At 39.3% G+C, this 265,765-nt stretch overlaps 10 protein-coding genes across 15 annotated transcripts; 6 read left to right on the plus strand and 4 right to left on the minus strand.

The window, feature by feature from the left end:
* The first annotated feature begins 41,234 nt into the window (after positions 1–41,234).
* Positions 41,235–126,434, plus strand: nkain2 (sodium/potassium transporting ATPase interacting 2). 2 transcript variants are annotated; one of them, XM_053337527.1, is made up of 6 exons: positions 41,235–41,288; positions 89,522–89,659; positions 91,006–91,086; positions 107,920–108,120; positions 119,283–119,343; positions 126,349–126,434. In XM_053337527.1, the coding sequence occupies exons 1-6, from the start codon at positions 41,235–41,237 to the stop codon at positions 126,432–126,434; spliced, it is 621 nt and encodes a 206-aa protein (XP_053193502.1). The 2 variants fall into 2 exon arrangements, with proteins under 2 accessions (XP_053193502.1, XP_053193503.1); XM_053337528.1 differs by lacking the exon at positions 107,920–108,120.
* Positions 126,435–129,309: 2,875 nt separating this feature from the next.
* cenpw (centromere protein W) lies at positions 129,310–179,240 on the plus strand. The gene is made up of 4 exons (XM_053337532.1): positions 129,310–129,316; positions 176,997–177,111; positions 177,190–177,303; positions 178,967–179,240. Exons 2-4 carry the CDS (start codon positions 177,025–177,027, stop codon positions 178,991–178,993), a joined length of 228 nt encoding a protein of 75 aa, XP_053193507.1. The 5' UTR covers positions 129,310–129,316; positions 176,997–177,024; the 3' UTR covers positions 178,994–179,240.
* On the plus strand, positions 137,730–153,912 carry rnf217 (ring finger protein 217). Its single transcript, XM_053337499.1, has 7 exons — positions 137,730–138,837; positions 143,210–143,431; positions 144,161–144,325; positions 145,134–145,231; positions 145,570–145,673; positions 149,254–149,325; positions 150,058–153,912. The coding sequence occupies exons 1-7, from the start codon at positions 137,812–137,814 to the stop codon at positions 150,135–150,137; spliced, it is 1,767 nt and encodes a 588-aa protein (XP_053193474.1). The 5' UTR covers positions 137,730–137,811; the 3' UTR covers positions 150,138–153,912.
* tpd52l1 (tpd52 like 1) lies at positions 156,139–173,785 on the plus strand. 5 transcript variants are annotated; one of them, XM_053337520.1, is made up of 8 exons: positions 156,172–156,260; positions 159,294–159,392; positions 164,267–164,385; positions 164,474–164,622; positions 165,718–165,819; positions 167,495–167,509; positions 169,189–169,249; positions 170,751–173,785. In XM_053337520.1, the coding sequence occupies exons 1-8, from the start codon at positions 156,242–156,244 to the stop codon at positions 170,871–170,873; spliced, it is 687 nt and encodes a 228-aa protein (XP_053193495.1). In that variant the 5' UTR covers positions 156,172–156,241; the 3' UTR covers positions 170,874–173,785. The 5 variants fall into 5 exon arrangements, with proteins under 5 accessions (XP_053193497.1, XP_053193498.1, XP_053193495.1 ...); XM_053337522.1 differs by lacking the exon at positions 159,294–159,392 and having other exon boundaries at positions 156,139–156,260; positions 170,751–173,784; XM_053337519.1 differs by lacking the exons at positions 156,172–156,260; positions 159,294–159,392 and adding an exon at positions 162,135–162,648.
* Positions 173,809–176,602, minus strand: hddc2 (HD domain containing 2). The gene is made up of 6 exons (XM_053337524.1): positions 176,522–176,602; positions 175,456–175,577; positions 174,824–174,926; positions 174,666–174,734; positions 174,352–174,490; positions 173,809–174,185 (listed from the first exon to the last, which is right to left on the minus strand). The coding sequence occupies exons 1-6, from the start codon at positions 176,594–176,596 to the stop codon at positions 174,034–174,036; spliced, it is 660 nt and encodes a 219-aa protein (XP_053193499.1). The 5' UTR covers positions 176,597–176,602; the 3' UTR covers positions 173,809–174,033.
* Positions 179,241–182,993: 3,753 nt separating the features above from the next.
* On the plus strand, positions 182,994–185,073 carry LOC128377561 (R-spondin-3-like). The gene is made up of 5 exons (XM_053337518.1): positions 182,994–183,078; positions 183,504–183,695; positions 183,966–184,106; positions 184,429–184,575; positions 184,739–185,073. Exons 1-5 carry the CDS (start codon positions 182,994–182,996, stop codon positions 184,936–184,938), a joined length of 765 nt encoding a protein of 254 aa, XP_053193493.1. The 3' UTR covers positions 184,939–185,073.
* A 1,037-nt stretch (positions 185,074–186,110) lies between these two features.
* Positions 186,111–188,984, plus strand: LOC128377556 (E3 ubiquitin-protein ligase rnf146-like). Its single transcript, XM_053337512.1, has 2 exons — positions 186,111–186,239; positions 186,832–188,984. The coding sequence occupies exons 1-2, from the start codon at positions 186,232–186,234 to the stop codon at positions 187,904–187,906; spliced, it is 1,083 nt and encodes a 360-aa protein (XP_053193487.1). The 5' UTR covers positions 186,111–186,231; the 3' UTR covers positions 187,907–188,984.
* An 18,754-nt stretch (positions 188,985–207,738) lies between these two features.
* Positions 207,739–213,009, minus strand: LOC128377539 (protein SOGA3-like). Its single transcript, XM_053337493.1, has 8 exons — positions 212,272–213,009; positions 211,021–211,245; positions 210,490–210,648; positions 210,331–210,399; positions 209,360–209,629; positions 208,904–209,281; positions 208,000–208,662; positions 207,739–207,849 (listed from the first exon to the last, which is right to left on the minus strand). Exons 1-8 carry the CDS (start codon positions 213,007–213,009, stop codon positions 207,739–207,741), a joined length of 2,613 nt encoding a protein of 870 aa, XP_053193468.1.
* A 3,936-nt stretch (positions 213,010–216,945) lies between these two features.
* elovl4b (ELOVL fatty acid elongase 4b) lies at positions 216,946–223,055 on the minus strand. Its single transcript, XM_053337516.1, has 7 exons — positions 222,971–223,055; positions 221,012–221,103; positions 220,069–220,256; positions 219,131–219,211; positions 217,968–218,139; positions 217,677–217,804; positions 216,946–217,230 (listed from the first exon to the last, which is right to left on the minus strand). Exons 2-7 carry the CDS (start codon positions 221,076–221,078, stop codon positions 216,946–216,948), a joined length of 921 nt encoding a protein of 306 aa, XP_053193491.1. The 5' UTR covers positions 221,079–221,103; positions 222,971–223,055.
* Positions 223,056–259,482: 36,427 nt separating this feature from the next.
* LOC128377554 (terminal nucleotidyltransferase 5A-like) lies at positions 259,483–263,662 on the minus strand. Its single transcript, XM_053337510.1, has 2 exons — positions 263,106–263,662; positions 259,483–261,984 (listed from the first exon to the last, which is right to left on the minus strand). Exons 1-2 carry the CDS (start codon positions 263,529–263,531, stop codon positions 261,169–261,171), a joined length of 1,242 nt encoding a protein of 413 aa, XP_053193485.1. The 5' UTR covers positions 263,532–263,662; the 3' UTR covers positions 259,483–261,168.
* Positions 263,663–265,765: the final 2,103 nt, after the last annotated feature.

A 265,765-nucleotide genomic window follows, 5' to 3' on the forward strand; every position in this document is an offset into this window, starting at 1 on the left:
CAGTAATGCAGCATTTCAGATGTCACATTTGTAAAGCTAATGTGAGTTATGTGACAGGCTGCCGTCTGACCGTTAGTTGCCTGTGGGTTTATCGCTTTTTTCTGCATTTCTTGCAGTGACAATCATGTGACGTTTGTTTTAGTTTGTTTTATTGTATTTATGTTCTAGATTAAGTGCAATTATTTTGACATGATGTTTATTTAGATATTTTATTTATATATATATGCAGTATTTCATATAAAAGAGCACTTTATTAACATTAAAATGACTGTTCTGTTAATGCTGTGTGCTGTCAGGTTTGTGTATTTATGTTAATGAGGACTCATTTAAAATGTGACATCATTGCCCTTTAAAGTCCTGATAATGTTTTTTGTGTCCTCATAAGTCACAAAAGAGAATTGTCTGCATAAACCACAATAACTATCAGGGTGATGTGTATGGAGTTGTGTAGCGTGTATCTGAACTCTGAAGTGAGCTGAATTTTTTTCAGATTTTTTAGAGTGGTTCAGTCTAACTCCCAAAGCTCTAGGACCTCGGGAAAGGGTAGCCCATCTAAACCACCACCGGGCGGGTCTGGAGAAAATGGCCCTCTAAACCTTATAAACCCGTATGTGTGTGTGTGTGTGTGTGTGTGTGTGTGTGTGTGTGTTTGTCAGTACTTTTTTGTCAATTATTCAATGATTAACCGCCCTTACCCCATCACATTATCTCATTGATAAAATTGAATACCATTTACTTTCCAATACCAGTGATGAAAACCACAACAAGGGATGTTGAACCTCAGTTTCAAGGTTCCAAGAATGGAGATTTTTGTACAAAAGGACCTTTAAATGCTGACATAGCAATTTTTATTTCTTAAATAAAAAAGTTCTTGCATCAATTTTCTTTGAAATCTTATTCAGTTGTTCAGTGGGAATGATTTGTGGGGCAAAAATCATGGATTTGAGATCAGTAATTGGAGAGAAGTTCTACACAGGAGTGCTCGTCTTTTCCAGGTCAGCTGATTTATAATTCTGCCAGCATGTCCTGGCCAGTACAAGGATCTCCCCCAGCATGTTGTTAGTACATCTCCAACAGGAACCTTTTCCACACATGACCATGCTGGCCTCTCTCTTGCAGTTTGCTTCTACATAATGCTACTGCTGCTACCAATGACAATTAGTGGTATTTGTGCATTTTCCATAGCTTTAAAGGAATAGTTCCTCCATTTTTCAGGCAAATATTTTTTTTGCTGAGAGTTGCATGAGAAGATCAACACCACTCTCAAAGACTAAAGTGCAGAAACAATACATTGACTCCAAGAAGCTACTTGGCCTGGCCAAGAAATAGTCCGCTGCATAGCCCCTCATAAAACCATATCATTTTACCCATACCCCAAACTTGTTTTTACAATCAGACCACTCATCATTTAATCATCATTTTAGGTTTAATTCTGTGATAAATCATCATTTGGATACTGTTAAGTTCCCACACAAACCATTTCCAGAGTGGAAGAGGTGTTCATTTACTGTTCATTTAATGTGTGAGAGGAAGAAGTGTTTGCTTTGACAAATCAAAGGTTCTTTTCATTAACATCTCCACAGAGAAAGATAAACTTGTGCAAATGATGTTATCGTCAAAGCTGAGGTGCCAAGATTTTTTAAAAGGCTTTCAGGCATGTTATCATACCCATCTGACAGATTTTCTCTGACTGTAATCAGAAATTGTATATATATATACAATTTCTGATTACAGTCAAACTATATATATATAGAACTTTTTTATATATATATATATATATATATATATATATATATATATATATATATATATATATATATATATATATATATATATATATATATATATATATATATATATATATATATTTAATTACATTTTAAAAATCAGGTCATCATTATGGCATGATACTAATTGATATGAGATACTGTCATTTCTATGTTGCTAATCTGAGCCACATTTTACAGAGTCAACATCCTCTACAGACAGTCATAGAGATTTTCTGTTCACTGCAATGTGGTTAAAATTCATTTGTGCCAAATAAAGTTATGATTTCATTATAATGTCATTATAATTTCATGATAATAGTATTAAACCACTAACACATCCCCATAATACTGACTGCAAGCCAACTCAATTAAACATTAACACACCCATATTTACATTCTGTAAATTATATAAATGTTTCCATTAGAGGCTGCAGACAGCAATGAGGATTACAACAAATGAGGAGATGAGAAGAGAAGCTGATGCATTTGTCAAGAGTTGGTGGGGATGATATGAAGATGGTGTTCAGTGAAATGAACTGTTATAAGACTCTAATCATTCCTTCCTATTATGCCTAAAACCGTATCAAGTTTAAATATCCCCTCCAAAAACTAGATATTGAAATGATGTATCCTAAATCTATGAATATGCAAATGTTGTTTATTTCCTAAATTTAACTGCTGGACAAATGATGTCTCCATTCTCAGTGCACTGAAAGCTTTAATTTACCACATCACACTTGTCTGCAGTATAGCATCCTGCACAGATAAGTTTTTACATCCAAGTGAATTAACAATAAGCAACAACACCTGTGATAGACCAGAAACTAGTTCAAGGTACCCTGCTTTTAGCCCTGTGCATGTTGGTATTCCTCCAAAGCCCCCTTAATTGTGAATAGGAATTAGCAAATTGCTAATTTAAGCATATATTTCAACAGCCATAGTGAGTGTTTCAGCATGTTTCAGCAGACAGCCCCCCCTACCCCTCCTCCTCACTCCCACCATGTGAAGTCTTCATTATAAATGTCATGCCTGTTAGGCTTTGCTTTGGTTGCATGTTCAAATGCTAAAGTTACATAAGGCTCTATGTTTTTGTTGATATAGGTTGCTGGTGATCTAATATAATACATGACATACATACAGTCCACTTTTCTATGTTCTCACCCCTTTTATTCAGCCCAGTTTTCTTTCAACTATGTGTCACACTGTCACCGTTATCTCAAGAAGAGCTATGGATTTACAGTTTGTTTGTTTCTTCTGCTCTGTCTCCCTCCATCATCTTCTCGTCATATTCAAGCCATGTTTAGGCTCCCTGCTGGAGACACTGGAGGGGCTCCTCTGTGTGCAACCTGAACCATATCTAGTCCTTTTGTCCTCCTGTCCTTATACTATACATCTTCCTGCCCAGAAGATGGTTGCTGGTGTTTCATTACTTGCCTCATGTGGCATTGGGGGCTTCTTATGTGCCTTTATGGAAAGACCTAGCATAATATTATTGTGATTGGTAGCTTGTTATAAGTATTACACTTTGTTGATCTAAGAGATAAATCAATCAATCAATCAAATCAAAAATTGCATTACATTCTTTCAGTTTCATAATTAGCCTATCAAAAAAACTGTAGGCTACTGATGTTGTATCTACAGGCTGAAAATAAACTTAAGCCAATGATTCATATTATTAGCAGTTTTTATTCATCAAATTCCATTTAACAACAGACAGACAAAAACATTGCTGTGATATACTGTACATCCTCCTATAGTTTCTCTATATCCTCTCTTCCACTTGATTCAGACAGACACCCTTTCTCTTTTGGCTTTCCCCTCTTCTCATCAACTGCTTCTCCGTCCCTCTATTTTTTTCCACCTTCCTTTCTTTCAGAGCTCCTCAGAGTGGAAAGCTGAAGTAAGGAAAAAAAAAGGTGCTAATCAATCCCAATAGTTGATCAGTCCCAAAACATTGCAAGAATAAATATTAGGCGATGAAAAATGGCACACATGCAGATTACTAATTGTTACCATTTCCTACAGAGACATGGCTCATTAGATGCAAAAATAATAAGTTCTAGACTCATATTTCCATACCTAGCAAGCAATTAATATGAGGCCGTCTGCATAAATGAATCACTTTCCCTTTATTCTTCTGTTTTGGTGCTGTTGCTTTGGCCGTGAACCGCCTCCGCTTTTTAAGTGTTGCTTGTTATGTTCATGATACTTTCTCACTGCATCTTATAAGTGTTGTGGGAGTATTGTGAGTAAGTGCTCAAGTTCAAAGTTTTTTTTAATCACAGTTAATTAACAGTATTTCATTGGTTCTTATAATTGAATAAAGTAGATAAGATGGGACATTTATTTTATGCCAAATGTAGCTCTTGTTAGAGAGTGAGTGATAATGTTCTTTAACATGGCAATGCTATTATTTGCACTGCGTAGGTTATCATGATGAGCATTTGTACTAGAAATATCTGGTTTCAGCAGAAAAGATGAGAAAAGTGAGATGGGATATTGAGTCCACTCTTCAATACAGAATTATGCACATAAGTACATTTTCTTCACTAGGACTACTATGAGTACTTTACTATCATTACATTACAGTGCTGTACTTTACTACCAAGTACTGTATTCATATGATACATTATGGGCTCTACTTCCCTGAAACAGGATGCAGGACCAAAAAAATACACTTGTGCCCAAAGAAAACTGCCTAAAGACGTGAAGTTTTTGCCCTTGCACTTGCTTTGTAACAGCAGGAAAATAAAGCTCTAGATAGGGTACGGATTAGGGCTGGGCCAATATGCTTTTGTGCCGATTCGATTCTCTAATGATTTTTGGGTCCCGATTTGATTTAAATTGCGATTCTGATTAAACAAGTATTGCGATTCGATTTTACCAAGTATTGCGATTTTATATTTTAATTATTGTGATTTTCTTTCATTAAACAAGAACAGGTTGTACCAAACACTTGATAATACATCATGAGTCATATTTCCAATAAACAATACACACATCTCATCAGTTTGTGAGATTTATTTTTAAAACTGTGCACCTGCCCTCACAAAAAACATTCTCATCCGCCAGCATCTTACAATAAACTGCTACATTTAGCTGGTCTTCAGAAAAAAAAAATTAAATAAAAATTGCCAGAAAAAAATCGCAATTAATATAAAAATCTATTTTTTGGCCCAGCCCTAGTACGGATTATTATTGACATGGAATCCTACACATAACATCTGTAGCAAGTACAAAAGATTGTATTACAATAACACACTACCATTATCATGTTTGTCCTTAGATGGTTAATCAGTGTGAGTTGATGTTTTCTTACATGTGAAGGTTTCAGTTAGCTGGTGAATACCTTCCTCATCATCCTCATCATCAGGAGCGACCAAACTGGCTGCAAAATTCCACAGTAACTCCAACCAGTCAGTGCCTCCCTCAACTGCAACCTCACCAGGGACTCCAGCCTGGCTTGATTTTATTGGACGAACAATACCTAAACATAATAGAATAAAGAGGAACAATACAACAGAACAGAGAAAAATGTAAAGCAAAGTAGACTCTTTTTAAAAAAAAAATCAGTATACATTAATATCTACTATTTTAGCTTAGCAAAAAGGCTAGAAACAGGAGGAAACCACTAGCCTAACTCTGTCCAAACATAACAAAAGTTGTCTACCAGCACCTCTACAGCTAACTTTAACATGAAATCTATATCTAATCTATAAATACACTCAAATTCAGTCCTAATGGAGTAGAAGTTTTTGCTTGCCTCTAGACCTCAAACCTCTCTTAGCGATGGCAGAAGGAGGAGGGAGACCTGAGGAAGAGATACGTACGAACAAGACATCAACTCAGACAGCATGACGTGAAGAATACAGAGTAGAAAAAGAACAAACACAGAAGGAAATAAGACAAAAGAAAGAGGTAATCTATGAAGAAGATAGAGTCAGAATATTGATCAGAGGTCTTTAACACAGTGCATATTTTATATTTCCAATCACTCAAAGCCACATACAGGATTAGATTTATTGCTTGCCTTCAGGGTGCGATTTGCTGGGGGGCATGGTGGGAATTTCCCCCCTCTGGTCTATATATCCCTGACTCTGCTGAGTTATGAGGGGACTAAAATTTATCCCCCTCATAGTAATTTATGCTGCTTTACTCATAGATCTAAAATAAAAAAATAGGCTTTTAAAAGAAAAAAACCTAAGCAAAGCACTGCAACATGAGAACACTCATTAGTGCAAACAACAATAAAATTGGAAATGAACTTTTACTGTCTACTCTCATGTGAGATGACACAGCATCTCGGCTATGTGATGACGCAGTAAACGGGCCAGGGGTGCCTCCTTCCCTGCTCAGAGATTTGCAGGGATGTGATTAAAAAAGGGTGACATGCTGTGGATGACCCCTCCACAGGAAAGCATAAAAAGAAGTCAGAAGTCTGTCATCAAAGCAGACTGTTTTCTTAGTCTGACACGTAGGAATATACTGCAGCCTATTTACTGAATCATCCTAATGCCTTGACTTGATACAATTTAACAGTAACCACCTAATGATATGCAAAAGAAAAAATAAAGAATAACCAAACACTGAATTGATTACTTCATCTCAAACAAAATGTCCTGAGACCACTTTTTTATTGGCACACCTGGCTAATTAAACAATCTACTGTAATTGTCATCACATTGCTGAGAGTGAAAATATCAGGCTACTTGATGATTTCTTTTAATGCATTAAAATATTCCTGAAAATACAGTGGCTTAGTTCAAGTTTCAAAATTGCTTTGTTTAAGTTATTATGCAACAGCTGCAAGAAATAGGTTCCATATAGTCTTTACAGGCTCACTGTGGTTCTGATTCATTTTCAGGAATAAAGACATTTCAAAAACATGCCCTGACTGATTCTTTCACAAATCACACCCTGTTTTCCTCTATAACTATAAAAAAAGAAAACATCACACAGAGATGTTCATCATACAGAACATGTTAGGACTTATCTTGATGATTGATGCAACACATGCTGAATGAATAGGATGCAGCAGCACCACAAGCAGAATTGAAACATCCTTGTTATATTTTTTACCAGTTTTTCCGCCATTGACATTGTCCCAGTATGTTGTGCCTGTCAAAATAATGAGTCCAGCACATTTACAAACAAGATGAGTCCACAGCTTTGTGATTTAAGCTAAATGTTCATTGTCAGCGTGGATTACCTAATGCAAAGGGCTAGACAGGCAAAGTCCAACAAATGATGCACAGGGGGCTTTTTAAACAAACTACCAGCAGAACTGAAATCAGCCCCAACTGTGAACATTTTTAAATCCAGGTTAAAAACACTTCTCTTCGCACTCTATGTCCTTTTAATGATTTTAACCACTTAACACACGCCCCTGTTTTTTATGCTGTTAGAGATGTGTCTAGTATCATTGGAAAGGTAACACTCTCAGGATTGTTGTAAACGTGTCTGTGTGATTCTGTGACTTACTGACAAAGAGTGGCAGAGGTTATATGATGGGGTTGTTTACTCGCCCATAGGTTTGCCTTTACAATGACATGTGTACAGACATTCAGGGACCTCTCAGCGGTATATAGACACAATGAGGCCACAGCCACAGGTCATGGCTTCATGCAGTCCAAATTTGGAGTCAAAAGACCAAAAGATGAATTTTTCTGAATTATTTTTCAACAGGTATGTCCATGCGTTTTCCTCAGGTCCTTTTTGGAGACTCCAAATGGACACTTGGTTACCAAAGCTGTATAACCACAATCAAACACCTATAACTTCACATCCCCTTTGCCTACAATCAAAATCTTGGTCTCTAATGAAAGCTGACGCCATATTATTATTATTATTATTATTAATATTATTATTACATATAACCATATTTTTTTGTTTGGCCATATCTATCTATCTATCTATCTATCTATCTATCTATCTATCTATCTATCTGTTTATTTTGGTATAAGTCATATGTCAAGTCGAAGAAGAACCAACCGTGTACCAAAATGCCGAGTGCGTAATGATATATGGTTCAACTCTTTTACGCACAGGGCGCACGCCGGTTACGCTTGGAGTTTGTTTATGGACAGCCAAACTTAATAGCTTAGTGTCATACACCGTTGGAAACCTCTGACTATTGGCTAAAAGGTTATCAACTTCATTTCACCGAATATTTCCATAGGCTAGAACAGCAGTCAATCAAAGCCATGTCGTCATTGTTGTCGGTCACATGTCCTCATTGGCTTTGGAGCTATGCTTTGGAGACATGTACTGCCTAAATCTAAACACCGATTGGCTTGTGTGTGGTGTCGTCAGAAGCAGAAGAGGCTCACGGACGTAAACATGCAGGTCAGGAAATGACGTAAACGGACCGTAGCCTATATGGTTTGTTATTTGGTGATTACGTTACGTGTTGGACTAAATACATGGACATATTGAGGAAAGTATTTCGGTTTTATGGAAACGGATTTCATATTTCACAAGAATGGATACTTGGCGAGCTGTACAGAAAGTCCTGAGTCATAAGATGATCGTTGTGGATAAAGAGAAGACTTTGAAGGTATGTAGCATTATAGCTTTTCTTACTTAGCTCAGGGGCTAGCCGAGCTAATCGCTAATACTATTACGGCTGTGAGCAACCATATAAGTCGTGAGTGGTCTTGAATGAATCAGGACAATCTAAGCTTTCCAACGATGTACGGCATGAATATATATGTTTAAGGGTTGGTGTTTAAAACATCCAGAAGAACTTGTGGCTACCTCCTAACATCCGTCCCGTCCCGTAGACGGAACAGCGTGTGTTAAGTGGTTAAAGCAAATCATTATTTTATGCTGCAATCTTATATTAAATGTTATATTCTAGCATTTTATTTCTCTCTTCTATTTTTCTGTACTTTTTTTTATTATTAGTGTGGGGGATGGGGGTGTGGGGGGTTAATTGTATGTTTTTCTGTTTTATGTATAAAGCACATTGAGTTGCCATTGTGTATGAAATGTGCTATATGAATAAAACTGCCTTGCCTTGCCTTGCCTTGATTGTCATGAGCTGGCAGGATACCGGTGCTATATTGTAGTGTGACAACTCAAACTGCCCTAGCTCTAAGTCATGGACATGCTGTATGTCGCTAACAGGGATTTTGAAGAGCAATGACCAAACCAGATTATAAAATGACATTTGCAGGTATGTTTATCCAGCTATCTAGCCTGCTGACTGACATTATAGGTGCACTTTTGAATGTTTCTTTTATGGCTCATTCAGCAAGCTATAAGGTGCAGGGCGAGACATGTGTTCATGTTTGTAAGTAAGATAAGAATGAGACTTAAGCAGGGAAGCTAACATGGGTTGAGTCTGTGGCTCTGATAGCAGGATAGCAGGATGCTATCAGAGTCAGTGTGACAATCTGCTCCCTCAGGCTGATGATCGAATGCCTCATTTAAGTTTTGATTTGCTGTATTGAAATAAGGAGTCCAGCTATGTAAGTATTTGATGGATAATGTAAAACTAGGGGGCAATCATGAAATAAAAGAACTTCAAATCTAAATTCGACTTTTCTTTTTTCTTAAGGGAGAACATAATTGATTTACAGAGCAGATATACTGTACTGTAGTAGCCAAAAAAAAAGGTAATTTAATTCAGTTGGACTATAAAGCAAACCAAAAGATATTTTCATTATTTTCAGTTTAACTGTTGTACATTGACCCCTCTGTGCTATCCTCAGGTAATTTGCACAAGCCGCTATTTCCCTTTTGCTTTAAAGTCGGGATGTGTCACGTCTCGAACTATTTAGTAGAAACTAATTGCTGCTCTGTCACTTTCATGTTGATTTGAACTTTGCAGAAGTGTTTTAATTTAGTATTAAGTTGATACACTGTGCACACATTATAACGTTTAGCAGTTCATCTGTATCTATAAGTGAGATGATAATTTCACTTTGGTGTAAGTTTCTCTGGCCGTGAAACTAATGATTCTTTCTTTCAGGCTGCTAGAAATGTTAAAACACACCGTGATCATATAGCCACGGCTGCAGTGCAGGTGTTTAGTAATTGTCATGTGAATAGCTACTCTATTATTATGATAACTGTGGGCTCTAAAGTGCTAAATGCACTGTTTAGAATTCCTCTCTGGATATTTTTAATTTTCCCTCTCTCAGGTGGAAGAAGCTTTCTGCTTGTTTGTTGCCCAGTGTGGAGGAGTCGTATAATGGATCCTTATAAACAACTGATTAATGCGCTGACATTTCTTTGATTGGCACGTCCAGACACAGTGCCAGGAACACCAAGAATAGAAGACTAGCATTTCCCTTTCTATAACTCCCTGTCATCCTTTTATTAGCTGTGACTTATTAATTCGGTCTCTCCTCCACCTCACCTTTCTATCTTACTTTCTTTCTTCATTCAGGCCATGTCTCTTTTCTTCTCTCATCTTTCTTTAAATCACTTTTCTGTCTCGGTCTTACGTTAATGTTCATGTTCTGTATTGTGTCTCTTCTCTGCTACCTTCTTGCCTTTGTTTTGTGTGTGTGTTCTTTTTTCCTTTGTTTTTTGTGTTTAGTTTTTGTGTGTAGTTTAGCAGTCACATCAAAATGATAAAATACAAAGAAAGGAGATGAAAAATACAACTTGTGCAATAGAAATAGAAAAAAGGAAAGCCAAGACACTTTGAAACATTGTTAGAAGAAAGAACATAAAGTAGCTGGAAGAGAGACATCTCTCTGAATAACAGAAGCTAAATGATATGAAACATTGTTATCTTTCTTCCTTTCTTTCTCCCTCCCTCCAATCTGAACCAAAGTAAACCCTGCATGATCCCCTAGTAATGTCTCCATCTGTATTAATATAAATGGTAATAATCACATACATTACTGTAAGAATGATTTCATTTATGTCTCTGCCTCGCTGTCAGAGACAAAAAGAACAAGGGTTTGATGAAGTGACTGATTAAACTCTTCTTTGTCTCTTCTCCACCTTCTCCCCTTCTCTGACATCTTCTGTCCTTCCTGCTGTTTTTCTACACTGTGTCTTTATCGCTTCTGAATTACTTTATACTTTATACAGTATGTCTTTGCGAATGCGTTTGCTTCTGTCTCCCCATATATCTGTATCCCTTTGTACTTTCTCTGACTGTTCTCTTTCACACATACACACACACACACACACACACACACACACACACACACACACACACACACACACACACACACTTCTCTATCTCTAGCTCTGTTGTGACAGGGGGAATTGTATTTCTTCTTTATTGTCCAAAAATGTCTCCTTGCTGTTTCATTTACACACACTGGCCTTTATTGAAATGTCATGGTGGGAGAAAAGCCATGTGATTAAAAATGCAGCCCAGCATTTTGTCATTGTCAGTTTGCAAATATTTGCCTCAGAAAATGGAAGATAACTACATTGAACAGGGAGACACTCGCTTTTCATGTGCACTTCCTACTCAGCTCAGGACTATCACATTGGGGAAAAGGTTTCCTTCACTTACAGAAAAAGTTTTAATACTTTTATTTATAACTTTGCATAAAGTACATATGAATACATCTCATTCAAGGACCCTGTATTCCACTTTCTCTGTTTAGGTTTCCATCATATTAGCCACATCAACTTGAACATATTTATCAATGTCAGCAATCATAATGAAATTGCTCAATTATTTCAAAATTGGACAAAGAGGCTGTGTCGCTGTACGTATATATTTTTGTTTCACATTTCTGCTTTGTCATTGTGGACTGTTTTAGGGTCCAGACACACATGCAATATTACCCTAGTAAGACCAGCACACGTGTTGTTGAGTTGAGTTGACAGACTAGACAGATGGGTGACAAGTTAAAGGAAAAACCCTGAATGTTGAACCATGACAAATGCAGATGCTTCCGTACTTTGCGTGACAAGAATGAGTGACTAGATGGGTATGAAAATGATGTGAATCGTATGCTACGGTCTTCACAGTCACCAAACATCAACCCTTTTTAACACCTGTTAGATTTTGAACAGAGCTCTCCATCAAAACACAAAAATGACAAGTAGCACTGAAGCCAGCTGTTCTGTGCTGATTTTCCTTTAATTTGTCACTGGTTTGTAGCTGAGTGGCTGAAAAAACACAGACTATTTGCAGACCATACTAGTAGTATAATAACAGGTAAATCAACATCTGAATCACTTAAAAGTATCAATTCACCCAAATCACAAAACAGATTTTCTCACTTTCCCTTTGTTAAATCCATAAAGACAGTTTTGTTTTTTATGTCCAGCCAACCAATTTGGGGTATAAGGGGAGCATAAATCATCTCACAAATACACTAAAAAGTATGACCAGTTTACTTAGGATAGCTCGGGAACTTTTTTCTACTCAAGGTACAAAAGAGTGAAAATTATCCACAGTGTGTGACAGCACCTAGTGAATGTAAAAAGCACTCTTTATTCTTTAAAGAGAAGCTCTGAAAAGCCAGAAAAGTCCATCACAGCTGTCAACCATTGAAGTCTATTATGAGTCTTCAAAACTTATTAATGGTCCTGGAGCAATCATTTCCAAACTAAGCACCAAATTGAGCCCTTTAGGTCATAAGGAGTTCATGAAAAAAACATTGACTTCGTATTTCTAGAGAGATGTTTTGTAAATGGGAGTCAATTGGAACCAAGGATTTTTTTGGAGCTAGCATCTAGTCGCCGTCGGTGATATTACACTTTCAGGTACTTCCACATTATTCAGCCTAAAGCTGTGGTAGTTGCTGCTGGGGTTCAGTAGTGAATATCTGAAAACCTCAGAAAATAAAACCAAAACCATCTGCAAGATAGACACCACTGGGAAAAAGTGCATGTTCGTTCTCCTTGAATAATTTGGGTCAAGTGATCCTTTAAGGCCGCTGCTCTTCTTTGTGTGGTTTGAAACTTTTAAAGAACTGTGCATTTCTGAATTATTGATAGCATGATAATCAGAAAGATAATCACTATTTTCTTCATTTAGTTGGTTTTCATGAAGCTGTAATTACCAAATTAACCAGTTGTTATTTCTAGAAGTTGCTTTGAAACAACCTGCACAGCTGTATCAATGCAATTTTGACACTTGTGATGACACTTCCTTGGGGCTTCACCAGTAATGCAACTAGTTTAAAAGTTTAAACCCATAAGAGCAGTGCAGCATGAGTCATGTGTTTTTGAGATACTGAACAGGAATTATGTATATCTTAATTTTATCTGGTCTGTCACAGGAAAGTCTTTAGTACAAGCATGCAAGACCGTCAAACTGTTAGTGATTTTGTTGATGTTGTGGTTTTTTACCAGCGGATAAACACATGGGGTCGTCACAGTATGATGTGTACTCTTTCGATGGGATGGCAGGTGATTGATAGCATGAGGATGGAGGTGAAGGAAGGAGGAAAGGAGTTAAAGATGATTGTGTGGGTGTGTGAGACAGGACTATCATTACACTGTAGGATAGTCCAGATACATGGTGACTTGTGGTAGTAGTTGTGGTGGGAGTGATAAGGAGCAGATATGATGAGAATTGATAGAAAAGTCATTATTACAGTACATTAACTGCGTTCTGGAACACACTTCATGACAAAATCAAAGTGATTGATTTCCTGTTGTGTGGTTGGAAGATTGGTGGCAGTTTGACCTTTGTGTGTCAGCAATGCTTCACCATCATGTTTACATTATCATATAGAGGAAGACTTTATTTTATTTGACCTGTACTTGTTAATTATTTTCCTATAATTTCCAAGCGGTTTTCTAAATAGAGCACTTGTGAGCATATAGGAAAATAACTGTATTGATATTATTCTCCATGTTGACTGTGGTAATGCTTTATTTTACAGGTCCTTGGAGCGCCTTGGTAGCCGAGTAATTACATCATACCACATAATAGCAATGTCCCTGGTTCGAATCCGGCAAGGGCTATGCTGCAGGTCATCCCCCTCTTTCTTTCCCTGTTTCCCTTTTTTCGTTACATAAGAATGAGCCATTTACATAGAGAGCGTATTTTGTGGCAACCTCACTGGTGGATGCCACTGAATCCAACACACAGCACCTTAAGCAATTATTTAACAGACAAATAAAAAATCTTTTCAGTTTGTAGTTTTGTGAGTCAGATAACATATTGGCATATTAGATTGTTTATGATAAATGAAAGACATCTCCCATATATCACCAAATTACTTTTTTTTTTTTTTTTTTTCTTTATTTGTTTGGGGTTTTGCCTATCATTGGGCAGTTAAGTGGCAAACAGGAAACAAGGGGAGACAGATTGATATGACATATAACAGAGATCCCTGGCTGCAGTCGAAGTGGAGACATTGTGATTAATGTGACATGCGCAGGATCCATTTTGCTGCCAGAGCGCTCCACTTATAATATGTTAAGGATATGTTAATATATCATTTGATACACAACATTTCTTAAAGATTTTTTGCAAATTAACAACTATGAACCCAAATATAATAAGTGGGTATACCACTACACCTAAACTTGATTAACTATTTTTAACTATTAACTCAAGTGATTAACTATTCAGTTTATTCATTTCAAAAAAACATTTCTCATAATTTCTACTGAATTGCACCACCCTTTCTGTAAAATGAACCATTACCTTCCTGTATTAGTATAAAAGAAAGCATCAGGGTAAAATAACAGCTGTAGGTCTGTAGACAAATTACACATTTTTGATTAGTTGAACAAAAAGACTCTATGTCACACTGGTAATTTACTGAATTGATTGTTCTATAATGAAAGCCAAATAATTGTATTTTCTAAGAAACTTCTTAAATCAATTGGAGATTACGTGAAAGATAATAGTTAATTGGCATTGTATCAAAAGATGCACAGTAGCAGTGGAAATGCAACCCAACACAACTTCTCCCAAGACAAACTGTGAAAAATGTTGATTTTTACATCAACAATAATTCTGTGGTTCTATAGCTCCATGGGCATGTTAACATATGCGCTAATATGTTGACTCTATCTCGAAAGCAATACATTAATATGCATTAAATGTCACTAAACCTCTGGAGGTCTGGGTAATTAAAGTAAATAATAACTGGAGCATAATGCGGTTAATACAGCTGTATTCTTGTTCAGTGTGGGATAGAAATCAACCCTGATGCTTTAACAAAAATAATAAGCTCAGTGTGGTACAGTTTCTTATTATCTCTGGGTTCGTAGAGACTTGATCATGGTGCTAGTGAGAAGAAAGTGAAAATGTTTGAAGAAGAGATCTTGACTTTACTTTAATCAGTCAGTAGCATAGTTGCGATCTCAGGAAAATTCATTTTCTGTTATCTTATGACAATGAAGTAATTAAAATGTGATCACAGGGAATGAAATTTGATCACTCAAGACAATTAAGTCATGAGCTGGAGATAATTGGATTAAAAATATATGAAGAAACACAACCGCTCTCAGTGTCGAAACTGGGAACATGTAGAATTTTATTATAGTCTGTGTATTGCAGTAATAATATTACTTTAGTTTAACAAGTGTTTTGGAGATTGATTATCCCCTCTGACTGTCTTATTAGTATGCATGTTAACACCAGGAATGCCCTTTCAATCAATTCTCATTCTATGCGTGTATGAGTGAGACATTTAAGTGAAAATGAGGAGGAGTAGATGTACACAGCTGTATTACTACACTGGTACATAAACCGTCAAATGGTGAACCGTTAGAGCCTATGTGAACATGTTGTTGTGACAGAATGAATCATTTGCTGCCAAAACCAGTGTGTCATCTTCAGTACATCTGTCAAGTGAAGGGAAACACACATTGTGTTAATGTAAACAGCGTAAAAGTGCCACAGGTATTGAGGCACTATGCTGCTTACAATACCACAGCTGCTACCAACATGTGCTGAAAGGAAAAAAATAAGAATGTGTGAGTCCCCATACTTGACACATGGACGGTATTGCAAATGATGACCTTGATGAGAGCACGTCCACTTTTGAAGTCTACTTCAAAAATGTCAGAGAGGGTGTTGAAAAATGCTCGGATGAAATATGGATGTGTGACAAAAATGTGAAAAATGGGTAATGCATGAGTGGAAGGAAGGTGCCACAAGGTGTTGAAAATCATTACAATCACATTATGATGGAATTATTATCATTTTCAAATTAAAAATGATACTGCAGTTTTACTTTATAAATATAATAAAAGATTAAAATGGTATAAAATGAACAATGATTACCTGCCAGAGTCTTATAGTCAAGCAGATCAAAGAGAACAATGGCCACAGCTGACCATGTGATGACCAGAGCCACAACCAGCAACCAGGCCATTGGTGAACTAAAGGTCAAAATGACATCATCCAAAAATGTCCTCTGATTGGGCCGAGGTGGAGGGGCCGCCCCCCTGTCACTGGTCTGGCTGCTCATTGGTGAAAAGAGCTGCTGTCAGGAGGAAAGAGATAGAAGGTTGAAATATGACAAGGGAATTATAAAAACAAAGAATGAATCATTTCAACACATCTTCATAATGAAATAACCACATAGGTCAATTGTACCTGCACTCCAGAATGACGACCCATATGAGTGTTTTCCATTATGCTGCCTCTATTGGCAGTAATCATGTGGTAAAGGTCTTGTTAGGTTTAGGTACATATACCACTTGGTTAAGGTTAAGGAAAGATCATAGTTTGGATTAAAATGATCACTTGAGAAATAAATGGTGTGGGTTAAAGTTACTTCATTAAACTAAGGCAACCTTCATCATTATGGCAACATTAAACACCATGACAATCTCAGTTGCAATTATTTGAAACATGATCTTGATTTCCCATGGAAACAGGAAGCGAACAGTAGTCTCCTGCAGCTATGTAACTAAGTCACTTTTTTTATCATCCAAGCAACCCTCCTAATATATACATTTGTCATTTTATTTTGACATCATCTGAACATCACTACCCAAGTTCACTCTGTAATACACCCACTGCTGAATTTTTGAACTATACTATCATTTTTCTTGTGAAGACAGGCTGATCATTTTGTTAACCTGTTTTTTTGTATGCATCCCAGAAATGTACTACTGTACTTCATATCTATAACATCTAGACTGACAAGAAAAAGATTAAAAGAAAACAGTATTTCGGAAAAATCAGGAATCCTACTGTACATTTCCCATAGTACAACAACTTTGCATTAGACACACTCCCTGCCTGGTAAATCCCCTAACCCTAACCCACTTTAATTAAATTTCACGTCCCCATTTCATTATGCTTTATGTTATAAATTTAAAGTCTTTAAGGCAAGTTTATTTAAGTAGCACATTTCAATAACAAGACAATTCAAAGTGCTTTACATAAAACATAAAAGGCAAGAAGCCAGAATATAAAAGCAACACATGGCAATATAAAAAGACATTTAAATACAATTAAAAAGTGATAAATTGGAAGTTAAATTAAGCTAAATAGAATTAGCCAGATAAAACAAGAGTATAAAAACTTACAGTGCAGTGTGAGACATTAACTCTAAAAGCAGTTGCACACAAGGCAAGCCCAGACTGAGATAACAGATGTCATGTTATTTTCTGAGACTTGACAAAGCGCCTTCAGAGCCACAGAAGACAGAATATGACTGTGTCCACAGTATCCCCTCATTATTAGTCTCTATACCAAACTTCTTCCAGAGAGCAGTGACAGTGTATTACTGAGAGTCCCTGTATTTTGTTTATGGAGTCAGAACTATGGTGGCCCTGAAGGGCAAACGACAACGACAAAAAGAAAAACACAACGACATTAACAAAAACACAACAACAAAAAGAAAAACACGACGACATTAACTCCTAATGGAACCTGCTATGACAAGGATCATTGCTGATTGGACGAAAGCACATCTGTCTTTTTAACAGGTGGGAAAGGCTGCTTTACACTGTACCTGAGGACTGTTACACAAAAGTAGAATGAAGAAATCCAGAAATCTCTCTCTCTCTCTCTCTCTCTCTCTCTCTCTCTCTCTCTCTCTCTCTCTCTCTCTCTCTCTCTCTCTCTCTCTCTCTCTCTCTCTCTCTCTCTCTCTCTCTCTCTATGAATGAATGACTTAGAGGGCGTGGCCAGGGAAGGTGTTGAAGATGGGCACCGATGATTTCAACAGCCAACCCAATCTGATAGAGTATCTTTATTCAGATTTTCAGCATATATAACTCAATATAAGAACATGCTTCTTATGAAGAAAGGTAGTGAAACACAGATCATCTGTAGATGGTGAGGGCCCCGCGCTGCACAGTGCTGAACTTTGGGACCCAGCAGTCTGCACAGAAAGCTCCTCTCTCTCCTCTCTTAACATCCAAACAAGGGCACGCCGTTGTGAAGAAAGAAACATGTGAACGGCCAACCAGCAATGATCCTTGTCATAGCAGGTTCCGTTAGCAGTTGTGTTTTTGTTAATAAAAATAAAACTACCTTTTTGCCCATCAATCTGCACTCAGTAACCCATAATGGCAAAGTGAAAAAATCTTCTTTTAGATTTCTTTTTAATCAAAAACTGAAATGTCTCATTTATAAAACCATTCAGACAATTTCTATGGTGCTTCAAATGTTTGATACATTTTCAAAAAAGCTTCTAAAAACAGGTTTTTGATCAAACTTGCAGATCCATTTAAAATGTAATCTACAACACAATAAAGTGTACAAAGGGTGAAAGGGCCTGAATACTTTCTGAATCCACTATAACAGCCATTTCATCATTTCATGTTAATGGATATGAAGAATGCTACATTTCTGAAGGGTGATTTTTGATTTTTTGTTGTTTTATTTGTTATAAAATTGATCCAGAAACACTCTCTGTGTACAAAACTGTCTATTAGATGCACAATATCTTCTGGGTCACATTAAGAAAAGCCATACAGTTTCAGGCTCAAGGAATGTTGTGGTGTTTCACATGTTGTTACTGCTCTCAAATGTACAAATGGGTCAATCCTTACTTACCTGAATGGTATGTATGAGTTAACTGTGTTAACAACAATAAAATACTGTAGACCTGTTTCTGTTTAAACTAAAGATTTTTCTCAAGTCTATAGGGGCAGAGCTAAGGGGTGGTTTCTGGAAATGCAGCCGGAATGCTTTCTGAAAAGCCCTGAATCCATTTTTTAAAATCTGGTTAAAGTCACTTTTTCTGAATGACTTCCACCAGCTGCTGACTGAATCTGAGGGAATTCATAGCAATAGATTAAGAGTGAAACCTCTGAAATCATTTCAATCAAGTCAGTCAATGCAATCCAACCTTGGTCTCTAGAACAGCTAATCTCACCGTTCAGAGTGCCTACTGTACATCTATAAATATCTCGAGGAATTAAACAGCAGCACAGCCAGTTTCTCGTTTCAAAAAAATATGATTGTAAAGAAGAGAAGTCAAGCTTGAAGTTTGTTCTTAGTTTCAAAGTAATACTTTACAGATTTTGGGTGACATTGGAGATTTCTGGAGACATACAAAGAAAATCAGCCTGAAAACAAACTCATTATCAAAACTGAAACTACTAAAATTCAAAATACAGCTCATGTTATTATGGCACTGTGCTGACATAGTCCATATTTTGTGTATCCCGTATCAAATTCTTGCATTTATGATACCAGGCAGTTCTTGTGATTAATGTGCTCAGCAGCTGTTTGTTCACATGGACGTGAGTGAATCACTTGAGCATGTTTCCTTTTGTGAGGATGAGAATGGCAGATATGAGGAAGAGAGATGAGTGGGAGGGGAAGGAGTGGGAGAGAGAGAAAGAGAGAGAGAGAGAGGAAGACAGACAGAGATTACCCGAGGTGATGAGGAGATTAAATTCCATCTCACTTTGAAAAATCTGTTCGACGAGACAAATTACTTCTCTAAAGAAAGTTTTCATTATTGGTTGGCAGTAGTGTGCCGTAGCATGATTGTGTGCCTGTGTGGAGTTGTTTGTGTTCATTATGTGATGTGCTGCAGTGAACGCCTGAGATGATTTGTTTTTCCTCCTGTTTCCCTGCCCGCCTCTCACACAGCTTATCCGCAAATGCAAAGTGATAGTTACACTGTTGTGGAGATTTGAATTAAAACAGGGCTGACTCATTTGAAAGAAACATGCCCTTCTCAAGGTTATTAATGAGACCCTGAAGAATGCCGATCCACATGAGCCCTGTGTGCTCCCCGCCACACCAGCTGAAGCATTTAGCACCGTTCATTATGACAGAATCAGGTGGGGGGGGGGGACTCTCATTTTGGTTCTCATCTTAACTGTCAATTAAAAGGATGTAGGTTGGCGAAAATGTCCCCTGCTGTCCCCTGCTGTCCCCTGCTGTCCCCTATGTCCTTATTAGAATGAGATACAGTATAATAAATTATATATATTATAAATATTATAGCCTTTAATGTAACACAAAAGTATGCATCCTCAACTGCATTAGACATTTTGGCATCTTCCTGCCTTCTTCAGGGTGATAATGATGTTCAGTGATAATGGGCCAGCTGATATTCAGGAATGAATGCATCTGACCTGCCCTCTGTTCATTTAAAGAAGACATATTACGCTTTTTTATTACGCTCACGTTCATATTTCAGATCACATTTTGGCTCAAACATGCACAGATGTATTTGAGAAGTTTACTTAATTTAACTTAACTTAGCAGCTGGAAGTCTGCTAAGGGGCAGCCAATCACTACAGAATGGGCTCCTTGGGAGGGGGGGGGGCTTAAAGAGACAGACGTTGAATGGAGGGGCTGCATCAAGAGTCAGTACAAGATAAATAAGGATTTTTTTTTGTTACTGTAAATCATGTCTGTATCTCTGTCTGCCTGCCTGCCTGCCTATCTATCTATCTATCTATCTATCTATCTATCTATCTATCTATCTATCTATCTATCTATCTATCTATCTATCTATCTATCTATCTATCTATCTATCTATCTATCTATCTATCTATCTATCTATCTATCTATCTATCTATCTATCTATCTATCTATCTATCTATCTATCTATCTATCTATCTATCTATCGTATCTATCTACAGTATCTATCTATATTTATGTCATCCAGAATGGTTGTATAATGTGAAGAATTGATGTGTTTTGATTCAGTAGCTGGTCTCACGCTGACCTTTCTATTTCTACATTCAGATAACAAACTGCAAAATCAATTTTACATAATTCTACTATCACTCCCCTCACCCCCCAATGTACACACACACACACACACACACACACACACACACACACACACACACACACACACACACACACACACACATGCACACGCTGTGAATGTGAATTTCTGTGTGCATCAGATTCAAGAAGGCTAACCATTGATCTAGTGAACAACAGCTGGCATGCCTGTCAGTTCAGAGGTAGAACTGAGAGGGCTTGCATTTGTGTGTGTGATATAAAAGCTGACCATTGATCTTGTGAAGCCGTGGCAACGGCTGTTCAGGCCAGTGTATTGATCCACAGCAGGTAAAACGATGTTGCAACGACAGAGGGATGGAGCACAAACTCGAAATGTTCGACAGTAGACAGAACAGAGAAGCTGCACTGATCTGCAATCATCCACTTCATTCTCCTCTGAACCAAGTAATTACAGCACAGTCTTTTTAAACAGCCCATGCTCTATATATTACTGTCAAGGTGTCAGTCACAGTGTGCAAACACTTTTCCCTTACAACATATGTGCCCATCTGTTGTTACCATGAAGTGCTGAGCTGATCTTCACACACACAAAGACAGCAACTGCGGCTGCTGCCACCTCCACACCAAAGGAATGAACAGAATTAGCAGGATGTGGGTGCAGGCCACTAACCGGCATGAGGGCAAGTGAAAGGTGATCAAGACGTGGTCCAGAGTGTGCGTCACTTAGAAGCACACTAACTTTTTTCCTTTCACATACTTTTATTTTCACTCTCATACTTGTAAATCATTCCTCTTGAGCAAGAAAAAAATGGTAATTGATCATTTAAAAATAAAATGAGGTGCGGTATTAGTTTTTTCCACTTCAAATAAAACTAAAACAGTTCATATTTGGGTGGTTGAAATTTTTTTTCTCAGTAAACATAAACTTTTAGCCTCACCAAAGAACAATTTAATCAGCATGGTTTTAGATGAGATAAAATAATTTTGTTACGCTTGATGTCTTTCTATTTAAGGGGAGTCATGTAAGCAGAAAAAAAGAGCAAAATAAATAATCAAGGCATTTAATGTGTCACTCAATTTAAAATGCTCTCTAAGAAAGTTGGGAATATTTCAAATTTAACATAAATGAAGGTGACACATCGAACCCAAAACAGGAAGTAATCAAATATTACTGTAACATGAGCTCATAACTCACACTGGAGCTTTTAGCACCAATGGATGTTTACATACCTTAGTTAATCCGGGCAAAACATAGTTAATTAAATTTCCTTAAATGCCATCTATTTGCAGTTTTCCATCTAATAAAGTTTTGCTGTATACCCAGACTGTTGCTAAATTCTAATGAGCATTTTAAATGGCACTGAGACACAGTAACTGTGTATGTGTATAGACCTGCAGCAGCCATGAACATCAGTAGTAGATCATTATTATAAAGTTCAGCCAGAGTGAAATGGATTTTTACAGTACCTTGGACTTTGAGTTTGCTGGGTGTCTACTGATAACCTTCAGTCCTTCAAAGGCTCGTGAGCTGCAGTGTTACCATAGAAACAACCGTGTAACTCCTTCGTTAAATCCTTTTCGGCCCCAGTTGATTGTGAGAGAAGACGATGGAGGCAACACTCAAATCTGGCAGCAAAACGCGCGCAGCAATTGTGTTAAGCTGGATCGCACCAGGTCTAAAAATACACTAAAACCTTCCCCACAGCAGAAATTGGAAATAAATCCAGTGAATGATTCTTTGGTTTTAGTTTTTGTCCAAGAAATTCTTGTGTCAGAGTTTCTGAGATTTGGTTTCTAGCTGGTTAAAGGCTGGAGTGAGTGAGACAGGAAGGGTCACCCATTCAGTCACCCTGCCCCCTCTCAGGGTCCAAAATAGAGAGATAAAGAAGGGGAGGCAGGGAGTCAAGGAGGGAGGGAGGGGAGGACTGGAAGGGAAGTACTGAAAAGGAAAAAGCAGTGTGTAGAAGAAAGAAATCAAGGGATGGAGAGGACAAAGAGAAAGGAAGCGAGGAGACAAAGTTCTATAAGTCTTGGAGACACAGACCGTATTAATCATTTTATAATGATAGAAGGCCTATTGTTTTAATCCTGCACTCACCTATCTATCTTAAGCCTGTACACTGAATTAAGTATTGCTATCACTGATTTTCTTTTAATTACATTCTTTCATAATATGATTAGATAATAGAAAAGGATTGGGGGATGTCCTCCACAAACAACACCAGTTTTAACAAGACTTTGTCAAGAGAGCAAACATTTCCAATTCATGCCTTCGGCTAGAAAAATAAATTACTAAGAACTTTAAACTTCTGAATCTCCCGACCATCTTTGCAGTTCCTCCAGGGAGAAACATTTCCTCTGAAGTGTCCCGCCTTGTCCAAGAGGGGTCAACGTGAACAGTAAATAAGTGAATAAATATCTAGTTGAGCCTCATGTGAGTTTTAAGCCCTGTCAGAGCCTGTTTTTGAGGCCCAGTTTAAACGAGGGATTGTGTCTATATGTGAGAGAGCAGTGGGAAGGAGTAACCTGACCCCCAGTCTTGCCCTGGGAGCCTGCAGTGCACAGGCTATAATTAGAGATACAGACAGCAGCTGGTGTTAACATTGGACTGGATTGCTTTATATGTAGGGCGCACAGAGGGGGCTGAGGGCTGGGGGACACAACACACACGCGCATGCACCACATACTTACAAAATTCTGATCTTCTTTGAGACCATGTACACAAAAAAAAGTTAGGGACAGTACAAAAATTGTGTGTGTGTTAACTTTATGTTAATTTTTTGCACTATCAATAACTCAAAAAAGGTAAATCATGGAGACTTTAATAAAGTATATCCTAATTGAAACCATAATATATGTATATTTATATTAATTTAAGGACAGGACAAAGCCCTTAAACAGAGAGAGAGGAGGCAAAGCACACCTTTATGACCCATTGCACAAACTACAGCCAATATTTTGAAACTATTTGACTTTTTAAAAATCAATTAAAAATATAAACTTAGGGTGAGAAAAAACTCCCCTAATGTCTCAGAAAATGTATATTACTTTCCCCCTCTGCAAAAAGAATAAAAATATAATCATACCCCTTTTCTGACTCCACCGTCCCCATATAATTTTTGTACAGTCCCTTATCAGCCCAAATCTGTGTCTATGGATCCTGTGATGTAAAGAAGGCAAGTAATCTAATTGAAATGCAATCTTGTCTCCTTCCTGATAAATACTGAGTTTTCCAATTACACAAAGGTGCCTTGGCTTTATCTCAGCTATCTAATACATGTTTACTGTTTGCCCTGTTTTTGATTCTTAGTCTTGATGCATTAGTTATTTATCTGTCATTCATCTTTTTATTTGTCACATAGCTGTTATACGCACACACAAATGCGCATACCCGTGAGAGATGCTCTGATGTAACCTACCATCCAAAGTAGATCTGATGAAACTAACAGCAATCAACAAGCACATCGTCCATGCCCGCACTACAGTACCTGTGTGAGTGTGTGTCTGTGAGTGTGTGTTTGTTTGACGGAGAGATGCATCGATTGATCCTAAATAATTCTCCCTTCCATCTGTAGCTCAGGATATTGAAGATATAACCTTTTAAAATCTCACAAGTGATACCTGTGATATTTTGAAAGGTTTTATGAAACTATCCCTCTGAGCACCACACTCAAAACCGAAGGATATTTTTGTCTCTTTGAAATTCTCTTGGACAAAGTCTTGCTGAGAAGACTTGCACCACTGCTCAAGCTCTGTAAGAGGTTCAGAACTGCAGATAGCAGCAGCAGCAGCAACATCCGGCCTGGCAATGCCTGTTCAGCATGCACCTGTGGCTGGTGGGATGCACAGCTAGAGCCAAACAGTAACAGGGAAGATGCTCCAACACCCCCTAGATGTACTATCACACATCCAGCACTGCTTCACTTCTCATGTAGACTCAAACCCCTGAGGCTCTGCATTGTGTAATGGCAACTTCCTATATTCACTCTAACTTTATCTCCTCTGACTCCTACTCACTTCAAGCCTTTCAGCACTGTCAAACTTTCGCGCTACCATTAAACATCAACAAAAATATCCTTAGCTAATATAAATGTATTAGTTAAAAATCTGCCTCATCTGGTTTGACAAAAATACAAATACTGAATATTTTGCTGTATGTTCAAACATCTGAGTTAAGGGCTTTTTGTTGGTCATCAGTAAGTTAGCAAATTGATTTTAAAATACTGGTATGGTTACAAACCATGATATGCTTTCTCTGTATGAACCCTTTACATAGAACACTGTAAGTTGTCTGACATGGATCATAGGATCAATAGAAAATATGAGGAAGCAGCAGTTTGGCACAATCTTCCTGATGATGTTAGGTAATGTCCAAATGTGACAATGTTTAAATCTAAATGGAAGACTTACCTGCTCTGGACATCTTGATGGTACATGATATGGCTCAGGGTTCGCTGCAGACAATATCCCTCTCTAGCACAACATCTTTCAAGCATTTGTATCTTTCAATCTATCCAGGCAAAAATGCTAAAGACATACAATACTGTGGAAAGTTTGGGGCATTTCGAACGTTTCGATTCTTATCCATAATGCAAGTTCATAAGGACCTAGGACCTTCATTAGGCCTCTAATCGGTCCAAAATGTATTCTGCAGAATGACAATGACCCTAAACATACAGATGGAGTCATAAATAACTATCCTCAGCAACAAGGAGCCCTACAACAGATGGGACTACCCCACAGAGCACTGATCTCAACATCATAGAATCAGTCTGGGATGACATGAAGAGACAAAAGCAAGTTTTACAAGATGCTTGAAACAACCATCCTGCCAATTACCTTGAAAAAACTGCAGTTGCAGGTGAACCAAAGGTAATTGGTGTACTGAAGAGATTTAATTTAACCCTTGGTTTGACTGTATATAAAACAGAAAGGTATAAATTATCACCCAATTCTGTGTTAGACCTTTTAACCAACTTCATTCCAACTTATTATCACAGGTTTTACACATATGCTTGGAAATTATAGTCAATAGGCCTCATTTAAATGAAAGTATACCTCATTTTTGAGTTAACACCTGTTGTCCTCCCAGGTCAACAGGAGGGTTAAGTCTATTTTGCTTACTGACATTTTTGTGAATTTTATCAATAAACTATTAAAAAATAAAATAAAATATATAAACTATTCATAACATTATTTTTGAAAGCGCATTACTTTACTGCTGCATATACTCTGCAGCATTTACAAATATTTAATCAGCTAAAATTTTCAGACAAGATTATTAAGGTATGATCCATTTATGATGGATTACTGGTTTATGTATTATCGGTTTAACTATTGCTGTACCTAGAAATGTCCCATTTTGACCTTTTTCTTGGCAGATATTTTGATGTCATGCCATGTCAAGTCACTTTAATAATGGCTGCTTTCCATTTACTTGAGCCAGCCTCATTGTCCTGGTATTGTGCATGCTGGCTTATTGCCATGGCTTACTGGAACACTTGGCTTTATACACCCATGTTCCACCCACACAGGTTTTTTCTTTTCTTGCCTGATTACACCGCATTGCAAGACATCCATCTGACCCTCTCATTAACTTTGTTGTACTTGTTAGAGTGTTATTGGTTCTTGAAGTTCGCTGACCTCTATCATAGCTCTGCCCAATGTCAACCTTAGCAGAAGTCTAATTAACTACAATAAGTGAAAAAACACCTGTGTGGGTATTCATTAAATGTAATTAGATAATAATTAGCAAGTTAAAATGTCTGCTTTGAAAAAGGTGTATTGTGAACGTCTCAAGCCAAATGGTACTAGAAATTCCCAATTGTGTCTATTGAAGAGAATAGAGGCAATAAGTATGTTTTGAATGTACATTTTTTGCCATCTTATTTAGAGGACATGTTTGTGATTTTCTGTTATTTTGACACTGTTGAGATGTTGGATGTCTATATGTTAAACATGGTCAAAGGTCCAAAACTTGGTGAGGTGAGTGTATGTAAAAATTCAGCATGCTCTGAACGCTTTGTTTGAAATATTATCTTTACTTCCTCCTCACTGTGATGTCAGATTATTCGCTCATGCCCAAAAACAGTCATGACTTCTGTAGTCTTTGTTGCTACAGTTGTTCCATGGGCTGTTCATGTTGTTTATTGTTGTCTAATATTTTGGATTGAGATGTATGTATATAAAGAAAAGAAAAAGAAAAAGTTTCCCTCTCTAGTAAAGAACAATAAAACAAAGTGATATCCAATCAGACTAGAGTGGGCTCATTGTTCAGAACTGAGTGATAGGCCTGTCATTTCTATAAAGATAATACAGTGGAGCTCCAGAATAAAAATATGAACCTGGAAATGTACATGTGTCCTCATTAACAGTAAAATTAGAATAAGGGACAGGTATGTCATTCATTATCCAATGGGTTCCTTCAAGAATATGTGGCTGCCTGGAGGTACACAATGAAGTCTCAAAAAATACAGTACATTTTTAGATTGTTTTTACTTGGCATTGAGTGAGCTATAAAAAGCATAATTTCCGCATAGATTTAAAGGCTCATTCATTGTGTGTTATGATAGCAATGCTGCTGTGGGGCGAAAGCTACCTGTTTTGGACCACAGACTGCTGCCGGCCTATAACCAGCAGAGGACAGTGAGGACACAGAGTCTGTGATTAAAGCAGAAGTGAAGAACACATCAGCCATACATCTCTGTCCCTCTGAAACACCTGCCTCTCACTTCCTGACTTCTTCACCTATCCACATGCTTTGTCTTTTACTGCCTTTCCCTCTCTTACCACCCCTCCTCTCACCTCTTCCTTTCTCCCAGCACACTTTCCTCTCTCTAACTTTATGTCCTCCTTTCACCCTCACCTCTTGTTCCTCCCTATCTCCCTTCTTCTTACTCTGCTGTTCACCTTTTCTGTCCTTTCTTTTACTTTATCCAACCTGTTCCAGTTACACTTCTCTTCTGCCCCTGAAACCCCTTTCTTTCTTTCTCTTTCACCTCTTGCATCAATCTATCTTGATCTCACTCTACTTCACCATGTCCCTCTCCATCTTTGTTTCCCTCCTTCCCCAAACATCCACACATACACACACGCATGCACACACACGCATGAAGGCACACACACACACGCACACACACACACACACACACACACACACACACACACACACACACACACACACACACACACACACACACACACACACACAATCTTAGCTCTCCTTATTAAATTAGTAATAATGTCACCATGCTGCCTCCCAGGAGGCCAGTGTTATTGACTTCATTATGCAAATGTAAACCAGCCCAAAGCTATACTAGTGATGGGATAAGACACACACACACACACACACACACACACTCACACACAAACACACACACACACACGCTGTTTGTAGGCCGAGTGTGCTGGCCAGGAAAAATTTCTTGCTGTTTCAGATAATTATGTCAAACAGTGGAGTTGATGTGTGTATTAGCATGAAATCTGCTAAATCCAGCGGGCCTGCGGCTTATTGTATCTGTCTTGGAGTGACAATATGTTAGCATGGCATAGAATAGAAAAGAATAGAATAGATACTAATGTTACTCTTGGTCAAAGAAGAAAAGAACTCAAGAAAAGGGGTTGCTGCAACCTAGTTTTTGTGTGTGTGTGTGGGGGGGGGGGGAATAACCCAAAACTAAAGATAATGTTATATATCACAGTTTGTCATTTATTGTTAATAACTTGTGTATCTTTTGAGTTTCATGCACATCATTTTGTCTAAGTAACAATACATTTACTCAAGCTGGCACTAGTTGTGTCTAAAACTGGATCAAAATAATAGGCTGCTGTTGCATTGGTACTGTATTGATCCAAACTGGGTCAAATTTAACAATCTGAATTTGAAACATTTGTACACTTCACATAAAAGATAAGAATAGATAGAAAATCCCAGTTCATTTTCCAAAACCCTGTCTAATGAGAGTCCAGTAATTGAAAGGGTGGGGGTTTGATCCTCTACTCTTCCTGTTGAAGTGCCCTTTAGCAAGACACTGGTGGCTCCCAAGCATCTGACAATTCAATGTAATGTAATACGTGTAATAAGTGTGTAAGATTTAATTCCCCAAAACACACTTCCTGGTCACTCAAACCTCAAAGGTCTATTTGTGTTGGCTCTATTACTGTGGTGTTCATGCCAGCTTTAACAAACCTAGTTGGCTGTGTACAAACAAACAACTCTTCACAGGAAACAGTCAGATGGCAAGGCACGCCAGGTGGATGTACCCAATAAGTACTTGGATGGCCTGTGAGCTTCTGAGGTAAATTTGGCTGTGTGACTTGGCCAGGAAGTGAAAATCCTCTCATCTTAACTCTGATCTGCTGGACGTGAGATTCTTTGCGTCACACTGGCACTAGCTCGTCACTGACACCAAACCACGCTGTGTCTTGATACACATTCACAGAACAGAAAACCTACTGCTAATTAAAGTGTACACACACATGCACACACATGCACGTGCGCAGCAGAATACAGTATTGGCAGAGGCAGGGCAGGACAGATGGAAAGACAGCAGAAAGCAGGCAGGAAGTGCAAATTAAAGTCAGTTTCAGGAATAACAATTAGAGCTCAGGGACTAATAACACATATAATGAAAAAGTGAACATTAAGCAGAGATTAGCATCATCATTTTAACAATATAATGAGATGTTGTTTATATTCTAGACTTTCATACATTAAAGCTTCCCAAAGGATAAACCATACTGACTTTGGTAAATACTTTACCAAATACCTGCAAAGACTAAAGACATTCCCTCATCCCCAGCTGTATTTTGTGCTCAGTGCTAATAAGCAAATCTTAACATGCTTTAATGCAAAACTATAGCTGGTACACTCTTAATCTTGTTTATATCATATAACAGAGACAAAAAAGTGAAACACGTCCAAAGCTGATAAAAGTCAGTGACATTAAGCTGAATAAAAACAAAGCCGTTGAGCAAAAGCAGAAACCATCACGGGAGTTTGAAGTAAAGGATCTGATTGCTTCATGAACCGATTTACTGACTCACTCTCTGACTCGACGTTGGTGAGAACGGCAGTACAATCTATCCGTCAGTGTCAGTGTTTGTTCTATTTGAGGACTGAGCTCTCGGCTGGATGGGACAGACATACATCTTTACTTTAGAAATTACCTCACCTCTTTCCCGTTGTAGTCCATCTACACCAACAGAGACTGTAGGTAAACATGGAGTTGACATTTTCAACCACTTTCTCATCACACATTTAAAATTGAAGGTACTTCAAATATGCAATGTCAGCATTTGATTGAAATGGTGATTTTTTTTTTTTTGTTTAAAGTTAACTAATTTATTCACTGAGCGACTGTATTAGACCTTGAACAACTCACTGACATATTCAGTAGAGCAAATGGTATAAAGCCCACTATTAAAAACAGTTATTCAGGGAGATGAATGTTTTAGTTTCAGACTGTCTGGTCAGAAGCCATTAAAAATGAGGAGCTGCGCACCAGACACCTCATGCATTTTTAACCAATCAATATCCTCTTTTTTTCAACATCTCTTTCTCCCTCTCTAGTTATATCCCCATCCTTCACCCCTCTCTCTCTTTCTCTCTCTCTTTGTCCTTTACTCATCTGCCTTCTCTATGTTTTCCTACTGCACCACCATGTACTCTAATTGTTTCCTTCTGTCGTCCCTCCTTCCTCAAACTGCTGCAAAGTTTATTACTTTGTCCCTTCTTTCTCATCTCAGCCTGTCTGGTTTATCAGTCCATCTCTAGCCTCCATATCTTTCTCATCTCAGTCCACTGTCTCCTCTGCTCTCTCTGTTGCTCGCTCTTTTATTTGCTCCGATCACTTTGTTCTCTCCGTCTTCACACTCCCTGTCTGGTCTCTTTCATAACATCATTAAAGACAGGGGTCGTAAATGCCCTGTTCCATTTGACTAACTTCAGGCATACTCTGCTGCAGTTTACTTTCACTTGATTATAAAGAGAATATAATCTGTTTGAGCCTCACAGCACAGACCGCATACTGGGCATAAAGGCATGTAGGCATGCAGAGACATATTTTTCCTTTATTGATATCTAGCCATGCAGATAGTTTTGACTTAATTTGCTTACTTTTTCCAAGTTTTTAGACAATGGTCAGTTCCTGTTTGCTTTGAATGGTGTTTGTAGTGATTAAAAACTTCCATAGTAACCTTTATTTCCAACAACTATGTCCTACTAATTCACAAACGATAGGCAATACTATTTATTTGGTTCTGATTCAAAGTAATATCAGAGCCAGGAAATTGATTCAATATCAATACTTTTACTGTACTATTAAAAGCTGCTGATGTAATATATCAGTGAGAGCAACGTGTCATGATTTATGAGGTGAATGCATAATTTATAGGCTACTTCTGAATATATTTGAATTACCACTGAGTAATTTGACAAACAGTAGACTTTTGTTTTACTATTCTCTTTTAAGTACTTAATCACATGCATGGTAAAGCACAAGACACTTTTTAATGCTATAACAAATGATTATTATGAAGTGATCTCTGTTTGGATTCACACAACAGCTGCAGAATGCCGCAAAAAAAGTGTTCAAGTTCCCAAAATATGACCTAACATGTTTTTTTGGTATTGATCCATATCAATATTTAGATAGTATCAGTAGTACTGACACTTTGTGGATCAATCTGCCCACCCCTGTAACCACAGACCACAGTGTGAACAGTTTTCATTGGAACAACCACCACTAAAGAAATAGTCCTTATAAAAACAGCTGATAGTGTATTCTGAAGATTGTGATTATGAGTAATATAGACAGAGCTGGTGCTGCTAATTTTCTGAAATGTGGTAAGCGCCACAAATTAAATCCCATTCACCTCCATTTTTCTTTGGTGGCAGAATAAATTACATAGACCAATATCTCAAAACCTTGACAAATGAAGTAGAAATCTCAAAGGGTGTTTCTCAAAAAAGAAAAAAAAATCTGTCTGCATGGCTAGATGCCACGAGGAGTGAGAGGGCAAAATGTGATTATGTTATTTGGTTGAAGACATGGATACTTGTTTAAACATATTGCAGCAAAATGTGCATGTGTCAATCAGCAAGCACAAACAAAGGAACACTTTCAGTCAGACTATTAAGGATGTAATTGTTTTCTCAGAGGGGAAGCTCTGAAAAGGTGAAATTAATCTGTGCTTCATTCAAGTCAAAGTAATATCCATTTGAGGATGTTTTGGCAGTCATTCTGTATTTACAGGAGAACTAAACCAGAATAAAAGAGATACAGCAGGTAACAGATGTGGACATAAGAATGATTGAGAGTGATTAATAAAATGCAGAAACTGAAGCTTTAAATATATTGGATAGAAATTGACCCAAGGCTGGATTTGATAATGGGACTTAAAGCTTGTTGTGATTTACATTATAACAATGACAGACGCATTGAATTGTATTGAGCTCCCATGAGCTACTGCTGCAATATCCAGGTCTAATAGCACTTACTATTCTCCCTCCAGGCACACACACATGACTGAATACATGCACTCACATGAGCACTCTCCCCCCACCCTCACCCGCACACACACACACACACATACTGTACACGCACTCGAGGGCAGCCTATTAAGAAGGAAAAGCGTTTCCACAGACAAGAAGCACAAATAAAACTGAATTACTGTGTGATTCATGGCATAAATGTCTATTTCCACACAGCCAATAAATGAATAAAAAAAACACACTCTACGGCTGCCCTTGTTTTTGCATGCTAACCTGTAGCAGCATTCTACAGATCCAGGTTTTACTTGCATACTTGCTGAAAAGCCACATTTATGCTGTGTGGAGATTAGAATGGATTTATGAAGGACACCTTCTAGTTGTATTTAACACTGCCAGGTGAATTGTTTTGGTTTTGTATTTACATGTCTCTGCAGTACAAGGTAAACTGAATGAAATTCTGAAGGCTAATGTGATTTGACTAAATCATTTCAATCTGACTTATTTGCAAAGTCAAAGGAAAAATAAATAACTTATTGGATTCCTGGAAAGAGGAAGAAAAATGTCTCTAAGTCACTTATGTACAGCAAGTCTAGTACATGTATCTAGTTTATGTAGTCACCTTATAGTGTTCTAATTATTGTGGAAAAAAACATTTTGGTTGTTGGATCATGATAGAAGGGTGAATACATGTTAATTGTCACAGGGTGTCACTATTTCAAGAGAGGAAATCAAAAATGGGAAGAAGAAAACATCTGTCTTTCGAATTCAGAAAATATTGCTAAATATTAAGAATTCCAGTCACAACCAGCAGCTAACCATTACATTTACTTTTTTGCTGTTTGTTAAGGAAATTGATCTCAGCGATCAATCAACATGTCAGTCGGACTAATGAGTGGCATTCATTTTTCTCTTCAATGCATCCAAATCAGCTTTAAAGGCTATTTTTTGAGCAAATTGATACTTGTTGAAGTTCGGTCATTTTGGTACTACATTGTAATTAGAAGGACATACAATTGTATATTTCAAGGACATCTTTTATATGCAGTCTGGGCTGATAACTGATTACTGACTCCAGTTAATATGTTTGTGTGGTGATGTTGAAGCTCTTTACAGGTTAAGCATGTAACATCTAGATGCAAAAGCCATTGTGAAATTTTTAAAATGCGCAGGCACGAAAATGAAAATATATGGGTGACACTGAAAATCCTCTATGACAAAAACATCCCATCTACTGTTAACTGTGAATATTTTTACATTTTACATGGTGAATAAAAAGCTGTGATGAAAACAGTTTTGAATTCATTACAGCCATGATTTGAAATTAAGGGGGAATCGGTCATCACTTACCGAGCGGATCAACATCAAGAGAGCCACAACTTACCGAGTGGATTTCATGTCTGACAACAGCCTGGCCTTTATATACTGTGTTGGGAAGCAACCAGAGATGTTAAGGTGCTGGCTGCTGTCAGCGCCATGACTGTTAGAAAGAAGACTCTGATGCCGGAAAGTGTGGAGTGTCTGTATGAGATGCCTCTGAGGTGCTGAGCCAACGGCTAAAATCTGCTCTTTTGCTGCACAAGCACATCAAAAGATTAGGAAATATTATTCAAGATGCTGCTCAATTTGAACTTCATCCTCCCTTTGGACAGCAGCTCCACATTGGACTGAGCTCATCGAAGCTAAATTTTGATGAATTATGCAAATGATTCTAACAATTTAAGGTAACATTTTAACACTGTCACTCATCTGTCTTTTTTAGTGAACTTGTCATGAGACTTATCCATACTGTCGAGATGAGGCTACAAAAATGTGTGAGTCTGTGCCTTTCTGCTTCTTCACCCTGGATGGTGACAGGTGTCTGTATCTTCCTGCTTTGTCTGAAATCTCTTTCTTTATCTGGCTGACACTCAGCTGCAAACAGTGCTGCTTTCACCAAACATTGATGACTCCTTAACATCCTTAACAGTGCTTTCTTAGCTTTACAAACGCTCCCTGAAAATACATAAAAGTCATTAAAATGTTCTATTCTCTCACTACTTTTGATTTTAGTTCTGAATTACCTGTATGAGCTGACAAAATAAAACAAAATTGATGCATTTCTCATTCCTCTATATTAACACACTTTTAAATGCTTACGGTGTCTGGCAATGGGTACTTGTCATGAACATCAAAGTAAATCTATCAGCGATGGAAAGCCAGAGGCAAGCAGCCTTGTAACTTGAATTGATTAGCCTTTTCAGTGTACTTGGTACGTTTTTTTGAGGAGCGCATTTTACAATCAGTCATTCTACTCTCATCGAAGCTGATTTGTGCTCAAGTATTGCACTGCTTACGAAAAGGCAGGAGTAGCCTGCAGTTATGCTGTTACACCACAGTCTGTCAGTCAGCAGGACATTCCACTTAAATACTCTTTTCTTTCCACACATGAGGCAATCATTTTTCTTATAGAGAAATGGGTTTCCACTCTGAAGAGCACTGGTTAATTGAAGAGGGACTGCTTGGTAAATTAATGTAGCCACAGGATGCACCATTGACCCTTTTACTATTATGCAACTGGTAATCAAAGGGGTCTGTAAAAAGGATCCCTTTGATTACTTAAGGACAATTAAAGCAATAGCACATTTACCTCAATACCATAATAGTAATGAATAGTATGAAGTAGTAGTAATATAAGTCAAATGAGAGCATTAAGATATGTATTTTGAAAATGGTGTTACTCAAGCACAAATGTTTTCTTGATAAAAACTAAATCTTCATCAAGGTCTGTTCACTGCAGTTATGAGCAGATGACTCCTTAGTCACTTAAACATGACTCAGCGTGTACTTATATGCTGTTTTTTGTTGCTTTGATCTAAGTTTTCTTGTCTATTTTTACACCAAACCCGTCAATGCAGAGGTTCCTCTTCCCTTCTTGCCCTCTCTATCGTCTTTACTCTCTCCGTCATTTTGCTTTCTCCCTTCACCTCCTTCTCTCTCTTTCTCTCTGCCCATGTCAAATTGTATTTAAAGTCTGTCCGTCCTCAATTTCACGAGCTGTAAACAGCAGACATGCGTCTACAGTGACATATTCCACCTTCATATAGGTTATTTTCAATACCTGGCTGTGCAGTTAGATTGTTTTTAGATAGGACAAGGTGTAGGAGGTATAGCATGTCAGAGTGGCAGAAGGTTTGTGTTTCCCTTGTGTGTGTGTGTGTGTGTGTGTGTGTGTGTGTGTGTGTGTGTGTGTGTGTGTGTGTGTGTGTGTGTGTGTGTGTGTGGCTGAGATAGGCTGGCAGCAGCAGGCATCTGGTGACATCTGGTCCAGGCAGATAAAGTAATAAACACATACTATCTCACTATCTGGAAGACTGTGTAGCCTCTCTCTCTCTCTGTCACTTTTTCTCTAGGTCAAAAAGTGCTTTATTGACATGACAGGAAAAGTGGCATATGTTTGGAAAGCATGCATGCATCATAACCAGATTGGAAGATAAACATTGTAAAGAGAACAATATAATATGCAGTCAATTCTACATCTTTGTGTTCACTTCTTGTACTCTCCATACTTTCTGTGCTTTAATTAAATCATCTAAATTCTAAAGTACCACTGTTATGCCAGGTACTTAAAGTATTTATTCAGGGATGGATGGATAAATAAATGGAGAAACAAGAAAGTGCATGAGTGGATTATGGTGGATAACACAAATCTTTGTATTTTGTGGTGAAATGCACGTCTAGTGACCATAAAGATTGGCAAACAATAAGTCGTTTTATATATTAGTGTGTGGCACAAAGGATTTCTATTTCATATATTTTTGTGACACTCTCCAAGAGAGGTGATGTTAAAATTAAACTGTTTAACTTATTTTAAGCCAACATGAATGAAAATCTTTAAAGTACTCAGATAAAAATTTTAATTTGAACGTTGTTTGAATCAGTCAATTTTTCTCATTGTTGTTTTCTCACTTAAAAATTCCTCAACACTTAATCAATGACAAAAATGGTTCCTGATTCATTTTCTGCCTCTTGACTAATTCATTCATCCATTAATAGTTTCAGTACTGCTCATTTCATATTGTGTGCTGGTATAGCTTTTTCTCTCAGATTTTCAAATGCACACAAGCTGCATAACACAGCTAAGAGTTGTGATATTCACCTCTGTACCAATCAACCTCTAACCACCAGGGGCATCACCTTCAGGTGAACCGAGGCCAAGGTCCCAGTAGTCAGAGGCCCCTGGGCACAGACCCTGTTGGCCTGGTCAGTAACCCTTCCGAAAGAACAGATGATGAGTGAGAAAGACAAAATTAGTGAGGCTAATTTATTGGAAAGGGTACCTAAATGACAGACAGAGAAGAAGAAGAGAAGGGAATGAAATGAAAAAGAGGTTGAGGGATACTGAAGATAAAAAAAGGAAGACGTTGAGTGGAAATATGGGCGGATGGGGCGATAGATGGATGACTAAGTAGGTAAGATGATAAATAGAAGAAGGGATGGATGGGTGAATGGGTGGATGCTTTGACACATGGCCCCGGGGAATCAGTCATTGTACATACCACTGTCACTCAAGATTAGCGGCATAATTAAACCCCTGTCGCTCGGTGTGTGTGGTACCAATGTGCGTGTGTGTGTGTGTGTGCATTTGTTTGTGCATGCGAGAGGTGTGCATCTGACTGTGTGTGTTGTTTTCCTGGGCGTGTGTGTGTGGGAGGGGTGGACTGTGACAGAGATTGATGGTGAGGGGAAAGCAGGCCATTATATTGTATAGCTAAAGCAGTGATAGCCTCTACACCTCTGTGTCTGTTTAAACTGCCAGCCGCTTTACAAGAGTGCCTCGAGTGACCCCACAACACACACACACATTCACACACGCACACACACAGATTCCCCACCTTTAATTAGGGGAAAACAGCTTGTTTTCAGGAGTATTTGTCTGCTTAATGTGTGATGCCTTGAACTGAACCACACAGAGCCACTGAGTGAAAATGAAGTTTGATTCATAAATTACACAAACATTCTCTGAAGTGTTAACCCAAGGCTCTTACCAGTAATTGATGGATAGTTGTAAGCAATGGCAAAATTGTGAACACTCTGTCCTTCTATTTTTTAAAAGACATATTCAGCCTTAATAGCAGGTTATCAGGAAACCGTTCAGCCTTCAATTAAGTGAATGAGAAATTAGTATAAAATGACTATCTTGACAACTGAGAGAGGACTCCCCACTGAGAGAGAGCAAGAGAGAGAGAAAGGTAGAGAGGTAGAGAAAGAGAGAGAGACAGAGAGAGAGAGAGAGAGAGAGAGACATTATAATGGTTGAAGGCCATGTTCTTGAGCAGCTGCACACCGACTAAAGCTACTTCTGTGGCTGTTTGTGTGTCTCAGAGAGTGAAAGGAGCCCCAGCTCCCCTGCCGAGCGGAACATCAGCCTCATCAAGTCAGCAAGAGGCAGCTACGACTAGCATGGAAGTCAGGCACGCCTGCCTTCAAGATAAGAGCATAAAACAATCCAAAGAGTGAGATATTCTGAGATGAGTTTGTAAAAAGTCATGTGCCTATAACACCTATAAAACACCTACCTAAATGAATAAAGATAATAAGTCTGGCATGCTGCCTTGTGTTCACTGATGCCTGCTCAACACAAAGTATCAATAATGAACATTAACAAAGCAAAGTAGGCAAAGATAGATGCTCCATTTCTTTATGAACACCATCATCGGAGACCAGACATTATTATGAAGAACAAACAATAACATTTTAAGAAAAAATACAACCCCTCAATGTACAGTACATTCTGTTACAAAGCTGTTTAGGTCATATAGTTGCAGTGCATTTCAAGGATAAAGTTTTGTTGATAATGTTACACAAATGCAAACTGTGCAGGCTTAAACCAAATGGATTATGGTTTCCAGGCCACATGAGTCTAACCAATGTTGGTAGTTTTGGACCAGAGGTGCAAATTCAGCAAAGTACTTCAAAGATTTTTAACCAATCTGAAACTGACCCATGGAAAACCTTTACCCAAACAGAGTTTGATATGTTAACCCCCCCACCCCCCCACCCCACCAAAAAAAGACTCAATACACAAGGGTAAACGTAGTCTGAACATACCAGAGGATTACATCCAATTCAAATTAGGTTCAAGCCAAACAAACTCAATTAAAGACAAAACATCATGGCATGTGTCATGTCCCTTTAAGATAAGATAAAATAAGATAAGACAGTGTCCTTAGATTGAAATTTGTCTTGGGCAATAGTGCTACACAGAGCTGCAGTCAAACAAATCATGACAATACATAGCCATAACACTGCCAAAATAATAACCAACAAGACAATGCAGTGGTGTGTGTGTGCATAAAGTACTGCACACTGCTGCAATCAAACAATAAGCAAATATTGATCATGATCATTGCAAGCAGGCAGCAGCATGACACTATACTACACACAAAACCACAATATCACAATATATTGTATTTCACATGCTTTGCAGTAATGTTAGCTTACTTGGGTGTTGTGTTCGGTGCTAGTTGTTTGTTAATGTTAGTGGACTCCATTTCTGAGCTTAAGTTAGCAAGGTTTGAACCCTGTTGGTTCTGTAAGGGGGCAGGAGAGAGGCAAAGCATTCAGGAGCAACATTACAACCTTTGGATTTTCCAGGCAAAACCATCCCAAGTCCTTTACATAAAAAAAATACTCCATTTGATGTTACTTCCACTCCACTACATTTCAGAGGGAAATATTGTATTTTCTCCTCCACTACATTTATTTGCCACCTTTAGATATTTTCTAGATGAAGGTTAGACACAATAGATAATAGATAGATAGCAGTGTGTAGTCAGGGTCACATTTCAGATGTCTATGAATTGTTAACAGCTCCACCAATTAGTGATTTCCCCCTCCTAACTTCCTTTATTGGGTTATTTCAATGGATGTTCAAATAATCCAATAATTCAATCATATCAAAGATTAGAGGAAAAAATTTAAAAACTAAAAGCGGGTTTGTGTATCAAAACCTTGTTTTCTCTTCTTTCCTCTCCCATTTATCATCTTATGACCCCTCAGATTTATCTGGTGACCCTTTGGAGGAGCCTGACCCCTAGGTTGGTAACCACTGGACTAAACCAACTCCACCTCCACCTGCAGCAGCTCCAACAGTAACACGCTGCTTTCACACTGATGCTTCAAATGACTACTTTTTCATCAATATTGTCAATATATATTTTGCTGCTAATACTTGTGTAACTTAGCCTACATGAGTTGGATTTTTCATGCAGGAATTTTACTCGTAATAAAGACAAAGGGAGTTTCAACATATTGAAATGAACAAAAAAACAAAAACAAAAAACGAGGCTGTTATGCTCCAAAAAGAAAACCAGCTACACTCAGTATTTCAGTAGGAGTTGGTTTGATTTGGGGCTACTCACCGGTTTTATTTTGAACCCACCTACCGGAACAGCCGTGGTGTTTCCCGGTGTTTGACTTGACAGATGGCAGGCGTGAGACGCTCCTCTCGGCTGTCTCTCTCGGTCCGTCGGTCCATCCCGGTTCCCATTGTCTCCCCGCTCCCCACTCCTTGAAGACAACCCAGAGACGACTAAAACTAAACTTACATATGTCGCCATTTTTCTTCTTCTTTTTTTCTTGGAGACTTACCTCGACCTGAAATGTCAGCCTAGTCCCCCTCTCTCCATCTCTCTGTTTTCGGTGTAGCTTAAGAGAGGTGGTCGTTCGATAGTCTACGGACGAGGCGGTGAATGAACCGACCGGCGGCTGACCGGGGGGACTCACAACACGGCGGCTGTGTGCTGTGGAGCTGACGGGGAGATGAACCGGAGGAGGAGGTGGACTTATTAGCCACAGAAAGCAGCTTCCAGCGGCTGTTGACATTTCACTAACATCCTATCTAGCAACACATTTTCACTCGCCAGTTTCTGAGTGGTGGGAAAGACACATTTCTTCTTTTTGGAGGGGATGAAAAAAAGGAAGATATTGGATTACAAACGCGGTGTTGGAGATAGTCAAGGGTGTGTTTTGTTTCAGTGAATGAACAGTGAAGGATGTTGCCTCTACATGCCCGATACTTCCCCTGAGAGGAGAGGAGAAGAGAGGAGCTCGTCAATGAAAGCAGGCAGGGACCACTTTCACTTGTTTTCTCCACCCTGAAACAAATTCTAGGCGCTTTCAACAAGAGAGCATTTAATCTGCGGAATATATCCATCTAATTTCACCATCCCTCTCTCTGTTTTCCCCCCAAGTCAGTGTCAGTGATTGTGTCGCTGCTGTATTGACTGGACCACAGTATATTCAATGTTGATAAGGATGCGATTAATCGATATGATTGCCGATCGGACTTTGTAGCCCAGCAGGTGATGTATGGACAAGTGGACCCTGTGTGGACATAACTGTCTTTGTTGAATAGCCGGATTACTTTCATTTTTTCAAGCCAGCTTTATTTAGAGACCCATTTTAGGAATTAACTCTGCTTTTGTACTGATATCAATCAAAAATGCACCAAGCCACCTGATTGATCAAACTGCCTTCAACTGCAGCCAAGCCCCGTGGATGCATCCAAGAAGTTGAATCATACCAAAGGCCCACCTTCCTTCTTTCATCCCTGACCCCTGGGTGCTGGAAATCCAGGAGACCACGTTAAGGGCTGTTTACCTGTCAGTAAGCCCTCCATCTGGATGAAGTAGTAGCCTTTTATCCCCCCCCTGAGCTCCAGAGGGTACAGGGGCCGCCGCAGCTCTGTTCTCTGAGGCTGAGCAGCGAGCGCCTCTACCTGGGCTGCCAGCCAGCCAGCCAGCCCTCTGGGTTGGGAGGGAGGGTGGCTCTCAGATTTGAAGGTCCAGCTGGAGATTTGGGAATTACCCAGAGTTCTTCTCCACGTGGCCCACTGGAGAGAAAGGAGGAGGACACCATGGGGTGCTGCAGTGGCAGGTGTACCTTGGCCTTCATCTGTGGCATGCAACTGGTAAGTGATGCAGATGACCCTTTAAGTGGGGTGGGAGGTGACTAAATGGACTGAACAATGAGGATAAAGTTTTAGTTTTAGTTTTAAATGAATAAAACAAGCCATGACAAGCAATCAGTCACATCCTCACATTTGCAATTCTACACTACTAGACACAAAGCAAAGGATGGATGGATACGATGAGTGAAAAAAGATGGATGACTGAAAGGTCTATGATACAATGTAAGATATGGTTTGAGAAACAGATTGATGAATTGGCGGAGTGAATGGATGAATGGCTGTTGGTGGGAGCTCAAAGACTATTACTATGATTCCTTTTAGAGCACTGATGGATAGATGGAAGCCAGGAGTGATAAATGGAGGCAGTGAAGGAAAAGTAGGAATGAATGCCAGATGGATAGATGTATGGAGGAGATACATGTGATTTATTGGGGGAAAAATATGGCTGGAGTAAAGGGGAAATAGATCTTGATGTAAACTCATGGAATCAACTGCTGCAATTCCCTGTCTGTCTCTCTTTGCATCTCTCTTTCTCTCGTCACCATCTGTGTCAATGGTAACTGGTGCCAGGCAAGACAACAGGGAGGGAGGGGATGCTCTGTAGGTGTGTGTGTGTGTGTGTGTGTGTGTGTGTGCGCACATGTGAGGAGAGCAGAAATGATCTCATCAGTTCAGTCTTTTCCTTTATATTGAATGATAACTCCTATCTACTTTAGCACTGTTACGAGGCAGCTTTTGGGCAAGCTGTTAGCTCCATATCATTTACCTTTAGTGGTTTGTATTTATTATTCCCACAGAAAAATGTCCAAATTTAAAAGATTTAATATCAGATCAAGAAAATTTTAGTAGCTAATATTTTTTACCCAAAACAATTTACTTGGAGTTGTGTTACAGGCCTGTGTTAACTCTCCTTTTTGCTCTGTTTGTGGTCTCCACCCACTACTTAATCACCAACTCATTGCTAATTTTTACTATTGCTAGTTGGCAGGTAGCACACAGTGAATTTATCAGACATTGTTTGCTGAAAACATTTTGTTGCATTCCCATACAGTCGGGTGATAATCCTCTGTGGGTTTGCCACTACAAGTGATACTTCTCACATTACCAACAGTCAATTGTCCCATTATTATTTATAACAATATTGATCAGTGCAGCTTTAATTAACCACAAAGCAAAAGACCTACTGCATGATACATTTTGAGTGAAGTGCATGACTTTAACTTTTTCCCAGTTGTAAAATTTTGTCACTACTGCTTATCATTTCTTAAGCTCCTTACACACAGGTGACATGTAAAACCAAAGGAGCATCATTACTGCACAGTACACAGAGTCAGCGAGACTAGAAGCTGCAGTAAGAGCAATGAGTCCAGATCACTACCCTGGGAAATGAAGGAAATCCCTGCCTCAAGTAGAGGCAACAGAGGGACATTTAGGCCACTCATCACAAAGAAAATCCTGCATAACAACACAGATTGATCATATATGAAGGGATCTAAGGGTGCATTCTTCCTTAAACTGAAGAAGTATTGTGATTACAGAAAAGGAAATGCATAAACATAAGGAGAAATGCCTGAGCTGTAGCATACTTAGCTCATGGAGTCATACAGCTACAGTCAGTGTGTGTATGTAAACTGAAGACCTATTGTCATGTTGAAAAGGATGCTGTTCAGACACCATGAAGCCTTATGTGTGTGTGTGTGTGTGTGTGTGTGTGTGTGTGTGTGTGTGTTCAGTGAAAGATCTATGAAAATCACCTCATTCACCATAAGATATTAACGTGTATGACTCTCATTGTGTATGAGTGTGTGCTTGCAAAATATCTATTGTGCTGTGAAATGGGCTGTGCACGTTCAAAAGACGGCTGTGTAAGTCAACAGTAGAATGGTGATGAGTTTGCCACATGTGCTGTACATACATGAAACACAGCATTGTGCTGTAAATGGGGACACTGTGTATTTCTGTAGGTGAAATAGAAAGTGTGTGTGCGTGTGTGTGTGTGTGTGTGTGTGTGTGAGTGTGTCTTATGAATGAGATGCTGTCACAGTGATAGTCATTGTGTCTAATGCGGTGGAACTAATGCTATGCCATAGTCAACAACATGTTTTGCTCTGTTAACTGTTGTAATAGCTAAGCCAGCTGATACCACCGCTAGCTGAGCTGGAAGTCTAACACTACTGTATGTTAACAGTTTAGCCATGCGTAGTTAGCTCTGTTACATTTGCAGAGATTTAGACAAACTGCCTCCCGATGATGAAATACACTCAACTCTCCACACTGAAACTATGTGAAATCAAGATATTTACTTGACAAAATCTAGTTGTGTCACGGCTGTAGTTACCCACAGGAAACCGCACCACCCACAACCCTCTTCTTTAGAGATGAACTAATTGACCACAAATTAAAAGACAGCTTTTTTTTTCCTCTGCTTGAGACCCTTTGCTGGAAGTAATTGCTTTAGCTGTGTGATCCTCCACCAGGGTTCCAAAATTAAAACCGGCCAGGCGTCAAATGCAAGGGAATTTAGTCTTTGGCGAGTAAATTATGGAGACCACCCACCTCTCTAGCCAATAAGAAAACAAAAATGAATGTTCTACATTCCCTGGAGAAAGCTGCTGGTTTGCTTTATTTCAGTCTGCTAGATCTGCTGATCTGTGGGTGTTGTGCGTAGTACGTATTTGCGTCAGTTACAGTCAGGCGGGGAGTTCCGGTCCTCTGAAATGAGGCCAGCGCGGAAGTAACTTAGAACTGCATTCTAGCAAAAGGCCACCAGGAGGCGACCGTTTTGGTGTCAAAAGGACTTCCGTCTCTATACAAGTCAATGGAGAATTCACCAACTTCTCACTTGATTTCTAACCTCAGTAAACGTTTTCAAAATGTGTTTATGGTCTCAATCGCTAGTTTAAAGCCTTCTTCAATGCAGTATGATGTTCATTTGTGACATTTTGGCTTCCCTGATTTTATATTTGACGATAAAGCAGGGTATACATTAGGGTGTGGCTACGTCGTGATTGACAGGTTGATTGACCAATGTCCTCGAGATCCAGCCCTCGCAACCTATCGAAACCTCCCCGCTCCACCCATGGCCCCGCCTCATGCCCATATAAGTATAATCCGTGTTTTTATTTTGCCCAGCATGCACCTGAAATTTTTAAGATGGCGCTGCCTAGATATACAGTCTATGGTTACAGTATGTGAGATTAAGACCAAATAGATCACTGCCCCCACGGCCAATGGGATCACCCCTTCTTCGTCTCATCCAATGACACTGTGTTCAATGAAACTTCTGTGTGAGAGGTGGCAGTACAATGATGGTGCTCCAAGTAAGAAGTAGCCCATACATGGTTGATATGGATGATTAAAATCTGCCTTCACATAGAGATTGTTAGTATCGTTCTGCAGTGCACATTGTATTAATTCAGCTCCCCAACGCAGCACAGTCTGCTAGCAGGAACCTTATGGATAACAGCACCAACATGGTGAGAGCCTCCTACCACATCCAGTTTGGTGGTGAAATGTGCAGCAGTTTTGAAGTCCTGCTAGAAAGCTCACCTGCTGCACATTGTTAACCTGACAGCTGTGACAGCTGGGCTGCAGTTAAAAACCACCGTTTAGCTGTTAGCTCACCTGCTAACTGGTAGCATTCATTTCTGTCAAGGTGCTAGCTAGTATGATGTCAGCTCTGGTATGCTGTGTTGGGAAACTATCAATGCCTCTACACAACATCAAATATTTGCTTTTCAGCTGTGAAATTAGTTTGGTTTTACTGTTTTACTTCAATATCCATTTTAAACAAGTCCAAGTAGACACTACCTTTTTAATTCAGCTTTGCACACCTGCTCTTGTTTATTTATGGAATTGTTTGTGTTTTAATGTAATTTTATGTGAGTCTATCATTGGTGTATGGTTTTATATTGTTTATGAGCCCCTAACCAAAGACACATTTCTGTCATTATGTGATAGACAATCACTAAGAAAAATCTTAAGCACTGTTCAGTAACTTATAAAATAGTAAACCAACATGAAAAGATAAGAGATATTTTTGCCCTTTTTCCAACTAACTTTAGTTAACCAAACTATATTTCTGAGTTAAGCTTTGCTGTAGTTCGACTTGTTCCAGTGTGAAGTAGCTTGTTAAATTATGTTCACAAAGTAACTTCTCCAACATTGGTTATTTTTATTGTTAATTCAGACTCCTTAATCAATTGCCCTTGGCACACTTAAAGACAAATACTACAGAATATAATATATCAATTCAAATGTGATACACTTTAGTTTTGAAACAGTTGATTTAATTCTACATACAGTTGGTTTTACTATTATTACTGCACAGTACTAAAATATTGATTTGAGAATCATATGAGACAAAGATGCTAAATAGTAATAATAGAAAATTGCAATCTGTGTGGCCAGTAAACATCTTCATCTACCAGCGACCTAGTCAGGTAAGCCAAAAGTTTATTTTTGGACCCTGGCCTCCACTTGAGAGTTGACCTCACAGACTGTGAAACAATGGTGGTCGGTGTGCCTCATGTAGTGGGACTGATGTCTTGTGGAACTCTTTAACAGCAGTTTTTCCCCCGCTTCATTAGCTAGGTTAATTGCTGAGATAGCTGATGTCATTACAGCTGAGAAGAGATCAATGATCCAGGGTGCAGATATGTCTACTTCACAGCTGACGTCACAATTTGTTAAGTGCGAGCCATCCAATTGGGGACAGTTTGCTAGCACATTCATATGTCCCAGTCTTTTAGTTGTCTTTACAATGATCAGGTTGTGGGTGTTAATCCAGTGTAGTCATTAGTTTAAAACCTGCAGAGACTCTTTTTTTTTTGTTTGCACCACAGCCATTTAAAATCACCTACACCCTTCAGTGTTGTTGTATGGACATTTTAAAGGCTGTGGGTGGGGGTGTGTATTGGGGGCTGGTCTTTAGATGAGGTGTCTCAGTTTCAGTGGGAAACATTGATTGAGGAATTGACTTACACAGTGGGATCACTTTATTTGGTGCTCTCTCTGGAATTAAGCACATGAAGTATTCAATTCAATATGTTATATCCAATGTGCTTGTGGTGAAAATATCACTAATCCTGAAGTCAGTATTGCTATTTAAAACAGATTTTGGAGAGGTTTTATTGATAAAATATTGCTTTTTAAGACTAATAGTTGATGTTAAAAAATACTGTCAATTTGATTTAAAATATCTGCATTACAGAGGATTAAAAATAAAAACTAAATAAGGATTTTCTATTCTGTTTTGGACTATAAAAAAACTCATTAACAGAAGCATATGTTGAAATATTGTGAACGGGGTATTAAAACCCTAATGATTCTGCAAGTAACAATGATTAATGACTCAATTTTCATAATTATGTGTACTTGCCAATTTAGGGGTTGAATTAAACCTACAAGGATTTTTATATGTAATATTATGAGGCTACAGATGAACACATGCAAACTGTAAAAAGTATGTGGTGGTGCCGTGCTGTGTGAAGAGGTGTTAAAGTTAGATGGGACAAAACAAAAACAGCTAAAGCATCACAGCAGATTGAACTGTGTTTTTACCAACACTTTGGCACACACACACAAACACACACACACACACACAAACCAACACATATGCTGCCTGTGACTCACTTTCTGTGGCAGTGGTTGTGGTCCTTGTTGCTATATCAGTCCACACACCCACCAGCTGCTGTCACAAACGATGATGACTAAATCATCCAATGGCGTGATAGGTAACAGGACGGCAACCGGTGTCCTCGCTCCATTGGCTGGTTCAGTGAAGCTCGTGTACGGTCAGGGGGTGGGGGGGTGGGGGGGTGGTATGTTGACGGAGCATTAATTATGTTGTTGGTGGTGTGTAAGTTAATTGAATAAAGGCAACAGAATAGAATTATAACCTTGCATAAGTGCACAGGTACAGTCGGATACTAATTCATGATCCAGTAGAGTGGATATATAAATAATCTTTAAAAAAAAAACTTCTTGGAAAACTCTCATATAATCGCTCACTTATCTTTGTACTACAAGTGTACAAGTTAAATATTCTATACATGTAACAAGATTAGATATGTACAGTGGCCACAGGCTATCTGAGACACAGGGTTTGTCTGTGTGTGACAGTACATTCCTGTGACATTTCCACCACTGAGGGACATGATGAATAATTTACAACTTGGAAACATTGACATGAATGCAGAAATGGTATCTCTGCATTTGTGCAAGCATGTGTTACCTGATTGCAAAGCAGTAACTGTGTTGTCATTCAACCCCAGAAGTCAGAAGCATTTCGAGTGTGAAAAAAACTCCACACATAGATCAACTACTGTATAATTTTATTAGTGATTTTATTAGTTCAGTCAGTTGTTTTGTAAGCCTGATACGCAGCTATCTTCTGCTGTTGGTTTTTGAACATCTTGAAGGAAATCCTTTTTGAGAGCAGTTTGAGTTGAAAGCAAGCAGAGCTTGTTCACTCCGGCAACAAACATAATCTTCAGACCTCCTTCCTCATCGCCACAACTCACTGAGATAAAAAGGCTTTGCTATCCTTTATGTACAACGCAGCGTTCAACAAGGGCCACACACAATCTCAGCTCCGAGTCTATAGATTTTCTGTCGCTCTTTCTTTTTCGCACTTTCTTAATTTGTCAGTCTCTCTTCCCCCTCCAGGTCCCTGTGATTTTATATATACCCACTTTCTCTGTGTGTGTGTGTCTGTGGCCCTTTTCATTTCTTGGTCTGTCTCCACCTCCTCTCTTCATCTCTTTCTTTCTCTCTGTCAGCTAAGAGGAATGCAGCCATCACAACTTGGCCACCGGCTTGACTGGCAATTCATTTAATGTGTTCAATACAGTCTGTGCACAAAACAAGCTTTCACCTACAGTACGGGCCCTGTGGAGGAGGTTGCATTGTGCTAAATCAGTCGGACATTAGACCTTGGACTTTGTCCATGTTGGCCCCGCATTGTTCAGGTTGTTCTTGGTGAATATGGGTTGTTGTGCCTTTCCACCTTTTAGCTGTCAATAATGATATGGTGCCTTGAAAATGGCTGGCTTTTTGAAATGTTGCACGTGAATGGAGGTAAGGTGTTTTAAGGGCAGGAGGCAATAAAAACCTTGTTTGATGCCATTTTGTGAGGGAGGATTTTTGTACACCGTTTCTCTCATTTCATTTCTTAGACATTATTAAAAAAGGTGCGGTTAGTGCATGTAGCTGTTTAAACTTTGAAGTCATGGAGTTGAAACCAGTCCACCAACATCAGACTCATACAAGCCTCCCCAGTTCATTTTACCTGCAGAAGGTAAAAACATGAAACCAACGGGCTAATCAACCGTGTAGAAGTAATGTTTCTGCTGTGGGAATTTTATCTGCAGTAGGTGAACTCTCCCAAAACTATTACAGCCCTAATTACAGTCAAATCTTTCTTGGAGATGTTCAGTTTGTTTCATGTCATTGGCCAGTGGTGCTGCATGCATTATGTTTTTAAACTGTAGGTCACTCTGTTCAATCAGCACCTCTGCTTCCTGAATGTGTTAGTTCTTGATTTTTGTATTTGCTCTGGATGTACATTTATTTGAAATGATTGCTGCACAAGCACAGCCTCACACTGCTTTTGATAGCAGTACACTGGGTGCATAAGCAGGGTTGTCTATTGTCATAACGAAGAGTCATCTCCAGGGGAGTGTCTGAAAACCCAACATGATCAAAAGTTTCTGTTTCTCTTATTCAGAACCAGGTTGTGATATTAAACCTCAGTGAAGGTCATAGAAATGAAGATTAGTCCACATTTATTCATTGATGTAACTTCATTTGTTCCAAAGTCGTTGTATTGATTCCTTTCCTAACATATGCCAATAGACAAATTCAATATGCATCAGTTGGCTTCTATATTCTACTTGAAACTTAATACAGCTATTTGTAAAATTACGTAGCATCAACTGCAGCCCTTGTTTATTTCTGCCACACTATGTCAAAAATTAATGAAATTAAACGAAAATGAAAAGTTTACATGGACACATCTGGAACATCTGGAGCTGTGGTAAATAGTAAGGAAGTAATGTAAGGGGAAAGCTGTGTCTAGTCCACTAATGCTGTAGGGTTATAAATGATGTGCCATATCGTTGTTGTGCTGAAAAGAAAAAGTTAGTCAGTCAAAAATGATCAGCAGACAGCACATAACTCTGCACAACCCAGACTGTTTAAATCCAGTTAATACTTTAAGAATACTTTGGAAATAGCCCATGTTTTGAAATGGAAATATGTGGGAATGGGTATTTTATGCTGGAATATGTCCAAGGTCTCTCAGCCTGGAGGTTTGACTGCTGCTTACTGATGACAAGTTGTATCACTAAACATCAGGAAGTGACAGAGCTTCTCACCTGTCATCTTTCACTTATTGATCTGTAATGGCTTAGAAGGAGTAACAGATGCATGTGGTCGTCTAGGTGTTTCGGTCAATCACATTTATATTGATATCACATTTAAAGAAGACAACATGCACACTTCCTATATTTTTACTCTTTGTATGATTTACACTTAAGAAACTCCTTATACTGTCCCTCAGTCCAGCCTCTATCTGAAACATGCCTTCCTGATGAGTCCTCTGTCCTCATTGGTCACGAAGCTCCGTTCTTTACTTTAAATATAAACTTCTGAAATATATTTGCACATGTTCAAGCCTGAATACGATCCAAAATATGTGAGTGGACAACGTAACAAAGGCTAAGGTACAGACAGATGTTTGTGGGCATGCATGAACAACCTGATGGAACAGTGGAGGTAAGGTTCAGAGACAGTGAAAGCCCTGGCTTTTGACTAGATTGCAGCATTTTCACATACGTTCATCCCAAGTTTTGGATCTTTGACCATGTTTGCCATAGAAATCCCATATTACAGCAGTATATACATTTCAGAAATTCACAAGCTCTCTGGTACACCAATTACCCAATTATAGCCTAGCAACCATAACCAGGCATGGCAGGCCTATTAAGCTTTGAATTTCTCTGCACATTGAAGTGGAGTTTATGGAGATTTTGGATAGTGGTTTCTTTTTTTACTCTAATTCAGAAAATACAAGAGCAAAATGTTAAGGCAGTTTTTACATGCACTTATGTAGGCTGAAAATGTTAGCCTATCCAGCTAATTAGCATACTATTGTATCGAACCATCACTTCCAAACTCTTATATCAGAGAGTAGGCCAACATTAGCAGCTCTATTGAGCTCTATTGATTTGGAGATGTCTACACTCTATCAAACCCAGCCAAACTCGTTATTTGAGATAGTGTTACTTGATGTGAGAGGCCTTATTTTGTCTACTAATGTCTGAAATCAAAGACCCATTGTTAGTAAAAAATTACCACCAATTTTACGTTGTAGATGTCATTGTTGATGCCTAAGAGACTTGTAGACCTTCCTTAAGTTAGCTTCAGTTCCACTCACTTTTGTCACTCTGGGATTTATTTTACAGAGGTTTTTGAGAAACATTTTTTTCCCTTCATATTCTAAGTAAAAGTGATATCTGCCACTGTACTGGAAAGTAAATATTTAACCCCAATACAATTGGTTTTTCAGCAGTAAGTCCTAGAATGGAGAGCATTTGTAGTCGTGTCTCCTTCATGTAATTCTTTTCTTTTCTTTTTGTTTTTTGTAAAGTCTGTAATTGTCAATGTGGGTTCGTCAGAGCAAATGGAAAAACGATAAAATGAACACAAAATCTGTCATAACCCCAGCATTGATTGGGCTCTCTGTCCACATATCTCTGTGACTATGTTGAATTTAGAAGATATACACTTTCTTGTCATGGACCTGCAGATTAAAAGAGGTCCGGGATATTTTAATGCAGCTTGACACCTTAGTGAAAGATAAATGTTCCTGTTGGATCCAAAGCTGAACTTTTGTAAGTATTTACTTTGTGATATATTTCCACAAGACCAGAGTCACTGCAGAACCACTACTACACATTTTCTTTTGAAAAGTTTCTTACAAACTGCAATTTTCTGCCCCAGATGTTTTTATGGTGTAAACACCAAAGATTTTTTTTCCCAGCTGAGGCTACAGCATGTCTTGTAAAAGCATTTGGAGGCTCACACCGAGGGTTCAAATCCATGATACTGTATGAACTCACACTGTCATCAGGAAACAGTTTGTGAAAGAGTGGAATCAGGAAAAATGTAAAATTTGTAAAGAGTCGGAAATGCTGACTTGATCTATATTTTTCCACACCCAGTGAAAGAATATAGAATTGGAAGTTGAACCCTTACACAAATATACTGGTTCTTGCCCCTCCCCATGAACAATCCTGAAAGAAGTGGCCCACAGGTGAACCTATTTGCTGACCACTGCTGTAACACTGAAGTGAAAACAACCAACCAGCCAGTAAAACATGGCAGTGAATGCTCTTTAGAATGACTCAATGGGGTTAGAGTTAGACAGTACTGCATTGTATTGATCAATGTTTTCAATTTGTTTTATAGATCTAAAATGTTAGAATCTTAACGGCATCCGACCAAATCCTCAAAACGTTCAATTGCTGGTTTCTTCAGAGCAATCTTTTGGCCAATTTCAGTCTTCCTGCATCATATTTCCAAATCCTGACCCCAACTTTTCTAGATCGCCACCGGTTTCGTATTGACAGAGAGGAAAGCGAGGCGACAACATGCAACAAAGGTCATGGAGTAGATTTGAGTGAGCGATATCACAGCCGTTTGCCTGCTGAGCTGCTAAGATGGGTGTTGACGGTGCTGGAAGCTGACCTTGTGCTTGACCACAGCTGATGGATGAGCTGAGATGGTGTTTGGCCAAATACTGCTGCCTTAATATTTACACACACAGACAGACAGACAGACAGACAGACAGACAGACAGACAGACAGTTTCTTCTCTTGCTGTTTTAATTTTAAAACACTTCAGACTGTTGTGCTGCTGACTTTGCCTTGCTTGCTGCTCCTGTATTGTTATTTACCCCTCAAGGTGAAACACTCCCCTATTGTTCTCCGAGAACTCATATCCTGTTGATGTAGTTGTTGCTATTGTTGTTGTTGCCGTGAATCCTGATATTCCGCCTGCACAGTCGTTTTGATCTTATTACATCAAAGGAGCGCTTGAATCATAATGGAGAGCGACTGCATAGCAATGCCTTGAGATTCATTACACATAATTATGAGATGGAAATATGACTGGTGTCAGATGAGCACCTCCCATCTGGAGAGAAAACAGTCATATTTTCAGAATGACATTGATATTTTGTTGAGTTTAATGGAGTTCAGGGGTAGGGAAAGTTATAAAACACTTAATATTTAACTGAAAAAACAAGAAAATAAGTTGCAAGGTTTTCAGGTGGGAGAAGAGATAAACTTTCATTCTGCTGTTTGTCTTGTTACAGAAATAAATGATATTCCTGCTAATGATCCTGTCAGCTGTAGACTTACTCTTAATAAAACATATTCTGGGACATATTTTCTGTTTCATTCTACTTTTCTCCTTTTTTTCTCTTTTTTGATTTCTTATTCTGTGCCACTATATTCTTCTTCCTCTTTATCATTGTTGCCCTTGTTGTCATGTAATTTTTCTTTCCGTTTCTCTCAGGCTCACTCTCTCTCTCTCTTTTTCTCTTTTGCTGCTCTGCACAGTCTGTCCCGGGCCATTTGAGTTGCTCAGGGAGCTGTGAAAACGATGTCTGTGTGTCTGCGTCTGCATCCTGTAGGGAGTGCCTTTGTGTGTGTGTGTGTGTGTGTGTGTGTGTGTGTGTGTGTGTGTGTGTGTGTGTGTGTGTGAGTGCATTCACGTGCAGGGACAGCGGAGGTAGTGGAGCGTGTTAAGTCTTGCTGTAGGAGCCCTTCAACTGGGATAAAGAGCCAAGGGAGGAAGGAGGGAGGAATGGATGGTTGGATAGATATATTCATAGAGGATAGATGAATGTGTGTGGATCGATATTTAGGATGGAGGGATTGAAATTTGGGTGAATGGAGAGAGGGACGAGGAGATGAGTTTGAGAAGCAAGGGAGGGGCAGATGATAACAAGAGAGGATGGATCGATGATGGATATATAGCAAAGATGTATGGATGAACAGATGATTAATGGATGAATGGGTCGTTTAACACTGCAAAGTTATCAGTAATGACCATAGATTCCAGACAGCGGAGAGAGAGCCAAATATTTTGGGTGTTGACTTTGTGACTGCAGAGAAAATAATGGGTACGTGCTGCAGTCTGACAGGAGATGGTGATACTCGAGAACCTCTCTGACACTCTCAAAAATTAACCTTTTGGCTGACCTGCCAAAAACCATTAAAGGGCCAATATTATAACTCTTTTCTACAAGTTAGCACAGTTCCCTGGGGTCTGAATAAAATGTATCTGACATACTTTTGGTCAAAATGGCATAAGGCTCAAGCAGCCCTACTGTGATTTAATTGCAATAAACAGATCAAAAAGATTCAGAAATAACTACATGATGATGTCAGGTCTGTCTGCAAGATGAGAAGCAATCACCTTATAAATGATCTATCAGAGCTATGCTAACACTGTAGCTTCTCTATTCACACTCAAAATGAAATCATTTATATGCATAAATACAGCAACAAGCTTTGTTTGTACAAGTAGATATCTACATACTGTGTTACTTTCCAATTATATACACTCACTGGCATTTAAGATATTTAGTATTGATGACAGCAGCTGAGTTGGTGTGTGACTCCAGTGTTAGTTCCAGCTAGGTTAAGAATCGAGATTGAAGATATATCCACTTAATCCTAAAAGTTTAAAAAACAAACACCTCCTGCTGGTAAACTGCACCGGATCAGAGCGGAATCGGGTGTTTATCCCTCCAGAAGATAAGATGACAGCAGTGACACAGGACTCCTCGGTTCTATGTCTCTGATCCAGGGGTTTTCACCCTTAGCTTAGCCTAGCATCACCCCACTTGATGCAAGAAGGGGCATCAATTCTGAATGGCGTTTTGAATCACAAGAGTACAGAGCCAACCAGCCCACACCAAACTGACTGGGTGGTCTCATATCACAGTTTGTGTGACCCTAATACATACCTACAAGCACTGAAAATGTGAGTTTTTCCTGACATGGTCCCTTTAAACTAAATTAGAGGAACAATACAAAAGACCCCTTAGTGGCAGTTAGAGGCCATGCTGCTCTTTATACCCAACCAGAATTGTTTAAAATGAGTTATTACCCAGCAGTGCCACAAGCCCCTTGCTGTCACTCACAGAGCTACAAATTTGTCCGCTAAGAATAGTTTTTAGTATGCTAGCAGCATGGCTGTAAGGATGAATGTGAATTGACATTTCAACAGCTATTGGATGGATTGCCATTAAACTTTGTACTGATATTCATACTATTCACGGTCCCCAGAGGATGAAGGCTATGACTTTCATAGTCCCTTGACTTGTTCTCTACTACCACCATTAGGGTTGATATTTTTGCTTTTTAGTCAAAGGGAAACTTCAGTAATTTTCAACCTGGACCCTATTCCCTCATCTTTTGTGTAAGTGACAAATGGGGACAACGATTTTTGAAATTGGTCCGGTATTGAGCGAGAGCGCTTCAGCCAGCAGCTGTGAAATGGGCTGCAATGTAATCTAATGGTGCAACAGCCCCCCATCAATGTATGTCTACTAACAGTGCTTGTTTTTGCCACTGACAGGCTTAGACTGTCAGTGTTTTTTACCTTTTGCTTGTGTTGTTCTGAAGTCTTGCAAGAGGTGAGTTGTTGAAATCAGCAAGCCACGACAGAGTGTTGTGTTGGAGTGCAGAAAGCTTATCTTTGAGTTTTCTTAAAGATTTTCAAAGTCACGTATTTCCAACAGCAAAAATGGCGTCCCAAAATCTAGATACATTTTACAGTGTTTTGGCTGACTCACATTCAGCTGTATTTATTCAAGCCAGAGTATACAGCTGAAGAAATGCAGCAAATAGAGGCTGAGGCTAAGGCTGCATTTGGGAATTGGGCATTAGAAACTTGTGTGAAATGCATCCTGGTACATGTAGGCACTGCCAGCATGGCTCCATCCAAACCCAGACTTACGGACTTAATTGACTTTTACCATCAAGACTGACTACACATCAACATAAAAAGTAAATTTCCCTTTAAGAGCATACAGAGTCACTGGAGTATGTGGACTCGTAGTCCTGTTTAATCAACTTTGTCACTTTTTATTTTGGCCACAGGCCTGCTGTGTGCCACCACATCATGGGATTCATTTTAATAAAACTAAGCAGTTTGCTTTGATGGGATTGGCTTATTGTCAGAGAAAGTGGACATCAGCCAGAAAGTGACAAAGTTTGAGAAAAAGCCAAGAGCAAAGATTGTCTGACAAAGTTAGTAGTGGCTAGTCTGAAGAGTGACCTTGATTGATTTATCTGCTTAAGATTTACTGTCATTTGGTCAATACAAATTTCATCTCAGAGGCTAGAGTCACAAAGATCATTCACACCATCCGCAACTGGCTGTTGAAACAAAATTGAACAGAATTGTATTCAGTTGGATAGAATCTTTTGGCAACCCTGAGGAGGCAGAAGCTGTAGTAAACCAGATCTGTTCTGTTCTAGTGGAAATTAAGTTTTTATCACTTCAAGAATGAATGAGTATACTACAGTGAACAAATCTCACAGGACTTTCACTTTTTTCCCACTGACTACATCCAGTGCTGAGTACCAGGACGACAACACAAGAAGCTTTAGGCCATTATCATACTAAGAAATAGGCTATCATGTCAAATTCATCGAGATAATTAATGAGAAAAGACCTCCAACATGCTCTTTTAAACACATGCTTTTGCCTGTTGAGTTAAAATGTGCTTCTGTTAGCTAAACAGATTATTGTCAGATAAGAATATAGAAAAGGAACCAAGCTCAAATTCTTTGTTCAGTCCATTGATACTTGTCATGCAAATTGGGTTTTCGATTATTTTGGCACTTCTTTGGACTGAAATGCAGCAACACAACAGATGGCACACATTATTTTGCATACAGTCACAAGGTAGAGTACCACCATGCATAATGTGATAATACCCAACACATTGTCTCTTTATACTTCTGCATAGATATGTTGCAATGTTTTTTTCTGTACCTTTATGCTTAAAAGTTACATCCTGGCTGATCAGGACTTTTGCAATATTGGCAGGAGAATATAAAAGATAACCATGTGTTAAATGTTGTGGCTGCAAACTCTATGACAGTATTGTATTTACAACAGCTGTAGATCATTATCGGGGATACGCACATCCCTCTAATTTCAGTGTGTGGGTGAAGCAGTTGTAAGCAGGAGTCATTCAGTGGAAGAATTTTAAAGGAACCAGCGAAACAATTAAAAGTTGATTGTAGCTTGTTTGGTATCTATGTCAGATGTACTGGCTCAGAATACTAAAAAAAAAAAAAAATTGTCACTAAAGTTTCACCAAAATTACTCTCAAGTGGTACCGCAGAATGAATTATAAAATGTTTCCAATTGTTTTGGTCTCTGGCATGAACAATTGGCGATGTGTTGGCAGGAATACAATCAGAAAGACATGTTGAACTTTAATTGTATTACATAGAAAACCTCTCTGGAGAAAACTTTTTTTTTTGTTTTTACTCTGCAGTTTTTCCTTTATGCTTTTATGAGGAATAACAATCAAATTTCGCTGTGTACACCCTTTACACCCAGCGTGGACATCATCTTCATTTGAAACCTTTTTCTCCAAATACTGCTGTCTGTTCAGTCCATTAGATATGTTCCTGTACAGTGTAAGGTGTTGTATATCAAGCTGCACTTGCAGATAATCACCTATAGGTTAATCTGCATGCATATTATGTGGTTTATTATTTCATGCTTTAACAAGTCTAGTCTAATTTAATGTTTGTGATTAACTGGTCTCAAAAATATCAGGAATTAATCAAAATTGCATCAAATGTGATGTTTGTCAATAGTTTGTTTAATCAACAGTCCAAAACTGAAATATATCCAGCAGAGAAAAACAGCAAATAGTCAGATTTGAGGAGCTGGAAGCAGTGATTGTTTGGATTTCAAGTGGCAGCATGGCTGCAGGGATGCCAATATTTTGTTGATGGGTCAGTCCACCACTTTGATCCAGACTGAAATATAACTAAATGATGGATTCTCATACATTTTATACAAACATTCGTGGTCTCCAAGAGGAATCCTACTGATTGTGGTGATCCCTTGAGCTTGTCCCCTAGCATCTTCAGCTAGAGGTTCATATTGGTAGTTTCCAATGAAATGTCTTCTGGATGGATTGCCATGAAATTGGGTACAGACATTCATGTCCCCTTCAGGATGAATTTTGATAACTTTGGCGATGGCCTTATTTTTAATGCAGTGCCACCATTAAACAGCAACTTGCAGGCTGGCAACCCATATAATGTATTAAAGTGCAACTTTCAGTCAATGTATTTGCACCCCTCTGGTCCTTTTGGTTGGGACCTTGCACTTAAACAACACAGGTTCCATTCTCACTTAGACACCTTTGTGTCACGTTCATCTTTGTTTCCACAAACAAAAGTAATGTTCTTATTAATTTATATAAGAGGAGTAGACATCAAGACATCAAAATTAACTTAAAGTTACCGTATTTCATTGATCAAAAAAACTGTGTGGCTACAAACCCAAAAGAGCACGGTACTTCCAGCTCTGCCCTTATATAGCAACTGATACTACCTGCAATTAGCTACTGCCTCAATCAGCTAGCTGATTGTCAAAAGGAATGTAAGACTCAATCAGCTGATTGTCAAAGTGCCTGACAGACAGGGAGTGTCCACCCTACACTTCACAACAGCCAATCACTACAATACAATGACTCTGTGAACCCCCTGATTTAGTTTTTTAAAACACAGGCTTTTTAGGAATAACATTTCAAATAAAAGAACAGTCATATATTTCCTCATTGAAGTTTTCTTTAAAGTAGTGTTAAAATCTCGTCTCAACCTGGTGAACCCAATATCGTGTCTCGTCTTGTTGCGTGAGCTGAGTGTATCGTCACACCCCTACTGCCGTCACTTCTGCCTCAAACACATGTACTGGATTTGACGTCACATAACAGTTTAACGACAACAAATGCATCAATACAGGTTCTGACACTGCTGAGTTGAAAATATATATTCATATGAACAGAACAGACTACAAACGCATATTTTGATCCTGCTAAGTGCTAAGTATTAAGAGAAATAATGTCCTCTGGCCAGAAACTCAGAACCATCAGAGAACACTAACATTCTGCTAGCGGCACGTAACACTGTGTTCATTCACCTCACAATGTTGTAATGTTTGCTCTCACATAACAGGCAGGACCAACATTAGTAGTGATTGTCTACTGTCAAGATACTTACTTCACAACAGAAACTAATATGAAAAGATCAGCTTGTTTGGTCCGTCATATTGTCTGATTAAACTCCTCACTACGTTAAAGGTGCTACTGCACAGAGAGAGAAGCGTTTCCAATCTAAGTTTTTAATAGGGTGATAGAGGTTGTTACAAAGGGTTTCAATGGCCTCATCTGGGTGACAATAAAGGTTATCACAGTAACAACAAAGTGTTTGGATGTATTAAAACGTTTTATGCAGTTAGGAGCAGCTTCATGAATATCAAACAGATGCTGCATTACTTGCTAGGCCTGCAGGCATCAGCAGCTAATACTAATAACAAAGCTATATAAATAAAAAAACTATTTGTGCGTCCTAATGTTCTTAAAATGCATTGAGGAACATTATGTAATACAAATGTAAACCAAGGTTTAATCCTGCCACCAAACTTTAAAACATTAACTCTCAGCTTCTATCACCATCAAACTGATAAGTGTTTTAACAGAGTGACAGCAGGCCACCACTAACCTATAAAACACTGGTATGAAATCCTCTATTTTATTTTGTGCCTGGTTTTGACTGGAATCATTGCATGCTAATTTTCCATCAACGACTTAAGTTTTTTAATTATGTATTTCAGTGTATTTCTTATCATGCCTCTGTCATCAATAATCAATGTTTCAACATTAAATATATATAAATAAATATAAATAAACAACAAACAATTGAGTCTGAAACTGAAAATGCAACATCTTGGTAAATATGAGTATGAATTATAGAATGAATCTGATTTGTAATAATGTCAACTGTTAACCCCAACATCTGTGCTGGGTTTCACATTAAAGGCTGTGCAAGTTACAGGCCGACTGCCTCGTGTTCGGTGATGTGCTGGCACTATCTGGAGGGGATGCAGGTGCAGTGGAGGACAGGGCAGTGCAGGTGCGGTGGAGGACAGGGCAGTGCAGGTGCGGTGGAGGACAGGGCAGTGCAGGTGCGGTGGAGGACAGGGCAGTGCTGCTGTCTAGAGTCTTTGGTGACCCGGAGAAGCCCTCCCTCAGAGACTCCGTCAGGGCTTATGCATATGCTGGGGGAGATAAAAATATTTAAATTACATTCAGTGATATGATATTTAATACATGCAGGAACTCAAATAATAAATTATATTAAGTTACTGAAATGTATAACTAAAGGGTGGCTTCTCCTTAATGGGGTGAACTACCTGGGAAACCTTGTGTAGCAAACTGCAGAACAACCCTCACTTTCACTGGTACTAGTTAACTCTCTACCAGTCTAAGTCTAAAATCATACATTGACCTTTACATAAACTGTATACAGTTAAAAATTCAACCTACAAATTGCTTTTTTAGTAAACATTATTTTTTAAATGAACAGCATCCATTCAGGCTGCATTCTGTTTTCATGTTGTTGCTTGATCAGTGACTTAAACAATTAGCCAATCCTCAAAATGTATTTCTGTCAGTTAACTGTTTTATTTGGCAAATTTCAGCCTGAGCAAAAATCTTGTTTTTTTAACTGAACTAACAAATTGAATGTGCATGACTCGGGTAAACATCTTCTAAAAGTCCTCCTTCCAGTACTTTCTGTTTTGCTGTGTATGTGAAAGGCCAGAACATCATGCAAGTAGATCGTCTCCATTTTGACAAGATGTGCATTTGTGTTTTCAAACAGATTTAAACACATCATTTTACAGCCCTGATCTGTGTTTTGGTAGCATGAAATCATAACGGTACAAGTGCCTGTTCTGACAAGAGCTTCTTTATCTGCAATGGGTCACATTTTCACTGTAGCCTGCCAGGGTCTTCTGTCACTTCTCCAAAAGCTTTCATTATTTTGATCTATAAATATATTATTTGGGTCTTTCTTCTCACACACATAAATGAACACATCAACACATCTTAATGCGGTGCACAAATTCATATCCACGCACTGCCAGGCATGTGCACACAGACTCTGAGATGCTGTCCTCCTGTTCTTTGCTCAGGTATCTCAGTGTGAATCCACAGAATCCGCCTCTCCCCTGATGATGGCTTAAGGCACCAATGAAGAAGACTTTTGTTTCACTTTTGAATCCCTCTAAGCACCAGAGAAGATATTGAGTGATATGTGTGCGCAGAACGAGCTCAACGTAACACTTTCATCTTTACCAGTGATCATTTTTTCCTTCACCTCTCATCCCTCTCTCATGCCCTCTTTTCCTCTCCTTCCCCCTCTCAATATGAATTGATTTAGTCTTATTACCTTACACACCTGCCCTCTGGTCTGGCTGCACTCTTATCTCTCTCTCTCTCGCTCACTCTTTCTTTCTCTCTCTCTCTCTCTCTCTCTCTCTCTCTCTCTCTCTCTCTCTCTCTCTCTCTCTCTCTCTCTCTCTCTCTCTCTCTCTCTCTCTCTCTCTCTCTCTCTCTCTCTCTCTCTCTCTCTCTCACTCACATAGACACGCACACAACACTATTTTCCATTATATTTCCTCCTACCCCAGTCACACTCACACATACACAAACACACACACAGACAGTAATCAGATCCGGCAACTCTTGTATTTTTGATATGGCAGCTAAAGCGAGATACAGTCTCAGCTTTCAGCCCGGCTCCGTATCAGCGTATCAGCCAAACTGTAGTCACGTCTCACTAAAATAGAAACGCAGTGGGTTTTTTAGTGGAGGAGACATTGTGGTGGCAGTGTTCTGTTTATGTGTGTGTGGAAGGTGTCCATACATAGTCTAGTAGTGTATAGAGCAACACCGTGCCCCTGTAGCATGGCATTAATACTGGCATGGTTACTATAAGGCATGCCAGTAAGTTTTAGTATGGACAGTAGGGTCATGTGACATGTCCCTACCAAAGTTAAACCAGTACTGAATTGTTCCTACTTATATTTATAGCAATCTCAAGCAATGTAACAGTGCCTGCAAGGTTTATGTGAGATGCCAGGTTTGTGTATTTTTGTGCAAACGCCTCGCTATTTTATACTTAGTGACAGAGCAGGATATGGGGGATACCTGCTATACCTTCAGCACAGTGGAGGTAAGGGCTAGCGTCTGTGTAAGATGAATGATCTGTGGTCAGTTTGAAGTTTTTGATGTTTGCTTATTTTAAATAGTTCAAACATCATAGAATAAATATATATAGTCTTCACTGGACTAATTTTAGCACTGTAGCCAAAACTGTAGCCAAACACATTCACACCTGGGGGAAATTTAGAATCAATAATTAACATGTTTTTTGGTCTGTGAGAGGAAGCCAAGGAACCCTCTCAAAATGTATTATGTGTAACTCACAAATAAACTCATCATTGGATCATCTGCAGGGAACACATCAACTACAACAAACAGTGGCTTAGTGACATTATTATTGCTATTGAAGTGGAAATTCAACACTTTTATTATATCACACTATTTTGTGATTGCACAACTTACAATACAAAGACAAATACAAATTTTAATTTATTAAACACAAACTCTTGTTTCAGTCTAAAGTGCAAAACACTAAAATATAGATGCTATGACAATTACTTGTTGACAGCACTAACTTAAAATGCAAAAAATGATTAACAATTTATTCAACAATGAAACAATACAATGACAATGATCCTCTGATCAACCTGATGCATGGTACTTATCATGATTCATTTTTCATGACTTCAAAATTAGCAAGAAAATGTGAATGTTGAAGCTTTTGCACATTAAAGCTGTTTTGAAAATTGAGGTAAAGCAATAGTAGTTGTTGGCTTCACGTCTAAGAGGCGGACAGTGAGGGTCTGATTGATCCAAAAGCAAGGGAGAATGAGGTCAGCTGCAGTGGCTGTGGATGTTTTGGGAGATGAGCCAAACCAGCCTTATCCAAAAGGCATCGATGTACAGAGACTTTCAAATAATATCTTGAGGTGTCAGATAAGTTGGTACAAGCTGTACCCTGGGATTCACTACAGCCCAAAGTTGAGAAAGGGGCTTTCAGTGTATTGAAGCTTGTGTTATCAAGAACAGTACTTTTGAAAAAAAAAAACAATCAGACTCTGCTTTTTCCTCAAGGGGCTTTAACAACCATAAAAACGCTGTAGCTAGCTTTGATCGCCACCAACAAAGTGTATCCCATCATCATGCTATCAATGCTCAAGAGGAAGGGCCAACAGATACACAGCTATCAAGTGTCTCTGCAAAATAACAAGAAGAGGAGAGACATTGTCTTGAAAAATTGTGGCTGCTGTGCAGTATATTTCCAGGCAGGGTGTTGCTTTTCGGGGGCATGATGCCAGTGAGGGGAATATGTTCCACCTCATAAAGTTACTAGCAAATGATAATCCAGTTCTTTCCTCTTGGTTCTGTCATTGTCAGGACTATATCAGCACTCAGTGTCAATATGAGTACTATTTAAACCTGTTGGGCAATACAGTTGTCAGAGGAATTGTAGATCTTCATCAGATCTTAAGCAGTGTGTAAATATTCAATTATAAATGGCACTCAAGATATATAAGGAAAAGAGCAAATGTGAGTGTGCATTAGGTACATGGACCATGACCTCGTTTCCCAAGAAGTCTTTATTGGCTTGTATGAGGCACCTGGAACGACAGCAGAAATAGCCATAGACATCCTTTTGAGATTTAACCGTACCATATCTAGATTACATGTTCAAACCAATGATGATGCAGTAAATATGGCTGGGAAGTACACAGACAATGTTGAAGAGAAAGCACCAATGGTGTATGAATGAGAATGAATGGATAAATTCCCCCTGATGAGCAGGTTGGCACCTCTGCAATCAGTGTATGAATGTGTGTGAATGGGTGAATGAGTGGTTGTAAAGACTAAGTGGTCGCTATATAAGTACATCCATTTACAATTTATGCACTGTGGTGCACACCGTGTAAACCTCAGTTAACCTCATTGCAGTGGGTTCAGTAACCAGTCAGGACAATTCAAGAAAGGGACAGGCAACATCAGGACAAAAAAAACCCCAAAGCACTGAAACCTCTGTGTCTGACTGTTGGGGAGAAGGCTGTTACTGCTGTTGTTCAGTATGAGTTTGTTGTTGAATTTGGAGGAGATTGGCAATTGTTGTCCAAACACTGGAGACCAGGCAAACGGGCTACTAGACCGTTGTCAGAAAGGGAGAACTGTCCTTGGTCTATTTCTAGCATCAGAGGTAATTGGGGAGCTGGAAAACTCAGACCACTGAAGGCATGTAGGCTGCAGCAGAATATGTGAACTCCTCTTCAAAGGAAAGAGGAACACTTTCAGAGAGTGTTTGACAAGGCATCATCTCTGGCACACTCTTTGGCTATTGAGGCTATTCAAGTCCCTCACCAAAGACAGCCCCCCAGAAGATACACTGCTGGAGCAGCACGGCTTAGGCAAAAAATCACCATAAGAATATTACAGGGCTGAATATTACACAGCGTTAGATACTGTGGATATGCAATTCAAAGAACCGATACGCGAGTCTTGCACAAATTAGAGAATGTTCCCCTCACTGGGGAAATGAACAATGTTGTCTGTCAATACCCAGAGCTTAACAAAGGGAATACAAACACTGAAATACAAGCAGTGCAGGAGAAATCAGGATATTTTGTTGAGTAGCTTACTTATCTATTGACTATGAGTAAAATGCTGTTTTTTTGTTCTGTTTGCTGTATTTCATTTATGTCTACAACACTTGTTAGCCTATATGATCAGGCACTTTCCTGGTATATTAAGGTTAAATACTGGCACACATCTATCAAGTGATGCCAGAATATTCTGAAATGTATTTCTGATATCTGTTCCTACCTGTGATTGTTTTGTTGGAGCTTTGCATGACATGTAGCTGTAAACATCTCTGCATAATCCCAGTGTTGCATGAAAGTGGTATTGGGAAGATTCAAAATGCTTTATTGATGTTCATTTGTGGGTTAAAACACAGTAGCACATTCCTTTCTGGTTATCTTTATTCATCTTGAAATATTATTACAAATATCTATCATGTCAATTTTATTTTTTATTTCAAATCATTTTAGTTTAGGATGTACACATGTTATATATTTCCATGCTCTGGATCTTTACAATCACATACCAAGACAAAATCAGGAATTTAAATAACATCCATTCTCTTAAATAAGCAATGCTGTTCTCTGTGCGTGGGCATTTCTTTCACAGGAGAGTCCTGAACTAGATCTACGGTCCTAATGAAACACTCTCCTCCTCACCGTCACCCTCAACGGTCACAATTTGCACATTGTCTCTTGAATCTAGTTCCATGGTTGTGTGTGTAGTACTGGGCGGTAGTGGCCTGCAGAATGAAGAGTACAGTTGTCAGTGTGGGAAACATATGCATCATCATAAAATACACACACACACACACACACACACACACACACACACACAAACAGCATACCTGGAGAATCCATTATGCCATCTCCTAATGAATACAGAAAAAGACATTGGAATAATACAGTCAAAGGTACTATATTATCTAGTAGACTTTAATATCAGTAAACCAAGGACCTGTCAATGGAATAATGGTTGACAAAGCCATAAAACATTGCCCCGTCCAGGAAAACAACATGATCTTTTTGATGCAAACAGGTTAAAACATCAGCTCTGTTCTTTTCTCAGAATTGTTTTACAGGTTCAAAACCGTATGTGTCATGTATCTCGAAAAAAGTAGATAGCCACTATTCCTATTTTCGTAAATGTGCCAACCTTTAAAAGGGGCTGCAAATTCCACTTCCACAAACCAAAGTGGCAAAACTGCAATGTGAAAAAAAAGTAATATTTGTAAGTCCAAAAAACAAGATGTTTACAATTGAAAGCAAGTTATCTACACTCTTACATTTTAGTCATATCAGACTTGTACAATAACTTTGACTTTATTTCATCAACACACATTTTTTATTATTTTTCTACCCAACATAGATTGTTCGTTGTCTTCAACCGCTCTTTAAGCACTCAACACACATTAGCATTCTAATGGCCAACTTCAACGGCTTGGTGCCAATGGCAATAGCTGTACTATTTGTATGCATATGTCTTCACACCTTCACCGGCCAGAACCAGTTTCCCCAGACAGTCTCCCCTCCTCCATGCATGTAAATTGTGTATTCGGCTCCAACAACTGTGACAGCAACCTGAGTTGTTTGTGCAGGTGCTGGCAGAATATTGTGAATAGAAGGGAGCTGAGTACACAACTCTCCAACAGTAAACCACAATAGAAACACTCCTATTTCCCCAAACTTGCATCATGTCAAGTATTTCATTTCTCGATTAAAACCTGAACAACAAACACATAGAGGACAGTGATGTAATTACTGTCATCTTACCTATTCCAGTATGACTCTAATCACCTCAAATTGAGGTTTACCAGGGCATGCTGCTCTGGTCACTGTGTCAGAGTAAATTGCACATCTGCATTGCTTTATTCAGGTTATGAAGAAATGCTGGTTCTTTTCCCAACCAATTTGTCTTCCCAAAGAACTTTTTGTGACTTGTATGTACTCATCTTGACAATTAAGTGTTATCACATCAAGCACAGCTTCATCCATGTCTGTTTCTTGGAGTTGGTCGATAATTAAGGTTTTAGATGAGGCATCACCAGTTCTGTGTAAAGATGTAAAATATGTACATTGGTTTCATTCTGATACCTTAAATGAACAATTACACCATTTGTCCTCGCATAATGTTGTCTTGACACTTGACAAACCAACATATTTGTCATTAGCCTTTTTTATACAGAGAGCTTGCAATTCACATGCTGACATTTTGGAACCATGAGGGGTTACGTATCACACAACATCGTCAGCATATAGTGTGACATATGATATAAGTGTCAAGCTGCAACATCTAAACAGCTTTCTAAACAATAATGACAGGTGAAGCGAGTGTTGAGTGTGTGTTTGTGCTAGCCGTGTGGATTTTCAACCGCTCTTCAAACTCAAACAAAGTTGCTGTGCATCACATACAACATGTTGATGTGATTTTTAATCCCCTGGTGTTGGGTCATGCATATAACACGTTATCAAAACATCACACCCCTTTCCTGGCATCTTTTTTCCACCACTTTCAATCAAGATCCTGCCAGTGATCATCTATGCCAATACTGCGCATATATCACACACATAGACACCAGACTAGACTAGAATGACATGTGAGAAAATAAAGAAAGATGGATTATTCTTCAAATCATTGGCCTCCTCTGCATCCGGAGAGTCATGCTGCTCTTCATAAGGAAAATTCACCACACACGAGCCTCTTCTGTTTCTGTGCCCAGTGGTTGAACACCTTGGATAGAAACACTTTGATACAAAATTCTGATTCAAAAGATAAATAGATGATATTCATGACTTGGAATGTCCTGAAAAAATGGTAGTCCAGGAAAACATCATGGACTCTTCTGTAATGTTGTACAGGCGGCGGTGGTGGTTGTGTGTTTCCAGTACTAGGAGTAGATGTTACCAACTGACAGATTCTGATAGCTAGAATTAAAAGGGCCAAGTAGTTATTTTTATAGCTACAGGTGTACTTAGCATGACATTTAGTGTACAATATCAATGTGAGGGTGAAACTAGACTGGCAGGATGGGATACCAGGTTTCTGTAAGTGCCATAGCAATTTTATGTCTACATTCTACAGTAAACATGCAGACATTTTCTGCCATGTGCAGTCTAAATTTGCACAAGGGATGCACACAAATGTTTAGCATGTTGAGCCAAGCTTGGTGTTTCAGGGCCCGCTCTGGTTGAAATTGTCAAGTACACTTCAACATCACTACAGCAAGGTGAGAAGTTAATTTTCAGCGGCTGTTGAGTTGTTCTTAAAGGTTAGACAAAGATTGTGGTAAGGTTAAGGTTAAGGAATGATTGCTGGCATGGTTGAAGGGAATCAATGTTGAGTTGACTGTTGGGGAGAGAGACAGCTCGCAAAGTAGAGTCTTAGTATATGACAATGTGACAAAATGAAACTAGGAAGGTGTAAGAATTGGACAATTGATCCTGTCTTTATTTATTCCTCATAGTTTTGTAGTGACTATTAACTAGTTGCTAATAGCTATGCTCTTAATTAAAACTTGATAATTGAATAATTCTCAAACATTAGCAGTTAGAACAAGAACTTAATAGACTGAATTCACATTTCCAATCCACAATCCCAAATGAACCTCAGTATACAAATGAAAGCTTTTAAATTTACAGCGTATCTTTCTTCCTCCTTGCATTTCTTATCATAAGGACAGCAACTCAGCCAGTCAGTGACTTAGCCAATGATGTCTGAGTTGTGTTTTTTCTTTTTCACTTTTTCTAGAAGTATGTGAGTTGGTGCATTCTTAAACTTTCCTCTTATTTGTGGCCATTTTTCATTTTGAGATGACAGGAGATGTCACTTCTATTGCCGCCTCTGGCAATGACTGTTGCTGTAAGTCCAACTTTTTAAAATCAAAGGCCAAACTGTTGCTGTTATCAGCCAATCAATGACATTGCAGTGTGACATTTAGAATCCATTCTATAGCATTAAAAGCCACATACAGTAGCCAAATCTCCATCAAATCATGACGCACCTCCAGTGTTCAGTACTTGTTACACTGCTCACGTCTGACAGAGGCAGCAAAATTTGCAAAACTTTTACTGAAAAACACAAAAAGCACATTACTTGAACAAGCAAGTCACTCCCCTGAGTCCAACATAATCATTCACTAAGTCTGATGAAAGCGAGCCAATATCATTTGGCAATCTGTGGACCTTTTGCGGTGCAGAGGACATGATTGATTGAAATAAAGGGAGACGATGCGTAATGCCGACACTGTCAGCTGTCCACTCCACAGAAAGGATTTTATGATTGATGGCAGGCAGTAGCATTTAGAAGTCTCACACCTCTGCACTGCACTCTCAGCACTCACGGTGATTACATCTGAGTGTGTGTGTGTGTGTGTCTGTTGGAGTAAGTGTAAGAGAGGTAGGAACAAGAGGGAGAAAGAGCCCCTGATGTTTGTGTATGAGTCTGCATGTTCGGGGTTGATTACGGTGGCGATCGTCTTCCTGCGTGCTTGTTTGTGTGTGTGTAAAGGTGATCGTGCAGTCTGCCCATGATGTGTGATTTTGTGATTGTGTGTGTGTGTGTGTTGCTGTGGAAACGTGAGTGCCAGCGGTGATAATGTGGGAGGCATCGAAGGACAAGTGAGGATGTAGCAGATAGAGATAGATGGAGGGAACGAGTAAGTCAGGGATTTAGGGATGTATCGGAAAGAGAAGGCAAATAAACATGTAGGCGACAAGGTCTGAAGAAGAAGAGAAAGGAGCAGAGGATGGATGGATGGAGATTTAAATAAAGCTGCAGCAGATGGGGACAGTGAGACAAGGTGGTGTGAAGGGGAGGATGGGAAGAGACTGAAGGGGGGGATGCTTGAGCAGGGGGCAGTGTAGAAAGATCGGTCACAGGAGGACGGCGGAGGAGGAAGGAGGGATGTAAAGAGGAAGGACATGTTTAGGTGTAGCAGCAGGGAATAAACAGGTGTGATGGAAACGGAGGAGAGGAGATGTGTTTACTATAAACGGTGTGTCTGTCTTTTTTTGCCACTTGGTTTGACAAACACAAAAGCAGAAAAACAACATTGCTGCTGTCGTGCCAAAAGTTTCCTCTTGTTTTATCACCATGCACGCTACAAATCTGAGGCTTAAAGGAGTAGTTAGACATTCTGGGAAATATGCTTATTTGCATTCTTGCAGAGAGTTAGAAGATGAAATTGACAAAGTACCACTCTCATAGTCATCCGTTTAATATGAAGCTGAAGTTATATCTTGTTTGTTTAATCCATATAAAATTAGGGCTGCTCAATTATGGCAAAAATCATAATCATGATTATTTTGAGATTCTGATTATTTAACAAGATTACTCATCGACTCCATCATATGTTTATTGAACTTTAAATGTAATGTAATTGAAATGATGAATAAACTATGATTAGTATCATAGTATTAGTATCAACAACTACTAATATGATCAACTATGTTGTAGTGCATGGCCACCACCTACTGAAAACTCTAACTGATGTTTGATAATGTTAAAAGTAAAGTTCAGCTTTGTTGTCAGCTTCCCAACTCATTTTAAAAAGAGTGAGAAAAATAGAGAGAGATAGCATGAGAACTGAGAGCATGAGAAAGAGAAAAAGCAGCGGTGGTCGAGCGAGCGAGCTAGATAGTGAATCAAGAGAGAGAGAAAGCAGCGGTGGTCGAGTGAGCTAGATAGTGAATCAAGAGAGAGAGAAAGCAGCGGTGGTCGAGTGAGCTAGATAGTGAATCAAGAGAGAGAGAAAGCAGCGGTGGTGAGAACAAAGACAGTAAATGAGAGCAATGAAACGTCATTTTCTGATTGTTTCATCACAACTGAATAGAAACATCCTCCCCCCTCCTAAACCGGTTCGAAATCGATACAACAGCACTTCCTTGTTTTGTGAACGAAGCGGTGCACAAGGCAAAATGAGCATCATTGCGAAATGAGCATCAAATGTAGGACGATCATCATTTGATCTTGTTTTCATAATCCCTGGAAGCCAATATTGTAATTGACAATACAATTTGGGAAAGATAAAACTTGTTGAGTTTGATACATATTTAACAAACAAGATACAACATGTTAGTTAGTGAGCTTAAAAGGTGCTGGCAGGCAGGCTTTGCTACCATAACAGCGCAAACATAACCAGGATAGCTTTTTCCCTATGTTTCCAGTCTTTGTGCTATTCTGTGTTTACTGGATGGATGTTGGCTTCAGCTTCAAATGGAGCAGATTTGAAAGTGGTATCAATTTTTTTCTCATCTTACTCTGGATAAGAATACACATATTTCCCTAAAAGGTCAAACTACTCCTTTAAACTAATTTACAGTAGCCCTTTTCAACCACAGAAAACTGTGTAGACGCTTTATATAATTGGTCAGTGTGTCAACAGATTGATTGTGTAGTAAATACACCTTTGTTACTTAGTTTCCCACAAGAACAAAGAAAGCTTGTCATGTGGCCCCGTTAGATTGTAACCATAAAATTAAACTTGACAGGGCTCTGCTGACACACAATACCCATCAACTGGCATTTAACAGGAACTTTAGTTTTACTGAAAGTTTGTTTACTCCACTAAAACAATCTAGTTCTTGACCTCAGTTCATTGAAAAATGTTCTGCTCAATAATTAAACATTCAAATTCTCTTTTTCTTAAGTTGTTTTGCATTGTTCCTGTGTGTCATTACATCTGTCTCCATGAAAGAGGAGAATGGCACAATTATTGGGTTGTGTTTTCACAAACACATGCTTGCCTTTTAGTTTGCCAATCTTTTTTTTTTCTCTCCTTTTTCTGTTAAAAAGGTAGATCGTGACCCTCAACATGATTTTGAGGAATGAATCATCCTGAGGTTTGTGTGTGTGTGTGTGTGTGTGTGTGTGTGTGTGTGTGTGTGTGTGAATAAGCAAGTGGATCCACTGTGCGTGGGTATGAATGCATGAGTGTGTGTGTGTGTGTGTGTGTGTGTGTGTGTGTGTGTGTGTGTGCGTGTGTGTGTGTGTGTGAACATGTTTGTGTGTCTTTGTCATTGAGTTTCAGATGTAGGGTCAGTGACAGGGCAAACAGCGGGCTAATGGAGACGTGTGTGATGGAGACGTGTGTGTGTGTGTGTGTGTGTGTGTGTGTGTGTGTGTGTGTGTGTGTGTGTGTGTGTGTGTGTGTATCAGTGCGGTTTTTCAGCAGAGTAAAGGACACAGCAGGCCAGATGAGATGCCAGTTGACTAATGTCTGTGTGTGTGAGTGAGTAAGTGTGTCTGTCAGATCACTGACTCCCCAGGTCCTAGTGCCGGGCCTCACAGACTGTGAACCACCTGTATGCTCAATCTAAAGGAATAATCCACTTTACAGCTCAGTTAAAATAATTGTCAGTACTGTATGTTAGATTTGTGGGTTTGTTGAAGCCAGGGGAATAGATATCTATGAGAAACATTGAGATCATGTGTTTTTGGGGTTGTGGATGATTTCTAAGCATTTTGATATCTAAAACTTCTATTCTGGTGAATATCAGGGCTAACATTATCTTCCAGGTTATTTATCAATGGTTACTTATTCCTACATTTTGAAATTTAGGCCTTTGCCCCAGTCTGTATTATTAAACCATGGTTGAAAGACAATGGCCACAGATGCCGCTGTTGATTAAATTAAATATAATAAGAGCTGTCAATCAATTAAGATATTTAATTGTAATTAATCACATGGCTGTCTATAGTTAATCGCAAATACATTGTAATCTTTTTTCTGTTCAAAAATTTCCATAAAGGGAAAGTGTTAATACACTTATCAACATGGGAGTGGACAAGGATATGCTTGCTTTTTGCAAATGTTTGTTTATTGTTTGAAATCAATTAACAACACAAAACAATGACAACTATTGTCTGAAATCCTCACAGGTACAGCATTTAGCTTCATAAAAATATGCTCAAATTATTATTATATATCCAACTCAAGCCCAGTAGGCGACAGATGGGAACATTGGCCAGATAAATTTCCCATTACTTTAGTACTGATTAAAGATAATTCCCGGGATCCTTCACACTTCTAAAGCAAATCATACAATTGTGTCCAACTTCACATGGGAAAAATAAAGGCTCACAAGGTCATCCCCCTCGTACTAAGGGATAAAACAGGACAATACAAAATAAAACAAACAATAATTAAAGTGAGAAGGAAATGGTAGAGAGGAAGAACAGGAAAGAAACACACACACACACACACACACACACACACACACAGACACACACACACAGACAGACACACACACACACACACACACACACACACACACACACACACACACACACACACACACACACAGACACACACCACATCTTAAAATTAGATATCAATACTGAGTTAACTTTGCTTTTCTGTGCAGTGATCTGTCAAACATGATCCATTAGTGGTTTGGGAGCTCTTTCAGGAACTCATTGCAGAGTTCATTTGACAAGAAACATTGATGTGGGGCACGAAACTATGTCAGTGCACTAATTTGTGCATCAGCTTTACTGAATTATAGTCACACTGCTACAGGTAATAGTACTATGTTAAGCTAAAATAACTACAATACGTACACAGATTCAAACCAGTATTAATTAGTCAGAAAAGAAGTTAAATGTTAGCTTACAGTATGTATAGAATATCAGTCTAGATAATGTTGTTGAACCATTGCAACTAAACATTAGCAACCAATCAGCTGTGTATTTGCAGTCTTGAACACACCCTATTACTTCTGGAAACGGATGACTTGAATATCCATGTGAACGAATCAAATTTGCTTAAAAAATGAATGAATCGTTTCAGTCAGTGATTCAGTTCAGTTCATTTACCCAAAAGATTTGTTCTTTTAAACAAATCGTTTGTGATTGAAGCAAAACTAACAGACTTGTACAATTTATACGTTTCAGAGATAAACCTCGGTTTTCAGTGCTTAAGACTCTTCACAATGCATCACTTTGACTCTAATGAAGACACATACAACATTAGTCTGTTTGCACAATTAAAGGCTGTGAATTAATCCAGTCCTTTTTGTTCTCTGCAAGTCCTCATAATGCACGTTAGACAGTATAGCTGCAAGCTTGTGTAAATGAATGTGTTTAAATGTGGCTTGGTGTATAATTGTAGTGGAAACAGAAAGGGAAAAACTAAGCCAACATGCAGTCTAATGGAGAACTTCAATACTTCCTCCGAGCTTATTATAACTCTCAGATCCATGTTTCATACTCGTAATATTTTCTGTTAATGACATTTTCATTTAATAAATGTCCAACTCTGTCACTGAATGGTATTGCACATTAGTGATTTAATCTTGTTATGATTATTAATAAAGGAAACTGAGTACTCAGCAGGCACAGTGATCATGATGGCAAAGACAGCATTGAAAGACTCACACTAAAGATAAATGTCAAAAAATTTAAACATGAAGTTGACATAATTACAATCATTAGAAAGTTTACCACCACAACATTTCCACATATTCTTCTCCCAAGATATCCACTAAACCAAAGTGCTGACTCCCTTGTCATGCCATTTAGTTAATGAAAAGTCACAAATACACACATGTAAACACACACTCATTTTTCTCAGCCTGTGCAGACAGAAAACAGAAAATCAGTAGAGATACTGTAAGAGCATTTGTTTGGCACAGACAGACAATGCTGAAGCATTAGCTTTTTTGCTTTTGGAGGCTAAAGCACAATATCTTTAAGTAGTGTGACAGTTGGAGGGGCCAATTGGCTTTTGGAAGATGAACACAGATGCACACAAACACACACACACACGCTCGATAGATTGAAGTGGTTGATAAATCACATTACAGAAAGAGCATTTAGAGGACCACACAAACAGTATCGTAAGTAACAACTCTAACTTTAACACACATATTTTTATACATAGCAACTTATCTGTTGGGATATGCAAAATAATGATTTAGATTATTTGTTTTAACTGCTCTCTGAATTAATATTATAACTTATGAAGAATTAACAGCCCCAAATTCCGACTAATTAAACAGTGTCTACTCTGCTCTGACAGTACAAACAAATCACAGGTGAATTAAGGATTCATATACATAATGAGTGAGTCACGGGTAACCTAGTTTGGCTCAGGAGTAAAAATCAGGTCATGTGTGTAAAGTAGCAGAGATCAGCTACCTCACTTAGCCCTGAATTGAAAACAAGCTTTGCCTTATTGGAAAATGCTGGTTATTTGGACTGTAGCAGCAGTATAGCTGATGGAAAGCTGCAGAGGCTTACAGATTTATAGCATCATAAATGGCTTAAGTGCAATCTTCTTGTGGGCGTTTTTTATACAGTAAACACACAGATGAGCCTTCATGTCCACATACACCAGGAGCAAGTGCTGGATGTGCTCCACTGACAGTGAATGGGCGATCAGCAATGCGGCCTCAGTGATAGCACCCAGAGTAATATTATGGAAATACTGCCACATTTTCTGCTTCGTAACAGTCAGCAGGGGGAAATGAAGTTCCCAGTACCCATTGATGCTATGAGCCCTGTGGGCACAATGAAGCTCATTTAAATAAGGTGACAAAGTTTGTCGGCAGTTCATTGTCAGCTGGGACACCACAGGTTCTTTTCATGTCTCCCATTCAGCCCAGGACACGAAGTTAATTTAGTCTTGGCCCAAGACCGAGACATAATAAACCACACTGATGCTATTGTCTCCTGACTCACAGAAGGAGCTGGTGTAGTAGTGATTTCTTGACTTAAAGAAATCCTTTTTTTAACAAAATCTACTATTATGCAACAAACATTTCTCTTCTGTGCACGTGTACATGGACACACATGCACACACCACAACCACCAATGATGTGGTTGATTTCATTTGGCTCCCATGAGGTTATTCAGAGAGAGGGAGAGGCCACTATCTCTTACCATTCTGTGTGTGTGTGTGTGTGTGTGTGTGTGTGTGTGTGTGTGTGTGCGTGTGTGTGTCTGTTAATGTGCTTGTGCACTCTTAATGTTTCTTAGCCCGCTGGGCGTCCATCTGTGGGTTTGTCTGGTGTCATTTCCACTCTACATATGATGCGCCTCCTCTCTCTCTCTCACACACACATACTCACACACACTTAAAATACTTTTAACACACAGTACATGCACTACCATTACATCGTTTGTGCACACATAAAAAATCTGACAAAAACCAGGCTCGTACAACAAGCCACACTCATTAAACATGCAGACACGAATGAGAGCACACACAGTTTGCTACTTTCATACACACACACATGCACTGAACACACAGGCTACAAGAGCCCCTGGGTACGATAGAGGTGCCTCCTAATACTTCCTATTTATCATGCAGCAGTTGAACCACCGTCTTTCTAACCAACACACATGCACACACACACACATTTTATCCTCACAAAAGCTCTGCCTGCATAGATCGGCCATTAAGATATAAGAGTGTACGAGTGGAAAACCATTGGTGGGCTGATAATTCATTTACAGATTGGCTGAGGAGGGATGCCACAGTGTGTGTGTGTATGTGTGTGTCTGTGTGTGTCTATGTGTCTGTGTGTGTGTGTGTGTGGTGAATAATAACACCAAAACCGATTAAGAGAGGGAGGAAAGGACGGGGCATGGGGTGAGATGAGGAGAGACGAGGAAGGAGAGATAATGGAAGCAGAGGCAAGACGGAGAGAGAGAGGCTAGAAGAGAAGGATGATCAAATGAAATGATGGATGAAAAAGGGAGAAGCAAACAAAAAAGGAGGAGGGAGAGAGAAAGGAGAAAAAGAGAGAGAAAAATTGACAAGCAGGAGGCACGACAGAGGAGAGAGGTTTGTGATAAAGGAACAAGAAAAGAGGAGCAAGGAGAGAGAAAGCGAGAGCCACTGGGAGGGTTGAAGGAGAAGATAAAGAAGGCGGGAAAAGGCAATAAGCAGAGGAGGCCCACACCATTAAGGAGGCACAGGAGGAAAAGCAAAAGAACAAAACCGCTTTGCACAAATTGTATAACTCCTGAGATCTGTTGGAAATCACTGCAGCTACGCTCTTGAATCTACAAACTGCAGGGCGTTCCCTTCTTATCAGTGGGTGGGTCCTTAAACTATGTCCTCACCAACTATCTCTGTCGTTCACAATGATTGTTCAACCTGACTCTGGCTCAGTCCGTCATACCCAAATGATCCAAGAAGTCCACCATCATCCCTGTGAACAAGAAAACGAGACTAGTCCACCTGAATGACAAAAACCCAGTGACACTCACCTCTGTAATGATGAAGTGCTTTGAACGAGTAAAGGATTACATCTGTTCCTCATTTCCCAGCACACTGGGCCCACTACAGTTTGCCTACCATCCCAACAGATCAACAGAAGACTTCTTGGCACACACCCCCCCCACCACCCTATCTCACCTGGACAAGAAAGGGAGTTATGTGAGATTACTGTTCATTGACTACAGTTCAGTGTTTACCACCATAGTTACCTCCAGGCCTGTCACAAAGCTCAAGGACCCAGAATTAATTAACTCATTGTGTATGTGGAACCTTGACTTCCTGATGGGCGGATACCAGGTGGTGAAGGTACACAGACATACCTCTTCTACCCGAATTCAAAAACACTAGAGCACCTCAGGGCTGCATTTTGAAGCCCCTGCTGTACACCCTGTAATCACACGGCTACCTGAAGGACGTAGAGGACGTGACCCACTGGTGTCAGGACAACAACCTATTCCATAACATCGGCAAGAGTAAGTAGCTAAAATAGGTCTTTGGGAAGGAGCAGGAAAGGAACTTTGCCTCCACTTAATATCCACAGGTCCTTGGTGGAGGGGGTGGACAGCTTCAACCACCTATGTGTCCACCAAGGGTCTGACCTGGGCACTTCATACTTACTCAGGGGTGAGAAAGGCAAGGCAGAGACTATTTCACCTCAGACGCTTAAAGAAAGTCCTGATATCCCCTTCAAATGCTGAGGAATTTCTACTTCTGCACCATCAAGTGCAGAGTGTCCTGGTGGAGTACATTACTGCCTGGTACGGAGACAGGTCTGAACAGGACTGCAAGACCATGCAATGATTGAATGGTTAAGCTGAACATATAATAGGCGGTGCTCTACCCTGCCTAAAGGATATTTACACCAGGGGCTATAAGAATGAGGTTAAGAGAATCATTAAGGATACCAACCATCCGAATAGATCTGCAGCCTAGAAGAAGGTACTGGATACACCAGGCCAGCACTGAGAGGTTCAGGAAGAGCTTCTACCCTCAGGCCACTATGGATCGTAAATGAGGTCACTGCATAAGACTGCACCCCCACTCCAATCATAAACATATATTTATTATTATTCCTATTCTATTATATATTCTCGTACTCTTTTTAATATTTTTTAATGCATAAATATAAGAAACTGGCAGGATTACATTACACTGTGATTGTACCTTATATGATTACATGCAACAGACTTGATTGATTAGAATGATTATAGGATTTTGTCAAAATCTGTACAGTTTTGATCAAAGTGGTGGAGCAGAACATATTGAGACAAATCCAAGCATTTCACTCTGCTTCCCTCTGATAATGTCTGCGTTTCTTTCGTCTGGCCAGATTAGACAAAAATGGCAATCTGACAGACGAGGAAGAGCAGATTTCAAAAGCAGCAGCAGGGAGACAAACAGATGGACAAGCTTTCCATCAAAGACATTGAATTTGCTATTACATAGTTTGATTAATAAGGCATCAAGATAGAGCATCAGAGAGAGGGTGACCAGGTGAGGGAGACAAAAAAAAAGAACAGGTGGAAAAAGAGAGACAGTGAAAGGAATTTCTTTGGATCATGTGTAGTGTATTAATCAGTCGGTCAATCATGGTAAATATCTGTGAAGAGCGTTTACCGCAACCTGAAATTATTACTAATGACACATTCAGCTCAGTATCAGCCCGGGGCCACACACTGTCATACACACTCAAACACACACACACACACATACACACACACAGACATGCTCTTGTTTGAGGCAGTCTAATGATATCTGATTGATAGTCTGCAGTGAGAGAGAATGTCCTTCAGCCCTTTGTGTCTGTTAATCTTTGTATCCATGGTGTCTATCTTTTGTTTCGTGTGTGTGTTTAACTGTGTATATCTGGATTTGTGCAGATGTGGGTGTATTGTTATGTGTGCACCATTCAGATGCCACTGCTATAAATAAGCCTTCTTCTGACTGTATTTTGGGATGGGGACATGCCATTAATTCTGTTTCACAGTTTGAGGTTATACTCAGATCTTTTTCAACAAGCTCCAACTAATCTGAAGATTTGTTGACTAAACTTTACCACTGAATTTGAGTGGCTTTACTATGTACTCAAGAAGGCTTTATTTCATCCCTTGTGATACTAGTGACATTTTCAAGTCAAACTAAAACTAAGAAATCAGTAAAGATATTATTGTTGTTTGTTCTGACTTGTGCATCAAATTGATCCAAATTGCAATTACTAAAAAGACCAATTTGATTAGTACATTATCTGTGTGGGCGATTTCTACAAAGTTTAATTGTAACAGACACCCAGACAGATAACCAGCTGGGGGGGAATGTTTTTTTCAGTTGCTTGGTCCCATCTGTTATTTAAGCGTTCCCTAAAGTAGTCCCAACATTAATTTGTGTCATGAGATGAATCATACAGTAAAATACACACTGCTCATTGCTTTAGGTCTTAACAGTTGGGTGAGTTCACTACAACTAGACCCATTGTAGAGAGACAACTAATGCTAGCTAGTACCCCCTCTTTCTATAAAGCAGTTTTTAAAATGGGAGGCAAGCCTCACCAGGGGGGCTGAAAACACTTTCAGGGGAGGCTACGTGAAAAAAAACCCCAAAACATTAGCTCTTACATGAGTTATCAAAAGAAACTTGCAGCCTAAATGTGTGTAATTTGGTTATAAAGATAGTTCAGAGACAGAGTAGGTTTGGAAAACTTTACGGTTTTCCTACTTACCCTAAGTGAGAAACTAACAAATGCCTTACAACAGCCTTTTTAATGTATTTGATATAGTCTGAAGTCAGGCTAGTTAGTTTAGCTTGATACTGTAGCTTCTATTATCTGAGTGTAAGCTGGTTAGCCTAGCTTTCTGGCTTTCATTTCCAAGTGAAATACATACTTCATGGAATAACAGGTACTCCCAAATGTTTCATGTTATAAAGAGACAGACATCTTAAATAGCTAACAGAACTTCAAAAAGCTTGGTGAGAAATAAGAGTGGAATGACTTGTATGTACCACTTTCGCAAGCTAGGTATATGACGTGCTCCAGTCGGTCAGCTGGCACAGAAAATGTCAATCTAGAGACCTGAAATTTCTCGTTGACTGAGGGTTTTGTCCTAATTTGAAAGAACAGAAAATATACTTACTTGAAGCAGTATTGTTAAACGTTAGGGTTGGTGAGGAGAAATTTCATTTTTACTTTAAATCCCAATCAGTATCTTTGTCACGTGTCATACAGGTCAATTCTCCCTCTAAAAACTGATTAGCCTAAATGTCAGTCAGAATTAAAACCACCTTTTACCAGCAACAACTTACATTTTTTACAGTATCCTTGATTTTTCATTGTTGCTTTCAGGCAAAGAGAGAGCAGCATCCAGCATCCAGCTGACAGAAAACAAAAGACCAACCGCAGAAATAGATAGAGACAAAGGGGTGGACAGTCACAGACAGAGAAGGAAGATCTGTTGAAATACCAAACTGATTACTCTGTGTTTCTGACATTTAAATGCCACGTTTACATAAAGAAATGTTTCCCAAGAATATTAATCACTGTAGTTAATTCACAAGGAGATGTGGAAGTGGATTCGTGGTGTTTGTGGCAGGAGAGAGGGACACAGTGAGGAAACGATAGGGAAGAGGAAGACATAGGCAGTATTGGCAGGGTGGGGTGTTACTGGTGTTAATGGCACAATAGCAATCTTACAAAAACAGAAACCATTTGACTAATTATTATTGTTCTGTTGCAAACCTCACCCTTTATGAATCATTTGTCAGTCAACAATATATCTTTATGACCTTCAAAACCCAATGATGTGCAACAAAGCATGATAGGACTAAGTCAGGAATGTCATTTATTTAATGGCTTTTATCTAAAGTACCATAAAGTGGTAGGACTGCATACAGTAGGTTGTTTCAGTGTAAAATGACACCTCTGCCAATGTTATATATTAATTCAATGGTCCAAACATGACACAGACCATTGAGTTAATAGGTGAAATCATGTTGTCTATGTTAAAACATCTTCTTCTTGACTGCTGGGTTGAAACATGTGCCATCATCGTGACCTGATGCTTGTTTTAAATCAGCAAGGAGCTCGATGAATTTCAGTGTCGAAGCACTTTGTCTGTGATATTCCCACAAGTGGAGAGTAAAACTACAAAGGGACAAGAAGGGGTGAATGTAAAACTTGGCATAACAGAGAAGGTGACTCCCTCAGTGGTATTTTAGCTTAGCAGAAAAAAAGATTTACGTAAGGTCTGTCTGTCTCTCTTTCCAGTTGCAATCTATTTAAGCATGTTGGACATCTGTGGTGCCTAAAATTGCGGGTACAATTTGTTCAGGTGCAGGGCCTTATTATTGCAAATTAGACGAGAAACAGGGATTTGCCTGTGGGCCAGCAGTTGCTCATCACACTTCTAAGTAACCTGTCGAGAGCTGTAGTATGCTGATGAGTGACCATAATGGCAGCCTATGAGTGGTCCTCTACAGTGTAGCTTTTATTAACACACTGCCATGTTGATCCATCTCAGTTGTTCCGCATGGCACATTGGGGTATTTACAGGCTGTTGCTAACTTGCTAACACTACCTCCATCCTCTCTTTCCATGTGTTGGTAGACATGGCATCCAGATATATAAAAACTGACATTATGACAGGCCAGCTGAAGTGCAAAATAGATGAACCAAATGTGTATAATTTGGACAGGAATCTATGAGCTGTGACAGGCGTTGGGTCAGGCTGATTTGTTGGGCCAGTATTCTTTATATCAGGTATTGGCTACTCATGCACTCTTCTGTAATTGTGATTGATGATCTTCCTCAACAGCTGCATCATAACAATCTATAAAAACTGCAAGGCTACATTTTTTGCTCGTTTTATTAATTCTGTGTGTTGTTGAATTGCCTTTCTTTCATCCATCATGTCTGCTTAATATAAAGATAGGTACATATCTCATACTATTTAAACATTAGGGTGAGTTACGGCTAGGCAAGAGGCCACCTTGTGTAAAATAATTGTTTTAAATATGGTATAATTGGCGTGTTTTTGGGCACATTTATACTGATCCTGCTTCAATTCATCTGAACCCTTGAGCATGTTCGGGCAGGTCAAGATCAAAAACCTCTTCTAAGTAGACTAAGGTGCTTTTCGTTTGGTTTGATTCCACATTTTTACTCCATCCATCATTTTGAATTGTATTGTTAACCATAGTACATCACTTTTGACTTCTCAATTCATTCAGTTCAGTGTGTTAATTTAATGTCCAGTCTACTGGAGAGGGTTAATGAAGCCAACGGCAACAATATTAAGATTCTGTGGATAAAATAAGAAACCAGAAAACTAGTGTTGCTGGCAGCATGAACCAGAAACCAATCAGGTGCAATGTTCAACGGAAGATGTTTTTCTGGCATGATAATAGACCAGAGAGAAAAAAACCACAGATGTGATTGCATCCCTAATGCTCTTAAAAATGTCAGAAGCTTTTTAGGTATCTGTTTTAACCAGTGTTTAAAGTGCTCCTGTTTTTTTCCCAGCCTATGAATATTTCTAAACTAGCTTGGGTAAAGATGAACATATAAGCCTTTAATTCAGCTCATCTAGACAGGACATGGATCGGTTACAGGTGGTCCAAAAATTCTACTGCAAAGCTTTTGACCAGGTGCTCTTAAAGGTCTCATGTAACTCAATATTCTTATGATCACTCTTTGAGCACTGCATGGTCATCTACTGCAGCCTCATATCATCAGCAAGTCTCTGAGATCCTCTGATCAGTTTTTTGGCTGTTCCTCGCTCTAGGCTCAGAAATAAAGACTGCCTTTGAAGTTGTAGCCTTAATTTTGAATCTCTCACACAGATCTGCCGACACTGTGGACATCTTTAACGAGACCCAACTTAGATTAGATTACATTAAGTTATATGGAAATGTTCAAATGGTATTGATATTTACATAGTTTTAAAATTCCAGCCTAGAGTCTCAGTACTTTACTAGTCATCTTTCAAACACCCATATTGTTTAAACCCTGGTATGTTTTTTGTCAGCTTCATCTCTGCATGTTAAGCTGTGGAGCCGCATGATGAAATGCTAGCACAGAACTAAATATTAAGCCGTATATCCCAACGTATCTTGATAATCTCCTTCACCAGCCTAGAAAGATCAGGAAATTTGAACGGTGCACCACAAGGCTCACAAGGGCTTAACACAACTTTTTGGAAAGTTCAGCCAACTCATGCAAAGGGTAAGACATCAACTCTGTTAGTTACAGGTCTTTTACCAGAGCTTATTCCCATGAAAGCACTTGCTTATGACCACAGCCTTAAGTATACCAGCCTAATGGCTATCCTGTAATGTTAATTTAAGTGGGACTCTCAGTTGGAGTTTTGTGCAGTCTTTTTATAGCTGAGTGACTAAGGACATTATGGCTATTACCAATATGATTGAATAGTTGCAATGACAATAAGTGGGCCTGAATGGGGAAATTGGATATTTAATGGAGAGATTTTCACCTACTATCATCATTGTCTCTTTCCATCTCCACCTATCTTCCATCGCTTTCCTTTTCCATCATTTGCTCTCCTTCTATCCCTCTGCCTCACTCTCTCTTTTTTCTTTTCCCTACATCCTTTTCTTTTTTCCTTTCCCTTTCTTTTTTGCTTGCCTCATCTTCCCTCTCCGCCGTCTTTCCTCTCTCTCCAAGCCCTAAGTAGCCACAAATGGTCCCTAATAGCCTCCAATGGAGATGAATTGATCGTTGTGTGAACCGAATCGATAGGAGATTGCTTCTGCTGTACAGTGGGATACTGTGCAGGCAGGCGGCCTTAATTAAGTTAACAGTAAACCACGATTGCTTCAGAGTTTTATTAGGAGATTAAAGTTTACAATGATTACTGAAACAAAAAATGTATGGCTTCAAAATGAAAGCCGAGGAGAAAAAAATATTTATTTCGATGTGTTTCTAATTTACTTGGACGTTGCTACTCAGTCGTGATGCTCCCTGCCTGACTCACAGAGTTAGTTGGACATTTTCTCACCTCATCCTCCTCTTTTTTTCTCTCCTCTCCATCTCTGCTGTTCTCCTTACCTCCTCCTACCATGTCTTTCTCCAGCTCCTTCTCGTGATCTATCTCATTCTACCCCCATCTGACCTCCTCTCCTTTGCTTCATCCCTCCCCCTTCGCCTCCCTCTCTGTCGTCTATAATTTGATGAGCAGCAGAATTTGATCAGCAGTTTTTTAAAGGTCACAGAACCAAGCGAAAAACTCTCAGCCAAAAGCGCAGAGGGAACGAGGGAGGTAAGGACGAGATTGAGGGAGGGAAGGAGGCAAGCGAGAGGAATAACAGGCCAGTGGAATCGAGAGGAAGGGAAGGAAAAAGAGCTACAGTAGAGGAAGAAATGCTTCAAGAGAGGATGAGACGGGAAGGTAGAGATGGAGACGGAAACGAGGGAGAGGAGCAGAAAGAACGGAGGGACAGCAGGATGAGGGGAGGGGGAAGGAAGTTGAGCAATGAAGGAAAGACATGGAGTAATGGAGGGAAAAGAGGGAGGAGGCAGATGAGGTAATTTGCTGTTTTATGACACAACAGATCTGGTAACAGATGAATGCATATTAAATATGTAAGAGAGCAGAAGAGAGGGAAGAGAGCAGGGATGACAACGAGAGGAGGAAAGAAGACAGAAGTAGGGAGGAAATGAGAAGATGAGGGAAGATTAGGGGGGTGAAGAAAGAGTGGGCGGGAGAAGAAAGAAGGTAAGGTGAGGGGAAGATGGAGCAACAGTAGGACAGGAGATGAGACATTGTGACATTTCTCTCTCTCTCTCTCTCTCTCTCGCTCTCTCTCTCATATCTTGTTCTTCTTCCTTGGTAAATGTGGGATCTTAATCACCTCTCCATCTCTTCAGGCCCTCTCATCAGATCTCTCGTCCTGTCTCTCTCGGTCTCTTACCATCTTATCCTGTCTCTGTTCTCTCCCCCTGTTTAAGATAAAAGACACTTTTATCGCTCTGCAGTGTTTCCTAATGGTCACACAGTGCAGCTGTCTCCCTGTCTGGAGCGATAATAATTCTTTGATATCATTCTATCATTCATTATCAAATGGACCAAAATCTTCTCCCAAACTGACTGAAGAATCTCTCTCTCTCTCTCTCTCTCTCTCTCTCTCTCTCTCTGCTTCTCCTCCTCATCTCTCTGCTGTGCCTTTCATCACGCTCATCTCTCTGCTGCCAATCTATTCCCTAAGCGTTTGAGTCGGAGCGTCTTCTCAATCACTTCAGCTACATGTCTGTGGCGCGCTTGTGTGTGTGTGTGTGTGTGTGTGTGTGTGTGTATAAGCACAAGCATATACTCACACACAGGTATTTTGTCATAAATCCAGCATCTACCAAAACGAGGGTTGACTGATTTGAGGAGAATTATCTGAGGAATATTATGAGTTAAACTGTTTTCTATGAATGAAATGAAGACATGCATTGTGCTCTACATAGATTTAAAAACCTTATATTTCATTATGTTTGCATCAATCATAATAAAATATGAATCTTGTTGCTGCAAGGATAGAATCAGGAATAATGCAGAGACAACTTCAAAGTAATCCTGGCTTTCTTAAAGGAAAAAAAAGCAAATACTAGTTTACCTGACATTTATCAAGATATTACATCAGTGATAGACATGACAACTCAATATGTGAAATATATGAAGGATCCACAAACGTTTATAGTCAATGCAGCACGTTAGTACATGAAAGGGGACAAAATGAGGTACTCAGTTCAGAAAATAGCAATAATAAAGCAATCAAATCTGAAGAGGCACATGATAAACACAGTAATATTAACAGACAATAAATATATAATTATGAATGTGTGAGGGGAGATAAACAGTACCTCGCATGCCCATTATTAACAGTCATTATAAGTAGCATCACTAAGTCAGGTGCAGCAGCTAAGCTACGAGGTACAGCAGTTAAAAATGAATTTCTCAGTGTGGCACCGCAATTTCAGTGTGGTGCAGAGTTTATCAGTCTCACAGCTACTGAGAAGAAGCTGAAATATAATACCACTCAAAAATGGCGATGTAGTTGTCAAGTTATGGTAGCAATAATAAACTGCTGGTATACAGGCTGGAGGATTCGCTACTTTAAATTCCAGAGATCCTGAATGAGATTTAAAAGTAAAACACTTAAAATGATCATATGATGTTAGTAAAAGTTTAGCTGGAGATTTTGACAACTTCGTCCGCCAGCTTTCCATCATATACACTCAGCCCACTGTCTATTTGTGATGTGTCTTCTTCAACCAACACCATTTTAGCTGGGTTTAAATGTACAGACTACTGCATTCAGAAACAGTTTAGGCAGCAATAGTTAACAGTTTTGCTTTTGTTGTTTGGCCAATGCACAGAATCAGCATTAATTAGCACTGGATACATAAACAGTCAACAATAACAGCATCAGTCAACTGTTTTTTTGCGACTCACCTTTTACCTCCTACAGCTTGTGAAGACTAATTATGTAAATAAAAATACTTACAGCTCTCTGTGATTAGAAAATGACACTCACCAACTGCAGTTTAATATTAAAAGCATGAATTGTTTCACCCTAAAAAACCTTTTTCAGATCCAGCAGAGTTTTGCAATTTTGCCTTTTGAATGTAGATTTCCTTAAAATGAAGCTCTGAATGAACGTTTGCTTAGTTTTTAATTAGTTCCCCTGCTATATAGTAAGGGAGACTGTGATAATGAAGAACAGGACAGTGATGGATGCACTCTGGCTTTTCTGTCAGTCTCTCAGGTAACCACTTTGGGAAACTCATGCTAACAAGGGCACAAACATCAGTCTGTGCTAGGAAAACAGTAGGTGGAATGAACATTTCTCAGTCCCTGAGGGATTTTGTGCTGGTGTTAGAAAGATTGATAAAAAGCTGCAAATCAATTTGTTTTCTGTGTTTTAAGAAACATCCTCACACACAGACATTTTAAATATATTCAAAGCAAACGTGTCAGTGTTTATTTAACTCTATAAACAGTCACTGCAGAGGCCTGTCAGGTTCATGAGTGGACAAAATTCCAATAGGTGTGCAAATTCAACACATATTTAGAGCAGAAAATGTGCTGTGTCCACAGGTGGATGTACAGTATATACTGAACCTTGATAAACAAGCTGAATGTAAGCCTTCTCCTGTTCTAGTGTTTTAAGCTGCAGCACTGAAATGAACATATCTTTCGGCAGCATCAAAGCCTGTCACAGCAGATCCCAAAGGAGCTAGCTAGCCAGCTTGAAGCTCCACCTGTACACTGCCAAAGCTTTCATCAGCTGCACATATCACAAAACTGCCATATCTAGCTACTGCTAGCAACTATATACTAACTGCATCTCTCCATCTCTCTCCCCCCAGAGTCATAGCTGTTGAAAGGCCGGGTGATATCACACATATGTGAAGCTTGTGTCATTTTATACATGCAAAGGATGCTGGGATTATGGCAGCAGGGACTATACACATGCTTTGTCTTTTGTCTGTCAAGAGGACTCAGTGACTTAATTACAAAGAGTGATGTACTGAGGCAGCTGAAGTTAGTTGTTTTGCAGCTGAGCCATGTAATGAGAATTTCACATCAAAAGAGGAGTGCGGTGCAAAGGAACAGATGGTCTGGTTTTGAATATTGCTCTTTATTGGCTTCCGTATTAACTCAGGTTAGGACAATAAACACCAGCCAAAAATAAAATCAGTATTTTGCTGTGTGACCCAAGAGGATGTGAGTTGTAATAACCAAGAGAAATCAATATTTTTCTTGCCTATAGTGTACAAATACATTCTTTGTCCTTCTTAACAAATTTTCCCTCCTCCACTGGTGTGGGTAAGAGTCATTGTGTGTTTTTGGGGAGTGTGTTTGTGCGCCCCAGCTGGAGTGAAGACTGTTTATATTATTGGTGATGAAATCTGAAAGAGGGGCCCCCGGGGCCTTCAATAATGGGCTGGGAGGCTTCTGACTTCTTATAATGGCCTCTGTATGTGTGTGTGTGTGAGAGAGAGAGATGAACAATTGCAGCACTATATAATTGTCAATGGGAGGACACAATTTTACATAATAAAATGAAGCCTACACACAAAGAAACACAGAACCAGCGAAATGAAGCCTGTCCTGCACATAAAGGCACTCACACAAAGAAACACAATGTCTCTCTCACACGCGCACACGCACATACACACACACACACGCTCACATTGTGGTGCCAGCTGAGCCCAATGTGTCCATTAACAGCAGGTGCTGTCAAGTGCAAGCACAGCAGACCTGCCCTGACATGGAAACACACACACACACAAACACACACACACATACAGACACGGGTGGATGCACATATGTCGGCACACCAGACACTCGTTCATACACCTTTCTCTCCTTGTAACTCTCACATCCAATAAACATTCTCATATTTAATACTTATATCTGATAAAGGTAGTGCGTGCGAGGTTACAGTTTATGTGAGTGTTACTCAATGTGTGTCTTTATGTGTGTGTGTATACCTACTATCAGGCTGTTATGGCTAGTGCTAGTGCTATTACCATATGGTCTCACATTAGGGCACTCTATACCCAGCCATCCAGAAGTGCAAATGTGTGTGTGTGTGTGTGTGTGTGTGTGTGTGTGTGTGTGTGTGTGTGTGTGTGTGTGTGTGTGTGTGTGTGTGTGTGTGTGTGTGTGTGTGTGTGTGTGTGTGTGTGTGTGTGTGTGTGTGTGTGTGGAAAGAGTGTGAGAATAATTGAGATTAAAGCCCTTGATGTGATATGTAAGCTGTTGGTGTTTAAATACTTCAACTTGATGGTGTAGAGCAGTGACTGTTAGTCTTCTTTTGGGCTAAATGAAGCTAATCATGGTATGACGCACTTCCATGTTTGTACTCTTCTTTTATTTTTATTTTTGTCCGCCCTTGTTTTGTTTTTTTTACCTCCTTTGTCGTTTGCTCCTTCTTCTTTGTCCTGGTGTGTGTGTGTGTGTGTGTGTGTGTGTGTTAATATATTTAGCAGTACCATTATCATACACTGTGCTGACTTCATTAACTGTCTCAGCATGGGGCTCCAGTGAGTGAATGATAATAAACCTACATACACGCCGTACACACACAGCACAGCCCAGACAGCAGTGATGCATTCGGAACCTGAATCTCCATGAAGGAGACCGATGCACTGCCAACGATCCGATAAATTTAAGATACATACAAAGTAACTACCGATGCGATACGATTCACCCCAATGTCGTGCAGTGTGATTCAATAAGATTTGATTCAACACGATATGATGCAGTTTGATTTAATATGTAATTCAATACCCTACAGAAAGTTTGATTTTATTTCTTCAGCATACAGCAAATTTGAAGTTTAACTAAAAAAGTGCCATTTTTACTTTACATATTTGTCTCTCTAGTACTGCAAGTCAATTACATTTGACTTGCAGTAAACAACTACTGTCAAAATAGTTTAATAATTACCTTGAGAGCGCAAGTTAAATCCACTTAGCTGTAGCATGCTAGCCACTTAGCTGTAGCATGCTAGCTAGCTTGAGAAACTGTGTAAATACCAAATTATTGGTCACTTTTCTAGAAAATAATCCTCTACTATTAACTATATATAAATAAATCAGATTTTACTTATGCAAAGATTTTAGAAATGATACATTGCAAGTTCATGTAAAATTATATTTGGTATACACTTTGGGGCTTTTGTTTTGTGAACGTTTATGCTGGTGCAACAATACAAATCCTTATAAATGCATATAACTGATTACAGTTTACTTTATTATGATAATGATTTTTTATGATGCTTTATTTGGATGAACCTCCCACCTGTTTCTGCTGCTCCTTCTACATGTGCATTGTGTGCTCTGGGCCAGTGCTGCTTGTACTGTCTGTGTGCCTCCACAAAAATAAAGTCTAATATCTTTGGTTCTGCTGCATTACAGTTAATATTTCCTAAAAGCTAAACTGTCATTTGTGAATGTGACAGTTTTTAAGAAGAGCTATTATAAACTGGTGGAATACTTTAAGGTTCATGTTAACTTAAAGAGGAGGTGGCTATCTTGCTCTTAGTGTCAAATGTTTTACAGGGAAATTGGTTTGTTGTTGCTGATTTCTTGTTTCATGCCACTAATGTCCTCTATTTTTCTCCTCCTTCTCTTCCTCCTCCTCCACCTCTCAGGTCAGTGTGTTGGAGCGTCAGGTGATAGATTTCCTGGGCTACCAATGGGCTCCAATCCTGACCAACTTCGTCCACATCATCATCGTCATCCTGGGCCTGTTTGGCACAATTCAGTTCAGACCGCGATATGTTACTGGGGTGGGTTGAACACGCATGCACACTCACATTTGTCTTTATATCCTTGTGAGGATACACATTGACACGGTTCATTCCTTAGTCCCTTATCCTAACCTTAATTTTAACAACTAAATGCCTTAACCGAAGCTCTTACCCTAAACTGAACCTAAACCCAAGTCTTACCTTAAAGCTTAAATCTATGTCTTAACCCTCAAATTGCCCTTTATATTTGACAACCGGCCAAAATCTCACAATGCTGGTTTTCAGCTGAAATTGGTTCTCTTAAAGATAGTTAGACACAGACACAGACACACACACACACACACACACACACACACACACACACACACACAGACACAGCCATTTTACATATCTTTTGCCCTAGATCTACAGCCAGCCTCTCATTAGCCCATACTCACCTCTCTACATCCAGTAATGAGGTCTCATAATATTGGGGTGTATAACTTGGTTTAACTGGAGTGACAGTTAAGTGGTAATCTTTTTTCAGTCTCTCTGAATTTGAGACTCAAAAGTAGAGATTTACTGAGCTAGTTAGTAATTTGAAGATAGGTTTCATAGCACTGTCATGGTGTATACACAACAATGTAAGACAGTCATTCCCTTTATGTAGAAATATTTAATTAAGCTGCACATATGAAACAAGAAAAAAAAATCCATTCCTTCATTTAGTATTGGAAGAGTGCCTACTGGTGGATCCAAAATTGCAGGGAAACAATGTCAGTCTGCCTGAGTATCATGTATCTAGTAAGTAAAAAGTTAGAAAGGTTATATGGAGTGTGGAAGTAGGAAGAACTTTCCTAGTGGAATATCTCGATATAACAATTTATATTTTTTGAAAAAAAACTTTCAGGAGTTCCCACAGCTGCTGCAGGACTCCACACACACTTCATATAAATACCACCAACCCCCCCCCCTCACCAACCTTCACATACACACACAACCACACACACACACACACATACACACACACACACTATTTAGCCAGAAGATTAAGATAATGAAAGAGAATGAAACTTTGATGTAAGCTCATGAATTCTGCTTTCCCTCCATCATTCATTCACTCTGTCCTGCCTATATATGCTTTTTACACACACGCACACACACACACACACACACACACACACAAACACAAACACAAAGAGCCACTTTGATTCAGGTGATTGGTTGTACTCTTTCCTATTGTTTTTGTTACTCCACATTTAAACATCTAAAAGTGAAGCTTGAATCTGTCTTTTCTCTCCATTTCACTCCCTCCAAATGCGAGACATGAACACTTTTTTAATTCTCCAACAAAGGCCTGTCAAATCTCATCTGTCTCTCGCTTTCCTCTCTCTCCCACCTCACAGTATGCCGCCTGGCTGGTCATTTGGATGACCTGGAATGTTTTCATCGTCTGTTTTTACCTGGAGGTCGGAGATCTGTCCAGAGTAAGAAAACATTTTCTTGGATTTATGTACCCACTTTTATTTTTGGTGACTCATATCACAATCCAGATGCGATTTAATACATGTCTGTTTTACATTTAGCCACAAATGTGCCTGATCAGAAACCTGATTGTATCCATCTAGGTTGTCCTAGATACAAATCTGCAGAGGCTCAGTGCAGCAGCAGATAGCTAATTATTGTTAACAATGTTACTTAACTGTCTAATGTGATCTCAAGCAGTGTTTTGACCAGTGCCAGAGTCTATACTAAATTACAAGAGCTGCAAAGATTAGTTTATTAATTGATGAGTCAACTGACAGAAAACCTATCGCCAGCTGTATTTTGAAGTATTTCATTTTTTACATAAAAATGTCCAAACTCTCTGATTTCAGCTTCTCAAATGTGAAAAATGAAATATCTTTGACACTATTGGTACTTTATATGTGGCTACTTTACAGACTGCTAGCTGACACTTGGGATGAGTACAGCTTAGGTACGCAGTTGCAAATATAAATGCATTTATAAGTCTTCAACATCTGGCTAGAATGTGAAAACACATCCCAAGGCGGTTTGAGCAATCAGATTGTAACCCTCCTCTAATGCTTCTTGGTTGTGTATACAAATTAATTTTTCATATGAGTCTGATACATGAAATGAGTAAGTATGTATAAGAAAACATATTTCTATTATACAACTGATCAATATGAGACATGACTTGAGGTTTTTAGGTGACTCTGCTGTTATGTGAGACTCACTGTTAAAAAGTTGAGCCTTTCTGCAGTAAAATTAGTTGATTTCAATCACAGATTATCAGCTTGGGCAATTAATTAGGGCCAATCAGCGCCTCCATAAACAGAAGAAATCATTTGATGGAAGTGCTGATTAGGGCTAATTACACTCTGTGGTGTGGTGTTGAAAAAACTGAGTTCCCACTACAATTCACTCTAAACTACTTGTTCCAATGGACTGTTATGTATATCTGCTATCCAATTAACGAATCACACAAAATTGCAGTTTTAGCTCCTCATATCATCTATTCTCATCCTTATCTTGTTGTTGGCGGGTTGTTTCCAGGTTTTGGATCATTATTAGTGTTATTTGAGTGACGTATTGTATCACTAATAATGCATGCGTAATTGGCCGCATATTCTTCAGGTAGTTTTCCTGCTCTGTCTGGTACCCGCTCACTGTTCGATACACTTCTCACCTGTCTGCTCTTCCCACACACACATACACAGACTGTGAGCCTTGTTAAGTTTTGTTGCCATCCAAACTATGTCCAGAAGTTTTACAGGTTGTCAACAGTTGTATTAAATCCCCTCAGGTACTGTCTAGAAACCTGCAGCTTCATTGATCTCATATTTTAATGACGTTTACACCTCTCACTGTCCTCAAGGTCTAGTTTTAACAATTGCATCACCCACTACAGCTGAGAGGACAGGGAACCGCTGCTTGGGTTTTTGTCTCTATTGCACTGCAAATATAAGACTGGTATAGTAGAGAGAAAGTAAGAAACATCTGCAAAAAAGCAGGATAATAATGCTTTAGAGGTGAATTAAAACAGTATAATTAATTTTATCATCAAATGTACCATTTATATTCTATTATACAATTATATGAGCTTAATATTTCTCATCCTTTTATTAGAAAAAGGTTTTAACAGGCTTCATCTCTCCCAAACAGAATTGACACATCTGGCTTCTAACGAGGGTGAAGCAGCCAGTTAATTAACAACACCTTTATCATTACCCACTGACCAATCAGAGGGACGCACAGTTAAACCAGATGCTGGACAGCTTGTTTTTATGAGCCGAACAGTTTACGTGTGCCTCGCTCAAGGGCATATTAACCTTGACCCAGTTATTGAGGGAGAGGGGAGCCACAAACACCCACTTCCCCTTCTGCCCAGATTCACCAGCTGTTATATGAGCTTCAAATCCATCACTTACCATTCCAGGTCTTGTTTACTGACCTGGGGGCTATTATTACACTGGACCACATGTAAAACAAGCATGGCTATGTTTGTGATTGTTGCCATGCAGTACTGAACAAATAAACACACCAAGCAGTGACAAAACCAGATTCCTAAAATAGTGACAACAATATTTGCAATGTCCTTTTTTCCACAATGAAAATGAAAGTAAAACCAAAGAACAACAAACTGAAAACAAGTGACTATGATAATATTTTTTTTCCAATTTTCATCAGTGAATGAAAATGAAACAGATGAGTGAACAATTTGACTGTTTTAATGCAGTCATATTCATTGACCTGAATGCATCTATGCAACCATACATTATGCTCTTAATTATGCTGTTTAAATAATAACTCCTGCTGTCCAAAATGATATCCTCCACAAGGGTTTTTTTTAGCTGCATGTTTAATCTGCTGCTCTAATAAGCAGCACTGTACTGCATGCTTGACTGTAATACTATTTCTCTATCTGTAATGTTAGCTAACATTAGGATGAAATAAAGTAACAGAACAACATGGATTCAACATCTGTTAAAAAGAAACTACAACAAAACAACTGCTGCAACAATTAGTCACTTAATCAATTAATTTAATTGGCAACTATTTTCATAACCGATTCATCGTTTTGAATTCTCTGATTCTAGCTTCTTACACGTCATCTTTGAGTTGTGGACAAAACAAGGCATTTGATGAAACCTTTTGGAAACATTTTTCACAATTTTCTGACATTTTATGGACCAAACAACTAATTGATTCATCAAAAAAAAGTAAAATTTAAATAATCCATGATTGTATCCCTGGACATTTGTTAAAAGAATATCTCTGTGTTAATGTTATCAGATCTTTAGCTGCTTGTCATAAGACATGAATTACGGTAAACAGTAGTTTATGTTAGCGAAAACAAAAAAACATGAGACTAAAATTTCACTTTAATTTTTAGTTAAACTAATGTACAATGACTGTAATTAAATGAAAACCAGATGCCAAAATGAACACTATGGACTTGATTGCAGAGATAGACAAGTAAGATTTAAGCCTCAAATTAAAGAACTTTCAACAGAAATCAAAGAGCGAAATAAGTATGTACTATAGTGACACATTTTTCCAGCTTATGTATCCTGCCAACTGAATAGAATAACTCTGGGGTGTTTGATAAGGGTAATGATGGTGTGCTCTGTGCTTCAAGAATACTGCAATATAAATGAAAATCTCTCAATCTCCCTCTCTTTCCTCTTTCCTACGGTCTCTCTGACTCCCTCCTCCTGTGCCTCGTTCTCTTCATCTCCATGTAATTCACCCCTCCTCTCCCTCTGCTCACCCTATAATCAAGTCTTTTTCAAGTTGTTTTGCAAAGTGTCATATGGATCTGTCCCGCGCCCCTCTTCCGTCTTGCTCTTCTCCTCTCATCACCTTCTCACTTACTTTTCGTTCACTTTCTATATTTCCAAAGTCAAGACTTGGTGAAATGTGTCCCTGTCAAGATGGCACTGTTATTTATGGTCAATAGAAATTCATAGTTCAGGGCTTTATGTATTGGCCGGCACTGAGTGCCAATTTAATAAATTACTTTATACACTCGGGCCATTACTATTGGGGTCACTGGAAAAAGTGAATGCGACAGACTACATTTTTCTTCATTACACAGATCTGACGTCTTTCTGTGTATGAAAGAGGCAGAGAATCTGCCTTACTTTGATTTACGCCTCATTATCAGTGACTGTTGGATTTGTACTGTAGCTTTGATGTAATTTTCCAGTGCCAAAACCATGTTTTATCCATGAATAGACCTGATATCCAGATTAGGCATCCTCAATGCCAACAGCAATGTAAGTTTACACAAGCACTGAACAGACTGCCAAGGACGCAAGTCAATACTTTGAGGCCAGGCTTCACATTCTACATTAATGTAATAAAATATGGATATGTTTGGACATAATATTAAATATTTAAATCACTAATGAATACACACTAAATCTGCATCATTTGCCATATGCATATAATATGAGACTAAATGCTACTTTTAACACGTAAAAAAACTTGCACCGTTAACATCGTCATCATCATCTTTAAAACTTTTGCTTCCCAGATTTTTTAGAAGCTAAGTCATCAATGATGTCATCATAGGACAGCTGCTGGCCAGTCTTATAACGGATACTGATTATGACCGCTGAGGACTCTCAGTTATGTAACCCCCTGCAATGCCTACTGACCACAGGGTAGTTCAGCATTGTCTAAGTTTGTGGGGATGGGTTGAAGATAAGTAAAGGACTCAATCAGTAGCTGGAGCCAGAGGATATGTTCAATAGAAGATTGTATTAAAACTTTTTCACTTTTTGTAAGAAACTAAAATAATACAGTCTAAGCTGACATTTTAACAGAAATGATATCTTCTTCAGGTGCAATAAACCAGTTTCAGAGTTGGTCTATACAAAACAATCCCACAATGTCTCAGCAGATAAACATACTGTTAAAACCAAGAACAGATATAACTTAAACCAAATCAACATCTAAATAAACCATATAGATGTCCTTAGATCCTCTAAACTTAAGCATTGTCACTGGTGGTGTAACAAAGTTGTAGTCAGTCTGTTCAGTGTTTAGTTCAGGTTCAGTCAGTATTTGATCCACTCTTAGTTCTAAGGTCAGTTTAGAGTTTTGATATAACCAGTAATAAAAATGAAGGGACTGCAGGTCTTGTTACACAGTCCTACCACACCAGTATCACCAAATAAGGGGATAGATTAAGTAAAACTGTTGGCTTGCCATCTCCTTCAACAAGGCAAGGTGTCTTCAGGGAGTCTCAGTAACTGAGCCTGTAACAACAGGGCTATTAGGTCATCATTAAGTAATCATTATCTATAGCCATATTAAATCAACACATCATTAAACTCTCAATATAGCAATTAAATGAGTCAAATACGTTTAACTGTAAATGGTAAATGGACTGCACTTGTGTAGTGCCTTTCTGGTCTTCTGACCACTCAAAGTGCTTTTATACGACAAGCCACATTCTCTCTTACACACACACACACACACACACACACACACACACACACACACACACACACACACACACACACACACACACACACTGATGGCAGCAAGCCATCACTCAGGGTTCTGGCGTAGCCATTGGGAGCAATTTGGGGTTCAGTATCTTGCCCAGTCTACTTTGACATGTAGGCTGGAGGAGCGGGGAATCGAACTGCCAATCTTCTTATTAGTGGAGGACCCACTCCGCTTCCTGATCCACAACCATCTCCAGCATAGTATCTTACTATATGTACTGTTTGTCCTTTTTTTGTTGATATGCATTTCAGCCATTCTAACATTTTAGAAATGATTAAAATTTCATATGAATGTATTGTTGTTTTAGGTACAGTACACAGTATTCATTATTTCACACACCCCATGTTTTTACAGATAGGGGTAACATTTAAGTGCTTTTACTATTTAATGATCTGCTTATGCATAAATAAAAGTATTTCTTGCACGGACAATATGAAGCTAGAAGTGGTATGCTGCTGTGCTCATACAGTAATGCCATTTTGACAAAGTGCAAAGTATTCAATTAGCAAAATGAAAGCAAGTGAGCTACATTTTACATTTCAGATTTTTCACTCAGAAATTTCTTTTTAACTAGAGGTCAACACTGTAATGTATCACAGCAGGAAAATGTAATAGATGTAGTTCACACATTTCTGCATAGAACACACACAGTCTCCCTGTAGCGCCATGTGTCAACCATCTCACACTAGACGTTACAAAATAATCACTTGTCTTTTGTCATCAAGACTCAGTATATAAATATATGTATATATATATATAAAATAAAATAAAAACAAACTCACTCAGCCCCAGACAGTGAGTGGAAAGGTGAGTCACTTTTAACTCATGAAGTCAGGCAGGCAGATGGACGCACAAATCATCGTAATTTAGATAACGGTGAAGTGAGTTCAATGAGACATCATGACACAGAGTTAACAGGACATTAGGAACATGTTGCATGTCAATGATGAGTCACTGATATTTCCCCCCACACACACACACACAGTAGGGCTGTAACTCACAATTGGCTGTAAATCACTTAAATTAAATTAAATGAGTTAATTCATCAGTTATTTTGATTGTTAAAGTTGATTGTCGGTCTTGGAAACAGCAGTTGACAAAACAATCTCAACTCGAGGTTCACTTGTGCACTTGTTCTGAAGCTTTTGACTGAATCACACAGCACTCGTATTGCTCAGCAGACTGAGCTCAAGTGCCATGGAAATATACAGTAGATGTGCAGATTTTCCATGAATCTGAGCACCTCTTAGGCTGTTTTCAGGCAGCACTTGAAAAATGCAGCCCCTTCATCCTAAATGAGATCACTGTGTTAACAGTGCAGAGGTCTCTGGCTAAAAAACAGGGTTGTCAGGCAAGAAAAAAATGGACTTGGCACTATGCAGTATCATCTGGCAAGGTGCAGTGTTGGCCAATCAAATACACGTAGTCACACATTCTTTGTAGATTACTAAACATTGTATTTGATGTCGCAATGGGACATAAAATAATCGAGTGACCATTTTTCAAAGATATAAAATCCTGTCTCTTTGCATTATGAACACCCACACCAACACAGCCCCTTACATTTAACACAGCACTGTTCTCTCCGTCCGATTTTAAACACTTTCATGCAGGTTTACAAGTTGAGCTTAATGGTTGATTCTTGACCTTAGAAACAATGGCAGCAGCAAATATGTCATATGCCTTAAGACTGAAGTGTGCTTGTCAGATGGTCAAACAGCATTTGAACTTTCTGAAATAGACAATCCGACAAGCAGGCTTGCCTTAGGCAACAACTGGCCAGCTGGCAGGATTTCTCTCTCTTAAGCTCCTTTTTCATTCAAGTACTTCCTTCTCTACAATCAAGTTTAACTCAATGAATTCTAATGAGGAGAGATGCCATCTGATTACCCAATGATCCCCATTTAAACCATTATCATATCTTGCCTCTCCCTATGATGGCGGGCTTTTCACCCTAACTATTAATGTGGCTATTTGAAACCGCTGTAAACCCTTTTGCTTGGACATCTTCAGACTATATGTTGTACAAACTAGTTTTGTGTAGGCATATTATTAAAATTACAAAAAATAAATGATTCACCGGGTAACGATTTGATTCTACGATGCATTGTGATGCATCAAAATTCTACTGCACACAACAAGGCAAATTTTTCATCAGTCATAAGACAATACAAGTAGTCAGATATTGAACAACAGATTTTATTGGCTGCTATGTGTGTATTATCACTCTCCTGTATCTTTGACATAAATGTCATTAAATCAAATAAAATGGAATGGTACAGGGTATTGGATATGGCATTTTCAAACCTGAAAAAGAAAACATAAATCACTGTTTTCAGTGCTTTGAATGAGAAATGTTTCTCTTCTCTCTGCTTAGGAACCATTTGAAATTAAATAGAGCAATAACAGCCAACTTTTTCCAGCAGTGACCATAAGTGTTTTTCAATCCGAAATGTGCCCAGATGTTTGTGTGTGTGTGTAATGTATATGTACTTATTGCAGTGTCCGATAACTGGCCGGGTCTGAAGGCATCTAAATGACTAACAGAAACCTTTCCGCTTTGCCACGGCCCGACTTACGCAAGGGTGCGAGGTCCCGCCCAACGCTGATTGCAGCTTTAATTTGAGATTAAGCCTGAGATTCATACCATATATCAGTCTGCCACACTCCCGTCCCTCCTGTCACTCTCCACTGCACTATCTAATATAGCAGCAATGTCACAAAATTAATCTTTAAAAAGATTTCTGATGTGGCATCCCTGACAGATTTGGAGAGGCGCCTGTAGAGAGAGAGAGAACTGTCACCATGTTGTGAAAACCACACACACGCTAGCATATTCAACTCTTTCACTCACATACACAAACACACACACATACACACACACATAAACACTTAGTTAAGTGTCAATAGTCCACTGTGTCATATAAAAGATGCAGCCATCCTCTGGGCGTCAGATGACACACAGATACAGACACATAGATACACGAATGCACCACACTCAGCTGTCAGTCATTTACTGAGTGGGGTGGGTGCTATGTGGGAGAGTTGATAGTCCTGCATGCTTTTTGCATACTGTATGTGTCAAAGTGTGTGCGTGTGCTAGTGTCTGTTTGCTCTACCAGAAGTTGGAGAACCTGTCATCCGTTACATCAGTTACAAGAAAACATAAGGGACATACACTCGCAGACACTCACATGTGCAAATCCAGAAAGACTCCAAACAGTGACATTTTTGAATCCCATATCTGCCCAGGCATCTAATTTCAGTCTGCAAACACACAATGGTGTGGTGACAGAGCGAGAGAGAGAGAGAGAGAGAGAGAGAGGGGAGGGGGGGGGGACGAGTGACCGCAGGGAAAGTGGTAGCATGAGAGATAAAAAATGAAAGATGGAGAGAAAGGGAGAAACTAAAGAAGTCTGAAAGACTGGGGGTAGAGAAAGGAGGCAGACAGAGATATGGAGAGGTTTAGACAGGCAAAGGTATGATAGGAGCTACAAAAGATGGCATGTTATGGGATGAGGCCACATGTGAATCAGTGTCCCATTCAGGAGAAGATAGACAGAAGAGAGAGGGGGAAGCCATGAAGAGAAAGAAAAGGGGAGGAATGGAAGAAGAAGTGGAACCACACAGAAAGGTTAAGCAACAACAACTTCTTTGGAAGATAGGATTACTTATCTAATGACAAAGAAGAAAATCAAAATGTCCCTTTCATATCAGCATCAATAGTTGCAGTTGTCAGTGCAGGGCATAGCTTTTTACTGCGGAATAGATTGTAGAGGAAATGTGACAGTAAATCAAACTGCAAACCACCCAATTCATCCCGGAAGAAAGTCAAGAAACAGATTGCTGGGGCTAGTTTGAATGCTAATAGTCACTTAATTTTACTCTCCTTAGTATTCATTCAGCATCACTGATTGAGACGATGAATAAGAGGATCCCACACATTTAATCATAGTCGTTCTAGTTAAAACATCCACCGTGATGCACTGAGTTAATGCATCAACTCTGACTGTGTTTGATCAATGAATGCATTTGTTGAAATCATGGCATGAAATTGCCTTTTTTCATCAACATGCCTCTGGTGGGACAATCCAACCAGCCAATTTTATCACTGTAGCTGTGAGCTATTATTACCGCTGATTCCATTTGATTATTCATTGTTATTGTATAGTTTCATGTGCAATGACAAGAGTTGGGTTTTACTTGCTAAAATAGAACAAGCTGATTGAACACAGATTGGATGTATGCCGCAGTAGGTAATGGATTTGACTGACTTGCCCCTGGATTTGGATGGTGGCTTGTGTTAATTTAAATTCTTGATTGTAATAGATTTAACCTAGCTGTGTTAGCAGTATTGTTTGTTGTACACGCTACAAGAAAGTGCTTCTACTACAAAACCCATTTAATGTGTACTTCTGAAGTTCTGGCTTAATCAAAGGAAGGTGTTTTAATTGGAAAATTAAAGGAACATGCTAGTCCAGTACAATTTAAGTCTCATTTGGTAGTTGTGACCTTAATTTCTTGGTTACTAGTCATGAAAACATTTTGCCAAACAAAATATTTGCCAAAATCAGAGAACATAGTGACGAAGCTACAATCGACAAGGCCATTTTACCGTTCTTCTTTATTTTGTCTTCCAAATAAGTTTTGGCTTACCTTTTGTGTTTCTTTAATTTTACCTGTCTGATTTACTGTCTACATGTTACAGACCAACTCAGAAAGTGCAATTGTATTATTGCTTCATCTTCATCTGGTATGTTAATCAGTGTGTAGGCAGGTTTAAAGAAACATAGTCCTATGTTTCTTTAAACCTGCCTACACTGAATTTATGGCCACTTGGGGGCAGCATAACAACCTATAAACACAGCACTTCTTAAAACATTAGCTTTAACTTTATGTCATGTTTCTGACATGAAAAACATGAAAATCAATTAATAGTTATAGCTCTTAACGTAAATCCAATATTCACTCTACTTTAGTTCTGTTTGGTCTCCATCAACTCCTGAGGGAAGTATCTGCCGCTTTAGCTGCTAAATTCTCAACAGTGTTCACAAGCTAGTTGCAAACCTTGTGTGTTTTTTGTTTGGTGCTTGGCAGCTAGCAAACCATCAGTTGATGAGAAGCTTTTCACTGAAAACAGCTTCCTGCTGCAGCCAGAAACGAGATAAATGAGAGCAGTGAGAGGAAACCCCAGCAGTAATGTTGCATGAAGTCAAAACAATGAGTTGAAAGATGCTGTAGATTCTGTAAAGTTGAGGGGAAACAGTCCCTAAACTTGCACACCTGCTTTATTCAGGTCTTAAAATATTCTTCTATTTTTCTTTTTTTTTTTAGTGTACAGATGTAAAACATCAGTTCCTCATTTACTGGAGATCCAATTTATTGCTCAAAGTGTGGCCAGCGGGTTTTTAAAAAAAAACCTAATTAACCCACTGAAAGCTAGAATTAGCGGCCCCCTCCTTCATGCAATTGTGGATCCCACCTGGGGTATGGGTAGAAGGACTATAATTGGCCCTCCAATCTGAAAGATCGAAAGGGTTCAAATGGTTTTGTTGAGGCATTTGCTTAGAGATGATAATGAGTTTGGTGTGGTTAAGGTCAGGGTCAGGATATGGACTACTCATGTCTACTGGGACCCTGAGCACATATGCAGACACACACACACACAAACAATTCCCAAACACCCCCAACCAATCTGATGGGAGAGAAGTGCTTTAGGCATTATGGGTTAAGGCCTCATCTAACACCCACGGGAAATCACAGCAAAACAATGTAGGGAGATGCACCGTGACTGATGATATTGGTGTGAAATAACACAGACAGAGCGACACCGAGAGAGCACAGCAGCGAGAGAGAAAATGATAGAAACTGGAATGGAGCCACAGATAGAAATAGTGGCTTGGTTAAATAGAGTGAAAAATTGACTTTAGCTAGAATAAAGCTAATATTGTCCTCTCCCTGGTTTTCTGCCCTTAAGTTTGATGATCTGCTGATCTTGGTGTCTGCCTGCTGGACGGACTGAATATCTGACTGATTGTTGTGGTCTGTCAGAGCTTCAAACTGTATTTATCGTGGTTCTGGTTGCCTCTCTTTCTGCTTCACGGCCTGTATTGTATATTTAGAGTATGCAAAAAGGTGTTAGATTAAATGTGAGTCTATGTGGGTTAAGGTATGCTTGTTTGTGTTTAAAGAGCAGATGCTGAAGCAAAAAGAAGGTGGAAAATCATCCATATTCAGTTTCCTAGCTCAGCCTTCACATTAACTGGGTGGAAAACATCTTTCAGTTTTCTTCATGTTACATCTGCTTTAATCAGAATTGGACACCATGTTGTTAAACTCATTCATCACTAGCGCCACTTTTTCTTATTCTGCCAAAAGCTTTGAGCTTGATTTGTTCTGAGTTGGAAATACAAGATTTTTTGCCAGATTGTGTTTTTAATTTAAAGTATTAAAGTACTGTGAGATTTAAATCCAGATAATATTAAAAAGGACATACCCCCCCACCCCCCCTTGCTGATTTTCAGACCATCAGAGGAAAGACCAGTCTGAAAGGTCTTTTTCCGCCTCCATCTCTCCATCTCTTGGGAGCAGAGGACAAAGGAAAATAGAGATAGGAAATTGAGAGAGAGGTAGAGACAGAAAGAGGGAGAGGTGGCGAGAGACAGGCAGAGAAAAACAGATGTGGTTCATTGAAGCAGCACTAGCCCACAGTCAGAGACAAAGACCTGAGAGCATGAGTGCGTGATCCTCAACTGGCACACTGGAAATTATCGACTGTGTGTTTTTATGTGAGTGTGTGTGAGAGCAAGAGAGACAGAAAGAGGGATAACAGTGAGATATAAAGATATAGAGGTGAAAGATGCAGAAAGTGAGGAAGAAAGATGTGTAGATTAACCGTCAGAGATGATGCTTAGTAAGGAACTAGTCTAGCTAATATTTTCCGCTTGAGATTGCAAGACAAGCAGCCCATTCATCACAGATTAATATCTCAAGATTATTTTGGAGCTACGGCTTCATCAGACTAGTAGGTTAAATGTTGCAATGCTAAATGAATTCCTCCATATAAAATCAATACATCAATGCTAGTACACAACTACAGCTAAATTGTTTTGTATTTGGCTTGTGAGTATGGAGCAATTTGAGTTTGGCCTTCTCATCTTTTGTGCAAGTAATGAACAAAATAATTCTAGTATTTTATAACAAAAGCACGATTTACAATCATCAGGACTGAACTTGGTTAAGAAAAAAATAGGTTTAATTTCTAGTGTGTGTGTTTTTATTTTTTTTTAATATCATTTTTTTTCCATCTGCTGTGCTGCTGTGGTAGATGTTTGTTGTAGTGGCTCACTGCTGCCGGATGAATGGAAAGGAGATAATACAGTTTTATACCACTCTAGTTCCAATATATATTACAGACCCTGTAACATCAATGAACTCGCTGACAACATCCTCAGGCAATTAAATACAAAAGGAAAAGAGAAGTGCACCTTACATTTATAGATCAATTTTGTTGTTAGATGTGTTTATAATGATGTTGATATTCATGGGTATGAAGTCAGTGCAGAGGTCTCACTCCCCACGTACTTGTGTGTGGTGCATTTCAGCGTGAGAACTGGCCATTGCGTGAGACTTGAGACCCCTGCTATAGCTAATTTTCCTCATGACAACTGTATCCATTTAAATTTTAAGTCATGCATAATTAAGGGCATGGCCTCTTCAAGTGACAGGTGGTCAGGTAATGTAAACATGGCGTGAACCATGATTCACAGAAGTTCACAGGTTTAAGCCTGTTTTTCACTGGAGAAAATTAACATCAGCAAAACAAAGTTTTGTTTAAATAAATTGGTGGCACTGTGTCTAGTGTCTTTAGGTTTACTTTTAATAAAATTGCCACTTATTTTGTTCTTTTAACTTATTTGCCAAACTATCAGCTTGGCTGAGTTTGGACACATTCTTCATTTCAGTTTTCACAATGTGAGAAAATACTGCAGATAGTTGTGCATCCTACATGTTCTGGATGACATTTTGCCAAATTCAGCTTTTCACTGATAATTACTTTTTTGTTTGTTTGTTGTTTCTGTGTGTGTGTGTGTGTGTGTGTGTGTGTGTGTGTGTGTGTGTGTGTGTGTGTGTGTGTGTGTGTGTGTGTATGTGTGCATATGCATGTGTGTGCTTGTTCAACAGGTTCATTAGAAAAGCACTGATAAAAACTGTACTGTAATGATTATTGACTCCCCTCCCATCCCTGTTTAACAGTGAAAAAAGTGCGAGAAGAGGAACAAGAGCAAGAAAGAAAAGAGGTGGAAAGAGGGAAATAAAGATTTAAAAAAGCAAGAAAAACAGAGAAAGATAAGGAGCAAGGCAGTGACTGTAAGAGACAGAGTGATGGCAAAGAGGGAGCAAGTGAGACATTTAGAGAGATTTTACTCATTAAAAAGAGGAGCACAACAAGGGGAGATGGCATTAATCAGAGTTCTGTGCTAATGAGGCATTTACTCATTATACTGAAATAGAGAGAGGCCAAGGAAGAAAAAGAGGGGGGGGGAGGGGAGAGAGAGAGACCCAACTATAAATTAAAAAAGAAGAGAACAAGAAAAAAAAGAGTAAAAGAAGGAACAATACAGAGGGAGGTGACAGAGCCATGTGTGGATGTGGTGGGCGGACTAGTGGGAAAGGTAAAGATAAAGACATAGATACAGTGTAGAAGCAGAAGCTTTTCAACTCCTCTCCTCTGTTGACTTGGATCTCTTTTGCTTTATTTAAAGATTGACTATTTGTGACTAGAATAAGAATAAGCAGCCTACAGTAATGGTGAAGTGATCTTCTGTTGAAAATGTGTCTATATGTAACTCCTTATTTCAGCAGTTAAAGGTGACAGTCACAGTGAACACATTGAGGGGCACCCTGTTCACCTAACCTCATGTCTAGACAGCAAACGTAACATGAGCAGCAGCAACAGTGAGCGCTCCGTCTGTGTGTCTACACAGGAGGCATTCAGGTGTAATGTTGAGCATAGGTCACCCATGTGACTGTAGCAATGATGTAAAACGGAGGAAAATAGATCTGGAGCCTACCTGAACTCTTCAGGTAATGGTTACAACTGTGAGAGCTGGAGCCAGTGCAGACAGCTGCATAGATTAAAATGAGAGTTTATCTGTTGCGTGTGATGTGTGTGTGAAAAACATGTCTGACACACTTGCTGTCGAGACAGGGGGTAATGGTTGAGGCACATATCATGTAACTGGGACCATGGGACCCTTGTTGCATGTACCCCTATCTCTCTCTCTCCCTGTGTGTCTCCCTGTCTCTCTCTACTGGCAAAAAAAAAATCTTAAAGAAAATGCATTCTGAGTTTAGGATTATGTTATCATATTGATAATATTACAATATAACATCTGAAGAAGCACAGCTTTCTAGGAATAAAAACAGGTTTTTGATACATACATACACGAAAATAAAACTGAAAGACTTTCTCTGATATGTTGTTAAAAGATGCATCACAACAGCCAGTTAGAAGACTCATTTTTGCTTTCAGCATGGTTTTCTACATTTTCCCTTTGTTTTCTTTAAAGGCTATCAAGCTGACTATAATTCTACTGAGTGCTCTTAATATTTTACTAAAAGTAAAAACTGGACTGTTGCAAAGCAAACAAAGCAAAGTGGAAGTGGATTGAAAATAAAAAGAGGAAAAGAAGAACAAGTTGCCCTTTGTGTTCTTTGAAGTTAACCAGGCTGTTTTCAAGGTTGGACAGGAGCTGAACAAAACTTATACATAGGGAATTAAGCTCAATTTATGAGCACAAAAACTAATAATAATTGTGTAGGGGAAATAACCCAGAGGGGCACAATTAGTACACCTGCTTCTGTATTTGTTCGGTATTATCTGTATATTGGTCTATGTAGCCTGGAAAAAAACATGGTTATTACCCAGGGATGCTTTGTTTTTAAGAAGGTACGAGAGGTGTCACTATAAATATTGCACAGGTATTATCCAGTTATTTTAGTTATTGTAAAATCTATGTTTACCCTCTTTGCGTCTTCAGTCATCACACAGATGAAACAACGATTCTTTTGGGTCTACAACTTGAGTCAGACTTTTTTTTATGACCTTAATCTTTTTCTGAACAGAATATTAGATTCTCAACTGAAAATAAGATTATTTTACCTGTCTTTTTTGCTGATGAAATGCCTGTCAAGAAAATGTAATCTTTTTTTCTTTATTAGCAAAATTCTGTATACTCGCCAGCCAATTTGCAAAACAGAAATCCAACCTGACTGTCTTCATTCCCTACTTAATCCTTAATCCTACCAGGACACACTAAAATATTGCACAAACTCTAAAGCTGTGAAAACTACAGCCTAATGTAATGAATTTGATTTGTCTTTAACAAAGGCATTAAGGCTTTTAATTCAGCTAATAGCAAAATAGTGCCAAAGCAAACCCGTGTGCGTGCATGTGTGTATGTGTATGTGTGTGTTTAGAGGCATGTGTGTATTAGTGTGTCTCTGTGTGTCAGTGTGGTTTGCACGGCTGTCTGTGGAATGATATACGTCTCTCCTTGCTAAGTAGGGTCGTTAATATGTGCATTATTTAAACCAAGTTGACTATCATAACAGATTTATTGTGCATCGCTCAGGCTTTAGAAATTAAGGGATTGAAAATGAGCCAAAAACAGATACCCTCCATTGCAACTGTATCAGCCAATGCTACTTTACTGTATGTGGTCTTTTTCTGCTGCTGTGAAAACTGCAACAATGTGGGACAGAAAATGTTTATTCATTCCCTTTTTTTAGTTGTGCTTATTTCAAGTTATCACTGCCAGTGATGGTACAAACAGAAAATAAATTGCATTGTACAGAATCAACAAGACCTTTCAATAAGACCTGGCTCTGTGAGGCTGTAGAAAATGCTAACGTCAGCATGCTAACGTCACAATGAAAATGCTAACATGTAGATATTAAACAGACAGACTATATAATGTCTGCCATGGTCACCACCTTACTGTACAGTAGTTTATCACGTTAGCATGCTAGCATTTACTAATCAGCACTAATCATAAAGTACAGCTGAGGCTGATGAGAATGTCATTTGTTTTTGCAGATAACGGTCACAAAAGAAATTGACATGGTGACGGCACTAGATGAAAAATAACCAAATCAAAAAAGTTATTATGATTTATCAACCTGCCAGTGGTGCTAGATGACAAAAATAAGAATTCAGGGGAACAAATCACAAATTGTTTGCCTTAAAGTGCTGCTACAGTAACTATGACATTTTCCCTTCTCATGGCAGTGCAACCCAAAGCCTCTTCTTTCTCTCTCAGGCTGAAATCATCATAAAAGCTTTTGGTATATGAAAGAACTTTTACCACGTTTCTCTCAACCTTTCTCTTTCCACTCTCTCTTTCTTTGTCTCTCTGACCTCCTCCATCATTCTTCTCTCTCTGTCTCTCCTTTATCTTCCTTATCAGAACCCTACCCATGTATGATTCAGATCTAATCTGTGTGATCCCATCTATTTTTATCTTGAGTCAAACCATTTGTTCTCTTACCTCTCTCTCTCTCTCATTGTCTTTCTTTGTCTACCTATCTATCCATCCCTCAGATCTGGATATGACAAACAGTTTGGTTGTAATTAAAACGTGTTGAAATCCTGCCCTGACATTCAGCCTGCCTCCTCCATGTTCCTGCTCTGCCTTATGTCTGAGAAAGTAATTCAACTCTCTTTCTTTCCATCTGTCTTTCTCTCTCTCTCTCTCTCTCTCTCTCTCTCTCTCTCCCTGTCTTGCCAGGACTCTGACCTTGTCCTGACGTTCAACCTGTCCATGCATCGCTCCTGGTGGATGGAAAACGGCCCAGGGTGCAGGGTGACACCCATCACTCCTCCTCCCTCCTGGGCACCTGAGGACCACCGATATATATCTATATCTGGCTGCCTGATGGATTTTCAGTTCATAGAGGTGGCTCACTCCTCACTGCAGATACTTCTGGCTGTAAGTAGTTTGGACTGCAATTTACAGTGTATGCTGTATGTACAGTATGCTGTTACATCTGACTTACTCTCTTTAAAAAGAATGACCTGTTGCTCACAGCTGGTGTTAATTTTGTGCTTAATGTTAATTTGAAATGAATGCAATTATTAATTTGATGTTTTATACAGCCACACTTAACTAGCATATTAAGTTTTATGCATTCTAAAGTGTATTACTGCCATGCAAACTTATTTATTTGTTGCTATGAGTTAGGGGAATTGTGGGTAACTGTGTGGTATCCATTTGAGAATAAAATAAAGCATCCATTAAGTTAATAACTTCATACCCTCATTAACATAAAATGGGGCTGTATAAGCATCTTTAGAGACTTTCCCTCTATCTGAAATTTTTGTGTCCCGCTCTTGCTCTCTCTGTCTTGTTTCATTGTTGCAAAAACGATTTCCCTCTCCCTGTGTTTACCCCTGCCTGTCTCCTACCCTCGCCCTCTGTATTTCTTCCTCTCTTGCACTGTCAAACTGTGATAATTAGCAGGATCAGAAGAGACAGCAGCGAGAGAAATGAAGAGCGGGAATGAGGGAGGCCTGTCACTTTTCATCCCGGTCTTTTGTCGAAGTGTACACGCGCCTATGAATACACACACACAATAAACAAACCGGCACATTTATGTGACATGCTTGCATCATTAAACCAACAGAGAGAGAGACAGAGAGAAAGAGAAACGCAGTTTAGGAAAGAGAGAGTCTCAGTGTGTCCGCCTCTCTTCTTTTTCTGTCTGTATTTTGCTCCCGCACTTAGTATGACTGCCTCTTTCGCTAGCTCTCCTCATCCACTCTCTGTGTCTCTCCGTCAATCGATAGTGGTACTTATAGTGTTGCTTAGTGCCAAGCCACCACACAGCTGTACCACTGTCTTGCTGTAATTGGTGTGTGGAAACACTGTCATGCTTCATGAGCACACACTCTACAGTTTGACTGGTTCACTAGCTGACTGGCTGGCTGGTTTACTGTAATTGGTGGAAACCCTGGCAGGGTTCTTAATAACATACGTTCAACCAGTCGAAGAGCTGACTGAGTGAGGGGTTGTGGTTTGGTTAGCTTGAGTCGGGCGGGTTGAATGTTTACTGCTCTGCTACCTGGTTAACTGATATTGGAAAGGGGAAAAAAGGTAACAGGCAAGGCTGAAGTTTTCCAGAGACGATAAAAACAATATGAATAGCCACAAGGAATTTCAGCTGTCAACATCTTCAGAAGAGCATGTTTTTGTTTGTCTGGGTGGTCAGTTGAGGGTATGATGGACTGGTTTGCCTGTCTAATAGTGTATGTGTCTGGTGTACTGAGATACAAGTTCATAAGTTACAGAAGTTCAGGTCTGATTGCACACCAAATCTTGTTTTTAATTACAGTTACATAAGATAAGAAAATTGTATGTTTCACACCTGGCTTCTTCAGGCTTACTCCAGTGGTTCCCAACATACTTGTCAAGTTCTTGTATTATATTTCATATAGTTTATGTGTTGAACTTTAAACTAATTTACTGCCTTGTTATGTTACTAGTTGATTTGTTTGTTGTATGATTGTTACAGCAAATTTGTGTAATTTCTTAAGGGTTGATTGACTTAATCGTTTACCAAACTGCAAAGTGGTTTCTTCATAATTTGGTGCTCAGTATGAGGATCACAGCTGAAACAGAGCAGGGGGAGGGATCTCCAGGGAGATCCAGAGAGTCCTCAGTGAAATGTAGGCCATCACTGCCAGACTGCAGCACAATGGGGGGATGTGCGAGTATGACTTCAGTGATTACAGTTTTTCTACCTGCTAATAGCACAGACAGATGATTAATTAAATGACATTGCACAACAAAAAAACATCTAGGGTGAGGTTTCCTGCTGGTGCGGTGGTCTAAAATGCATCGCTACAAGTACTTTAAGTGATTAGCATAACTTCAACCAGAGTGGAGGAACTAAGCAGTGAAATCACCTGCTTGTGTGACTTGTGTTTGGTTGCTGCGTAGACTCAGCCCTCTGCCGCACACAATCCAATAACCTTGACTATGAAATGTTACGGGCTCATATGATGAAAATTATCATTAGCTCTGCCTGCTTCTCTGAATGTTACACCTATTAACAACCTTGAATAAGTTTATTGTAGATAGGCACAAGAACACACTTAAATTAAATACTGCACAATATTAGCACCCATGGTCAAATATGGAGAGCTCTTGGGCCAGATTGGTTTTCATTGCTGTCGTTATTCATAGCTCAAGGAAAAAAGAAAGGACGAGCTCTACAGTGCTAATCCCATATTTGCTGAATAAGTATAATACCTATCATTTTATGTTTGTACTTGTATTATTCGGAGTTCCTGAAACAATTAAACAAAAGCTTGCAACAAAGGATTGTAAACAGCAGCGTATGAGAACTGTGACACTAGATGAAGACAAACAAACCATTTGAGGTTGAACGAGGTCGTTGCTTCATTTCTACTTAATTTGTTGTTGCTGTAAGCTGTATGCAGAGTTTTACACAAGCATCAAATGGCATAAGCACATTTAGATGAAAGTGATTAGGAGTAATTATTGATTGTAGCATTACAGCGATTTTTCAGCGCAGGTCTCCCTTGCCAAATATTTTCATCACACATAATTTACAGAGGGAATTGAGAGAGGAAAACTGGAGCAAAACATTTGTTTGAGTTTAAACGTTCATCATCAGCACATAAACAGACTTAATCCAATGAATGTGACACCTTTATCGCAGCACAATTTATCTGCAGTGGAGTTATGCGGCTGTAATGGATTCTCTCATTTCAGATGAATACAGTTTCATCACAGAGTAATGCTCTCCACATGAAGCACGATTATCAGATGGATAGTCAACAACTCTACAAACATAAAATACTCATAAACAGTGTGGAGGTGGTTAGATTAAAGAACAGGAAATGGGACAGAAGTCATTATGGGTCTAAATAACGTGACGATCTTCAGAACTGATGGTAGTATATAAACCTGTGAGCTGATTCAAGTGTTACAGACCTTGGGAGAGATGATGCAGTGGCATCAGCACTTTTCTGCTGCGATCATTTCGGGAAAATGCAACCTCACTAGGCAGGGTGCCTTCCTCCTTAGTAGAGGACAAATGACGTCACTGGGTGACTGACCTATACATGCCCTCCCCTGGCATCTGTCCTTGCTTTTCTAAAAGGTCTCCTCCCGTGATGCTTTCCCTGAATTTTTTGGTCTGGGGCTATGCAGAACACACTGTAGGTTTTTTCTTCCTTTATCAAATACCAGCTGTTTGACATTCAACTAATTTTTCCCTCAGCTCCTTTCAAAACTTACAGGTGTTATCAGAATTTCCGCAAACTGAGCATCTGGGACTCTCATGATTGTTGGAAACACTAATGATAATCTTTTTTTAGTTTAATGACATTTCATTGTCATGTGGCCATACATTATTATGGACTTATTCATCCTTTTGGGGACAGTGTCATCTGTAAAGTTTTAGCTAGATCAAAATTTGTCCAAGTTTTTGTTTTATGACCAAAAAAGTAAGCCTCGGATGGGGATGGGATGATACGGTAAAGATGTCATACTACAGTATTTTTACCATACAGACAGTTTGACGATATTGACAGTGTTGGTTTCTGTTTCTCTATACAAATGAAACAGCAAGCTAGGTTTCTTATTAAAATTGTTAACAATTATACATACTTAAATAAATACAGATTAGACAATGGAGAAAAATAAAGATCAGTCAAAAATGATGTATTGAATTTCACATTTTTATTAGAAACATGAACATTGAACCAAGATCTGTATAGTAGAAAATACAGGACCTAAATATTTTCAAGTTGTATAAACAAAATCAATTTGATATATTAACATTCATTGAAGTAAGGCTAATAAGTTAGTTAGCTGCCTTAGGGACAAAATATGAGGTACTGAGTTAATTGTTGTGTGCACTCTGGAGTCAGAGCTGTTAAAGCTTGCATTTTTAAACATTCACCATACTGACTCACATAGTTTTCATGTAAGGTTGCTTGTGGCGCCACACTTAGCTGTTATGCATTGTCTTCAAATCTTGTGAAGTGTGTTCTTCTGTGCAGTGTCCTTTTTTTTCTTCTTTTTTTTAAAGCTTAACTATCTCCATACCACTATTGAGACACCTGCTTTAGGAATTAAATCCTCATGGGTTTCAACACTGGTACTTTGGGCTGCATCTTGTTGAAGGCAGCTACTTTACTGCATAACAATATGAGCTCAAACGATCACTGTATGTGAATGACATGGTTTGCTACAAAGTGTTGCCTTTTTATTTTCACTTTAAGCAAATTGTGCTACTTTAAGATCGGATCACTAATTCTGTGAAGTGTTTTTACATTGTTGTGTTTTATTTTATACATATACATTGTTTTGTAGTGCTTTGTCTTTTTTGTCCTGCCATCCACATTTCTATACCTGTGTACCTGCTGCAGTGTTGTGGGGGAGTTGAAGGCTATTTGAGCTCAGAGGAGGGGCACACCCTGAACAGGTCCTCACAGGGCTTACACATACTGTACTGTTAACATTCACAGTTACAGTAAACAATGTGGGGTGATTATCACCTAACATGTTTCTTGAACAGTGTATGGAAACTCAAGCATGAGAACAGGCACACAGAAAGACCCTAGCCGACCTGCAGGTTTGAACCTTCCTGAGAGACACAAGTCCTAACCACTGCAACACCTAATTTATTCTAATTTTTAAACTAAATTCAGTTAATTACAGATAACTCAGACTAATCTGACATGGTGGTCATATGGGAGCCATGATCAAAGTCCCCAAGAAGCTGCAGATAACCTTCAGAGGTTGAAAGTGTCGCTTTAAATACCTGCAGTATGCCTTGATATAAAATGGCCTTAACTGGGAAGGCACTCTGAAACTGGAAGGTGTATCTGCAGTGCCGGAAGCCAACTTTGCTCTCATTATCATTGCAAACATTTGTTCAGAACATGCCGTTCAAGCTCTGAAGGGGGAATATTTTACAATCAATTATTGTGGACAGGTAGAACATATCCATTTGACAGCTGATTACCCATACCATTACTCTCCCCTCCCTAAAGATAATGCCGCTGGTTTAGCTGACTTAACTCTATTGACTGTGTTTACCATAGCAACAAGTACCTGCTGTGTCATATGTTTCAGAATTGGGATAAACACTGTCTCTAGTGCAGGGTCACCAACCTTTTTGAAACTGAGAGCTACTTCAAGGGTACTGAGTAATGCAAAGGGCTACCAGTTTGATAACACACTTCTGAAATAACAAAGTTGCACGGTTTATCTATATTATTATTATTAATGATATTCTACGTGAAGACACTGATCACGTTAATGATTCATCACAATAATTATTCAGAATGATTCAACAAGGTAGGAAACAGTTTTTAACCGGCCTCGTGAAAAAAGATTGCTGTTTGCCCAAAGCTGCCTTTAACTCGCGGGCTTTTTCCGTCCGTAGTGCGCTGCCCGGTGGGTAGTTAACACGGTAGCTTTTGTGACATGTATTAAGTGTCTCTCCACGTTGTGCCGCTTTGCAGTCGCCACAGTCACCCTCTCACCCCTCTCTACCTGCTCACCCTGGGCAATGTAATTAGCAGGCATGGTATATCCTACCATTGTTATGCTGATGACACACAGCTCTACATAAGGACAACCCCCACTACTTCTGCTCCCCTGCCAACATCCACACTGACCACCTGCCTGGAGGAGATAGAGGCGTGGATGGAGCTCAACTTTCTGCAGCTAAACACTTCCAAAACGGAAGCCATCCTAGTTGGCACACCATATCAGCTCCGCTCTTCCGTTATCACCAGTATCACCTTCTCTGGCCAAAACATCTCCCTTTCCTTATCTGTCACCAACCTGGGTGTTAAAATAGACTCTCAACTCACCTTTGACACCCACATCAAACACCTCTGTAAAACATCTTTCTACCACCTCAGGAACATCGCCAAACTCCGTCCAACACTCACCCTGGCAGATGCAGAGAAGCTCGTCCACGCCTTTATCTCCTCCAGACTGGACTACTGTAATGCACTTCTCGTCGGGATCTCTGGCAAGAGCATCCAGAGACTGTAGTACATCCAGAACAGTGCTGCCAGGATCCTGATGAGGATGCGCAAATATGATCATATCACCCCCATCCTAAAATCACGGACATGCCTCCCTATACCTTAAAGAACTCCTCACCCCCCAGACCTCCTCACGCACCCTTCGTTCTGAAAACATAAACACCCTTCAAGCCCCCAGAACCAAGCTCCACATCATGGGTGATCGGGACTGCAGATGTTTTTAAAAAGACCTAAAAACTTATCTTTTCACTAAAGCATTTTGCTAAATTTCTTTTACATGTTCTCTTTTTAACCTTTTTTATTTTATTTTCTGCTCTGTAGCACTTTGAGATTGCTGAAATGTAAAGTGCAATACAAATTAAATTTATTATTATCATTATTATTATTATTATTATTGTTATTATTATTATTATTATTATTAAATAAAATATGTTTTGGGGATTTTTTTAGCCCAGCTATACAAATAATAATGAAAAGCTTGCAGCGCTCCTGAGCAAGATACTATAACTTCAGGCACCAAACTTATTCAGACGAAGAACTGCCAGTAAACAAGATAAGAAACATACACGTCACAGCTCCATAGCTAATATTGGTGCACGCCAGCTATCTTATTTGGGTTTCTTCACATGGGGAGAAGATATAATCAGGCTTATTGTAAACAGGATATTATGTTTAGATGCAGCAACACCAAAACTGAATACTTGAGTATCCAGAATATTAACAGGATATTGATGTGCAGAGAAACGTGCTCTGTCACAGCTGATCAAATGTCCTCCATTGCAGGGCGGTACAGCTCTCTGCACTCTGTTCAGTGATACCAACAAAACTCCACCAAAAACTCAGGCTCCGATTTGGCTTTTACCCCATCTGGCAGAAAACTGTAGACCCAAATTCATGAAAATCTTTCAAATGACATTTTGACTTTGCAACATCCAAAGTCTATCTTAAAATGAACAGTAATGATAAATCATTTTAGCTGGAGAGGCAGTCCATGGCCAGAGATCATCTTAATCTTTCAAAAATGGAAGTATACTGTTAAATTGCTAAAAATGATGACTGAAGGTTATCAGCATTTGAGATCAGTGCTAAATTTTCATGACATTTCCTCTACAAAAAGGCCCCTGTGTTATCCAAATTGATTTTCTCATCACCACTGATCCCCATGCTGATACTGGCAGCATTATCTACATCCAGTATTTGGCTCAGCTTAAAGTAAACTCATCCCACACAGAGCAAAACACTATATTTCTATGACTCATTTATTTGAGACGTAGGATAGAGAGTAGGGAAGAAATGAGGGACAGAGAGGAAATAAAGAAAAGGAAATGAGAAAGAAAACTGAGATAGAAGGAAAGGAGAGCGAGGGAAGGGGGGAAGCAGCACAGGAGTGAAGACGAGGCAGGAGAGGGGAGCTTTGGGAGCTGAACATTATTTAGACTAAATGAGGTCAAGACCTTGAGATATACGCTGAATCTCAAATGTAGTTGCCCACATTTGTAGCTGGCTGTGTGTTTACGTGCTGGTGTGTGGCTGTGTGAGTGTGTGCTAGCATGTGTTCATGTAGTCAATAGAATACTAACCAGGTATTCCCACAGTTAAAGCCTTAATCGAGCAATAAGATTTCTTTATTCAGGGTTATATGTTTGCTTATTACCTCATGCATGCACACGTAAATGCATCCATCACTGCCTGCCTGTATCTACTTTTCACATTTATTTATTTAATTCTATCTCTTTCCTCCTCTATCATTGAGGGCTGATAAGGTCACTAAATTCCTGACCTTACGTTGTCCATACCTTCCTGCATCTTTCCTCCAATCACCAACCTCCCATCGGTTGCCTTGGAAACAGACAGCGAATGAGCAGACAGATCAGAGAGCAAAGGTGTTCTGCTTGTGTGAACTGCTATATCACTGTCTAAACACCACACACACACACACACACACACACACACACACACACACACACACACACACACACACACACACACACACACACACACACACACACACACACACACACACACAGAAGGCTTCAGTACTATCTTTTTTGGTAAAAATCCCAGAACAACAAAACAAAGCACTGTCGCCCCTTTTGATAGTTCAATCTGCAGCTGTTACTGTTCTTGGGTTTGTGAGTGGCTTCAAACGGATGTGAGACAATGAGGTAGAACAATGTGAGGTACAAAGCCCTGCTGAGATGATTGTAACAACCAATATCAGCACAACCTGTGTTAAATTCCTACACATCATTGAGTTGAATTGAGGACATCACATTATGTTAATTTTGTACATTAAGTGTGTCAAGGATATTAATACAGAGACTGTATCAGATAGATTAACACAGAGATGTGTAATGATGTGTAACTACTCAAGAAACACAGTTACATGTCGATGTATGATAATGTGGAAACATTAATGAATGTTCTGATCACAATTACATGTTGTGATCAGCACTCTCACTTCATCTTAAACAAGCATGTTACTCGACACAAATGGCTAAATACACTTAATATTATTTTAAACATCTTAAAAAAGACTCATTAAAAAGTTATTTACAGAAACCTTATATCTAGGGATGATGGAGATGGTTTCTCCTAAAACATATATTAAAGTCAAGCGCTCTAAAATCAGACAAATCCCCCAGCAGTCTGTAAAAGCTTGAACTCATCAGCTCTTTCCACTGTATAAGCATAAAAGTGGTCATTAAAACAGTTGACATTCACAGCCCGTACAAAAGCTAGAGCAGTGCCCTTGTCTGCCTGTGGGAGGAGATGAACTATTTCTCTCAAGACTGGTTCATCTTTAATATCTGCTGTTATCATAACAACAGTCCCCGTTCTGCATTCCTATTCAGATAAAGTCACTGTGTGAGAAACACACATCGTTTATGCAATGTTCCCTTCAAGGTGACCTGAGGTTATCAGTCAACACCTCCGGATTTCTGCCTTACCATTGAACAATCTTCCAAACTCTGTTTCTAGCAGATAAAGGAAAAAGCAATCACAGGAACATGTGTTACTTGGATTTAAAATTACATGTTGCATTATTTACCATTTTTAAGCCCTATACGTAAACGTCTTACCAAGCATGGGATGTCTATGAAAGGAGGGTAATGTTGGATAATGTCTGCAACTGTAGGTGATATGGGTGCCGATCCATTTTCTGCGATGGCTGAAAGTCTTTTCCATCGCTGTCTCGATCAGGCCCATGTCCTCTGGTGATGGTTTCATTCCTTTGATGTCAACTGTTCACTTGGGTCTTCATCTGCTGAAGGCTGAGCTGTTGATGCTGCACTACAAGGCAACTTCCTTCTCTGATAGCACCGCTGGCCCTCTTCCAGATTCTGTCTGATTCTGCACCCTCATTTTTATGAATCCTTTATGGGATATGGGATCATAGAAATGTTCTTACAAAAGAAAAAAAGTGTATAAGTGTATACATATTAACTACATCTCAATATGAATTGGGAACTCAGGACGTATACTAGTAGAGTTGATTATTTCCTCTCATATGTATTACACATCTCAACCAATGCATAAATTCAACATGTTTGTGGAATAGTAAAAATGTATAACTACACCAGTCACTTTGTAAAAATGTCTGTATGGTAACTTTATTGTAGCTGCTCTAGTGGCTCTGCTACATACAGTACAGCAGCAAGTATACCACTGCCTCCATGTCCTCCGTTGTTTATGTGTTTGTGTCGCGTAGAAAACGAAGTCACGGCAGTTTCGCTGAGTCGTGCTGTGACAACCCCTCCCACGTTGAGTAGGTACTTTTTTAGTAATGGAAAAGGTCGTTCCTGGAACCATACCGAGTAGTGCTAGAACTGTATAGTGGAAAAGTGCCATAAGAGACCATGTGGTGTGTGTCTGTCTGTGGGGGAGTATTAGTACGTAGCTGTTAGGGAGTGATAGATAAGTCATTGATGCTGGCTCTATGTCAGCATTGGCCTTGCAAAGTTCAGGGCTGATTTAAAACAGTAGATGGCTTATTGAGTGTGCAGTAGCTCTTTAAATACACAATAACATCTATTTCACCTGTCCTTCAGCTCTGCCGCTCATGTCCTCAGTCACTTGCATCACCAGTAGTCCAAAAAGAGCCGGTCTCTGCATTAGGGCGAAGGAATAAACCAACCAACAGTGGATACACAATGTGATTGTCCAGTAATTTAAGGACACAGCATGCAACGTATTATTTTCAGAAATTGAGACAAAATGTGTTATTTTGCTATCTACACATTAGTAGTGTCTGGAAACAACACATCTTTATTAAGTGTGAAATATGGGACTATCTGCTTTGACATTGTAATACCGAAGCAATAGAGGGAGCTGGAAATTCAATTTCAGTGATCACTATCTCACTCATGTTTACCCACAGCGCCATAATGGAGGGACCATTCTTTTCTTTTCTTTTCTTTTCTTTTTTTTTCAGTTGTGACGATTGAAGCCATGTATTAAAACAGGGTCAGTATAGCTATGAAACAGTTACAGTTTAGACTAACCTTGTGGCTGTCATTGAAGATCCCAGACATTCACTATACGTGTGTGTGTGTGTGTGTGTGTGTGTGTGTGTGTTTTTTTGTTTTTGTTTTTGTGTGAGTCCATCGACATTGATTCAAGTGCTCTATTTTGGAGCAAAACAACATAGTGCTGTCCTGCTCCACTTACGCCAACATCTGTTTCCTGTCCGTTACAACTATTTGTTCAGTGTGCACACTTTCTCTGCTATCTATCTATCTGTCTGTCTATCTGTCTGTCTGTCTGTCTATCTATATCTGAAGGTCTGTCTCATCTTTATTGCTGATGGTGTTAAGATGATATGATATGAAATGATATGATGATATGTAAGAAGTCATGTTTCTCTTTCTCCCAGCTTAACAACAAAAGAATAACTCTCTCTCTCTCTCTCTCTCTCTCTCTCTCTCTCTCTCTCTCTCTCTCTCTCTCTCTCTCTCTCTCTCTCTCTCTCTCTCTCTCTCTCTCTCTCTCTCTCTCTCTCTCTCTCTCTCTCTCTCTCTCTCTCTCTCTCTCTCTCTCTCTCTCTCTCTACAGTTGGTGGGGTTTATCTACGCCTGCTATGTGGTCAAGCTCATTTCAGAAGAAGAGGATAGTTGTAAGTACACAGCTATACACACATTTTGCAAAGCCCAAACACACAAAAATGTCTCTATTAAGCCCACTGTATTTGAAAAAGACACTGTTTCTCAGTGAGTGCACCGCTAAACCCTGACACTGTTGCTACGCTTGTCATGCTCTCTTACAGTCATAACAAGAGTAATTTTTGAAACAATGGGTCCTTGGTGTCTGGCCGTGGTAGATGAAAGTGGGCTGTTCATTTCTTGCTAGCGACCGTCCTGCTCAAACGACGATTGTCCCTGGTGGATTTAATCAGCTTTAGCTAGCTCGCTAATTAAGCTAATGTTAACTCCTTGAGTTGGTTGAAAACTCCTGTCTCCAAACAACGTTTTACTGTTATGTTTCCAGCTGGCTCATTTTAAAACAAAAATCTTATAAAGGGGTCTTAAAATGTACTTGGCATACATTTTGTATCTTCTACAGCATGCAAGCATAATCCATGTAGAAGATGCCTATTAAAATGTCTGCACCATAAATTTCAGGTAAACATCAGGCGGGGTTGCCGGGGAGCAAACTTCTTCAAATCCAACAAAGAGCCGAGACTGCTATCATTAGCCTAATAGTAGTTGTGAACGTAACCTGAAACCTTACAAACTTATGTTACAGATTGATTTTATTTATGGAGTTACACAGACACATAAAAAACAAAAATACAAAAGATAGCATAGAAAACACTGATTTCCAACATGGTCCCAGGATATTAACAGACAAAAAAAGAAAAATGAAGAAGCGCACCATAAAAATTGAACAATTCAGTCCTGAAATCCAAAAATACATTTCCACAATTAAAGTAACTATGACTGAAAATGACTCAACAAATAACAAGGACAGCTAAAGTAACTGTTTCAATGCAGATTTCATTATAGATGGGTTATATTTTTACTTCTGTAAACTTTCATATTTAAAAAACCTGATGTGTGGCAGAAGGCCACTCTACAATGTGGCACCAATGGAAAAAAAAGGAACTCAACATGAACGCACTCGAGGCTGTTCTACTCTGAGCTGTACAGGCACCTTTCTGAATTCATCACTTCCAACATGAGTTTGAGGGGATGGATTTAATAAACACCAAATAATGTTATTGCAGTTTAGCTGTCAAACCACTGTACCAAGCAGACCATGTTTAATCAAAATTACACTATCAATGATGAGAAGTTTCAGAACAGAGAAGTCAAGACGTCTTGTTCCTCGTCAGGAACTTGAGTGTGCTGGCACACTTACATAATATTCTAGCAGCAATAGATTATCAGGAGAGTGACTGTTCCTATATTATTCTTAGAAATGTGACACTTAAATATGACACACTGATATATATGTGGTCCGTTAATGATGCTCCTTGCCCTTGGCATTAACGCTCTGCTATTACTATAGTGAGCCACTTAGCCAGGCATGCTAATGATTACATTGCACATTTGAGCTGATAAAAACACTGTTTTATCTCATCCTTACATTTTTGTTCTTCTGTCTTTCGTTATATTGTACACTCGAACTACAGCCACAAGGACACCAATTTGGTGTGTGGAAAAGACCAAAGCTTTTCATGCCTAGTTAGCATTAGCATTGCATAATTATGATTGGACAATCAGGGTTTAGGGAAGGGTTTAACGAACCTTCAATTCAGAATATATTTGATTAAATAGGTTTGTGGGGCTGTTGTTTATGAATTTATGAACCAAGTAAGATACATGAAGTAAACTCCTCTGTTTTCTCTCTATAATTGCTTCCTGGCTTGTTCTCTTATTCATCGTCTTTGTAATGAAGCAGCAGGATTAAATGAAACCAGCCTGGCCTTTACTGATAGTGAATCTTGTAGCCTGCAGATTTGTAACCCGGCTCGTTCATTTACAGTAACACGAGGAGAATGAGACGGGGGTGGGAGGGAGGGAGTGTGGAGGATGAAGGGAAGAAGGTAGATTGGCGCTAAATCAAAGTTGTCTTTCATTCATAGTTCTCTCCCACATACTTATCACTTCTTTCAACCGCCATCACAAGGCAACCGTTGTAACGCAAAATGAAAAGAGGTGGGGAAGAACCTCAAAAGATGCTCACCCATCCATTCACTCATCATTTATCTTCATTCAGTTTGTCAACAATTCATGCATTCATCAGTACAGCTGTGTTGATTGGAGAGTGCACAACCTTGAGAAAGCCATACTGAGCACCTATCCGAAAGCATTTTGATAGTCTTAATGGATTGAATTTGAAGTGTAATACCAGTAATATACAAGGGAAATGAGGGAGGCAAATCAACATATTAACTCTGTGATTATTCTATTTGAAATGCGGTGCATGTCTGTGAACATTCATTTGAATGAGCACATTTACCTGAGGCCATCAGCTTAGTTATTCCATTAAAGTAGACACTGCCGTTCTGCGGGAGGATCAATAACCAGGCATGTCTTATTCAACACTGAACTGAAGATGCAGTTTGTTCTCACATAAATATTGATAGGCAATAAATGCAGACTGGATCAGTGGAAATAGTTTGAAGTGCTGAGAGTAGACAAGTTTTCCTGCTTTCCATCCTGCCCAGAGCAGATTGTGGATTAAGATTGGCAGGGAGGAAATGATTTCCGAGCAGCGTCTGTTAAAACTGCGGGTCAGCACCAGGTATCAAGACCTTCTTCTGTTTCTAGAGGCTCTTCATGTGATCTCTGCGCTCAACGAGGTCACTGTGAAATATTAAATCATCAGGACGATGAAGTTAAAGAGCAGTTCAGAGTGATTTTACACTGTATTTATCTCACTTTTATGGAGTAAAATTGAGATGCAGGGGTTTGTTAGAGATGAAAATTTGTTAATGCTGCATTTAAATGAGCTTTGCGGTGACAAGAAGCTCAAAATGCCACTTGTACCATGTCTAAATAATTAATGTCTAGCAGTGATTATTTGGCCTTTGCTTAACTGTTGTATTTTAGCCTCTGGCTCTCAGTGCTGCTCATTCCTGCTTGTTTTGCACCCTGAGAAAGAGTTTGGTGGAAGGAAACAACAAAGTCAGAGTAGAGTAACATGTTTCGTATTCATGTGAGTGCTGATGTGCTCAGTGACATGGAAAATGATGCTCCATTGTTAAACCATTCTCATTTTACGGTAACACCTGAAGTCTCAGGAAGAATCTTAATATTATAAGACATACATTTATTGTTTAAAGGCCATGAAAACCTTATTTTCTCAATGAATAGTATGAGTGATGAAGTCCTACATGAACACACAATTTAAAAAAAAGTGAGAGCAGTTTTGGTTATTTCACAAGTCAGCCTGAGCTCTCCTTCTTCACTGATTTGTAGGTTCATTTGGAAAAAGCTGATGTCACGATGAACAATATTTTCATTGGCTAAATTTGAAGCTAAATGTGATGACAGTTGTTTTTGCTCACATAATCAATAATAACTGTTTTCTGAGCTTAAATTTTTGCTTTTGTTACGGAGAAATCTTTAACATTTGAAACCAGGTTTTAAAGGGCTGTAACAAACACAGACAGATTTCACATCTATGCATCATCACTGATCCATCTATTCATCTGTTTTATGAACAGAGGGTGTGTTTGTCATTCACCTTGTGATGCTGCCAAAAGAGCATAAAAGTTGAACTTGATTCAATGCAGTGCAATGTCATCCAGCACGTTGCTGCATTGGCCAATCAAATACTGCATGTGCAAAAACGGATCTCTGTAGCAGAAATTTGATGTTATTTCTTAACATCAAAGCCATACTTTTTACCTCACAGTCGTCTCAATGAAAGATAAAATGATTTCAGCTGAGTTGTAAAATCCATAAAATCCATTATATGATAAACCACTGTGCAGTATTTTGGCATCTGATAAGCGTTCAAGCTCATGGATCTGTTCCTAAATCTTGACTTCCTGGATCATATTTCATGTTTCACCAGTACCTGTAGCAACACTCCCCCACCAAAACAGCCCCTTACATCTTTTTCAATGCAGGTCTGTTTTGAGTCTTAACATCCACTTATGTTGTTAAAAGTCATGGGGGCCGGAGCATATCCCATCATGCTTTTGCGCTTTTGACACCTTGGACAGATCACCTGTCTATCACATGAAGACACATTCACACCTGTGGGTAAGTTAGTTTCCTAAATGTGTAAGTCTTTGGGAAGAAACAAGAACACACAGAGGAAACCCATGCAGACACAGGCAAGACATGCAAACTACATACAGACCAGTGATAATACAGTAAGCCACGTTAGTAATTTTCACTCAAATGTTATCAGGATTTAAATTGTGGTTTCAAGCCACTATTAAAGCCTAATAACATGAACATTATGGCAAAGTCATATCACGCCCATCTTTATACATGGAACACAAAAGATAATTTTCCCCTGAATAATTTGGAAAGCCGTTGTAATCTTTGCGTTGCCGAGTCTTAAATTCTGAATGTGGCTGCAGAAAGCACAGCGTGATAATGTAGTCGTGGAGACTAAACAATAATCAGGGAGCTTTGTCTTGAAATGTGCCTTGGGTGAAGAAGCTAATACTCCCTGTGGACCAATGAAGATTTTGAGTTGCTGAGAAAGCTAATTACTCCGATAATTATTCTGTGCTTGTGTGGACAAGTGTGTGTGTGAGTGTGTCATGTGTGTGTGTGTGTGTGTGTGTGAGTGTGTCATGTGTGTGTGTGTGTGTGTGTGTGTGTGAAGATATATGGTAGAGTCCACGTGTGGGAGATTAATCATTATCTGCCTTGCTGCTATTCAGATGTGTCAGATTCTTATCAAATACCTTACATGAGCGCACACCAACACAGTGACACACACACACACACACACACACACACACACACACACACACACACACACACATACACTCTCAGATACACCCATCCTAATAAAACTAAAACAATCTTAATATGATCTTTGTGGGATGTGTTTTGGATATCTTGGACACTTCAGAGAATAATAAACATTGCAACTTGTTTATTTTTAAAATAAGTAATAACCTGCTGGTTTCTCGTGAAATTTTTATCGATCCGAGTGCAGAATTTGTCTTCTGGGGGCAATCATTCATGTTTTAAAGTGCTCCTTGGACATGCCTGAGCCTTATGAATAGCATATTTGAATTTTTAAATTGAGCCACGATAGGGTGATTGGCAGCACACTGACAAGGATAGGAGCTCCATTTCCTCTTGTGTTCAAAGGGCCGAGCACGGCAGAAACTCTGCTGGGACTATTTGACTGCAGCATGAATCAGCAGGAAACCCTCGACGTTCACACCGGGCCATTCTTCCACAGAAGGATCCACACAAAGAAGGAAGGCATAAAGCAAAGGCATCGGCTCTTACTGTCTGACTGAACAGCAACAATGAGCCAAACGATCATAGTATATAGTATTACAGCAGTCGTCTGTCATCATCTGTTGTCCTGTTGTGTGCTATAGTCTAAATGATATGAATACATTAAGAGGATTATGGGCGATGTGTGAAAACTTACAGCCCCAAACACTGGCTTTTCTTATAATTTCACATTGACTGATGGACCTGTATGGCTCTTGAAAACATGCTGTGATGAAACAAGACAAATACTTTCAAACATTCTTACACTGATAAAAGGACCCGCAGTCTAATGATAGAAAGTCATAATAAAGCATGATTTTTGTTTTTTGATAAAGGAATAATTCAACATTTTCGTCTAATGTGCTTTCTTGTTGGGAGCTACATGAGAAGATCGAGGCCAATCTCACATCTTCATGCTAAATAAGTAATAAAGTAATGTCCTAATGTTCATTTCATCACTCCTGGTTATAATTCAAAGAAATAATTTCACCCATATATAATTCTTGTGTGTGTTTCTGAAGATTGTTGTGGTGTTATTATCTGTACATTGAAAGCCACTAAATTGGAGTAAAATTCCTTGTCTGTGCATACTTAGCCAATAGAGATGATTCTGATTCTGAAATATATAGCTACTTCCAGCTAGTGATTAACTTAGCTTAGCATTAAGACCTGGATCTTCTAGCACATCTAAATTTGACTAATTATCACTTTATATGTTCTTTTTTGTTTTTCATTAATTAAACATTATATCACATGTTAATTAGTGATCTGTAGAGATGCTGTTAAGCAGATTTTGATATGTTTGGACAAAGACAGACTTTTCATCTAAGTCTCAGCAAGAAAGAGAATAAATATATTTCCCAAAATGAAGAACTATTCCTTTAAAAAGAGAGTTACTGTATCACATAATTTTCATAAGATGTAAAGATGAATACATAACTCCATGCATTTTCATGGACTGTGTTATTTATAGTGTTGTTTAATGCGCAAATGCAGCAGACTAATCAGTGAACTGTGTGGAGATCAAACTGCCTGACTGTGTTTGCTGTTGGCTTCAACATGATATTTGGACTCATGTCCCTGCTTATTGCGGGCTTAAGGTATACTTATAGCTGCTTTCATCTCCGCAGTGACAGCCAAATCCCACATTGTACTTGATGATATGAAATCTCACCGAATAAATATGAAAGTATGCTGCTGATCAAGGCAAGGAAGTACCCTTTTATAGCTCCGCTATAGAGCTCTGCAACATCAAAGTAAAAAAATATCATGGCTTCCTCTCTTCAAAAGTCCAGACTCACTGCCTCAGTCTGAGGGAAGAAACCACCTTCTCACAGCTCCTCAGCTTAGGAATCTGTGGATCTATCCTAGATAATTCAGGAGATGTATTCTCAAGTCATACATATATTGCTGCACAAGTCTTAGTCTAACTCCCAAAAATAGGATTAGATTTGCATCGCAGGATTTTTATATTGTTGAGGCCAAATTTTCATTCAAAACTGTTTTATGCCCACAACCCTGATTAGCTCTAAGAGTGATGATAGTGATGAAGTGTTGGTTTTGGTACAGAATGTACTGCTGAGATATCTGTAGGTGTTGAAAGTCTAATGCAATGAATCATATGTGGTGGGAGGTTCCCAGTTGATAACCACAACAGCATGTGTTTTATCTAATTGATGCTGTTTCTTTTTCAGTTGATTTCATAGGAGGGTTTGACTCGTATGGCTACCAGGGGCCTCAGAAGACTTCCCACCTTCAACTACAGCCCATGTACATGTAAGTATAGCACACATCCATCTATAAATGCCTTGTTGAAATACCATGATTGTTTTTAATACATACCAAATAATAATAGTCAAGAAATTAGGATAAAATAGAATTCACAATGCTTGTATTGCTCACTGTCTTGAATCTTAACAGCGAGGAAAAGCACTTTGGATATGTAGGTGGGGGGCTGGAAGGTCTCACCCTCCTAAATTCAATCCCACCATCAACTGTGTACTGTGTTTGGGGACTCATTTTCATCTGTGTTTGATATCTTGAGTTCTGCATTGAGGATTATATAAGTACGTTCTCGCTGTTTCAGCATATAGGCTTATCATTTATCAGCCCAAGGTCTCATCAGTTATCACCGTTGTAGCGCTTTTATCACTCCCCTCACACATGCCCAATAAAGTGAGGTACACATGAAAACCATTTTATCCACACTGACTGAAAAAGGCACCCTCACTAGTGTAATTGTTTTGTATTTTTGGATTATTATTTTATTTATTGTATTGTATATTTTTGCTTTTTCCTCTTGGTATGATGGTTTCCTGGGATTGAAACCACAGATTCCAGTTTCATCAAGATCTTTGGTTATTTGTAGACCGAAGAACAAATAGATAACTCAAAATGAGTCAGCGCTTAGACATCCTGGCGTCAATCTCACTGTCTCACTTTGTCCCGTGGAAAGCAGCGAGCAATGCAGCAAGAGTTCACAATGTGTAGCAAACAACAAGGCGAAATAATGGTGATTCTGAGGTGCAGAAGACAGGTCATCAATAGCTGTTCTTATTGGAAAGAAAGAGCTGGAGTGAATTAGAGAGCTACAGAAGGACATAGAGAGAGATGGAGATCAAGATGGAGAGGGCAAGAGACTAGTATATAAGGAGAGAGAGACAGAGGAAGAAGACAAAACGAAGAAGAAGAGAATGATGGATAAAACGTAGGCCTAAACAAAGAAGAAAGGCAATAAAGGGCCATTCTGTAGTTTTATATGTCCCCTGTGGAAGCCATAACACAGATCATAAATCATCGACCCCAAGATAATGGCTGCAAACACAAACACACACACACACACACACACACACACACACACACACACACACACACACACACAAAAGCTGGAACATGAATACAAATATCTGAGCACACACTTACACATACAGGATAACACACTCAAACACTGTGTACTTTGCATACAAACACCCACACACGGTAAATGTGCTGATAGACAGCTTGTACACATTGATGTACACACACACGCGCGCACACACACACACACATGCACACACACACACATACACAAACATCATCAATATGCTATCATTGTTCCCCAGCTGTTGTCCTTTCACTTTGGTGTTTATTGGCTCTGGCCAGAGGGACCAATAAAATAGCATCAGCTGTAGCATCCCAATGGAAATCTCCCTCCCTCTCTCTCTCTTTCACCACACACACACACACACACACACACACAGACACACACACACACACACACACACACACACACACATAAATAACTTTACCACAATAACTGCCTCCAGAATTTTGCAGAAATATGTACTTCTCTGCAAAAATCTCTTGACCTCAAAAGCATGTGTTACTCTATGTGCATTGTAATGAGAGTTTGGCATAATCCCAAATGTATCACAGTACATGAAAATGAAATAATAAGAATAACACAGAGCTGAAACATCGGGCTCAGAGAGTAATTTTGTATTCATTTTTCCCAAAACTGATGTTGGATTTCATGATTAGGCTCTAGTGAATTTGTTTGGTTTACAGCTTCAACATACATATTCATTTATTTATTTATTTATTTTTGATTGAATTACAGGGACACTAAGAAAAGGGGCAGATCAGAAAAGAATAAAAATAGTTTTCTGCCTCACAAAATTGTTTATTTTTTAGGGCATTTATTCTTGTAAAATCCAAAATCATTTTACCTCTGTAGCCTGTATTAAAATTATACAAGTTGAGAAGGCAAAAAAATCATTGTTTGCTTGCTTGAATGCTCACAGTTAAGTTTCAGGGATGTGTTCAGGTGCATCAGAAGATGTGTTCAATAACTAGAGCTGATGTCCAAACAAGCCTTAAAGCATTGCCTTTTGTACAGTGTCAACAATGATATTAAACAGTAGGATGAAAACAAAACTTTTTTTTTTCTTTTTCTTACCTTTCTTGTTTTTATGTTGTAGATATATTCTACATATAAGCTTTTTACCGAAAAGAATATATTCAGATGTAGTCTAATTACATATTTTATAGATTACTAACCTGACAATGGTTTGTTACACACAACCATCTGAAAAGTTGTCCTTGGAAACTGAAAAATGCATGGCAGGTGATTGGATGAACCATCTGTCTTTCGCCGTTTATCACCGCTTCACCTTGCGAGGCAGCTGGATTCACGACATCACGAGATCACACAAGAATCCTCATAGGACGCTGTCTTGTCTAAACTACCGCTGGTTCAGAGACAAGCTCATAACTTGACTAGATGGATTGTTGTGTGGTCCCATAATCTTGAGAATCCAGCTGGTATACAGATTACAATTACATGTATTTTGTACTTTGAGTACATAATGCTGTTATGTAACTAGTTGCTCCCCAACACTGGGGTATCTTTTATAAAATACACAGGAAAAATGCCTCTGATGTTCTCATCAAGCAGCATTATGTTGTTCAGCTTATTTGCCGGAGTGAATTATTTTTTATCAAAGACGATGCTGAGCAAATGCACAGTGAAGTATTTCATCATCATAAACCTGTTTAACTTTTAGTATTTTGAAGTGTGCCTCAAATTTCTCAAAGAGATTTAAACTTACAATAAGCTTCTTTTTTTGTAATGTATGGCAGCATTACATGTTTTGTTTGTTATTTATCTAAAAACATAAACATTTCCCTTGAAATCTATGCAAAAGCACTGAAATGGATTCATTCACGTTTTTGTATATTCATCCTCTCCTCTCCTCTCCTCTCCTCTCGTCTCTCTGCAGGTCAAAATAAAGACGGGAGCGCTGCCTTACCAGTCACCACTGCTTAACATCCTGCTTTTACTACTCCAAATGTCTTCTAATGAACATCAACCAACACACAGACAAGTAGACAGGATACAGAAGACACTAAGATACTCTGTGATTCAACTTACAACCCCCCACCCCCCTCACCTGCCCCCCTTCTCTTCAATACTTGGGTGATTTCTCTGGTCTAATTGTCTGCTGTTTTTTAACAGTTTTTTCTGTCCCTGATGAAACACTGGCCTCATGTGGCAGAAAACTGTTACTGCAGGCCATGTGCCACGCCAATACAGGCAGCTTCTGTAACAGTTACATTTTTGTTTTGTCTGACCGAGTCAGGAGCCAATGACTTGCATCCCCTTGTGCTGTTGTGAAAGAAACCAGGGGGGCGCAAAGAGGCCACAACTTATTGGTGTATTGTTGCGTGTTCTTTCCAAGGAGAACTTTCTGCTGTCAGAGAAATGTCAGTATGAAGCCCTGTTCCTTTAAGTTTCAAAATGATATCTAACAACTCTTGAGTGCAGATATGCCTGACCAAAGAGTTTAAAAACCCCAGAGACACATTCCTGTGTATCCTGTCTGGAACCTTTTGCTCTTTGTGCCTGACAGATTCGACACTGGACTTCCAAGAATCTACTAACAAGACTACCGATTTAGGAATGTCAGACATGTTTCTTTTTTTTAAGATTACTTCATGGTGCATTTGGCTTCTTATCACAGAGATGGGAGCTGGAAAGTTGTAGGCTGGACTCAAACATGCTTACTCTGTGGTCTCATCCCAAACTTTTGAATGTTCAATAACAATGTGGTGTGTAGATTTGGCATACATTCATCTCACATGTGCACGTGTATAGGAAACAGATACATACACAAAGACAGACTTAAGATAATGCATACTGTATGTCAATATACACATGCATGCACCAACACACACATACACACACACTCACACACACACACACACACACACACACTTAAAACAGATGTATAACCACTTAACTTTTTTTACTACTAATGTGAATCTTAACAATGTTTACAACAGAAACTCAGAAAGAATGAACTGTTGATTGACAGATGAGGAGACGGGTGTAACAGGTAAATAGACAGGCAGACTGGGAGATGCAGAGAGATTACTTTTTTTTTTTTTTAGCTGCAGCATCCCAGAGGCCATCAAGTGATTTCTGCCATATTTAAGTCAGATGGGGGCAGTTGTTCCAGATGTGTTTCTTTGGTCTCTTGCTAGTTTGAGACGTCCATCCAAGACAAACAGGTAGATAAAGAAAGATGCAGAACATGAGAGAGAAAACAACTGCTCGTCTCCTTAGAGAAGAGTCAGGTGCCAGTTTCCCTTCCACATCAGTCCTCTTAAAGCTTTCAATGCCGAGCTTCAGTTGTCACTCGCCAATCTCTTTCACCCTTTCTGAATTAGTTGTAAAATGCTGGAAGCCAGATTACAAGCTCCCAATCAGCCTTGTCAGCAGCATCCAGCTCTTTCTAATAGCAGCCAAAATCTTCCAAGGGCAACTTTTACATCGAGAAATGACAATCGCAGTCAGTGGCCTGAATCTTGTTGTGGATTTTGTACCCTATAAAAATTTGACAGAAAGCTGAATGTGGATAGGAGCTGGATACAAGTGAAAGAAGGAATACTTTGTTTAAATATTTATAACTTTAAATGCTGTAGTTTTTTTCCAAACCATTGGTGAATGACAAATATTGGCAAAAGAAAGGGGAAAAGAAATGATAATACAGCAGAGCCTGACTCCGCGACGACACTGAACACCCTTGCCTACAGAGTAACGAGGACAACGTTAATGCTAGAGATACCAGAGACTTAGCAGTTCCCCTTCTTCACATCGGTACTCGAATTTTAATGTTGAAAGTGCCAACTACACATCACTACACAGGTGTCTGTAGAACCCGGTGTCAGACTGGGACTATAAATAATGGGTCTCAGGTTCAACTTGTCTTGGGTTCCCATGCAAGAAAAGAAAGAAGAGTAGAATAGAAAAACAGGGTGTCACAAATCAGAAATTTCACATTTGCATTCCAAGTTGGCGAAGCAGCTACTTATTCTGCTGCTTTTTGAGCTCATCTGAGTTTCTCAGAAATGTAAAATGCTCAAAATAGCAATTTGTGGAGACAGCTGGCCGATGGGTTTTCCTCTCTTATTCTGTTTGGAAAACTCCGTCTGGAAATGTGACGAAACATGCTTTTATTTGTGTTGCGATCACTGGGACAAAAGTTTGCGGCCTTCTCCATCTACCAAGGGACACTTCTAGGGGGGAAAAACACTGGCTTCTCTTGACATAAGAATGGACTAACAGACCATTTTACTCAACAAACTGATCTCAAAGTCCACCTTCCACCCCCCCCCACCCCCCTTTGCCAGTTATCTCCAGCTGGATATCTGTGACTACACTGACAGCTACTCTCAAGGACAGAAAACAACATTTTGTGTGTTTGCATGAGGTGTTTCCAAACTGTATTTAATCTCATGCTGCGTGTGACTAACTAGCTACTTAAAGGGAACTGTTTGGTTTGTTGAATGCTCCTCAGCTCTCTTCAGAGAGTCCTAAATGTGAACTTTGTGATTTTTTTCTATAAATAACACAGTCTCAAATGTCTGCCGAGTAAATGGAGAAAAATAGCTACCACAATGTAAAATTGAAATGTAACTTTGAACTTCTAGACGTTTTTTAATCACATGTGGCTGTGTTTACTGTTTTTTCTAGTTGACTAATAATGTATGATGTTGTGTACAAGTGGGACTACTATGGTTTATTTCTTCTAACTGTACAGTGTATTTGACATGTGAGCGCAGTGGCCGAGATGGAAGAGGGAGAATTAGTTGCACTATAGTCTGTAATTTTTTCATTAAGCGTTCTGTCAGGGTTGGAAATTCACTTTCACTTCAGCACATAATTGACCTTACAAGATTAACTTATATTTGAATCCTGAACCAACTCTACATATTGCTTTTCAAGAGACTAAATTATTATGGATGATGTGTGTTTTCACAAAATTGAAATCAGGACCTAATTTTGCAAAAGGGTTACATAGCCATTATTTAAAGGATAAATTGAAAATGAAAGTAGTGTCTTTCACAAATGACACAATTTGAACTGAAAGTGAATTAATTTGTTGACCAGTTAATACAATCTGTCACTGTGGAACCAGTATCAACCAACCCACACAGTGCTAATCGGGTTAATTTAACAAACTGAAGCAAATGTTCAGAAAGGATTTCAGATGTATAATGTGACCTGTTTGTGTGTATGTGTGTGTGTGTGTGTGCATGTGTGCGTGCGTGAGAGACTTTGTACTGCAGTACATTGTTCCCTGTGTCATGGTGAACTGAAAAACACTTAACCCAGAATCTGCAAAGCCTCAATCTGCTCTGAACTCAACACAGATTTAAAATGAAGGGAAAAAAACTCATTCAAGATTGTTAATGAACAGCAATAAAAACAGTAATAATATCTTCTTATGTAATAATAATAAGAAACACAACATTTACACTGTTCTCTTTGTTTGTTGATCACATTTAGACTTTGAAACAGTCAATAGAGCTTTTGTCTGTAGATCTAAAAATGCTCTTCTGTACATAGTGAGTTAAACATTTGCAGAACAAGCTGGAGCTAAGCCATTCTGTTGTTGAATAGTATCAATAAACATTCAGCCAAGTCTGTAAAGTTATGAAATTGTATTGAGAGTTACAAGATCTTAGAAAATTGAATGTCTATTCTGAAACTCTAGTATAGAATTACATTTATTAATACGGTACTTAGTAATTGTATGAATAATACGGAAAAAAACCAAGTATCCTATGTTTGGCAAGATTTTCACAAATTTACAATTTTATTAAAATTATTTTTAAGTCTCTGAAAACTCAAATCTCAAATATTCCTGCATAATCTTGAATATTCATGACCAAATAAGTAAAAACCAGTGTGGGTGTGGTTGCTAAATCTTGAGGATAATGTCAGAAGCACGTGGTGTCGGCACCCTTCAGTAGAGGCAGACACTTCTTAATTGAAACAAATACACAAAAGTTTACTTTGGCAGAAAATGTAGCATTAGAGTATGATGCCATTGTATATTAAACAAGTTGGATGAGAAAATGTGTTTTCGGGGGCCTTTAAGTATTGTCATTGGTGCTTGCAGAGTTGGTAGTTTAATGTGGAAACACGTTACAAACAAATAGTAAAATGTAAAGTATGATATGATTAACTATATGTAGGACCCAAAACAGAGCCCTGAGGTACTCCACAGCTCAGCTCAGCTACCTTAAGTAGCAGCAGACTACTTATCTTCTACATTTAAAAAAAATGCTGTTAGTTTGCACAAGTCATCTAACACACTGAAACTGTATTTTCCCTTAATTTAATTTAACTTGAGGGAAATAGGGCTGTTGCAGCAGAGAAAGTTATGTCATTAGAGAGATTAGCGAGTGCAATAATACATAAACATAATCCATTAATAAACGATTCATAGTGCTAGTTTGTCAATGCAGGAATACAATGTTACTAATAACATTATATATACTAATATATAATGTTACTAACTGCCAGAACAAACAAAAATGTCCAAACTTTCTCTGTGGCTCTGGGTTGATTTGTTAACGTTCACCACTGACTTGAACCATCTATGTTGGTTTAACTCCTTCTCTTTTTAGGACGGTTTTCCCACCGATGACTGACTGTACATAAACTAGACAGTTGGGAATAAAGTAGACAGTGGAGAAGGAAAGTCTATATTGTTTCCTCTGTCCTCTGATACATTCCAGACACTTTTTTTTTGGGCATAGATGCCTTTATTTAGCAGTACACAGACAGGAAACATGGGGGGGGGGGGGGGGGGGGTGACATGCAGCAAAGGACCTCCATCCAGATTCGAACCAGGGTTGGCTGCATACGTGGCGTGCGCTCTGACCACTCGACCACCTATGCTCCCAACCACATTCCAGACACTTTTTATACAGTTCATAACTTTAGATTTTTATTTGTCACTGCGTATATGAGTTGCAAAGATGTAGAGTGCTCACTAATCACTAATGCATGTCTTTCGCATCCAGCCAAGTTTTCTCCAGTATTTCAGTTCTGATGAGGAACCCACTTTCTAAAATTACTGAAATGGAGCCAAACTGGTTCCCCGCTGAAACATGATTCCAAAATACAGCTGAGGGCAACGTTCAAAACCCAATCCCTTTCTCTTTTAGTGAAGTTCTCACATACTGACTGGACTCAGCTTCTCCTTAACTTACACAGAGAGAGAGTCAGAGTCAGAGCCAGGAAGCACTATAATTCATGTGTTGAGAAAATATGCCAGCAGTAATTTGTAAGAGGGTGTTCTTTGCATCCTTGTTTAGTACTAAATTCAGTGTGTTAGTCCTTGAGAATGGTGTTGGAGTAAAACATGAAACATTTTACAAATTAAGGCTAAAAACCTCATCAGTGGGTTAGAAAATTCTTCTTTGTAGATGCATTAGACTTGCTCATGGTTGGGAGTAGTGTTTCATTATTTATTTGTAGCCTGCACAGTGTCCCGTCTTTTTGACCTGTTTTGTGTGAAATAGTGCACTCCGCTAAATATCTGATAGCTTTTCCGACTTTATGTAATAAGCTGAGACTTGCACTTGTAAAGGCATTTAATATTGTTGGCATTCTCCATTAAAACCAATTGGGCATAGCCGGGACAAGCAAACTAATTACCGTGTGGCTTGTGCCCGATGGTGTTAATGAGGAATTGTAACAGAGCTAACAACTCATTTTACAGCCGCCCCAGTTAACTTTGTTGGAAAGTTGTGCCAATAGCACTGAACTAAGAGAGTGTCTGTCTAAATCACTTTCATCCTCCACTGTTCAAGTATTACTTTCTCTGTCGAAATGAAACGAGCTCTGGTTAAGTAGGGTGGGTGGGTGAGTGGGTGGGGGGGGGGGGGGGTTTTATGAAGATAAGAATCATGAGACTGATGCAATGAAAAGTAATCAGTCCACAACCTTTCATATGTAGCCTGGAATCCAGCTACCACTACTGTCACTGCTAATGGTAACACTTTTAAAATGACAGTATTATTTATAGTCTATATAGAAATGTATGGTGAAGGAGCACTGCTGCAGCCAATGGATTCAATGGCACTCCAGCAATGCAGGTAGCACCTAATAACTACTGTGTGAAGACCATGAGATGTAGTTGAAAGGTCCAGTAAAAGCTGGTAAGTTTACTTGGTCTTGTGTTATTGAAGTCTTGAAGAGAGCAGGTAAAACACTTTGTGAGCTCTGTAATTGTACTACTATTCGGCAGTATTTGACACATGACATCCACAATAGTGCATAAATCTGGAATCTGGTGTCACAGCTCAGATTATCACACCAGGGGTCACGGTGCAAAGGTCAGCTATTTGGCTAGTTTGATAGATTTTTTTAATGCATAAGCTGTGCTGAGTAAGCACTTGGAAAGCATAATTTCTCCTGAAATATAGGTAAAAGTATTAAAACTAGATTTTTCAGGATAATGCAGAAGTCACCTTAAGGCCTGTATTTCAATGTTTTGCCATGCAGTTATCTGGTTTAGGTCCACTGAAGGTTTGGCCGTACATATATCAGAGAAGTGGCTCCTAACTGTATTTTGCAATGACCCGTTGAAATAAAGTGTAGTTGTGTTACTCTTAATGCAGGTTGTGCCATTAGTATGAGCTGTTCAACCAAAAGCAGATTTTTTTCTTCTTAGAATATTTAATCTGGGAGATTTTGAGAGGGCTGAAGAGGAAGTAGCCAAAAAGAAATGAGGACAAGAGGAAAGTTGGAAAAAATTGTGGTTTGTACAGCAGAATATGTTTTATATGTCTTAATCCTGTTAAAGAATATATCTTATGCAACGCTCATATGCCCATACAGCAGGTCCACTGACAGAGTTAGGGGTCAATGTAATTATTCCTCGTATCAGTACTGGCCATGAGATCCCTTCTGAATGGAAATCCAACATGAGTGATGGGGAACAAAATCCACAATAGTTCAGTGCAAAAATGCATGTTAAGATTAACTAAGGATAACATAAGGCTTCAACGGGCTAGATTGACAAATTAAGTCATTATTTCCCAAAGCTAGTCTGTTCAGTACAATATTAATCACTGAGCTGTGCAAGACTACAAGAGATCCATTTGATTTGTCCAATTCAGACAGCTTAATCTTTGCTGTGGTTGAACTTATTAATGCATTTTTGCACATCATTTTTTATTTGCTTATTTTCTATATTCATTTATTGAGCATAAAAGAAAAAAATGCATAATACAAAAAAATGAATACATGCAGATGTTTTTTTTAGATTAGGAAAAGAAAACAATTATGAAAAAAAGAGAAATGTGCAGAAGCAGCCAATAAAACCCATCAGGGCTAGGCGGGTGGCCCTCCTACGGTGAGACATAAAAATGTAAGAGTAAAGAAATACAGATAATTACAGACAAAAGCTAAACAAAAACATAAAAAAACTAATTTGTTACATGTGTGACAAAAAGGTGACAATTACTGTCACAAAATATGATAGTGAGAGCAGTTCTGATGCTGCATTACTTAATTGATCCAGAAAGAAGAGTATGGTTCACTTTTTAAATGCTGGTCAGGTGGAGTTTCTAATAAGAACTGGTACTCTGAATCTTATTGAACATTTAGAAAAAGTTGTCCTAGAAAAGGTGGGGTGGAGATTATTGGCTGACTTTGTATTGCAATGATGGATTTGGAAGTTGAAGTGAAATACATTTTGAAAACAAACTGGGAGTATGTTGTAAATAGATTGAAAAACAAAATAACAGATTATTTAAAAAATGGGGAGGATGCATCAGGGTTATTACTAAAACTAAGACTAAAACTAGTGGTGAAAAAATAATAAAGTTAACTGAAATAAAAAATAAAAATGATAGTTAAAAAAAGAAAACTAAATAACTGAAAACTGAAAAACTAAATACAAATAAAAAACAAATGAAAATTTTAAAACTATAATAACCCTGGGATGCATAGAGATGTGAATGTGAAGAGAATTTGTGCTCCAACACTTCCATTAAAAAAAGGAGGGGGGTTAATAAAACGGAGCATTCAAAACGATCAAACGCTTAATATACATACACATGGGCATGTTAATATTGTTTTAAGACACACTTGAAAATCCTTTAATTGTTATTTAAGCCCTCAGATTTATTTTAGGACCTGTACGAACACATGCCAGCCTGCACCGCTAGGCTTCCCATCGGCCTATCACTGCGGCCCTGCGCACTGACGTCACACCCGGAAGTGCCGAGCTGCCTGCTTTGTTTTGTTTTGATGGTCGAGCTGCTGATCGGAGACCGAGAGACAGGGGCTCCACCGGAGACCCGCTCACTAAATGGGGAGAGACAAATTGGTGATGGAAGATGACGGACCGATAGCTGACGCTTGTAAAATGCCGAGTTTTATCAGCACTTTCGAGGAAGGGAGGGCGAAATTGTCCCGCAACCAGCCGACAGAAACTTCCCTCACGGACGGTAAAGTTGAGCGGTCGGTGCGGGATTTGAACCGTCGCGTCAGCAGATCAGACTCACCGGACGGAGGAGAGGAGAGGGAACCGGAGGAGGAGGAGGAGGAGGAGGAGGAAGAAGAGGAGGATGATGAGGAGGAGGGAGATAGGGATGCGGAGGGAAACAACAACAACAACTGCAACAGCGGCGGAGGAGGAAGAGGAGGAGGAGAGAAGAGGAGGGCGAGCGCTGTTGAGATTTTGAGGTGGAATTTCGGGGTCTCCAGATCTCCCTCTGTGTGTTTGAGCTCAAGTAGTCGGATGCAGCGCGGCACTGAGGATGAAAGCCACGAAAGAAATGTTAACAACGGCGTCACTAACCATGGGACTGAATGTGACGAGTGTGACCGAGAAGCGCCGGGCGAAGCGGTGACACGAAACGAGCCAACCCCGAGCGAGTCAACGACCTCAGACGCTGAGGGAGTTGAATTTGTTTCGGTGACAGGTCAGTGCCGTCGTAAATGTGACAGTGGCAGCTACGCAGTAAATTTAGACGAGTCTTTTAGTGTCAAAGAGCATGTTTATTGCACAGTTTACTGCATTGCTAACGACAACCGCAGACTAGACGGTGAAATCTCAGACGGCTACCATGAAACTGTCACACCTGACGGGCACGGAGGGGAGCTGGAGACCGGGCAGGATGCGGGGACAAGCCCCGAACAGATGCTTTACACGTTGGATGACCTGGTGGATCCTTTCGGGATTATGGCCCACCGGTTGTCCCCGGAGCAGGCCGGTGCAGAGACTGCGATGCCCAGCTGCCGGGTGTGCCTGGAGTCGAAAACAATCGCACCCCTGCCCTGCTGCAGGACGGCCGTGTGTGATGAGTGCTTGAAACTCTACGTCAGCTCCCAGGTTGGTACTAGGAGGGAGTGTGGGCAAAGACAAGGAGGTGTTATTGTAAAGTTTGCGATGTAATAGTTCAGCAGGGTGTCCCACAGTGTCCCAGAAACAACCAGGACTGCACACACCCACCCCACCAACAGCCAGTTGAGCACAATGTGACCCCACATGATTCAGATGTTTCATAAAAAAATATCTGGATTAAGGTTCAAAACTGCTTTCATCTCTCTCTCTCTCTCTCTCTCTCTCTCTCTCTCTCTCTCTCTCTCTCTCTCTCTCTCTCTCTCTCTCTCTCCCCTGAGCACTCTGTTTTTTATTTTAAATCATAAAAGTCTCAGTTTTAGCAGATTATCAAAATGTCCCAACATCTGCATGCATGATCTTCTCATGAAAAATAACAACTGTTTGCTTTTTTTTGTGAATCTGGGTCACTGACACATTCTCTACTAAACTAAAATAGGTCCCAGGCAGGAATGCTTTTTACAATAGCTTACTTTGTGAGCTGTTTGGCTTATTCAGTATTAATCTCCTTTTCTTACACATTAAAGACTAGACTACAGGAGGGCTGAACCATAGGCAAATTGGACAGATATTGCAGTATGAGTCACAATTTTAGTGGGAATGTTAATTTTTGGATTTAATTTTTACTGAAAAAATATAGTGATGATGGGATTTACAAACAAACATGTAAACCTGTTATGTCTGGAGAATATGATTTGTAGCTGTGGTATATCTGTAGCAGCACAAGGCTTCATTAATAATGGTAATAATCAAAAAATTGCAGCTCCTGCGATTTGGTTATTGCACTTGTCCTGACTGCCATTTCAGTATTGTTAATTAATATTGAATTGTTCAGTCCTAATGGAAATAATGGCTTAGTGTGTAAAGGCAAATAATAGAACAGCTAGAACAATCTGGTAAGTTCAGAAAATCACTTTAGTGTAACGGATGGCATTTCACAATATCACGATATCCAAAATCTAAGCTGATATCTAGTCTCATATCACAGTATTGATATAATATTGATATATTGTGGAGCGGCTGTGGGCAGGAGGTAGAGCGGTCGTCCTCCAATTGGAAGATTGGTGGTTCGATTCCTGGCTCCTTCAGTCCACATGTCGATGTGTCCTTGGGCAAAACACTTAACCCCAAATTGCTCCCGTTGCTGTGCCAACGGTGTATGAATGTGAATGAATGGTTAGATTCCTCTGATGAGCAGGTTGGTACCCTGCGTGGTAGCCCCTGCCATCAGTGTATGAATGTGTGTGAAAGGGTAAATATGACATGTGATGTAAAGCGCTTTGAGTGGTCGCACAGACTAGAAAGGCGCTATATAAGTACAGTCCATTTACCATTTACCATTTGGAGCCCAAGCCCTTAGTTACATTTGCATTGGATTCAATGACGATCTCACCTTTACCTTTTTCACGTCAAAGGGTTTTTTACTCATATGAATTGCAGATCTGAAGGTAAGGGATGTTGTTTATTTTACAGATTTAAAACCTTCTCGGGGTAAGTAAAATACATACACAGTATTCTGTTATGTATTATTTGTCTCATTTGTTCAGTCTGTGTTGCAGACTTGTAACTCTTCGCTGTTTCTCATCACTTTAAGATTTCCTAAACTTCCCAGAGAACCTTTCTTTGATGGTGATTGCAATGCATTTTGGGCTGTTTAGTAAACTGGAGAGCCACATACCATCCTCTCCTACAGTGGACCTGCATGTTTGAAAGTTGTTGCTCATTAACTCTGATGAAGAAATGAATAGACAGATGAAACTTTTACTTTCATTAATCTTCAGCGTAGCTCCCATGGAGATTTGGTTCCTGTAAGCATTCTTCTGCTCATTATCTCAGGTTTAATTAACCTGTAAGATGCCCCCAATCTTCTGCCAGTCGAGTAAAAGTTGCAGCCTTTGGCTGTTGCTACTGTAGCAATAATCTGCTATAATCTGTTTTGATGATACAGTTTTTATCAGTCACCCAGAGCCTTTGCTACTCATTTTTATCTGCAATTATCTTGCTTTTATAACAAGGCATGAATAATCATACAAACATAGACAAGCAGATTGTCTGATAAGCACACTAAGAAGGAGATAAGGGTCGTGTAAACTTATCTTGTGTAGGTGGATTTTTTTCCCCGTCAATATATTGCAAATACATTTTAGCACACTTGCAGCCTAGGTGATAACCCTGGTAGGTAGGGCAAGCATTATTTAGCAGAAAGATCAGAGAACATGTTTGTCCTGCAGGGCCGCTCCAGTGCCTCTGCTCATGGGAACTAGGGCAGCGATAACAGGCAGAGTAGATAGTGTATTTTGAGCCTCACTGCAGTAGGAAGCTGCAACTTCTCTACCTCGCAATCATGTTCTGCTTTACTCCAAGGTTAAAAACACCTCATTATACACGAGTGTTAGACTCTTGTAACTGCACGCTCTGTTATAGTGATTATAGTGTTATAATGGAAATGACAGTGAAAATGCAGAACCCACAATTTAAACACACCACACAAGGGGACACGTGCATGTGCATATTTGAGAGAGAGAGAGAGAAAGAGAGAGAGAGAGACAGCCAGCCAGCAGTGGTAACCTGTCCAACCAGTCTGGCAGTGGTCACACATCACAGTGTGACCACATTGTTATGGCAACAACACTTTAACACACTATAACAGTATACATTTTCATAATCACACAGTAGGGTGTGTGTGTGTGTGTGTGCATGTGTGCGTGTGCTACTTGTGTTGCTTTCTCTCTGCTGTCATTACACCTGCAGACACATACACACCTGCACAATGCTCTAGTGTCTTATCATGTGTCAGTACAACTGGTCTCACTGGCTTTGATGGACTGAAAGAAAGTATGACATGAGGAAGAGAATAAGAGAAGGAAAAAGATAGGGAATTATGCCCTGGGAGTAAAAAAAGATAGATAGGCGGAAAGAGAGGAAAAAAGAGATGAAGGTCACTGTTAAACCCATTGTCTCTCTACGCTCCCTATAATGCTTACTGTAAGGTAGGTAAGATTGAGGTCTGAAAACACACATCAGATCATGATCACTTCTGGGGAAATACATAGACTTGCTTTCATTTCCTGGAGACTTACCCAAATCACCACTGACCCAAAAATCAGCTTTTTCTCTACTGGGGACATGCCTGTTGTCCCCAATTAACTGGTCTTAAATCTGAAATATATCCCTGAAAGTAGCCTATTTCAGAGAACGCATACACACACACAAAAACTACTTTAAAACTTGTTTGAAATGATGATAGTGCACATTAAAGTGAGATCATCTCTTTATGGTGTGGAGCTGCAGCAATTAGTTGATCAATTGATCAGCAGAAAATTGATTTGCAACTGTTTTTATAATCAAATTTTAAATTTTTTATGCTGGCTTGCCAAAATATGGGTTTGATTTCAGTTCCTCAAATGTGATGTGATCTTAAGTGAATACTTAAGATAGAACTTAATTGTCATTTACTATAGTAAACTGATAGTAAACTGTCAATATAAGAAATTTAAAGACTCTGAAATGATTATTATATACATTTTTCACTGTTTACTGACATTACAAACAGATTAATCAACAAAATGATCAGCAGATACATAGATAACGAAAATAACATTAGTCGCAGTCCTAATTTGGTGTGAAGGCTTTAAAATGTCAGGCTGGCAGATCAATTTTTTTGTGATTGATCTATTAAATGTCAGAAAATAGTAAAAGGTATCTTTACCAAGTTCTCAGAGCTCAAGGTGACATCTTCAAATCTGTTTTTTTTTTAAATGAATGTATCCTGAAGATATTCAATTTGCAATTATGCAAAAAAGGGAGGAAATTGACATTTATTTGCTTAATAAGTCACTTAAACAATAAATTGATCAAGTTTTTTGTCGGTGTTACAGGTCTGTTTAATTTGGACACGCACACCACATCTATTTTTAAAAATGTGCGTTGGGCTCTGTAAAGGTCTGTGACTCAGACTATGTCATTAATGTGCAGAGAACGTCCATTCAGTTGAACAGACTGCCACTCACTCACTGTGGACTGATGTGTGTGTTTTAATACATATTAACCTCTACTCTCTATCTGTGCCTCCTTCAGTTTTCCATTAATTTTACTTTCACTCCCTCTCTTCCCTGGTAAATTATTAACTATTTCACATCAAAGCTGCTTTCTATGCTGTCACTTTTTTTTCCCATAAAGGACACTGAAGTTTAAATAATTGCATTTTTTATTGTTAATTCACTCACTTGAACACAATTACAATATCCTCTGCCTTATTTTACACCTTTAAAAATCTGTATGATTTTTTTTTCATGCAGGCCATAAACAAAATAAATAAACCCTCCTTTACAGCACCATATCAATTGTCTGTCCTGTTTCCCAGGTGAGAGTGGCCAAGACTTACATCAGCTGTCCAATCCCAGAGTGTAGCGGCTCGCTGAAGGAGGGAGTGGTGGTTTCCCATTTAGCCAGTGAAGACGTGGCGAAATATCATTACTTTTTGGAGCTGAGTCAGCTGGACTCAAGCACCAAGCCCTGCCCCCAGTGCAGTGAGTTCACCTCTCTGAGGAAGCACAACCCCAACCGCGCCGAGCAAAAGTACAAGGTAACAGCTACTGCAACACACAACCCAACACAGCTGTATTTATATAGCAACTTTCACACAAGCAGTGCTTCACATTGCAGGATCACAACAACAGACAAATACAAATAAAACAGACAACAAAAAATAAAATATTGCAAGACTAAATATTGAATCGTTGAAAAAAAAGATACATAAATCAATAAAATATACACCAGTGATAAGAATTATACAAAAATCAATGCTTCAAACTTTTCCCCCCATCGTCTCTCAGCTTTCCAGCTATTTCTTTTCAGCTAACAAATTGCAGCAGTTTTTCATGGTGATTTGCAAATGAAGTGCCTTTTTTTGATCTAATGAGAATCTTAATTTATCATTAAAGATCATGAGCTAAGCCAGTGGTGGATAGGGGAAGGTTATTCAGCAGATTTGAACATCTGGACAGTTATTTGATGTAGAAACAATGATGTCAGAAAAGACATAGGAATGATCAGAAACAGGGACTTTGGCAATGTCAACATCAATACCTCTACTAATAACTAAGGTCAGTGTATTTCCATTAATGTAATTGGCACTCTGTATATGCTGAAAAATATTTAGACATGCAACATCCAAATTCCTTGGATCAGTATGGTCGTTGACATGAAAATTAAAACCATGACTGTTAAGAACAACAGACATAAAATCATAAAACTCAGATAAGAAGTTGCTATCATGCACGCATTGGTCTCCTGTCTTCTGCCCTTACTGTAGATCCAGTGTAGCAAATGCCAGTTTGTGTGGTGTTTTAAATGCCACGCACCCTGGCACATTGGGCTGAAGTGTCGCGACTACAGAAAAGGAGACAAGCTGCTACGAAGCTGGGCGAGCGTCATCGAGCACGGACAAAGAAACGCCCAGAAATGCCCGCAGTGCAGGGTAAGAACCGGAGAGAACCGTGAGTAGAAGAAACACACTATTACAACACAGGTTTTCAGTGTAGAACAACAACAGCAGAGGAACAATTGATGTGGCCACAAGTGTGAGTAGTTAAAAGAGTGGAAGTGGAAAAAGGGGTGGGGTTGAGTGATGGAGGGAGGAATCAATGGGGATCAATCGAAATCGATGATGGCTAAAAACCATGAGAGCAAGAGCTGATGATGGATGGAGAGCTGCAGAAAACTAGATGGATTTAAAGTGCATGTGAAAGAGCAGATCAGAGCAGAGATGCAGACAGTGAACATATTGAAAAAAATGATGATAATGTCTCTGCTTCACAGAACCATATCTTTTTCTCTCAGGCATAAAACAGTCTTATCTTAAAGTCTCATTACGATGAAGTTAGTGCACACAATATCTAATGACTAAAGGAAGATGACAATTAAGCAAATTACCGGTATATGGGAGCTGTTTCCACTTCCCATCTGTGTCTCTTGAGTTTCTGCTCTGGAAGGAAGGAGAGAGGATCGTGTTTGACTGCGAAGCCAACAAATTGGTGTCATGCTGTGTTGAGCTGGGAAAGAGTGCAGCTGAACTTAATGCCCAGTTTATAGTAACACTGCTCATTGCTCCCCCAGCCGAAAAGTAAAGACTTGTGAACTGTGCTCCTGCAGCGCTGAGCCGCCGAACCAGATGCTTAAAAGAACATTTAACTTAAGTGATAATGCATGTTACTGTTTGTCAGTGCAGTGTGTAGTATGTGACGGAGGATAACTATCAACTCTGTTTCCCCTTTTTCTCTGTGTAGATCCACATTCAGCGCACAGAGGGATGCGACCACATGACCTGTACGCAGTGTAACACTAACTTCTGTTATCGCTGTGGAGAGCGCTACAGACACCTAAGGTAAGTCATGTTCAATGCAAATTTAGCTCCTGCACTGTGACGGTTTTTGCAGGCGAAACAGAAAATGGTACAAGTGGATTTAAATCAAATCATTTACATTTGATTGGAGCGCTAAGAACAGGCATAGCTTAGTAAAAACAGTGGAAGACAAACATGTAGAGGTTAGGTAGTCGTCCAAAGTCACATTTGATTGGAGATATTTTATTATATGAGTCATTGTATATGAAGAAATGAAATGTTTTGATGTAAAAGCACTTTTTCATAAAACTAGAGCTAACTTAACTATTAACTCTGGAATACAACATTGTAACTGTATCTTTAAAACTTTGTGTTGTCAGGTTTTTTGGGGACCATACATCCAACCTCAGTGTGTTTGGCTGCAAGTATCGCTACCTACCAGATAAACCACATCTGAGACGGCTAATTAGAGGGTCTGTCTGTGGTAAGTGGCTGTATGTGATCGAAGGAGAACACTGAATTTGAATCTTTGACTAAGGGAGGAAAAATGAAAATCACCACTTAAACTTGAATTGATCAGGGGATATTGAACTCCCTTGCTCTCTTTCAGGAGTATTGAGTTTCACATTATTACAGTTACAAATGAAGTGGTTTAGTGTTTAAGTAAAAACCAATTCAGTGAGGTCTGGTAGTTATTGGACGATAAACTGTTGTTACTGATAAACAGTTTCTCTCTGATGTTCTCATTTTCTCTGTTATTTACTGGATTAGAGTTGTGCAACATGACGATATATATCATGTGACAATAGAAAGACGTCTGTCCTTTCATATTATGCTCTATTGTTTATCTGTTGTGTCACAAATCAAGATTACATAAATGAATGACTCTTCTTAGTTTTTTATTGTACTTACAGTAACATAAGTGTACTTGTTGTCAACTCGAGTAGTTCACCTGGTTCATTGTCTCTCCTCTGCTCTGCTGTGTGTGCAGCAGTGAAACAAAGAGAGCAGAGGAGAGTAGTGTGACCATAATTACAGCAAAATGTAGTAGAGACTCTCACACCGAGATGAAATGAATGAGTGCATGTAAATTAAGAAAATAAATAAACATATGCTACATCCAAGATTGCATATGAGGCACTATGTACTCAATATGTGTACTACTGTTCAACATAACCATGTTTATCCATTGCCAACTGTAAACTCTGAACTCATTTTAAAAATATATTGTACTTAGCAAAGTGAAACCTCACTTGAATGAAAGCTTTAATGGCATTATGCCAGAGATGCCTTGGTCGTTGTTTGCCACTGTCTATGTTATTGTTGTTGCCATTGCATTGCATTGTTGGATATTTGTGTGGGCTTAGTGTCCACTAAAAAATCTTGTATGCTGTGTTAGCGTACTAAATAGCATGTGATTATGGTGTTTTGGATGCAGTCACAGTCTCTATTACGTTTTGCTGTCATTTATGGTTGCACTACTCTCCTCTGCTCTTGGCTGAGCCCTCTATATGTGTGTGTGTGTGGTGCACACAGATGAGCAGAGGAGAGATTATGAACCAGAGGCCTGTACTATGAAGCTGGATTTTCTCTTATCGAGTTAACTTCAGGGTTAACCCTGGGTTTTCCGTCCTACGATGCTGGTCAGGGTTTCCCGCAGAAAATGTGTTAGTTAAGGTGGTGGGGAGCCGGGATGGGGGGGGGCGGATTTTACTTTGTTGGGGGGGAATGTAGGCCGTACCTTGTCCTATTCTTACCGCAGATTGTATTTTGTCACTTTCCTTCAATTTAAGAGAGATTCAAGATTGATAACCAGCTTCGTAGTACCGCTTATCAGGATTGCAAATGTCTGGGTAAATCAACCCAGGTAAGTAACGGAGAGATATCCCGGGTATGTTAATACAGCTTCGTAGTACAGGCCTCAGGTGAAGTACTTGATTTGATGACAACTGAACTCATTACGTTGCTGTAAGTGCAATAAAATCTTAGTGAGTTAAAAGTTAAGAGTAATTTCATTTGCGCAAACGGATCATTTCCTGTTTATTCATTGAATAGACAGAAAATGTGCTATATCGGGATATGCATTGCAAGGTTGCTGCCACAGAGGGTTTCCCCCAGCAGAGAACATAGACAGACAGGTGTCAGTTAGACTTTTTTATTTGCAAACGTAACCATTGTGGAGCTCCTGCGTGCAGCTGCCCAGTCACATTTCCACCGACGACACAAACTTAAAACACAAAAACAAACTTAACTTTTAGCTCTTCTTTTCAGCTGCGCTGCACCTCCACTGTTTATGTGCAACCTGAGTCAGTCCATCCAGTACTGCAGAGACAAAGAGAGGTTGATTAGTCAACTCACCCCAGCTGAGCTAATCAACTCACCTGGCACTGCTCCTAGTGAGCCAGCTCTGCCCAGCCTCTCTCTCCTACAGCTGACTGCCCAAACCACGCCCACAATATGATATATCCCAATTAGGGGTGTCATGATTCTCCAAATCCTCGATTTGATTAGATTTTCGATTTTAAAGTCACGATTCGATTCGATTCAATTCTCAATCGTTTTTTTGGGTCCTTTTAGCATAGATGCCTATGCCATTTATTAGGCTAGTCATGAGTGATATAATCTCCATCAGTTGTTCGGAATGAACCACACTAAGGCCTTACTGTCAAAATTAAATAATTTAGTAGCAATATAATGTAACAATAACTTGTTTCAGCAGTCAGTTGGAAACTTACTGTAAACAAAAGAATCATCTACTGACCCTTTTGTAACTGCAGTGTGCACTCTTTATATTAGATGATATTCAAGTTCACAATAAAACAAAAACTAAATTAAAACAGCCATGATGAACAATTAAGTGTCCTAACTGTATCCCAACAGTAGCATCTCTGGTGCTACAAATACCCCTCTAACGCTAGTTATTGCTTTAGTGCAGACATCCCAACTCTCCCGGAAGTTCTGAGAGTCTCCCGCATATTGATAGCGGCTCCCTGACCATATGTCTATGTCCCTGACACCAGCAAATTATATACAATCTCCCAGAATCTGCACAGCATCCTGATAGCTCTGTGTTGCTGCTTATTAGACCTGCAGGTTCAAGTTAAAGGAGGTAATATTGACTCGTTGCATTTCTCGATCAATATTGGATTTACAGTCGAGATTGTGACACCCCTAATCCCAATATATGTTTTGTTATCGAGATAACAAACCATTTTGGTCATGTTGTACAGTCCTATACTGGATAGTTTTTCAATTCCAGTTTATCTTCTATGACCCAAAATGAACCAAGACCATATCGCACTCAGAAAGAGATTATAATTGTATATTAGTGAGAGCAACAATGTTAAAAATAGCATGCACTGGATAAAAAGCAAAAGCCAAAATGAACCATACATACATAAGAGCTGTGTCTTATCTGCAATGGATCTGAAATTACCTCTTGATATCCTTGAAAGATGAGTAAACACATCCGTATCAAACTCTTTAGGTGCAGAGATCACTGATGAAAAGCTTTATAATGTAAAGCATCATGTATGAAATCATGTCAGATTCACAGTAATTATTCATTCCAAGTTAACAACTGTATGAGCTAAAATGCACACAGGAGGTTGAACCCTCTCTGATAGATTTCTTTGACTTAATTCACTATAACAGCTACAGTGAGTTTGATCAGCAGGGTGCTAGTTGAACTGAGAGCTAATTTGTCCGCTAACAAGAACAATTTAGTCATCACAGCTCTCATCTCTATTTCCATGGATAGACAGACTCTCAGCAGCACACATTTTACATGTAATAAGGGACATTTTGCTGGTACTGTACTTAAACTGCTAATAATTCCCCCTAAAATCTGCTCTGGATCCAGTAACTTCTACAGCTGTAATTATGCAATGGTGAACAAACATTTGAAATTTTCTGCGGGGTTGAATTTAAACAAAATATTAAAAAACACATACATTTTTAACTCATGTATATTCTGTTTCATCTGAAAAAGAGTATGAATTCATTATGAATGATTCTTGGTTTCTTCCTTGCCTTTCTCTCTCTCTCTCTCTCCCTCTCGGCAGCCACTAAGGTGCTGATAGCTCCGGTGGTCATTTTGCTGGTCGTGGTGCTTGGAGCCCTGGCACTGGTGATAGGTAACATAATTATACACATGAGTACACATGCACATGAAGCATAGTGAAGCTCCGGTAAACAGAAAATGGTTTAGCTTCCATTATAGATGTTATAGATTTCCACACAGCAAAGCAACTTCTATGTATATAGAAAATAATAACTAAACCACACACACACGCCTTTTTAATATTAGTTGTTTTAGAGGAAGTTATATTTAGAAATAGCCACATCTTTTTGTGTCATGTGAAGTAAACTTGTTCTAAAATGCCACAAGGGTAGATCCAGATCATCGTTGTCTGAGTGACTGACTTTTTATTGCCTGGAACTACATTTACCAGTAATACCAACCAACTAGAGACTCTCTGAGCAGTCTGGCAGGCAGTATTGTGAACTGCTGATGCCTCCGCTGAACTGTAATTAGCGCTAATCTCTTTCCCGTGTCTGTATGTCTGACAGATGATCCGCTGCAGGCTAACATGCCGCGATGGCAGATTCATATTTATTTTCATCGTTAATAGAATCAGCGTTGTGCTGCTGTGTCTCTCCAATCCTCTTTTTTCGGTTCAATAAATGTTTCTGTTTTCAGGGTACTATAAGATGGAATAATCAAATAATCGAGGCGTAACATTAACAGGCTATTGAAATTTTCAAATGTGTATTAAAAGTATTTATTAAGATGTGATATATGATATGAGTCTCTTTGGAAACAAGGATGTTTGGCTTTAACCTACTTTTTGCTTCCTTGTCTGCAGGTTTGGTAGTTTTCCCAGTCTACTATGTTTGTAAGAGGAGGAAGAAGCAGCGCACCCAGGGCTCCGGGCGATGGATCTGAAACCTGTCCTGCGCTTCATCCGGAACACACACACACACACGGCTCAAAAAGACAACATCCACATCTCCTCAGGGACGTACACGCCAGCCTGAGTCATCGCAGAAGTCTGAGACAACCATCAAAAAATGAACACTGGCAAATTAGCGAAGAGCTTTCAGGTTAATAAAGCGAGACCTGGATGATCACACGTCATTATGTTGAGAATATTTTTATCTCATGGGACCACTGCTGCACAAGGAATGCTTTATTAGGCCAACTCTTGTCCCAGACACTTTCGGTTGCAGTTTTTCTCTCTTCTGTCATATTCAACACACATTTCACAAGCGTTATCTTTGAGGGGAAAAAATCAAATCATGTAATAGATGGATATAGCTTAGTTTTGGCTTTAGCTTTTGATGTTTGACAGTGCTGGATACTAAATTATGAAGGTGCCACAAAAATTCCTTGACTGGGGAAAAGACTGGAGGATCTCGCTGGTGAATAATGCCGGAAATGTGAGACTGTTTATATCTTCCTTATTGAACTTCTGCAAAAGCTTCCAGCAGCTGATTGCGCTTCAGTGACCAAGGAAAAAAAGTGTGAGATGGAAACCAATTTTGGAACAAGCGATTATGGAGAGAAGAGTCCTCACAGATGCAGCAAGAGCTGGACGTTGAATTCGTCGTCTTCTTTGCATATTGGAAACTCCCATAGCGATTTGAGTCTTTGACAAGCACACACCATAGAAAATGATATCAAAGGAGTAAACGCGGAAGGAGGATACTTACTATTTATACTATTATGCTGGATAACGTTGACTCTGCCTGATCTGAAGTTCTTGTTCGAAGGTTTAAAAGTCCCCGATTGGTTTTAGAAACCACATCCACCTAATGGAGTTATATTGTTAGCAAGCTTTTATTTTTTTCTGTTGTCTTCCATCAAGACTTCCCATCTGTCTATCTCTGTATATCTGGCTTTCTTTATGTCCCTCCTGTCTGCCTGGCTGAGCTAATGCACACTCACCTCCTCTCTGCTATGCTCACATAGTGTATGCCAGCATCTGCATCAACAAAAAAAGAAAAAAAAGCTGCTGTGTGGCAATTGTGCCAAAACAAAACGCTGAATGTGGCAGGCTAGACAGTAAATCCTTTCCCTTTGTTTTTTCCCCTTTTTTTTTTGTTGTTAATTTTTTTTAGGGGTTGCATTTTACAGAGGTTTGTGTGGTACTGCTGTCAGTGTGTCGTGGAGTTTGCATAAAGAAATTGACATGGAGGCTCTGTAAGATCGCACATGTTGTAAGAATTTGCATAAGACGGTTGGATGAAAAGACTGAGCAGTGATACCTGTAGATAAACAGAAGAAAGTATTTACTTTTCAGTTGTTCTTTTTGTTTTGTTGTGTGGGCAGGTTTGCCAAAGGGCTAAACAGGGTGTTTGATTTTAAAAATAAGAGTTTCGAGATCACCATCAGGCTGCTGTGCACTGATTACGTTTTAGATTCAATTTGGATGTTACTTTTTAGGTGATCAGGTTTTCAAGGTGTTTAACAATTGATTTGAAACGTTTGGTTTTGCTTCAGATATTTGCCTTGAAACAAGGATGTCTGTCTGCTTGAGAGTTTGGATGGTGACATAGTGGTTTCCAATGAGAACACACACACCCTCTTCAGCTCACTCACATACGCACATGAGAAAGCACACACACGGCACGCTGCCAGGAAACAGGAGATTTCCAAGAGCTTTAAAGGTCATCACCTGGCAGCAGCCAGATTTCTTTCCTTCACTTATCCCTCTATCCTCTCCTCCCTGCTGCCACGCCTTCATTTTGTTTAATTGCTTCTCTTTTTTTTTCTCTACCGCCCTTTTCCTTGTTCTATCGCTTTGCTCACATCCTTTCGCCCCTCTGAGGTGTAGCTAGACTTACATCCTGCCGGCCTCAGCATCGAGGTGGGGAGGTTAACGATTTCAGTACAAAAGGCTCAATCGCCAAAATGGGTGCACATCCACTGGAGCTGTGGCTGCTGTTGAGCCACAACATCCATTCAGATTGGATGCTTTTGAGCCTCTTGATGTGTGGAAATAACACAGAGCTACCTGCGGTGCACGCTGCAGTCAAAGATAAGTGGTTTCCACATCAGTCACAGATTTTTGTGTGTGTGTGTTTATCCCACCACTCCATGGAGCAATCTGGTTTTTGTTTTCGCTCCCTCATGAGAGCTGTATGAAGTGAAGACTGAAGGAAACAAACTAAAAGGCAAGGCTAAGCACAATATATCTGCACATAGAAATGTTACAGTGAGAAAAATCTTCTGTCCTCACAGGCAGTAAAGATAGAAACTTAAGCACTGGAGACAATGGCTCTCTTTTATCTGTTACTGCAGCGGCTTTGTATCAGTGCATCTTTAAATCTGTTTATCTGTGGAATATATTATGAGTGTTACAGCACATTTCACCACTGAATCTTCACTAAAACCAGAATTGAAGGTATTAAGGGTAAGCAGGTTGGATGTTCATGCATGTTATACATTTTGCAGTGCAATACCATTAGCTCGGCTTTGTCCCAGGTATCTGAGACAGCTTTTACATCTGGGCGATAAGAAAAATTCAACTGCGAAAAATACAGTGAACCTGTAGATACAAGATTACTGAAGGTCATAGAGAATATACTGTTACATACTAAATCAGTAGGTCCGGACTCTCAGGGAGTTTTTCTGTTCACTGCACTCATAGCAGCCCTTTATCTACATAAACAGTGCCACAGAAATTACCGGATAGCACCGCCGTTTCAAAATGCTTCCTGATGCATTTGCCCAGAGCTGCTTAGCAACCATATTTAGTGTCAAAAGAGATCCAGATATCTTAGTGTGTTTCCCAGCCTTTACTAGGAAATTCTTTGAATGTTGTGTGGTGGTCATGGGGTCAGATCTGGGCCTTAAAACAAGAAAGGAGGACAGGAAAAGTTGTGTTGAATCAGCACTTAGCATTTAAATGTGTCAAACAAAACCATTGAAACATGTTTGCAACCTGTTGTTTAGTTTTAACATATGCATACGTGTTTTGTCCACCTGCTCAGCTAGTCCTACACTGACATGTTGAATTGTTGAATTGCTGCATTTTTATTTTTATTTTTTGCTTAAATGACCTATGACTGATAAGTATGAGCTGTTTTTTCAGTGACATGAACATATGTATGTACTATTTCCATGGCATTTTACCAGAAACATCCGTACACTGTACCACTGCTGAAACGAGTTGACCCATTGATGATCTTATTGTCGGAAATTGACCACTGACCACTTTTATACTCATTTACATAATTTGTCAAAAATATGCAGAACATTTATAGTCACATGTTTTGTCTTCACCATCCAGTCAATCATGTCCACGACCTAACCTACTCACTGAGGCGGTCCGTATAACCTGGCTGGTGCTAATTCATTCTGCTTTCTCCAGGGAATACACTGCTTCTGCATTATAGCCACTTCCCCAGCCTCCACTAGCATTAGTATAAGGTGTGGCTGCAGGAGAGGTTCTCTGCAGTGGCGTTCATCAAATATTGTGTCTCAGACTCTGCCCAGGGGTTGCGAGCTCAGGGATGATCTCAGACATGAGCAGAGTCACACCACCAAACTGAACAATGCACGTCATGTTGAAATAAATAAAAAAACTTGGCTCGAGTGTCCTGTCTGAACTAACATCTGGTCAGACATTGTAAACAACCTCTTAGGGGCCAAAGGATTTGCTGTCAGACAGTAATTGCAAATATGAATTTTATATACCTATATATATATATATATATATATATATATATATAGATATATGAAAGGTTGTATTGCAGGATGTTACTTGTCCTGTTCAGCACCCATACATGTCTAATTTCTTACCCTTTTATACATGTACAGGTGTGTTAAATTCAGAATATTTTGCCCACTGATGCAATGTTAAGATGCCATTAGGAGATGCCATTATTTCTTTGTTGTGTTGCTACATATTACTGACTTGATTGCTCACATCTTTGTAAACACTAAGCAACCATTTGGGGAAAGCTTTAACGGGAAACAAAAAGCTGCTTTATATTAATTCAATCAGTGACATGAGAGCTATTGTGGCTAATGATTTTTCCATTGCTGGGTTGTATTGGCTGGCTAATACCCCTGGCTTTTTTTTGTTTTGTTGCTGTTACAATCCCAATGATATTGACATAAATATGCAATGGTGCCTTTACAGCCACTATAGCGCAGGTGTTGCCAACCTGTGGTTCAGGACCCCCTGTGTGACTCCAAAGATTATAAATAGTAGTAAAACTTTGTCACAGAGGATTTGACAAATGAATCAAAAGGATAACATGTGTAAGTGTAATGTATCATAATAATAGTTCTAATGTAAAACTATATGAAACCACTATTGGATAAATCAGTGAATAGTTTACTCTTAAGACACAGGGTAATGTGCAGAGCAATCAGGCCTTTGATTAGCAATGTGTGTTTATTGCTAAACCAGTTAGCTAAATAGCTAAATATTGCACATCTATAGTTACTCAATCCAGGGTTTCAGCTGCATCCCAAATACTCTTGTATTTTTGCACAAGTTAAACCGTCACTTTATCTTGGCTCATACCAATCTCACTCTTTGGACACTACATAAAAAGGTGGAAGCAGTAGCACTGTGACCCCTGCATCCAACATTAGACCTGTCATTTTCAATCCCATATATGGTCATTTCAGCTCAGTAGGCCTGTGGATATTCATGTTGCAGTATGTGTTGTGTTGTAACATAATGTAACATACTTGGGGTTTACTTTCTAGCAAACTTGGCAAATGTGTTGGAAAATAGCATTGTATTTATGTCAAAGATATTTCTACTCAAAGGAATGTCATTTGCACCAAGAACACCTTCCACCTGCTGCCACTGTTAAATGTCTGCTGATCTTATTGTTGCTCATTTAACCAGGCACAAACACTGTTTTCATCTAAGGATTTGATGGAGAATAAACTGAACTGTCAAAATGCCAAAACAGCCTGATTTGACTATTTTCTTTATACAGTATGTCAGATACTGCACATTAACCTACCTTTTTGTTGACAGGTTTGTCTGATTTAGTTTAGAACCAGTATAAATATGTATAAAGGCCTGTCACATTAACAGTCTGTGTCGGCCTGTCTATTACAGCAACATAAACCTGTCTTTGTATCTGCAGCCACAGTTGTGACTACACTTTTATGTCAGCAGGGGTCCTAAGAGCACCACAGGAGGCTAATCCCCATAGACTTGACCTGTTAAACTGAGCAATGTATACAGGGATTACACCCTATTAGTCAGAGTAACGAAGAATATATATTACCACATTCAGTAAGATTTCTTGCAGGAGTATGTAATAGAAAATAAGTAAAAATGCAGTACAAGTAAAGAATATATGCATTTTAATTATTTACCTATTTATATACAGTAGGGTGCAAAACTCAAGACTAATTTTGCAATGGGAAATATTGAAAATGCTAATTGAACTCATTTATTGGTAAATTCCACTATTATAGCTCATATATTTATTATTAGTAGGCTAGTAGCAGTAGTAAGAGGATGAGTTTGGACTGCATACAACAATACACATAAAAACATTTCCCAAGAGGTTTAAAGGGAAACTACTGGTGAAATGTAACGAAGTACATTTGTAGCCATTTTAGTACTATTTTACATGATTACTTCCATTTTTGCCACTTCACTACAAACATTTGCGACATGTTGAGTGCATTTTGATGTCTTTTGTAGGTCTACTTCTATTTCAGTAGGCTTTTGCAATCACTTTTAACGGAGTATTTCTATATTTAAATAATGATTCTTTCACTTAGGATGTGAGTATTTCCTCCACAATCGACAAACACATGGATTTAAAAATAGTCCAATAATTGAAGCTTCGTGTAAAGAAATATGTCCGATAGGTAAATTAAGTAAATTATAACAGCTCGAGGACATTGGCTCGCGCTCCAAGCTCCGCCTGTGAGAGCTGTCCAGGCTCGTGACAAGCCAGGAAACCCGAGTAAACACGCGCTGACCTGACGACCGTTGCTGCGCGCGTGCTAGTACCAAGCGGTGTCTCTGAAGGATCATTTGGGGAGTTCACCTGGCAGTGATGGAAACCAGACAACAAGGTGAGTCCATGTCGGTAAATGTTGAAGACAAGCGCGTGTTATTGTGCGTGCAGCCGTCAGTCACCGTCGCTGCATGACATGTTGTTTTGCTGTTGATCTGATAATGAGCTGAACTTCACTGCATACGTCACTGTTTTCACGGTGAAGCTATGTAATAAATCAGAGAAAATGAAAAAAATAAAAAAATCTGCAATGGTTTATCATCCTCATCTGAAGTTACTAAAGGTGCAATTTTGGAGTGAGTAAAATGACCAATACTGCAGTGTAAAAATATTCCATTACAAATAAAAGTCCTGCATGAAAAATCTTAAAGTAGTAGGCCTACATGAGTATTATTAGCTTGATATAGTTAAAATATTGCAGTGAAAGTAGTGGTTTGGTATATCTGTCTTATATATGACATCATTAGATTAATACTGAAGCATCAGTGTGTTTCTGTTGAAGGTGCTGCAGTTGAAGCTGTTTGAACTACTTTGTACAGTTCATATAGTTCAATCCATCATACTTTATATACAGTTAACTAATTTAGTCCAGTGGTTCTCAACCTAGGGGTCTGGACCTCCAAAGGGTCACAAGATAAATTGGAGGGGTTGTGAGGTAAGATAAAAAAAATTAAAAAATGTTCTGATTCACCAATCTGCTACTCAGAGACTCTAACTCAGAGACATTTGAAATGCGACCCTGACTACACAGTGCTTGTTTGTAAGATGTCAAAAGCCAAAAAGGTTGGAAACTACTGCTTTCATCTTTGACAATATGTCGTATTTTAAAAGATATTATGTGTCAAATCTTCATCAGAAAAGTGTTGAAAGGTGGCAAATAAATGTTGTGGAGTAGAAAGTACAATATTTCCCTCTGAAATGTAGTGGAGTGGAAGAATAAAGTGACATTAAATGAAAAAAGTGAAAGTACAAGTAACTTAAAATTTTACTTAAGTTGTACTGTACTTGAGTAAATGTACTTAGTTACTTTCCTCCACTGGTGAGTCATTGTCTTATTATTGATGCATTGTATCCTGTTGGACTGCTGCTCTCAAACTATCACTGCAGTTTAAACTGGCACAAATCATTTGTTTAATAGCTTCTCTGCTGCTTTCTGAGCCAGCTCACTTGAGACTGAATGAAGCAAACAAAAAAGATCACACATGGATCTTCAGACATACCGTGGACTATTTCAGTGCTTTAGGCTTGTGTTGCTCTTTAGTCAAGACAACATGGAAACTCCAGACTCCTGACAGCTAAGCCCTGCAGCTGGATACAGTTTCCTGGCTCAGAGTCTACGTGTAGAAAAATGCCAATTTTCCATTGATCTCTGAAATCAGATTAATCATCTCCTGATCCCCCTTCTTCACTTCCTTTGAATCATGCAAAAACTAACATGTAACGTCTGTACAGTCCAATGTGAATGGTTTTTAGTGAATATTGACGAATATTTTTTATTTCTGTTGCAATTTCTGGCTGTTGTAATGTGATTGTTGTAAGGATTAATAGTGTGTGGAACATTTGTGCTGTTTTAGGGCTGACAGTGACAGACATTGTAAATAATGTTTTTAATGTCTGCAAATGCAAATTCTAATTTCCCAAACTCTTACTCTTACTGATCGTCAGACTCTCAAACAGTTGATTTGGTACAGGTGGTAAGTTCACTTTGTCTTCCAGGCATATTGTTGTTTGTTCAGCCATTTTTTAAATTGAGAAATGATTTGAAGGAGATGAATGTGATGTGAACTGATGAATTAGGCCAATGGTTCTTAAATCCATGCAGTCAGTGGGATGTGGGTACTGTTTGTTTATCCGGGTAGTCAGTTGCATTCCTTTGCATTCCAGGTATAAATGACTCCTTGTTAGATGGCTAACAGAGGTGAGAGGGGCTTTGAGTTGAAAGCTGAAGCAGGAAAAAAAGCTTCTCTTTCACCTTCAGGATGATTTGCATTGATAACAGGAATATGATCTCCCAAAAACTTTATGATCCTAAAGCTGTATGATCCCACTGTTAATGTGGATGTTAATGGCCTGGTCTGCAGAGTTCCCATTCTAAAAGCGGCCGTGGTGAATTAAAATGTGTTAGACTGAGAAAAAAAAGTTTATGTGCATTATACAGTTTGTACAGCAGTGCTGCTGTAGAAAACATGGCCTCTGGTTTAGCTTCAATTGATTTTGTAGCCATATGACCATCCCCAGGCCTCTGATTTAGCATAGCCACATGACCGCCAGGCTAAATGGGAATCTTGTGACCAAAGGTATTCCACCCTGAACAAAAAGAAGGGGGAGAGAAACAGAGAAAGAGGGGGGAGAATGAGTGTTATAATGTATATTTAGCAAATACTGTATGTTTTCAGTCAGCTGTGTTAATCTGCTTTAAAATTGATGCAATGTGATACAATGTTGTACTTCTGATGCTTAAGATAATGCTTTGTCAGCAGGGGGTTTGTGCTACATGCTGCAGAATGACTAAAAGAAGGAAGGAAAGGAAACTTCCTCTCGAAAGATGACGTTTACTTAGAAATTTTGCAGTGTAATCTTAATGTTTGACTTGCATCGTCATACAGTGTGTCACTGAAATCACCCAGTGACTTGTCCTTCCCTTAAAACACACTCAAATGCGGAACCAGAAGAAAATGCATACTATTGAAACAACACTGTCCTCATGCTGGTCCGCTCCTTCCTGTAGTGCTGCAGTATGGTGTAATGAGATTTCACTGGAAGCCAGAGGACATTAGTTGCTCAATAACACTGGATATTCTTGCTGAATTGTCTTAAACTTACAAGGGATCTCATTGTTAACTCTGTGTGGCACAGATTTGCTCTGCAGGAATCTGGTATATCTGGTTTAAATAGCTTCAAGAAGTTCATATCTGTCCCACGTAGGGTCAGATGACAGCTTTCCATAGTCACTGTGCATATGCAGAATCAGATAATCAAGACATATATCTCCATGCCGATACAGAGGGGTGGTGTGTGTGTATGTTTGTGCATATGTGCATATAACCAGTTTTCTTGTCTCCTCTCACCCTGCTGCCTTGCCCTGCTGCAGAGTTGTACTCTAGTGTTCTGGGTGAAGCAGTGGTGGACTGGGGCAGCATGGGTCCTGGAGAGGAATGGGTTAACTCAGCCACAAACGAGGGAGAGCAGGGTAAGACTCCAACTCTCCCGGTTAACAAAAAATGTAAATCCACACTGAACCCGCAGGATAGAAAACTGCTTCTGCACACAGAGAGTGAGGTCAGGGCAGGCGTGTGTTGCCTGTGATGTCAGCAGTCAGTTGAAGTGACCTCACTGCAGGTGTGGGCCCGAAGTGCACCATGTTTTAAAGTTTAAGTATTGATCTTAACCACTAATAATCAGGATAGTGGGTGAAAGTGGTCTGAGTCAGTAAACTGAGTTAGCAGGCAACCCTTAAATACTGTTGGGGTCAAATTTGATCAATTTTTACTTTTTGATAGAAGTAAACCTTTTTACCTTTCCCTAAAGTGACAAAGAATATACAAAAACATTTTCATTTTAATAGCTGATACACATCTTTGTACATAGAGGATGTTCTGGGTTGAATTTGATTAGTATTTATTAAAAAAATACTAAATAATACTTAAGATAAAAAAACATATGTAAGGGTTAAGTAAATGTTAACTGTAATTTATCTATTAATTACAGAGCATTCATGACTGCTCTTGTACCATTTAGATTTTTTCTTTTACATTTACATGTGGGATGCGTTAAAGCTGCACTAATCAATATTTTTATATTAACGATGGTAAAAATGACTGTGTGTAATGTGTTGTGTGTGGCTTGTAGAGACAAACTCACAGAGAACTATCACCCACCCCCTTTTAGCTTCTTTCAGCTCAATGTTTTGCTTTTTGTTTTTGTTTTTTATGGTCCGCAAATTTTCTGTTTTAGTTCAGTCTAACAGCTTTCATCAACCCTCCAGTTCTGATAAACTTACTGTGCGCTAATTTCCTGGCACCAAACAGCAGACTAGCAGGAGAACATAATGCTATATTTACAGACCAGACCTGAGATTTTTTTTTTAACTCACTAACCAGCTGGCACTGATAACAGGAACTCCACTGGAATCTCAAGGACAGTTTCACAGGCCCCATAACCAGTTTGCATTTTTCACCAGTTAAGCCAAAACTTCATCAAAACATTGCTAGTGAGATGAGACGAATCAAGCAACCTCTTCTTTGTGACAAAATGTTTTCACATGTTACTTTGCTCAGGTTTGAATCAGGGTGTGTTTAACCCTGCGGGTGAGGAGTCGGTTAAGAGCAACTCAAACGATGAAGACATGGCTCAAACAGTCCAAAATGGGGAAAACTGGACAGAGAGAGCAGCTGCATGTAGAGATGAATGGGGTAAAACATCACCACCGGCGGAGGATCAGTGGGGTCGGACATCTGACAACTGGGTCATGTCCACCACCTGGGACATGCAACTGGATAGCACAGGTGACGAGGGACGTAGACTTGAGCCCGTAGAGTAGACAATCTGTCACTTTGGGTGAACATTTACTACTCACCATAATTGATCTCTGGGAACCAAAAGCCACCATCAGGGCCGTAGTTACCGCTGAGTACACTGAGGTCATCACCTTGGTATCCTGAATTTCAGGATTTAACCACTAACAGTTGGTGAATTAGATGTTGAAATGTTGGCACACTGTTTATTGATTTCAGTTTTATTGGATTCAATATCTTTTACCTTTTTTAGACCTTTTTTAACAGGAAAAAAACGATTCAGTCTTTACCCACTAGCTTATTCTTGTGGAGAAGACTTTGAGACTTTATTGTTTAAATGTGTGGTGCCAAGTGCATTGATCAGGTTTTCAGGGTGTAATGGGTCAAGCAGTTAATATTGAGACCTGAAGAGGAAAACAAATGAGACTATTAATGGTCCTGGTGGTTGCAAGTTCTGAGTCATCTTGTTTAAATATCGATTATACCATTCATTCATTCATTTCCAGAATGTTAAATGTTCAACCAATGTGAAATGTTGCCTTTATTTGTAGTTCTGAGTCGTGCTAAATGTCAATGAGCTCCCGTAGTTAGCTACTGTAGTAAGTAGCTGTGATAATGTCAGTTTTCTCAGGGCCTGAGGACCTTACTTTCTATCCCGTTTTTGAAAGTTTATCTAACTGATTTTACACAGTAACCAACCACACACACCAACCACAGTGAACCACAACTTGGACTATTGACATACAGTTTCAGCATTCTTCACATTCCAGAGAATTGGCAACGCTAGAGCACAGCATCACAGCACAAATTACAGGGATTGTATGATATTTTAAATCTGACCTCCGAACATGAGTCTCATCATGTGTTTATACCACTATGAGTAATATGAAAAAATGCATATCTGCTGGTATTAATAATGTAAGAAGAGGCTTTTACATGCTTTTGTATCCATTATGCCAAACTGTCATACATGTGACTCTCAGAAAAATATTCTCATACACATCTTTCAGACGATTACCAGATTTCCAAAACACAGATGCAGCCTGTTCTAAATTGTGACAAAAATGCCTTTGTGTCAACTCCTCCACAGTGTTTTTTCTTCCAACTTTAGAAAGCAGATTACTATTAAAGAAACCATCTGCAATACACTAAATACTTGTCTTTTAAAACCGTACGTCCGTCTTCTTGCCGCTTATCCGGGGTCGGGTTGCGGGGGCAGCAGCCTCAGCAGGGTAGCCCAGACTTCCCTCTACCCAGCCACTTCGTCCAGCTCTTCCCGGGGGATCCCAAGGTCTCTCCAGAGTGTCCTGGGTATTCCCCGGGGTCTTTTAAAACACGTATTCTAAATTTAGCACCGACATAGTCTCTCATCATTAGATTTAAAGTAAGTGAAAGGCATTAGCAGTTTGACAAAAAACCAAATGGCATGAACATTACATAACCAAAGATGACACTAATTTGGATAGGGATGTTAATTGTTATGTTTGTGCAACTTCTTTCTCTTGTGTGGATTTTTGGGTTTCATCTCTGTTAATAATGTTCTGATTGCTTTGATAGCCACTCAATGCTGCACATCTTATGGCTATCTGAACAGGGGAAAAGGCTGATTTCTCCATGCACTTAAACAGACATGAAAAGCTTCCATTTGAGCCACAGGGGTTTAAAAATCTGATTGTCCTGCTGCTGTGTAATGTAGGCAGAAATAGCTCCCGAGTCCCGACTATAGAAAGGCCGGCCTTGTTCTGGTGCATGCTGTGCTAGTGTTCAGTGCTACAAGCTGCACTTGTGTGAACTGTGTGTGTTTTTGCTGCATGTGGTCAGTAGTCAGTGGGTCAGTAAACAGTCCACTTTCCTTTTATCAGCCTTTACTAACTCTACTACTCATCTTTCTTGTAATGCTGCCACACCCAGAGAGAGGACACCTCACAGCAGGTACTGTAATCCTTTTCATTTCCAGTCTGTAAAAATTGTGTTTGTTCAGATACATTTTTGCAAACATTGTAACACGATGACCTACCTGTATTTGCATTTCCTGGGTTGTATACACAGTAGTGCTGCTGGTGCTGTGTGCTGCCCATCTGCCCTGATTTGCTCTGCACAAACAGCCACAGGACAATTTACAGCAGTACAAATCTAATCACACTAGAAGAGTTTCAGTATGTAAATTGGTGGTTCTCTTTTTTTCTCTCTTTCTCTAGTGTACTTTTTTTCATGCGTCATCTTTTCCATGTGTGCTCTTTCAGCCCAGGTGCATCCATGACAGTACATCTTTTAACCCTGAATGTTTGTGTCAGTGTGTGAAACTGTGTGATAGGTTCAATGTATAGCTGATGTATCCTTTGTAAGACTCAACTGATGCTGATGGTGTGTATCAGCGTCATTGCTCTGCCTGAAAGCTAACTTTTGTTCAAGAGTGTGTGTGCCTGTGTATATGGATGTGGTGATGTAATTGTGTGTTGAGATACAGAATAAATACTGTGTGCAAGTAGTGTAGTAACAGATATAAAGCCCACTAAAGGCAGTTTTAAATCTTTTAAGCTTTCTGAAAGCTACAACTTTTATTTCTTTTTTAAAGGGATTTTTCCCCATCTTGTTGGATAGATAAGTCAATGCCTGTAATTGTCATACTCTACACGTAACAAGCAGATGTTTTGTTGGAAATAAATGCAGAAGCAAGACAAAATTACTTTTAATTTTGGCTCAAGGCTTGAAAAGTTCAAAATCCTCTAAATGTACAATAAACCACTAAATCCAATATTGCAACCTCAAGTTCAGTTTGCCCTCAGAAATCTGAAAGCATCTTGTTTGTATATGTGTATGTGTGTATTCACAGTGTAGTGTCAGTCTGCAGAGTTAAAGCAAGATAATCTACGTCTGTTAATCCAGATTAGAGTGCCACAGGCTGCAGCCACAGATTGCATAACAGTCAGACATACGCAATCAGAAATGGAGACAGACTCACAGAGGAGAGACAGAGAGACAGACGGGCTGATAGCAACATACAGGCTAAGTGACTGAGTGATGCATTCAAGAACAGAGAGACAGAGCCAGGGAAACAAAACAGGAGATTTTATTCACATTTTTTCCAGAATTGTTCAGATGTTTTTTCTTTATTTCTTTGAAATAAAGTTAAGTTATGTTACATTACATTTATTTAGCAGATACTTTTGCCCGAAGCAACTTCCAAAAGTATGTCCATGGGAGCAATAACTTTTCATAATGAATCAAAATGTTGCCAAATTGATGAGTTTGATTCCATGACCAGATGCAGATTCTGGATTATTCTAAAAAGGATAATCACATCAATGCGTATATTACAAGGGAACACTCTCCTAATTAGATTTTGTGTTGTTTTTTTAAAATATGAAATAGTTGTATTGTAGGTAAGAAGATAAATCTGCAGATCTGAGGAAAAGTACTATGTATTAACTTATTCATATTTGGTGAATAACAAATTCATTGAGATGACTGAAATTGTAGAAATTTGTGAAAAACAAGTCACAGGTCATACACGGATGCATTAATGTACATTTTTGTGTGTTACATACAGGTTTTCTGGACTCTGAGCCACTGAGGGAGGCTGATGAAGATTTGGTGTCAGAAGTCAACCTCACCAACTCCATCATGACGGAGGAGGAGAGAGAGGAGATCCAGCAAGAGCTTGCTAAAGTATAAATGCACACACTTACACTGTAGGTGACAGAGTGAGGGTTTTTTATATGGATAAACAACTCTTTTTCTTTTTGTGTCCATCCAGCTGGAAGACGAGATCAGTACACTGAGACAGGTTTTGTCATCCAAAGAGAAGCAACACGCAGAACTCAAACAGAAACTAGGCATCACTCCTCTGACTGAGTTCAAGAACAACATCAGCAGAGGATGGCAGGACATGCAGAGCTCTACGGCGTGAGTTTGTGTGCGTGTCTGTGTGTGTGAGAGAGAGAAAAAGAGAGAGAGAGAGGGTCCATATGTGTTTTAGACTACCGAAAGAGTCTGCAGTTTTAATTGAGTTAAAGCCCGAAGTGTGTGTTTCTGCTTGTGTGCTGGCAAAAGAGGCAGCAAATGCAAAGCACCAAATACCTCTTATGTTTGCTGTCAACACAGATGCCCTTTATTAGACTCACACGCACAAAGTAAACACCAGTACAAAGAGCAGGTAGTTATGTTCTTAACAGTGAAAATTACATAAAAATCACCCCCCGTGTCTGCTGTAAAAACAGATTTTGAAACCCAATTACAAAGACATAATCCTCTGCTCCTGGCTGCACACTATGTATGTAATTTGTTATCTTTGTTGCACACTGTAACAGACATCATAAACCTGATTAAAAACATATTAAACAGCTACACAGCGCTAAAGGCTACTGCTGACCTCGCCACACGATTAGCAGCACACATTCTAATTCCCTCCCTGATTCTGTCCAATTGACATTTCAATAACAAAATGTTGCCTGGTTTATTATATTAAGGAAGACGAAATGCTGATTTTTAACTGTATTACAAATAAATAAAAATATATAGAGTTCCTTGACATGCTCGTAAGACTCTTTTCTCTTTTAGTGTGCAAAGAAATAATCAAATTTCCTGATCGTTAGCAAGGCGATAGTCTCCTGAGGCCTCCTTTCTTATCCAGTTACACTTCAATCTGAGGATCACTTTACACACACGGTCACCATCCTCATCTATAATGTACCAGTGCAACCATGAGAGTTTGAGATCTTAGAGAGACTTAAAGTGTAAAACAGGTGTACGATTGCTTTTCCCATTCAAATCTGGAAATTTAAATAAAATGTTCACAACTGAAATTTATATGATGGAGAAAAGCTGATTGGGACATTAAAGAGTAATAAAGGGCACTGAAGTGTGTCTTTCATATGCATCTGTGTGTATTCATGCATGTTTATGTGGATGAATTAGTAACATATTAATATAGGCTTTAGTCTGAGTCCAGTGCATAAATGTATGAAATTTTAAATGCACTTTCTGTGGTGTGTTCATCAGGTACAAGAAGACATCAGAGACATTGACCACAGCGGGACAGAAAACCACGGCAGCCTTCAGCACCCTCGGAAGCACCATCACCAGGAAGTTTGGAGATATGAGGTACAGACATTTAACCACATAGTTAAACCTCCTCCTGCTCATCTGTCACTTACATTTGAATGTTAGCTCTCAATCTGCGACGATGATATTTTTTTATTGCCGCTTTCCATCTCTGTCTCTCAAGCAGACATTTGACTCGTGCTCTATGTAGTTCAGGGGGAACTGAGATTATGTAAGACCCACATTAAGCTGCTTTCTTTGGAAGCTGAAGGGCTAGAGGCAAAGTCTGTCTCCCTCAGTCACTTTCTTTCTGTTGATGTGTCTCTTTCGTCTCTCTGTGGCTCACTGTTGCCCACGTTGGTCTGTATTTAATAAAGCATTTGAGTGAGAGAAAAGCTAGTGAACGTGGGCCTTTGTGACTTCATGCGTGAGAGACAGAAACAGTATCCAGTATGTGCAGGAGAGAGCACGAGGAGAGCTTTTTTTAGTTCAGGGGCCAAAACCGATGTCAGGAACATTAACATGTCAACAGGGTCATGTTGGTTCGCGTTATCACTGTGATGTTGGACACAGTAAAAATGTGAATGTAGTGCATCTTTGTGAAAATGAATCTACAGTCTCTCTAGTGGACACTGTGTGAAGTGTTGATGGTGAGTGTATTGTAAAGACAAAGGTTTCTGTGCAGCTCTTGGTAAACCATATAGATTATTATATTTTTGGGAAGCTGGACTACAGAAAGAGAACAATGCATTCTCTTTCATTGTTCCAGCATGGTTGGTCTTGAGTTACTGTTCCCTCGGAGGTATGTTTGTGTGGTTTATGGCTCATGGTGTGTGTGTGTGTTTGTGTGTGTAGCTTTGTTTTAAATGCACACACGCCTGTTTGTAGTTTTTGCTGTGGATATGTTTTTAAGTATTATTTGTAAGTATTTAACACAATTGGGAGACTTATCTAAAAATGTAATCCCATGACCTCAAGTCAATGATAAGTATATGAAACATGTTACATTTTTGTACAATTACAGATTATATTTGTCAGTGTTTGTGTGCTATAACTGTTGCTTCTCTTTCAATTACTAACATCTAACTCTTTATTTCTGTCTCTGCATTGTGTGTGTGCGTGTGTGTGACGTGTGTCCCAGGCTACTTTTGGGGACATATTTCAGACTTAGGACCAGTTAATTGGGGACAGCATGTCCCCAATGGAGAATAAGGGATTGTTTGGTCAGGGGTGATGGTTAAGGTCAGGGTAAGTCTCCAGGAAATTAATGTAAGTCTATGTATTATCCCCAAAAGTGGCCATGGTCTTGTGCGTGTGTGTGTGTGTGTAATTTCTGTGCAGAATGCTTGGTAATCATTCACTCATTGATGAACTGGTTTCAGGTTTTGGATGTTTTATTTTAGTAGAACATTTTCATTGTGTCTGTTTGTGTTTGTACAGGTGAGGTAAAGAATATCTACATGACATTGTTCACTTGCTTTACTATCTCCAGCAGATAAGAGTTTAAAGGGTTTTGTGACTTATTAAACCCTTCCTTGTGTACTTAAGTAAAGTAAAGTGTGTACTTGAGTAAAAGTAGAAAATAATATAAATTCCAGTGTGTAGATTTCATTGTGAAGTATTTTGTATTTTCAACATAAATGTTCTACTAAAGTGGAATTGCCTTTAACATGTCAGGGCCTGACTTCAAGCTTGTCTCTTAAAATGTTTTCCATCTCCCTCCATGCTCCCCAAGGTCCAACTCCATAGGGTAAGAACCTGCTTTCTCCTGAGTCAGAGGTATTGGGCAGAAACATGCAGGGTGTCCTAACTTGAAAAGATCAGCTTATAATACTAACTGGATGGTATAGTATGGACTGAAAACTGTCAGCTGATTCTGGCTGAGTAAATGCCGCTACCATGCTGGACTGCAGAACTCAATCAGGTTCTTGTCTGAGCTCAGATTCAGATCGCATTGATTCTGGTTTCTCATGAGGCAATATAAATGCTCTGAAAGAATCACGTGAGGTGAACAAGGTATCCTGACTCACTTCTCGCACTTCTGACTCAATGCAGCTTTGGACTTTTTACTACTACTTAGTGGACAGACTGATGAAACAATTGTGAATTATCACACTAGATGGTATAATAATGTAGATATAAACTCTACTTCTCCACTGGTAGAACAATAGACTTCCCTGAAAAGACTTCCCTTTCTCTCCATTTTATTCTGACTGACTTTGCATGTGCTTAACATAAAAATAAACATGGAAAAGGCTAACTAACTCTGTGGGCCAACTCTGTGCATCTGTGGCTTTGTATGTGTGTGTAACCTGCGCTAATCATTAACTCCTCTCTCGTCATGCTATCTGGGGACAGCTACTCTATCAGACACTCTATGAGCATGCCTACCATGAGGTAACTACTGTTTGCTTTTTTGCTCGCTTGTGTGCGTGTGTGAGAGAGAGAAAATGATTTCCATGTGATTTATAATGTTTGTTTAATGTCTTTTTTTTGTAATCTGTGACTGACCGAGCTGAAAGGCAGGTGAATTTTCAAAAAAAGAGTTTTAGAGTTTTATTTACCCAAAAGCAGATAATTCGTTTACAGGATATGGAGCAAAGGTTCTGGGACAATAAATAAAGTCAACTAACCAGAACTTACCTCAAGTAGTGATAACATATATGGAACAAAACTGAACAGACCAAATATATGTTGGCTGATAAACAAAAGTGGAAACACAAGGGTAATCACTAACAACTAGACTTCATATCATTGTGTTCAGTTTTAAGTCACGCTTTTTAAAATGTAATGGGGTCCTGGTTGACCCCAGTCAAAAGCACCCAATTCTGCCTATGCAGTTTAATAGATGAAGCCATTTATTGAGTTAATGTTTGCTATGAGTCCTAATTTAAAGTATCACACAATATCAGGGGCAATAGAGGCATTCTGTCATTTTGAAGGACACAGACAGTAGACACAGATTTCCTCACATGCTTTGTTGATGACAATTTTCATTTTACGCATGATGCAAATTAACTGCAACTTTCCTAAAATAATTATGATCTGTTTTTTTTACAGAGGACTTTATTTACATAACTAATAGCATTTTGAGAAGAAGTAGTTTTGAATTTAAATTTTGCTATGTTACAGTGGTTTATTCTTGGGGTATCCAGGGACCCTAGTCAGTATTCCTTGCATGTTAAATATGTCAGTAGTATGAGGGTTAATAGCTGTGTGGTGATAAGATCATTCTGAAGATAATGATGAAACACATGAATTTCATTACAGAAAATACATGTACTAATAATACAAGTATTGTATCAAAAACAGGCTATAAACTATCCTTCACAGTGCAGTAGATGTAAATCAGAATGTAAATGAGTGAATATCAGTAACACAGTGGGTCTAAAATAATTATCTATAATGTGTTTTTCTTTTTCTTTACAGAAACTCTCCAAGCTTCAAGTCCTTTGAGGAGAAAGTTGAGAACACAGTGACCAATATCAAGGTAAACATATGATCAGCTAGTATAATTTATTTGAAAGCAGTGAGGATATAATATATACAGTGTGTTTTGAAAGCATTTATTATTTTTTTTATAAACCATCACAAAGTAATATTAAGGAAGACATGTTTACCTGTTATTCCTGTTGACAGTCATATACACTCAGTGGCTACTTCATTAGGAACATGTGGACTCTAATGCAATCAAATACAACAACTCTGCCATAAATTTTTACATTTTCACAAAAGATGATAATTGCACATTCTGTTTACTATTAGATTAGACAGTTTAATTAATCTCATTTACCACAACATCAAATTATACAGACAGCAAACTGTAATCTAAACCCCATCTTAATGAAAGAGCTGAAGGAGCTTCTGAGTCCATTACAAACACTGTGTAATGGATGACCTTCAGAATACAGAACCACTTTTAGTTTGCCCTTGTTCTCTTTTCTATAGTGACCTCAATTCAGTCTGGGGTGCAGCCAATCACATCCTTTCTGATCATCTTACTAATCTTGTTGTTATCATCTGCAGTGTTGCTGCCCCCCTCAGTAGAGCACAGCATGAAAGAGGACACTAGTTAAGATACCCTGAAAAAACAACACGAAGAAGCTTCTTGTTGATATTAAAGGATCTAAGCTTTATCAAGAAGAATACTGACTGAGCTTTCTTGAATACGTCTGTTGTTTTTCCAGTTTAATTTATTGTCAACAAATCAAATCTATTCATTGCCTTTTTAACCATACATAACTTCAGTAACACCAGAAACACAGACATTTCAATTAAAGTAGTCGGTGGTGGTGGTGTACTGGGATGCATTATATTGAAGGGTGTTTCTGATATAGAAACATAAGAAGGGTGTTCTACTCCATTAACATATATGAGGGGAGAACATTAGGAACACCTTCAATAAAACACACTCTAGTACACCGCCACGTCCTCAAAAATAAACATAAAGTAGAATGATCATCTTTCTGATGATGTCAACTGAAAATGTATAAGTTTGATAAAAGTAGAATTTATGGCAGAGCTGTTGCATTGGATTACATTAGATTGCACAGGTGTACCTAATAAATTGTCTGGTGAGTGTAAATTAGGAACATATAGACCACGCATTGATATGAAGTATTGTAAGCTTTTAAAGTGGTAGATAGAGCCACAGACATAAAGAAACTGGTCAGGTTGCTGCATCTCAACATGTCAGTGAAGCAGAGACAGCAAAACACTATAATCTCTGTTAATTGCTACTGTAGCTTAAACTGTGACTCCCCAGTGAGGCTGTGCAGTGCTATTTATAGTCACAGTGATGCTGCTGTCACACTGACTTTGAAAATAGTTAGTGAATGGTTTACCTTTAGGCTTTTGTTATCTATTAAAAAAAATACAGTGGTGATCTTTGTCAAAGTCTGTCACCCTGAATCTGTTTTGCAGCACAGCAGGATTTAGGTGAGTCCACCGATGACCATGCACCTTATATTGATGCGTTTTCTTTTTCTTAGACTAAGGTTGGGACTTCCGGGAGCGGAGGAAGCTTTGAGGACGTCCTCTCCTCCGCAGCAAACGCTAGCTCTCAGGAAACACCCACAAACAACTTGATGGACACAACTGAGAGACCATGTTAGAGCTGCAACCACACCTCGAGGCAGGACTCAAAAACAGGGACTTTCAGACGCAGCACACGTCTACTCTGAATGAAATATTACAGATTAGTTTGACTAGATGTCAGGTCTTAGGATGATTTTGTAAACAATTCCCATATATATGAAATAAAGTAAGCAAGCCCCAAATTCTTCCACTTGATAGAAAATCAACATTGTATCAAATTGTCATTTAACTTAACTAAAATCACATCCACCATTGATTTCCACAAGTACTGTATAATGTTCAAGCACTTGCAAGATCACAGGTGGTTGATTTGTCTTGTTGAAGGGCTCTAGTTTTAACCAATGAGACATCAGCAAAGACAAATAGTCACCTGCCCTCTAGTGGCCTCCAAACCACATTACACCACCGATGTTGATCAGAAGAAGTTGAGAAGAGAGCAGCACAAGCCTTAGTTAAAAATCAGCTCCATGAGGGAGAAAGAACCAAAACTCTATGTTTCTGTCTTTTCATCTATCTAATACTTCATTCACTTCAGTTTGACGTTGCGTTGTTTGGCTCATGTAATGTTTCTGTCAACACGAGCAGACAACAGAAACAAAAAAAGAGTTCATTAATTCCTTCTTTATGCTATGTAAATTCAGTCTAAGAGGAAACAGATGGAGTGGATATAATGGATTTGGCAGATTTTTAACACTTAACACGCAGGACAGTGTTCACTTTTATACCAAAACGATACAAACCTACATTTTTAGGTAATATTAGAAATATGTATTTGATCTAAAAATATATATTTTATGTTTTTCAACTAACACTTAATGGTGTATGAAGTAAAAATGTGCGTGTATATTACCCATGTTGATATGATCAAACCAGACGTCCATGTAAACTTGTATACATTTTACACTAAGATAAAAAGATCTTTCTCTGACAACTTTATCAAAGCATCTAAAAAGATCTTTTCTAACTTCTCAAATGCAGCTGTCTGTATGACTTAAATATGTCTGTTTTTGTTAATATACCCTTATACACACGCTCTGCTGCTGACAGATGCTGGATCATACTTGGCACTTAACTCTTGGATCAAACCATGTGTATATTTCATCCGTGTGTTCATAATATAGGACAGCTTAGTTTATAGGAAGAATTGAAACACTGTATATGTGCCATGTGCAGTGAAACATGGGCAAACACTGCATTTTTGTTTTTGTGTTTAATGCTGGAGTGCATTTTAGGTTTTCTCGTGACTGCCAAGAAAGACAGAATCAGATTAATCACTTTGGACAATTAAGTCTGCAGCTGTACACTGTTTTCTGTAAACATCTTCATTCCAGCACATGTTAGACTGGTGTTTTTATTTAGAAAACTGTTGTTTTTAACCGTAATTCAGGAAGGGTTGGTATACTGTAGCTGTGTTTTCAACTCTGACACATTGACACAGGAGAAAATGATCAGATTTGAACCTAACTGCCAGATGATGTAAAAGACTGTTTTACCTGCTGAGTCACAGGGTACAATATCTGATGCCTTTTGCTATGTAACTGATATACAGTATATAACATTAATATAACAGTATCATACTGTAGCTGCAGCACTGCCGTAATCCAATATTTGACTGTAATGCAACCCTGAAATCCAATACATGTTCTTACTTACTTGTGCTGTAGCTACACAGGCTCAGAGATGATTTCTAACTCTTCCTAGTAATGTTACGAAAAGGTCAGTGCCGCAAAAGATTAAAATGATTATGTAAAAACATCCTTCTTCATTTTTCATCCACGTCCTTTCTGGCCGCTGCATAACTTTGCCATCAAAGTCACTCTCTGCTTTCAATATAATGTCTAATCTGTTTTCTGTTTCATTTTTCTCACACTGTCTTTCATGTTTTAAATATTTTTGTCTTTGCTGTGGGTTGAGAAGATGCCCAGATTATTTCATGTTTAATTCAGTCCGTCTATGAAATGTATTTATTTAAATTCATGTCAACTTTCAAGTACTGCAACATGTCTTTTGAATCAAGAATTGGTTTGTCAGGTCTCAACTAACTGAGCTTATGAATGTGTTCATTCATTGGAAAATTCAGTACTGGGCAGAATATATTTTACATTTGTATGTTCTCTTAAAAAACACCTTTTAACAAAAGCTTTTATTAAAACTCTAAAATATAACATTCAAGTAAAACAACCTTGTGTTTAACTTATTCATCTGTATTCGTACAATTAATCAAACAGCATTATAAATACGTGTTTTCATGGCTGATGTATCAATATTAAAGATTGTTTAAACCAAAGCAAATTTCACAAGTGACTATTTTTACAGTATGATGAAAACTGACTGAACCTAAAAAAAAAAAAAACAGCAACAAAAACACATAGGCATATAGTAATACATGTAACAATGGGCAATTGAAATGATATGCAATAATTTTACAGTAGTGAAAATATCATCTGTTAACTAATTTCTTATTGGCCAGGAACATTGTGAATCCCCAGCTGTGGTGATGTAACCAGGCTAAAAACTGTATATTGCATATAACTTGTTTTGAATACTGTGCCGAAAGACTGCATTAGAAAATGTATTAACACTGTTTTGGAAGTGGAGTGATGCTGCTGCAGCCGAATCTGGTGGTGTAGAAGCATCACAATGTAATAACTGACTGATGACTTACTGTTTGTTGCTCTCAATGTTAGATAATGATGTTTAATCGATTAAAAATAAGACTAATGCACAATAATTGCTGGTTAATGTGATCACGTCAGAATATACCTGAAAAAACATGTTTTTTAAATTTTCAATCCATGTATAGAGACTTTTAATTACAGTTTGACATGTTAATGCATTTGCACATTATCTGGCAGTTTTTGTATTATTGGTTGTTAAAATGTATTGATTATACATACTGTGCTTTCAGGACAGTATTGATTAGACTACATTAGACAGTGTAGTCAATACAGCTGAAGCAAATACCAACCATGGCCAAACACACTGAGGTAAAATGGAAAAGATAACGGGTCAAAATAGCTGCAAATGCCTCACAAATGAGAAACAAACTCCCAAATTCAGAAGTTTTCCATGTTCTGTCTCATCCCTGGTCATGCGATGTGATTGTGCGTCTTTGTACACACACTGTGTTTCAGTCCAGTAGTTCCTCCACTGAAGAGGTTTTTGTGTGTGTTACAGTCAGGAAGTATGTGAAGTCGTGTGTGGCTTTGAGGATACTCCACCAGACGCCTGTGAGTTCCCAGAATCCTTTTTTCCATCGGTCATGTGACATTCCCTGTCTTTGTTCAAAGAGTCAACAAGCTGGAGCACGTCTGGGTGGTGGAAACAATCTGAGAAGACACAAAAATGATGATTAACACCATAGCAAGTGAATTAAAAAGAAAACTGATGGTTTCAACACTGATTTGATCCAGTCAAGAAGAGAGGCACATATGAAATGTGGGAGAGGAGAAAAAGATGAGTTGGTGGTAAATATCAGACAGATTGGAGGCTTACCATTGGTGGAGTCAAAGAACTCCTGCAATCGTCCAGGTGTTCCCTCCAGCTCTTCATACTCGTGAGCCTGCAGGATCATCTCCAGACGGTCAAACTGTTTCACCAGCCGTGCCTCGGGACTACTCTGACTTTCATATTCCTGCAGGTTACATACAATTAATAAGACACACCTGAAGAGCAAAGTAGCAGAATATGTAAATATTGTTTCCACAGTTACGCCAATTGGACTAGAAAAATTCTACAGTGTTTTGGCATCCAATATGCTACATGCAGACATGACACATAAACACATTTAAGAACAGACAGAGTTATACCTCCCACAGTCCATAAATCTCCTGTTTGAGTCCATCTGGCAGAAGACCTGAAAGTTGTCTCATTGCTTCCTAAAGAAAAAAAAGAAGTACATTACAACATTAATCTGTATTTTTAAGATATCAGGTAAATTAGTATAGATGAAATCTGAGTCACTTACCTCTTCTCGTCTGTGTTTCTCTGTTTTACTGATGTTGTCTGACGGAGCAATATCGCCCACAATGCACTCTGCCATGTCGTGAACCAGAGCCAACTTAATACACCTAAGGACAGCCATAGAGACAAGCATAATCATGACTGACTGACTTTCACACCTCTGTGTGACCAGTTAACTTTATGCTGCATTAGAATAGTTTTGCATCAGACAAGTTTCCTATAAAACACTGACAGAAGTTTCATTTTGGGGTGAACTATTCCTTTACATCCTGAAAATCTATGTGTATGTTTCCAATAATAAAATCTACATGTTACAGCAAAATTAACAAAGTCCAATGAAACTCTTTAGCCTACATAATTTACAAAATATAGTATCATTTTGTTTACTTTGTTAGTTTAGTGTTAAAGACAAGTCAAGGTCTGAAGTAATTCTCCAACTCTTTAAGTCAGTCTTTTTCTGTTGTGTAATCATATCTTAATGGGTCTGTATCATTGTATCACATCCAGATTTCTACTGCACATTTTCCCTCAGTAAATGATTAATGTGCAGTATATCAGCTCATCAGACTCTGGGAGCCTTTAATTAATGTGAGAGGACTGTAACACTGTTTCTGTTCGGCTGTGTGAATGTCCAACCTGTCCTTGTCCACTGTGGGGTCAGTGATGGTCAGAGACATAATAGCCATGCGGTACATGTGGTCGGACACGCTCTCTGGTTTCTTCACATTCCTGTACACCCAGCCTGTCCGTGGGACCCTCTGCAGCAAACATCGACAAAAACACACAAATTATCTTCTCGCACAAGACAGGAGGAGTTTCATTTCTTAACATTTGTTATTGATCCATTTAAGGGACAATCTGCCTTAAAATATAATTAACTTTATTTTGCCATTTCATAAGCTCAGTGAACCAGTCTTCAGAGAACAGTCTGCACATTGATAAGCAGGAATGAATTAAGTAATGTGCAGCTTTAGCCTTTGAATTAATTTAGTTGTGACTGTGAGCAGTAACTACTTTGATAATAAACTAATCATTTTAATAATTTTTCAAACAAAAAAGTCAAACATATGCTTGATGCAGCTTTTCTAACATTTCTGTTTTATCCCTGTTTTCTATCATCCCTACTTTTACTTGAGCTTTGAGACTTTAACAAGAAATGTCAACAGTCACTTCAAACAATTTTAGTCCAGCTTTTATTAAACTTAATCTCTTTTATTTCATTTTACTTTTCTTTTGTCTTTTGAATCTATTTAACCTAGTTTTTCCTAACCCCTTCCTCTTATTCTCTCTCTTACTTATTTTTAACTTTTTTTATTTAGATTTTCTAAACATTGTTATTCTTATTCCAGACATCCCAACTGTCCCGGAAGTTTGGACTTTTATAGGTTGGGATGTCTGTTATTCTCCCTTGCGTGCATTGATCTCTTCTTGTCTTTTAATTTGTTCTTTGTTTGTATTCATTTTCCTTATATTGTCACTTGTTAAGTCGTATTATCAGCTTGTCAATCAACGGTATAGCACTGCACTGCACTACACTACACTAGCCTGTATGAAAGGTGCTATAAACTTTGAATGATTAAAACAGAGGCTCTCACCTGAGAGACCCCGTAGTCTCAGCATTAACACACCCATGTGCAGAAAATTATACATTAAATTAATGATATTACCGCGCAAGTAGACAGAGTTTGAGAGGAAGCCTTACTTTGAGCTGGCCGATAAATTTCATAAATTGCAGCATATTGCTCATGCCGGTTGTTTTGCTCATGGATTCAGCCATTGCAGCCCGACGACCCGGACACAGAAGCGTGGTGTTAGCTGATGTAATCGTCGGATGAGGCCGCTAGGTGGCGGCATGACTAACTGGAGAGCGACGTCCACATTTTTAATTCTCTGTCCGGTTGGTTGATTTCTCATTTGTGGTGTTTGCAGTAGAAAAAAAAACACTAACAGTATTATGAAAGTAGTATTATGCTTTGGACACGATATCATTTTTTAATTATGCGCTAAAGTATAAAAGAAGATGAAGGGGAAGAATAACATGTAACGCTAGATGGCGATAAAACAAGAAACAACGATGTAACACGCCCGGAAACACGTGAAGAAGAAGAAGCAGAACAAGCAGAAGAAGAAGCAGTGTCACCGGAAGCAGGAGAAGCGGGAGTTTGAAAAACATAAACAATTTTCACTACACGAATATCTGCAGAAATGTTGGTCAAGGCCCCAAGACTGAAGAATACCATCAAATCGAAAACGAAAAGCAACGTTAATGTGAGGCCGGCGTCAGAGGCGATGGTAGGTCGACTGTTGTTTGTAGATAATGTGTTAGCTAACCAGCTGATTTGTCACCGACATTGTCTCCGTTTTTCTCAGATTGAACTACTGACGCTGCTTTTCCTGAGCAGTCTGGCTGAGGAGGCGAAGGCCAAAGCTTTTGAGGAGAAATCTGCAACCATCAGAGCTCACCACGTTAAAGCAGTCTCCAAGGTTAGTTAAAAGAAAAGCCCAAACTATTAGTGTCTCATAACTTACACAGTAAAGATCCCCTCCAGACATGGTTTGACATGGAAAATACTCTGCTTTAATACTTATTTTGTTTTGTTTCGTTAGTTTGGTTTATTTTGCACAAGTTAAAATTTACACAAAAAACTGACAGATAATATACAGTTCAGGGAGAGGCAGAAAGCCCTACTGGGCTTAAGCCTCCCACCTAAAAAGTGTGAACATTTCTCAATATTACAGAAATTATATGACCACATAAAAGTGGGAACAAACATATATTATACATATATTTATGATATATGTATAATAACTACAATAACAAGATAAAAACACAAAATGTGTGAGTGTGTGTCTGCAAGGGGGACATTGGCCTCAGCATCTGTACGTGATACATGAAAACTATGAATGAAACAAATAAACCATGGAGAAAAACAGTTACAAAACAGCAGTTAAATGTTCCTTTAAACATCTTTTATAACTTTTTACAGATGAACATTTTTTTCTCAGGTGGGAAAAGCTATTCCATAACTTTGTACCCCTAAATCTTAACAAAAATTGACCTCTCCAAGTAAGAACTGTGGGAGGATGAAGATCTGATGATTGATGAGAATATGAATATTGTTTGTATATGATGTGGTTTTTCCACACACACAAAAAGTTAAATTATGTTGTTGGCATCTTCTTCTCCCTCATTAAAAATCCTAAATATGCAGTATATTTTTCATTTCAAAATTGAACAGCTGAACACATATGGGATTAAATTGGTGTCATAATGAATGAACACAATCTCAGGAATTCAACCAAAAAAACTTTTGTGGGAAAAAAGACCTCAAATGCAAAGCTTGCAATAAAACTCAGTGCTACTTTTGATTACAGTGTTCTCCACTTTTCTTTCACTTATCGAGATTTCTATTTTGCTTTCACTTGTTTCCATTTTTTTGCTCAATTTTTCAGTTTCAGTTCTGATGCAAAACTCTCATTGGTCAATTACTTTTGAAGGGACAGGTGAATGATCTTGTGTGTCAAAACTGAAAGTGTAACATCAAGCAGCAAATAGTTTTATGTAAGTTCTGCCTTTGCTTTCAATTTATTTTTTATTCATTTCATTTGTTTGATTCTTGGGAGATTTTGTTCAGTTATTATGACACAGATGTAATCCCTTAGAAGCAAGCTGTCTCCGAACTTCACTGTCAGTGTATGGAGTGTCCACATCATCCTTTTGTAAGTTCATATACAGCATTGTTTTTAACCTTTTATTTATTCAGGAAAGTTTAATTGAGAGGTAGCCTCTCTTTTACAGGAACACACTCACACAGTTACACACATTAACACCTGGAAGCTGCCCAGTACAACCCCAGGCCCTGGATGTGCGTAGGCATTCACTAACCTAACTTCTCAAACCTTTTAGGCACCACTGAATCACAAAGCCAGAATCACATGCCGTTTGCTGGAGGAGATAAATAACATCATCATTAACCAAAAATCACTGACAGCTATTATTATAGATTCATTAACACTAGTATTTGTATCTAATATTGGAGTTGATAACTACAGTACTGATTAAGATATACTAGTACTTATTGATAAAAATAATGTTTTCTTTATTGAAAATATGTAAACTTACAGAGATTGTTTCCTTTCTTTATAGAAATTGCTGAAAAAAGCTAGAGGATGAAAACCGTGGAGTGTCATCATTGTATTTATGATCATCTTTATGAACGTAATTGGGGCGGCAGCAAATTTTTGTTCTTCTGAATTTTTTATGTTTTTATTCTATTTCTTGTGCAAGCAAATTGCCTCCTATCTATGTTCCTGTCTTTAACCCTTTGTTGTATTTAAGTTCTTGTGAATCTATTTTCCAACTCATACTGCCAAATGTGTGTTTTTCATGTCTTGTATTATTATTTTCAGTCCAATTAAAAGATTAATCACTTTCACAGACTTGTTATTTCAAGGAAGAAAATAGTCCAAATACTCTTATACACTTGCTCTTACTACTCATTGGTCTATTTGTGATTCAGTGTTATCATAGACGACTAAAGACACAGTCCCAATTTAGAAATGACAAAAACCCTATTTGAATAATATGACCTAAACATTGTCACCTGATACTAACAGCACATAGATTGAAAATAACATGGACTGTTTTTCTTCATCATTATCAGAATCAGACAATATTATATAAACAAAAGTTGTATTGGATCAACACATTTTTAGATGAAAATATATTTTGGTGGTATTAAAAAGTCAAAGGTCAAAGATACAAAGGTCTTCAATAATTCTTCTTGACTGCTTTACATAGTAACTTCTTTTTTTTTGTATCTGGTTGTGGGGCTGTTGGGAGACGCTTTACATCTACAAACTACAAGTGATTCTGGTGCCAAAGTGGAATTTGGTGTGTAGTTTCAGTCAGTGCTGTCAGACAGCGTAGAAGACACTGTTGCTACTGCTATCCACTGTAGCTAAGAAGCTGTTAATGGTTGTTAACGTTAGCTTTAGCAAAAATAATTCTAGTCTAACCATCATCCATTTGCTGCCTCTATCTGAACCCAGGTGAACTTCATTGAAATTGTATCCAGCTGGGGAAAATGTAATATAAAAGTGAATAGACTTATGTACTTAAGTAGTAATTATATGTTTTTGACTGTGAAAAAAGGTATTATAAGAGTAATAAAAGACAAATACACTGCTTGTCAGCTCACCACATGAAGGAATTTGAAATGGAAAATAGAATCATTTGAATCATTTAATGCAGAATTTCTTGTAGATATGTTAAAAAGCTTTGATCTCCTTGTGGTGGACAGCTCAGATTACGGTGCATTCAGGTCTCTCGAGCTCCCGTCTCGCTTTGCTACCATCCATCATGATCTGTGTTTTAAGCCGCATGCTTCACGGCCTCTTTGTCGAGTATGGGCTCAAATTCCTCATCTCTTCGCGCTACATAGATTATCCATGTGCTGAGATGCTATCCTGCTCATTCCTTATCACTACAGGGTTCTTCACAGCGAGACACCTCTTCTTTGGTGTGTGAGACGGTGAAAAGGTCAAATCTAAAATGTTTAACGGCTCAATTATACTGAATGAAAATGTTTTATGTCTGCTCCACCATCAGCTTGAGGATGCTTAAAGTTAACCAGACCATTTTGAGCTGCTTAATTCCAATTACTCATGATTAAAGAGTGTTACCTTTTTTATTATGAAGGTGCAAAAGCTAGAAGCTTGTATTTAATGTTATGATGATTCACATGAATATGATTACAAGGCACATGTCCATATGGTTTACATTGGTCCCTAACTTTGGGCTTTATTGTTCCCTCACTACTTTTGCTGCTTTGCTCTCTGTTCTCCATCTTTATCATTTTACTTTCTCCCTTGTTCTTCTTGGCAGTTCAGACATTCCACGGAATCCGCTAGTTATTTTCCTCAAGAATCTGATCTGGCACCCCAGCGAGCACAGCCTTGTCATATTTATGTTCCCAGTCAGGTTTAGGGGGTGTTTCTGGCCTCGTGGAGCCCCACCCTTGTAAACTTTGAACCCCTAAACACCCCTCTCTCTCTCGCTCGCTCGCTTTGCAGTCTCAATCTAATCTATAAATCTGCTGCATGCATTGATGGATGAGATCCCTCTGCCGCAGCTGGCTGCACATCCACAGGCTCCACAGTGTTATTTTATCATTCTACTCTCTCGGTTTGCTCTTGTTCTTAAGGGATTTGTGAAACGCCCCTCTTCCTCCTATCAAAATGAAGAAGTGGCCTGGCCTTAGTGTGCGTTGCCTCTTTGGTGTGCGCGCACTCGTGGGTGAGCACCTGTTGACAATTTAAGCCCGTGTCTGGCAGTGTCTTTCAGCTCTGTCTCTCAAAGATAAATCAGTCCCAGTGTAAAATCCCACTCCTGCTGAGTCATTTTTTTCAGCCAAGTCAAAAAAATCAGAGAGCACGGCAGTCCATTTTGGCAGTGATGTTATTATGATGACTGTTTTGTCTTAATAAAGAGCACATGGTCTCAAGTGTGTCACCGGTTTCTGTTTATGTCTTTGCTATAAGCAGGAATAGTATTATTTTAGTTGAGTAACAATATCCCAAGGCATTTAGAAATAAGCATCGGTAAACTTGGCCTATTAGTGATTCTGTAAATTTTTGATTCTATGAGATTTGACAGGCTCTGAAAAGATTATGTACCAAGCAGAGATTCATGCCTTGAAAAGGAGAGGCATTTCCAGGAAAAGCCTGTTGCATGAAGGGGAACACTGGAGAGTTCAAGTCTGTTTTGGAGAAGTGCATGAGGAATCATAGAGTTCCCAAAACAGGCGATAACGCACACCGGGATGCCAAACAATAAATCCTCTGGAGGGTCACAGTTTTCATCACCTTCCAGAGTTTTTGTGAGAGTCGCAGATGCTTTCTGACACCTCCTAAGTTCAGTTTTTCGTTTTTCTCATTGGGAGGTAGTCAAATCATCCTGTATTTTGGGGTTTTCATTTCCTGATTCCGTCCTTAATGGGAAACATGCCCAATGATGGCTTTAGTTGATCTAAATACAAAAAAAGTGGGCACATGGGAATTGCAGTTTTTTCCTGCAGTGAATGTGTTTTTGTTTTTTTGTTGTTTTTTTTTCAATTCCTATTTATTCCATTTTTGTTTCTTAATCCAGTCTGTGTGAGGAGACTTTGAAAAGCTGGTGTTAATTTTGTGATGATATGCTTCAAAAACATAGTCATGTCTCTCTGTTTTAAATGGAACCAAATGAGAGCATATTTTGTTTTCACAGTCACACACCCGCGCATTTGCCAGTAAATTTACCAATGACTTAAGCTTTCAGACTTTAAAAATACATATAAACATGCAATCAACCACCTGTTGTCTGATGAGGTTGTTTAATAAGTTTACATAATGATGATTTTGTTCCAATCTCAGCAAATTATATATTTTTATACCCCCCCAAAAAAATTAATCTTGTTAATTCTTATATCTTAAAATTCTTAAATCTACTATATATTCTTAAATCTACTATATATGTGTGTGTGTGTGTATGCATGTATTTTTTTTTTTTTTTTTTTTTTTTTTTTTTTTTTTTTTTGCATCAATCTCAATCAGACCATGACTGTCTTCTAAATTAACTGCGATGATATAAAATCATCAGAGTGCACAGGGAAACATTTCCCATTCACCAGGCTTCTAGTGTCAGACTTGGCAAAAACAAGGTCAAGCATCCAGTTGGCAAAACATATTTTTGATTTCAGCTAAACTTTATTAAACTATGCAGACTTTTTTTTAGCTTTAGTAACAGAATATGTTAGATGAGGACAAAGGTTTACAGAAAGTGCTGTATTATTATTCACAGCCTGTGTGCTGCTGTTGATGTGATGATGGCTCAGGAGGAGGGTCGAGAATCACAGGAGAGGAGGGTGAGAGTATGCGAGGGGAAACAGGGACAAACCCACAGCAGCTTCTCCAAACTTTACATTTGATCTTAGTTGCTGCTGTTATTTCATGGTTTATCTTCTGTTTGAATTTCTCTAATCTCGACTGCTGTCTTGGAATCTCTACATGGGTCCATTTGAATGTATTTTGTAGTGCAATACAGAGACTTTTTTTGACAATTTAAGATGGGATATGCGATGTGAACTGAGGGGTCTTTTCTGACTGGATCAATGTGGTACTAAAGGTGAAGAAAAATGCGGATACCATCATTACTTTGGATTCTGCACTTTATGAATCTCACAAAGGGTCAAGATAACACAAAGATTCTGCGATACAGACGTAAGTATTTCCAGCATGTCTTATCATTCCCACCTCTTCAATAGTAGTATTAGGTGTTGCTCCTGTGATATTTGCCTTATCCTTTCCAATTTGTCTGGTAGAAGATTGCAAACCGTAGACAGACACTACATATGGAGACAATAAGTGTGTGCTTTCAGCTTTCAGGGAACAATGTGGTCATAGATTTCCATTCTCATTTGCACACTACAAAATGTGAAAGCTTGGCTTTGTCTGTTGGCTCTATTCTAATAAAACTAAGCAGTTTAATCATTACTTTTAGAGCACTTAAGTATTTTATTGTTTTTTTCGCATAAGCACAGAAAGATAAGAAAGCTCACTCACTGTTATTAGATTCAGACATCACCAGTTAGTCACTCTTCCATATGCATACACTCACTTCTTTATTTACCTCTTACTTGTGGCAGGTAGCTCCTCAGTGAGCGGACTCTGCCAGGCAGGTTGTGCGACCTGCTCAACCATGAATGGCTGCCTGTCCTGTAAACCTCGCCTCTTCTTCCACCTGGAAATGGATGGGATGAGGCAGAGGGGTTCCTGTCTGTCATCATGCCCCCGGGGTCACTACAGCACTCGCTCGCCACACATCAACACCTGCACTAGTAGGTACCGATGAACACATGTAGGTGTGTTGAAATGATGTAATGTGTTTTGAGAAAGCATGAGTGAGACTAGACTAAATTCAGTGTGTCTAATTTCATAGAACTTACAGTGATAGGTGGCTTTAATGTGAACAACTCTTGAAGAAATGCGTTCAAAGTCTTCTGTCATACTTAAATAGCCACTCTTAATGTTAAGAGAAGGAAACACAGACATCTTTTGGTTTCCTGGTCACTCTGTACTCACAAAGGTTAATTCCCATTTGCCCACAGGGTGCAAGGAAGACTGCGCTTCCTGCTTCAGTGAAACGTTCTGCACACGCTGTCACCCAGGCCACTTCCTGTTCCGGGGCAAATGTGAAGACAGCTGTCCGAAGGGCCTAACAGCAAACGCAGCAATGCGGGAATGTACAGGTGAGACACTGCTCTTCAATACAGTACAATATTCATGAAGGCTGTGCCAGGAAAAATATTTATCCACTAAGCTCCAACCAAGCTCTGGATGCATCAGAATTCAGCGGATAAACCTCAGACCTCTCTTAAAATGAGAAAATATTTTTCCACACAAGAACTTGAGGTTTCTTTAGTTGTTTTTCTCTGCACTTTTGTAATGTGTGTTGTTTTTGGCTATGTTCATTGTTCCATTCAGAAGTAATACAAGCTTTAAGATAAGTAAGAGATAAGTTTTTGCCAAAACTGCAGTGTATTGTAATGTGTTTGTGTCCCTCTGCCTCAGAATGCCCAGTAGGCTGTGAGCTGTGTGTGAGGAGTAACATGTGTGCGAGGTGTAGAGCAGATCTGTACTTTCTTCACGGCCAGTGCCATAAGACCTGCCCAAGAGGATTTGAGCCCGATGTTCAGCTCATGCAGTGCATCCCCCAAGGTAAAATATTTCAATAACAACCCACATGCATTTAACATATCATACACATACAACCACAAAGAACATTTATGCATAGTCAGCATTTGCATTCACACTGTTCTATGTTTTCACTTCTTGCCACTTGTGAGTGTCTATCTCATAATCAGTTCTTCTCATTTCATAGTGGACTGTGAGGTAGGAGAATGGACAGAGTGGGGTCCATGCATTCGGAAACGCAGCACGCGGGCCTACAGGAAGGGAAAGGAGACACGTACCCGACAAGTCCTGCATGCCCCTAGTATCTATGGTGACCCCTGCCCACACCTGTCAGAGATCAGGAAGTGTGTCATCAAAAAGAGACAGAGTCAAAATAGGCTGTGGTAAATTCAAAAGGAGATCCTTCTGAAATTTTATACACACTCACCTTCTACACTGGCTGGCAACTAAGAAAAATGTGGAAAATTCTTGTAAATTGTAAAAATGTAAAACCTCAAATAAAACTGATTTTTTTATATGCATTCCAGCAGAAGTTGATAAAAGGGATGGATGACTGATGAAAACAAATTCAACATCTTTGCACCACATTTGGACTCATCTGGATTCATTATATGAACAGTATTTATGTTGTATTGATGTGACTGGTGGCGAGTTATGGTAAAATTAACTTTTAGGTTTTACATACTGATGGCCTAAGATGACTGTAGCTGAGTCACTCAGCTACAGTGGCTTGCATGGATACTTAAATAGAAGAGAGCCATCATTAATGTTGTTAGTAACTTTTGTTACTAAGACCAGTGAAAATATCTGCTGTGAAAAAGGCTCATTTGTGAGCACTAATTAGTCCCACAAAATATATTTATTAAAATAATAATATGCAAAACATATAAAATAAACAAAGGACACAAGAAACCTTAATTAGTATATAATAAAGTTTCCCTGTGTAATTGACATTTAGGACTATACATCTGAACGTCCTGTTAAAAACAATTTATAATAATTCAGTAATTGGAACAAAATACTATTATGAAACAAAATATAACAATTATACAATTAGTATAGTATTACATACTGTATTATTGTATCGTATTATATACTCTATTGTGTATATAATACAGTATTGAATTTAACATTCATAATTTGTGGATGTGAATATTTTATGAAGAAATTAATGAAATAATGACACAAAAAAACTATTATGCTAAAACAAATATGTTTATTGGGGGGAAAGGAGGTCGGTATTTCTCAAAAAAGCTGTCCTTTTTGTAAATGAATGATTTTTGCTTCTTTTTCCTCGACTGTTATTGTGCTCATATCAGCTGATCCATGGACACACACAGTACCCCAATTTTTATGCCTAGGACGGCGTGGTCATGACCCGCCCTACTCTGTCTCTGATTGGATAATACTTGTTGCCTTCGTTGGTCGGGTTGGTTAGATTGAGGCATGAGGAATGTGATTGGTTAGAACATCAAGGGGAAACCAATCAGAGATTGAGTTTAGCGGGTAATGACCTTGCCTTCCTAGGGGAAAAACGTTACATGCTGTACATGCTGTACGTGCTGTGTGGGCGGCTACACAGCAGACATTACTTGGCGTTACTTTGAAACTACACCTACATGCGGCTTTGTAAATATCGTCATCTGCGCTTCTACTAAGGACGCTTGTGGAGGCATCCCAATGTTCAGGTGAGTAGCCTGTAATGGTAGAGACGTAAAGAAGCATAGTGTGACAGCTAACATGCTAACTACATATGCTATATAACAGCTGTCAAGTTAACCTTAGCTGGGGCTAATCATATGTGCTTTTTAATGTACTTCACATTAAACAGACATACCGCTGACTTTATTTCAATGAATGTAGTTTAGCCTTGTTAATGGAGTGTCATTGGCAAATTAGTAATTTAGCTTACGTTAGCTTAGCAATAGCTAGTGGGTGGGTGTGTTGTCAGTCATCAGAAAGGGCCCTTAGGGGTTATAATAATATAATGTTAACTCGTAATAATTCATTTATGTGGAAACTGTTATGTCACACTTCAGCTTGACAGACCACCGTTATTTGGAAAGTTAATTTAATCGAAGTAGTTTATATTTGCAACAACTTAAGCTCTGTGAGGAAGAGGGTGTTTCCTAAACTGTCAACAACGCTGCGCATGTCAAGTGAGACTAATAATAAATCGCATGCCTATATTGTTATGATCAGTGAATCAAAGTATGCAACTATGCAAAACAGAATTGCCGTGCCAGATCTTTCCTGACAGTTGTTTGTTTTTCTCTGCAGCATGGCAGGCTGTGGAGAAGTGGACTGTTCAGTGAGCGACCCGGCTCCCTCCAAGCAAATAGGAGATAACTGTTATACAGCTGGCTCCACCTCTACCTCCACCCTAGAGTGTGCCATCTGCCTGCAGAACTGCGTCCACCCTGTACGTCTCCCTTGCTGCCATGTCTTCTGTTTCCTGTGTGTGAAAGGTGCCTCCTGGCACAGCAAGCGCTGCGCTCTCTGCCGGCAGGAGGTCCCAGAGGACTTTCTGGAGCGGCCAGTTCTCCTCTCACCTGAGGAACTAAAAGCAGCAGCCGCTGGGGTGAGCCGAGGTGGAGTCACGGGGAGTGGTTCCCGTGGGGACTATGCATGGTACTATGAGGGACGCAATGGCTGGTGGCAGTATGATGAGAGGACCACCCGTGAGTTGGAGGAGGCCTTTGCCAAAGGGAGGAAGAGCATAGAGATGCTGATTGCAGGTTTCCTATATGTGGCAGATCTGGAGAACATGGTGCAATATCGACGAAATGAGCATGGCCGCAGACGCAAGATAAAGAGGGACGTTGTAGATATCCCTAAGAAGGGGGTGGCAGGACTGAGGTTAGACCCTGAACCCATCCCTGCTTTACCAGTACCAGTCACCCCATCAGCAATAGAACGTGTCAGTTCAGCTGATGGATCAGACATTGCAGGCCAATCACAGCCTATGACCTTTGGGATTTTGGTGTCTGCTCCCCCTGTTAGACCTCCAACACTCCTAGGGCGCCATCTCACCAGTCCTCCATCTTCCTCACCCTCAACCTTGGAAGAGTCTTTATCCCAGCTTACAATCAGCCAGCCGGAGGGCGGAGAGTTGGAAGAGGACAATGAGCTTCACAATCAGACGTACGAGTACACATCCGGCAGCAGTGAGAGTGAGGAGGAAAGGCAAGAATTGGGGAGAGGCAGAGCAGAATCGATGCCATGGCGACATAGGCAAAGACCGCTAAGAGACACCCAGCCAGCTAGAATGCCTCCAAGGGGCGGACCGTCCACCTCTGCACTCAGTCTCCGCTCACGTAGCCCTGATGGACAGTGTACTGTGACAGAAGTGTGACCATGATGGACAGCTGTGCTGTTCTTATACAGATGACAGATCTTAAACTATTGTCAGTTCAGCAAAAAAAGTGTGAAAGCACTTATGCATATTTAAAAGGTCCCATGAAATGCAAAAACGACCCCCCCCACACACATCTATCATATGATCTAAAACTGCATTTCATCCTTTTTTATCTGGAAAGTTAAACCTTAACTTTATTAGGGATCTTGCTGACCTTCATTTCCATAACTTGCAGAGGTAACTAGCAGTAGTGGCAGTGACAAGGGTTATATTTTGCAAAAACATAATTGACAGCTCTCTCCACTACTAATATATAAACCTGGCACCGGGATAAAATCATGTCCCTCATTGTTGTCCTTGCTTTTGTCCTCCACTTGCATGTAGGTCAGGCATGTCCAAACTATTCCACAAAGAGCCATGAGGTTGCAGGTTTTCATTCCAACAAAGCAGGAGCACACCAGGCTTGACTGATTTTATCAACTGATCTCAGGCTTCAGACAGTTGATTGATCGAATCATGTGTGCTCACAGCCCTTTATTGAATAGTTTGGATATGCCTGATGTAGGTGAAAGGTGAACACCTGAAACCATAAGAAAAAGTTACAATCTTAAAGCTGTTTCAAAGGACCTTTTTAATAGGTGAATTAATGCCTTTCATTAAAAATATCAAAAGCTAGTTTTAGCCAGCAATATGTGGAAACTGTATGCATCGCCCTCAGCCACAGGTTATGTTGTAACGCATTAAAAAAAAAACTCTGTTTCCAGGATAATACATGTGACAACTTCTTGAGCAATGTCGTCCAACAACGACTATCTGTCACCGCCTTTACTCCAGTATATGAGTGCAATACAGCCTTGTTGAAACTAAATGACATCTTCATTGTTTTGTAATCTTTGGAGCTTATTGTTGATGCGGCTGATATTTTTGTAAGTTTCTTTTTTTCTATTTGGAAGTGATGGTGTAAAGATCAAGCTTAAATGTAGCACCTCATGTACTACTTAAAGTACTGAGGGTAAAAATGGCCTCCTTATTTGCTGTTAAGGTTTTTTGAAGTTAACTTTAATCAGCACCTAATTAATAACGTGTGCGTGTGTGTGTGTGTGTGTGTGTGTGTGTGTATTTTACTGTGGAAATCTTGTTTTAATAATGATGTGTGTTTGTGTTGTTGCAAGCGGTGTTGGGTGTTGAAAAGCTACTGGCAGAACCACTGGAAAGTACCAGGCTATATGTAGATAGGCACATTAGGATATCTATTTCTTGTCATTGTACTTTTGATAGGGCTACTATCAAAGCACTGGCCTCAACATGCACTTGGACAAACTTTAGCTGACCTCGCACGCTCCCCTTTCGCTCCAGCTGCTATTATTTTTACTGTCAACTTCTCATTGTTGGTGTCTTATCTGATTTACCTTGTCTCTGTGATGTAGCCCCCGTGGTGTTTTGTCGAGTTATTAAAAGTGTTTGTCTATAATTTAAAATCAGATGTTGTTTTTTAAATGTTTGAATATAGTACAAAGTGTATAATACAAAGTGGAATACATTACAGGATTATGAGAAGGTGTGGCACTGATCCATAGGCCTGTTTACAATATGTGTCTTGATTTTAGTGCAGTGTACGTAAGAGATTCCACAGGATGGAGCTGTTGCACAAATTAAGTGGAGCCTCCCACACCTGTTTGAGACCACCTTAACAGGCTCCAGAGCTTGAAATCCTGCCAGTGAGTCAACAAAGCAAGTATGGATCTTGGCTGTAGATGTTTTCCTTGTTTACACAGTGTTTAACTAGAGATTCTTAAGCTTTAATTAAAGCAGAAGAATTTACTTGTTCCCTTGGGTTCATTTAAATCTGCCATTCAAGTTTTAGAGCTTAGAAAGTGGTTTAAAATGTGTAAAAGTCTGCACTTTGAGAAATGATATTTGAAAGGCTGAAGTGTGAGTTACCTTTCTATGCTTTGCATTGTGTGATTTACAATAACAATTAGTCAATAAATCATAAATAATATAATAAATTATTTAATAAACAGAACATTAATCTTCAATAATATTAGCAATTGATTTATTGTACTGAGGGTAAATGTAGCTTACCTTTTATTTTTATCAAGGTAAACTCAAAGGAAAACCAAGACACATTTTGGGCATTTAGAAGACTGTGGGGTGAATTTTTCACCATTTTCTGCAATTGTATTGACTTAAATGGTTAATTAATCAAAAATATAAAGCAACAGATTATATACCCCTAGTCAACAGCCTGTGTGGTCATACTTGGTTTACTTTAGTAGTTACTAAGTGTTTGTGGGAGATAGAAATACATTCTGTAATTTGTAATCTGACCACATTTTTTCAGAAAATATCTTGGAATATGTTATTATTGAGTATTTTAGTAAATTGCATATACTAACCAGATATCCCCTTTCAACTTAAGCCATAACATATTTTCTTAATCTTTATACAACACTACAGTGGTTATATCTATAGCCTTTTGGTTTTGGTCTTGTCTCATACTGCTGAAAAAAAACTGTGATTACATGCTATGGTTACAGGACTAGTCCTTAATAAAGTGTGAGCACTGCACAGGTCTGTTTCAGGTTTGTGGGGCGATGAGACATTGCTAAAACCAAGACCACTGTCACCGATGCAGCTGCTGTGCAGCATTTGCCAGCTGAAGCAAACCACAGGCCCAGTGTGTGGAGTCTGACTGTGACTTGAATTAGAAGTACAGTTTAATGAGCCAGGCTTTGGTGTCTTTTGAGAGTTTTCATAGAAATGAGTACAATGACGAGGGTGGCAAAATACTTTAGGGGATAATTTACATCTGCAGGCCACACTCATTCCTCTACATACACACCACAGCTATCATTACTACATATCTAAATCCATGTCCTTTTCCAGTATCTTTTTGAACCAATTTTATGATGTAATGTTTTACACTTCTTATGATAATAGCAAGAAATTCACATCTGTTGTGTAATACCTACTGTACATTGTGATTTTGATCATTAGCAAGTGGATTTAAATTCATATATGAGCCTATATGGCTACTTAAGCGTAATTGAGGTTTAGGCAAATTTATCCCATATGATAACCAATAAATATTCCACGTCTAGGGTACATCTGCTACTTGTAACCACCTTTACTTATAGGCAAGAGACACATTGATATCTCACCATGTAAGTTGCCCTAATGTGAGCCATATGTCAGCCTATCACTAACTTACAGTATGTGGCACGCACATTGTCATGTAGACAGCAGTGTTTTTGATTTATTTTGGTGCTCTGGTAACACTTGAAACCCCCCTATTCAGCATGTATAAGCACTATTCAAATATTTAATAGATGGTATATAGTACACTCTACCTCTGAATTATAAATGATTGATTTGTAAATAGGGGGATTTTACGTGACATATTACCATTATGCTTTACTTAAAGCAGGATTTTTCAGACAAACACTCCAAAATTTTGATCTATCATCAAAACGTGTTCACTTTGCACATTAACTCTCATTTAACTTTATTGCAGCTCAGAATAATCAAATTGAATGCAAAAATAGTGATATACATAGGACAAAGATAAAACAAAGCTGCAGACCTGGCTTCTGGCTGACAAAGGCTGCAGTTGAGTAATAATCAGTGTGACATGACGAAACATTAACAGTGGAAATAACACTTAGAATAGTACTTGCATGATGTATACTGAGACATCAGTAATGTGCCCTATATTTTTTAGGGCATCAACTTTACTGGCAAGCTGTGTGTCACTGACAGTCAGATTTATATGTCATGGAAAAAGTGACTAGATTTAGATTGGACATGTATGGATCAGAGTTTGGTGAGGGACGTGTCAGGGCATGAGATGTTTGCCAACCTGAAGGACACCAACAGAGGAAGCAGAGCTAGATGAATGTGAAAAATGAACAATGACATGGTTTCTGAGTTAAATAGAGTGTGTATGTCTTTGCGTGCATGATAAGAGGTCATTGACTGCTCATGATCTGGGCATGCAATGTAATATAGGGCCAGACATAGTTTCCCAGCCCAACACACACACAGACAGACAGACGGGAGACAACAGTACTATATGTTTTCAGACACATAGCTGCCCTTTAACTGTACTATCATATCCTGCTCAAATGCCCTCTGTAGCCTCCCTCTTCACACCACAGAAAATACACACCCTGTCTCCAATCCCTCCACAAATAGTTCCGTCATACCCACATCTCTCGCCACCCCGAGGCCCACAGTAGAGCATTGTTGTTGTGGGGATTATTTATGACCTTGTTTTTCTTGAGCAAGGTCAATTTGTTATTCCTATAAAGCATACAGTATGTGTTCTTAAAAACTGTCGAAAATAAAGAACGTGCATGCCAATTGACAGCTACTTTTACTCTAACATATTCTACATACAGTATTTGTGTAGGTATAATGGTGCAGTTGCGGCATTCTCACAAAAACATTCAGTATTTGGATTCAGTCCTGCAGCTGTGCATATTGGGTCCATACCTTTATGCATGTCATGAGTATTTCTAACCATAATGACGAGATTCACAGACAGGGTATCTCACCCCTTCAGGAGCCAGGAATGACCTCACTCCTACTGTAACCATCATCGACCTAACACTATTAGAGCCTATCAAGTGACATGCCTCACTAAGCTTGGCGCTACTAAACCATTTATAACAACGATGCGTCACGTCATTACTATGATGACTTCTGAAATCATAAAGTTTATATTCTGAGTATTTACCATTTCTAAATACAGTACAGTCTACTTCTGGTTTGTATTCTATTATTACTGCTATCTAATGAGATATGTCAGGTAAGTTGCAGCAAAGTGGCTACTGTTTTGTACGCTGAGCTAGAAGTTTGCAGTATTCTTTCATGCATGTACAATACTGGCTGGCCTGTCAGTTGATTCTTGAGTGGCATGAGTGGTCATTGCTCATGTTTTATTCTCACAGTTTTCTGAACTGAGAAGGGGTTACAGATCACCATGGACACAGTCATTTGCCAGACCAACCAGCATGTTTCTGCACATTATTTTCTTCCTGAGAGCAGTTTCGTTTTCTCATATCAGTTGCCTCTTCATCCCTTTTTGTTTGAATGCAGTTTTCTTGTGGTGTAATTATCATCTTTATTTTCATGACAGTGAAGGAAAAGGGTTCAGCAGTGCTGTAAAACAGTCAATATAATGGAGATTCTAACTATCATTAGTAATGCTCTTTTGGAGGGTTGGGTGGACAAAATAAGTTAAACAACATAATTGAAGAACACATTTTGTTTATATACTATATCTAAACATATACTGTATATATCACTAGTGATTAGGGGCTTAGATGGGGGCCCATGGCAGTTGACTACATAATTTTAAAAAAGTGTTTGTAATTAAACACTTTGATATTTGGGGAAGTACACTTATTTGCTTTCTTGCTATGCGTCAGATAAGATCAATACTTCTTTCATGTCTCTACACTAAATTTTATGCTACAGCCAGCATGCAATTAGCTTAGCTTAGCATAAAAATAAAGGGAACCAGTGGCCTGGCTCCAACACTTTTACAGCTTACTAATGAACATATTGTATCAACAAAACAAAGTGTTCCAATGACAAGTTTTGGTATTATGATGTCTTGGCAGGGTGCAGTGACTTCTCAAACTCTCCACTGGCTGCTTGGCAAGAGTCGTGAGGCCGCTGGGGGAACCGGGAAGTTTCTGGCCAGGACTACAAGACTCAGCTTTAGAGATGCAGGTAGGTCGATTTTTTTTTCTTTTTTACCCTTGGATAGAGAGATGCTGTTTTTCTTTGTAGTCTGCATACGTTTAGCTATTTGTGCCTAAAATGTATCAACTATGTAGAACAAGAAGATGTGTATTGGACTGATTTTATGTTAAGTCATGCTCATTGTCAGCTTGAATTGCCATAGTGAAAATAACAAAGGCCGTTCAGTGGGACACATCACCACATGATATTTTACATTTGTCAACCACCTACATGTGCTCCAAAGGAATTTCTGTGTATTAGGGAGGGAGCAATGTGACAGTTGCACCTCCATCATCAGCTCTGACTCTCATTCCAGCCTGTCAGCCCCTCCAGCACAATAAAGACACACAAGAAGCATCTCTGTGTTGGTCCTATTGATACCAGCTTCAATTCCCATTGTCTCAAATATCGTTTGCCTAATTTCTGTCACTCTTGTCTACTCTGTCCGATACTTTGAACAAAATAAATGTCATTCCCATCAACCTCAGATGTACTTCAGATGTGTTTAGTGGTAATTGACAAGTCTAAGATGGCCTTCATGGAAAATGTTATACTTGCTAAACATCAGCATATTTCTGGCATTTTAATTTTTGATTTTTGTATTTGTAGCTTGAGCTTCCCTTGGTACAATAAATTAATTGTATCGATATAATGGCTGTGTAAAGAGAACTAGATCCAGCATCAGAGGCAGAATCCTGTTCATTCCCAGGAAAGTGCTCATGCTCTCTAGAGACTTCCACCTGCAGCTAACTTCAGTTTAACTCTACAGCTAACTTGAATTGGTATACAATTGAATCATGAGTTGCTTTTAGACTTTCACAATGTGAATGGACTGAATGGATCAAATGTGAAAGTGAAACATAATTTCGCAGGGGTTATGAGCTAAAAAAAATGTATCCACTATTTTACAGGCACTCCTTTTCCCTATTTGGGCATCTGTTGGACCTTGAAGTTCTGTTATTGTTATATTGTTGTTGTCTGCTATGTACAGTACTGTGGAAAGGAGTAACCCCTTGGGGACAGTAAAGTCTAAAGTCTAATGTTGTGATTCCACAGTTCAGCCACACAAACTGGCTTGAAAGATCGGTGCTGTTCCTGGGGTTCATAGGGGCCACAGGATGGTCACTTGTGGTTCCCATGAACTTGAACTTCCTTGTGAGTATTGTGATGTTAGCATTTAGCACAAAGCACAGCTGTTCCTAAGTGTGAGAGGCGGACAGAGGCCAGCCGACTGACCAGGTTGTCGCTCCCAGCTGACCACTCCATAGAATCCAAATTAAAATTGGTTGTTCATCATTTGATAAATAGACCACATAATCACCTCTGCCGGGCAACACCAGCTAATCCCACGAGAGCACCCGCTCTTGTTTTGAAAGACGAGCCTCAGGGGTTGTCTTTCAAAGGGGAGATATTTGGGCCCCATTCTATTTTAATGGAGAGGTCTGAGATTCTCAAGAACCCTGTAGGGTCCTCTCGGCTGTCCTTGATGGTCCCACCTCTTGTACCGCTACACTCATCATACTGCATTTGAGATGGCTGCTTCAATGGATGGACGCAGACACACTGACAGTTCGGACAAGTGGACCAAGATAGAGTGAGGTTGACCGTGACACTAGCTCTGGTCCAACAGATGGGACGTTTTGTACTTTGTAGATTAAGTGGGTGAAAAATGGAAGTGCAGAGTGGTTAGATTTAAAAGTACACCAATGGTCTAACAGGGTTGACCCCAAAATTCATAATTTAAGTCATCAGCACTCCCAGTAGAGGAACAACAGCTTAGAAATCTATGTCATGCATGTTAGTGATACAGGTGTTCAGGAGGAGTGGGCTCTGCAACAATTGCAACTTTCTTTCAGTATCCTTAAAATCTGGAGTATTATTTAATATCTTAAATGTGTGAGGTACAAACAGAGAGCACCCCATGTACTACTTCTGCAGTACTCTAAATTGTTCTTTGATGTCAGGTCTGTAAGTTGTGTCCTCAGCCTTTGAATGTGTGCTCAACACTAAAAAATCAGTAAACAAAAACAGGTGTCCATCTTCTCTGCTTGTTTATGAAACCACACACTCACATGTCCGGTACAGGTGGATGCCAATGTTGAAGACTTCCTTTTAAAAGAGAGGAAAAATGCAAACACTGTAGAACTGGAAAGTATACTAACATGCATGTTGTTTGAAATATGCAAACCTCTGTGGACTGTTGGGTTTTAACTAGATAACACCTCCATATAATGCAAAATGATGGACTTAACAACCCTGTAAAACAGCTGTAAAACAGCTCAGTTTCGGGTCATTCATCCCCTTTATGTTTAACCTCTGGAACAGGGTGGTCCTGTCACTCTGTTCACATTTTTGTGAGACACACACACACACACACACACACACACACACACACACACACACACACACACACACAAGTGGCAGTTAGCTATCTATTTTGAGTCTGTCGCAGTAGCAACTGACACATGCTGAGGATTTCAGTGTAGACCCCCAAGTCCCGCACCAATGAATGAGAGACTCATCAGGCTAGAGATGCGACGTGGGGGGCAGGGGGCACGGGGCACGGGGCACGGGACAGGGGACAGGTGTATGTGGGCAAGAAGAGGCAGGAAGCAGCGTGAGATTCACACGTGTCTGACAACCAAGAAGACATTATGTCAGCCACTAGAAGCTTATCCAGATAAATGTAACACTCTTAATCACACATCTATAGAGGATACTGTATATCAAGTCTTGTTAACATGAATGAGGCTCTGCAGTCTGCCTGGCAACCAGTGTAGACGGCCTGTCTCTATCAGTGAATTCTGAATGGTTATAACTAAATAAAACTGTCTTGTGCGTTTCAAATGCTCTAATAGTATACATGACAAAAAATTAGGACAGGTCTTTTAGTTTTCACCACTTTTTCTCAAAGCTTCTGGGCTAAAATGAGACTGTTTCCATTTATATAACATTATGAAGCAACATGATCTGTTATGCCATTTCAACAAAGTAATGAATGCTTGAACGTTTATGTATTATCAAAAATCCAGTTAAATATTATGTTGATTTTTGAAAAATTGCAATGAAAACCGCATATAGGAGCCAGGAATAGCTGTGGTGACAACTTATTTTATTTCACTACCTTGAGAAATCACTTTCCTTTCTTGAGATAACCATATAAATATTACATTTTTGCAACACAATGACTTCTATTATCTCAAGATACGATATTTTCATCATGTCAGCAGAGATGCTCTTTGGACTTGTCATAACAGGGAAAGCATAGATGCAACTAATCACAATAGCAATGGCTCAGTTGCTTTTCCTGTCACCATTTCATTAATTGCACCTGTATTCTTCCTGCTATGACATGTCAATATGTCTTCTGTAAAAATGGCGTATTCATAACATTGATTCTAGAGTGTCTCCTGGAATTAAATACCTGTACTTGCACACAGCTAATTTTGCTCTTCTTTTTGTAATAGAGGGAAGATTATATTTAAGTGTTGAACATCGCCCTTTTAGGTTCATATCTTTGGTGGCATCACAGGACACAAATGCACATGAGTGTCCCTGTATATCTAGGCTGATCTTGCACACACACACACACACACACTATAGTAACTCATTCATAAGTGCAGATCAGCACCCCTACCATGATCAAAGCCGTGAGAACAGCTTGTACCCAGATGTCATAAATAAGGCCAATACACGCAGAAGTACATACAGTTGGTATAGGACATCTTCATGAATGTGTTTGTGTAAAGATTGCTTTACAGTAGGACTGGCGCACAAAAGCACACGATAAGTTGTGTAATTCAGCTGAGATACTCCTAGAACTCTTCAGTGCTATGATGCAAAACTATATTTTGAGTGGGTGTCATAACTTAGCCCTCTGATGTCAGGGGAGTCATGGCCACAGTTCAGCTGTCTGCTCTTGTGTTCCCTTTCTTTCTTTCTCTGTCATCTGTCTGCCCTCGTGAATAGCCCGTCCAGTGGGGAACATGCTGTGCCAAGCTCTGCCATGCTGTGTCTGTCTGCAAAGACTGTCTACAGTCAGGGAAGCAGGGAAAAATAGTGGAGGCTGAAGGAACAGTAGGAGAAAGAATGTAATTTTTTCATCCAGTGGATGTCCTGTTTAACTATTAGGTCATGCAGGCACTAGCTTGCCAAGAGTTAGCAGGGGGCCTGATGAGGACATAGGGGAGATGGCCAACAAGACGCCTTGTTAAAATACCCTCATGCAGCCAAAGGAGGTGCCAACCTGTAAGATGGGCTCTCACTTACACACAGATGCACAGACTGAGAGTAGGGATATGCATGCAGCCAGAGGAGAGAGGGAAAAAATGATGTAATAGGCAAGCAGGTAGGGGAAAGGTAGTCTTGAAACCAGTTATAGTAGAAAAAAGGGGAATATTCTGACCCCATTCTATTTAAATGGCAAGGTCTGGTATTCTGAAGAACAATTCAAGTAAAAGTGAAAGGAACTGGTAGAGCTGATTGTAAGGTTTGTACCCTGAGGGGTAAATTAAATATATTTGTTTGTTAGTACATAATCGATGTAGGCAGAAATGGGAATAGATAAGATAAAAGAAAGAGAGATAGAGAAACAGAGAAGAACCAAAGCCCCCCCTCCTACTCTTTATTTATACCCCTAAAGACAGCGGGCTAAGATTTCTGGCACCAAAACACACGTCACGCTTGCTATTTCTGTCTGAGGTGCCACATAGCGCCGAGAGGTTGGGTGACATGGCTGAGGCATCATGGGGCCAAGGGACTTCCGTACACCCACGCAGCCCTTTACATGACATTTCACACTTTGGATACCTTTGTGAATGTGTGTGACTGTGTGGCAGAACATGCTAACAAGCACATAATTGTTTCTTAATGAGGAAAGTGTAAGATATCACAAGTATAAATTTTGTGATTTGAGTGTGTGTGTATGTTTGTGAATCGGAGAGTGTGTGAGTGTGTTTCTTCAACTTCTGAAGAGGAGGAGGTGTCAGGGAAGCCAGAGGTTGTTGATGCAGTCTTATGAGGCGCGAAACAGAGTGAGAAAAGTGATCCCTCATGGTACACAATCACTCTGTGCTGCATACCTGATATCCTAGTAACGTAACATAGCTGGTCTTGAACCAACACTGTGCAGCGTTAATGTATTTCACAGCATGCTTCAGAGAGTATAACCGTGACATATAGTACTTTCCATATAATTCAGCCTGTCATATATGAGACTCAAAGATTACCCTATTGTCATGTATCCTGCAGTTGCTCAGGTATTTTTGAACCAGCTGATGTGTTGAAGTTAGCGGACAGTTAGCTAATTTGCAGCGGCACCTAACATTGCTTGGGCTGGGACTTGAACTGCCATTGAAGTTGTATGCAGAGAGCAGCTGGTGTCAGATACCCATATGCTCATGGTGCAACACCCTGAAATATGATCCATCAATAATGGGACAATAGAATGCAACGATGCAATAGAAAAAGATGGAGCCCTTATGTCAAAGCACTGTCATATTTATTACCAAGAAAAAAAAAATACATTAAAGGCATATCATAGTCATTTGTCACAGCTGTTATTTGAACATCTTAAATATATTACTTTGACAATATTATACAGTAAAACACACTGTTGTTGACAGTTGCTGCTGGGGGGCACAGTTGCAACACAATCTACTCACACTGGTGGCTAGATTGAATTTGATTCAACCTGACAACCATGAGACTTGAACACAGGAGCATGCACCCTCAAACTAGGGCTGCATGCAAAATCTCATTATACAGGAAATCACCTGAAATTCAATACAAAACAGAGAGGAAAGTGGATAAGGGTAAAACTGCAACAAAGCAATATATCAATGTGTTGACCAAGTTTTGGCACAGAAGAAGCAAAAAGCAAACAAACACAGCAACACTGGAGAATGTTGTGGATGTGATTTTGAACATTACATCTAGATGACATGAAGCATTTTCTTAGCGACTCTCTTAAAGCACTTTGTTTAACTGAAAAGTCCTTACTATTTACACAGACAAAAGTTGTTGGGTGGGCTTTCAGAGGGGAGAAAGCATTACAGAAATGGAAAATGTATCACATAATGACAGTCTCAGTCTGAAGAGAATAAGAAATGTGAGGCCGGTGCTTTAGGGCGGGGCTTGGGGTTCTGGTCATTGGGCTAGGAGAGCGGGTCATAGGGCTTGGGGGTCGGTACATTGGGCCCGATGGCGTTGTGATCCTGGCAGTAGGGGTGCGGCTGGCCCATCTGGAAGGAGGTCGCTGGTTGGCTGGCCGTGCAGGACGAGAAAAGCTCTTCCTGAGGTTTGCTGGGGACAACTCAGATGGATGTGCCTGGAGAGAAACATTATAGGATGTGTGTCAGTGTTAATGTGTGCAACTGTTATTGAATCTACTTGTAATGAACTGCTAATCAAATGAGGAGCCAGAAAAACATACCTGCTGTAGATCCTGTCTATAAACTGTGCGTCCTGTTCTGGGACTGGAGCTGTACTCGTGTTGGATCTCCAGCATGTCCAGCAGCTCAATAAGTCCTTCATCCCTCCCTCTGCCACAACCTGGCAAATCCGACTCATCCACTATCCCACCCCTGTGGATCTTCTGAGCTCCAGATGAGGCACTTGAGACCCTGTAGTCCATTTTCGGCTCCACAAAATGGGAGGCAGGTTTCCTTACTCTCTCCCCCTGAGCCATTCCTCCGTCTCTATCAGCCAAACTGTTCGCCCTAGGTCTAATCCTTGGGCTCCCTGACACCTGTGATCTCCTCTGGGACTGTTGGGGACTATGGTAGGATCCTTTAGAACCACTGTAGCTACCTCTCAGATCCTTATGGTTCAGTCTACCAGAGTCTGATACTAACCCCCATTCTTGGCTGGGCTCTATCTCTGCTGTCAGCACGTCAGAATCTGCTTGGCATTTCTGGTTAGGCACGCGCACGGACGCCCTGCCTGTGATTGCAGTGGCTCCCAGAGCTCTGCGCTGACAGCTAGGGGTGGGGCACTTTGGCTCCGAGACCGGTCCCTGTTGGGTCACCACTCCTGATTCAGTGAGCAATTTGCCCTCATTTTCTTGTAACATGGCTCCAAACTTCCTGAGAACAGAGGGGCTGCCGCACTTCCTATCTCCGAGGATGCCTGGACTGAAGCACTTCCTGTCCAGACCAGGAGATTCAGAGGCTGTGATTGGAAGCTGTGAGTTTGAGCGTGAATGTACAGCAGGAGCATCCCTCTGTCCAAGAGGGGGTTTGGGTTTGTTGGGGGAATTCTCTCTGCGGGAGGAGCTCTTCATGTGAGAAACTTGGTTCTTTCTGTTTTCAGTCTCCTCAAAACTGCCCAAAAACTGCTCCTGACCAACCCTGCTGGGAAATCAAGATGATAACAAAAGAAATCAGGAACAATCTTAAATACACTCAACAGATGTCCTTCTATAAAATGCCTATGAACGTAGCTCAAGTACAAAGTCACTCACCTTTCATTTCCAGATCTTCTTTTGATCTCTTCCTGGTATACAGGGGCACCCTTGCTCACCTTGATTGTGTCACTGAAGTGCTAGGGGAGATGAGAAAACATATTAAAATAAGAATCCAACCTGCACCTATATTTGAAAGTTTTAAATTAGAGTGTGCTACTTCAGGATCACTGGCAAGGTTCCGTGTGATGTACCTTCTACCAAAAGTGACCCTCAACTGACGCTTCATCAATGCTTGATATAGCACTGCTAAAACTGTTTGGATATACTGTACTTTAATGTTGGCAGTGCACATGGCGTTTCATGTCCACTAGGAAAGTCTTGGCTTTATATTTGACTGCTCTGACAGGAGTTAAGAAAGTGTTCAGCAAGAGTCGGGAAAGAGTACAGTGAAAGTATGTGAAACTAACTCCTATCTGGTAACTTGTCTGTGTAAGCAGAAGGAACCAGCTTACTGTAATCAATATGTTCCTGACTGAACCCCGGCTTTAACTTATGTTATGTCCACCTTGCAAGTGTCCACCAACTGGATAAGGCAGGAAAAAAACAGTTTTTCTTCTGCTTACCACATGGCGAGCTCCATTGTTCTTCCGGCTCATTTGTTTCCCCTGGCCCAAATAATCCTGCAACAAATCTCCGATCTCCGTAACGTCGTCGGTGTGGCAATAACCATAGCCATTCTGATGACTCAAAGGGTAGCTATACCCATTGGGGCTATAGTTACAGCCGTTACTATAGTGGTGTGGCACTGTTATAGCTCCGGGGTGATTATTGCTGTGATGAGCAGGCATGAAAAGGCCATTGCCATGGCTGCACTCCAAGTCGCCAACGTTTTTCTGGTTGTCAGTGGTGATATCGCTTCCTCCTCTGCGGGCCTGAACTTCATTGTAGAGCTAAAGAATGAAAACAGAAGAAAACATTAATAATGTCCTGCTGACTTCCTGTTGAATGTCCCTCAGATATTGAACTTTAATTAGGTGTGTATCTACAGGACCCAACCACAAACTGTGTTTACACAACAACAAGTTTTATAATTATCACAAAATCATTGCACAACCTAACCTATATTTATGATCAGCACATGTTATTCCACTTTACACAAGCATCTGTTTCCAATTGCAACCTTCCTTTGGTATCTGTTTTCAAGCTCTGTGTTTGTGTTTGTGTGTGTGTGTGTGTGTGTGTGTGTGTGTGTGCGAGTGAGTGAGACAGACAGAGAGAGAAAGAGAAAGAGAGAGAGATTGTGTTAAGTGTGTCTGTCAGCACATAACAGTTCAGTTTCATTAGCTTGTTAACATTTGTTTGTATCACTGCTCCAACAAGGACACAAGGTTGAGTCTGTCTGTGTGCTGCCAACACTTTATTATGGCGCACACAGGGGCGCAACTACCTACTTTCTGAGGGGTATGCAGATACATTGCAGGCGCCCCCCCCCCCCCCCCCGCACCCCCGCCAGAATTTTTTTTTAATGGTTATGTAACCCAGCTGTAATTTCAGTCACTTTATGTTATTGTATCAGTATTATTTGTGTTTGTATTATTTGTATGATTTGAGTGAAATGCCCCTTTAAGGGTTAAGACGACATCACAGTCATGAGATTTACGATAGTGCCCCTAGTGAGCATCGCCAGCTCAGATGTGTGTCCTGATTCTTTCTCTCCATCCTCACACCTGAATGACATGAACTTTGTGTTAAGGAGGTTTCAAAAATACAGCAGTCAAACCACATGGACCTAACCCTAACCCTGTCCTTATTGGATATCAGTTACTGATTGGACGCTGCATCTGATCTGACTTATCAGATACATCAAAACAGCACTGTAGTGTTATATCAGAGTGAAGACATTAAACTCAAGTATATCACTCCCAAGTTCTATAATTTATCTGTTTTATGATTCACCATCTAGTTAAAAAAAAAGATAACTGTCTGAACAACAAAATAACCACAAACCAGTTCCTTTATTTTTCTTGTCATGATCTGTTATATTGTAAATACTGATCAGACAACAGTGACCTGTTGTTTTACTAGTAGTAGCTTTAGCTAACCTGAATGTTTACAAGCCTCCTCTTGATACACTGACATAACTTACCTACTGTCTTTCAACCACTTTGAAAAGCTTTTTTTCATCCCTGCAAAATCTTTCTCTTTCTCCCTCTTCCGTTTTCTGTTTTGTGCCCCCGAGAGCTTTATTTTCTGTCTCTCCATGTCATTAGGTCCCTGTCATCAAATGAAAACACTCCTGCTCTAGCGCGTGCTCGAGGGGGCGCGCACCGGCGCGCATAGTGTGGAGAGGCGCTCCGGTGCCTTCACCTCTCTCCCCGGGGGGGGAGGCGATTATCGGAGGGGCAGGGGAGGGAGGCGGAGGGGCGCCTAATCAGTGACGTGCCTCTGTTATTGATCATATCATTTACTACACATGCACAAACGCTGTTAAATACAGAAAATGCAGACTCGAAATAATTTTACCCCCATCGCTTTGGCGCCCCCTACATTGTGGCGCCCCTATGCGCCGCATATAGTGCATACCCACTTTTTGCGCCACTGGGCGCACATACACATTATGCCAATTAACACACACTCTTGGGGCTTTCAAGCAGTTCTTAACCTGGAAACAAAACTGTTAAGTAGCATATGTCCTCTTTGAATCAGTACTGACCACATTTGGATCATTGCTAAACGAAACTGTGCAATGAGGCTTGTTTATTCAGATGATCCAGATTAATTTCTCGACCTGCAGTTAAATGATCTGTCAAACTTCTGAGCACACAAAAACAATTAGATGGTGTTTGAACTAAACCTGTGCAGAATTTTGTGTATCAGAGTGAAAATTAAAACACTCAAAACCACTTTTCACTCATTAGTCAAAATCATATTTACTGCCCCAAACTATGCAAATTTAATTTCAGTTTAAGATGATGTATTTGAGAAGTCCTGTGTCCAAGGGTCTGACACAGAGTGCAACATTTTTATGCGAAACCTCACCTCTTCTATCTTTCTCTGAATGTCCTGCAGCTGATCCTCCCACTCCTGCATCTCTGAATCAAAGTTGTCCATCAGCTCCGGCCTCTCTTGCCCCCAGCCCCGACCACTGTGTTCCAGCCCACGCTCCAGATCAATGGCTGCCATGATGCAGGCCACTCAATACCCAAGGGCTTTTATAAATGGCAATTTCCCCTTTCTCCTGTTTCACTTTCCTGTCAGGAGGTCACAGTAGGGTTGCTGGCGAGGGACAGAAGGTTCAATGGCCTGGAAATGCAATAAAGACAAATACATGGGAGAGAGGAAAAAGAGGGTTGTTAATGATTTGTTTTACTTTACCAAATGAATCATGCCTTCAGCTTTTTTCCATCTCTCTTTTTGTATGTCATTAACCCCAAATATGGTTTTGAAATCGAATTTTTCTTAAACAGTTAAACTACTACTTTCACAACGCTGATCAACCTGTTCTTCAATAAAGGCAATAGAATTTACTAATGCATCAAAGGCAATGACTAAGACAAAGTAAAATGTGATTGCTTCAAAGACTTGTTATGTTGGACACTTTCTGCCCTTACAAAGGTCAGATATTTACAGCCCTCTCCTTTTGCATTCTTGTCCAAAATTTGCAGGCATGTAAGCCTACCTATGCAGCACGTGTGGACAAGAGTGTTTCATGACAGCATCAGTGTTTAGACTCTTGGTCACTTTGACCTCCAGCCTGCCTCTTGCACACCTCGCAACATGGCAAGAAGAAAATCTCAAGCATGCACTGGGGTGGCCATTTTCTTGGAACCTAACCCAGTGGTACACACGTGGCCTCTGTTCTGTGAGCCTGATGGAATGGCACTGTCTCTATCACCCTTATATCGTTAATCAACAAAACTTAGGCTATTAACTGCTTTATCTTGGCTTTGACTATAAAACTGAGAAACCTAATAATTGATGACTTACAGTAAAAGAGACTGATTATGTGCAATTCTTGTGGAGAATATTTAGGGTTTAGATGTGGAGTTATTAAACTTTTCTTAAACGGCTGCTCAAGTCTTTAAAAATTTGAAAGATTCTAAATTAAGGCTTTGTCGATACATGGATCGACAATTAAATGTCCTCTTCAAATTTCTGCTGTATGATATATAATAATTTCAAAACTGTCACTGAGATGTATCTCTGCCTGGTAAATGTAATCTAAAACTAGTTTTAATGGATAACTAGTCCAAATAGGAGCACTATTTGCCAAACTACTGCTGATAATAGTTGACCAGGCTTTGTTGTTGTTGCCATCATTGAATATGACAAGTATCCTGGTCGAAAGTGCCCGAATGTACCAGCCACTTCCCCCCCACCTGTGATGTAAGAGTAGAGTATTAATAATCTTGTAACTATGCATAGTAAACTGACTGCATGGCCTGTGGCATGGGAGCCAGGAGAGTGGATGTGTCAGTCGGAAAGAAAACCAAAAAAAGTATTACATCCTAAACAAGACCCCAAATAAAGAAGTCAATTAATAAGTGAGATTAAAGTAAAATAACGGTTTTTTAAAAAAAATTACCAACAGTAAAAGCAGGCAACTTCATGTTTGTCATTCATGCTCTTAACTGTAGTAATATGTTGAGCCTTTGTACTATGAATTTAAATTTAATAAAAAAACATTACAGCTGCCTCGACAATTATCAAATGCCCTTACCTTATTTTACGTTAAAAATTGTCACTACCCTCCAGTAAATCCTCAGCCTGGTCTAGTTCCTGTGCGCTCTGCGCTCTCCAATGGATCCACTCCCCTCGTCGCCAAATTGTGAAGTCCCTCTCTCCGGTGCTTCCCCTCTCGGTTTTCCACCGCTGTGTTACGTAAAACCCCGCGGACTGGATTTAAAGTGCACTCTCTCCGATAGTCATGCCTCAGTGTCGAGGTTAAGCGATGGGCAAAAGGGTAAACAACTTTCTGTTCCAGCCGGGGTACCCAGCCTTTATACCGTCCTCCTGTGTTTACGTGAGCACGACATCGGAGCTGGGATCAAATATCATAATGTCAAATTTATTCCAGCATTTGAAGTCTCCATGGGACAACTGTCGTCACCAGCATCCTGGCTATAATTATTGGGGCTCACGGAGAGAGGGAAAGTGTTTACATTGCTATTTCAGCTGCAGCAACCTCTTGACCAATGGGCTTCTCTGTTGCTACTCCGCTTTAGGATGCTTGGGCAGATTTTGTCTTGTGACCAACCCCTGTTGCAAATCGTTTTTTCCAAGGGATGCCAAATGGGTGTGGGTGACACAGTGAGTAATAATGTGTCACAGTCAATAATATCTTTATTAATGATAGTCAAGACAAAGAGACTTTTTATAGTCAAAGCCAAGAGACTGTTTTGCAATATTTTAAGTCATTCTTTACAATCTTTCAGTGGTAAATGTAACATAGTCTTTGTCATTTGATTTATTATAAGTTTTTTTCGCTGCAAATTCAACAAATATTACTGAGTACAATCAACATAGGTGTCAGATATTTTATGTTGCAAACTGTGCAAATGAGAAAAATCCTGGTATAACCTGTGACTGTGTTCTTGACTCATTCTTCTGCAGTGACATCTGAAGACAGTTGCTACTATTCAATCTGCCACACCATCAATTACTAATGGCTGGCTCTAATCAGGGGCCCTCATGGGCGCCTGGACACGATCTGACATTTGGCACTCAACATGATCATCAGAATTCCTTCCAGTTTGAAGCCCCTGGATCAACACAGTCATTCCTCCACCTGTTGTGTTTCCTAATACATGACAAGCACAGCCATTCAGGAGTTAAGGAGAGAGACAAAAACAAACTTTATCCTTACTTTACCTTAAGGCAGCAACAGCAGGATGATACATCAAGTGTCATTCTGAAAAACAAAGAAGAGGTAACTGCTGAAAGAAAATATATTTAGTATTGAGGTTAAACCAGGACATAAAGGTGATTCATATCTCCTCCACTAAACTACTGTGACCTTAAAGTTCAAGCAAGCAATGTTAAACCTATGACCTCCAGTTCATGTAAGTCTGTGTTCACACTGTGGCCTGTCTTGTTCACGTCTGATTAATTTTTTCATTTATTGTATTGAGCTATTTCTACAGTGTGTGTGTGACCACATAATATCAACTCAAAGGTCCACATACTAGCTTTCACCAACATCTCATAGTCATCATAAGGAGCAACAGGAGCTGACCCAGTTTCCCCCTGTTTACAGTCTTTATGCTAAACTGAGCTAAACTAGTCTAGTCAGCTCTAGGCAGCTCATGACACTTTTTAGGAGCTGGGGCAATATCAGCTACAGTAATAATAATAACAGGTAACATCAACAAGCCTAAGCACTTATTTCTTTTATGCATAGGGTAATCATCTTCATAGCTCTGTGCTGTTACTCACCTTCTTCGGGTACTCATGTGGACAGTAAGGTGTTATGGATAATGGATAATGTAGACTCCAGTGTTGAACCTAGCCACACATCCTTAAATGTGACTGTGGCCTTGGCAAGTGCTGACCTTTTCCTGTGCTTTGGATAACCTTGGCAACAAATGATGCGGGTGATCAAAACAAACAAAAAAAATCAAATCACACAAAAAACAAAAACAGGGGTGATGTAAATTAAGGGAAGCGTACATCACAGAACAAAAAAAAGGGTAAAAAGAAAGACTAGTTTAAAGATGGTGGCATAAGAGAGGGATGAGAACAACACAAGTATGAGGATGAGAAGGATGATGGGCTGAAACATCTGGGTGGAGGAAGAGTGAAGTGACAATGAGGAACAAGAGGTTGTTTAAGTGAGAAAAAGGAAGAAACAGAATCGTCATTAACCAGTTTCAGACATTTCATGTGCCATAATCCAACTTTACTCATACGGTGTACATTTAGACTCTCTCACCGACAGCGGCTCCTCTGCTTCTCTGTCCTCTGGCCGTGGCACTTCAAGTTTGTCTATGAAGGCCTGTAGTTCTTTTCGGAAGGCTTTCATCTGGGCGTTAATGCGATACAGCAGCTCATGTTCCCTGATCCTGCCCCCATCCTCCTCTCCACCCTCCTCCCCTCCTATCCCGAACATTAGGTCCCCGTTGGTCACGAAGACCCTTGCCTCTGAGATGATGGTGGCCGTGTCTGCAATCAGCCGGTCGATGGTCCGAACCAGCCTTTCCGCTTCAACGCGTATGTCAATCATTTGCTGCCTTTCGCGCATGGTGCACCGCCCACCAGGCAGGAAGCGGGCCAATGCAGAAGAGGCGGCACCCTCAGGACCAGTGGGAGTGTAGAGGCCCCTTGTAGGTGTCAGGCACCGGCTGCTGCCATTATTGTTTCTGACCTCATCTGAGTCACTTTCTCCGCCTACAGGACCCTCACGTTTGCGGTGTGGCGGGAGCAAGCGGGATGAGGTGGAGTCCTCGTCGCTCTCACGCCGACCACTTGTTGCACCACCAGTGTCACTCTCTGCATCGCTGTCTCTTGGACTGGGTCGCAGAGAAAGGTGGGAGGCCAGGTCATAGCGCTGCATGTTGGAGAGGAGCACGCGGTTCTCGTACTGCAGCTGCATGACCTGAAGGGAAAAACAGAGGTGGTAGTCGTGTGATAGAGCATAGCTATAGACTTTTAGTTTGTTTTTCTAACCTGATCAAATTTCTACAAAAAGAGACACGATTAGAAAAAGACTTTTATATGGGCCCTAACAAAGTACTTTTTATTTGGTGACTACAGCAAAAAGTACAGAAACAAATATTTTATCAGTTCATAATAAAATGATCAAATTAGAGTCAACATAGCCAATCAACCCTTCATACCTTGCCACTTAGGTCATTAATCTGTAGCCTTGCTGTCTTCAGCTCCTCCTGCAGCGCCTCTGCCTTTGCTCCATCTATCCCTGAACCTCCTCCTCCTCCTCCATGCCTGGCACCTCCCTCATGCGTGCCAGCTTTGAACCGTAACTTGTTCAGCTCTGCAGTCACCCTCTGGTTCTGTTCCTCAGCGTCAGCTAGGTTCCTCCTCAGGAGCTCTGCCTCATCCTCCACCAGCTGCAGCTGCTGCCTGAGCTCCGTAAGATCATCTCCAAGGCCTCGCCCTGCTCCCGGCCCGCCCATGGCTCCACACCCAGAGCTTCCCGCCCCCTCTCCTTCACCACGAAGGTCGTCAAGCTCAGCCCTCAGGCCTCGGTTCTCCACCTGTGGGAAAGAGGGGAACCCGCTTGTTAATCTCATAACTTCCACTCAATAACTCCACGTTGAATTGTCTGCTCTTACCTCCAACTCAACAATTTTCCTTCCCAAGATGTTGGCCTCTTCCTCCACCAGACGGAGCCGCAGCTTCAGTTCTGACTCGCGGGTGGTGGGTGGCCCCCCAGCCTCTCCTTTAGGATGGGTGCTGTCCAGCTCGCCATAGAAGGAGCGGTACTTCTGCAGCTCTTGCTCCAGACGGTCCTTCTCTTTGTCAATCTTGGCCGTCTTCTTCCTCATAAGTACGGCTTCCTCTTTGATGAAAGCTAACTGGCACTTAAGGTCCTCATTGTCCTCCTGAAGCAGAGAGGAGAGAACACAGACCGTATTGTACCGCACATGCAAGTAGAAATGGTTAAAACTTAATCCTAGAGTTAAGAAGGTTGGCAATCAGATGTAAAGATGGAAGAACATAAGATTAAAGTGCAGAGAAGATTTATGCCAGTCTTTCTAAGCCAAAACATCTTTCATTGGACCAAGAGGATATTTGACACTAAGTCTTAAGTAATTGCTGAAGCTCTGCAAACCCAGATTTCTTTCTCTTATCAAATGATTGGAACATTTGCTTTGGCGTGTTACATCTGAGAGGAAAAAGCAGTGTTTGACTTGGAAACACAAACCTGCAGAATCTATTTTATTAATAAGCTGTATTGATGTTGGAATGAATTATGGAATAAGGGAAAAAGATCATTGTTCAATGCTGAGATCACACACTATGGGAAATACTTCCTGATGATTCTTTTTGTTACTTTGTTGCAATGCAACTGTTATTGCAAGGCAAGAAAAAAAAGAATGACAGGCAGTGATTACAGTATTTATAATGATGTTATTATTAACCTCGAAAGACCATTGAGGAGGAGTCCTCATTTACACCAACACAATGAAACACAAAATAATATCAGGCAAAGAAAAAAAAAGAAAGAAAAAAAAGAAAATATCAGGAAAAATGAAAAATGAATAAATACAGTTAAACAGTCAGGATACGGTGTACATCTCACCTCAGTAGGAGTCTGTGCTGCTTTCTTGTCTGTCTTTTGGATGTCCTTGCTTCCTCTTCTCTTTTGAGACTATTGGAGGACAGTGAATTATAGAATGATCAAATGTATGACCACCACGCTGCCAGCAGGTGTGTATGATAGTGATATGTGTGTGCTTACCTCTTTGGCTTTGTCTAGTTCATTTTGCAGAGCTTGTTTGGTCACTTCCACCTCTATAAGCTTCTGTCTCAGCTTTTCATTCTCGTCCTCTGTCTTGGAGCGTTTCTCCTCTACCTTCTCCAGCTCGTGGTGCAGCCTCACAGAGACATCCTTCGCTACCTGCAGTGGTTGTTTTGTGATTTAATTGAAAACTACACTTGTGAAACTAAGTTTAGTTTATACAATGATAAAACTTTATAATATATATTGCCAAATGAAAACCTTAAACACCAATTTTTGTTTTATTTACACCTTTTTTAAAGTTTTATGAGAAAGATCAAGACAAAATAGTTCATACAACCAATAAAGTAAATAACTGTCAAGCTGAGTGCATAGCATATATCTTATATTTTGGATGGAATTCTTTGTGGCATCAACTGTAGTGCTTAACATACAATCATTACACACATTAATCACAACATCCGTTTGGCAGAGTAATCCCGATATCCTGCAAACTGCACCCAGACAGACACATCCCCCTCCCATCTGTACCTTCAGGTCCTGCTCCAGACTCCTGAGCAGCTCCTCATCGATCTCCCCGGTCTGGGCGTAGCGCAGCCTCTTCCTCTCAGCCTTCCTCAAGCGATACTGCAGGATTCGGCAGTTCTTGTTGGCTCTCTCTAGCTCACGCCTCATTTCCTGCAGCTGACAAGTGTCTTCTTCGTAGAACGTGTCTCGCATCTCATCCATCTCGGTCCTCATCTCTTCAATCTCACACTGGTGGAAAGTTTATTGTAAGTGCCACAATAACTATATGTTGGTTAACCCTTACATACTGTTCATATTCTGACTCATAATTAGTCTCTACACCAATTCACATTCATAAATTCCCCCATCGGTCATTAATAAATGTTTGATTGATCCTTAATGAAGCTGTCAAGAGTAAAATGAAAGACATTCACAGTCACTATTTTATGGTCTAGTAGAACATTTTATAGAATATGAAGGATACAGCATATTTAAATGTTGATTTTTAATTGTTTTTATTCAATTCAGGTTAAATTTGTACATTTGCATATAGAAAAATGTGTATCAGCTGCACAGAAATATAATTTTGTATATTCTGGATCACATTAGGAAAAGTCCAGCTAGTGAAAAATGTGTATAAGGTGTTTTTACAGCTCTAAATATAAAAATGGTCAGATTTGACCCTGAATAGCATGTAAGGGTTAAAATAATAACCATGAGTGAATAATCTGTCATCTTTTGGGTATAGAATTTGACTTTTGACTCCATAGATGGAGTAATGGATGTTTTGGACATGAGCCAAATACAGTCAACTTCAGGCAAGCAAACGATTTTATGTGATGTGAATTTAAAATTTTTTGACATGCCATTAAGACAACATTTACTGCAGCAACCAACATGGCACATGCATCTAATGCAAATCCAAGCTGCTGACTCCCGGTTGTCCCTCTGAACAAATGATATTATTGATCATAGCAGATCAATACTATTATGATCAATAGGCAATTAATTATCTGTAGCCAGTGTAATTTCCCTTTAGGTCTCAGGTTTATGTTCTTGGTGAAGAATTCTTGGAGGATGCCCAATACACAAATCAATTCATGTTTACTTGGCTATGTTTACATGGTGAAGGGACCATTTTGATTCATCTGATAAAAAACAAACAACCCAAATGTCGACTGGTGACGAGGTTGTATTTTCATCTCCACATAGTTAAAGCTGATGATGGAGCACTAGCAGTCCACATAAAAACGAATATGTGGCAAAGTGGCAAACCTTGAGATCTTCGTTTTCCTCCAGCAGTCTCTCCATCTCGTCTTCGAAGGCCTGGTCCTGCTGCTGTGTCACGGACCCCGCCTCTGTAGCCTCTGCAGCCGGCTCCGGCTCTCCGTGAGCGGCCTCCTCTCCTCCACCGTTGCCGTCTGCTTTGCTATGCATCTTCACCCCGCTTCTCTTCAGTCTCTTCTGCAGATGGAAGTGGATCAGTTCAGCTTGTAAGCATCCTCCTCTCCACAAACCCAACCCGAGGCCCGCTGTGCATCCCGCAGATGGGTCGCTTCTCTCCCTGCGGCTGCCTCCCTCTCCGGGTTTCCTCCCTTTCTCTTTCACCGAAAAGGCAGACGAGGTTTTACGCTGGTTGGAGTCACCTTGGAGGCAGGGCAGACGTAGAGTGGAGCGACGGGACGGCGCTGAATCTATCAGATCTCTTCCAACAGCATCCGCCCTGTTTGGTTTGACGAGATCAGCTTCAGCACCATCCGGGTGAACAGCTGCACCGGCGTGGCTCTCGGGCTCCCTCTCCCTTCCGTCAGCGGACCTCACCCCGATGCTTTTACTCCTTTTACTCCTTCCTGCAGAGAGTGGAGACTTGGACCTGGCCGGGTGTCTGGGAGCTGCCCCTTCCTGGGCTCTAGCCGGCGAGGGAGCCCGGTGCTGCCTCCTCCCTGCGCTATTGTCTGCAGCCGATGACGATGGTGATGGAGGAACTGCAGCGCCACTCGTGGCAGGCTTCATTCTCTGCTGCACTGACATAAACTCCAAACATATTTACAGTGTTTCATCCTTGACAAGAGAGGGCAAAAATCATTTAATTACACAACTTAGTCATAGTTCCAACTATGTTGCAACACTGAGAAAATTATAAAGTTTTAACTTGATCCAGGATGGAAATCCACAAGATGCCGCTTTTCTCAAATTCTTTAAAGTGCTCACCTTCTCATTCTGAACCAACTTTACAAGTGAAGTGAAGGATTACTTCTTTTTTCAGGTACCATTACAGACAGACTTTAGCCTACTGATCCCAAAGACCTTAACAAAGTTAAACCAAATGCCACATTATATTAATCCTTACCGCAGAGTACTGCTGGGAGGCGCTGAGGGCACCACCAGGCACTGCAGGGGCACGGACCATATGACGTGATCATGTACGTCAAATCAGGAAGCAACCACCCTTCCACATGGTCGTTTCACCACAGTGGCCCTCAAACTGTTTTACACCAAGGATCCCTGAACTGACTCAAACTAAACCACGAACCCCGGTTTGATAAGGCCTTGTCCCGGAGCCCCTCATCTGATAAGATTTGTTGCTTAAAGATGATTTTATGTTACTTACCCCTTCATCTCGGTCCACACTTTGAGAACTATTGTATTATAAGATCCCACTTTACTTAATTTAACTATATATTAACACTCTGCCAAAGCAGGTGTCAAACGTTGAGCTTCAAGTTGAAACTGCATGTAAGAAAAATTAGTTTTTAAAGTAACCTCTTAAAATTGCATTGCTTGTTATTGACAATAAATACTCAATAACATTAGAAATGACAATGCTTTTAGTGTTTACAGAGTTAAATGTAGGGCTGTTACCCTCCAAAAATAGTTTGTAATTAATGTGTTGTAGATATATTTAGGAATATGCACATTGCAGGCTCAAGCTAAACTGAACTAATACTAGCTTTTAATTTAAGCCTTAGAATTATGTAGGCCTACATATTGTATAATACATTATGTAATAGTGCGGATGTCACCTTATGGCCCTTCTCATCGCAGGTCATATTGTGATTTAGTGGGACATACACTAGGCCTATTACTTAACACATCTGCAACTAATGAGACCACCAGAAACCATTTGCCACATAGTGAACCTTATGGCCCTGTGAGGGTCTGAGGCCCTGGGTCAGTTGTATGCTTGCACAGTTCTTGATCCAGACTTTAATATATAATTCATGCATGCACAGACAGTATGTTTCACCCAGTTTAAAAACAAAAACTGCACTATATTGCCCCTTACCTTATCTGCCCAGGAATGTAATGGCTAAATTCAGGCTCACCAGCAGAGGGCGCTGTCTACACATAACTCAGCACAAGCTCTGAACGCAATCTGTCCAACACAGACGGGGCGTAAAACGCTGACTGTTTCCACTCTCTTAGGCTAGAATGAGCTCCTTAGTCATATAATTGCTAATGAGATGAGTGAGTGACAGGTCGGGTTTGCAAGGCTTAACCCCTGCAAACTGACCCTTCACCCTCCAACAGACTGGCCCTTTAAGAAGACAGGGTGAGTAAATCGCCAGTATACCACAAATTACAGGCCTGTACATTCGTGCAACATTATCAATGGCAGGTTAAGAGTAATGAATTTGAGAACTAGCAGTTTGATTTTTGCACAAATTGTTTCCATGGATGTTGCATATGGAAGTGTTTATTTAAAGTTTGGCATCAAAGTGTAGCCATTTATTAATTATTCTGACACAAATGGCTTTGCTCAAGATCCACAGTACTTGCGTACATACAGGTGTGTGTATGTGCATTCCTGTGGCAGCAGGATTGCAGGTTATAGTGACCTGCGCTAAATGCCTTTGGTAGAAAAGCTGAAGCCCTTCAGCAATCCTCTTAGTCCCTTGGCTTAGATCCCTCTGTGTCCCCAAGGAGGACAAATACACCTTCTCACACTCATCTCATCGAATGTACCATTCACATCTACACCCTTAGACCTCTTTACACCTCCACCCTGATGGCACAAGTGCAAAGAGACAGGTGGTGGGGCCCCAGGATAAGGTGGAGAGTAAAGTAGTGCATGTACAATAGGATAGAGAGAGGAAGATGTGGAGGAGAAAATGTTGAATATGCTGAAAGCATTTGCTATCTGGCCTGATGATGTCTGCACTTGGAAAACAGGAAGAGGATAGTAGATGAATAATTTAATGGATGCCATTAGTGAATCTACAATGTGGAGTAAGAATAATGGGTTAATGGTATGCTTTTCACAAGCTAATTAAGAAATGGATGGCAAGTGTGTGAAATAAAAGTGGATGAGGAATGGGGTAAAGTCCTGGAATCAGTCAGGGTATTAGGTTGCACTGCACCAGTATCACTTGAGTTTCTCTCATAAAAAGTCATCAGTTTACTTATATTATACACAAAGTGAACATCTTTTTTTCCTCCTCTCCTTTCTAAAGCCAAATGTTAACTAATCCATACAGTTTGAGAGTTACAGTGGAGACCTGATGGCAGATTAGTAAAGGCTTCTCTTCTAGTGACCTGCTTTCCTAGGTACCTCATGGAGTGACGTTGAAGTAAGCTCTTTTGGAGCTAAAGCCAATTTACCCCCAAAAGATTAGGGCAGATCTGTCTGGACAGGCCAAAGACACACAGCCTACCTCTGCCTTACTCGCACACACCTACAAGAGCCCTTTCCATCCTGCAGATCCTGGGATGAAAAAGACAGATGAAGGAAGTAGGGGAATGAGTCGAGAGAGGAAACAGGAAGGTGGGGGATAGGGAGGCTTCAGTATGAGATTAAGTTCCTGATGGATAACATCTTGAACCTGTACTCAGTCCTATGGATCCATACACAAAACCAGACACACACATAAGCTTATGGGTGCTGACACTGTCTTTATTTCAATTATATGTGCAGCAACAAGCTGTGTCGGTTTCATTAATAAGACAATGAAATTATCGTTTGTTTCCTTAAAAAAAGCTCTTTTCAGGATGAATTTCCCTTCAGTCCTACGTGGCAGTGAGACAATATTGAGCTGAATTTCAATCTCTTATTCTTGCACCTCGGCTACATTGCACAGCAAAAAGAAATAAATCATGAGGACCCACAAAAAAATATGTAATGTAACAAAGATACCCACAAATTTGCATAAATACTAAAAGGACCTACTGTCCCCACCCACCCCGAGTGTTTAAAACCAAGTTTTGAATTCACAATAAACACAAATGAAATAGCAGTTGATTTTGTAAATGCAGCACAGATACATCAGTGAGACAGCAAAGACATGTTAAGTCCATGATAAGTTTGAGTGGTAGATGGTGTAGATGAATAAAGAGCCTTTGTAATCAGAGTAGTCAAATACAGTAGATGGCAGATATGAGAACTTTGTAATGCGTTTTTTTTTCTTCATTTTTCTAAACTTCTTTCAACTCTATGTATTCGTAAACAAAACAAATCCCCAAAAAGCCTTTGGTATAAACCTTTTCATGTTCTTTTGTTGTAATAGTTAAATTCATTAAAATATTTTAAAGCACTAGAAAATAAATTAGCATATTAAAGACTATTTAAGCTCTCAAAATAAAACAATACTGAAATCCAGTGTAAAAAAGTTGGAGGTGAATTTTGGTTGATAAGTTAGTGGATGCTGAGCAGTTTGTAGGCCCTAACATTTTGGTCGTATTATGGTCCAAAACAGTTGGACAGAATAGCACAGAGCCTACATCATCAACATTTGGATTTGTTCGATAAAAAAACTGTAATAGAGACAACAAACAACCCTCTTCCTGTCAAAACCAGAACCCATTACAGACACAAACACACACTGCAATTCTTTGCAGGGATGGTTGTCTGGTTTGAACTTCTCTTTATTCTTTCCCTCCCCTCCCTCCTTCTCTGGCCCTTAAAATAACTGTTTTCTCTCCATTTATCACCAAGCAAGCCCCTCTCCCTCTTTACTCCCTTTTCGCTCTTCCTTTCTTTTGCCTCTTTCCGTTATCCTCCACTTCCTCCTCCACTTTGCTGTGACCGTTAGTTACCATCGTGGTGCCGTTTGTGATGGGCTTGCCTCCCTTACTTGAGGAGGAAGGCTTGCCTCGGTAAGCGTGGTAGTAGAAGTTGGCGAATAAGATGATGAAGGTGACAGCATAACCGATCAGAGCCCACTGCATCCAGCAGGGGAACTGGCAGCCTGTGTAGAGGGAGTGGCCAGCGTGGCCAATGGTCACGTGGAACTGGATCTGTTGAACACATAAAATTCATGCACACGGTTATATGATTAAAAGTAAAAGCAAATCTGAAACATAACATCTGAAAAGGAGCAAAATGATCTAAACAAAAACACATTATTCCCTACATACACAGATCTATTATGTCAATATGACAATTAGTAACACATTTATAGGATAACAGCTCTTGAATAGAACATTGGAATGGACAGACTTTAATGCCATAACAAAATTTTAGTATTTCATTTCCTCTTTTCTGGTGTCTCAGATGTCTCACAGACCAGTTTATTGGCAATGACGGCAAGATTATGTCATAACAAGTAGCGTCTGTGCGTCATTCTAGGGATTTCCATATATCTGCTAACTTAAACATCTGCTGGAAAATAAAACTTTTCATTACAACTTCTTTGCAAATTTTCAAGAATTATTCAAAAATTAAACCATGAAGTGATTCCCACCATCTGAATAATGGTGAGGTATTTCTTCCACCAGAGGTACTTCTGCATGTGAGGTCCCAAGGCGGCCAGGCCATAGTAACCATACATGAGGACGTGGATGGAAGAGTTGATGGTTGCACCAAAGAAAGCTGCGGATAGATAACATGGTCACATTTCGGTCATGCCACCAATAAAGGTCAGTGCTTTTAAATCTTAAGTGAGAAGATCAATGTGATAAATTGCATACAGCAGTATTGCAGTATGTCAACACATCCTCTGAGCAGCCTTTTACCCTCCCAGCCTTTTACTCACATTGTCCACCGGGGACCCACTTGATGCCAATCCACCAGAGGATGAACATGGTGCAGTGGTGGTAGACATGGAGGAAGCTGACCTGGTTGAATTTCTTCCTCAGGATGAAAAAGACTGTATCCAGGAATTCCACTCCTTTGGAAATGTAGTACCACCAAAGAGCAGACGCTATCTGAAAACATGAAATGAGGCAGAGTCAATTATACTGCTTCACTGCTATGGTGCGTAGGCATCGACACCACTGTGAGTGAGAGCATCTTTGGCATGATTATTAGATTTAATTATTACAAACTCAATACATACAGTTAAATAATATCATAATACAGATGGATGATGGATCATAGTATACTCAGCATTTAGAGTACAAATATAGTAACAAATGTTTATATCATATTTTTTTAGAGTAACTGTATTATATACAGTCCCCATTTATAGTGAGTATATGACTAAATTAAATAAATGCCTTGCCTGAAAGCCATAATTCATTTGTACTCTGTTGTGCAGATGTCTTATACAGTAAGTAAGGATAGAATGACACTTTATTGATCCCAGAGTTGAAATTCAGACTTCAACCATAAAATTAAGTGGAGGGATTTGGAAACAAAACACATCACCTATCTCTCCCTGTGCGTTTTCCTATCTACCTCATTCTTCCCTGTCTGTTGCACACATGGACAAATGTATAGTACACACGGTTGCTCTCTAAGCCATGGTGCTCTGGCATCTCTTATCCCTTACTAATGCCATCATGAAAGAGCAAGTAGGTGGACATGAGGGGGGGGCGGAGTTTAAGGGTGGTGAGAGCAATTACTCCAGCCTCTCTGAGAGCAGGCCACACCCTCTTTGTCCTGAAATCACTATAGATATAAACTTTTATCTCTCAATCCTCTATTTCTTCCGTCCTCTAACTCTAGACAGCACTGAAATACAAATGCGACAAAAATAGAACAATAGTGATCTTGATGCCAACATTAGGATTACAGCATCCTTCCACCTGGTAGACCTGGATAAAATCCACTACTTGATATGCAGTTAGTGATGATTGAGACATTAAATTAATTCTACTTTTTTCAAGAGGCATTTAGTAAGCATGCACAGAGGTGTGTGTATCTGTTTACATGCATGTATGTTGCAAACGTGTTTATGTGTTGATGGAAACTCACCCTGACTTCGTTGACATCATTCGAGTAGTTGACAGGCTGACAGAGGTAGCTGTACCCGGCTGCTCTAGAGGCTATTAGGAGCTGGTGGTAAGAAACAAACCATAGTCAGAGAGAGACTGGCAGGAAAATAGTTGAAAAAAGCTATAGCAAAGGATCAAACAAGGAAGGTGTAAACAATACAGGATCCTGGCAACACTGACAAGACAGCAGGACTAAACAAAATGTATTTCAGGTAAAATATCTGAGTTCTATTTAAGAATTGTCTGTGCCCTCCAGGATAAGAGATCATTACTGGAATCCATCTTCTGCTTTGTATAATCTGCTGCAGGCTCCTTCATTTTGAGTGAATATATCAAAAAGTCTGTGTTTGGGTTTCTACATTTATCTGTTTTAAAATAATGAAAAAGATGCATAAGCCACTCTCTGACTCTCTCACTTAAATGTCATATTACAGAGGCTAAATTGTAAGTAAGTGATGCCATTCACTCTAATTTTTTCTACAGGCTGCTTATTGTCCCTTCTGAATAAACAAGTGCATTCTGTGAGTCTTGCTGCAAACATGCAACATGCCAAAAGCAGAAAAAAACAGCTGGAATTGCAAAAGACTGAATGTGAGCTCTCTGCTACAACAGAGAAACTGAAGTGAAGGCAGCTTGGCGTGTTGTTACCTTAATGTTCATGTACATAAACAAGCCTGTACATAAACTACTAGACCTGCAATCCGTTTTAAGATTCTCCATTGTAATGTATTCATCAAAATTTAGTAACACTAGTGTTAGGAGTAAGATCTTGTGGTTTTATTGCCAAATCATTCCTTTATAGCCCTGAAAAAACTATAAGTCTGTGTGGCCATTTCTGCAAGTTGCACACATTACTGTCCAATGATACACAAAGTAATCTCTGTGTCCTTCCAGGATTGAGTCTACATTGGCACTGACCTCTTTGGCGATGTAAAAGTTGAGGACCACCATGCTGAAATTGTAGACTATGAGGGTCTTCCTGAGTGTATAGGGCTGGCGGTCCTGCATGTATCTAGGCCCTGCCCACAGGAAGAGCAGGTACAGGCAGCTGATGGCCAGAGTGGGCAAGGCAGATGACATCATTGGCCAGCTCTCCACCCTCTTGTCTGTAGGAAAATAGGTTCAAGTCAGTGGTGGGAGAGCTTGCAGAGACAAATGGCAAAGCCACATACTGTGCAGAAGCATGACAACTAAAGATTTCAACATATTGTAGCATTTGGGCAAAAAGGTTAAGTACAAGGAAAATTGTTAGCTAACAATATTCAATTGCTTTTTTTTTTTACCTTGTAGCTTTTTATGGCTATATTTTCATGGGTAATGATGACAATGTACTCACTAGTCTCACTACATAAACACAGGGACAGTATACAAGATATCACTATATAAGCAACAAATCAGGTTTTAGCTCCAATTTTGACCATATTATATAAACCAAGTAATGGTTCAAACATAATTTATCACACAAACTAGCTGTTGTCTTTCCTGGTTCAGCTTTGACCCATAGATATGTTCTCATGCCATTTTCCAATGCAATAATGTTTGTATCACAAAGGCAATTTCAAAAAGATGGATTTAAACAATATGGTCAAAATTAGTATGAAACTCCTTATCTTTACTGTTGCAATGACATTATAAAGATTAATCAAGTGGCATTGTCACTTTCCAGTTTTTCAACATTTTAGCTTGAGTAACATATATTCCATTATTATTATTTTATTATAACATCACACAATGATAAAAAAAACTACATTATTAAACTACAGTTAAAAAAATACTCAGCTGCCAGTGATGCGATATTATCTACTGTAGCAGCAGCACAACTCTTTTGTGGTTTAGAAAATGATGAAAAATCCCAGCTTACCTGCTATAGTAAGGCTCCATTTGTAAAATTCTACACTGTCATTCACCAAATGTGTTACAACCTCCATGGCTCTGCCTTTGGTCTTGTTTATACTGCAGCAGGGAGAGGGAGAGAGAAGCAAGAAAGTCAGAGTCACTGAGAGCCACCCATATTAAATTACAGGCCTAACGTATCCTATCAGTGTAACTAGAAGCATGAGGAGCACCACTGTGGAATCATTTTGTGCTCACAGTATGTGTGATTTTCTACAAATACTCTTGTTTGCAATCATGATGTACATCTATAGAAGTTTAAACCGCACCCAAGAGTGAAAATTTGTCACCCTGTACATATAAAACAGGCTTCTCAATGTGTTACCTGCTAATTATGTTATTCAGTCCATAATAAATGCATGGATCACATTTTTCTGCCATTATAGCCTTTCCACCATTGCTGTAAACATCAAAAATGAGCACAATAGGCCTCTCCTCACTTTCCCTCATCGGAGACAGTATGGTAACATTAGCACCACGTCATGCTAATGCACTTTCCATTGATTCTTATGATTGCTGATCAGTCACAGTAGTTTGAGGTAATTGTAGGAAATAGGCTAGATGATATTGGGTTTTGCAATTGCTCTTTCTCTGTTCCTGACACTCTTTTCTCTCTATCCGTATCTTTTCTCTCTATCTTATCAGTCTGTTGGTAGGTGTACAATGCATACAAACCATAATGTGCAGAACTTAAATGAAGAAGAGGATAGATAGATAGATAGATAGATAGATAGATAGATAGATAGACAAATAAACAAATAGATAGATAGATTGACAAATGGGTTTAATAATTCCTTTATTAACCTGCTTAACTTAAAACTTTTTCTATGAACCTTCTCTACATTTAATGAACACAAATTAAAAGACTAAAATAATGAAAATGCAGTTGTCAAAGAAGTAGCAAATCAAGAGACATGCTACATTCAATTGACTCTTATTAAACAGTGTTGCATAACAATCAGCTCTTGTCCATCTGACAGCAGGTGTGCTTTCATTAATCTATAATTAATCCGATGCGTCAGATCAGCTGCCCTCTAAATAAGTTATTTATCTTTTCAGTAACTACTCTCCACCAATGAGTGTCTAATGATAGTAAAATGTGTAGTATTTTCAGTGCAATATTGCAGATAGGAGTGAAGACTAGATATTCTGCAGAAAGGAAGCTTTTTTTCCCGCAGGGCTTTATATAAAAACACACCCACAGTTTAGTTGTAGTGGGCCGCGCTGGGAAATGAGATAGAGCGGGTTAACCGGGTTTGTGCGCACACAAAAAGACTGGGGCGCATGTGTCAGCAGGTTTCGCTCGGACCGCTCAAGAGGCTTAAATTCAATTGATCAACGAGCTTAGATGTAAGTACAAATGCCCAACGACCCACAAGCCCGTTTGATGGTTATCTGCCTGCCTGTGCTGTGGCACACTAAAATAAGCCTTGTTCACAGGGAAAATGTGATAAATAACAGCACTGGTGTCATATTCCAATAACAATTCTGTGGTACAGAATATACACTATCTCACTTACTTACTCACATGCTGCTTAATTTAGTTTTTTTTTTAAGTCTAAGTCATCCACAGCCAATAAAATTACAATTCCGTTTTTGTATAAGGATTACTCTAAATAAAATAGGAGTTTTGCCCAGGCTCACTGTAACAGGTGGGTGGCTGATAGGAGTTAAGAGAGGAAGAGATTAGACTCTTAACTCTGAAAATGGCATGAAAAGTGTCTCCCTCGTCCCACTTAGGGACTGATTTGTCGGGGACAAAGGGTAGGACTCTTCTCCAGCACGAATTCCAAATTAACCCCTGAAAAAAAGGCTCACAACTTGGAAGTGAGCAAGCTTTTAAAAGTCAATGCAGAAAAAGGCGTTTTGCATGTACACAAGTAAATTACTACAACACAAAAAGACACACAAAGACGCAGTTACTCACGTCCTCGATATTTAAGAGCGTGTAATGACATCCGGTGCAATTTGATGCGCCAACTCCTTTCAATGACGGCTGCTCTCTGCTCCTGCCGTTGCTCCTAATCAGTTTCTACAGCGCTCCGCTTACACTTCGACATTAAACAGCAATTTGGCAAGAAACTAGACAAGGCAAGTGAAAAGCTATGACTAAGATAGGCCAATTATGCATTCGCTCTGCTCAGTCGCATCATCTTCTCGCAATCTCCTGGACGCCGAGGAGCCAGATGGCATTGCGCATGCGGGTAGTCGCTCTCGTGTCTCGTGTTTGTGCGTGTGTGTGCGTGCGCGCGCGCGGGTGTGTGTGTCAGTTTGTACTAGTATGGCTGTCGTTGTGAGAATCAATTTTTAAGAAAGTCAGGGCACATTTTGGCCCGTCACACATTTAACGGACTGTTTAAAGTTTCAGGTTTAGTTTTAAGGTGAATGTCCGAATTGGGTTTAGATTCAGTTTAAGGTTAGTGTTAGGCCTAGTTGTGATGGTTAAGTTTAAAGTAAGGCGCAAGGGAACGCATTATTTCAATAAATGCCCTAACTAAGATAGCAGTACAAACGTGTGTGTGTGTGTGTGTGTGTGTGTGTGTGTGTGTGTGTGTGTGTGTGTGTTTTGTGTGTCATAGTCTACTTTTAGGGATAACTCCTAGACTTGGAACCAGTTAATTGAGGGCGGCTTGTCCAATTGGAGACCATTGATTTTTAGGTCAGTGGTTAGGGTTAGGTTAGAGTAAGGGTAATTGTTAGGGTTAGGCAAGTGATGATAGATAGATAGATAGATAGATAGATAGATATTTGTGTGTATGTGTGCGTGTGTGTGTGCGTGCGTGCAATGGCTTTGTTTGCCACTTTACTGCCTGTATCTAAATTAACTGAATAACTAATGAACCACTTTAGAAAACTAACAAATTATTAAACTACATACATGTTTTTTTATGGACTAAGAACATGATTCTACACTCTATAAAAGGTTGTCTAAACTCACGTGGGCTTATTTGGCTCTGCAGGTTAACAGCTTACCTTTTCGTCCCTGCCTGGCTCGAACCACTAGATGGTGCTGTTAAGCTATCTTTGATTTCATTCTTAGACCAGCACATCAAATGTGCATTTCTTTTTTAATTCTGCTGAGACATTAAAAAAAGAGGTCCAACTTGATCATCTGCCTCAACTCAAGTTCATTGATAAAACAGCCCCCACACACTCAGTTTGCAGATGTGTTACTTCCAGTTTGCCCCAGGATGGTGTAGAAGTGCTTGCCTTTGTTACATTATCCACCTCTTATTTAAAAAAGGCAGCGTTTGATCTGAAAATGACCTGCAGCCAACAACTCCTTTGTTCAACAGAAGAGATGTGGTTTCCTTAAAGGAAGCCTAATTTATTCTGTCAGAGTAAGTCAACAATTGGGTTACCTTTGTGTGCTTCAGTCTACCACAACATCCTGCTTTTAAATTCACAACAACATGTACAGTCATTTTGCAAACACTGTACATCACAAGAGAAATGCCAAACACCTGAGTCAAGATTAGTGGAGCCGATAGCTTGATATCGAGTGCCTCATTCACATCTAGGGTTCGTTTGCACGCAGGTATAATCACAGGGTGGATTGTCCCACCTTGGAGCACCTGGTTCATCAAAAAGACTCAATTGCTTTATCCTTTACTAGTGTCATTCATGGATTTGCTCTGTTGCTTTCCTTTTCCATGAGCTATGGTGGCAAATCCAGCTGGGCTTTGCTAATCTGGTCCAAAGACCCAAGAGCTGCTTGTATCCAAAACAGCACAGGAAAGAAGTGTGTTTAGTTGTATTATGTGTGCATGTGTGTGTTTATGGGTGTGGAAGAAATTGGTTCCTACATGTGCTGGTGATTCAGTGGAATACATGTTTCTTATTTCTCCTTCAAATCTTAGGCTAAGATCCAAAACAGTCAGCATTCTTCTGTGTACACTTGACACAAATAATTAAAACATCACTATATTTCAGATCACACTGGGTTGGTAACATAAACAAAAACAATGTGATCTGTGACTCATTTTTAATTCATCCATTCCAGTCCTTTTCACTTTAGTGTAGTTAAACACTGTTAGTTATTTAGCAACTCAGAAACAGCTTATACAGTTATATACAGTTTATATATATATATATATATATATATATATATATATATATATATATATATATATATATATATATACATTAATCCAAAAAGAGGGAAAGCCACTTTATGGATGGCAATGTCTTTATTCAACACTAATTTCTACAAAAAAGAAAAAAACATTACTAGAAAAGTTGTTTCTTCTGGTACAGTTTGTTCCACATTTACCTCATCCATGAATGCAATTGTGCTATAATTATGATACTTGCAGATATTTTCTAAGGCTCAGAAAACATCTGCAGTATTGTTTGCCTGAGGATGAATGAGAAAGAGCTTGTTAGTGCAGAACATTCAAACAAAATAGGTCTTGTGTATTGAATTAAGTTGACAAAGTACCTATTGTTATTCAAGAAATAAGGGGAAATTGATGAATTGTAAAAGTCTGGACATCCAACCTAGCCCTGCAGATGTAAAGATACAGGTATTTGCCATCTACAGGCCAGCTGCAGCCTTTATGTGCATTGCTTGCAAGTCTCAGATGTGTAAATATTGTTGTAGCCATTATTTCCTTTGACACACGTCAAAGAAAATAAGTGTGACATTGACATGTCTGTATCTGCAACTAATAACTGTTGTTGATATCACTGTCCGGTCCTTTAGGTGGAGCAGGTTGGAATTTGTACAGGTGTTCAAGGACCCAACTGATCCCTCCTGAGGAGGTGTAATGGTCTGCTTAATGTGAATATTTATGATTGAGATAAAACTTAACTAACCTGTAGTTTTTGTCACATTCACCCGGCTGACTGTACACTATGGTCTTACAGTATTCCCTTGCACAGACACACACACACATACACACTCATATCTGTATGGTCCTTGTAGCAATTAAGTTGGCATATTGAGAATGTGGTAAATGAAAAATGCGAAGGAGGCAAGTCGGCCGTCCTGTAATGAGAAATATCATGACTACTTGTCTGTAGTTCCACCAACCACATCAGTATAACTTGGAGGGCTGAGCTGGTTGCAGATTGTGGGCTGTATGAAAACACTTAATATTAGAACAGCCCTGAATAGAGCACTGACAACCCCTGGCTGTATTACAGTTGGCAGTATCTGTGTAAAGTGGTGTGGCTCATTTGACATTCACATTTGGAAAGTAAATCCCATTGAGTTGTGGTTGTTCAGCTTCATGGTGTTTTTAAATATTGGGGTACATTTTGGATTAGATGCATAAAGAGCCAGTGTATGATTAATGTGCTTATTATACAAGTCAAATAATTGAAAAGTAACATAGTTGTATACAGTGAAGTCATTACATTTCATCTGAGCTCATATGTATGTATAAATCAACTTGTATCTAACTTGGTGATCAATGTGTAATGTGTCATCGAATTTGCCAGAAAAAAACTTGAAATCTAAAAAAAGAACAATAGTTTTTTTTTTTAAAAAGGTCAAATACAGCTAAGACAATCTAGGACATATGCAAAACAACAGACTGAGAAGAGAGTCAAAAAGATAACAAAAGTATTTTTGGATGTGAATTTTACCACATTGTGTACAATAGGATCATTAACCAATAAAGAGCCATATATAGTCTACATTCTGTATCAGTAATACATTTTGCCATCATTAAAGAGAATACCAGAGTAGTTTTTAAAATTATGTTTCCAATTTTTTTATTTTCACAGGTAAATAAGGGCTTCATGCATTTAGCATTTTCTTTAGGGAGGCATGCTTTTTATATTACCATTAAAAGATTTTGGACTGCATGTATTTTATGTGCTCTCATGTTTGTGTGTGTCAGAGTAGTTTAGGTGTCATGTGTTATTGACTGAACTTCCTATTTTCACCTTCCTGTTTTCGTTCTCTGGCTTTTTTTCCTTTCTTTTCTTTTTCATTCATTCATCCTGCCATATTTTTTGTACCATAATCGTGTTAGTTATGCAACTTCAGTTCAACTTTGACCTGCATACAGTGTTTTCACGGCTTATAAAATTAGCAGCTGTTAATCTTACATGCCTTATATCGCTCCTTATGGTCTTCATATGTCATTTTACACTTGGCAGCGCCTTTTTGAGAAGGGTAAATATTTCACAATTTCCAACTCAGCCACTGCCAGAATGCAGCCATCTCCATTTAGCCCCCAGAACATCCATCAGAGATATATTAGTCTATGATTTATGCAGGAACATACTGTGCATAAACCGCCAAATCTCTGTGAGGGAAATTTCCTTCTGAAGGGCACATTCACAGCCAACCACCTGGGACGCACCATTTTCCACATACCTCTGGAGCAGAGTACTGCTTTAAAAAAGCCTTTTGGGAAATACCACTTTTTACAAAAATTTCTCCTACTAAGGGGGTAAGTTTTTTCACACGGGGCTCCTGTAACTGGAAAAAAGGGTGGGAAGTAAAAATTTTGCAACGTGAAGTATCTGTATTTGCACATTTTCTCACAAAAAGTCAAAGATCACTGGAAGACACATCAACAAATTACTGTCATCAGTACTATTACTGGAAGACATTTTTACGATTTTTTATTATGCGTGACAGGAAAAGCACAGATAGGAAAAAGACTATAACTTAGTCAAGATGTATTCTGAAGTCCCACCTCTGTTTCAGCATGTGCGGCCAGGAAATTACAGGCTTAGAGATTTGGCTCTTCAAGTGTGTATATACTTACTTTTCTCAATGGTTTCTCTGTGTGTATGTCCTCCAGGTATGTCTGCACGTGTGCACCAATGTGTGATGACCGACAAATCTCTGTTAGTTTGTCTGCGAAATGCATAACCACTGCATTTTAAGTCAGGTTAAACACTGTGTATTATATCATTTCCCATAAACAACTGAACTGATGCTCCTTTAATTACTCCTCCTGTCCTAAATTGCACCTAATTGCCATGTGTCATTCTGTGTCAGTTTCTGCCTAACCTGGATTAATTTTGTTCCATTAGAGTCTTTCATATGGTTTTCATTTAAGAAACATATGCATCAGAATGAGATTTAACTGGCTTCATTCAGTAGCTGATTCCTCTCTCTTTAGTGACTCACTAGTTGTGGCATTAGGTCACAGCTTGTGCCATTTTGAGGATAACTGGGTTTTTTTTTTACTGTTCCCCATAAAAACAGCATTTGAACTCCACACATATGTTCTCTACATGTGCACACACACAGTGTCTTGTCCTCATTTGGCCTCTTTTGTAAGGGGAACCCCTCCCCTGTTGCAGTGTGTAGCCAGAAGTGCCCAGGGCCCACATGCAAAGGACTGATGAAGGAACACCAATTTTTTCTGTTATTCCGTTATACTTTTCTTTCTTTCTTTCTTTCTTTCTTTCTTTCTTTCTTTCTTTCTTTCTTTCTTTCTTTCTTTCTTTCTTTCTTTCTTCCTTCCTTCCTTCCTTTCTGGCCATGCTTATTCATTTTTCCGTCTCCCCTTTTTGCCAAAACCTCTTATTCCAGTCATTCTACAGTTTCTATTTATTCATTTTTTCATCCATTCACTGTGTTATGTTTCCCTTCTGTCAGCTCTTATACATTTTCAGTCTTCATCATCTTTGACAATTTCTCTTAAATGTTTATTACAGTATATGTGTTCCTCATGTCACATGTCCATTCACACGTACATGCACAAACATATTGTTTCACCTTTATTTGCTCGGGGTAGGTTTGATGAATGCAGCAACACCCTGTTCATAGTTAGACCGAAATATAAATATAATATTGTACAAGAACAAACAACAGAACATACACTAAACAAACATATAAATGTGTGCGTTACATTCAAGGCCTTGCCAAACAAATTTACACAGTGCTGATTAAACCCATCACTGCCAGGTAAATCTCTTTTGAAGTCTTGTGTTGGTGGCAATATCCCTGCACTGGCCAGATGGATACATACTGTGCATACTTTATGGGCAGAGTTTGCACACGAGAGATTTCTGCCAGCCAAGCCACCTAACTTCTGGGTAACTTGAATTAGGATAAAATATTTCAATCGTGCAGCTCTTCAAGGCTTTCCAAATATTATGACAGAGTGGAACACATTCTGATAGTGAACTGAATAATTTTGCAGGGGTTGTGTGATGCTCAAAACAACTTATGTCTATGACATAAACACGTATTGTAGTGTTTTTGTAATTACTCTCCCTGCCAGAAGTGATAGACAAAAGTCCTATACACTCCAGCTTTATGTAGCCTTGCAAATAATTTTAGTAAATAATTTCCAGTATATGGCTCCTGAACCATCAGCTAATCATTGCAGCAAGTTAATATGAGCCAGATTTTCAGAGAAGTAAACATGAGATATAAGATGACAATTTTCTGGTGGGTTTTGCAGATAAATAAATAGTAGTAATCATTATCATTCAGAAGACCAACCAACCATTTAATTTACAGTAAAATGGTGAGTATTATAATTATCTCCAGTAATTCACTTACAAGCAGACTGGTTAACTCAGTCCAAGGGTTTAGGAGCGTAGGCAGAAATGAATACTTCAACAATGCAACTTACTTACTTACAACTCAGAGAAAAAGTTGCTTCTGTTTCTGACCAAAACACCACAATATGATTGCAATTTAAGCTGGTTTTCAATTATCAATTTAAATTCCCATTTGATTCACACATGTTATCCTCTTAGTTCAAAATCAGTCAAGTAATTTCTCATGGATAACTGGACAGAATCAACAATAGTATAAAAAAAGAGAAGATGTAATTGAGATTCATGCACAGAAGAACCTGTATTATTTAAATACATATGAATAGGACAAGATCCAGAGTGAATCCCTGTGGCACACCCTTATTACTGTAACTAGTAGATCAGACTAGGATGTACCACAGTGCAAAACATTTATGCTACTGAGTAACTGAGTGTAATACTTTGAGCAGTTCTTGGCAACTGAACAGGCCTTACAATCTTACTCGTGCATCAAACTCTTAGCTGCAGGACATAATTGGGCAGTCACTTAGACATGAAAAGATGGGAAAATATGGTCCAGGTTGAAATATCTTGAAATTTCCCTTTAATGAAAATGGGGCTTGTAAAATCACTGGTAAAATAACTGCTGGGGCTGGACATTCCAGTTATTTTGCCAATGGGAAGGCAACAATATTAAAAAGATTGATTTTCAAGAGCAGTAGTTCTCAAGCTATCATCTGTAACTGCTTATTATCATGAATCTGTAATCTATTCTTTGGACCACTCTGATGATGTCAGCAACTTAGTTCGCAGCACATTTAATTACACCGCAAACAAAGCAGTGAAAGGACCCCAATAACCAGCCATTCAACCTCTATCATCAAACTCCACTTGTAAAAATACACTTATAATTCAACCACCTACATTACTCTAACAATGCCTTTACATACTGTGAAAAACACAGTTACAAGCTCCTCATTACCCAGTTTATGAGCTCTCACTCTTAATAAGGAATGTGCTGTCTTGATGTGAACTGTATTGTTGTCTATGTTTGTAAGATTATGATAATATTTTGAGGGAAAATACTTTTCTCCCTAGACTTCAGTTAGCTGGAAGCAGATACACTTTGTTCACTGACTTGGCATAACTATAGGAAATCTGATTCCCAGGATTTTTCCTCACTAGCACTCAGCGTTACCACTTATTTTGACTGCGTTGAGCAAAATTTGTCATAGTAGATAGTGCATGGTGTAATGTAAATCCATAAAAAACAAGTATTGCTACACAAAACAAGAGTTATTGGATCAGTTTTAGTGTTACAAGAAGTTTGATGTGAAGCCAACAGAAAGGGTCTGCAACTGTGGTCTGGAAAGCTGAAGTCAACATAAGGCTCTTCCAGCACAATGTGGTCACTAATTATATTTACAGCTGGTTCAGGACCAGCTCTGCCAATAAACCCATAATAGGGACATAGTTATTGGGCAGATCAGCTATGTTGCTGATTTAAATGTACTTGAACTGTTGAGCCTTTCTGTGTCACAGAAATAAGAACGGGGTAAATAATAAATGAAAAGCTCATATGAACTAGTTTGAAAATATATTGTCAAAGTTGTCGAGTGAAATGCAAGATACTGAAAAAGTACAACACAAACCACATAGCTCCCTAAGTTGCATAAATAAACCCAATGTCAATGTCTCAATGATTTATTATAATATACAGTCTACTGCATTTGTGCTACACTTTGATGACTGTCTGTCACCCTGGAGCTAGAACTGATTGTGTATGTTGCTCAAAGATCCTTTGGCACTCTACCGAAACTGATTTTTTGCTTATATGAAAACATAAACATGTCAGTTTTCAAGAAATAATAGAGTCATCAAAGCTATTGATTGTGTGTCTTGGGCACAGAGTGATATTGATACTATACTGATACAACATGTGCTATATAGTATATTAATCTTCATAGTATTTTGTTTTTATACATAACAGAATTAAATGTATTTTACAGTCTTTAAGGAAATGATGGATAGCAATCAAACTACTACTTTAAAATGTTCATGGAAATTAATCTCAACAAAGACAAAGAAAATTTTACCAAAGACTCACCACTTTATTTTTCTGGTTTACAGAGATGTTTGTGGAGCTGTCTCACCACCATCAAGAATGTGTTTGAATTTGCAGGTGTGAGTAGCTCCTCCATTTCTATTATTGCATTGTGGGACAATACTGTCCATCAACAGCACACAACCACATTCAGCAAATTTAGTAAGCAGACTGACTGTACTGTGGACTTTAAACCCACTTATATTCGTATGCAGTATGGAATTGGGACAGCATTAGTTCTACAGTAGGTAGGCACTGCAGGTATAGCAGTCGGTAGTTAATCCTCTGGCCAAGAGAGCTCAAAGCCTCTCAGCACTGTCACGTTCTGTTAATGTTAATCTGAACTGGGCGCATTGCCAAAGGGTTGACCCACTGCCTGCGACCCTGCCACAGCTGAGGTCAGTGTCTGACGTCACTCAGAAAGGCAAGGGTGACCTGTGCCAGTGTGCTACCCTGTGATAATCACCTCCAATAACCCCGGGTTTAAAATGTTAATGACCTTAGATTATATTTAAAACTTTAGATTTTTCTTGTTTTTTATGCATACCTACATATTTTTCTAAAAGAAAGCAGAATATTAAATGTTTGTATAGGGTATTGAAAAATGGGAAAATAGATATATACATATTGTACTTTCCAAAAGAAATCGCCCTTGATAGACACACTGCGATGAGTTATTAATTCAGAGAACGTCCAGTGTTCTTTGTGCTGGTGCTGCACAAGAATTGTCAGCCAACTGTTACAGAAAACAGAGGGAAGCACTTTCATTTAAGACACATGGCACATTTTTTTCTGCGGCCGATACTGCTTTGTAGTAGAATAGGCAGTCAGTCTGTGAAATGGGTGAATCAAGGAGGCAAATCTAAAACAGATATTGTTTTCAGTAAGGAATTCAATTGTTCAAGTGGGTCTTCAATTTAACAAGGTGAGTTTACAGTAGAGCCCATTTGTGGACAGGATAGACAAAGCATGCAGGTATATTTTTGCTCCATATGCTGCTGAAAATCTATGTAGTTTTTACTTTCACTGTTCACTATTGGACTGTCTGCTATTAAGAGCTGACCAAGGAGATGAGCATTTTTACCCAAATCCCAACACTTTCTGTGTGCATGTATACTCTTATAAGTTATGAGGGTGACTGTACATATCTCTAGTGCCCAACCAATATGCTAAGAGGCTTCACTTAGACAGTATGAACAAAGAGTTGTTTTAATAAATGATCTGCCTATGGAGCTCATTATAGGAGTAAGCCCATGTGAAGTAGAATGAGGGTTGTAACTATATGCCGTTGACTTTATGGATTCTGGGATGGGTCATAGCACCTATATAAATAGAGCTCTTACCCTGGATGAAGATCAAGCCCAGCAAGTACAGCAGCCTCTTCATTCTCAAAGGTCAAGCCCCAGATCAAAGATTTCATATTGATGGAACACCTGTCCCAACTATTTCAGAAATGCCAGTGTAGAGCTTGGGATGACGATATGGTGCAAAGCTCAAGGACACCAAGCAGTTTGAACGACTCAAAAAGGATACAATCAAGCTCCACAGTTGCACAAAGTAACATCAGTGCAGAGGAGATGGCTTGTGGTAAGTAGACAGGAAGAGGCAGGGTGACATGCCAAGGCCATCTCAATGGCCAAGTGGGGCAAATTAAGTAACTGGGAGAGCCTGGGAAAGAGGGAACACATCTGGGAGATGAAGGGATATTTGCCAAGTTTTCTTATCAGAGCCTCTTATAACTTCATAACCAGAGCCCAGAACCTGAAGCAGTTGCTGGGAGGGGACTGAGCTTGCTCCCTTTGTGAATTGCCTGCATCATTAAGGCACATTGTAACAGGATGCACTACAAGCCTCACCCAAGGGTGTTACACTTGGTGGCATAAAGTTCCCAGACAGCTGGCATCGATCATGGAACAGATGCAAACGACCACAAATACTTTATCACACACATCGGCAGGAAATGTCCACTTCACACCATTTGAACTGACAGGCCATCCTCCTGAGCACCATATAATATTAAAGAGTGCAAGCATTCTGCAGACTGCTCGGGATTGGAAAATGGACCTGGACTTAGGAAAAATCTTGTGTTTCTCCCAGACATTGTGGCTACAACACTTTAGCCAGACATGCTCCTGTGGTTGACAACAGCCAAACTGGCATACATTGTGGAACTGACAGTACCACAAGAAGATAGTGTTGAAGAAGCTTATGAAAGGAAAAAGATCAAATACTCTGAACTGGCAATTGAAGCTGCCCAGAACAGCTGGAAGACCAAAATGTTCCTGGTAGAAGTGGGATGCAAGGAATTCATTGGTACATCTATAACCAGGCTATTGAAGAAAATGGGGGTGATCGGTCACTGCCTCCAACAAGCCATCAAATCCTTGTAAAATGCAGCAGAAAAAAGCAGCAATTGGCTTTGGGTTAAAAAACAAACAAACAATTGGACTGCAAGATGAAGACAGGAGAATATGGAACTGAGAGGAGTGTACCTGGGATGCGAGTTATCACCACTGAGCCCTCTGGAGATGTCATGTGCTTATCACTGAAACGTCAAGGAAGTAGGGTGCCCATCTGATTAACCTAATGACATGCTTAATCCCTCTTTTACCACGACAATCCCACCACTAACATCAAGAGGTATTGTATTCATCCTCGGGGGACTTGCTTGTAAAAAAGGGTACACTAGTGCCACTAGTGGTCAAAAACACTACATGGTACCTCTAAAGGTTTATTCCTTTTTGAAATTAAATGGATAGCTTTTAAGTGGAATTGAATTGAAATTTTCCATGGTGAAATGTAGCTAAACTGGAAAGCTTTACTAGCTATCATCCTAACACTTTAATCTTAATGCTATACAAGAAAATTAACTCAGTTGTGCTTGGAAAAAGTCAACAAACAAACAAAATTATTAAAGCCTACATTCAACATCCTTTTTAAAATTAAAAGGAAATGTGTACAACACATACCATGTCTTAATTATTGTAATAGAAAAGCCACAAGGAAAATGAACAATCTTTACATTGGTAATGGATATGTTATCTGCACTCAAGTGCTGGGTTTACTAACTAACTTTACTTTGTCTTGAAAACATCTATAGAAATTAATGTTAAAACATCCAAGTTTGATGCCCCATGATACAGTTTTTCCAGATGAAATCTGCTTAGAAAGAATATGAGACTATTTAACATATCTAAGGCTACATACCGTATGTCAGTCGGCACTGTTTAGAGACATTTCTTATCATTCATAAGGATAAGCTTTCAAGTGGTAAGATGCCAAATGTACAGCTCATGTGCAGTAAAGGGTCCATATTATATTCCTGCTGCCTTGGCAGCTTTTCACCTACATTCTAAAAATACAGATAACATTAGTCACCAGAGGATTTCCATATTTTATGTAGAAGTAGTAATTCAACACAGGCAATAACTCGTGTATAAGTATAGTGTAAAACAGTCAGTCTTTGGTCTTTCAGTCTCCTGCTGAGAGTTGAATGTGTAATTTCAACAAGGCTTTTCAAAGGAAGTTGCCTGTTACACAGCTATGCTTTTCAGTTGCGATGGATCTGCTACAGTATGTTGGATTGAGCAGCCAAGTGAAGACACACAGAGGCAAGGAGACAGGGACACAGTAGGACAATATTTCTTAAAGCAGGCTAGGGGAAACAAGTACTGGTAGCTGGGAAATGGGGGCTCAGCTGGTAGCTGGGAAACTGGGGCTTGGGCTGGTACAGTAACTGGAAACCTGGGCCTGAGACTTGGACTGGATGCTGGGAACCAGGAGCTGGGGCAAGGGGACCAAGTTCGGCGATGAATCCATGGAAGCTGGCTAGAGCAGCGGTCCACGATAGGAAAGCAGGGCTGATGAGATGAGGGGCAGAAGACAGGGACCAGCAAGCCAGAGCAAATGGGATTGCAGGGAACAGGAGACAGGGACAGGAAACAAAGCAGACGGGATTGTAGGGAACAGGAGACAGGGACCGGAGACAGAGCAGACAGGACTGCAGCGAACGAGAGACAAGGTCAGGATAGGGATAACAGACACACAAGAAGAAAGCTAATAAATGCAGTAGAACTGGCTTAAATCATAGTATGCGCAGAAGCTACAATCTGGCTGTGTGGATCTGGCAGAGTATAAGGTCTTGATTATGGAATGGGATGCAGCTGGTAGGACTCTGCTCTGGCTCCAGCACACCTGTCTCCATTCAGTCAATAACACACACAGGGAGAGACAGAGAGAGAGCCACTGGGGAAATGGCAACAGGTAGGGAGACACAGGACTAAGGCAGGAATCGTGACGGGATCCACACAAAACTGGTTGCATTGAAGTTTTTGCAAAGAAGGTCTTTGTTGTCTGTGGTCTGTAATGTAATCTAAAAGTTTTACATTTAAAGCAGACATAATTAAGGTTTGGTTCTTAAATGAATGAAGGCCTTTAATTTATTTACTCTCTAACCAGAGCTTTATAGATTTGTTTGTGTAGTCATTTCCTGTTGTTCTAATAACTATTGGGTGTTTCCCAAACACATTCACATTGTTAGTGTGATGAGTCACATTATATTGTTTTTGCAGTTACACTTAAGAGTATATTTCTCAGAAAATATTGCTGTGCCTGAATAAAGGACTGGGCCACTCGGGCGGAAGGAGAGGAGTGTGTATGTGCATAGATGTGTATTAAAGTTTGTGTAGTGTGAAAATGTGTTTTGCATATTTTCCAGCCCATTGTAATGATGACTCATTTTCTTTTTTGATGTGTATGTTAATTGATCCTTTCCTGACCAGTTAACCAAAACCTCTTTTATGGTTGTATGATTGTAGACAGGAAAACATGATTAGCATTCTTTTGGGAAGTTGAGTATCATATATCTTATTTAGCAACAAAAGAAATCTACATACTGTAAGAGATCTACACTGTGGAGACAGCCACCATAGACCACCTAAAACTGCAACTTGTGATGTTTGCACTTTTTTTTAAAACAAAGAAGCTATAATGTGTTAAAGAGCTGTAGAGTTGCTGGCAGGCAGTTGTTACCTTCGTACAGAGCCAAGTTAGGTGTTTCTCTGTTGCCAGTCTATATGCTAAGCTAAGCTAGCTGGCTGCTGGTTGTATGGAGAGCTGATAATCACACTGACATTAGTAATCATGCAAAAAACTAAATATCCAGTGTCATATTTGCAATAACAGCAGGAGATATTACAGCGAAAAAGTTGGGAAAATGACTATTGAAGTATGGGAGTAACCAAGCATTCTTTGGTTAGGGTCATGTCTGTTCCAGTACTGAGAAAATACTAATCTGCCCTCCCACAAAAGACAATAGAAACTATGTTAAATATGATCTCCTTTTATAAACCCTTTCAATAGATCTGTCTCTTGTTAGCTAGCACACACGACTAATCTGACTGGTCTTTTGGTCAGTCAGTGGAAGGTGAAGAAATGGAGGGAGTAATGTTACCTTAAAGCCAGGCATACAAGGTTTTTTCAGACACTACAGTAAGTAATTAGATACCTAAATAGGTATGCTGTTCTTTATACACTTACGATATAGCAAGATAATAGGATTATGAAATGAAAGCAAATAAAACTAGTGACACAAATATAGAATGTTCAGTGTATCATATAATGATCATCTAAGTCATTGTTTTGGTAAAGTATATCTTGCCATGATGCACAAAAAAGGTATTTCATTTGGACCCACCCTATGCCATGGTTACCCCCTTGTTTAGAAGCGAACAAATTAAAGTTTCAGTGACAGTAGGTATGCTGCCATACTGGTAAATTTTCATGAGAACTGCAGTTTTTTTTTCTGCTCAAAAAGTGTTCCTTGTTTAACTTTGTTAAAATTGTGAATGTTTTGGTTTATAATAGCTAGAGAGTAAAGAGAGATATGGAGAGTAAATTGTTTACTAATTTAGCCCATCTGTGCATAATGTTTTTTTTTTTTAGAAAGACAAATTCAATTAAATTCAAATTTGTATTTATATAGTCCTGAATCACAACAAAAGTTATCCTAAGGCACTGTTCACGTTGAGCAGATCTAGATTGTACTGTTTAATTTATAACAGTGGTATTAGTCTTCTCATCTGACATAGCAAATAAGCAAATAGACATATTTCCCAAACTTTAAGACATGTCATTTTTGTACATGCACACACATTTTTGTACTGTATACAAACAGAACACAATGAAGTCCCGCCCACCCCAGAGGTAAAATCAATGAATTGCTCTCCATTTACTTTGTATTGCACATTGTATTGCCACTTGTGCCTGCTAGCCAATATTAAAAAAAAATGCCTAAAAGCTGCTGTGCAATGGGCTGCATTACCAGCTGAGTAAAGAACCCTGAAGAAAGTTTTATAAGCTACCAAACTGAAAGACTGAGCCTTTTAGAAAACCAAAGTGGATACAGGCAATAAGAAAGAATAGGAAAAGTATGTGTTTGTGACATTCTGTATTCCTACAAGTGCAGCAAGCATTGTATAACTGGTAAGTCAAATATGCAAAAGTCAGTTTAGGCTAACTATTTTTCTGTGTTATCGTTCAATGTGGATTAGTCAGAAAGATATGCAATATTATTTGCATGCAAGCAAGGTAAGGGGAGGGAGTTGAATCGACAATACAGACTTCTCCCCATCGGTGGGCATGGTTTTCAGAGTATGACGCATTGTGCTCTGTCTGTGTAAACCATTGTGTAAACTGGAAACTTGCTTTTGTGTGCTGCAATTGATGTAATTCCCGCATTCTTTGTTTCAGACACTCAATCAGGCTGTCATAATGGTTGCCAATGCCATTCCCAATGGATTATTGATTAGGTATGAGAACTCTGGAAGACACTGCTGCCAGTATTAGAGGGTTGGTGTTGTGAAATAAACATTTTGCTTTAGGATTCAGGAAAAGGGAAAAACTTGCAAAGATAGACAGATAGTTTGAAGACTGCATTTTAAAATTCATTTTATCACTTTTTTTCCTCATCAAATCTAAAATTAGGAGTTACGAAATGCTGGCTTTGACTGTTTTCAAAATGGAAATTGTTTAAAATGTCTTAACTTATTAGGTAGAGAACACAGATTATTATATCCAAAGGGAAGTAGTTGTCATTGCCTTGGAATATTTCGTCCTTTCAGCGAAATTTCACAAATACCAAGATTCAGACGACTCCACTGGCAACACAAAATGCCCACTCACACGCAAAACACCAAGGACGCACAGAGAAGGACAGAAACCCACATGCCCATGTACCCACACACACACAGATGCACATGCACACCACCCAGACACCCCTTTGAGGCTTCTTGGGGATGAATCATCCAGGGTCTGATGTGGTTAACGATGACCAGTGTTTCCGTGTTTGCTTAGATTCCGCCCTCACAGCCACATGGGAATTCATACATTGAGAAGCTGCATTGAGCTGAGTCATCAAAAAGTTTCCTTCATTCCCATGATTTTTCTTGCAGTAGCTGATTCAATAAAAGAAGCCATTTTGCGCAGCTGAAACAATACAGTTGGACTTCTGAATGGCATATGTGAACCTGGTTGTACAATAGGGTAGACAATAACTGAATAGTCTGCACAAATATAGACCATGTGATACATTCATGTGTAATTGTCATCTACACTCACATGCACACAGTCATGTCTGGAAGAGATTGTGCTAAAATAAGACATGATTGACTGCATTGTAAATGGCAATTCCTTTATTCTTTTTGAAAATTTACAAGACCGCTGATGGTTATGTGCAGCTCTTTCATTACACAAATGTGTTGTCTCCAGACTCTTTGAGTTTTATTTGTTTTATCTTCAAATGTCCATTCAAAAAACATTAATGATCCTAACTAGAGATATGACCATTCTTTGTTTGATCAGTCGGTAGAACATGTGGTCAGGTCATAATTTGTGGTCTGTTAAAACAATTCAGTCAAAAATGCATGGAAAGTCTTGTAATCATCTTCTATCTAGCATGAAATGTTAATGAATAGATTAGTACCATAGAACATTATAACCGGCAGGCTTTTCACATGAGTAACTGTCCAGTAAGCACTTTAAATTTGACCTTTATCCTCTTAATTGTTGGTGAGTTTGTGCAGAGGCATTTCGGCATCAGTTCATATTACTTCTCCAACATTTGCAGCGTGTAAATCTAGTTATAGTTTTTTTTTAAAAAGTAGTTTCAATAGTCACAGTTTCATGGTCCTCCAGTAACACCAGGACACATGTTGAGCCACATCAGTTAGAACCAAATGAAGTGTACTGAACAAATAACTGTCTGTAACATGTTAGATATCCTTGGAGTGGTTGATACTGTGATGAGATATTGTGTCCATATCTTGGTTTGAGAGACTTTGGACAGTGGGTGGGTATCTCTGGGTCAGCCCTGCAGTGGTTCTTCTCCTACCTCTCTGATGGGAGTTTTGCAGTTTCTGTTGGCAGCTTTGCCTCCTCATCTGGAACTCTGTATTGTGACGTCCCCCAAGGTTCAGTCCTTGGTCCTATTCTGTTTTCCTTATATGCTTCCTTTTGGACAGATAATAAGGGACTTTAAAGCTACAGTATCTCCTGTCACTGCTAATATTCAATTATATGTGTCATGTACTGTAGCTAAATTGCCAGCTTTCAATAACTGCTATAAAATCATGTTTTACAGCTAAATCCAGACAAATCATAAATCCTAATTAATCTCTGTCTCTCCTAGTGTTGTCCTTCAGATAAGGGATGGTATTAGGTCTCTTACCTTGTTGGTTAAATCCTCCATAAGAAATGTAGGTGCCACTATGGACCAGACTCTTGACTCTGGATTGACTTTTCTGATTTACTCTTGTTTTTTCAAGCTGAGAATCAATGTGAAACTCAGGCCCACTGTTAACTCATGCCTTTATATCATCCTGTCTGGACTACTGTAACTCCATTTTTACTTGCCTCAGCAAAACATCCCTGGATCCTTTACAAGTGGTCCAAAATGGTGCTGCTAAACTCTTAACCAGATCCTCCAAAATATTTCATGTGACACTGTTTCTGATGGCTCTTCACTGACTACCCATCAGATCTACTGCAGCCATATGTCACCAGCAGGTGTCTAGGGTCCACTGACCAGGGTTTGCAGGTTGGTCCCTGCCAATTACGAGTCTATAGGGAGGCAAAACATGGCAGTAACACGGTGAACTGGTGGGTGTTATACATGCTTTGACGTGATACTGTGTTGGTTAAAACTACTTGATGTTCTTTTGTTTGATGCCAGAAGATACATCTTAATTCAGTGGATCTTTGACAAACATCCCATACTCTCAAAGTGGTTACAATGTGTAATAGAACTCATTGCTCTGGAAGCCATGACCTTTTGGCTCAAGGACAATCCTTAAGTGTTCTTTGAAACTCGGGACCCCTTCTTAAATTACATTGGAACAGAGAGTGCATAGACTTTGCAGAGAGGCCTCTATGGACTTATCTGGACAGACATCCCTAGAGAGGCACATACTTGAGTCTTAATCAAGTGGTATATTGTACTGCTTCACTGCCTGGATATTAGGTCATGTATCCATTCAGTTGTAATGTTCTTTTTTCTATGTATTTATTTATTTAGTTCTTGTTCAGGTTGTTTTGAGTACAATAAGGTGCTCTTATGTTTCCTTATACCATGTTTCTCCTCCTTAAAACTAAAACCAATATTGTTATCTATAATAAAAAAGGGAGCTTTTCCTTGTCACTGTTTCCAGGTGCTTGCTCATGGGGGAATATTGGTTCTCTGTAAATAATACTGTGAAGAGTATGGTCTACTTTTCTTTATGAAAAGTGCTCTGAGTTAACTTCTGTTATGATGTGGCGCTATATAAATAACATTTACTTCCCTTGAGTTGACTAAGACAAGCATTTTGCTCTGGATGTGTCAGTGTTACTTATTCAGATAAGAGTATCCAGGACTAAAAAGATGTAGCCCCCAGCTGTAAAATGGATTATAAACTGATTTATGTCCTGTTTCATTTTTTGGGTTTTACCCTTAAGATAACGTGTACACAGTAGGACACCTGTATTGTTCTCCGGTGTAGCTACTCATCAAAGCGAGGAATAAAGGTAAATCTCTCTCAGGCCATGAATAATGTCATGTTATATTGATGGATGGGAGCACAAATTGTGACCATGAGCTCAAGAAATGTAAAGGCTGTAATTTAGGAGAGGAGCGGGATCATTCCTATATTTTTATGGTCCCTCACTCCAGGTATCATTTTGTTATTTATGATTCTGTCAGTGTAAGGCACGTAGGAGGAGTTGGCATGTTTTTCTCTGGGATGTACTGTAAAAATTAATCATACCCCAGGAATGGGGTGGGACACAGAATACCTGGAGGTTGATAAGAAAGAAACATAAAGATAAAAAGTTTAACCAAAGCTTATATGAGGTTACTGCAGCTGCAGTTAGTCAAATGCAGTTAGTATCTTCTGAAGTTAAAGGCTTTCAAGTAAATTCAGTGCTTTGTTACTGTGCTTCCACTAAAGCTCAGCATGAAAATGTCTGTTGGAAAGAATTTCCCACTAAAACAACTGTATTTTTGGAAGACACTCATTTGATTTGATATTCTTTGATATACATATGAATAGCAAGATAGAAAAGATGTGGACCTATCCTTTAATTCTTAATTTAAGGGTCCCGTGTGGAACTTTCTTGTAAACAATCAAAGTTTCAAAATGCATTGTGTCTAGCCTTGAGGTAAGATCAACATTTCTTTTCTCATAAAACATTTGTGAAGCCAGTTTTTCAAATATTTGAAACTGTTTACATTCATGTTTTCTAGCTTGAAGTTATCTTCCTACCACGACATTTTAAAGAGAACTGGATATAGCATCAGAGGTGATTAAAGATGCATTTCTAGCTTTTGATTGTTGTTTTTGTTTGTTTGTTTGTTTGTTTGTTTGTTTGTTTTGTTTTGTACCACAACCATTTAAATCTCTCTTAATCTTTTATGCATGCGTTCATCTGTGTGTGGTCGTGAAGCTTGACAGAATAGTTGCAAATTTCCATAGTTCGTGTTTTTTTAAGGCAGCCATGAAAGTCATGGGGAAAGTTTCCCCCTATGCACATACATACACACATGTTTCTGTCTTCTACTTAAATCTTAAACTGCCAGTAACATGCAGTTTATATAGTTTGAATTATAGTTTTCAAAGAGGAAACTGTATTTGAGTGCCTTCAGAAGAACATAAAACCTGTAGTACACCCTGCAATATGGGTAACTGAGTTTCATGACTATTTATGTTGAAGTAAAGAAACAACACATAAAAAGTCACACTTTCCAGCCGACTTTTGAGATGTACTCCTGTTTTTAATAAGCAGCTGCACTGAAATAAAAATGTCTTTGTAGTTGGATGGTTATTGGCCCTTACTCTCCCTTTTATTTCAAACGGTCATGCCCCATTAAAGCAAATTACTGTAAATATGTAAACAGAAAGTAAATAAGCATATTGTACTGCACAATTGTACTGTAAACAAAGCTTTTCATCGTGCCTTTCTTCACTTAAATGGACGCACATATTTTTATGGTTTTATTATCTGCAGGAATGTTGTCATGCATCCACAGTGTATTTTTACAAAAGAAAAATTGTTTAGCAATGACTTCAATGCCTTCATGTTTCAGATTGTGTGTGTGTGTTTTTTTTACTGCTTCAAACTAAAAAATCTGCATTTCAGACCACTGATCATTTTTTATATGTTCACCTTTTCTTCTGATCAACCATGCTGTCATCTCTGGGAGGTAAAACCTGCTCATCCTTTCACCCTCCACCCCTTTCTGGCAATCTCTTCTTCACTCCCTCCTGCTGTTGGATAGTAATCAGCTAACTCATGACAGAATCTCATTTCCTTCTCTTTCCATCTTTTAGAATCCAGTTTCAGGTTTTTTTTACAACTTTGGATTGTACCTCAGTTTTAAGTTTTCCATGGCTTAGTTTTGAGCGACACACATTAAATCCATAACAACCCATCGGTGCCAGCAGCTTTTTACCAACTGAGGCGTTTTTACTGTGTGTATTTGTGTTTTTGTGATATCATCAAGAAAGTAACATGTCCTTGGACAGTGGCACAGTAATGGCTTTCAGTCAAGACCTTAAGGGAAATCTTTCCTGTTGGTCGAATCTCCTCCATCCCAGTTTCTCTGGGAATTATTGTTGAGGAATTAGGCCACAGTCGCTGCTGTTCAGTTTATCCTCCGATTGAAATAACTTGTGTATAAACAAAGCTATCAGGGGAAGAGAAAGGCAGAGCAAGAGAGGGAGAAAATCTGTGGTACTGTGTTTATGTTTTTATGTGAAAGAGGGTCAGAATGTGGGAGAAACTACATATTAAAGTAATGGATAAATAGTGTATAAAATACAAAAATAGCGTAATTTTTCCCATGCTGAGTTTCTTAAAGACAATCCTACATTCACATCAGTGAAGTAATGAAACTACATTTTCCAGAGTAATCTGTGATAAATACAACTATAAACCTATTCTAATTCTCCTACATCTCCTTTCCATCCTCTGCAGACTTAAAGCTGACAAAATTGAGCCAAATAAACACTAAAAGTTTCATTTTTTATGTGATAAGACTATTATCAGCATTTCACAGAGGAAGCTTTCATCTAACACTAAAAAGGAAACTCTCACACACAGCTGTATCCATTTCCAGATGTTTTAGCCATGCTTGGACTATAAGTTAAACATCCATAATGTTTCTCTCTGTTAGTTCAGTCTGTCTCACCCTGAATTACCCTTGTCCTCCCTATCACCCCCTCTCTATTCCGCTTTCTATCTCACTTGCTTTGTCCCTCTCTCTCCTCTCTCTCCCCAGATGTCTGCTCACCAGCTGTGCTCAGATGGCTGAAAGGAGCAGACAGGATGGGTTTTTAGAAAGCGTGCACGCACACAAACACCCACACAGACACACACGCAAACAATCATTTACAGAGTCTCACAGAGTGACCTTCTACAGCAGGGATCTGGCACTTTTGTCCCTAAGTTTAAAGATTTCTCTCTGTTCTCATTTTCCACATCTTCTTGCTGCCTATGACCACATCAATATGAAACAGATGCCCGTAGCTCACAAGTTACAGCAGACAAACATGGTCTATGGTCAGAGAAGGTCAGGAATTTGGCTGTTGGTCAGCTCTAATCGGATTAGTTTTGTGACTAATATGAAAGTGATTAGACTGTAGCTTTTGGCAGAAAAGACTGAGGAAAGCTTGTGGTAACAGGGTTGTTTAAATATTGTTAATTAATGTTTCATCAATATTTCTAGTATCAAATATCATTTAGCCTATCTGAAAGCGTACAAGAAGTATATGATTGATTGTATCAGTATAAGCTGTCCAACCTCTACATTCTGATTCACAGCTACCTCTTTCTCTCTCTGTGTGACTTGTTCAACCACATTCATCATGTCTTTTTTTCAAGTATCCCAGGACTGCACAGTTCATTTTATCAAACTCAACAGCGACTAAGCCCTGTCCCTCTTTAGTTATTGTTACATCTATCAAGCTTTTCATTCTCACATAGCACATAAGACATTTAAAATGATAACAGAGGCAGATTTACTTCTCAAATTTCTCGAGTCATTTTTGAAACAATGAGTCCTTGATTTCAGATAAGGGAGTAAGATTACACTCATATTTCACTCTAACATAACCCTTTTTGGATGCGACTTACTTGGACAACAAAACAGTGGTTAGATTTAGGCCTTATTATTGTCGACCAAATGTTTTCTTTTGTCAATGTCTCGAGCTCCAATCTGAGTCAATCTGAGTCCTTAATATTGGGTATCTGCTGATCCTGAGCTGCACATCATTATGCTGTACATATGCATGATATGAAGCTTTTCTGTCATTCAAGTAAGTCATGAACCATAGGGGCATAGATTAATCTTTCACTGCCAAGTTGTTTGGTCTCATGTTTACAGGTAGTCGATGGTGAGGGGTCTAGATATGCCTGGGTAGGCCTGAAGCCTGACTGAAGCTATTTTAATTCACCATTCTTTACACTGCAGTCGCATACAGCCCCCCCCCCCCCCCCCCTCCCCTCCCTTCTCATTGCCACTGGACATAGCGGGAGGTTACTTATTACCGTAGGTACTGTAGTTAACGAGATAACTGGACATACTAATGTTTGCAGCTTACATTTGAGCAGATAAATACTTTGCTTAATCAATCTTTTACATTTTTGTCCTTGTATTTTTTGGAAAGGCTGAATAAGGAAACCACCTCCAAACTCATACATATGGAGTATCACTCTTACCAAAGCCCCGTGGTTGCCAATTCATCATCTGGTGAAATGAAATCCAAAGCTTGACAGGCGTGACATGTCTAGTAACCGGGCTTTAGTTCTCACTGCTAAAATGGCAAGCTGTGTATCCAAACTGTGGTGTTTCCATGGTGACAGAGGAGCATGGTGTGATTCCAACCCCTCTAACCCTGGGTAAACTGTGACCAGACGTTCTGCGGGGTTTCCTTCTCGTCGACTTTTGATGGTGACATAACTGCTGGGTTCATTTCTTGACCCCCCAGTATAAAGGAGTATGTGTGTGTGTATGTGGTCTTTCATAGGCCAATTGGGAACAAAAGCTGTGTCCCCAATTGGTAAAAAGTAGTTAAGGTATGTGTGTGTGTGTGTGTGTGTGTGTGTGTGTGTTGGGTAAGTTGGTAGGGGTAAATCAGGAGTTGAAGGGGAGGAAAAGGAGGTCAAAGTGGGGTCATAGGGCAGATGGGATGAACAGATTTCAGAGGATGTGAAAGATGGTGGGCCTCATGCGTAAACATAGCTCCAATGTGAGATGAGAGACTACTTCCAAGTGTGTGTGTGTGTGTGTGTGTGTGTGTGTGTGTGCGCCTGTGCATATCAGGATTACTTTCCCACAATGCTCAAGTCCAGTTCATCCTGACTGTAACTTTGTATTTCCCAACTTGAGATGATAAATAATGAGCCAAGATCATCAATCAGATAATCCATCACATGATAGAGTTCTGGGCATGAAGGAATAAAGTGTTTAGCCCGATCTACAGCCTTTTGCTGACACTTTGCTCTTTCCTTCACGCCCTCCTCTCAGCAGTCTGTCTCCCTTTGCTCTAGACTCACCCCTGACCTTTGACCTCAAAGCCCTTGCTGGGGTCATTTGAGAACCCACAGTTGAAGGCCATAAATCTGTCGCTATGAAGACAAAGCAGATCAGTGAGTTTAGCTTCTGGACTTAACCTTCACTGACATCAGACTTTTCAGTCTTTAAAGGATTCCGTCCATCAGTTGGTGGAAACCAGGGAAGGGCTGTCCACCAGACAGAACAACATTTTTTTTATGACAAAGATGATTATAAAGTAGGATGTTGTGGGATGCAGACTAAATTATTTTAGATGTTTTGGGCTGCTGAAAGTTCCTTCAACCTTGACAGTACTGCCAAAAGAATGAATTCACAAAAATGTCAGCATTTTCTTTGAACTTTCATCAACAGACATTTGTTATTCAAGTCAAGTCAAGTTAATTTATGTAGTCCATTATCGCATATGATGGTTCCCTGGGCTTCAAAGACACAAAAAAGCAATTCCAGACCCAGACTGAGACCAAGCACTATTAAAACAAGGATAACTCCAACCAGGGACCAATGTTGCATGCCATACCCAGCATGTCTCCTCACATTTCCGGTATATATCTACACTGTTCAATAGCAAATAAAAATCCCAAAAACATAAAATAATAATAATAATCATCATCATCATCATAAGTGGAACACTAATGCAACGACCAACCGGCAGGTCGAACAATTTTGCCACCCTCAGTGTCATTTTGACAGGATGGCAGTGGATTGGAAATCAGGTCCAGCTTTTGTGAACAGTCAAAGAGAAAAGAGTAGCACAGAATCATGGGAGGAGAGCTATTGCTGAAGCTAGTTATGCCTGAGCTAAGCTTGAGCTGCACTCCCACTTCTCTGCACAGTGACTTCATTTAAATTATGTGCATCCTCAAGACGCTAATAAATAGGTAAATAGGCTTCAGTCCCAGATCTCAACATTGTATGGGAGCCAGCATCCCAGACTGCAGGTGGTAGTTTATTCCTGCAGATTTTTTTTAAGTTCATGAGACAACAAAGAGGCCAGTTGAGAACTTAAAACATGGAAAAACACTAACAATTACTTATGTTAAGAGGCGCAATTTAGGAAGCCAATGCAGGGAGGTAAACACCACAGTAATGTGGTCAAAAGTTAGAATCCACACTGTGGTATTTTGAACTGGGGATTTCTATGTCCTTTGTAATTGTGCACGAACTCTCAGTAAAAACCTTAAACAATTCCTTTTAAATATGCACAACCATTTTAGCTTCAGGACAATTACTCTTGACATTTTACCTTCAATCAAGTATCCACCACTAAACATAGTTTCCTCTCTGCACATCAAGACAGCCAATTTTAAGAAGGGAACACTTAATAAGCCCAACAAACACATACAGTTCTTTCTCTCTGAGGCATATGTGCCATATGTGTGTAATAGAGATTTACTAACCAAAAACAAAGCAAAAAAAATAACGTTTTTGTAGATCTACTACCTTTCATTAGACATAACCACCCATTAAATGACAGCGGGGGAGGCAAAGAGAGAAAAACAGAAATCCCCACAAAGTTAAATATATAAGGGAATAGCGAGAAACAGAACCAGAAAAAGGGTACAAGTTGAAAGGAGAATGTGAGAGTAAGAGAAAAAGAGGGTTATTCAAATGTTATAATCTGAGTAACTTTTCCAGTTTTTTCACAGAAGTGCAAACATGTTGGTAAACTTGGTTTGAAGGGCACAATCAAATGGATATTGTCTAACCAGTATGGCCACACCATAACTATAGTTTACATGACTGTAGTTAAAATGCACATTATCATGCAATAACTCTTTCTGTTTTTAAATATTTTGCTTTTGTAAATGTTGTGCAAACAACCAGTTACATCTGTTTTCTAAATTGGGTCAATGACAACACTGAGTACAGACAAACATCTGACCAGACAATCAGAAAAGGAAGTATATTTTGTGCATATTGGCAATGGTTGGATCAAAATCACTGGTTTGTGTGACAGGTCAGAATTGTAATGTTGATATTGGCGCCTTGATCTTCTGTAACAAATTAACAGGCTGAGAAACTTCATGAACATAGGCTCAAAATTGTTTTTGGAATATCTCTCAACTATTTTGTGTATCAAGAACATATTATAATGTACAGAACAAAATCCTATGTTTATCTTAGCATTAATCACTTTGTTTGCTATGCAAACATGACAGAGTACATGGACATGCAGAGGCAGCAACATGTGCACACAGCTTACAATCCCACAAGAACATAATCATGCACACTGCAGGCCGTCCATGCATGCTGGTGCTTACCAATCACCAGGAAATGGGAGGTACCTCCTCCTCTGTTCTGTGAAGGAGGACTATAACCTGTTCAGTTCTCCCCTTGCCTCTGTCTCAGCCAGCTGATACAAAAGCCCTGTCTAACTATTATGACCATCACAACATTGGTTGATTTTGGCTACACAGCAGAGCACTCATATCCCAGTATTAGCTCACTGCTGACAGATACACTCTTTCTCAAACACATGTACATCAACACAGCCACTGATACAGCAAAAGAGACGCACAGCTAAGGAGTACGATTAAAGCTATCCTTCCCTCTGTGACTGATGAGAGTTAAAAGTTCATGAAGCTCACACTGATGTGCCCACATGTGGAAGCTCTCTCCCAAAGCTGTATGTCTTTAGTGCAGCAGTTGCCAAACTAAGTGGATAACTACAAAAAAGTAAAGTAAAGTTAAAGCCTACAAAGAAAATACTTAAACTGTAGAGATTCTAATGTATTATACCACAGCCCCTGTTCTCACCAGTGGGCTCATCTCTGTTGTCTAGCTGTGACATTTAACCTTAGTTTTTAAATTACAGTTCTTATCTAAACATATGACTTGAACATGATATACAGTTGAGAAAAGCTATGTTCCATCAGTTATTACTGTTATTTCAAATATAAGTGGGATTTTGAATGAGGTTTTCCTACTTTACTTTGGTTTCACTTTGGCTTGCTGTGTCACCAAGCCTCAATCACTGCCTATTTTACAAATATTGTTGAATTAACTAGCAGATGACGTACTGTGTCCAAAAATGTCTTTGGACTTTGACACCTGGCTAGTATTGCTTGTCTTACCAGCAGTCAACAATGTCTTTTTTGGTTGGCTTGGTTTTCTTTTAACTTAACCACTTGATCTTAACCCCAAGTAGTTTTAGTTGCCTAAATGTAACCAGTCCTTAAACCATAGAGGTGGCAAAAGAAAAAAAAGATCACGTGAACTGTTTTGATCATGTGGACAAAACACCAACACTTCAATTGTTTATTTGGGTCACATAACAATAGAAAAACACTTCCACGTTTCGGCACAGAGCCTTCTTTTGAGCGCTCTGACGAAGGCTTTGTGCTGAAAAGCCAAATAAACAAGTGTAGTGTTTATGCTTTGTGCTCCTTGACTTGGACATTCCACACCATGTTTGTATGTTTATACATTGCGCACAAGCCCAGAGGTACCACTTTGCTTAATGCATACTTTTCCCAGTTTTGTAATGACTAATTCAGATAAGTTCTCCATGCACATTTCAGTAAAATGCAGTTGAATCAGGTGCTTCTCAGTTGGGGGATAGCAGACTTGCAGACAACAAAAGGGACTGTAGTGTTGAAATGTTAGTCTGTTACACATTTAAAGGCTGTGAATTATTCAGTGTGCTCCTTTCCCTTTTATTCAGATCATTGTCAGGCTTTCATACAACTCAAAGAAAAGTGAGTTACAGCTGGATCCAAGCAAGATACAGGAGACATAGGAGTTATCATGTAAGGGTCATGGTCCATTTCCACACAGCATCATTCCAGTACAAAGGCCTTCTACATTATACAAACACATGTCAAGATAGGTTAGCATTGGAATGGTACTTTAGAGAGTAGACTAAGCATTTCTAGGATTGCTGTAAGAACATTAAAGTGCATTAGGTCTGGATTTTTGTTTTTATGTGAACAGTATGTATTATTAATGTCATTTGCAGAAAATATATTGCTACTGCAGCTGAATGTAATGAAGAACATGCAGCTGTGTTGAACTGTAGAGCTTTGGATACGTTTGTTTTGTCTTGCCCCGGCCAGGAACATTGCTGTAAAACTGGTACAGACAAACCCCAAGTCTGCAGACTTAACACAGTGTGCTCATGTTTTTCTGACCAGCAGCTCTAATAATGCATAATTCCTCAAATCATTTGCCCGTGTTGCTGTTTGGAGACAAGATGTTGTGACTAAGGCTGTTTCTGTGATTAATAATACGCAAATCCTTCAACACAGAGAAAAACAGCCACTAAAACATTTATTTATCTCATTACTGTTCTATACAAGAAAATAACATGAACAATCTTTTAGAACCTAAAGAAGGTGATAACATAAATTATCAATGTCATACAGACATATGTTTACATAGATCTTATGATATATGAAGCTATAAAACTGAATACTGTACCCACATGTATGCAATAATTTCTTGAGGCCAGTTATAACTTTCCGTTTTCCTTTATAGTGACAGACCTATACTTAACCACATACAGGTGTGTTTTTGGCACGAGCAGCGAGCTGACAGGTGTGTTTGCTATTACAATGCGGTAATGACTATCATTACAGGCCAGGTAAGAACAGGCGTGTTAGCAGGAGGCTGGGAAGGAGACGAGAGGAAGGCAATAATGCTTTTACTAGTATGTGGGTGCACAATTGGCATTTCTGCACCTGACACACACATACACACACATACACACACACACACACACACACACACACACACACACACACACACACACACCAAAACAACAAGACATGCACTTACAGAAACTCACACAAATTAGCACCTTGGTGATGTACATTTAGCTCCAAATGAACGCTTCAGTCGGTATCTGTGTTGGAAAAAAATGCCCATTACAGATTACCATTTTTTCATTGACAGAGGAAAGAGCAAGACAGTGTTTTAAACTGTAACTATGTGATAAGATGCTATGAACCCATGAACTCATTTATTTAAGATTTTATCAAACCACTTAATTCAAAAAGATTGGAAAAGATGAGAGTGCAATGCAATGACCCCTATTACAGTAACCCTCACATAGGACACATACAGATAGATAGATAGATAGATAGATAGATAGATAGACAGACAGACAGACAGACAGACAGACAGACAGACAGACAGACAGATAGACAGATAGATAGATAGATAGATAGAGACACATTTATGAATCACTATACTTTTGTACTTTGCTCGCTATGTTTATGTCTTAACCATTCCCATATTAATCCCACTTCATGACTGATTTTAATCCTCAATCCTAATTACCTTTAAAACTAAGTCCCAGATGTAACACAAAACTGGTCTCTAAAGAAGTAAGGGTCAACAAGTTTTTCTTTTTCCTCTGTGATTGCGAGCACATTTTTCATAACTTTAGAAACAGAAGTGCACACATGCACAAGACTGGGTGTATTGCAGTACGACAGTGCCAAAGAAAACTATATTTTCTAAAGTGATACTTTAATGAATGGACTCTGGGACCAAAACAAATTATATGGCACGATAAGCATCGACTATAAAGATAACGACAAAATTGTTCGATTTCATCACATTTATGGTAATGATGATAATGGCGACAATTTCAATGCCAATGTTTGGTATGAATGTTTTAAATGAGTATTACTGCTCACTCTTTGCACTGTTAGCAGCTTGTGTTGTGTGTTTTGTGGCTGTAATGTTTTCATCATGAACTTTCATAGTAATACATCTGTGATGCATTAACAATTTAAGGTTTCCCTTCATCACCATCATACAATTAAGCAATTAACATATAGTCATGCTCTGTGGCATTTATAAAAATGCTGAGCAGGCCCAGTTGATTCTTTCTCCATGATTGTTGGGGTATGGATCACAGGAGCTCAACTGACTGGTGTTTCAGTAGTAACAGTGACTTACAGTAAGTGACATCTGCATTTATATCTATGGGAGAAACGTCAGTAAATAGGGCCAGAAATTGTGGTCGACAGCACACATTTGATGACTGTGATGTTCATGCATGAGTGAGATACGTGTATGTAAGAAAAAATAGAAGAGCAACTCCTTCTCAGGTGACTGAGAATGTCAACGCAGGACATGATCAGACTGGTCAGCAAGACCAGTCTGTCACCAATTACATAGGTAGGGATATTATAGTAGGGTTGCTATGTATAACCCCCTCATTACAAATATGAATGCATATTTGAGAGTTTAGTGGTGCACAAACTACAGGCACTGCTCTACAGATGTGGGAAAAAGTGGTATAGTTAATTAGAGGGAATGGTTGCCACAAATCAATATAAAGTTGTTCTGAGTGATCACCTTTATCCTATGATGAAACATTTCCATCCTGATGGGAGTGGCGTCTCTTCCAGGATGACAATATAGGGTACAAGGGTTCACTAGATGGTTTGATGAGTATGAAAATTATGTGAATCATATGCTATGGCCTTCACAGTCACCAGATCACAACCCAATTGAACACATACTGAAAATTTTGGACTGCACCACCATCATCAAAACACCAAGTGAAGGAATATCTTTTGGAAGAATGGTGTTTATCCCTCCAGTATAGTTTGTAGAATCAATACCAAGGAGCTGTTCGGGCAGGATGTTGTGGCCCAACCTAATTTGTCACTGTAGGTACTTTTATTATGCTCCACCTTCTTTTCTCACTCTAGCTATGTGCAAGCTAAGTGCTACTTTAGTGTGTGTGTGTGTGTGTGTGTGTGTGTGTGTGTGTGTGTGTGTGTGTGTGTGTGTGTGTGTGTGTGTTTGAGACCATTGTACCAGATGTTATTTTGCAGGAAAGTGGAGACAGGCCTCTCATTGCTAGCTGTAAAAACCCTACTATACTAAAGTCTACTATCTCAGTTTAGCATGGTGACATATGGTAATTATTAAATACAAAGTATAACTGAGGATGTTGAGAATATTATTAGTTTGGCACATATTTGGTCGAAAACCAAAGTATTGATCAAATAAAAACTTTGACCTCATGGTGGCGCTAGAGGAAAAGTTAAGGGATCATCAAAGTGATTGTAATTCATCCTGAGGCTGGATATGTACATCCATACCAAATTTCCAATAGCTGTCGAGATGTTTCACTCAAAACCACAAATGTGAATGCTATCGTGGTGCTAGAGGAAAAATCAGGTGATCACCACGTCTTCAGGATATAACATCTAGGAACCATGATGGCCTGTACAAAAATGTTGTGCCAATGAGTTGTTATTTAGAGATATTTTTCAGGATCAAGTAAACACTGCAAAGCTGCTGGTCCTGGAGAATAAATGAGAGGATCACCAGAGTCATTAGGAGTCATCCTCTGGGGACTATGAATGTCAGATTCATGTCAATCTATGCAGCAACTGCAAAGTTATTTCAGTGTGTTCTTAATAATGGCTTATAATTGATCTATAAAACATTAAAGTTATTTATTAACTTATGATAAAGCAATTAGTTGCTACTAACAAAGCCATGCTAAAAAGTGGTATCAACAACTTGATTGAATTTAACTGAATTAAATTTAAAATAATGTATAACTTGTGCCTTTTGCAGCCACAAGTATACACACATGCAGACGTGTGAGATGCTGTTGATCTATTTATGGATTTATTAAAGAGCTACTCCTTCTGCTATCACAAAAACCACCAGCCAATCATTTTCACAGCTGTGTGTAAAATTACCAGTCTGTCTCTCTTTCTGTTAGTAGCTGGTTTCTTCTCTGCAACAAGGTGATGTCTGTTCCAGCTCCGGCCTTGGTCCAGCTGGCTGAACTACTTACACTACCAAGCATAAACACTTAAGATTAGAAATGAATCTGATTTATTGCTACAGCCAGCCAGTTGTTTGGCATCTGTGGAAGATTCTCTCAGTGATCATTTTGTTCCATGAGTATGAATTATTATTATTATTGTGTTGCCTAATAATCAAGAGGATCAAGTTTTGCTTATGGTCGCTCTTTGTAATCTCTCAAAGCAACGTCGTCCACAGATGTCTCACTCTGGACACTAGACACTCACTCAGGTTTTCCTGTAACAAAAATACATAGACACAAATATACAAATACAGACCGCTAACACTTTTTTTCTCCATGTCACTCTATCTCTCTTCGTCTCTTCTACACACTCACGCACAGACACACACTCGCTGCTTCTCACAGTCTCGTCTTGCTGTTGTTTAATTTACTTGGTGACCTCTGACCTTGGCTGGGCTGAGCTGGATGGACTCTTGGCCCTGCTCATGCTCCAACTGATCCATCTCAAACATAACCTTGTGGACGTGTGTGTGTGTGTGTGTGTGTGTGTGTGTGTGTGTGTGTGTGTGTGTGTGTGTGTGTGTGTGTGTGTGTGTGTGCGTGTGCGTGTGTGTGTGTGCATGTGCATGTGTGCATGTATATAAGTGAGTTTGCATGTCTTGACATAGATCTTCATGAGTCTCCAGTTCACACTGATAACCAAGATATGTCAACTTGTACAAGTTCCTGTGTCTAAAATGTACTCGTATTATGAGTAATTTTTAAATGTTCTGCGGTTATTCATCATTTTTCAAATAAATGTCTGTGCTACCTGCTGGTTCTTAATAAGAGTTAAACTAAATTAAGTTGTCTTCATGCTTGTCTACACAAATGAAAGCCTCTTGTCATCACTGTGCCTATAATTCCAGTGTTTTACAAGCTGCTAACTGACCTTTTGGTTCTATTAATTTCCTGTTGATGTGAAATTAATTAAAATGGCAACCGTGATGTGACTCTCTCTAACCTTCAATCGTGAAAATACACACTGAACCAAGAACATAACTGTGAGAAAGAAAAGGCTTTTGTTCATCAAAACACTTGTCAACTAAATACACAGCATATAATAATTTAATTCCTATAAAAGTAACCAAGAGAAATTAAAGAGCACTTCACACAGCCTATTGCAGTTTGTTTTATCAAACAACTGTGCACCTCTTTAGAAAGAAAAAAACTTGGTCAGTGAATTAAAAAGTAACTGAGCTTCCTTTTTGCTCCATTTATCTTTCACACCACAACTATGTCAGATCTCAGACCACATTTGTCTTTTGTGGGAACATACATTTCTTTTCCATGGCCCTCACAAATGTGATTCCCATTAAGCTTAGAAATTAATCTAATAACTTTTATTTTAGCTCTATTTTTAAAAAAGATAAATCTTTCAGGCTTTTTATCTCTATTTGACACGTAGTGTAGAGAAAGGAAGCATGGGGGAGGGGAACGGGAGGGGGATGTGACATGCAACACGAGTTCTCCGGCCTGGGGTCGAGCCGCGGCTGCTGTGTGGTGTGTGCCTTAACCACTAGGCCACCAGGGCAGCCCTATTTTTTTATCTTAATAATATTTAAACTTAATTCCTATTGGCCATAACATATCCAAGACAATGCAACTAACTATCATGGCATCTATGGTTCTGTCTCTCCAATCTGAATCAGTGCCTGGAGAGCTAAAATATACAGTGTGGTGATTACAATATCCTCCTTGACTATAAAATATATCAAAAAATCTGCAATAAATAAACCTGTCAGCACTACTTTGAACAGATAAATAACAAAGACGCTTCTTAACGCCAAAGCTCTGCTATTTTGCTAAACAAGTCTCTCCATATAACTGAGTTTTTAAACAGATGTGGGATTCCCACTGTTTTCTCCTTCACATGCAGGCTACAGGCCAAAGTATTGAGTTGATAAAAGCACTCTTGGTGGATTAAAACTTCTTAAGAAATAGTTGGATATTTTGGGAAACATGTTTATTGCTTTCTCAGAGAGAGTTTGTTGAGAAGGTTGAAGCACTGTCAAGAAGCCACCACCAGCTGGTTAGCTTAGCACACAGACTAGAATGATAGGGGAAACGACTTGCTTGGTTCTGACAACAAAATCCACCTATAGCACCTCTAAAGTTCAAAACAACAAAATATATGGTATGTACAACCACAAAAGATAATATGTCTTAATTAGTGAGCTTTGGTGGTGCTCCTGGCTATAGCTTCATATTTACAAAACCTCTCTTATCTACCTTGTTTATTACATTATCAATCTAGGAGACAGTGAATGATATTTCCCAAAATGTCCAACTTCTAAAAATTGTCTCTGCGTCACTTGATTTATTAAACAACTGTTGCACTTCTGAAGACAATAGTGTATTTTCCATGACAGGAACTAGAGCTTTTTAAAAACATTTTCAAGTAGTAGAAGTACTGTTCATTAAAACAATACTGCACACTATCTGTTCACATGCAAATTGACCAAAATGATTATATGATAAGTTTTGTTTTAAAGGCATATAGAGAACCTCTGAGTTTGTAACCCCAACAGGGGGCGCAGTTCCCGCTTTTCTACGATATTCTCTGTATGAGACCTTCCTCAAAAACTACATGACACTGTTCCTTGGCTGAGCCCACCTGTCTACACTACTTTCAAGCACCATAGTAACACACTCACTAAGCTGCCTCTCTTATTGGGTTAGCTCCTTTCCTTGTTGTGCAACACACTAAATGCCTCAATCCCTTGTTCTCAGTTCCCTTTAAGCCCTTGATAAGGAAGTGGACTGAATTTTTGTTTTGTCCTTTCCAGCAAGAGTGACCTAAAAGACGGCAGGAGATGGGGGAGGTATGTGTTACAGTACAATAGCCAGCAAATCTCTCCACAGTAACCACACCAGAGCACCGAGTATGCTTATGGAGGGAAGCTAATCAGCTTTCTGCAGATGGGCTAATGTCCTTACAGTGGCTGAGAGGGGGGCCTATATTTAGTGTTCACTCTCTCCCTCTTAACAGGGGATAACATTGGCCCTGTTCTCTTCTCCATAGCTCATCTCTCTCTGCTTAAATTCATCAATGAGCTCATGTAGGCAGTAATAAAAAAGGAATTGATGGGGGCAAGAAAAACAGGGGGCATGGATGACATAAAGCTGTGTGTTCAAAAGACAGTGAGAAAGCAGACCAACCAGACACAAGTGACATCAGAGTTGCACATATCACAAGCTTATTAAAGACAGCGTGTTGGCCAAAGACATAAGGTTAACGTCAAAGGTAGAGAGAAGAGAAAATAAGCAGAGTGACAAAGAGACAGACGGAAGAAAGAAAAGAGATGAAAGAAAGTAAAATATTTGTTTTCACAGTGTCAGCAGGGAAAGTGACATCTGGAGGCTGAGGCCTCCGGGCATTAAAGTGAAGCAGACATGGAGCCAATCCACTCAGTCAGTTACCATGTGTCTCTGGAGACCATGGCGCTGCTGGTAGTAAAGTCTGAGCATATACATGATCTGCCTGCTGTTGCAAATTGACTCACTGCTAATGAGGTCTGGCAAACGGGCACAATGACGGCAATTGGCAGTTGGTGACGCCCGTTGGTAACGTCTCTTGGAAGGGAATCCCGTCACGTTCAGCTGTCACTGTTTGGCAGCATGAATCGCACCAATTGAGATTGTGCGGGCACCTGGGGATGCTGACCTGATAAAGGCTTTTCCTGTATCTATCAAAGCCTGGGCACCAAATCTAGCTATCACAGCTTTTTAAACTGAACTGTGGTTGCACAATGTGAAACGTCAAAGAACCATTATAGAGATTGTTGTAACAGATTGTAGCATGTGTGATGAGAGTGATCATGAAAAAAACTGAGCAGAAGAACTTTTGTCTGATGATCTTTTTTTTTCTTTAATTATGAAGTTTGTCATCTTGAACACAATTATCAGATCATTATTTCTGTGTCCAAATGGGACGGCAGTTAAAAACACATACGGAACAGTTCGCAACAATCTCTTTAGAGCAACAGAATTCCATATGAAATAGCTCACATACGATGGTCATGAAGTTAATCGGCATTGCCAAATAAAAACAAATGTGCATACATCACAAGAAAAATACTCTTTAGACTCAAAAACACAGCTTTGGATCTGCCTGCTACATCAGCCAAACACAAACTGTACAAAAATAGAGATTGATAGAAAAATATGAGATCTGACAAGTTTGAGAGAATATGCTGAAGATCTTGCACTTAAAAAATATGACTTTTACACCTTTTGTTTTTGTGATAACACAAAACTCTCAACTCTGTCTTATTGCTGTCCAAATATTTCCGTGATTGTCTTTATCTGTTTTCTACATTTTTAACATTATTTCCGCTCTGTTTGGTACTTTTTCATGCTAGGAGGAGATAAAATTTCGACAGCTGTCAACTGCTCATGCAGCCCAAATTTCCACACATCTCAAACTCTGATTCTTTTCCATAAAAACAGAAAAAGAGAGATGAAATATATATTGGCCTATATTCATCATCATTCATCATCTTTGAACCTTTCCTGGCTTAATGTGGAACATTTTGTAATGTTCTCCTCTGCTGAGTATCTGACTCTTCTACACTGCACTTACACGCCTGCCCATTCAAAAGTTACAACATCACTGCAAACATAATCCAATCTCCACCACTCTGACAAACAGCTCATTAGATCTCTGTGAGGTCTGCAGATATTAGCAGACGTCATAACAAGGATGCACATCTAACTCACTCTCTTGATCAGTATCTTTTTCTTTCTTACACATGGATGGAAGATGTTTTTCTTTTTTCATGAAGCCGACATCTCTGTGCCTGACTTCAAACTATGTAAAGTAAATATTAAAGATGAAGTAGAAGATATTTAATTGAATGATGTATATTAAGTCTTTCCAGTGTACATTTAGAAAACTGGTTGTCCCTGTTTCAAAATGTATTGCAAACACATAACTTTTACTTTTGTCATGTCATGAATTTGAAATTTAAAGGTGCCTTATAGGGTTTTTGACTACTAGTAGCATACCAGTGAGTTTGTATCATGAATTGCAGGAATGCACAAAGCATTGTAATACACCAACATTGGCAGTAAAGAAGAAGACTGCAAGCTAGCAAACATGGACGTAAACAATGTTTATATTTTAAAAATCAGAGTTACAAATGTTTTATGAAGAGGATAAAGAAGTGGATTCAGCTTTTTTTGTTATGCCTTAGGGACACACACTATGTATTTTAGTTTTGAGAAAGTCCACAGGGCACCTTTCAATTTGTTATACTTCAGCATATGGCTCAAATGTATTTTGATAAAGGGTTGCATTACGAAATAACATTTAGAAATCTTTATAGGCAATTTTTTTTTGTTTTTACATATTTCAAAAACATTCTTATTTGTTGCATCCCCCACAGATATTTATATTATCTTCTGTATGTGATAAATAGCTTTTTGGTCATCAACCGTGTCAATAAAACTGCAATTAAGAGCGTTTCCAGAGACTTTCCAGCCATGTTGTCACACTTACTCTATTTTTGACAAAATTCTCTTGTATCCATTCTGTACAACTCCATCAAAATTACTCACCATCTTTTTTACTGGTATAAGCATTTTTTTATCCAACTACTGCCTTCCCCCTTTCTCTCTCTGTAGATGATGAGATTATTATGTTACTTCCTCTTTGGTAACCAGGATGTGCAGCAGGACTGCAGATAAAAGTTGAGACTTCCACTAAACATTGTCAAAAAATAATCTGTTTTTTTTTAAAAATCCCTCAGTATAAGAGACCTTACTCAGCATAGGTAAACTCTCTGTTCCACAACATATTCATTATCACCTTGAAAACAGTACTGCCAATTAGACAATTTAACAGTTCTGTATAATAAAGAATCACAAAAATATCTCTTCCCTTTCAGATTTATCGAGGCACTTAAAGAAAATTATTCCTGTACAGAAATAAAGCATGCATTGTTTTGTTGTTTCTTGTGTATTTTTTTCAAAGTAGAACTTTGGATTTGTAAACAGTATCCAGTTCCTCATTTTGCATTGTCTGTGGAAATTGGAGTCCTACACAACAGTGCACATAGAAAGGTCAGAAGATCACTGTTATTTGACCATGAATCAATATCTCCAGCACATCATATGGGTTTGGTTTTGTCCTCTTATCTCTCTATTACTCATTGTATTTGTATGTGAGTGTCTGCTTTGGTTTTTTAATGTTTGGAGAATGTAGGTATTTCACATGTTCATCATTTAAAATGTGAGTGGCCAGTTTCTGTGAGCTGCAACTCACAACACATGAGGAACATATCATCATATCCAGGCTGTTGGTCTCATCAAGGCTGAGCTCAACCTGTGGTTTGCTTTACCAAGAACCCGAAAACTGATGGGTCAGCCTCTCTCATTGGCATGTTTCCTTGTGTGCTCAGCTCCTCCCGCTGTGGCACCATACCCCAGGGAAAAGCATTGCTTTGGCCCACTTCTGTGATCCATGTTCCTTGTCCTCATTTCCCCTCCTTCCTTTCTTCTCTTCTTTTATGTACACTCATTGTCTAATTTTGACTCCTGTGTTTCCTTTTCTCATTTCCTTCAATTTCCCATTTCAAAGAAGAAATAAAAAATGTCATCTTTCATCCCTTTTAAAGGTGTGTGAATCCCACCGGTTACACAAAAGCGAATGAATGTACACAAAGTTTAGTTACAGGGCAACCAGGTGGCATACATGGGATGTTGCGAATGAGGAAGGTACTGCTGATGAGGCGAGGGAGGACAGGAGTAGACAGGCTGAACCTGTGCTACGTAATAGTTGCTGAAGTTGCCATTTGAGACATAAGGAGCCGGTTGGTAGAAGCAGGTGACATTGGCAGCATTGGGGATGGCGTTCTGCTCAGCCATGACTCGCAATGCCAGCGACGAGATGAGGTTGAGCGTCTGGCGCCTCTCATGACCCATCAGGCACACCGTGCTCTCCTGCACCACATCATACAATGTAGCCAGATAGTCGTACTTCCTGTCCTCCAGGTCCACAAAGTGGTTCTGCAAGTAGGACTCTAGCTTTCTCCTCTGCTCGCTTACGTCAGGGAAGTCTATGAAGAAGCGTGAACACATGTAGCGCTGCAGCAGTTTCATCTCAGCACCAGATGCTGCGCGGAAACCCCGTACCAGCAGGTGGCAGTACTTCAACAAGCCCCCGCCTCGGATCTCCTCGGGGCTCCTTGTGCAAATGAGGCGCTTGCGCAGGTGATCAAGAGCGGTGGGGAAATCACCATAGACACTCTCCCCAAGGATGGTAGGGTGGAAAGTGGCAGCCATTGGGTGCTCAGAGCACTCATAGAAGAGTAGAAGTGAGTCCAGGCGAATCTGGAAGGAGTCCACGCTGAACTCAAACTGCCGTCGGAGAGAGTCCACAAACTTGAGCTCCACGTTCTTTCCACGGTTGTTGGAAAGCGAGATTAGACTCCAGCGGTCTGAGTCATTGCAAACCTTCACCATCTTTTGCACGTAGGCCTCCTGAAAAACACAATTTAAAAATTAGTTGCTATCACAGACTGGTAATAAAGATGTTGATCTATGCATGTCCATTGCATCTCATGTTTTTACAGGTTCAAGTGTCCATCAGGGAAAACTGAATTTAAAAAAAATAAAAACACTTAGAATAAAGAGCTTTAACACCTTGATGTAAACCCTTTATATTCATTCTTGTAACTGCAGAATGCGCACATATCATTATATTGAAAACATTTTCTCTACCAACACTATACAAAAAAAGAATGATTCTACGTTTTAATTTTTTTCTCCATACTCCATCTGTCAGTTGAACACATAAATGCAAATAATAGGGTATATTGGACCAGAATTATTTTGACCTTTTTTAATAGAATATGTCTCAGTTTTTTCTCCTCTCGCAAAAGGCCCACAGTCTCCTCTTGTTGTGTTACCTAACTGTGCTTTTTTTCTCCTTTCAAAACTATAATATAATGTTAGTTCATACTTCAATAGGTTATACAAAACACCTCTTCAGCTTATTACTCTTTAAAGCATTCTACAGCTGCTAATCAGAGAGAACTGTATTACATGGTGATCTCTGGATAGAAATGTTAGTGTTAGTTTGAGCAGGTTTTGAACAACCAGGCACTCGTGCAAATTTGCACCAGATAAACATCTTGATTTAGTCTCTGATGTTTTACTGGTCACATCTGTTGGTGGCCATTAGTAGCCTGGGTAGTCCTCGGTATCCAGGTAACTGAGGGCCGACTGATTAATGTGGATCCGACTCCAATTGGATTAGACAGAATCCTCTTTGAATTGGAAACCAACCTTTTTACTATTTGAAGGATTATATCTCTGTGCTAGTTGTATGTACTGGGGGCATATCTTTGTTTTCTATTTCTAAATTGTATTCATAAATGTTGCACTTTATATAAAAGTGCATTTTGCCCACTGGGCATGCATGCACTGACTGGAAAATGCACAACACTTCAGCAGAGTATAAGGAAGAGTAAATTTAAAGAAGATGAGGAGGAAGTTATACAAAATGTGCTCTGTCTTTCCTGGTTTGAAAGTTTGAGACAAAACATAAATTTCATTTTGCAAATCATACAATATTCATATGTTAAAATGTCATATACTACCTTTAAGGTGACTGGTGTGATCTTTTCTTTGTTCACTCCCTCCGGCAAGAAGTCTAGAAGAGAGTCCAAAACTATATCTTTCACTATCTGAAACTCCATTTCTCCTTTCAGATCGGCGCAGAATATTAAGTCTAGATCTTTCCACCCCAGACCGCTGTCCTCATGAAGAACGTAGCTGGCAGCAGAGCCGTTCAGTCGCACCTCCCGGACATGTATCCGCTTCTCCTCCATGCGGCTCCGGACCACCTTGACGATATCCCGTGGCTTCACCTCCAGAGTGGGGAAGCTCCACCGGCCGTGGATGGGGATGGAGCCGGTGAGGATGGCGTCCAGCCGCTGCACTTGCTCCCAGTTGAGCACGCTGAGGTTGATGCTCTCCCCGTCCGAGCAGCTGTCGGCCACAGCAGACACTACATTCTCGTCCATCTTGATGAGAGGTAGACAGTAGAATGTAAACGACCAAACTTTCCACTAACTCCCGCAGGAGTTGTGGCATCAGCTAGCTATAACTTTTCTGTAGAATTGAACCTTCAGCGCTGATGTCTGTCATAACAACAAGATGCTGGACGGCAAAGCGTCTTCACGCATGACGGAAAGAACTAGTTGGGCGGCGTTATACTTGTCCTACTTCTTACATAAAGTCTGCAGTCCAGACAAATTAAATTCTTGAGCTTCCCAGCCGTAAGGCTTAGTCACTGTCCAGCATCTGCTGCCCCTTTGCGCGCTCCGCTCCGACCCTGTCGCCAAACTCCGGAAAGCAGACATCAACTTTTATAATCGAAATGCTTGTTCCACACAGTGTCCGCTTTCTGTTACGCCCCAAAGGTTCTCTGACGCATCCATCACATCCGATAAAACGTTTCATCCACCGCAGAGGTTTTACTTCTTTTGTCCACTGTGGCTCACTTTTACGCACAGATGATTGCGCATCTCCTCTGGATAATAACAATTTTGCTCACCGTTTTAAGACTGCTACACTTTTCCACTGCACACCTACTTGAGAAAGTGGTGTATGCTTTCTTATCCCTCACATTTTGGCCGTTTGTCTCGCACTGATAATGTGTGATGCCACAGAGGTCTAAACCCACAGCTGCTGGAGAAGTTGTGGACCGTATGCTTCCCGTCTGAAAAGCATTGGGGCGGGTCGGTTTGATTGACAGCCCACGCCTACTAATAGTTGCCGCCGCTTCCCATAGTTTATGAGTGGCTGCAAGTTTTAGAGACTGAGGCGTGTCTGAAGAATAGGCGTTACGAGAGAAGAGACTGACTAGATGCGGAACCCTAAACCAAAACATCGATGTCCATATTTTTGCGAAACATCCACTTGTGTCAGCACTCCTATTTTAGTAGCGATGCAAGCACCCGTCCTACATTAGCCTATGTATTACCAATAGGGGTAGGTAAACTCATCATCTGTGACACAACGAGGATTAAACTCACTCAGACTTTCATGCAGCTATCCTAATACTACCAATATGTTCTATGGTTAAGAATAGTGTGATGAGCTCCATTCATTAGATGTAATTGTTGCATCCTATCAGTCTTCACTTGATATAAGGTGCTGTTTTGTCATGAAGACCAACCAGTTGGTCGGTTGTAATTTACTCTGTATAGCAGCATCACAAATGTAAATAATGTTTCTCTTATATTACAGTATACTTATATTATAGTTATTCCAAAGTGTTGAACGTTCACAGGTGAGGCGTGCGTGTAAACCCAACGCCCCCTATGGGTGGTTTTCACCCACCAAATATGGCCCTGCAGACGTTTGTGTGCAACAACTCCTCTCTTTGCAACTTTGCAAACTTACAGCAAAAGTGCAAAGGAAATGCACATGTGTAGAACCTGTACTGTATGCACATCTAATAATCTGTATCTAATTAACAATTAAAGTGATCCCCATTGTTTGTGCTCATGATGACCATTTTTGTCATGCATGACCCTCTCTGTCAGTATGTAGGGTATAGGCCATGAAGCCTTTGCAGGTTAGTTGTCATGAAGAATCTATTAGTGTAGAGCTTGGCACGTATATCTGCGTCACTGCAGACGAGCCCATAAACCAGCTTACTGCAGATTACCCTGTATGTGCAGTGACATACACATTCACACAGACACACACAGGCCTGCACATTCAAACCGCTGTGGATAATGCACTGCATATGCCATTTTAGGGTGTACTGTGCATGCACAGAACTTGAAATAGTCAATATCTGAAAGACTGTAAATTGTAATGTTTTTAAAGGTAAGCCAAACCAGAAAAGGACAAACAACTGTCAGTTGTCATTTGCTGTAAGTAGTTAAACACATAATAACTGAGCCACACACTAACTAAACTCATGGGGTATGTTTTCATAAAATCACTCCACACATTCACATATTGTGTAAAAGATGAAAGACAATTTTGAGCAGGAAATACATGATTGCTGGTTATTTGTCTGAGTATATTTTGATAAGACATCGCCTTATAGACATAAAGCATAACATCACATGCATCAATATGAATGCTTTGCTCCATTTCACAATACAACATGGTGCATGTCAGTCAAGTTTACTGTAACTAATTCCAATAATAATTGCTTTGTTTGTTTAATGAGGTGTGGGAGCTGTTTTCGCTTCTTGGTATTGCTTCATTTCTGAGTTTCAGGGGTTAACACCAGCTA

This window comes from Scomber japonicus, chromosome 17, assembly GCF_027409825.1.
Source record: "Scomber japonicus isolate fScoJap1 chromosome 17, fScoJap1.pri, whole genome shotgun sequence".
In the NCBI taxonomy this organism is placed as follows: domain Eukaryota; kingdom Metazoa; phylum Chordata; class Actinopteri; order Scombriformes; family Scombridae; genus Scomber; species Scomber japonicus.

Excerpts from the sequence above, each read along its gene's own strand:
- nkain2 (XM_053337527.1), top strand. The coding sequence starts at position 41,235 with ATGGGGTGCTGCAGTGGCAGGTGTACCTTGGCCTTCATCTGTGGCATG. Across the intron at positions 91,087-107,919 it reads AGGTCGGAGATCTGTCCAGA|GACTCTGACCTTGTCCTGAC; the intron begins GTAAGAAAACAT and ends CTGTCTTGCCAG. Across the intron at positions 119,344-126,348 it reads TTCAGAAGAAGAGGATAGTT|TTGATTTCATAGGAGGGTTT; the intron begins GTAAGTACACAG and ends TTTCTTTTTCAG.
- cenpw (XM_053337532.1), top strand. The coding sequence starts at position 177,025 with ATGTTGGTCAAGGCCCCAAGACTGAAGAATACCATCAAATCGAAAACG. Across the intron at positions 177,112-177,189 it reads GGCCGGCGTCAGAGGCGATG|ATTGAACTACTGACGCTGCT; the intron begins GTAGGTCGACTG and ends CGTTTTTCTCAG. Across the intron at positions 177,304-178,966 it reads ACGTTAAAGCAGTCTCCAAG|AAATTGCTGAAAAAAGCTAG; the intron begins GTTAGTTAAAAG and ends CTTTCTTTATAG.
- hddc2 (XM_053337524.1), bottom strand. The coding sequence starts at position 176,596 with ATGGCTGAATCCATGAGCAAAACAACCGGCATGAGCAATATGCTGCAA. Across the intron at positions 174,491-174,665 it reads AGATTTATGGACTGTGGGAG|GAATATGAAAGTCAGAGTAG; the intron begins GTATAACTCTGT and ends TGTAACCTGCAG. Across the intron at positions 174,186-174,351 it reads GTTCTTTGACTCCACCAATG|ATTGTTTCCACCACCCAGAC; the intron begins GTAAGCCTCCAA and ends GTGTCTTCTCAG.
- LOC128377539 (XM_053337493.1), bottom strand. The coding sequence starts at position 213,009 with ATGAAGCCTGCCACGAGTGGCGCTGCAGTTCCTCCATCACCATCGTCA. Across the intron at positions 211,246-212,271 it reads AGGAAAACGAAGATCTCAAG|TGTGAGATTGAAGAGATGAG; the intron begins GTTTGCCACTTT and ends ACTTTCCACCAG. Across the intron at positions 208,663-208,903 it reads TTAATGACCTAAGTGGCAAG|GTCATGCAGCTGCAGTACGA; the intron begins GTATGAAGGGTT and ends TTTTCCCTTCAG.
- elovl4b (XM_053337516.1), bottom strand. The coding sequence starts at position 221,078 with ATGGAGGTTGTAACACATTTGGTGAATGACAGTGTAGAATTTTACAAA. Across the intron at positions 218,140-219,130 it reads ATGATGTCAACGAAGTCAGG|ATAGCGTCTGCTCTTTGGTG; the intron begins GTGAGTTTCCAT and ends TCATGTTTTCAG. Across the intron at positions 217,231-217,676 it reads ACCTCACCATTATTCAGATG|ATCCAGTTCCACGTGACCAT; the intron begins GTGGGAATCACT and ends TGTGTTCAACAG.
- LOC128377561 (XM_053337518.1), top strand. The coding sequence starts at position 182,994 with ATGCGGATACCATCATTACTTTGGATTCTGCACTTTATGAATCTCACA. Across the intron at positions 183,079-183,503 it reads AAAGATTCTGCGATACAGAC|GTAGCTCCTCAGTGAGCGGA; the intron begins GTAAGTATTTCC and ends TACTTGTGGCAG. Across the intron at positions 183,696-183,965 it reads ACACATCAACACCTGCACTA|GGTGCAAGGAAGACTGCGCT; the intron begins GTAGGTACCGAT and ends ATTTGCCCACAG.
- rnf217 (XM_053337499.1), top strand. The coding sequence starts at position 137,812 with ATGGGGAGAGACAAATTGGTGATGGAAGATGACGGACCGATAGCTGAC. Across the intron at positions 138,838-143,209 it reads AACTCTACGTCAGCTCCCAG|GTGAGAGTGGCCAAGACTTA; the intron begins GTTGGTACTAGG and ends CCTGTTTCCCAG. Across the intron at positions 145,232-145,569 it reads GAGCGCTACAGACACCTAAG|GTTTTTTGGGGACCATACAT; the intron begins GTAAGTCATGTT and ends TTGTGTTGTCAG.
- tpd52l1 (XM_053337519.1), top strand. The coding sequence starts at position 162,528 with ATGTGGTCAGTAGTCAGTGGGTCAGTAAACAGTCCACTTTCCTTTTAT. Across the intron at positions 162,649-164,266 it reads GAGAGGACACCTCACAGCAG|GTTTTCTGGACTCTGAGCCA; the intron begins GTACTGTAATCC and ends TGTTACATACAG. Across the intron at positions 169,250-170,750 it reads ACACAGTGACCAATATCAAG|ACTAAGGTTGGGACTTCCGG; the intron begins GTAAACATATGA and ends TCTTTTTCTTAG.
- LOC128377554 (XM_053337510.1), bottom strand. The coding sequence starts at position 263,531 with ATGGACGAGAATGTAGTGTCTGCTGTGGCCGACAGCTGCTCGGACGGG. Across the intron at positions 261,985-263,105 it reads TCACACCAGTCACCTTAAAG|GAGGCCTACGTGCAAAAGAT; the intron begins GTAGTATATGAC and ends TGTGTTTTTCAG.